Genomic DNA, 220,729 nt, shown 5'->3' on the forward strand with positions numbered 1-220,729 from the left:
GGGAATGTGAGGGGGAGGGGGAGGCGGAATGTGAAGGGGAGAAGGAGGCGGAGGAGGAATGTGAGGGGGAGTGGAGGTGGAGGGGGAATGTGAGGGGGAGGGGGAGGCGGAGGGGGAATGTGAGGGGGAGGGGGAGGGGGAGGCGGAGGAGGAATGTGAGGGGGAGAAGGAGGCGGAGGAGGAATGTGAGGGGGAGGGGGAGGCGGAGGGGGAATGTGAGGGGGAGGGGGAGGCGGAGGGGGAATGTGAGGGGGAGGGGACGTGGAGGGGGAATGTGAGGGGGAGGCGGAGGGGAAATGTGAGGGGGAGGGGGAGGCAGAGGGGGAATGTGAGGGGGAGGGGGAGGCGGAGGAGGAATGTGAGGGGGAGGGGGAGGCGGAGGGGGAATGTGAGGGGAGGGGGAGGCGGAGGGAGAATGTGAGGGGGAGGGGGAGGGGGAGGCGGAGGGGGAATGTGAGGGGGAGGGGGAGGCGGAGGGGGAATGTGAGGGGGAGGGGGAGGCGGAGGGAGAATGTGAGGGGGAGGGGGAGGGGGAGGCGGAGGTGGAATGTGAGGGGGAGGGGGAGGCGGAGGAGGAATGTGAGGGGGAGGGGGAGGCGGAGGAGGAATGTGAGGGGGAGGGGGGGAGGCAGAGGAGGAATGTGAGGGGGAGAGGGAGGTGGAGGGGGAATGTGAGGGGGAGGCGGAGGGGGAACGGGAGGGGGAGGGGGAACGGGAGGGGGAGGGGAGCATATTCCATTTCCAACAATTTCTGTGTTTGTGTCGGGATTATATCGTGTGACCTGCACAAACCACTCCTTTCAGTTCCTCTCTCGCAACAGAATCTAAATTAAACCAGAAATCTCTTCAGCTTTTTTTCTAATAAAGAGAAAAATATATATTTATTAGCGTGCGAGGGAGGACAGTGCAGGGGGCCCTGAGAGTGGGTTCGACAAAGTTCGGGGATCCAAACAGGGTGGTGAAGAACTTGGGAGCCTGATTCAGGATTTTTGCAGCTAAATATCGTGCCTGGGGATGGGACTAAAGTTATTTAAATGTGTTCCCGGGTCTGGATTCTCAGTTGGGTCTCTGCGAGCTCTTTACTTGGGGCTCGCGTATCAATCAGAATGGCAGCCATGGTTTATATTCTCAACACTGTGCTCAAATCCAGTTTAAACACACTCAGATGGCGCAGAGAGATTATCCAGTGAGCCGGTGAGATGTGGAGACCGGGAAGGCCCAGGTTTGGCCCCGGGTCTGTTCCCCATTAGCTGATTTCAGGCCACAAATGGCTTCAGCACTCGGGTTAAGGGTCGGAAAGTTTGCAAATGTGGTGTCAGCCGTGTCGGAGGGCTCCACTCTCACCTCTGTAGTCGTGGGTTCAAGTCTCACTCCATAGACTTGAGCACAAGATCCAGGCCGACGCTCCCAGTACAGTGCAGTACTGAGGGAGTGCTGCACTGTCAGAGGTGCTGTCCTTCGGATGAGATGTTAAACCGAGGCTCTGTCTGCCCTCTCAGGTAGATGTAAAAGATCCCACGGCCACTATTCGAAGAAGAGCAGGGGCGTTCTCCCCGGTGTCCTGGGCCAATATTTATCCCTCAACCAACATCACTAAAAACAGATTATCTGGTCATTATCACATTGCTCTCTGTGGGAGCTTGCTGTGCGCAAATTGGCTGCCGCGATTCCCTACATTACAACAGTGAGAGAGCGCGCTTTGAAAGGGGAGTCTTTGATGTTTGAATCATTCACTTGCTGCCTTAAAAGTTTTCCTGGGTACTCTACACGCAAATTAACTCTTTCGTGGCCAGTGAGCCCACGGGTGTCCCACTCGTGGGATTCCCAATAACCTCAGACCGGACGTACCCGCGGGATCGATCCGCCAGCAAGTCCTCACGGATTCCTTGGAATCCCGTCCAAGCCGACCCTTCCGATAATTGGGAATGCACGAGAACTACCAGCGGTGCCGGCGATTTTATCGAGCGCCTGAGGTGAGCACAGGCCTCCCAAGCTAAGAGGTCAATTCGGAACGGAGAGAGGCCAAGGCCAGGATTTTACAGAACACTTGCAGCAGTGCAAAGGGTTAATAACGTCCAAACACCGCAGCCATGGCCCCTTCACCTTGCCACCCCCACCCTCCACCCCCCCCATCCCACCCTCCACCCCCTCCCCATCACCATTCCCTCAAGCAGGGAAGTGCACAGTGACCTGTCTCATGTCCCCTCTTGAACCGGCCATTAGGAGGCGATGTGACCCAGTTTTCTTCGTTCTCACTCTGCCCACGTGAAGCTTGCTGGCCTGTCGTGAACTTCTATCCCTAAAGATTTAAGGGCCTTTGCTATTGGTCTTTTTGGTCAGCCGTGGCTCAGTGGGTAGCAGTGTTGCTGAAGGTCGTGGGTTCAAGTCCCCACTCCAGAGACTTGAGCCCATAATCTAGGCTGACACTCCCAGTGCCAGTACTGAGGGAGTGCTGCACTGTCGGAGGTGCCGTCTTTCGGATGAAACGTTAAACTGAGGCCCCGTCTGCCCTCTCAGGTGGACGTAAAAGATCCCATAGCATTTTTTCGAAGAAGAGCAGGGGAGTTCTCCCCGGTGTCCTGGCCACTATTTATCCCTCAACCAACGTCACTAAAACAGATCATCTGGCCACTACCACATTGCTCTTTGTGGGATCTTGCTGTGCGCAAATTGGCTGCCGCGTTTCCTACACTGCAACAGTGGCTACACTTCTGAAGTACTTCATTGGCTGTAAAGCGCTTTGGGACGTCCTGAGGTTGTGAAAGGCGCTGTAGAAATGCAGGTCTTTCTTTGTGAGAGTGCTACGGCTGACGCTCCATTTGAATTTTAAACACTAAGCTCCGTCAGAGCCCAATGCACCAGGTTGCACGTGTCGGGCGACGACCATTAAAACCTCCTGAACAAAACTCTCGACTGAGGAAAGAAGAGAGAGAAACTTTGCAACTCTACCCAAGCTCAGCCACTCCTCCCCGTGTTTCCTTCAGAAAAAATACCTTTACCCTTGTGGTTGATGCAACTATTTAAAGAGAAGGTGAAAGTCTCCCCTACATCTAATGGAAGCACATATATAAAATAATTAACACCGGGGTAGGTTTGATGGAGTTACATGTCAAACAGTGGCTACATTTTGCCCGTGTTTTGGACTTTACACTGAGCTTGGGCTGCCACCTTGTGTTTAGAAGTTGGATTGCAACTGACTGGTAAGTGCTGGCAGGGTTCTGTCCATGTGTGAAAGGGTCATAAACTCTTTGGCTGTGAACATCGGAGAATATTTATACATATCTACTAAACAAATGGTTTCTGCTTTGTGATGATGATTCTTTTTACATCAAGCAGCTTTAGGTCCTGCCACTAATGGGAGCAATATTCTTGTGATAGTTTATTTTCACTTACATTCTCTTCTAATTATTTTTTTCATATGCCTTTTCTCTCCTGAAGGTACCGTCTTGCTGCTGCGGTCTCATGGATGAGCGCTGCCCTCTGGTACTTCACCCAAGTGGCCATTCTTTGTGAGAGCCGAGACAGAGTGCGTCAGGGGGGCTATTCGGCAGTAGGGGCATCACATGTCTGATCCTGAACATACGAGAAAGGACAGGTACATAGATAGGAATTGCGAGTCGAAGAAAGACCAATGTCCATCTAGTTCACCTTCTACCATCCCTGGTAGTCGCATGACACACTGATAATGGAGTTGTTGACTAACCATGGCAACCAATCTATCAATTAGTCTACAACAGACCCAGGCATGAGGCGAGGGAAACCCCCAGTGATGGAAAGCTTTGGGAACCATAGGCTCAAAGTCACCTGTTCCTCCCAAGCCTGTTACACTCACCGCATGTCATGTCTCAAATTACTCATATACTGTAGCCCACAACGTTATTTTCTGACTGGATGGTCCATCGAGCCTGTCCTATACTGTCATGGTGTAACTTCTGCTCACAATCACCATCACACACCCCACCCCCCCCACATCACAGTCTGATAGCGACAAAAAAAGACATTTATTTTTAGGCCAATTAGGAAAAGACTCTGGGAAATTCCAGGAGATTACGGTGACTGGGAGACACAGCCCTAGTACCCACTGACATTCTAGATGGGGCTCTGTTGGGACACTGAGCAACACTTTTCACTTCCCTTTTCAGCACTTGCAGCAAATCTGCACATTTTAAGCAATTTGGCATCTGTTCACTTACCTGATCTCAGACTCTGCTTAAAGATGGTTTGACAAGCCCCTGATCACCGATGATGTTGTCAGCCTCGAATTACTGCTTAGTGCCCTTAATATTCTCCGTGCAAATGGTCTGAACAGTTTATATCAGGTAATGTAACCATCTCAAACACCCAATCTTTATTAATATGGGGAGGTGGGTTGCCTTGAAAGATTTTCCCTGGCTTAAAATAAATGTGTTACATTAAAATAATGAATTTTATGCAAGCAGGAGAAATTAAAACCACACAGTCCCCAGATTTTCTTTTTATAATGTGTGCTACAAGCACACGGTTATAACTTATCCCAGGTAATGCAACTAACTCAACATTGAACATTTGCCATTTCTAGTGTGGTTGTGGCATTTGTAGAACTGCTCTGCATTTTCATAAAACATTTAACATTGCAGCTCACCGTAAGATCCTTTAGAGGACAAACATCGGGACAGTCGAGAACCTGATCGCTGAAGGAGTCACACAAGGTGGTGGCAGAAGGAAAGCTGGTTGACGACCCAGCATTCGGTCACCTTACGTTCTTGAACATGAATGCCCATGGTGAGGATGTCACCTCGAGTTAAATGCTTTGCTCTCTTTTTTTAAATGGCTGAATTAAATTTGACAAGTGCTTTCCAGCGAGATCTGAATAGAATGGTGGAGCATAAAAACAGGCAAATTAGTTGAGAAAACGGTCACATAACACAACTTATAAAATGAAATACAATTGAGGATCAGAGTCAGAAGGTCGTGGGTTCAAGTCCCACCGCAGAGACTTGAGCTCAAAATCCAGCCTGACACTCCCATCACAGTACTAAGGGAGTGCTGCACTGTCGGAGGGGCAGTACTGAGGGAGTGCTGCACTGTCGGAGGGGCAGTACTGAGGGAGTGCTGCACTGTCGGAGGGGCAGTACTGAGGGAGTGCTGCACTGTCGGAGGGGCAGTACTGATGGAGTGCTGCACTGTCGGAGGGGCAGTACTGAGGGAGTGCTGCACTGTCGGAGGGGCAGTACTGAGGGAGTGCTGCACTGTTGGAGGCGCCGCTTTTGGATGAGACTTTAAACCGAGGCCCTGTCTACCCTCTCAGGTGGGCACAAACAATCCTATGGCCACTATTTCAAAGAAGAGCAGGGAAGTTCTCACTAGTGTAAAGGGGAATATTTATAGAATCATAGAAAGGTTACAGCATGGAAGGAGGCCATTCGACCCATTGTGTCCGTGCCGGCTCTATGCAAAAGCAATCCAGCTAGTCCCATTCCCCCACCCTATCCCCATAGCCCTGCAAACTTTTTCCTTTGAAATATTTATCCAGTTCCCTTTTGAAGGCTGTGATTGAATCTGCCTCCACCACCCCCTCAGGCAGCGCATTCCAGATCCGAACCATTCGCTGTGTAAAAAAGTTTTTCCTCATGTCACCTTTGGTTCTTTTGCCAATCACCTTAAATCTGTGTCCTCTGGTTCTTGACCCTTCCGCCAATGGGAACAGTTTCTCTCTATCTACTCTGTCTAGACCCTTCATGATTTTGAATACCTCTATCAAATCTCCTCTCAACCGTCTCTGTTCCAAGGAGAACAACCCAGCTTCTCCAGTCTATCCACGTAACTAAAGTACCTCATCCCTGGAATCATTCTACTAAGTCTCTTCTGCACCTTCTCCAAGGCCTTCACATCTTTCCTAAAGTGCAGTGCCCAGAATTGGACACAATACTCCAGCTGTGGCCGAACCGGTGTTTTATAAAGGTTCATCATAACTTCCTTGCTTTTGTACTCTATGCCTCTATTTATAAAGCCCAGGATCCCGTATGCTTTTTTAACCGGTTTCTCAATCTGCCCTGCCACTTTCAACTATTTGTGTACGTATACCCTCAGATCTCTCTGTTCCTGTACCCCTTTTAGAATTAGTTTATATTGCCCCTCCTCATTCTTCCTACCGAAATGTATCACCTCGCATTTTTCTGAGTTAAATTTCATCTGCCACGTGTCCGCCCGTGCCACCAGCCTGTCTATATCCTCTTGAAGTCTATCACTATCCTCCTCACTGTTCACTACACTTCCAAGTTTTGTGTCATCTTTATCCCTCAACCAACATCACTAAAAGAGATTATCTGGTCATTATCACGTTGCTGTTTGTGGGATCTTGCTGTGCGCAAATTGGCTAAGCGTTACCTACATTACAACAAGTGACTGCACTTCAAAAAGTACTTCATTGGCTTATAAAGCGCTTTGGGACGTCCTGAGGTTGTGAAAGGCGCTACAGAAATGCAAGATCGTTCTTTCTTCAATTAACTCCAAGCTCAACTCTAAGACACTGGTGGTGTTGAGCTGGAATGGGAAGAGCGATGGAAAGCTCAGAGTCCTAGTGTCTGTTTAGTTAGCAGGACAATTGGCTGTAGAAACTTGTATCTGGCAATGACTGCAGTCGAAACTATTTTGTATACTCCCAACAATTGGATCCCATTACCTTATTCCTGAGATACAGGGGCATCTGCCCCACTAACAACTGGAGTTTGACCTCTAACATTCACTGCAATCCTGCCAGGTCACTGCTGGTGTAAACCAGATTCACCTCAGCAATTGACCCTGCACCACAAATTTTCATAGAAACTATAGCAAAGGTGGACATTCAGCCCTTCACACCTATACTAGCTCTTCCACTAGACTTATCTTCTCTAATCCCATTTCAGTGCCTTTTCTCCCTATCTATTTGCAGGTGTACATCGAACAGTAAATGACATTCTAAATGCCTGTTCATGAGGGCATTCAGCCCAAGAACGTTGGACGAGGGAGAGATGTTGCTGGCCAGGGCACCAGGACAACTCTCTGCTCTTCTTCCATTAGCACTATGGGACCTTTAATGTCCAGCCTGAGCAGGCAGACGGGGCCTCAGTTTAATGTCTCCTCTGAAGGACGATGCACTGTCCTTGTACGGCACTGAAATATCAGCCCAGATTGTGTGCTTATATCCAGAGTGAGCCTTGAACTCACGACCTTCTGCCTCAGAGGACAGTGCTCTGCTAACTGAAGAGAATCTTAATCCTCTTTTTCATCAGATTTCTTCCCTCCTCCTCTCTTGAAGGGACAGACCTGTACTGGGGTACAGTTCCACAGTGTAACCCTGGGGACTTGAGTGCAAAATCCAGGCTGACACTCTCAGTGCTGAGGGAGTGCTGCACTGTCAGAGATGCCGTCTTTTGGATGAGACGTTTAACAGAGACCCCGTCTGCCCGCTCAGGCGGACATAAAAGATCCCATGGCCACTATTCAAAAAAGAGCAGGGGAGTTCTCCCCTAGCCAATATTTATCCATCAATCAACATCCCCAAAACCAGATTATCTGGTCATTATCACATTGCTGTTTGTGGGAGCTTGCTGTGCGCAAATTAACTGCCGTGTTTTTAAAAAAAAAATTAATTCATGGGATGTGGGCATCGCTGGCAAGGCCAGCATTTATTGCCCATCCCTAATTGCCCTTGAGAAGGTGGTGGTGAGCTGCCTTCTTGAACCGCTGCAGTCCGTGTGGTGACGGTTCTCCCACAGTGCTGTTAGGAAGGGAGTTCCAGGATTTTGACCCAGCGACGACGAAGGAACGGCCGATATATTTCCAAGTCAGGATGGTGTGTGACTTGGAGGGGAACGTGCAGGTGGTGGTGTTCTTATGCACCTGATGCCCCTGTCCTTCTAGGTGGTAGAGGTTGTGGGTTTGGGAGGTGCTGTTGAAGAAGCCTTGGCGAGTTGCTGCAGTGCATCAGTGTTTCCTATATTACAACAGTGACTACACTTCAAAAGTACTTCATTGGCTCTAAAGCATTTTGGGACATCCTGAGGCCATGCAAGGGCCTTAGAAATGCAAGTTCTTTCTTGCTTTATCAGCTGCCCTCCAGTCCTTTGCCCAAGTGGTTATGATATGATCACAGCCAAGCTCAATCCTGTCCACACCCACTTTCCAACAGGAGGCGCTGTGTAGCGATCAGGAGTGAGGAGCCTGGCCGATTGCCCCTCTCTAACTCAGGGCGGCGACACGGACTGCAGCAGCCTCCTCCACTGTCCCAGTTGAGATCAGCCAAGTCAGCATACACTGGGAATCGAGCCTGGGGTCTTCCTGATCTGTGTAGCTCAGTTACTCACTGCAACAAGTAGCCCAGTCATTGGTGGGAGCTTGCAGGGGTGGGTTTAGCTGAAAAGCAGCTGTATAATTGTGAAGGCAGCTGTACACAAGTTGCAAGTTCAGAAATGAATCACTTACACGTTACAAGTTTAAGAAAGATTTTATTCACTTTTCCTGATACATGCCAAAAAGAATGAAAAATGTAAAAGAGGATTTATCAATGCAGTAGCTGAATCAAAACAATCACAAATTAAATACAAATCTCATTTGAAAGCTTGATGTCTTTATAAAATATTATGAAAAACAGATAAATTACACACTACTCAATAAGAGAACAAGTCCCCAAAATCAATAAATCACATCAACAATCCTACACAGACAGAAATGTACATTGGAAAATTTGCACCACACAAAAACAATAAAATTTAAGACTTTTCACTTTTTGTACATAAATATTACAAAGAAAGTTGAAATTCCAAGTAAACTTTTTTTTTTAAGACATTGATGGTTGCAGCTGAGACACTTGGAACATTTCATCTCCCGTTCAGCTCGAGATTTAGGTCATAATATAAATGTCTTAGAAAAGTTTGTTTTGTTGTCATCCAGTTCATACAAGAAATCGCAAAAGGTACATCAACTAACATGCTGTCAGCGTGCAGAGACAGAGGGGAGGAAACAGTCACAAGAGAGGAGAAGAAAACTTTTTTTTTGGTTTAAAATTTAAAATGAGATTAACCAGCATTAACTCACGTACTGCAGTTTATCTACAATACTTGTTTCCCCCCCCTATCCTGGGACACACAAACACGCACATACACGCATACATCCGCACTCTGATTCTAACATACACTGAGGTTTATTTACGGTAATTTTGCAGGTAACGGTAGCAGTTGTCACACAATGCCATAAAACATTCAGGTCCTGTCAATGAAAGCTCAATTACCCTTTCACCTGCCACGCTGCCTCTGTTTTTTTTGTTGTAACCGTGCTCAGCTTGCCTGCTGTATCGCTGTTAGAGGGGTGATTCTTTTCTCTCTCCCTCTTCCCTCCCCCCTCAATCACTCACTACTCAGTCTAACGTACAACGAGCTGGCTGTGAGTTCGAGCCTGAAATTTAATCTCAGGGTTCCAACCACTCGATTAATTATTCTGATGGTTTGTGTCATCCATTTGGTTGGACAGCATCCTTGAGACTCACTGCCAGTTATCCACTGTTCTACATTTCTTCAGCTGTGTACTCACGAACAGCCACATACTCTGCACGTCTCAAACAAGCAAATGGCCTCTTACCCAGAGTGGCCGTGAAATGACACTTTGAATGTTAGCGCACAGACGCTTGATGGATCTAAAATTCCTTTGCAATTTTATTGTAAGCATTAGCATGGGTTACCTCCCCATTATAATACTTGGCAAAGCAATTTCATATGAATATGTCAAGCATTCATGCACCAATGATTCACACAGAAACCATTTCCAGGTATGTAGAAATGTATCAGGAGACAATGGGGCCTAAATTAATAATATTGAGAGGTGTTTCAATAGAATTGGTGAGGGAAGGGACAGGAAAAGCATCAAAAAAGGGCTACGGTGTCCATTTTCAATCCTGGAAAAGCTCAGTGCAATTTAAGGATATCAGTGTGTCGGGCTCACCTGGAAACTGATTTGGAGACACCCAACGTTTAGTACCGAGTAAACTGCCCATCACCAGGCTGAACAGTACCAAGAGTACCAGTTATTCACTGCCTATGGTGTGGACCAGTCGGCCAGTGTTCCCCCATTTGGGCAGCGGTGCACATTTTATAGTCAATCTTGTTGGAGGACTCAGTCTAATTCAGACTGTAGCCAAGAGCCAGCAGCACTTCTACTGGATTACTGAACATGACTCAGCACCAAGAGCATGTGGTGGGCTTCAAACCAAGTCCACAAGGACCTTTAGTGGTGCCTGCAATCACCGAGTGCCTTGCAATGCAGCAATATTTTTATGCAGTGCTTCCTGCTTCTGAGCTCACCAGCCAGCGAGTTTCCGTCTATTAAACCAGGTGCTGGTGGACACAGAAGCGGAAAACCTCGGAGACTGACCGTAGCCACTGGCCGTTAAGTTGGTGCCTGAGTGCTGAAAACAGCCCATGGTCCTGCCTGCCTGCCCTGGCAGTGGTACAGGATTTCAGCTACTCGCTCGGTGATCTCCGCAAAGACCCGCAGCAATGCCAGCACGGCTGGCTCTGTTTATCCACACAGGAGCAGCGATAGAGAAAAGGGGCTCCAAAGGAAAGGTGAAGGTTGTTTTGTGACTGTTCCCCTTTCAAAAGGTGAAGAGATTTGAACAAAATACAAAAAAACCACAGTTTGACCAATCCGAGGAAACTGCATCGAGCTGAATGTTCAGCTATCGCCTCTCTGGTCTCATTAACAATTCTACACGATTTCCCCACAATTCAGAGTCCTGTAGTGTATGATTCCTAGAGATGTAGGTTCACAAAATTCCAGAATATTCAGTAGTCGCTGATTCACTTCAGCAATTCCAATTTTGATTTTTAAGATTTCAAATTTTTTAAAAAAAAAATCAAACCTAAAACAATTTATACAAATATAGTGTATACAAAGAGCATTTACATTTATCAGTTTAAACTTCCTGAGCCATCTTAAATGGAATTTTTTTTTCTAGAAAATAATTTAGTCTGTGTGAGAAAGTGCTTTAATAACTTCCTATGTTACCATTAGGCCAGGACGACCATGCTGTTTTAAATATCAGTTTGCGATATTAAATCTTTATATTGCAAACAAAACCTTTTGATTAGATTTTTAAAATAAAATTAAATAGCTTACTGAAATACATCAACAGTATTATTAAAGTACAAAGGAGGAGGTCTCACCATCACAGCCCACACTGTATATGATAAATCTCCTATAGCGGATTTTTAAATGGTCTGCTATCATCATTAATGCTGCTCTTTGATCTTCCTCCTTCCTTCAAGGCTCTGAATCGAGGGTAGTGTTGCACAGAGGTCATCCATCTCTGCCCCCCCTACCTTGCCTTGCTGGCCATTTTTCATGTGCAAATCTAGAAGGTGAGCTATTCAACCACAGAAAGCTTCACAGCCCGTCCCCACATGACATCCTTCGACGTGCATTTTCCACGGGAAAGGGAAACGAGGGGGTGGGCGGTCACTGGGCAGTGATGAGGAATGGGAACCCTGGCTGAATTAGCCCCCCCCCCCCTCCCAAGGATACAGGGGCCAGTTGCAGCTCACTGCTCCAGGCGAGATCAGCTTACTCGGCACAGATTGAAGATTAAACCTGGGACCTTCTGATCCACACGGCTTAGTATTTACACAGAATGGGGCCTTCGTCCCAGTATATTTTTTAAAAAAAATAGATTTTGCAGGTGGTTTTTTTTTTAAAAAAAGGTTACGGAGCAAATTGTTCTTTGCACCAAGTTTCGCACAAAAAGGAAATCAGAGAATAAACTGGGATAGACTGATCACATTGAGGAGAAAGTTTACCCATCTTGATTATAATTTTGGTTTGTACAGAGCAGAGTACACATCTGGGGCCTGAGCTGACACTTCAGAACGTGTTAAAAATAACACCAATTAAAAAGGGAGACCTGAATTTACAGAGCAGAGTACACATCTGGGACCTGAGCTGACACTTCAGAACTTGTTAAAAATAACACCAATTAAAAAGGGAGGCCTGAATTTCCTGAACTATAATTTCTGCCAGAAAGATACTTTATCTTTTAAAAAAAAAACTGATGCTTTCTGTGAACGCACATCATCCTGACTGGCTTTAGGTAACGAGCCAACCCTCGGAAGGAGATGGACTATCAAAAGGCTTCTCGATGGATGACTAAAAGGCAACAACCGCCTTCCCAGCTGTTATTGGGAGTTGGAGGGGAGGGGATGGAGGGCACGAGATAGGGTTATGTATTTAATCCCAAATGTGATGAAGTTACTAGAGGTATTCAGAAACGCTGGTGCGGACCAGTTCCAGTCTGGCATCGTGACCTGATGTACAGTGAGCTCTCTGCACAGGGCCAAGCAGTGTGAGTTTGCCCTTTCTACCTGCCTGCGAGCAAACAGGCCACCCAACCCCTCTCCTATACTTCTAGCATGTACCTGAAAGCAACCACGCCAATAAGTGGCTGCGACGGCTCTGTAAGTTCCCGAATTTTCCAGGATGGGCTGTCACTCTATGTTCGAGTTGTTCCAAATGTACAACAGCAACGACAACAAAAATAAAACAGGTTTAGATTCTTTGCGGATAGATTGGCTGGCGTCATTTCTTCTCGATCGTGTTGGAAAATATTTCGGCAAATTTCCTCAGCTGCTCTGTGGCCGACAGGGATTCCTCTTGGAGGCGCTGATTGTTCACCCTCAAGTTTGCCACCTCTGCCTGGAGGATGAATTTATCCTCTTTCTCCTGTATATATATATATATATATATATATATATATATATATATATAGAGAGAGAGAGAGAGAGAGAGAGAGAGAGAGAGAGAGGTCGCTCAGTTAGGGATGCCAAAAAGCAGAAGAGGAAACATTCCCGTAGCTTTGTGTTACTCGCGCACGCAATCCCAATCAGAGCATCATTCAAGGGCCACTCTCAGCAATGCTGCACACTGTAAGCTCTTGATTTGAATCATTCCACTTGGCGTTGGGGAGGAAGTTGCTCAGTGAAGGCCAGGCACTTCAACCGTAGGAAGGGAAAAGATCCCACAGGACCGATAGTTCCACACTCCCAGCGCAGTACTGAGGGGGTGCTCCACTGTCGGAGGTGTTGTTAAACTGAGGCCCCATCTGTCCTCTCAGGTGGATGTAAAAGATCCCATGGCCACTATTTCGACAAAGAGCAGGGGAGTTCTCCCAGGGTCCTGGTCAATATTTATCTTCCATACACGCCATCACTGGAATGGAACTGCCTATATTTAAGTCCTATTCCTAGGCTCCCTGCGCTTTAAGATTGCAACACTGGCTGCACAATGTTTTCTTTGGATCTTCTAAATATCAAGGGAATACTTCAGGATAAGTCCTTGCAGATGACTGGTACTTGGAAAAACATTCCCATATCCCACAAAGGATGTCTCAAAAGCACGCCTTAGTTTTCTGACCCGATTCCAGTTTTACAGCTGCCTCAAGCAATTAGTGGCTCAGTCGAAAAACTATCCCAAACTCACCCAACATTGATCATGATGCTATTACTAAACTGTGCAGAGTCTGTGGCTGCATCCTCCAGAACAATGCCTAAATATGGCCATGCATCTTGGACACAGCACAGAATGAGGCCATTCAGCCCATCACATCAGCTCTTTGCAAGAGCAGTCCAAAGCTGAACCCACTGCCCCACTCTCTCCCCATAGCCCTGTATCAATCCAAAGCTGATCCCACTGCCCCACTCTCTCCCCATAGCCCTGTATCAATCCAAAGCTGATCCCACTGCCCCACTCTCTCCCCATAGCCCTGTATCAATCCAAAGCTGATCCCACTGCCCCACTCTCTCCCCATAGCCCTGTATCAATCCAAAGCTGATCCCACTGCCCCACTCTCTCCCCATAGCCCTGTATCAATCCAAAGCTGATCCCACTGCCCCACTCTCTCCCCATAGCCCTGTATCAATCCAAAGCTGATCTCACTGCCCCACTCTCTCCCCAAGCCTTGTAACTTTCTGCCCCTTTAAATGTTTATCTACTCTTCTCTTAAAGAGGTGCAATGGTCTCTGCCTCAAATACTCCCCCTGAAAAAGCTGTCCATTCTCGAATAGCTCTCGGCATAGAGAAGTTGCTCCTAATCTCTCGACTTGCTCCCAGTGGCCATTTTAATTTGATGATCCCTTAACCAGAGGAAATAAGTTTCCCTATTCACCCTATCAAAATCCTTCATAATTAAAAATATCTATTAAATCTCCTCTTGGCCTTCTCTGCTTCTGTAGAAATAGCTTTTGTCTCTTAATCGTTCCTTATAATTGCTTATCCCCGATCGAGCACGAGATCACTGCCGAAAGCTGGCATAATTTCATTTGTTTTTCCAGGCTGCAAGAAATAAAACCCAGGACCTTTTAACAAACTGAACTGTAATGGCAGCAATCTCCTAATGTCCTTTAGAGGAGGAGACATGCTGTCCTTACCTGGTCCAGCCTATACGTGACTTCAGTCCCACACTAACATGCTGTCTGAGGTGGCCTAGAAAGTCACCTAGTTCTATCACCACCTTCTCCAGGATAAATTAGGGATGGGTAATAAATACCGGCCTTGCCAGTGACGCTCAAATCCCAAGAACGCATCAAAAAAATTTACAGCTGCATCTCTCACCTTCAGCAGATCGTCCTGAAGCTGTTTCAATTGGACCTCAAGATTGTACACTTTCCCAGTCAGGGCTAATGATGACTCATCGCTGTAATTGAAGATACACTCATTAACCATCAGATTAAAAAAATTTAGAACAATGTATCAGCCTTGGCTCAGTGGGTAGCACTCTCACCTTTCAAATCAGATGGTTGTGGGTTTCAGCCCCACTCCAAAGACTTGAGCACATAATCTAGACTGACACTCCAGGGCAGCACTGAGGGAGTGCTGCACTGTCGGAGGTGCCGTCTTTCGGATGAGATGTTAAACCGAAGCCCCGTCTGCCCCCTCAGGTGGATGTAAAAGATCCCATGGCACTATTCAAAGAAGAATAAGGGTTTCCTGCCCAATATTTATCCCTCAACCAACATTGCTGAGGGAGATGATCTGGTCATTATCACATCCCTGTTTGTGGGACTTTGCTATGTGCAAATTGGCTGTCGCATCTCAGAGATACTGAAGGCGAACACTCCCTTGCTACTCTAGATTACACCAGCAGATGTCACTTATGCAATATATACAACTGACTATAACTCAGAGTTTTAAACTGTTTCGACGGTTTTCAAAGCTGAAAAGTTTATAAAATGCTCCCCAAGGCTCAGTTTGTAAATGCACCACATGGTAGTGGGTGCAGAGCCATGTGGACCAGGAACTTCAATCACTAGTCTGTGTTGAGATCCTTGTTAACATTAGTTTAGGAAGGGATAAGAAACAAGAAAAAAAAGTTCGCCAGGTTCCCCTCTGCTGACCGCGACATCTTATGGTTTGGGTACACGACAGGACGAGGTCAGGATCAGCCTCAGCTCCGACAGCACCCCATGGTAGAACAGCCTGCTGACACTTTATAGATAACACACGGTCCATGTGATCTCTTGGACTGGTTTCAAACCCGAGGGGGTCGGAGAGGAATTTTCCAGAGCACTTTTTTTCCCTTATTGGCCCTGGGATTTTTTCTTCGCCTCTCCCAGGAGATCACATGGCTGTGGGGGGGGGGTGTTTAGTCACGAGGTGTGGGGCAGGCTTGATGGACCAGCTGGTCTTTTCCTGCCCGGCAATTTCGTATGCTCGTATGACACTCACTTTCTAGATTCACAGACGGAGAATAGCAACATGGATGCGGTACAGAGTGGTGCCAGCCTCTGTGCAACCGTATCCCAGCATGAATCATCTTTTAGGAGAGAAGGACCACAAGGTTGGGAGGGGGAGGATAAGGAGACAGCATTCCCCCCCCCCCACGTAATTATATGAATTCCTACCATTGCAGGACGAGGCTGCTAGCTGGAATTCACCAGCTCTTCCTATTTGGTTCTTCAGCTAACAATCGAACCCTTAAATAACATAATCCTACATTCAACCTTGAATAGAATGTGCTCATGGCAGCATTAACCCATCTTTGTGCTCGCATAACTGGATTCATAAATTCTTTCATTCGAACTAAAAACATTTTATAACCATGCGGTACTTTGTGAATGAAATAGATGCAAGACTAAATCTGTAATTGGCAACAAAGTGACGCTCCAATCAAACAAAATTCCGCAGCCATCAGAACTCAGTGGCATTCAGAGAGCTTTTATACCCGACTGGAACGTGGCCAGTGGAAGGGTTAAACGAAACTATTCCATTGACTGATTCTACAAGATCTGCGTCTGCACACGACACCAGCTTTAAATCACCTTTTCCAAATTACTTATTGCACTTCCATGTCTTTTCTACTTCAGTAATTCAATTATCGACCATGCAGTACGAGTGCATGAGCTCGGGTGAAGGATTTCACCAGAAACATTAACCTACTGTAGGTTATTAACCGATCTTTCTCTTTCAGGTGCATGTTGTGCATTTTTTCCTCTTTATTTCTGATTTGCAAGTTTTATCTCAGTTTTGCAACACTTTCTGTGCAACTGTTTTACAAGTTAATTAAAATTGCAGGTCTGGTGAGAAATTGATGGAGTAAAATCATCATGCACTTTAAAAATGGACTGAAGAAACATGGTAGGAATTTAAGCAGATATGCATGTTTTTTGTATCATATGAAGGATTGAGGGACAACAAATACACAGTAGGAGAAGTAAGTAGGAGATGCTTACAGTAAGAAATTAGCCGAGGCATAGAAGAGCAGGGAGGTTATGGTAGAACTGTATAAAACACTAGTTAGGCCACAGCTTGAGTACTGCGTACAGTTCTGATCATCACATTACAGGAAAGATGCGATTGCACGAAAGAAGGTACAGAGGAGATTTACAAGGATGTTGCCAGGACTGGAGAACTTTAGCTATGAGGAAAGATTGGATAGGCTGTGGTTGTTTTCATTGGAACAGAGGAGGCTGAGGGGTGATATGATTGTGGTGTATAAAATTATGAGGGGCCTAGATAGAGTGGATAGGAAGGGCCTATTTCCATTAGCAGAGGGGTCAGTGACCAGGGGGGCATAGATTTAAATTAATGGTAGAAGGATTAGGGCGGAGCTGAGGAGAATTTCTTTTCACCCAGAGGGAGATAGGGGTCTGGAACACACTGCCTGAAAGGGTGATAGAGGCAGAAACCCTCAACTCATCTAAAATGTACATGGATGTGCACTTGAAATGCTGCATCCTACATGGCTATGGACCAAGTGCTGGAAAGTGGGATTAAGCTGGATAGCTCTTTTTCGGCCGGCACGGACACATTGGGCCGAATGGCCTCCTCCTGTGCCGTAACTTTCTATGATTCTATGTAAGACTGTCCTGTTACACCTTGATGTGAACAGCACTTGATACAGTGCAGGGAACAAAATGTCAAGAGCATTGGGAAATCACAAGAACAAAAAGCAATCACCTTATAACATGTGGTGCTCGGGGCGAGGATTGCCGGTCCACAGTCATGTGTGTATGTACAGGGATATAGGCTGGTCCAACCTCTGATCCAACGGAGGCATCATTCAGTGAGAAAAGGGAAACAGCTCTCTGGACTAGAATAACAAAAAACAGAATTATCATTGACAAGTCCTGTTGGGAGAACCTTCTCGCATTCTCCGTTTGTTATCCAGACTCTCAGCCTTGACTCAGTGGATAGCACTCTTCCCTCAGTCAGAAAGTTGTGGGTTCAAACTGCACTCCAGAGCCGTGAGCATGTAATCTAGGCCGACACTCCCAGTGCCAGTACTGAGGGAGTGCTACACTGTCGGAGGTACCGTCTTTCGAATGAAATGTTAAACCGAGGTCCAGTCTGCCCTCTCAGGTGGAAGAAAAATTTCCCATGGCACTATTCAAAGAGCAGGAATTCTCCCAGTGTCCGGGCCAACATTTATCCCTCAACCAATATCACTGTAACAGATTGCTTGGTCATTTAACTCACTGCTGTTTGTGGGACCTTACTGTGCACAGATTGGCAGCTGGATTTGCCTACATTAATACAGTGACTACATTTGGCAATGAAGCGCTTTGGGACATCCCGAGGTCATGAAAAGAACTACATAAATGTAAGATCTTTCTCTCGCTCTCTGAATGGAAGAACATAAACAGGGTCCAAAATGGTTGCTAGCCAAGATGCTTACAGTATAATTAACTGTCCATGATATCTGAGTCCATCTAAGGTGGCTCTCCTCATCTGTCACGTGCTCCTGGACAGAACCAAACACCAGCTGGCTTGGGAGTCGGTGCTCTGATCAAAAAGCTGGGAGGCATGGCATGACGTTTTACTAAACAAAATAAATTATGTCTATGCTCAATGTACACGCACACATGATCACTGGACAGTGCTCAAGGGTAAGTATGTTAAATAACTCCCCCACTCCTTACTAACCCAGGAGTGCTGACCAACTGCGGAACCCCCTACCCTCGCCCCAGTTGAGATGAGCTAACTCAGCACCGTCCTGTTCTCCATGGCACAGCAACAAATCAGGTAGCACTCTTGCGCACTAAGCCATCAGGGGAGCTTCCGTGTTACCTTTAAATAGAACTGCAGTACCATAAAACACAAAAGGGCCAATACACAGGACTATTGCTGGAAGTTCACACATAACATTTTACACAAATCAGGTTGGACTTGGTTTGACCCGTTCAACGTAGATCATTTTTCTGACTATCTGTTTCTCTGCACCACATATTTTGTGACCGACTCCGACACAACACATAAATATAACAGACTAGAACACTCGAGGAAACATCTGGCAACTGATTACGGGTTTTCAGTGATGTGAGGACTGCACACATTTATTAGACACAGCTGCGCCACAAATGCAGTGCCAGACATATCAATGTGACAATTAAGACCACTCCTCTCCCTTCTCTCCCCCCCCCCCCCCCGTGGGAACAGTCAACTGAATAGTAAGAATCATCCTTGGTCAAACCCACGCTAAGTTGGGTGAAAATTTGCAACAAAAAACAACTGTATGAAGTCCATATAGGATGTTACTGTGAACAAAGTCTGTTAGCACAAAGCATTTTTCATTTCCCTTTATCTGTTGTAATAAACTCCCAAGTAAAAACATTCCTTCTTTCTGGCAGAAATGTAACCAGTGGCAGAATCACAATTTTTAGTTTTTTTAAAAAATTAAGTTAATCTTATTAGTTTTTGACAGAATAAAACCACATTCTTATCACCTGGTTTGTGCATTTCCCCCAATTTATAAAATACCCTATTATTCTTGCAATGCAAAAAAGTGATTCCTCTGGGACATTATCTTGTACAATGCACCATGGATTTCACATGTAAAAAAAAAATCACAAAGTAATGTAGATCGGAACCAGCAACGCAAAACATGCACATGATGCAAGGGCCTCCATCAGCAAAGGTGGAAAGGATTTAGGAGGTGGTTACGGACATTGGAGTATCCAGTTAATGTAACACTATTATCAACAAGGCTAATTATGTACTGGTATGCACCTCTTATGGCTGTAAGTTATGAGAGACTTACAGAACTGATGCTGTTTTCATTAGAGAAGATTGAGGGGAGAGTTGATCCGTCTCTATACAATGCTGAGAGGAATGGATAATGTGGATTACTTAAATTGGGCAGTGAGTGCTGAACTGGAAGACCCGAATTAAAAGGCCTCAAGTAAGAACTGAGATTAGAGGCAATTCCTTCTCTGCCCACCCCATAATAGAATTCACATGAAACACCTTTTTAAAAAAAAGTGGCAGATGAGCATTTGACTAGGGAAGTGTAGAGAAAGATTTTAGGATAAGTACAGAGAGATAAATTGAAGGCTATGGAACATGATAGTTCCCGAGATACTGGTAATGTGTTCATGCTGTGGCAAGAAAGACAAATGGTCCACAATGAGTAACAAGGGGGGGAGGGGGGAAAGAGAGAGAGAGATAGGTAATCAGGAGTTTTGCTTGGTTTAGCACGTGTTCCAGGTCAGCAATGAATCTCCTCCACACACCAACCCACTTCCATTTCTTCCATAACCAGCCATGAAGTACAGTAGCAGACAACACTCGGATCTGTCAATCCAGCTGATCGTGACAGAAATAGCAGCAGCTGGTGTGAAGATGTACAAGAGCAAATCACTGAATAGTTCTTTAAATAAAAGCATAACATTTTTTTAAAAAAAAGTAATCCCAGGAGGGAAAAGAACACAATACTCCTTCACAAACAAAAAAAGTTAAATAAAGCACATTGTTCCTTTAAGATACAGAGGTGACTATGTCTGTGGAAGCACGGGATGCACAGATCATTTCCAGCATATCTGTGCTCAGTGTCAACTCCACTTCAGATGACAGGAAATCACCTATTAAAGTCTTTAAGGTAACAATTATCCTAACATTAGTCTCCCTCCATTACTGTAGGAAGTGGGGATGCAGAAACGCAATATCATACAAAGTGAGGTTTTTCATTTTCTAACAATTTGGGACGCTATCAAACCCATTTGCTCCGCTGGCAAAGTCTGCTGCCTAATCAGCCTGCCAACCTCGGGTTCCTTTCACAATGGATCGGGCATCAGGTTACTCCTGTAGTTAATGTTTGCCGTTATTGTTAAGTCCAAGTGCTGCTGGAAATCAATCCTTCAGTACAATTGACATCAGTCTGTGGCCAACTGATATCAAACAATGCAGAGCTCCACCTTAGCACCAATCCAACGTGTTTTCCCACTGGTGACTTGCTGAAGAGATAAATCCAGATTTAATTTCAAACAGCCTCAAGTCCCAGGATATCCAACTCAGAGGATTTCATGTGATGCCACTAGGGTTGCATTGTGTCGAGCACTCTCAGACTAGTTTCAGGTGACGCTCTCCCAGAGGTTTCAGGTTATCCCCTCACCGAATTGCTGACCCATCTCACAATAGCGATATTATTCTAAACTCCTCCTCGCACAAACACAGGTTTCCAACGAGCACTGTGACTGTGTGTGTGTCTTGGGTTTTTTTGTTGTGTAGTCGTAAACATATACGACATATACCAGGAATAAAACAAGGAGCTACAGAGAAACAGATTTAACCCCACGAGGCTTGAATTTGGGCTCGAGAGGACTGAGCTGTCTTCACAAAGGAGGACACAAATAACCTCCCAGAAATGTTAGGGAACCAAGGTTCCAGTGAGAGGGAGGAACTGAAGGAAACCAGTATTAGTAAAAAAAAAGTGCTAGGGAAATTAATGGGGCTAAAGGCTGACAAATCCCCACGGCCTGATAATCTACATCCCAGAGTACTAAAGGAAGTGGCCCTGGAAATAGTGGATGCATTGGTGGTCATCTTCCAAAATTCTATAGACTCTGAAACAGTTCTTACAGATTGGAGGGTGGCAAATGTAACCCCACTATTTAAAAAAGGAGGGAGAGAAAAAACAGGGAACTACAGACCAGTTAGCCTAACATCAGTAGTGGGGAAAATGCTAGAGTCTATTATAAAAGATGTGATAACAGAACACTTGGAAGGCATTAATGAGATTGGACAAAGTCAGCATGGGTTTATGAAAGGCAAATCATGCTGAACAAATCTACTGGAGTTTTTTTTGAGGATATAACTAGTAGAATAGATAGGGGAGAACCAGTGGATGTGGTGTATTTGGATTTTCAGAAGGCTTTTGATAAGGTCCCACACAAGAGGTTAGTGTGCAAAATTAAAGCACATGGGATTGGGGGAATATACTGGCATGGATTGAGAATTGGTTGACAGACAGGAAACCGAGAGTAGGAATAAACGGGTCTTTTTCTGGGTGGCAGGCAGTGACTAGTGGGGTACCACAGGGATCAGTGCTTGGGCACCAGCTATTCACAATATATGTCAATGATTTGGTTGAGGGAACTAAATGTAATATTTCCAAGTTTGCAGACAACACAAAGCTGGGGTGGAATGTGAGCTGTGAGGAGGATGCAAAGAGGCTCCAATGTGATTTAGACAAGTTGGGTGAGTGGGCAAGAACATGGCAGATGAAGTATGACGTGGATAAATATGAGGTTATCCACTTTGGTTGTAGAAACAGAAAGACAGATTATTATCTGAATGGTGATAGATTAGGAAAAGGGGAGGTGCAACAAGATCTGGGTGTCCTTGTACACCAGTCGCTGAAAGCGAGCATTCAGGTGCAGCAAGCAGTTAGGAAGGCGAATGGTATGTTGGCCTTCATTGTAAGAGGATTTGAGTACAGGAGCAGGGATGTTTTACTGCAGTTTTGTCTCCTTATCTGAGGAAGGATGTCCTTGCCATGGAGGGAGTGCAACAAAGGTTTACCAGACTGATTCCTGGGATGGCAGGACTGACATATGAGGAGAGATTGGGTCGACTAGGCCTATTTTCACTAGAGTTTAGAAGAATGAGAGGTGATCTCATCGAAACATATAAAATTCTAACAGGGCTAGACAGACTAGATGCAGGGAGGATGTTCCCGATGGCTGGGGAATCCAGAACCAGGGGTCACAGTCTCAGGATACGGGGAATGCCATTTAGAACTGAGATGAGGAGAAATTTCTTCACTCAGAGGGTGGTGAACCTGTGGAATTCTCTACCACAGAAGGCAGTGGAGGCCAAGTCATTAAATATATTCAAGAAGGAAATAGATATATTTCTTAATGCTAAAGGGATCAAGGAATATGGAGAAAAAACAGGAACAGGGTACTGAGTTAGACGATCAGCCACGATCATTTTGAATGGCAGAGCAGGCCCGAAGGGCCGAATGGCCTACTCTTGCTCCTATTTTCTATGTTTCAATGAGCTGGATTTCCCAGCAGGCTGGAATCATTGAGATCGTTGGAAGTTTTTTGGAATTACAGATTACACAGAAGATACTGATGACAGTGTGAAATGGTAATCCAAAAAAAGGGGACAGGTGGCGCCACTGACATTTATGTTTTGCCAGTTGGAGAGAGAATGAATTCATGTCTTAGAATTTAACAGCCATCCAATCTTTGCATATCTGAGTCAGGGTAACATTTGGGGATTGAAAATCGTGCCAAATTCAGGGGTAAGTTTTGTGCCGTTAGGAACTGGGCTGAGACTGGCAAACTTCATTTCACATAGGATCCCTGAACCAACAGAAGAAACTTTCATTCCAACAGCCTGGGCTGGTTTTGTACCCAAGTCCTAGATGTGAAAGGAGTCCAACCCACCAGGTTATTTGAAGTACCAATTTACATGAAAATTCATGAATCCTTTACATTTTACAATATTTGTAATGTACCAAGCTGAGCTCTTAAGCTCCACTTAATCTTCAGCCCCAACATTAGCAGTTTGGCTTTAATAAATAATTAGATATAAATCAGGATTTTACTGCATGGCATTGAAGGGCAAATCCATCGAGGATGTGCTCCTGGAGCTGAACCTCACTTAACAAAGGAGCTATAGTCAGAGGTAAGTCTGTAACACTATAGCCCTGATTCTCTGACCTCATCGAGCGAAGCTCTACAGCCTCACTGAATATGCTCTTTAATATTTCCTGGGCCCAGCTAACTCGTCTGGAATTTTAAAAATGCAAGTGTTTGAAGAAAGGATAAACACTGCAGACATTGCAAATGGTAGACAGGTATTTTGAATTCCTGGCAAGATACTATTTTTTTTTTTAAAAATGATTTTGAAGACTGAATCTTACCTTCATATGCTTTGGCAACACTGACCAGACTTGACCATTCCAGCCCAGACTCAGTGTCCGGCAGAGGCATCAGTCCTGGATCGTTACGACGCACAGGTACTCGGTCATGCACATCAGTCAAGGACAACTCAGAGGCAGACATGTTAGCTGAGCAGAAGAGACACAAAACAGCTTTCATGGTCAGTGTCTGAAGACTCCACATTAGACTGTGAAATATCACTGTCACATCTAAATAGTTGGTTGGGTTTTTTTTCCTTGAAGAAAAAAGGGGTCACTTTTTTCCAATGACAATGTTTTCTCAGCATTTTTTTGCCCAAGTGAAGGAAAACAGTCAAAGAAGCAGAGAGTGAGTCGAAGCATGACTTGAGAACAGAGGCCACAGTACATCATTAGCGTGATAACACTGCATTAAAACACATTGAGGGGGTGAGCACAGCCTGAAAGATGTGGAAGAACAGATACAGTCCCGAGTTTACATGCCACTTCAAGGATTACATGGATTGTACCAATGCAGTTTGTGTTCTCTCTCTCTCATCCATGCAATCTTGCTCTCCTCCACTCCAAAAACAACCCACCCCCTGCGAACATAAATCAGTGAGAACACAGTACAGCCAATCATTTTTGAGGGGCAAATTGCAGAAATAAGTATCAGAAGACCAACAGCATCCCTGATCCTGTTAAGAGCCCAGTGGCAAAGAACATCACTAAGGGAGACTACAGGCCATGATGAACCCTCCCACCAAGGTAGGTTAAAGCTGTGAAAATGGCTAAAGTGGAGAAAATGAATTGGGGGAGGGGTGGGAAAGGAGAGAAAGCAAGAGAATAAAATGCTTTGCTCTGCATGCTTACATTTATTTTATACACACATATGCACAAATAGAATAAGGATAGGAGTTAAAATTCTGAACTTAAAACTAGAAAGATCAGGGAATAGATGAGCAGGTATTACTGCCCAACTGTAATTTATTTTGTATTCTTACATTTCTTTTCAAGGCTTATTGTTGCTGGAGGCTGGGCTGATCTGCGAATGGGTAGTGTTTGGGAGGGATATGCGCTGGTGAAGATGACATCATTTGGCAGTGCCTGGTCAAGAGCGGCAATCTGGGAATTGCAGAAACTGGGTTCTCTCCGGCCACTGCAGATACTTTCATCAGACAGCGTCCTCTGCAGGGTCTTTCGGGACGAATGCTGGAGAAAAGCAGACAGAATCCTTTCTTAAAAAACAAACAAAGGTGAAGGCTTCACAAAGACTGCATAACACTTGTGCTCGGAGAGTATCCACAGTACATCGCAAGTCACGGATCACTGATTGCGGACAAACTTCCTGGACTGCATTGCTTTCGACAGGGCAATGCACGCAGTGCAGTTAGGAGGATTGCCCTCATCACTGGGAATTGGCACATGTTCTCTGGGATCCTTGGGATCTCTTGTAAGGTATTGTACAGAATCACTTTGGGAATACAGGTCCACTAGAATATACACACAGCAGAGTGAAGATATTATCTAGGGCTTGGAGGCACAGATTAAAGGCCTCTGTAGCGTGCTGCTATTTAGACTGTGGCACGATCATACTAGTACGAGACACAGTTACAGGAGAATGAAATCATGTACCTAAAGAATGCCAGTAAGAGGGACTGGCACTTTCGTGCTAATCAGTAGCACACACTTGCTGAAGCTTGAAGTTTCTCATTATGGACACCAAATCTACAAAGGCATTGGCAGACATTTTTACTTCACAGCACACAGAGAGCCTTATGGCCACTTTGCATGAGTTACTGACCTGTTCTCAGTGACTGGTTTTGAGTTAATTCACGGACTGTTGACCAAGGCTTGCTGAGTGCCGTCAGTAAACTTGCACTCAGACCCACAAGTTAACAGCTGGTTCCCTCAATGGCCATAGAAGCAAATGGCTTCTCCCTTTCAGTGTACATAAGCAATCCCACGGTTGTTCTGGTTAGGAATGATGTGGTATGTTGGGACAGGTTCATGCCAGCGAACCTTCATGTTGCAGAGTGGCTGATCTCGGGTATCTGCTCACAGGGAGGTTTAATGAAAGATAGCAAACACGGGAGGACAGTTATCCCCAGCTTGCTGCCATTCACTTACTGGGCATTGCCAAAATATAACCATGTCAGACAAAGAACAAGAAAACAGCGATGCTGATCATGCTCATCACTAGGGCTATTCACCTGGAACTTGATTGTAAACTGCATCTACCCTAAGAGGTACTACAGTGGTCACAAAACTAGCAGCCCATCAATAATGACTATTAAACAAATCTTATACTGAATCAAGCTTGGGTACTGTTTTATATTCATTTCCCCTCCCGCACTTTCCCCATCAAAAGGGCAGCCTGGGGAGCTGCTCCTAACTTCCTGATGGGGCCAATCTGGTCAGAAGTGGAGATGGGGCTTTGATTTTTCCCCTTCTCCCCATGAGGGAAGGTCATTGGGCCAGATTCTGGCCTCTGCTTAGCGCCTTCCTGGAGCAGTCGAGATCAGGAAGCCACAACCAACCACTGCGTGGATCAATACACTGGAGTTTCGACAGGGCTGTGCAGCTCTGGGTAGCTAGTGGGGCTGTGATGCGAGGCAGATTTCTTGGACAACCTGCTCGCCTTGCAGTGACTGTGGGGAATACTTCCACCAGTGAAAAATTCAAGAAAAATAAACCTGACACACGATCCTGCCCAAGTGCCACATTTTGCAAATTAAAATAGAATGTACCTCTGTGCATATTTGAGGTAACATCCGCCTCCTAATGTAACTCGTCTTTTCACAGGACCCAGAAAATACTGAAATCCTCATCTCCCTTAGTCTTCTCTTCCTGCTCCAATCTACCAAGCTTGGTGCCACTTACCACTACTTAAAGATTTGACAAGTTTAATTTCACGGTTTGTGTGTTTTTAAAAAAAAAACAAAGCTTGAAACTTCTTCTGTCCCTCCAACAGTCTAACAGTTCAAGATGAGAAAAAGTTGATTGGCCCATCAAAGCTTGTTGCTCTTGTATCCCAACTTTCCCAACCTAGATTCCAACTCTATTTTGAATGCTATGTCTTTGACCCTACTATCTCGCCTGACGGACTATTAAACCCCAAGCTTGGTGCCATCGAATCACTATGTCCTGATTTATCTGGTCTTCATAGAATCATAGAAATTTACAGAAGGAGGCCATTCAGCCCATCGTGTCTGTGCCGGCCGAAAAAGAGCCATCCAGCCTAACCCCACTTTCCAGCTCTTGGACCATAGCCTTGTAGGTTGTGGCACTTCAAGTGCATATCCAAGTACTTCTTAAATGGGATGAGGGTTTCTGCCTCTCCCAGCCTCTCAGGCAGTGAGTTCCAGACCCCCAACACCCTCAGGTTGAAAAAAATTTCTCAACTCCCTTCTAATCCTTCTACCAATTACTTTAAATCTATGCCCCCTGGTTTTTGACCTCTCTGCTAAGGGAAACAGGCCCGTCCTATCCACTCTATTTAGGCCCCTCATAATTTTATACACCTCAATTAAATGTCCCCTCAGCCTCCTCTGTTCCAAAGAAAACAACCCCAGCCTATCCAATCTTTCCTCATAGCTAAAATTCTCCAGTCCTGGCAACATCCTCGTAAATCTCCTCTGCACCTTCTCTAGTCCAATCACATCTTTCCTGTAATGTGGTGACTAGAACTGTACGCAGTACTCTAGCTGTGGCCTAGTGTTTTATACAGTTCTAGCATAACCTCCCTGCTCTTATATTCTATGCCTCGGCTAATAAAGGAAATACTGTAGTATGTTACAGCACAGAAGGCGGCCATTCAGCCCATCGTGCCTGTGCCAGCTGTTTGAAAGAGCTATCCAAGGGGATATAGACAGGCTGGGTGAGTGGGCGGAGATTTGGCAGATGCAATACAATGTTGGAAAATGTGAGGTTATGCACTTTGGCAGGAAAAAATCAGAGAGCAAGTTATTATCTTAATGGCGAGAAACTGGAAAGTACTGCAGTACAAAGGGATCTGGGGGTCCTAGTGCAAGAAAATCAAAAAGTTAGTATGCAGGTGCAGCAGGTGATCAAGAAGGCCAACGGAATGTTGGCTTTTATTGCTCAGGGGATAGAATATAAAAACAGGGAGGTGTTGCTGCAGTTATATAAGGTGTTGGTGAGACCGCACCTGGAATACTGCATACAGTTTTGGTCTCCATACTTAAGAAAAGACATACTTGCTCTCAAGGCAGTACAAAGAAGGTTCACTCGGTTAATCCCGAGGATGAGGGGGCGGACATATGAGGAGAGGTTCAGTAGATTGGGACTCTACTCATTGGAGTTCAGAAGAATGAGAGGCGATCTTATTGAAACATAAGATTGTGAAGGGGCTTGATCGGGTGGATGCGGTAAGGATGTTCCCAAGGATGGGTGAAACTAGAACTAGGGGGCATAATCTTAGAATAAGGGGCTGCTCTTTCAAAACTGAGATGAGGAGAAACTTCTTCACTCAGAGGGTAGTAGGTCTGTGGAATTTGCTGCCCCAGGAAGCTGTGGAAGCTACATCATTAAATAAATTTAAAACAGAAATAGACAGTTTCCTAGAAGTAAAGGGAATTAGGGGTTACGGGGAGCGGGCAGGAAATTGGACATGAATTTAAATTTGAGGTTAGGATCAGATCAGCCATGATCTTACTGAATGGCGGAGCAGGCTCGAGGGGCCGATTGGCCTACTCCTGCTCCTATTTCTTATGTTCTTATCCAATTAGTCTCCCTCACTTGCTCTTTCCCCATAGCCTTGTAAATTTTTTCCCTTTTAAGTATTTATCCAATTCCCTTTTGAAAGTTATTATTGAATCTGCTTCCACCAGCCTTTCAGGCAGCGCATTCCAGATCATAACAACTCCCTGCTTAAAAAAATGTTTCCTCATTTTGCGTCTGGTTCTTTTGTCAGTCACCTTAAATCTGTGTGCTCTGGTTTCCAACCCTTCTGCCACTAGAAACAGTTTCTCCTTATTTACTCCATCAAAACCTTATCTATCTGTCCTTCTACCTTCAGGGACCTGTGGACATGCACTCCAAGGTCCCTCTGTTCCTCTACACTTCTCAGTATCCTACCATTTATTGTGTATACCCTTGCCTTGTTTGCCCTCCCCAAATGCATTACCTCACACTTCTCTGGATTGAATTCCATTTGCCATTTTTCTGCCCACCTGACCAGTCCACTGATATCTTCCTGCAGTCTACAGCTTTCTTCCTCACTATCAACCACACGGCCAACTTTTGTATCATCTGCAAACTTCTTAATCATGTCCCCTACATTTAAGTCTAAATCGTTGATATATACAAAAAGCAAATGGACCTAGTACTGAGCGCTGCGGAACCCCGCTGGAAACAGCCTTCTAGTCACAAAAACACCCGTCGACCATTACCCTTTGCTTCCTGCCACTGAGCCAATTTTGGATCCAACTTGCCATTTTCCCTTGGATCCCATGCGCTTTTACTTTTCTGATCAGTCTGCCATGTGGGACCTCATCAAAAGCCTTGCTAAAATCCACATAGACTACATCAAACGTGCTACCCTCATCGACCCTCCTTGTTACCTCCTCAAAAAATTCAATCAGGTTCGTCAGACACGACCTTCCCTTAACAAATCCATGCTGACCGTCCTTTCTAAATGATAATTTATCCTGTCCCTCAGAATTTTTTCCAATAATTTGCCCACCACTGAGGTTAGGCTGACTGGCCTGTAATTACTCGGTATATCCCTTTAACCCTTTTTAAACAACGACACAACGTTAGCAGATCTCCATCTTCTCCCCATCGCTTTTCAATTAGTGATAACCCTTCACCTAGGTTTCCCATTTTAAAAAAATGGTCAAACTGAAGAATATAGATGTGCAGCATATGAGAAAACCAAGAGTCAGTTTCATGCAAATCATAAATGCAATCAATTATTGAAACACATTATTACATTTTTTAACAGATTCATTACGAGGGGGGGTTTTCGATGGAGTAGATAAAGAGAAACTGCTTCCATTGGCAGGAGGGTCAGTAACCAGAGGACGCAGATTTAAGATAATTGCCATAAAAAATCCAGGTGGGAAATGAGGAGAATTTTTTTCTACGTAGCGAGTTGTTATGATCTGGAATGCACTGCCTGTGAGGGTGGTGGAAGCAGATTCAATAGTAATTATAGGGGAATTGGATAAATACTTGAAAAGGAGAAATTTGCAGGGCTATGGGGAAAGAGCAAGGGATTGGAATTAATTGGCTAGCTCGTTCAAAGAGCCGGCACAGACACGAAGGGCCGAATTGCCTCCTCCTGTGTTGTACGATTCTATGATTACCACTCTACTGAGTTTCCTCTGAGTAAACCATCCAGACCAGTGCTACACATGGGCCAACCCATTGATTACTGCCATGGCTTCACTCAGCAGTTCAGATTTCTAAATTCTGTCTCTCTCCAGTCCTTGGAATGGGACACCCTTTTCTAAAAGGTACATATCCTCTCCAGATCTCCACTCACCAGGACAGGAAGGCAGTCTGGTGTTCTCCAAATTCTGTTCTGAAACAAGCTGTATTGGAGCAGCCTAGGGATGATTCACCCTGTGGTCTACCTTCCTTCATATGTTGGCTAGCGCTGAACCATTGCTTATTACCTCCCAACAATTGCACAGCACAGATCGTGAGGGGGGCTGGAACATGAACCCATGTCCCAACATGTCACACCAAATAGGTGCTGGAAAGCGTTCAGCTACTGCACTCCCCTAACTGCTTTCCTTCTGTTCTTCCAGACCCAGAAATTCCCAGCTTACATTTGGCAACGGGCAAATGATCATTCCAGCACCCGCCCACCCACTCCTACTGCCCAAAGTAGAACATACAAGCATTTCTTTATCTGTTTCCGGCAAAGGGCTGTCGAGCAAAATAAGCTTCTTTAAATCTTCTTCGAGGGTTGATTTGTGGGTTCTGCGTGGTGATCGGAGGTCTCGGAGAGATGCTCGCAACCTGGGCTGCCCGAAGACATTTGTAGAGGCAACATTGGAATTCCTGGGGGGGAGGGGAAACAGAATGCAGAGTTTAAGAGACAATGAATTATAAATAAATATCACTGTTTCTGGGATATTATTGCAACTAGATTACAAACACTGCATTGTTTTTTTAATACTCAAAGTATGGGTCAAAAATACAGAGGTGCATGAATAGCGCACATTTTTCCTCTCCTACTGAGAGGCAGAGTTTTCCAAATTGGGATTCATGGGAGTCTGCAAGGGCATCAGACTTTATTTATCAGACGTCTGAGTTTATTGACTTCCTTGTTATTTTCCTTTGGATGGCTCACACTGTCTTTTGGAAGTTAGGAAAGAGGTTCCCAAGGACTATGCCAATATTGGCAGGTAAGGTTAGGAAATGTTTAAAAGCCGCTATTATGTGTGAGGGAGGAGGCCTCTGTTACCCTCCCTCAGATCTGGAAATCATTGTGTGAAGGCACAATTGCATGCCTTGCTGCCATATCGCACATCTCAAGACAAATAAACCAAAGAACATGAAGCATGGAACCAGAAAAGGCCATTCAGTTGTCATGCCTGCTTCTTCCACAAACCGTGTTCAAGCTGTCCTATCATGGACTCAACATTCTCTTATCTAATCTCCCGAGGAAAGGTTCTTCGAAATTTCTACCCAACCCCCAAAAGGCTCCAGAGGCTGTAGAATATCTATTCAACTTTATATCTGCTATACAATCCCTGGTCAGTTGTTTTCTGCAGATAATTTTTTTTTTAAAAAAAGTTCCCCAATTTCACAGGACCCGTTATATTCCATAATCACTTGTGTCTATACTTACCCCAAAACCTTCAATCTCACTCCTACCCAGACATTTATGCACATGGGATGAGCTGAGAAGGGGAAAACATACATTTAGAACCAGCTAGGTTCTCCATCCCAGATGACCAATTGCCTCAATGCTCTCTGCTGTTCTTGGTTGGCCCAGGAGGAGGTGCCCTTGAATAACATTGGATGGGATTACACTCCTTCCACCTCACTATGGGGTGCAATCGTGTCAGCATTGGCTCAGTAGGTAACACTCACGCCTCTAAGTCAGAAAGTTGTGGGTTCAAGTCCCACTCCAGAGACTTGAACACAAAATCTAGGCTGACACTTTACCATTGGCGGCCATGCCTTCAGCTGCCTAGGCTCTAAGCTCAAATTCCCTCCCTAAACCTCTCCGCCTTTCCACCTTCCCCCTCCTTCTTTAAGACGCTCCTTAAAACTCTTTGACCAAGCTTTTGGTCACCTGTCTTAATATCTCTGTACGTGGCTCGGTGTCAAATTTCGTCTGATTACACTCCTGTGAATCACCTTGGGACGCTGCCCGCACGCAGCAAGACCTGGACAACATCCAGGCTTGGGCTTATAAGTGGCAAGTAACATTCGCACCAGACAAGTGCCAGGCAATGACCATCTCCAACACGAGAGAGTCTAACCACCTCCCCTTGACATTCAACGGCATTACCATCGCCAAATCCCCCATCATCAAAATCCTGGGGGTCACCATTGACCAGAAACTTAACTGGACCAGCCATATAAATACTGTGGCTACAAGAGCAGGTCAGAGGCTGGGTATTCTGCAGTGAGTAACTCACCTCCTGACTCCCCAAAGCCTTTCCACCATCTACAAGGCACAAGTCAGGAGTGTGATGGAATACTCTCCACTTGCCTGGATGAGTGCAGCTCCAACAACACTCGAGAAGCTTGACACCATCCAGGACAAAGCAGCCTGCTTGATTGGCACCCCATCCACCACCCTAAACATTCACTCCCTTCACCACCGGCACACTGTGGCTGCAGTGTGTACCATCCACAGGATGCACTGCAGCAACTCGCCAAGGCTTCTTCGACAGCACCTCCCAAACCCGCGACCTCTACCACCTAGAAGGACAAGGGCAGCAGGCACCTGGGAACAACACCACCTGCACCATCCCGACTTGGAAATATATCGGCCGTTCCTTCATCGTCGCTGGGTCAAAATCCTGGAACTTCCTTCCTAACTGCACTGTGGGAGAACCTTCACCACACGGACTGCAGCGGTTCAAGGCGGCGGCTCACCACCACCTTCTCAAGGGCAATTAGGGATGGGCAATAAATGCCGGCCTTGGCAGCGATGCCCACATCCCATGAACGAATAAAAAAAAATTAAAGGCGCTATATAAATGCAAGTTGTTGTTGAGGTAGCAAAGGACGGCACTGCATCCGTGGAACCAGACAGACGCCAGCACGAGCCAGTCCCTTTAGGACAGAAGAAACTGAAGGGAAATAAAGAGAGTGCACTGCGTGAGGCTTTTATAGAGGAGAAAAAGCCTTTTGATCACACTAACCAACTTCCAAGACATGTTTGAAGGGACAAAAGTTTTGCCCGGTCAGTACTACTATACACTCTGAAAACTAAGGCTTTGTGTGAGCACTGTTGGCAACTCTCCCCTCCCCGCACCACCCCCCACCCTCACTCCTGTCTCTAGGCAAAAATATTTTAAACTCCTCAGATCTCAAGTGCCAGCACAAATTGGTTCTGATTTCTCCTGCTAACCCAGTCTAGTCTCTGAAGGGAAACCACTAGCAGATTGGGAATGTAAATGCTGTCGAATTTCTGCCCTCATCTTGCCACATGTTGGTGATTAGGCTCTGCTCCCTGTCGAGACAATAATGTGCAGCAAATGCTATTGAATGGGCGCAGTCAAGAGAGATATCTTTGTTAGCCTTTCATCTTTGGTGCGTGGTAAGAATCAGAATCTTTCCCTAGTGTTGTGCTTAAAATACAGTTTATAAACTTTACACTTAAAAAAAAATTGAACTCGTTTCTAAGCCCTGTGACAGCTTTTTTTTTTAAAAAGGTCATGAGGAATCATTATTTTTTTAAGCTCCTTTTCAAAATGTATTTTTATTTGAATAGTTAAACATTGGGATGACCAAAGCCATTATCTTCAGCCCCTACCACAAACTCCGCACCCTTGCCACCAATTCCACCCCCTTCCCCAGCCAGTGCATCAGGCTGAACCAGAATGTTCGCAACCTCAATGTCCTATTTGACCTCTAGTTTAGCTTCCGACCCCATATCCTCTCCATTAGAAAGGCCTTCGACTTCTACCTCCATTACATCGCCCGCCTCTGCCCCTGCCTTGACCCATCTGCTGAAGCACTCACCCATACTGTAGTCACCTCCAAACTCAACTTTTCCAATACTCTACTGAACCATCGCCCACCCTCCGTAAACTTCAGCTCATCCAAAGTTCTGCTTCCTGTGTCCTATCCCTCACCAAGTCCGACTCACCCATCAGACTTGTCCTTACCGACCTACATTAGCTCCTGAACTCCCACACTTCCAATTTAACATTCTCATCCGTGTGCTTAATTCCCTTCATGGTCTTGCCCCTCCCTGCCTCTATTACCTTATGCTGCCCTACAACCGTCCACCCCGCCACACACACCCCCACCCCCCCAGAACTCTCTGCTCCTCCAAATCAGGTCTCTTTTGCATCTCCCCAACCCACCCCCATCCCCCTCACCCCACCGTTGGTGGCTGCATCTCAGCCATCAAGGCCCTATGCTATGGAATTCCCTCTGCCTCTCCACCTTTATGATCCTCCTTAGAACCCACCTCCATGACAAAGCTGTTGGTCACTCTTCTTAATATTCTTTTTCTTCTTTGACTCAACATCTACTTTTTTTTAATCTGATTTTACCTCTGCCTTGGGACGTTTTTCTACGTTGAAGTCGCAATATAAATGCAATTTGTCATTGCTGAATATAAGCACCAATAATGTCAGTTAGCAAAACTGACAGGAAGTTTTGCTTTACTTCTAAAAAAAAAATTTTAGTTTAGGTTAGCTTGGCTCAGTGGTATCACTGTCACTTCGGAGTCAGAAGATCGTGGGTTCGAGCCCCGCTCAAAGACCTGAGCACAAAGCCTAGGTTGACACTTCAGTCCAGCACTGAGGAGTACTGCATCGTCAGAGGTGCCGTCTTTCAGCTTAGGCGTTAAACTGTCTGCTTGCTTAGCACTGTTCAATAAGAGGAGGTTCTTCCAGTGACCTGTCCAGCATTTTGCTCTTAACCACCACCAAAAAAGAAACAGATTAACTAACTGGTCATTCTTCTTAGTTACTGTTTGTGGGCCTTGTATGACTGCCACCTTTACCGATGTAACAGTGACTGTACTTCAAATACGTAATTCGCTTTGGAATATGCGGAGAAGAGGCCTCAATCTTATACATGAAGAAATCTATGAGCTCTTTTCACTTGGTATTGGGTAGGAAGGCAGGAGAAAGGGGTTTGGGGAGGCAGTTAGGTATAGAGAAAAGGAGGCTTGGGATTTCTTGCCCTCTAGGCCCCTCTAAAAGTCTCCCAGTTCTATTCGGTTCATTATAATCCCATGTTGCTCATTTCTTTTTTTCCCCCAATATGTATGCCAGTGTTAAATTTCACTTTCCATTTGCATGATCTAAATCCTTTTACAAAATGTTAACTGCATCCTCAATCCCCACTGAACTTTCTATTTTGCATCTGTACATTTAACAAGTTTACAAATAGTTTCTGCATCCAAGTCATTTATGTAGACAAGCAACAAGCGCTGAACTTTGCAATAAAAATCCATTATTGCACTTTAAAATGGAATTTTCTGGTGATTTATAATTTTCCCAGTAGATTACAGTGCACATTACATTCAGCCAAACATGAGATGATTCATGAATAGTAATTATAGTAACTTAAATTTTATTTCTTGCCTCCTCTCAGGGCCCCACCTTTGTGTATCCGAGGCATTCATTTTTATTGCCACACCAGTGGGTCTTCCAGTAGTTTACAGTTGCAATCACTCTGAAAACATTTGTCTAATTATGGCTGCTCGTAATGTCACCCTGCTCTAAGTTAGGGGATGCACCAATGTGAACAAGCTGGACACAAGCCAAGGCCACGAACTCCAACCCCCGCCCCTCCCCCCACCCTCCCAGTGACCTCTAATGAACTGTTGTATTAGTGTAATCATCTATTAGTCAGCGCATTGCACTGGAACCACAGGAATTCAGATTCTGGAAAAAGTGACACACACACACTCTCCAAAGTTTGGGCCGGGTTGAGAAGAGGGAAATAAATCGGCAGCAAATGTTCTTGCTCCTGATGATTCAGTGGTACCATATGAAAATGTGCGTGTGTGGGGATGTTGGGTGAAGATGTGATTGAGCTTGCTTACGATGCTCTATAACTTAACACCAATCATCATCGAGGCTTATACAATGAGGCAAGGGTTGCTAGCCTCTGTGGAACGGTTTCCAAGCATAAATTATCACCTTCAGAAGAAGGAAGAAAGCCAAAGGGAGAAAAAGTGGGCATGGAAGGAATTCACCCTTTATTTCCCTCGTTTCACCTTTCCTCATACTTGCACCACTCCCAAGTCAAATGTCCCAGCCAAGCAATCAAACCCCAGCCTCTGCCTATACAGCTCTTGGGAAGACCATTGGGAAGTACAGAGTTTTGGTAGGAGTGAGTCACTCTCCAATTTTCCTTCCAATCCTTGTGGGGAAGTATTCCAGCATTCACCCAGCCCTTCCCTAATGTCGTTCCTTGAATGGGGAAATCATAGATGCAATCCTATGACCTCCCACTCTGTGCCACAGCACCAACACCCTGTGTCACCCACCCTGAATTGAACAATATATTCTTTCACAACTTACGGTGGCCAAACATACATATACACACACCCACCCACCAAAGACAGAATCGCTGGCCACATTACCCTTGGTGAAAGTCAATAAGACTCTAGATTTGGGATCAGTGTACTGGATCGGAGAGCTGTAGTTTTGTGATTTGGCACTGCATGCAGAGAAAGTGGACAACGTCCCCGTGTCATGTGGAAGCAATTATTTGCTGTCAATCAACATTGCTGTTTTCTCGGCTTTCCCATAACAATCAGATAATAAAAACGTTCAGGCAATTCAATCCCCAGGTTCATCTAGGACTAACATCTTTTTCTTTGTTTTATGCCAAGAAAGTTCTTCTGGGTTAAATTGGGTTTAAATTTAATTTTAATTTTAATTTAAATTGGGTTCATTTTTAAATTTAAATCAAACAAATATGTTGTCGAGAGTATTGACAAAATGATCTTATTTTATGACCTAAAGCCTTAGAGTTCTTGCAGCAGCCAATCAGGCAGCAAACAATGAGGCTGCTGGGGAAGCATAGGCTGGTGCTCGGATATAAATGTGGAGTTTTTATGACATCGACTATATTAACTTCCACTTTAAAAAAAATAAAGAATGAGATAACTCATCATGATTTTGTCAATAATAAAAATTTAAAATCATCTGGGTGTGTAGCACCCAGCCTATTCCGTTTCCTGGTCAGATAGTGATCGAAGGGACAGCGAGCTTACCTTAGCAAGAAAACATAGCCTGTTAATATGCAGCAATATTCCTTATACAATCTACATCGGGATATTGGCTCTGGACTCGGGGCCAGAGACCTGTCCTCTGCTTTTCACTAAATCTATCGAGCTACATATTAAATATCCTGTATATGTCAGAAATGTCTAAACGTGGAGTTCCAACTTTCTTTCCAATAGGTTTGTGATAACCACATGGTATTATTGGTCACTGGTCCATGCTAACCTTATTAGATCCAAGAATCACATTCTGCAACAAACACAAGGCAGCAGCCATTACGCTTCCACACCAAAAGCTAAAAGTTTAAGTGATGCAGCTCGATAGATTTAGTGAAAAGCAGAGGACTGGTCTCTGGCCCAGAGTCCAGAGCCAATATCCCGATGTAGATTGCATAAGGGATATTGCTGCATATTAACAGGCTGTGTTTTCTTGCTAAGGTAAGCTCGCTGTCCTTTCGATCACTATCTGACCAGGAAACGGTATAGGCTGGGTGCTACACACCCAGGTGATTTAAATTTTTTATTAAAAGTTGTAACTGGAAAATTCAATTAGGTTGAAGTAACTAAAATCATCTCGAAATTCAAGTTCTTACAGAAATGTCAACAAAGTTAATGATTTCAGCTTAGCCAAGGCCCAGGATCCTGGGGCTCAATTTATGAGCAGGCTGAATTAGAGACAGATGCCAGGACCTATTCAATTTCAATTTTTTAAAAAGAAGTTGCCTACTGGCAAATCCACAGTTTTCAGTTGCATTTTTCTGAATTTGGAAGACTGCTAGAGGCAGAATCATAATATTAACAATTTTCCCATCAATATTCTAATTTAAAAATACCTCTTTCTTTAAGCTATTCCAATAACAAAGGCAGCTTATTTTCCCTTTCACAATTCAGCATCAGCTGTGGTTCAGTGGGTAGCCCTCTCGCCTCTGAGTTAGAAGGTCGTAGGTTCAAGTCCCTGCTCCAGACACTTGAGCACATAATCCAGGCTGACATTTCCAGTACAGTACTGAGAGAGTGCTGCACTGACGGAGATCCCGTCTTTCGGATTAGACTTCAAACCAAGGCCCTCTCAGGTGAACGTAAAAAATCCCATGGCACTATTGCAAAGAGCAGGGCAGTTCTCCCAGTGTCTTGGCCAGCATTTATCCCTCGACGAACGCTTAAAACAGATTATCTGGTCATTTCTCTCATAACTGTAGGACCTTGGTTGTTGTGTTTCCTACATTATAACAATGGCTTTACTTCAAAATTACTTAATTGGCTGTAAAGCGCTTTGGGACGTTTCAAGGTCATGAAAGGCGCTATAGAAATGCAAGTTTTCTTCCTTTCCAGGCTTTACCACCTGGTCTTTGAAGGGAAAATCTCATTGGTTGGGACTCCTTTTACCAAAGAAAATCAAAAGGCAAAGCTGAGCATCTTTTGGCTTTCTCCCCCCTCCACCCCTCCATTATTGACTCTTTTTGGCATGGGATGAAGGGAAGCAGCCAATAGATTAGAACAACTGAATCCAATGTGCGATGAGGGGAATGAATCAACACCCAGCTGATCTAACAAGCTCATTGAATTACTCTAAACTAGTAACTCAGCCATTCAAGTTACCTCACTTACACGGTTGGCCACAGTTAGTTGGCCATGGTGGTTACTGAAGTACTGAATATGGAAATTGACAAAAGGTGGCTTCTCCTCCTCTCCCTGCCTTGAGAGAGGCGTTAACAGGTGGATACAACAAGAACGCATCACAAACAAGTAGACCGAGAATGGGTCAAGGCTACCATTACAAAATCTTACCTACATTGATTAAGGCTAAGTATCTTGAAATATTAATATAGAACTAGCTCCTATAGTACATGAAACAGGTTCAATGGGCCGAATAGCCTTCTCATTCCATGCTTTCATACAAGGGCTGCAGCATACTCCCTCTCCCCCAAAGTTCCAAAGGAGCAGAGGGGACAACAATTTTAACATTCTTAAAAAAGCTTCATAATTAGGGTGCAATGGTTTGAGTTTCTAAAATCTGCAATACAAAACCTCATGGGTAAATGCATTAAATTACATAACCCTGACACCAGAAAGCAGTAAACCCCTCCCCTCTCCCCCAAAAAAGACTCACGAAAGCTAGGAAGAATGAGAGGGGAGGGGCGTTTGTACAGATGCACACATAGGCTCCCTCTCATACACAATCCAAGAAAACAAACACAAAAAATGTATCCATCTTAACTACCAAGGAATTCACAGTAAGATGAGAATGAGGCACTTTTTTCCGAAAAATATAGATGAAAGACCAAGGCCCAAACTTCACGATAGGTTGGAATAGGTAAACCAAGTAATGGTGATCACAGGATGCCAATGCTGCGTTTTAAAAGCTTTGGATTGCAAGAGGAAGGAAAGACCGAGGGAGGTAAGAAATTCCACAGTCTGAGTTCCAGGGACAGAATGAATAAAGTAGGAGACTGCAATGATTCTGGTTTTCAACACAGTGACGATGCAGGGCAGTGGAAGGAGATGCAAGATGGCGCTCAGGAGGAACAAGTTCTGAGAAACAATAATGTAACAAATATCAGTAAAGCAAAGAGGCAAGAAAGGTTCCAAAGAAGAGAGAAGTTGAAGGTTTTTGGGGGGGGAAAGCAGGGTTTGCCTATCAGACAATCTTGTATCTTGTCCAGGAGTTCCAAGAGGTGGAAGAGTAGCCTTTCTCCAGACCTAACTAGTATTCAAGTCTTGGAGAGTCTTAGCATTATAGAAAGCCAAAACTATGGAGCAGCACAATAGGGACCAAGATTCTTGGAGGCAGTTTTAGCAATGGAATAAGATGAGAGCATTCCATTTAGATTAGAAAAATGAGAGTGAAGCCAAAAATGTCAACAAATGAATGTTGACAGACGATGGACTAAGGCTGGACTCATCATCACTTTACGCTGAACTTTCAAGAGATATGAAGTAACTGTGTGGAGAATCGTAAGACACCAGCACCCATTTGCCCCATTAACTGCTGACATGGCTTGGTGTATGTGCAGAGCATACAACTAGTAAAACAGCATTGCACATGTACTATGAGGTCCTTATCTTAAAAGGAACTGGCCAAAATTTAGATTTTCCACTATTAAAAAAAACTTAACTGGTCAAATTTGTAATATAAATTGTGTTTGGAACTCATCTCTAGTCACAAAAGCAGATATGCCAATAATTGCAATTTACAGCTATAGTTGTAGCATTACGGTACTTATTCCGCTGCCCGCTTTACAATGTGGGATCATCGTTCCTCCGGTCTGTGCAATCGGAAGGTTGCCCTAATTAAGTGGTGACCCTTCGAAGAATGTGCGGAAAATTCATGGCCAATCACCGTCAAGGCACAGTGCATTGTAACATCATCTCCCTCCCCCCATTACCCCCAAGATGGGACCACTTGTTTTTCAATCTTCTCTGAAATGGATACTCTTATAAATGTTACTGCTAACCTTTCAAATTAATTAAATTCTTCAACAGTAAAGTGGTATTCACAGTTATGGTTTTAAGAGCTCTCTTTGGCATACAAACCATTATTGTTTTTAATTAAATTTCTAAATTCATTATTTTAGCAGAGGCATTGATCTACTTAGAATAAAGTGCTAAGCATTTGTACGCTGATCTTCCCAAAGGCATAATTTCCAAGGCCATTGTAATCTACATTTTCTCCAGCGGCACGCATCAAATCCAACTAAAAGACCAAAACCTGGCTCCCCAGCCTCAGCCACTGCTGCTCAGTAACTTGGGAGGCCCCGAGAGCAGCCCTCGGCTGATTCTCCTGATTTTTCTGGCCTCTCTGCAGGGCAGGCACCCGGCTTGGGATCAGCTGCTTTCAAATAGGAGACTGGAAACTCAAGGCGTAGGGAACTGCAGACCCAGTGTCTGCATTCTTCATGGCACAGAAACTTTTTGAACAGGAAATCAGGAAAGATTGAACAGGTTGGGGCTCTTCACTAGAAAAGGCTGAGAGGTGACCTGATAGAGAGAGGTCTTCAAGATTACGAAAGGGTTTGATAGGGTAGAAGTAGAGAAGATATTTCCACCTGTGGGGGGAGTCCAGAACTAGGGGCCATAAATATAAGATAGTCACTAATAAATCCAATAGGGAATTCAGGAGAAACTTCTTTACCCAGAGAGTGGCTAGAATTTGGAATTCGCTACCACAAGGAGTGGTTGAGGTGAATAGCATAGATGCATTTAAGGGGAAGCTAGAGAAACATAAGGAGGAAAGAAATAGAAGGATATATTAGGGTTAGATGAAGAGGGGTAGGAGAATGCTCGTGTGGAGCATGAACACCGGCATGGACCAGTTGGACTGAATGGCCTGTTTCTGTGCTGTACATTCTATGTCTATGTTATGTTTTAAAGTATGAAATGCAAAATCAAAGAAGCCCAAGCTGTACTCATTTTGATCTCAGGTCGAGCTCCAATCTGCTCACGATAAGAAGCCTACGTTTTTGTTTCTGTGAATCCAGATGGTCGACTTGGGGTATTGGTTGTTTTTTTCCACCCGGCTGGGCACATATTCTTCATATTCTGGTAAGAGTAGTAGGATTTGGGGGCAGAGGCAGAGAGCTGAGAATATGATGTCGGTGGCCTAGATACTTCCGTAGGTGGGGTCTTGTACATGTGAGGGGGTGGTCCTGGTCTGCAATTTAGTGCACTGGAAAAACAAAATTAAAAAATAAAAAGTGAGCAAACAATTTTTTTTAAAATCAAGTTATTCGATGTAATTTCCACCTGTCCCCCTTCCATCTTCTCTCCTCTCCTGAAGTTGGGACTCATTTTGGGGGAACACTATCACAAATTCTAGGAGCTCAATCACCTGGTCAAAGTTGTCAATTTTCACGTGAACTTGGACAGAGCTAGCAGGCTATTCGACACCCAGCGTTTGTCCAACAACTGAACAAACTCACTTCACGGGGGGTCTATTTCTGTTGTCAGTCTTGCTCAGTTGGCAGCAGTCGCACACAAATCAGAAAGCTGTGCATTCAAAGCCTCGCTCCCAAGACTTGAGCACGTAAACTGGGCTGACATTGCAGTGCACTACTCTGGAGTCCTGCATTGTCACAGGTATTGCCCTTCAGGTGAGATGTTAAACTGAGGCCATCCCCTGACTTGTTCTGGCGGTTCCGGTGGATGTTAAGGATCCCTAAAAGCATTACTCAAAGAGCAAGGAAACTCCCCCCAGCGTCCTGGTCAACATTCCTCCCTCAACCACCATCAAAGACCGATCCAGTAGTCATTCATTTCATTGCAGTTTTCAGCATTTTACTGTGCACGTTTGTCCATATAACAGTTACGGCACTTAAAATAATTCACTGCCCATTAAGCACTTTTGTGACCTTAAGAAGTCACATGGAATTAAATCTGTCTTTCCTGAAAAAAAATTCTTTTCCCCCACTGAAGAAACTACAGAATCACATGAATAAAAATCAAGTTAGGTGCAAAAGTAAAATAATGATATAAGAATGGAGTCAGAATGCAATGAAACATCAGAAATACATGCACTGGATGAACCTGCCTGGTTGGTATATGCCTGAAGGCACCATATGCAGCGAGGGACATTAGATACCTTACAGCCACAGAAAGGAGACTACCATCCCACCAGTCTGGATTGAAGTCAAACACAGGTAAAATGCCCCAGCACATTGTACCAAACACCCTTCCACTTAGAGAGTTACGAGAATATCAGGATTCACAGTTTCAGCAAAATAGCAAACAGCTGAAGATTTTTTTTGGAACTGATCCCAAGTCATACAGCGGCACCAGCTCATTTACCTCTGTGTAGCAAGGTTTAATTCGGTCATTGCTCACTGATCTGAGCAGCAGAAATAATATTGATTAAGTTTAACCTCAAGGTAAACCTGTTCTTTATCTCTTTTGTTCAATGGGGGTAGCTTTGCACTCTATTTTAAAGGGTGCACAATTTCACTCGGTGTAAAATCCCACTACTGGGGCAGACCCGGTGTGAGCAGTCGAAACACTATAAGCCTAAAAATGACTGCTGACAGTATTAGCCGTCAAAAGCTCAACAAGTTCATAGTCATTCTTTTGTCTGCTATTTTAAGTCAAGCATTAACCCACTTGTTTTAAATAGGTTAATGCCTTGAAAATAGCAGACAAAGGAGTATCACAGAAACACATTAACCATTTGTCTACTGCAATCACCAACAGTTATAAGTAATTTATACTGAACTCTATTTTAGGAACTAACAGGACAAGCATGCACGGTTTCACTCAGTGCAAACTCCCATACAAGGACCTCATATTCGATGTTTAAGCTCCAGCAAAAGATTATACCGCCAAGTTTGCAGGTCATGAGAACAGACAAAATACTGGGATTTTCCACCTCTGTCCTTGCAATTTCCCCTCATTAAAATGAGTGGGTAGAAAATCAGGAGCTGATGAGCACAGTGATGAAAAATCCTGGATTCTGCAGTAATACAGAGCCAAGATTGTTAGATACTTGGCAACTGTATAAAGTTTCAGTGATATAAGCACCACTGCACAAGACAGATGTAACAACCAACTGTGACAAAGTATAATCTACATTGAGATTAAGTGGAGGATCTACATGGAGGGCACTGGTCATTGCAAAGTAAGCACAGAGTGACACTAATCACACAGATAACAGTTAAAGCCTAGCAAATGCTCCAATGTTATTGACCAGTTATTTACAATGGTCTTAGTTTGCAGTGTTGCCTCTAGGATTTCAGCATCATAAAAAAGATATAAATTAAACATAATGAAGGATGTGTGAAATTTCTGAGGCATTTGCAGCTGTGGGTAAAGTACTGGTGGTGGCAGCAGGGATCTCCTGGTTTAAGTTGATGAATTAAGAGCATCACACAAGAAGTGTATTGGCACAAAATTAAAGCATATTAGCTTAAACACGTTCCTCTCCCAGCCAGTGACAACACTAGTTTGTACTCAAAATCTCATTACTACTGTATATCAGGAAATTCTCCATTAGCCCAGTGGCAACCTAATGCAAATCAGTCACATTTGCAGGAATTTATTATAATATATAAACTTTTAAATCTCTAACTTTATCCAGTTCTGATGAAAGGTCATTGACCTGAAACGTTAACTCTGTTTCTCTCTCCACAGATGCTGCCTGACCTGCTGAGAGTTTCCAGTATTTTCTGTTCTTATTCCATTTTTATTGTTGGATTGATGAACGACGAGTTACATTTCATGTTAATTGAGAAAACTATAACTAATCAGTCTTCTTCACCGCCCGAGAACACAAAGAGGACAGTACTTACTGGTACAGTTATCTTCTCCAAAGGTCAGCCTTAGGGACGCTAAAGGCAATGCAGTGGAGAGCAATAAGTCTGATTTCTGGTGTTCGAGGAAAGAAGTATGAAGAACAATGATGAGTGAGGATTCCTCAACCTCAAAAAAAGGCACCTCAGAGGGGACTTTATAAAGATTTATGAGATAATTAATAGGATAGAGAGTAAATACAACAGCAAGACAATTGCACCCAGACAAGAAGGCACAGGTTTAAGGATTGTGAATGGTAAATTTAGAGCAGATATTACTGATGTCTAGGTAATCAAGAAATGGAATGAGTTGCCAAAAAACAGCTAGATACTGCGATGGGAAAGGGGTATTAAGATCAAATGGGCTGAAAGACCTTCTTCATCCGGACCTAACTTTTGAAATTCCACTTTTAAGAGGCCCTAACAAAACCACATCAACCCACTCCAGATCCTAGAAGTCTCACATCAAACTCCCTTACTTTGAGGTAAACATTGTCTTCTTAGAACACAACTTTCGTACTTCCTGAAAAAGGGACTGGAACTAAAATTAAAAGTTTTCGCCCCTGGGTGGAATGCCTTTTGTGCAAGAAATTTGCCTCGACTGCTGTTGGCCACAGTTCCAAAGGCTTCCAACAATCTTTCTGTGATCAGATGGATTTCAAATAGATTTATTAGTTGCCGTTCCTCCAGTGAAATATTCATCAAACCATTCTTGGGTACGTGAAAGTTCATGCTCATATATTTAGGGGTTGCCAGGAACTATAAAATCTAGTTTTTAAAAAAGTGAAATCACCAGTTTTTCAGATTTCGGTAACACTAACTACGCCCCCGCCCCCCCAACACTGCAGTCATTTACATAACAACTTAAGAAATAGGAGCAGGAGTAGGCCATACGGCCCCTCGAGCCTGCTCCGCCATTCAATAAAATCATGGCTGATCTTCGACCTCAACTCCAATTTCCCGCCCAAGCCCCATATCCCTCGAGTCCCTTAGAGTCTAAAAACCTATCAATCTCAGCCTTGAATATACTCAACGACGGAGCAGCCACAACCCTGTGAAGAATTCCAAACCCTGAGTGAAGAAATTCCTCCTCATCTCAGTCCTAAATGGCCAACCCCTTATCCTGAGACTATGCCCCCTCGTTCTAGACACTCCAGCCAGAGGGGAAACAGCCTCTCAGAATCTACCCTGTCAAGCCCTCTCAGAATTTTATATGTTTCAATGAGATCACCTCTCATTTTTCTAAACTCCAGAGAGAATAGGCCCATTCTACTCAATCTCTCCTCGTAGGACAACCCCCTCATCCCATTTGGTTTAGTTTTTCAACAAAGTCCATTCATGTATCTCTACACAACAGTTCTCAGAGTGAACGCGTCACTCCCTTTGAAGTTTTCAGTGTTGCCTAAAGGTGGAATCACTGCCATGTGACTCAACAGTTGAGTACACACAGGCAGTTATTCAGCGACATTAGATGCAACAAGAACAGAAGTGTTGGCAACAAATTCAGAAAATGAGCCTCAGAACTCTGGAAACTCGGGGTGACGATCAGGCCAAAGAGATATTGTGAATGTCATCCATCCAGGACTCCCAGTGAAGTTAGTCCATGCAGCCTTCGTTCCATTTGAAAGCAGACTTTTAGAGCTTAAAGCTGCTGTCAAATGAATGACCAATTTTGTGTAAGGCAGGCTTGGTGTTAGAAAACAGGAGAGGTCTTTTAAAATTGATCTATTGTGATGTAGTTTACGCTAAAACACACACAGCAGATTAACACTTTGAATAGTTTATAAATGTTTCCACTTTAAAAAAAAATAGTAAACCCCCCCCAGCATTCTGGCCTTGCTAGGGAAAGACCAGCATGCTGTTTACTGGAACATAGTATATTGGAAATAACAAATTAAGCTAGAAGATTATTTAGGGTGCATTCACACTACAAGTTTAGCATTGGTGTGAAATGGTTTCAACTTAGTACCAATGCTAAGCTTGTGTAGCGTAAATTGGGTTTGAAGTGACTCAAATGAAATGGAGTGAGACTCCCTCCTCCAGAGAGTCTCGTTTTGCTTCACTCCAGGGTCGGGTCAGGTCAGGTCCTGACTCGCAAATTCAAGCTGGATTGATACTATAACTGTAGGGTTGAAGTGAAGTCAAAACCGGCGCTAACACAGCCCAAGTTCACTCTCCATTTGTACATCAGTCAGCGCAACAATTAGTATTTATATCACACCTGTAATGTCGAAATCCATCAAAACAGAACGGATGTTGAGCATCAGAATGGTTAGGTGAGATGACCAAAAGCATCGTCGAAAAGATAGGTTTTGAGGAGCCTTTTAAAGGCGGAGAGGGAAGTAGTAGAGGGGTTTGGGGAGAATACAGCCAAAACAATTGAATGCTAGGGCAGAGGAAAAGGGGGGATGCAAGGCAGGCCAGAGCTGGAGGGCTAAACCCCTGTTTACTCAAATACAGGTCAATAGTCTGGTCTTGCAAAAAAAACATAGCTTTTAAAATAAAATTCTTAAATAAATTGTTCACAATGAATTCTTATTTTTTAATTATACAAAGCATAACATTTTAAATGTTGAACCCCAGACTTTATGTTATAGTTTACAATTAATTGCCTAAACAACAATGCCCCTTCCCAACTCCTCAAATGAATCATTCCACTGGATGAGGCCATAGATTTAGCCAATAACCTGAAGTGCATAGAAAAGATTTAATGTACCTCATCATCACTGGAACAGTTGCTGATCATGGCAGAGGCATCAACCTTGCAATTGCTTTGGCCAATGTAGTCAATTAAGATTTATAACTTTGGCTTTAAAGTCAGGGCGAATTTTAAAAGTCTACTGCTTGCAAGGCTACATGGCAGCATAGAGCATGAGTGCTTCAATAAATGGAACAGTAGAATGATTTTGTACCTACAATTCCAAGCATAGCTTTCTCAAATCTGGTCTTGCAAGATTATGGTCAAACTAGCTCAATCTAGTTGCATTTTTCAGTCTCCTTGTATGCTAGTTAATAAACTAAAGACCAACATTCGCCAAACCATCCCATTTTTCAGTAGAATAGGATTTGAACAAACTAGCACCACACCACTAGTAGATGGTAAAGTCCTGGCTAATATTTATCCCTCAACCAACATCACTAAAATAGATTATCTGGTCATTATCTCATTGCTGCTTGTTGGACCTTGCTGTGCGCAAATTGGCTGTCGAGTTTCCCACATTACAGCAGCAACTACACTTCAAAAGTACTTCACTGGCTTTAATGCGCTTTGGGGTGTCCTGAAATCATGAAAGGCGTTATATAAATGCAAGTCTTTCTTTCTTTAAATGACAGGCCAGTTAACCCATTACACTATATAAATAACATTTCCCAATAATTAACTGCTGACCAAATTGGTAAACTTGTAATCGTTATGTTACAACGAATAAACCTTTAAGACGGATATCAATTACAAAAAGTGTTGGCCAGTGCTCACCCTGACATCTGCTGCCATCAAAAAAAACTTAATATGGATCCAAGAGAAAGTGGCAAGTTGGATCCAAAATTGGCTCAGTGGCAGGAAGCAAAGGGTAAGGGTCGACGGGTGTTTTTGTGACTGGAAGGCTGTTTCCAGTGGGGTTCCACAGGGTTCAGTACTAGGTCCCTTGCTTTTTGTGGTATATATGATTTAGACCTAAATGTAAAGGAGCATGATTAAGAAGTTTGCAGATGATACAAAAATTGGCCATGTGGCTTATAGTGAGGAGGAAAGCTGTCGACTACAGGAAGATATCAATGGACTGGTCAGGTGGGCAGAAAAGTGGCAAATGGAATTCAATCCGAGAAGTGAGAGGTAATGCATTTGGAGAGGCCAAACAAGACAAGGGAATACACAATAAATGGGAGGATATTGAGAGGTTTCGAGGAACAGAGGAACTTTGGAGTGCATGTCCACTGATCCCCGAAGGTAGCAGGACAGGTAGATAAGGTGGTTAAGAAGACATAAGGAATACTTTCCTTTATTAGCTGAGGCATATAATAGAAGAGCAGGGAGGTTATGCTAGAACTGTATATAACATTAGTTAGGCCACAGCTTGAGTACTGCGTACAGTTCTGGTCACCACATTACAGGAAGGATGTGATTGCACTAGAGAGGGTACAGAGGAGATTGACGAGGATGTTCCCAAGACTGGAGAACTTTAGCTATGAGGAAAGATTGGATAGGCTGGGGTTGTTTTCATTGGAACAGAGGAGGCTGAGGGGTGATTTAATTAAGGTGTATAAAATTATGAGGGGCCTAGGTAGAGTGGATACGGAGGACCTATTTCCCTTAGCAGAGGGGTCAGTGACCAGGGGGCATAGCTTTAAAGCAATTGGTAGAAGGATTAAAAGGGAGCTGGGGAGAAATTTTTTCACCCAGAGGGTGGTAGAGGCAGAAACTCTCAACTCATTTAAAAAGTACTTGGATGTGCACTTGAAGTGCTGTAACCTACAGGACTATGGACCAAGTGCTGGAAATTTAGATTAAGATGGATAGCTCTTTTTCGGCCGGCAAGGACTTGATAGGCCGAATGGCCTCCTTCTGTGTCGTAACTTTCTATGATTCTATAAAGAAAATCATGTCACAATTCCAAAGCTTACTTTACGAAAATATATGGCAGTCATTTTAAACTTTATATCTGTAAGCCAGACAATGGTTTTTAGTCACAAAGGACAAGGAAATACAGCAAAGTCCAATCACTGTTGGCACAAAATTGATCAAAAGCAGAATAAAATTCAATTAAAACTGAAGCAATGCACTATATAAACAGACACTGGTAGCGAATTACAGGGCTGTAATCTGACCCTGTGGTTCAATAAGTTTTACTCATAATTTAGATTAACTGAGTCTCTCGATTAAATCACCGTGATACCCAGATATTGAATATTCTCCACAGAACACGTACTGGGCGATGTATTTTCTTTGTAATTACCAGACTTTTTTCCACATCACAAGGTATTAACCCTCCTGCCAACATCCTCATGCTTCAAGGACATGCAGCCATCTGACTGCCACAGCTGGCAAAAGAAAAATGTGTTTAAGGAAATCTAGCCTTTGGATTCAGGTGACTGCTTATGATGCACGAGCTTATCCTTATAAGAGCATAAGAAAGCCAGGAATGAGAAAAGGTCATCCAGGCCCACACCTTCCACAGGCCATGCAATTATATCGTTGACCAACCAATATCCAAGGTCTCTCTATGCTTTCTAACACCCACGTGAATCAAACATTTATTAATATCTCCACATCCCTCACTAACACCTCGCGCAAGTGGCCATTCTTCACTCCAGGTCTAGATGGTGAACATCGACGGGCTGTTTTACCACCAAAGGCGTCTAAGCCAAGCTCGATCTTATCTGCGCATTATCCACGTAGGATGGGTCGTTAGAAAGCAATCAGAAGTGGGGGCCTTGGCTAATTTTTTGTCTTCCAAGCTGGGGGCCTAAGTGAAGCCCCTCGATTGAGATCAGCAAACTCAGGAACTGAGCCCTGGCCCTTCTGCTCTGTATCCAGGCAGTGTCTTTACTCACTTTCCAGCATTTTGTGCTTTTATTTCTTATAAAAGGTTCAGATAGAAAAAAGGTTCCTTTTACCTTGGGTGCATGTTCTCACTGCCGCTACTCATACAGAAGCTAGTGTTGATGCTGTTAGAAGGACCGCAGATTTTCATCCTATATCCTTTGTTTTGTCCGTTAGTGTTCAGTGCTGGTGATGACTCTCTCCTCCTCTCCATGTAAGGTGGTGTCCGGTCTAATGCCCGGTTGCTGTAGTCCTGCAGTCCACAGTAGGTGGCTGAGGTCTGCATCGGTTTCTGGGGTTTATCTCTCCGAGGTGCTGGTCTCGCAGATTTGGCTGCTGCTGTGGCTGAAGCAAATGGACTGGATGCATAAAGGGTGGTGTCAATCCCGCTGTCACTGGATGCTCCTTTCACAGAGGCCTCAAGGTCGACCTCCATATGCTCCATGTTGTCAAACCATTTTTCATCACTGTGGCTGCTGGAGGCATTGCTGGACAGAGTATTACTACTTGACTGGCTTGAGTAATGGGCATCGCCCTGTTAAGAAGATGACACAGAATTAGAATCAGAGCCGCAAACAGTGCCTTTGGAGAAGACTCAATGTAGACAGCCTAACAGACAACTATTTCAGCTTCAAGATAAAGGACAGGGCTTTCCATTTCCCTGCTCGCCAGCTGCGATTTTAAGTTGATTAAAGTGAGCGGGTGGCGAATTGCGGGCCGGTGAGCAGGGGAGCGGAAAACCCCAGACGACAGCTCCAAGAGCTTAAAGAACGACATCGGATTTTATCACAAATTCTTTAGCAGAGTGACTGCAGTTTCGGGAGAAGTGTGGATGTATAAAATCACAATCAGATTTATGACCTAGGATGGATTGGTTTATGACTCAGTTAATGTACTGCATGGTGTGGAACTAAGTCTTGCAGACCAAGAAGGTGCTGGGATGGAATTAGCACCCATACCCAGGTTTATTCGTTAGGACTCCAACTGCTATCAAGTGATTATTGGTGAAAAGCATGTGTGTATATCAGTTAAGGACAGAATTAGCAATGCCCTCAGAGTCCAAATAGTCTTTCAATATTCATTGTACAGGGTAACACACGGGCTACTTGGGGGCAGATTTGGGCAGCAGTGATCTTAGAATCACACCCCTGCAAGAATCAGAGCCTTCAGGAGAGAAGAGAAGGGGATGAAAAAAATAAAGAAAAAAAGACTTGCATTTATACAGTGCTTTTTACAACCTCAGGACGTCCAAAGGCGCTTTTCAGCCAATGAAGTACTTTTTGAAGTGTAGTCACTATTGTAATGTAGGGAAATGCACGGCAAGATCCCACAAACAGCAATGTGATAATGGTCAGATAATTTGTTTTTGTTTTAAAAATGTGATGTCGGTTGAGGAATAAATGTTGGCCATGACGCCGGGAGAACTCCCCTGTACTTCTTCAAATAGTGCCATGGGATCTTTTACGTCCCCGAGAGGGAAGACGGGGCCTCGGTTTAATGTCCCTTCCGAAAGACGGCACCTCCAACAGTGCAGTACTCCCTCAGTACTGCACTGAAGTGTCAGCCTAGATTTTGTGTTTAAGTCTCTGGACCGGGACTTGAACCCATGACCTTCTGACTCAGCGGCGAGAGTGCTACCAACTGAGCCACAGCTGACACCTTGTTCTTCAGATATAGCCATGTTCTCTGCTAAGAGGATCATACCAAAGAGAATGTGATATCATTTAACGCAGTTGACAATGGCATTGGGTTTTGCAGAACATGTCAGATAGAGAATGGTTTGACAGGACACATGTAGTCAGACTACAGAAATAATGAGACTTACTTTGGGATGCCTGTTGGGGGAATCCTTGCCTGCTAGCTCTTGTCTAGGGAGACGCTTATTGATACTGTTTCCGGAGGCTGAATAAACTTTAGATGCTGTTGGTACATGCCACAAAGGCTCTGAAATTAAAGAGTTACAATTTTTAATTATAGTAACACCTTATTAACACAAATAGCTTGCAAAAAAGGCAGATTACCACCAACTCCACAAAGCTGCAATGGCTTCTTTTGCTCTTCCCAACTGAAAATGATTCAGCTGCACAGAGAGTAGCCAGGAACAGGACACTGAAGTGGTGAATCCATTCGGCTCCCCGTATAGTGTTTTTTCGGGCCAATTTGGTCGTCTTTTTCCTCTCCTCTTATGATGACATCGACTTCTGCTAAGCTACGGTTCCATGGGTGCTGGATGCCCGCTATCATCCAAGTGATCATTCATGATGTGTGAGCTCAAACCATGAGAGTTGGGAGGCTATTTAATGGAGGAACATATCACAGGGGGTTGGAACACAAGTGAGGAAGTTATGCTGCAGTTGTTCAGATCCTTGGTCAGACCCCATCTGGAGTACTGCGTTCAATTTTGGGCACCCAATCCCAAGAAAGATATACTGGCTTTGGAGGGGGTGCAGTGCAGATTCACCAGAATGTGACCAGGGCTTAAAGAGTTAAATCATAAGGACAGGTTGCATAAACTTGGCTTGTATTCCCTTGAGTTTAGAAGGTTGAGGGTTGATCGAATCGAGGTTTTTAAAATAATAAATGGGATTCGATAGGATTAGATACAGAATAAACTATTTCCTCTGGTGTGGGAATTGAGAACAAGGGGACGTAATCTTAAAATTAGAGGCTAGCAATTTAGAAGTGATCTAGAGAATCTGGTGTGAAGCACTTTTTCCACACAAAGGGTAGTCGAAGTCTGGAACTCCCTCCCCCAAAAGGGTCAATTAATATTTTCAAGACTGAGATCGATAAGATTTTTGTTAGGTAAGGGCATCAAGGGTTATGGAGCAAAGACGGGTAAATGGAATTGAGGTATAGATCAGCCATTTAATGGTGGAACAGGCTCAAAGGGCTGAATGGCCTACTCCTGTTCCTATGTTCTCACCTAATGTCCACACTTGCTTACTTTTCTGACTCATTTTCCCCTCCTTAACTCTTGGGTGCCAAGGGTGACTTTGGTGCTTTTTCTGCCACTCTGGCTGAGATCAACTAAGTGAGGATGGTCAGGTGATTGCACCCGCAGCCCTCCCAGTTGAGCAGCTGTGAACATTCACAGTCTTGCACCACACATTAAAAACAGCAAGGTATTGTAGGGCTGTCAACACCAGTGGAATGGCGAATTACTGTTTTCAAGGGGTGTGGGGGAGTAAAATTTAAGCAAAAGAACAGCCGTAATGGAACACATCAACAAACGGAGCAAGTATAATTAGGACTGGCAATTAAGGGGTTAAGGTCATTGTGCAGCTGGAGGGGAAGTCAAGGGTATTTCACCAGCTCTAGCCTCAGCAGTACGAGGGGAGGTATAAGCAGCTTTCGCAGACATCGCAACACATGGGCCACACACAGTTCCATCAGGATTAATTTAAGACAAAAACGTAATCTCTGTATTTTTTTTAAAAAAGAGAAAAAGCATCTCTACAAAAACCCCCACACAACAGACAAGATCAGTTTTACCCACTGCCAACAACATGAGCAGCAAGAGAGCTTCTGAAAGGTCTGATGTTCTACAGTCATTAACAGTTTAAACACAGCTGCCCGCTCAGATGTTATTGTTTAATTAAAACCAAAGAGCTGCAATAGAATACAAAACAAATCCTTCCTTAAATCTAACTCGGTTATAACGCTTACTTCAAGTAAAAAGATGTAGGGATAAGGGGGGATGGAAATGAAATGACTAAACACAACATTCTCTTGTGGTTGCTAATTCAAAAATCCACATCGTTCACCTGAGGAAGGAGGTAGCCTCCGAAAGCTTGTGAATTTAAAATAAAATTGCTGGACTATAACTTGGTGTTGTAAAATTGTTTACAATTCAAAAATAAGTAGAGTACTGAAAAGATTCCAGTACAGTGGTCTTTTCAGCTAAAGCTGCTGTTGACAGACTGGGCTTGTTTATCTCTGCAAAGCCTCACAATTGTGCTTGTAACTGTACTTTAAAATGGGGCCTATATTTTTTTCCAAGCTTTATGAAAAGCTCTCTAGCAATGAAACTCATTCTGCCCGTCCTTCAGACATCCCTCAATAAACCGTTTCCCCATAAACCGGGGCCACTGACCCACATTCATCCAACCCTGGCACTTTCTAATTAAGGTATCCTATTAAACACCCACTGGTTTTATATGACATATAGACAGAGCTGCCAATATTGGACAAATCTTAGGTAAGAGATTTTTATTTGCCCGAGGCATTGCCTTGCACTAAAAACAAATTAATTAAAAAAGTGTTAAGCTGAAACAGTCATGTTCTTCTTTCCTCTCTCCACAGCCCGCTTGGCTGGGTTTGCAAGTGATTCCTCTTACTGAAAGATAAAAGAATGCTGTGGAACAGAACGCTATGAACATGGAGCTATCCTCTAATCTCTACAGCAGCAGTAAAAGCTCTTCGCCCCTACTGTAGCACCTTGTACAACTCCTAGCATGCCAGATTAAAAACACAACCAGGCTTTGTCCAACATTAGCAGCTCTGCCTACACGGCCTTGGGTCAACGTCAGAAGACCAAGTTGAGACTCAACTACCTAGAAGGACAAGGGCAGCAGGCACATGGGAACAACACCACCTGCACGTTCCCCTCCAAGTCACACACCATCCTGACTTGGAAATATATCGCCGTTCCTACATCGTCGCTGGGTCAAAATTCTGGAACTCGCTACCTAACAGCACTGTGGGAGAACCTTCACCACACGGACTGCAGCGGTTCAAGAAGGCGGCTCACCACCACCTTCTCAAGGGCAATTAGGGATGGGCAATAAATGCTGGCCTTGCCAGCCACGCCCACATCCCATGAACGAATAAAAAAGACTGCCAAACTTATCTCACAGATCCTTTACAGTCAACAAACAAAGGCAACAGTTATTCCACGAGTCTGGACTAGATTCAAACCCAGGTCCCAGAGGTGAAAGAACAGCGGCTAATGGTTAGCTAACCCACTGTGACACCCAGCGCACCCCATCCCAGAATATTACATTTTTGAAAAGAATTCCACTTTTTGTTCTCATTTTGTGTTGGGTTTTTATTTGGTCAGCTTTGACTATTAGCTAACCAGGAAAGAATTTGCCCATACTAAATAGTTGGTCTCATTGATGCAAATGGATTGAAATTGTATCACAGTAGGTACAGCACAGGAGGAGGCCATTTGGCCCATCGTGCCTGTGCCGGCTCTTTGCAAGAGCTCTCCAATTAGTCCCATTCCCCTGCTCTTTCCCCATAGCCCTACAATTTTTTTCCCCTTCAAGTATTTATCCAATTCCCTTTTGAAAGTTACTATTGAATCTGCTTCCACCACTCTTTCAGGCAGTGCATTCCAGATCATAACACCTCTCCGCGTAAAAAAAAGTTTCCTCATTTCGCCTTTGGCTCTTTTGCTAATCAACTTAAATCTGTGTCCTCTGGTTACTGACCCTCCTACCACTGGAAACAGTTTCTCCTTATTTAGCAAAGTTAGTGTCCCAGGTTATATTTTATACACTATGAATTTATGTAAGGACTTGCACGACACCAGGTTATAGTCCAACAGTTTTATTTTAAATCACAAGCTTTCGGAGCTTACCTCCTTCGTCAGGTGAGTGACGAAGGAGGTAAGCTCCGAAAGCTTGTGATTTAAAATAAAACTGTTGGACTATAACCTGGTGTCATGCAAGTCCTTACATTTGTCCACCCCAGTCCATCACCGTCATCTCCACATCATGACTATGAATTTATGCTGTGGTGGTTATGAAATTCCTCTGGTAGTGGCAAAGGAGCAGGGAGCTGCAGATGCCTATGGAACTGTACCCTGCAAGAGTCAACACTATTAGGGGAGGAGGTGAAGGAGAAAATTAAAGCTGTTTGCCCCCACCACCAGAGGCACACGATGTGGAGGGGTAAAAAGTGCATACTATCTACCATAAATTACCATTTTTATTTCGCTCTATTGTGCTGTCCTGGCTCGTTAATCCTCCAGATGAAGAATCCCCACTTGATAGCATGTCATCTCTGTTGTGATGCTCGTACGGTGGAAGTGGACGCTGGCCTCCTCCATACCTGTCATTGAAATAAGCAGAAGGCATGCTCCAGTTGATGGGTCAAAACATTAAATAGATGCTGAAAAATTAGCATTCCAGGTTTTATTTTATACACCAGGAATTAGTCATTTTAATAAGTTGACTAATTTTGAATACGCCACAGTCTAAAGTAGCCCCTCATTTGAAGAGCCCAGCTGTTCTATTGAATCTAATGGGGAGATCTAGCATCAAGTACTGCATTCAGCCTACGCTTCTCAGTGCAAATACACCTGGGGAATGAGGTCAGCGTTTTAGGGTGAGGGCTGTGGAAAGAAGGAGGGGAGAACAGCACAGCAAAAATGAGAATGGACCAAATTATCAGAATTTCTTCAGTGCAGATATGCTCGCCAGTATAACATTTCAGAAGGTAATTCCATTGTCTCTTTGTAGTACAATCTGTACAAAACAGTCTGATCACTATTCAGCAACAACACTGGAAGTAATCACTGTCTAATGAAGTTTAACCCTGATACCAGATTAACGTCTGTAACCTTTAAAATCCTCTCAGCACAAGAGGCATAAGACAGTTTAACTTTGGTAACAGCCATTTTTATAGCTCTATTTTCTCCCCTTCATAACCGTCCACCTTTGACATTGCCCATCAAATGCCAGCAGAGATCACTGAAGTATGGTATGAGGCAGGGAATCTACCAATGAAGCATTATGGCATGTCAAGTCTTTTACAATCACCGGGATGGTTTTTCTGAGGGTTAACTCCTACTTTAAACTCCCACCCCCCGACCAAAACCCATCTCAGTTTTTCTTCCCAGCATCTCCTGGTCGTGCAGTAACTGTGATGATCTGGTTCCGGGGTGTCTCCGTGCCACTCTGAACCTGGCATTTGGGTAATGCACAACAGCCCAGAGATAACTCCCCCTTCATCTGGGGAAGTGCCCGGTATCTGCTTTGTGCTTCCTCACATGGCTGAACTTGGCAGAATGGGAGTGTCCCACTACTCTGTAGGATTGGTCTTTTGTTATAGGAACATTTCCAGTTCCAAAATAGAATCCACATGCAAGAACAGAGTACTGATGAAGGGTCTCGCTCACAACATGCACTTGTCTTCTCTTTGCAGATATTACTTGACCTGTTGTGCATTTTCAGTTTTTTTTTTATTTCCAGCATTCACAGCTTTGCTCGTTATCTCAAGACACAATCTACTTTTATCAGTTCAAAAAGACTCCAAGCAAGGCAGGAGGCAACCCTATAATTTGGTGCCTTGTTTACAACCTCGGACAACTTTTGCTAATACCATGTACATAGATTGGAATTTAAGTTATCAAGTTAAACAAGACAAACAGGAAGGAATTTGTTTTTCTGTGTGTTTTCAATTTCTTGCATCACCCCATGTTAAGACAAGGCACCACATGACTTTTTTTGTAGTACTATGAATATCACACATGCAGGGACACAATTAGTGATGATCACATGGGGCAGCTCTTTCTTTACAGAAATGACGAGACCACACCTGGAGTACTGTGTGCAGTTTTGGTCTCCTTACCAAACGAGGGATATACTTGCCTTAGAGGCGGTGCAACGAAGGTTCACTAGATTGATTCCTGGGATGAGAGGGTTGTCCTATGAAGAAAGGTTGAGCAAAATGGGCCTATACTCTCTGGAGTTTAGAAAAATGAGAGGTGATCTCATCGAAACGTATAGATTCTAAGAGGGTTTGACAGGGTAGATGCTGAGAGGGTGTTTCTCCTGGCTGGCGAGTCTAGAACTAGGGGGCATAGTCTCAGGGTAAGGGGTCGGACATTTGGGACTGAAATGAGGAGGAATTTCTTCACTCGGAGGGTCGTGAATATTTGGAATTCTCTACCCCATAGGCCTGTGGATGCTCAGTCGTTGAGTATATTCAAGGCCGAGATCGATAGATTTTTGGACTCTCGGGGAATCAAGAGATATGGGGATCGGACGGGAAAGTGAAATTGAGTCCAAAGATCAGCCATGATCTAACTGAATGACAGAGCAGGCTCGAGGGGCTGTATGGCCTACACGTGAGCATTTAATGCAGGACTAGCTCACCTTTTTGGGGAATTTATTCTTCACAAGTTGAGGGATGGAACACTTTCCAGACCCAGAGTCTGCATCAAGTAATTCCAGGTCAATTATAGTTGAGGTCAGGGGCACACCTAATATAAAGTACCTTCAATGTCTACCTCACAAGGGCACCTCCATTGCACCAGCTATCCGACTAGCCTTTGTGGGAGGCACCCAATTTATGCCGCTATACTAGCTCTGCCTGAAGATCAGATGCATCAAGCAGTGCCACCACACACCTGCCAGTCGGATTACACGAACATACTACAAGATGCATCGCACAGCGCAAGGAGGTTTCTACCCAACAGGCTGAACTCATGCCGGGAGGTATAAGGGTGGTTCCAACATACATTGCAGCAATATGAATTTATTACTAACAAGTTGGAGGATGTAAATTCTGAGGAATGGATTCTGCAGAACAGTTTGGGATTCCCATAGTATTCTGGTGCATCCGACCGCATATTGACTGATTGAAAGAGAGCTGCTCCACCACTTCACCCGCCTGATTGTCCGGCCTCCATAGATGAGGTGCAGTTGAATTAGAAACAGACAGCCACTCCCACTGAAATTTTCATGCCAAAGGTACAGCATTATGTCTTTTAGAGACAGCCATTAAACCAAAGCCCCATTTGCCCGTTTAGGTGGATGTGAAAGATACAATGGCACCTTTTTGAAGAAGAGAGTTCTCCCAGTATCTGGTTAACATTGATACCTCAACCGACATTTGTTGGATCTAGCTGTGTATAAATTGGCTGTCACACTTACCTACAAAATAACAGTGACTACACCTCAAAAAGCAATTGTTTTTGACAGTGAAGAGCTTTGGGATGTCCTAAGGATATGAAAGTCACTATATAAATTAAAGTCTTTTTGTGTGTATGTTTGTGAAAGATTCCAAACATAAGAGCATTTTTCCCATTTGTGGTAAATTATAGGTCTGCAGTTTTACTTTTTTCTATCAGGATGCAGGAAATTTGATCCATAATGGACAGAACCAAAGTGGTTCAAGATTTTTAATAAAAAATTATTAAGTGTAGGATCCTCAAAGAAGGGACCAGACGCTCCCAGCTCACCAGAACTCACTTTAATGTTGTACAATGCTGCGTGCACATGTTTCATTAAATCAAAAATTCCAACAAACAGCAATCATTAGACTCTGTTTGAGGTATTACCATGGCGGCGGGTTCGCGGCGGGGGGGGGGGGGGGGGGGGCGGGCGATTGGGCGCGTGGGTAACATGCCCGGCGAAATCAGTCTGCCCCGCGCGCAATCGCAGGCTGATTGGATCCACTTACCTCTTGTTCCGGGTTCCCCGCTGCTAAGCTGCGTGGCGGGCGGGCTGCGCATGCGCAGTAAGCTCTGTCGGCTGGAGGAGCTCGATTTAAAGGGGCAGTCCTCCACTGACTGATGCTGCAAGAAATCGGAAAAATTACAGCATGGAGCAGCCCCGGGGGAAGGCTGCTCCCAGGTTTAATGATGCCGCACTCCAGGTATCATTGGATGGGGTGAGGAGGAGGGGGAGGACAGAGATCTTCCCCCCGACGGGCGGGAGGAAGCGGCCTACCTCTGCCACCAAGGCCTGGCTCGAGGTGGCAGAGGAGGTCACCTGCACCACCAACATAACGCGCACCTGCATACAGTGCAGGAGGCGCTGCAATGACCTAAGTAGGTCAGCCAAAGTGAGTACACTTACTCATTCCCCTACACTCCGTCTGCCACATCAGCGCCCCCACCCCACATCTCTTTCTGCACTGCCAACACTACTCTGTCACATCACCCCTCTCACCCACTCAAACCTCATCCTCATCTTACCTGAACTTACTCACCTCGCCAGTACTCATCCCGCCACTACCACTCAACCCAATCCTCATACAATCTCATGGCTCTATCTCATACTCACCCTCTCATGCATCTCTTTCACAGTCAGCCTCACTCAACCTGCCACTACCTGTGCTGCAGCCACAGGACATGCATCACATATGTGCAGTAGGGAGCGTAAAGCAAACGTGTCATGAGCATGAAGGGGATGCACAAGGGTGTTTGAGGGTTTGTCATGGTTTTTACTTCTATTTAATTTCTGATGAACTCACATTACATATTATATTGGTACCACTACTGCCTCTTCTTTGTGAATCTTGTCTGGTTTGTGCAATAATGTCCTTTCCTGAGGATCACAATGAAGACCCACACCTGATGCCACCCATTGTGTCACTGCAGAGTGGGTGTAGGTGTATTTGCAGGGCTCTTTTGTGCAGACGACAGACGTCAGCGATGTCCCCAGTGGCACCCTGGAAGGATGCGGAGAATTTGTTGAGGGCAGTAGTGACTTTGACAGCGACAGGTAAGAAGATGGTGCTCGGGCCAGCCGGGAGCAGCTCGGCATGAAGGAGGCTGCAGATGTCCACGGCTACATGTCGAGTGACTCTGAACCTCCGTGTGCACTGCTGCTCAGAGGTCCAGGAAGCTGAGCCTCGGTCTGTGGACCCTGTGGCGAGGGTAGTGCCCTCTGCGACGAATCTCTCTCTGCGGTTGCCCTCCCTCCAGCTGTGCAGGTGGATGTGTCACAGCACTGTGCTGTGGAGCTCCACGTGTCAGAGGTGGACGGCGTGGCTGGTGATGCTGTTCGCCCTCCGAGGGGGTCATGACTGCAGCTACGGCGGCCCCCATCTGGAAGATGTATATCTGAGGAGGTCCGCACGATAGGTACATGTGTCTGGACACCGGGGTAAGTGTGCAAGTTGGTGAATTTGATTGTCAGGAGGAGGGTGGTGGAGGCCAAACTTTGTCCAAAGTGACAGAGTGGCCTCCTGCAATGAGTGAGGGTCTCCCCGGTCTCCCCTCTCTCTCTCTCCCCCCCCCCCTCCCCCGACCACCTGTCAAATGGACCTTTGCAGCTGCCACACGTCCATTTGAACTGGGAGTGTTTCCCTCAGTACGGGAAACAGTCCCAGTTGTTTGTAAAATCCCAACCCTCCTAAAATATCTCGTTAATCAGGTCTGTAAACGACCTGAAATACCAAAATACTTTAAGTGACACCCCGCCGGCTTTAATTGCCGGCGGGAGTCCCACATGCGGGCTCCTGACTCGCCCCGGGAATCCCCGATTTTCGTAGCCCCACCCCCCCCCGCCAGGAACGCACCCGATCGCAGGTGCTAAAATGGAGCCCCACATTTCACCAGTCAAATTAAGTGATGGCCAGGGCCCCTTCCTCATCACACAGCTCGAGCGCGCCTGGGACCAATGAACAACAACTTGCATTTATATAACACCTTTAACATAGCAAAACATCCCATGGCGCTTCATAGGAGTGCTATCAGACAAAATTTGACACTGAGCCACATAAGAAGATAGTAGGACAGGTAACCAAAGAGTCAAAGAGGTAGGTTTTAAGGAGTGTCTTAAAAGGAGTAAAGGAGAGAGGGGCCTAGGCAGCTGACGGCATGGCTGCCAATGGTGGAGTGATGAAAATCGGGGATACGGACAAGGCCAGAATTGGAGGAGCACAGAGATCTCGGAGGGTTGTAGGGCTGAAGGAGGTTACAGAGATAGGGAGGAGGGAGGCTATGGAGATGGAGCAGGTAGATCCAAGCATACAAGGGGGTCTTTTGCAGTGCGTAACAAGCACCCTGCTTGTTCCAATCTCCTTGCTAAAGAATAACCTCAGCCCTGTCAACAAATAATGCCACCCACATGTATAAGCTCAGCTGTCTAGCCTCCTTCACGTATGGACTTGCAAGTGCAGTGACCTCTGGAAATCTTGGGTAACAATAAAAATGTGAAAAATTCATCAACATCAAGGCCTTGATCATTAATAGCTGTAATTTCCACTCGGCTCTGGAATGTAAGTACCCCCTATAGGCATGCATACCACTATTTTACGTCAGGCAGCTTTGGCTTCCTCCAGCATGACCCTAAAGTAAAAATCCCCTGAATTTGCCGGTTTGAAATCAGCAGCCACTTACGAACGTATTCTATATTTAACCTCAGATGCCTAATTGGTTAACTCTTATTATTGGTATTTCCATATAGTTGGGTAAACAAAAACAAATCTGAATCAGTCACGCAATACAGCGCTAGAAATTCTTTTGTTACTTGAAAAACCAGTTTGGTGTTTGAGGAACTGTAATTTACAATGGGTACTTGCAAGCTGCCACAGTGCTGAACAGTGTCCAAAGGCTTCAAGATTACACTAAATAAACAACACTCTCATTTAACACCCTGCCACAGAGAAGCAACTGGCTGAAGGATTTCTTTGGTGCTTTTAAATTGGAATATAAAAAAAATCTTGCAATTTAATCAAATGAATGAGTCAGTTGTCTGAAACGTAAATCTGACATGTTGACTACATCACCCCACCGATAAGTAAAGTTAAAGTTCTACCCTCTGTGTTTCACAATTATAGATGTGACGGCAGGTCTGTTAGTATCTGAAGAGAAGGGTGACTTACCAATTCAAGTGCAGATCTACTGTCAAGTGACAAAGGGTCTAAACCTCAAACGTTAGCCCATCTTTTCTCTTTTTAGGAGCCGATGGACACACTGTACATTTATGGTATTTTCTATTATTTTAGATTTGTCGTAGTTTTGTCTACACAGGTGATACCTTATGAGAGTTGCCAGTGTCTTTGTCAGGCAAACAGCTGGCAGTGTCATCCTTGGCTCAGTGGGTAGCACTCTCACCTCTGAGTGAGAAGGTTGTGGGTTCAAGCCCCACTTCAGAGACTAGAGCATATAATCTAGGTGCCATCTTTTGGATGAGACGTTAAACCGAGGCCCAGTCTATCCCATGGCACTATTCAAAGAGCAGGGAAGCTCTCCTGGTGCCCTGGCCAATATTTATCCCGTAACCAACATCACTAAAACAGACTATCTGGTCGTTTATGGGACCTTGCTGTGCACAAATTAGCTGCTGCATTTCTTACATTACAACAGTGACTACGCTTCAAAAACACTTCATTGGTTGTAAAGCGCTTTGGGATGACCTGAGGTTGTGAAAGGCACTATCGATTTCAAGTCTGTTTCTTCTTCCTCTGTAACAGGACCCAACAGTTGATGGGATTTTCTCCTACTAGAGTTCTTAATAAAGACTAAGATCAGGAACTCTGCACAGGGAGCTTGTACCCTACTGTTGCACAGTACCATGGGTACACCAATGTGCTACATCATTTATTTCCTTTTTTTTTAATATATACACATTCTTCCATTTCCAAAATCAGAACAAGAGGCAACACAAAGCTACCTTGAATTTCATGCTACTTGGCACCAACTGATAAAGGGCCCCCTCTCCAGCACAGCCACCGACTTGGAAACGCAAATGCATTTTAAAATAAAAGAATGGCATCTCAAATTTTTATGAAAGCCTCTGCCATCTGGGGCTTTTCTTATTTTGGCATAGCTTGCTCCAAAAGACGAGGAACAGAAAATTCTTAACAATACATGGAATACCCAATTGAGATAATGCTATCCAGTGTAGAAACCCTATATGTACAATAGCGTTCCCCTCTAGGGGATTGTCTCATTGTAAATCGTCTAAACTCTTGTGTCTAATCCAGTGCTCTGAAGTTTCACTGGAACAATGGTGTACAGTTTCTTCAATCTGTGTTTGCATCATACCTGCATGTTATTTTTTTGATCAAAATATTATGGGCTATTTTAATTTCTGCGCACACATCTCGGCACAAGCAGTCAAATGTAAAGGGTCAATGCCGTTTGCCCTTGTTGGAATGTGCTACTTGGGAGCTTTCCAACCACAGGGTCATAACGAAGCTATGACAAGAGAACCATTAACCAAGACTCAAGTTACAGTACCACGTGCACAGCCCTGTATGCATTAAAGTCAGCTGTTGGGCCCAATAGTTTCAGGTCTGTTAACAGTATTAAAATCTATTTAGCAGATGACTGTATGTACAACCATTTTAAGTTAGCATAGGCGATACAAATTCCAACCAATAGTTAAATGCCTGCTATCATACTGTGTTCACCACCTCACTCTTGGAATATAATTTTAGCTGCATTATTATAAACTCTGTTTAGAATACACCAGGTGAAAGAGGAATTGTGTCGCACTGCACCAAATATTACCCTGGCAACCACAACCTTCACACTTTGAAAGCCACTGCTGTAATGGCTGAAAGCCTGCCAAATTTGAACAATGCCACATCACCTGGAGCACAACAAAGTTACACATCCTACAAATTCTAATTTCCTTTGTTGAATTTCAGCAGTAATTTTTTTTTTAAGAACGAGTTTTAGATATTAACTATTTGCACCCAAGGTACCTGCGTTGGGACAGCATCTGGATGGTATTCATCACAGAAGTTGACCAGACTTCTTTACAGATTCGTCACTCCATCATTTCACAGAATCATAGGATGGTTACAGCACAGAAGGAGGCCATTTGGCCCATCTAGCCGGTGCCAATTCTTTGTAAGAGCAATCCAGTTAGTCCCATTCCCCTGCTCTTTCCCCACAGCCCTGCAAAATTTTCTCTTCAAGTATTTATCCAATTCCTTTTTGAAAGTTACTATTGAATCTGCTTCCACCACTCTTTCAGGCAGTGCATTCCAGATCATAACTGCTCACTGAGTAAACAAGTTTTTCCTCATGTCGCCTTTGGTTCTTTTGCCAATCACTTTAAATCTGTGTCCTCTGGTTCTCGACCCTTCTGCCACTGGGAACAGTTTCTCTTTATTTACTTTATCTAAACCCTTCACGATTTTGAACACTTCTATCAAATCTCCTCTCAACCTTCTCTGCTTTAAGAAGAACAATCCCAGCTTCTCTAATTATCCACGTAACTGGTAATGTAATGTAATTTGTCCATTATTCATTTGGTGCCACCTGATGGATGTTACAGTCACTTGATATTTATTTCCATTGAAAAGGAAATTTAAAAGGGACATTCAGAAGTCTTACAAATGGACGTTTTTAAATACATGGGACACTGTTTTGGAATGATTGGCAGATCACAGGTCAATGACTGAGCACAACAAGACTCTTCTGCAATCTGAATTCCTCAAAATTGCACAGTGCAGTAACACAGCACATCTGGGTTGCTATGTTTTCATAAATGGAATTTAAAAAAAAACAAGTATGAAATTCACACATACCACTTTAAAAAATACATAAAATCGTATGTGAAGGAAGAGTCCTATCCCACTGAGAAGGGAAAAATGAGGAGCCATTTTACTACCCTGTAACTCATATCTATTATAATTGCATTCTCTCATATAGCTTCCTCTGACTAAACAATGCAGCAGGAGGTTATGAAAACCGCTTCTCAGAACCACTGGTACTCTCGCAATGGCTAAATACCAAACATCTTGATCATCTCCATGAGGCAATGAAAATTTAGTTTCTTCAACCTTGCAAAATACACAGTTTCTTCATGGATCTCACAAGTCTCACAGTTACCACCTCTGACCATAATTATTTATCTTCTTACATTCTTCACCTCACCATCTTTTCTGGCCTCAAATGAAATTCATATCTTCAACAAGTTCACTTCCCTTTCTGTGTGTTCCGCTCCTGAACACTCAAGTCTTTATAAAGCCCAAGTTGGTCCAAAACTTTGAAAACTGCTCCTGTATCTTTTGAAGGCTGTTGCAGCTCCCCCCTTGCACTCATGCACAAGGTACAAGAAAAAAGCTAGTCGTTTATTGGACAATCCCTCTAGCTGCCAACCCCACTCATCACATCTCATCTCTTTCACAATTTTATTGATAAAATTCTACGATCAGTGCACTTCTGAATTTTCTTTCGTATTCCTTTTTAGCTCCAAATATCTTATCCCCCCCATGCTCTTCCTTTTCATTACATCTCCGCAGCATTAAAATCATTGCGTTCTTAATACTCTTACTCAAAACTTTGGTATTCCATACCTGCTCAGTCCTTTCTTCCACAAACTTCAGGCTTTTAAAACACAAACCTGGTGTCAGCTAATCACTAATTCCTGATTTACTTTATCTTCCCCTGTTGACCTTGATGGTGTCCTGTGCTATGAGCCTTGGCCATTCACTTGGGTTTCTCAATTCAAAAAAAGTGTGGCAGATGAAATCTACCTACTCAGTGCAAACCTCCTCAAGCAACCAAGTTTCTCATTCTCAGGTGTTATCTCACCTTAGCCAGTTTCCCCCTCCCTAACTAGGGAAGCTGAAGCAAACCATAGTACGCCCTGACTGAGATCAGCTAACTGCCCCCACAGTGGGGATCATAACTGGATGACTCAGCTCTTGACTGGGCCAACTCACTGTGCCATGGCACGAGGGGGAGGGGAAGAGAGAGAACACCAAATTCTATGTTAGACAGTAGAGAACTTTCTCAAGAACATGTGGTTTGCATTTTCACCATAACTGATTTCTGCTCTCACTCCCTTCCCCTGATCTCCAAAGCTCCTGACAAATCACAGATACAGAATATGGGAATGAAGAGTAGAGGTCGTGCCTGTTCATATTGTTAACCTGCAAACTTTTCCCTCTTTCGCCCCCACATCAGAAACTCAGATATAAAGCAGGTGGTTAGCAGAGCGAGTGCACAAACCACATGGTCTTCACTTAAAGGTGGAACTAGAAAGAATTTTGAAACATTTCTTTCAACTGGTCAGCCTCATTACATTACAACAGTGACTACATTTCTAAAGTGCTTCATTGGCTATAAAGTACTTTGGGATGTCCTGAGAACGTGAGGGGCACTACATAAATGTAAGTCTTTGTTAGCTCCTTTACCTGAAATGGTCAACAGCTGGACTAAGCAGCTTTGAAGAGTGTGCAGATTGAATGTCCCGACTCAATCATTTTAAGCAAATAATTACACATTAGTACAAGTGACAGTGTGCAAACAATGAAAGGGTGCACTACATTTATTTTTTTAAACTTCTAGAAACTGGGGACAAAATAAAAACTGCAATCTGCAATGTGAGATTGAGGAATCATGAAATATTCTTGCCAAGACAATACTGTCGAGAGAGTTACTGTACAAAGCAGACTATTCAGACTTGTCTGAACACCATGGCCATCTAGCTGTGAGGTCCTCCGGAACTCTCAGTCCGCAGGGATGTCAGAAGATTGCATGTTACGACAAGAACATGAGGACAATGCCATCTGTGCATCTCTTTCTCCTTCCTCTCTACTGCGATGATCACCAGAAACAAATGTAATCACGAGAAATTTGTTAGGCATAGCTAAAAATGTATCTATACACAAGAGAATTGTGTGTTTTTATTTGTGGAAAAGTTTAATTATGGTTTATTTTCTACACTGATCTTTAGAAGGCACCAACTCCTATTGCAGCACAACTCCACAAGCTCTAGTAGCCCCCTCATACCTCAAAGTGGTCATTCTTCAGATGTAAAGCTGGAGAATTAATACACTTTTCAACCACTTTGGGGGTGGGGAGGAGGGTAAAAGAATCACAACCAAGCATAATCGTATTCTCATTCAATGCCCAAACACGCACACTTTCCAGCAAAGGGGTCACTGGACAGCAAGTCAAGGGCAGGAACCCTGCTTGACTTTTTGTAGCCTAGGGTTGCGGAAACAACCGCAGTGCTCCTATCACCACCCCAGTGGAGATCAATACAGCACAATGAAACTTTACTGTGGTCACAAACTTTACTCTATCAGTGAAGATGAGGCATGATATTTCCCAGAAAAGGAAGCAACAATCACAGCGCACTCTTGTCATTCACACCCATTCTTCAGTGGCCTCTTTCCAAGCAGCAAAGGTAGGATGAAGAAATGGAGCAGACTACCTCCTTATCCAACCGAAGGTAGATGTTGGGGTACAGAAGTAACTTAGAAAGTTGATAAAGCTCCTATTCTGATGACTGATACTCCAGTGAAGCTCAGGTACTAAGATATCTTTTGTGTAGTGACAAACATCAAAATGGGAGCTACACAAAGTGCTTCATAAACATAGACTCTGACAACCTGTGATTTGGATGTGATCAGAATCAAGTATCTTAATAATTCTCAGTTCCAGTTTTTCTGGAGATAGAAAATCAACTAACTGCTGTTATGTAGAGGCCTTATTCATAGAATCATTGAATATTACAGCACAGAAGGCCGCCATTCGGCCCATCATGCCTGTGCTGACTCTTTGAAAGAGCTATACAATTAGTCCCATTCCCCTGCCCTTTCCCCATTAGCCCTGCAAAATTTCTCCCTTCAAGAATTTATTCAAATCCCTTTTGAAAGTTACTATTGAATCTGCTTCCACCACCCTTTCAGGCAGCGCATTCCAGATCATAACTCGCTGTGTAAAAATAATTTCCCTCATCTCATCTCTGGCTCTTTTGTCAATTACCTTAAATCTGTGTCCTCTGATTACTCCCTCTGCTTGTGTGAGATTACTCCTGTGCTTCGAACAGGGGTTACGATGCAGAATCATTGCAAGTTCACCTCTTTTCCACCAAAGGAACTAAACCTTAAGCTTCACAGATTTTCTTTTTTGTATTAAAGAACAAAATGCTGGAAATGCATAGATCAGTCCGTATTGAAAGAGCGGTCATCTGAAACCAGCTTTTTGTTTCATATGTTCGCTAACCTGCTGTGCATTTCCAACTTTTTTTGGTATTATATGCTAAACAGCATAACAAGTAGCAATAAGTGGCATTTGTAAGGAAGCCACACAAACATCTAGGAACTTGATCCCATTTGTTGTTCAGAGCAGAGAAACACATGGAGTTGGGGCCAACAGGAAAACCAACAGATTTTCCATGGCCTAGTGCATGTTCCTTTAAAGTTCTGTATAAAGGGGTCTGTTCCAGGTAATGACACTGTCTGGAAGTTAGTTCCACAGGCAGGAGACACATTTATAGTTTTACCATTTATATCCTGTGCTAAAGCTTTGCGCTGGCTCAGAATTTTAAGTGATTAGAAAGAAAAACTATAAATGTTGGAAATCTGAAATTTAAAAAAAAATTGAAAATGTTTTGACGTACACAGCACATCCATCAACATCTGTGAAGCTAAGTGTGCATCTGCATGTAGACCTTTCATCAGAATTCTACAAAGGGTCTACACTTAAAACAGAAAACGGTCTTCACTGCACCGAAACTGGTGGAGCTGCTGCGTATTTCTAGTATCTTCTGTTTTTATTACAGAATATATTAAGGTACAAGGCACGGATGGAAATGAAACTTTAGTAAAATGACTACAGTACTAAATAAAGGTTGATATGATCTGCAATAACTTGATCTAAAATCTTATATACATAAGCTTTGTGTGGATTTATAGTGTCTACAGGATAATGAAAACCTTTCATTAAACTGCCTCTTTCCTGTCATATACCAGCTCACAACATTCCTGTTTCAAATGAAAACCCGTCAAATGAAGCTAAACTCAAGTATCACAATGCTGCTCAGTGTGAGCATAGTAATAGGAGAGAGAGGTGAAATCCAGAATGAATGGAAAGCTTGCAAAAAGGACATTTTACAATTTCACACCCAGGGAGATCTTCTGTGTCACCCGAGAGTTTGAACTGTGCAAAACGTCAGAGGCTCACTTTTGCAGTTTATAATATAACCAGAGTCTCTCAACTATGCAGATTCAGAAGAAAATTGTGAAAGCTGGAAATCTGAAATAAGAACAGAAAATACTGGAAGTACACAGCAAGGCATTCAGCATCCAAGAGAGAAGATACAGGTTAATGTTTCAAGGGTAACTCTTCATTAGAGTCAATTTCTGATGAAGGGCTGTACGTGAAATGTTAACCTGTCTTTCTTTTCAGTGCTCATCGACCTGCTGTGCGTATCCAACATTTCTCGTTATTCTCTATATAATGCTTGCGTGGACAAAAGCAGTATTAATTTTTGGGTGATCATTTTAGACAAACTAAATTATATAAAAATCCATGACGTGATCAGCAGCAGGTTCCTTCACTGAACCTCCCCCAGAGTCCATCCACCATTCCGAGAAAGACCACAGAACCAAAAGGAGAAACCTCTTTACCCAGAGAGTGGTTAGAATGTGGAACCCGCTACCTCGAGGAGTTGAGGTGAATAGCATAGATGCATTTCAGGGGAAGCTAGATAAACACATGAGGGAGAAAGGAATAGAAGGATATGCTGATGGGGTTAAATGAAGAAGGGTGGGAGGAAGCTTGTGTGGAGCATAAACACTGGCATAGACCTATTGAGCCGAATGGCCTGTTTCTGTGCTGTACGTTCTAAGTAATTCTAAAAGAATATTAAAAAATGTAATACTTAGTGAAGCACTGAGTACTTATAACCTGGTTGAAAAATTGGGCTTGGTACATCACTGAAATATAACCCAAACCACCACTCAATCCAGGGCGCAGGATTGTACAGCAGATTTATTGCTGAGCTAGCGCAAGTTGCACTGTAGAAGGAAATAAATATTGGAAACCAAGATCCTGCATATTTATAGCTGCACTGAACAGGATCGGTGTATCAGAAACAGAAACCACCCACAGTCCCCACACCACAGTGTTAGACGGTATAAAAGCATGCCGCATCGTTCCTACCTGTCAACAATGACTTTGTGCCGACTGGACAGAATGCCTCCAGACCCGGGCGAAGAGAAGCTTCCGGAAGGGTTACGAAATGGCTGAATTCTTTCGGCTACTGCTGGCAATGCTGCATTGTACAAAGTTTCTGGATAACTAACCGGTCTGTAAGATAAATGGAATGCTTGACAAATTCCACTTTGACTAAAACTGGCACTCGATATTTAATGACAATTTATTTACACTGATTGAATTACCCTGCCGTAGAATTTACATATCCTACGTGGCAGTGCTGATGTACACTTTATTACATGGGTGTCTGTCATGTTTGGACAATGGCAGCGAAGGTAACTACAGTAAGATATGAATATCATCACATAATTGTCAACAGTGGAACATGTTCTAGAACATCTGAGTAGAGTACAAGATCTTAGTCATCTTTTCCAAATTACTGCATTAAGTATCTGCACAATAGTTGGCCTTTTCTCCCCAACTGAATGTAATCTAGTCAATTTATTATATGGATATTTGCTCGAAATCTGACATTGCATCTTTGTCTGTACGGAGACCCTTTCGCCCATACAAAGACTGTTCACGTTACCTTCCTGCTCACCCCAGCAGGGAACACATGGTGTCCAGTTTTTGCAGCCAGTAAGAAAGAAATTCAATTCTGATGGCAGGGACTCAACTGTCGAAACCGGATGAAAACCCGAGCCAAATATTTTTGGAAATAACCAAGTAATATTACTGTACAAGGATATACTGTTCACAACTAAAAACAGACAATTCACAGCTGGCTTACATTCAAATACAGCACGAAAGAAAATACTAAGCAAACTTAGGCTGCTTAGAACTGATGGGTATTTCACATCTTTTTAAACAAAAAAAACCCTCACAACGTGCAATCTTGTTCTACACATTTATTCACTTGAACTTTAGTGGTTGGCTTTGTTCCCGTTTTGGAAGATTCCTCAAACATTTGTCAACTGGTGTTGATCTTTGTAGGCCTGCTTGGCTTCAGTGTAAATTAGGAAGAACATTGCTAAAAGTTGCAAACATTAAGGACCAACTCTGTAGATTTAGCTTGTTGCGATAGATGACTTTCATCCGATAACAAATTCACAGACCCGCATTTTTGTGCTGAGCTGGTCATTTATACTCGAGCGCAGCTGATGGTGGGAGTGTAAAAGCATTTTCAGAAGTACTTCATCCTGTTCTAATTGCTCAATGTATATATGGTTAGAAATGACAGCATAATGCTGAACATTTCCTTGACCTTAGGGTGACATGTACATAAATCAGTCGATGATCAGTATATTTTTCTGGGAATAAGGGGGGAGAGTCAAGAGGTAGAACAACAAACCATTGATTACCTTCCAGTGCCTGCATATTTGGAGTCAGAAAAGTAAGTGGATTAGACACTGTCTTTCACCACCAGATCTTGGTTCAAAATGCAGTCCAGTATAAGAAAGAAATCCAGTCTCAACCCAATTTCCTAGTGGACATGGGGCTACAGTGCAAAACTGTACCAACTAACACTCTAATTGGTAATCTCACTCAGAGAGCAGATAGTTGGTGTGGGAAATGGAAAATAAAGTCACACTAGTTTGAAGTTGTGTTGCTACACGTTGTGGGGGCAGAGTAGAGGGAGCTTTCTTCTGCATTTAGCTATGCTATAGCCAACCATAACCTGGGAGTACTTGATGCTGACAATGGATGCAGGAAACAGGAAGCGTTCCATTACCCAGCACTTGCATCTCTCACCTCAATGAGCGTAAAAAAGAAAACAACTGCACTGGAGGAATCAGAAGAATAGAAACAAAGACCTTTTGCAATGAATACAATGAACACTTAAAATCATGTTGAGAACAAAGCCGTTCACCCACCCAACCCCAAACAATTCTTAATTCATCCAATAGGTTGAGGTTTGACAGATGTCTAATACTAAAAAATCGGTGGCTGAAGAATATTTTAAATTGGGGACAGCAGTACATAGAAATTACAGCACAAAAACAGGCCATTCGGCCCAACTGGTGTTTATGTTCCACACGAGCTTCCTCCCACCCTATCAACGTAACCTTCTATTCCTTTTTCCCCTCGTGTGTTTATACAGCTTCCCCTTAAATGCATCTATCCTATTAGCCTCAACTACTCTTTGTGGTAGCGAGTTCCACATTCTAACTGCTCTCTGGGTAAAGAAGTTTCTCCTGAATTCTCTATGGGATTTATTAGTGACTACCTTATATTTATGGCCCCTAGTTTTGGTCTCCCCCACAAGCGGAAACATTTTCTCCACGTCTACCCTATCAAACCCTTTCATAATCTTAAAGGCCTCTATCTGGTCACCCCTCAGCCTTCTCTTTTCTAGACAGCTCTAGATGAAAGGACTTGCCTCTTGCTGTTCTTTGCTTGTGGATCACTGTATGCAACAGGGACTCCCTGTTGTTTTGAGGTCTGGTTCCGGCTTGATATCTGAGTATGTCCAGTCCCTACCCATCGCTGGGACTGTGACGTGCTGTGAGTTGTGGGACCGCTCCACTGTAGCGTACTGTTTCTGTACGGTGGTCTCAATCCAGGGGGCATACATTCGTTCTCAGTTTTACTGTCCACTGTGTGCATTTCATACAATTCAGAGCAACCCCTGGAGCAAATGGAGGCAAGGTATTAGTGACGGAATTAAGGCAATGATCTCATCAACTGCTCAAATGATGTTTCATAAAAGCAAGTATTTTAAAGAGCAAAACTCAAGATTGCTGCTATTTATAATACAGTGGCAATGTAATTTCTCTGCAGGTCACAAAGGAAAGAACATTTTGTCTCACTGGGTCTTTTGAACAGCAAGTATTCAGATGATTCTGGGATACTGTAGCGCTGAGTAACGGGTGACTTAAGTTCCAATAAATTCAATTCAATATTTGTGGCATCACCAATGAAATGACTGTCTTGCCACAATGTGTTTGCTTGGGTTTTATACAAGGCACTTTGTCATTGTTACTCGCTTCTTTCTGTATGGTTACTTGACCAGAAGGTCGCAGGTTAAACCCCCAGTCTATGCTGATCTCAGCTGGGGAGGCAGGAGAGGTGCTACAACTAGTCTCGGCAACCCTCGTTTAGGGATGGCAAAACCAGCCAGATCTCCAACTCTTGATTGCTATCCAACGAGCCCCGTTGGACGTGTGTACGTGCGGATAGTTTGGGTTTAGCTGTATGTCCTCTACAGTTAAAATGTCTCTCCATCCACACTCACACCTGAAGAATAGACCCTTGAGAGGAGCACCAGAGAGCATCACACACCTGTGGAGTCGTACCCTAGTAAGAGTCTGCACCGCGAGGAGAAGAGGGAAAAATGGCAACAAAAAAAAACACGCAAATGCTAAGTCAAACCACACTGCTCTGGTAACTTGGAGGCATTGGAGAAGGTGCAAAAAAGATTCACAATGATACCAGAACTGAGAGGAGATACTTATCAGGAAAGGCTGAACAGGAATGGGGGTCTTTTATCTAGAAAAAAGGCAGCAGCTGAAGGGGTGACCTATAGAGATCTCGAATATAATGAAAGGGTTTGATAGGTTGGATGTAGAGAAAATGTTTCCACTTGTGGGGGGAGTCCAAAACTAGAGGGCATAAATATAAGGTAGTCACGAATAAATCCAATAGGGAATTCAGGAGAAAATTCTTTACCCAGAGAGAGGTAAGAATGTGGAATGTACTATCACAAGGAATAGTTGAGGTGAATAGCACTGATGCATGTAAGGAGAAGCTGGATAAGCACACAAAGGAGGAAGGAATAGAAGAGTATGCTGATAGGGTGAGATGAAGTAGGAGGAGGCTCGTGTGCAGCATAAACACCGGCATAGACCAGTTGGGCCAAACGGCCCATTTCTGTGCTGTAGATTCGATGTAACTCTCCGAGCAGCCAAATCATGGGCGCCACTGGAGGCACCCATGAACCAGTCGCTTTGCTGCTTTCGTAGGCTGGGAACAGATGTTGTCTGGGCTTTCTTTTCAGAAGCTAGAATACAAGTCTGAGGACAGGAACACATCTGCCAAAACTTGGTCGGAATCCAAATCAAATGGTTTTGTGAAAACGGCCAAAGTAACATTACTGTCTAAGGATAGGCTGTTCACAATCAAAAACAGACGGCTCCCAGCAAGCCCCCTTTCACAAGCAGCCCGCAAGGAAGCCACTTATCAAGCTTGGTGAGAAGCCAATTAAATGAATTTTGAATCCAAAGGAGAGGACACTTCAGATGTGCAGGATGCCAAGACAGACGATTCCAAGCATGGTCATATTTGTAAAAGGAAACACTTTGTCCAAACAGAAGAAGTCACTCATAAAATTTAGTTTAGTTTAGAGAAGGCAAAAATGTTTCTTCAAGCATGCTTGGGCTGCTTCATAACAAATGATCTCTTTTCTCAGCAGGCAAGGCAATAAACACTGGTCTGGAATGGCATACTGTGCAAGAGGTCTCAAAAGAACAGTCAGAAAACTAACCCAAAAAATGGGAGGGGGGGGGGCAGGAAATAGAGACTGACTAAAGAACCAGGGTTCACTGTGCGGGACTGTACTGGTGAAAGCTATTGCATGGAGTAGTTGAGACAAATAGCATAGATGCATTCAAGGGGAATGCTATATATAAACACATGAGGGAGAAAAAAAATAGGATATGCTGATGGGGTTAGATGAAGTAGGGTGGAAGGAGCCTCTTGTGGAGCATAAACACTGGCATGGACCAGTTGGGCTGAATGGCCTGTTTCTGTGCTGTGTGATTCTATGTGAAAACAAACACATACATTTGCCGCAATGACTTACAAGTTATTAATTCAACATCTGTGTGGATTTGGCTGAGTTTTCAATAGGTCCTCCATTCTTATGTATCCATTAAACTACTAATTTGACAGAGCACAGAATTATAATTTAAACCCCAATTTCTCTTCTAATGACCCACTGCTGCTGTTTTCCAACCATTTACTTAGAGTGGTGGAACTGACACTGTCGGGGCACAGATTCTTCCACAGGGACTGTCAGTGCTACTCTGCCTCTGTTGACAAAGGGCAAGGACCACCAATGTACCTGTTCCACTTGATGAAATACCCCCTCCTCCATCCTTTCCCTCCATTCAGCAGATTGTATCCAAATTCAGCAACTTCAGGCTCACTGAGTGAAAGAAGTTTGTGTTGACTTTCAAGGATTGAAATAAAATAAAGAGTAGCTTGCAGCATTACTGTGTGAGAAATAGGAGCAGCAGTAGGCCATATGGCCCCTCGAGCCTGCTCTGCCGTTCAATAAGATCATGACTGATCTTCGACCTCAACTCCACTTGCCCTCCCCATCTCCAAATCCCTTGATTCCCTTAGTATCCAAAAATCTATCGATCTCAGTCTTGAAAACACTCAACGACTGAGCATCCACTGCCCCCGGGTTAGAGAATTCCAAAGATTCGCAACACTTAGTGAAGAAATGTTTCCTCATCTCAGTCCTAAATGGCCAACCCCTTATCTTGAGACTATGATCCTTAGTTCTAGACTCTCCAGCCAGGGTAAACAGCCTCTCAGCATCTACCCTGTCAAGCCCTCTAAGAATTTTATACATTTCAATGAGATCACCTCTCAAGCTTCTAAACTCCAGAGAATATAGGCCCATTCTACTCAAACTCTCCTCATAGAACACCCCTCTCATCCCAGGAACCAATCGAGTGAACCTTTGATGGACCACCTCTAAGGCAAGTATATCCTTCCTTAGGTAAGGGGAACAAAACTACACAGTACTCCATATATAGGGCTCTGGTGAGACCATACAAGTGCAGCAAGACGTCCTTACTCTAATAGTCCAACTCCCTTGCAATAAAGGCCAACATACTATTTGCTTCCCTAATTGTTTGCTGTACCTGCATGTTAACTTTGTGATTCGTGTACAAGGACACCCAAATCCCCCTGACTACCAACATTTCTTAGTCTCTCGCTTTTTAAAAAATATTCTGCTTTTGTATTCTTCCTACCAAAGTGGATAATTTCACATTTCCCCACATTACACTCCATCTGCCACCTTCTCGCCCACTCATTTAATCTGCCTATATCCCTTTGCAGCCTGCGTCCTCCTCACAGCTTACTTTCCCACCTAGCTTTGTATCGTCAACAAACTTGGATACACTACACTCTGTCCCCTCATCTAAGTCATTGATATATACTGTAAACAGCTGAGGCCCAAGCACGGATCGTTGCGGCAGCCCACAAGTTTCAACCTGCCAACCCGAAAATGACCTGTTTATTCCTACACTCTATTTTCTGTCCGTTAACCAATCTTCAACCCATGCTAATATATTACCCCCAATCCCATGAGCCCCAATCTTGTATAACAACCTCTTGTATGGTACCTTATCGAATGCCTTTTGAAAATCCAAATATATTACATCCATTGGTTTCCCCCTTATCTACCCTGCTAGTTACACCCTCAAAAAACTAAGATTTGTCAAACACGATTTCCCTTTCATAATACCGTGTTGACTCTGCCTAATCATACTTTAATTTTCTAAGTGCCCTGTTACCACGTCCTTAATAGTCTAGCATTTTCCCAACAACTGATGGCAGGCTAACTGGCCTATGGTTCCCTGTTTTCTCTCTCTCTCTCTCTCTCTCCTTTCTTGAATAGCGGGGTTATATTTGCTACCTTCCAATCCATGTGGACTGTTCTAGAATCTAGGGAATTCTGGAAGATCAAAACCAATGCATCCACCTCTTTTAAAACCCTAGGATGTAGACTATCAGGTCCAGGGGACTTGTTGGCTTTTAGTCCTATTAATTTCTCCAGTACTTTTTCTTTACTAATCTTAATTAATTTAAGTTCCTCATTCCCATTAGAATCTTGGTTTCCCACTATTTCCGGTACGTTTTTTTTAATGTCTTCTACTGTGAAGACAGATACAAAATATTTGTTTAACGTCTCTGCCATTTCCTTATTCCCCATTATAATTTCTCCCATCTCTGCCTCTAAAAGGACCCACGTTTACTTTCATTAATCGCTTCCCTTTTACATACTTGTAAAAGCTCTTACAATCTGTTTTTATATTTCTTTCTAGTTTACTCTCATATTCAATTCTCTCCCTCTATCAAATTCTTGGTCATCCTTTGGTGAGTTCTAAAACCCTCCCAATCCTCAGTCTTACTATTCTTTTTGGCAACATTGTAAGCCTCTTCTTTTAATCTAATACTATCCTTAACTTCTCTCGCTAGCTGTGGTTGGATCACTTTTCCTGTGGAGTTTTTATTCCTCAAAGGAATGTATATTCGTTGACAATTAGGAATTATTTATTTAAATGTTTGTCATTGCTTATCTACCGTCATATCTTTTCATCTAATTTCCCAATCTACCTTAGCCAACTCGCCCCTTGTATCTACGTAATTGTCTTTGTTTAAATTTAAGACCCTAGTTTCAGACTTAACTACATCACTCTCAAACTCAATATGAAATTCTATCATATTATGATCACTCTCCCCCAGTGGATCCTTAACCATAAGATTGCTAATTAGCCCTGTCTCATTACATAATATTAGATCTAAAATAGCCTGTTCCCCAATTGGTTCCTCAACTGCTGCTATCATTCCATCATCTTGGCCAAGGAAATAAAATGCATTCTTTTTGAACAGGTTGATACCTGTTTTCAAGTATTCTGTTTGATTTTTGTGCAAAATTAGTCTTGTTTTTCAAAAGCACTGACAAAGGGGCTTTGCTCTACATTCCCAATGTCTCCTTCAGCGAGATACGTGTGGGCTGGCCTGATAACTCATGAGTGAGGCTGTCATGATCAAGCTGGGCTCAGTGCCACAAATCTTATTCTAGTGCTTCTCATTGTCCATCCTGCTTCCACCACATTTCAGGAATTAAAATTGAAACATTAAATTTGATGGAAATTCATTAATTTCCAATGCATTATATAGATTTTATATTAAAAAGATTTCAGACACATCACCACGTGGTAACTGCCTCTATATGGATAAAATATCAGCTAATTCCTCATTAACTGGGTAATCTCAGTTATAAAATATTTGGGCTTAATCCTATGAGGAGGCCAGTTACCTTTTGACACCCACACACTCTAAGTGAAGATTACAAAAAAAGGCTAATTTTCTGTACAATTTTATTTTAAAAAGCAAAATAGAAAGGCAGAGCTGACTATACTGAAAAACATCCTGCTTAATGGTTATTAGAACGTGCAAACTAAAGAAAAATGACTTGCATTTATTTAACGCCTTTCATAACCTCAGGATGTCCCAAAGCGCTTTACAGTCAATTAATGCTTTTCTGAAGTGTAGTCACTGTTGTAATGTGGGTAATACAACACTACTGTGCGATATTAGTGTGCAAACAATAAACATTCATACAACATTAATTTGTCATAATTCTAGCAGAAGCATTAAACTGCTTATTTGACTCCATTAAAAAGCTAATAAATTAATTTAGTACAAAGTTATTAGCTGGGGTTTTTTGCTTCAGCGCTTACCCTGCCTGTATTATAATGGGCAGAAAATCGTAGGCCTATTGAGCACTGAAGCAGAAAACACCACCCCTCAAATACTGTGCATAGCAATTTCAGGGTCTACATCGAATTTTCATAAAGCTAGTCTTGAAAAGTTGCTGACAAATTTGGATTTTATATTTTCTACCCTTTTTCTCCTTCCATCTTGCCACTTTGGGGACCGAGTAGACAGATACCCCACTGAGAGTCAGACTAGGGTTAGTTCTTTGCCAGTTATAGGTTTTGTTATTGATCTTTGGAGCTGGTTTAAAAAAAAAAGTTTTTGTTTTGTGGATTTTGTTTTGCTCACTGGAGGAGAGGGATGTTGGTGCTGGGGAATGGAATCATTTTCCAGCACTCCCAGGTTAGGTATAACATGACTTTGTGGACAGTAAAGCTCTCTCTACTCTGTCCCAATAACTTGCCCCAGCACCAAACTCAAGCACTCCACCTGCACCATTTTCCATTCCCTCCCCCAAGCTATCTTGTACACTCAGTGATAATGCCAAACAGCTCCAAATTCCGGGCCGTAGCCCAATAGGAACTGGATTGAGACACCCTCACCACATTTCACATTGACATTTTAAAAGACACGCACATGCCACACACCTCCCCTCCCCCACCCATCCCGAGCCTGTCCACTAGCAGCAACAAATCTACAAATCTTGTTAAAAACAGTACAATGATTCACTGCATAATTCACACACAGCAAACATAATTCTTCCATGACCATGGATTTATAAGAGGCGTTGCCAAAACATCAACTAAATTTTACGATCTTTCATAACTCTCTTCAGCTTTAGGTTACCTGGAACTCCCTTTAACAAGCTGCTAACAGTCTTGAGGCCTTTCTGTACAGGAGAGAGGGAAGGTTTTGAAATGACAGCACATTCTCAATCCAACACAAGGTAGAATATTGGGGAGTTTTCGTTTATGAAATGTCAACTTTGGTTAGTCAGCCCTGACACACTCATGCACAAGCTTACAACTTTTACCAAATATAAAATAAAACTGCCCCAACATGTTTTTAGTAGTCACTCTGAAACCACAAAGCAGGCGTGGTCAGAATGATCTGTGCAAAACTCTACATTAAAACTGGATCATCCCACATTTTGTTATAATTACTTACTCATCCTGAAGATTAACCAGTATCATGACTGAAATATTCTCCTTAAAAGACGGAAAAGCATTTTCATTTAAAGTTTATATCTGTGCATCCCCAGCGGTTCAGTAGGTTTATTCAGTGAGTAGCTCAATCTTATGGATAGGAAGAGACCGTGGTGTGTTAGCTAATCTTAGCTGAGGGAGCATTAGAGCCACTACATTTGGCCTCAGCCGATCACTCGTCGAGTGACCTCTGTTGGAAGTGCACATGCTTGGACCCTGGGTGAGGAGGATCTGTGGTTCCCCACACCCCCCCCCACCCCCGACTCCACCTCCACCCCCTGTTGAAGGTAATGACCACTGGACCGAGATGCCAGAGGGCATCATGGAACTATACCCCAGCAAGGGGGTCAACATCTTCAGAAGGGGAAGGGGAGAAACAGAAAAAGTTCAGCTGTGACATCATGCTTCCATTTACTTTTCACTTGAAAATGTCCTCCTCGTGGTGATTTATTCTGTCTCCTAACAAGGGCATACAATACAAATGTAATGTAACAGTACCCTCTCTGCTATTTCACATAACTGATCTGCTGGTGCACAAGCAGCACAGAAACAAAAAAGGGATTGCATGGCATTCAATTTGGCAAAACTTTTCACTCACCAAATCTGTTTAAAATGTTTTTAACCAGTAGAAGCTACTTTTGTAGACATCAAAACAAAGAAGATATTAGTGGTTGGGAAATGGTACACTTTGTATTTCAGACACCCAGTGTCAGCATCCAGCACGGGTTTGATCCAGACTGAAAGTTTCCTCCATTCTGCCCCAACATGTCTGAGCCCCAAGCGTCAGAAGAACATCCACTATTGCGCCGAAGCCACAATTGCGGTCTAATTGAGATTACCAAATTAATGCTACATTAGATGCAATTGTGTGTTGTGGATCCATGCCCGGCAGGAACTGGGTTGTTGCTGCTCCAATTTGAAGGAGGCTTTCAACTTATCAGAATGAGCTTCATTCAAACCTAGAGCCCACGGTGAAAGGATAATATACTAAAAGAAAGTGACCCTTGTTGGAGCGACCCACTTTGGGCAGAATAGTCTACTTCTACCAGACATTATTCAGTCATGAATCTTTTGTAAAAACACAAATAAAATGCAAGTCACATGGAAGACAAGTTGCTTAATGGGTGACAATTTGCAGACAACTATACTATAGAAGCATGTACTGAACAGACTGTGGTATTTTACCATGGAGTGAACACGTGGAATCCAAATGCATGCAATGTCGATTGCGATCAAGGAGAGAGATAAGGATTCCCCTTTTAACACTCAGTGAAATAATATCCAAATTTACTGAAGTTCAAAACATGTGGGAATGAAGAAACCTTTCTGAAAACAGCATAAAACCATTTCTTTAAACACCATCAAACACAGATAGGATGTGTTTTAATTAACTAACTCGCCTTGGAGTTCAGAGATATGAACTACAGTCTTCTCATGATTAATCAGTCGTTTTTTTCTAGATGAAAACATCTGAATTAGGCAGTAATTTGAATTAAGCAACTTTGAATGCTCAAGAGCAGATTTCACTTAAATTTTGCTCTTAGTTGCGTATTAGATCAACTTCTATTGAAGAGAAGGGCGCTGTAAGTGAAACTAAAATTACATTTAGTTGTTTCTGGCTTCACTTTCTATGGTATAAACATAACTCCACACACTTGGCAGTACAGGGTGGTGCAGCAGGTAAGTGCTAATCAAATTGCCACACATTAATAATGCAGTACATTGGGAAAATTTGTTGTTTAAGGCAGAGCTAGTCCATCACAATCCAGGCTAATCCATCAAAGGGATTATATTTTATAACAAAAGCAAGCTCAAGTACACTGGGCACCTGCCAAAAATAGATTTTACAGGACTGCATAGAAACTCAGTATAGCTTCCCTTTAACATATAACACTTGTGGGGGTTTTTCTTTCAAATATTATTACATTGCTGTTTTGATGGTTAAAATGTTTCACTTCCATTCATTTCTAAATATATTAGCACAAATTATTTCCACAGAAACATTAGCACTTTAATAGATGGAAAAAGCACAGCAGCCAAATTTCTACACTGCTGAGTTCCCCCAAAAGAGGCAAGCTGGGTTTAGACAGTCATCCCTGAGCCACTCTCAGTTGGGGCCAGTTGCAGATTTTCCAATCGTGTTTTACTGGGATATTTACAACAGAATAGGATTTACAACAGAATATGATGCCAGCGATGTACTGATTCCATGCAAGCCGCACTAGTTTTGAAAAGAAGACCTAAGTAAATGACTTAAAGTTAGGGCCGTAACCTAAATGCGAGTCACTGTGACGCAGGCAGCCTAAAGCTGCTTCCCCTATTCAGAAGGCATTTTATCTGCATTCAAAGTAAATTTGCGCTGTTCAAAAGGGTTATAAATGGCCAGGTTTGATGCCTTTGAGAAGGAGTCGTACTCTGATTCTAAAGTCCTGCCAATTAAAAAGCGAACTGTACTCTTTTCACATTGTGTTTCATTTCCCCTCCTCCCCCTTGGCTCAGACAAGCCAAAACTAGCCCCGTGCAAAGAGCACAGCACAAAAGCTTGAAAAGGCGGCTTTGTGTTAAAAACAGCAGAAGAATAATGAGTCACAATGGAAGGGGAAAAAAAAACAAAATCATCCGGCATTCACTGGTCACGTCCGGATGAGAAGTCAGTTCAGCTGTGAACACACTACACCCTGGGTCTTCGAGCAAGTTGAGAGGACAATGTTACTGCTGGAAAACAACATTTTCAATTAAAAAGGGAAAAATCACTCCACCCGCAGTTAAATATCCCTGAGAGCGCAGCACTGTCCACATCATAATGAGCTGTATGGTGAGGCGAATGACCTACAGCACAGCATTGTTTCATAAATATTAAAAACAAGATGTATAAACACATTAAAAGCAGAGGTCAAGTAAAATTGTAACAACCTTATAACCAAGGGTGGGGTTTGTAATGAAACGGGGAAAGTGACCAATTTCCATTTTATTTCAATACTTGGTGATTATGGTGAGCAGTCACTTTTACTTCATGGGGATTTGCAGAGGGAGCCTCACCATGAGGAGCACCTTTAAAATCAACTCTTAAGAGTCCCAATTTTAAATTTGTTCTGTCCTCAGTGATTTTGGTTCAAACAGCAAGCGCAGACAAACTCATTAAGGGTACAGGCTCGTAAACATTACCGAGCCCGGTAGCACAAGAGGAGCTGAATTACCACACTGGATGTCGAAGCATTCTTGGATTAATGACCATCATCTCTGCTGATTACAAGAGAGATACAGTTTAAGACAGCCCTTTGGTCCATCCCAGCTCATCAATTCAGAAAGAAACATGGCTTCTGCACAACACACACTTTCTGAAATGATTTCAAGGCTTCTGTCTCCACTATCCTATCTAGAAGGACATTCCATGTATTAATCACTCTCTGCATAAAAGATCTTCCTGACAACAATCTGAAATTTGCCATGCGCAAGTGAACCAGGGCCCCCTTGTCCTGTCATAGCACTGAAATACTCTTCCAGATTTATCTTTTCAATCTCATCTACTATTTTAAATCTCTCAACGAGGCCTTTCTCTGCTGCATTCTTTTTGGGGTGAACGTGGAGTGGTAACTCTTTCAAACCGCAATATGAAATTAGCACTAACTATTTAAACAAAAGAAATAGGGATCAGAAATGAAGGGAACACAACAAAGATGCTAGAGTTAAACTGGAATTCTCTGTAAATACTGGAATTGGTTTTTAGTATGTATCCAAATGGCAATAGTACCCATTCACCAAATTTGCCAAACCTTATATTTGAAAGGAGTCTGTTTCCCCCACCCAACTCATTTACTGCCTCCTTCTCTTTAAGGCGCCATCCCTGATTATACTAGTTTCTCATTAGCCATCTACTACATGCTCTAAAATTAAAATAGAAATGTTGGGAAATACACCACAGGTTAGTCAGCATCTGTAAAGGGACAAGACAAGCTATAAGATTTCAGATGTGTAATCATTCACCATTGGAGGAGTACAAACCTGAAAGACGAATGGCTTGTCTTGCCCCTTTGCAGATACTGACTGACCTGCTGTGTATTTCCAGCATCAACAGTTTTTCCTTTTACTGGTAGATTTCCTAAGGCGTTGGTTACGAAGTGCCAGAGGATACAGTGGTACAGGGTAGTGGAACTGCAATAGCACCCGGTGGCTGCAGCCTGCAAATATAGCATCACCGGGACCCGTTTACATAGGGATATCTCATTACACCGGCATTTTCCATGTTAAATGTTGACATGAAAAGCATGACCAAAAATTGTGACACAGGAAGCGACGTGTGTAGACAGGAAATGTACTCTTACATAACATTTTAATGTAATAAATGGTACACTGTCTAAGTGGCCTTTTTCATGTACGAATGTTGGCAGGCTAACTAACTGTGGGAGGCATTAATAGCCAAGCCAATCTTGTTCTCACCAGATGTCCCTACATGTACTTTCCAGCATGGGCCACTGGACAGTGATTAGGAGTGGAAACCCTGTCTGATTTCCCCTCTAAGCCTAGAGGTGGATTGAGTCTACTGCACCCTGGTTGTCATCTCCACAGAGAACAGAATGGAGTCGATCCTGGGATCTTCCTGGTTTGTATTATTTGGTATTTCATTGAGTCACTGGTGGAACTGCAGCAATAAAAATAAGTTTAAATTAACAGCTAGAAAAATTCTAAAATTAGATCTTGTGACAATAACATTTAGTTACCTTGAAACTGCATTTCAAATATACCTCAGGATTATCTGGATTAAATATACCTCAGGAATATCACGTTTAAAAAACAGTCACACCCTTCAGCAAAACCTATGCATTCACTCAGCTCTCTCATGCATATCTTAGTTAGCACCCCTCCCCCCAAAAATATAGTTATCAGTCTTGTAATCACTCCTAGGCATCCAACATTCCATTCCAAATTTACCCCTATTCCCTTCCCTAATTCATAATCCTTTGAGTCACTCATTTCACTTACTTGATTAGTCTCAGAAGTCAGCAGGAGGGAGGCACACAGCACACATACACCATATGGGATGGGGCTAAACGACACTAGAATTTAACTGGGCAGATAAGTCTTCAAAACCGGCCAAACTTCTACAATGCAGACTGGAGGGGAGGCTTGAGCCTGTGGCTGATTGCGTAACTCTGGTGTAATATGTAATGCCTGATCCTGGGGATGGGCATCATTATTTCCTAACTTTCAGACTTCTTTTGGGAGTTCTGGCTGCGCACCAGCTGTGCGGGTTCGGACAAGACCGAGCACACAATCTGGTATGAAAACCTGAAGGGTGCGCTCTCATTATTTGTACAATTACATTCAATCCTTAACATCACTTCTGGACCTGCAAAGATTACAAAATGCTCTCGGCGTTTGACAGAAAAGGAAATGCTTCTTAGTCCCATGAAGGCCTACATGATTAGATCCTTCCTGCTCTGGCCATCCGCACTGTGGTCAAGTTTAGGGCAGCGTCATGATGACGGGCGAGGACACTCTCAAGTGTCCAAGAAGTCACAGTAGAGTCATCAGACCCATTATGCAGCTGCGGCTTCACAAGCACTTCCTCCAAGAAAATAGTATATATTTATTTTAAATAAAAGCCATGTGTGTTAAGACTATGTCAGATTATGAGTCAGTCAACTGAGGAGTCAGTGCACTTACAGGATTGTTATTGCAGCCTGAGTCATGTCATGTAATGGCTACATGCTACCCACCAACAGAAGAGTAAGGCAGGCTCATGGCGGTCAGATACATGAGCCTAGAGGAGATGAAGCAACAATTAGGAGGAATGTACTGTATATGCACATAGGGCAAGAACCATTTGCAAAGTATAGGTGCTGATGCAAAAGAGGCAGAGAAAATGACAAAGGGATAGTAAAAACGGAGAGGAACAGCTGTGGACAAAGTAAGAAAAAGTCTGAGTCAGATCAATAGGAAGGAAAGCCAATGGTTCTATATAAATGCTAGCTGTTGCAATGCGAGTTAAATACGCAGCACAGAAGTCCACGTATTTCAGGACCAGTACCAAGTAACAGAGACCAGAAAGCGCCAGGTACAATTCCTGGCTACAGGAGGTCTCGGCACCATTGAACTCAGGAGGGGAAAAAAAATCAGTGTTCCTGCTCCGGAGTGTAGAATGTTATTTGAAAAGGTTATCTTCTGTTTTGTAATTGGTAGAAATATTGGTATCTTTTCACAAGCACTTTCCATTAAAAAATATGATGTGGAGATGCCGGTGATGGACTGGGGTGGACAAATGTAAGGAATCTTACAACACCAGGTTATAGTCCAACAAATTTATTTTAAAATCACAAGCTTTCGGAGATTATCCCCTTCATCTGACGAAGGGGATAATCTCCGAAAGCTTGTGATTTTAAAATAAATTTGTTGGACTATAACCTGGTGTTGTAAGATTCCTTACATTAAAAAATAGTTTAAGCATTTTCCGCTGATGAAAGGATTCCAGACTGCAGCTCAGTTTACACTGAACTACATGTCTTGCCTCTCCTTCCCCTAGGAATGACTTTTACATGTACTCAAATCAAAAAAAAAACATGCTGAAAATCCAAAAGGTACGAACTCTAGCTTCAAGCCAGAATCTACTCTTGTTCAACTCCAATGTTCCAGATCACCGTTGCAATTTGACTTGTGATAGTTTCACAAGTGACTCAGGGTCACTCTTTCTACTGTGCTTCTTGAATCCACCTTAAAACAGGACATCAGTGAGATAATGAAATCTCCTTCTACTGCCCTGTGCTCTGTGTAGGTGCACAGACTGGCTCTGTGGACTGCACCCCGATTGCTGCTGTGGTGTTAATGCCCAAGTGTGACTAGGGATTCTGAACTTTCAAGAAATTCTCTCAATCCAATAGGGTGAAGGGGCAGTAGAGATGGATGTAAAGGAGTGTCTTTAGAATAACAATGCTTGAGGCTGCATGAATAAGCCAAGACCTTTAACATAAAAACTACATTTTGCACCATCTCTTAAAAGACAGGCACATGGTGCAATGAACTCTTTGCACAGAGATTACATTACACTGCAGGAAAACATGCAGAGTTTCCTAGTGAATATTTTTGTTACAAACACATGGGCACTGATTAAGGTAGGTTTCAGCAGGAGCTTTGTCTTACAGTTAGATCTTAAAATGGGAGAGTTGGAGCACTGGAAGAATGGACTGAATGGTCTTTTCTCAACCTGGACTTCACATGTTCTTCTTGACGATTGTTTCCTAATGGAGCTTCACAAAAGAACCAAGCAAACCAACTGCTAATAGATTTGTAATGACAATTTGTTACAACAAAGTTTGGTCATACAAGTAACAGAATAGTCCAGTCCCCAAAAATTCTAGGACTTTCCACAATGGCAGAGTGTGTTGCACCCTTATACCTGATGATTCTTGTGAAGATTACATTTGTAAATTTAGTAATCATTTTTTCTAGGTTTTTATTTCAGCCTATATATCTCCCTCCCCCCCACACCTCCACCTCCTTTCCTGAAGGTGCTGATTTATACCGGGCTCTAGTTCAATGCCTCTGTTACTATGCTCAAGTGGCCATTCTTCATATAAGCATAGATCTTATAGTCGTGGAAAGCAGTTTGGGGGAAAGGTACCGAGCCCAAGAGCATGAGGGAGCCGAATTAATATACATAACTTAAGCTAAAATACCTTGGGTTAATTACAATATCTGCTGTTATTAATTTAGTTCCACAGTCAAGCTTAGCAACAGCCCTGGCCAGTTTCCATGAAAAATAATCAGAGCAAAAATTATTCCAAAACATTAACAAAGTAGAGAGAAAAATGATAATGGGCATCAACAGTGATTCTGTATAATTTAAATTTTTACACAAGATTCTAATGAGAACATCTGCTCTAATAATATTGAGCAAAGCCACAGGAAACCATCTGAATAGATTCTAGTTTGCGCTGTATAAGCATGGCTAGAGATTTGTTTCAACAGGCCTGATTAGTAACTAACGCTCTGGATTTTTTTTGCAGATAGTTTAATGTAGATGGTGGTTATACCTGCGTGGGCTCCCATCATCATGGGGTGGAATAATGACCACCTTCACGGTCACTGATGTCCTCAGAAGATCAATCATCTGGTCGTGGGTCAGCGTTACTATCGCAACCTTGCAGATTTCCACCAGTCTACTTCCCTGTCTCAGCCCAGCTTGCCAAGCGAATCCATATTCTTCCACCTCTGCCACTGTGCCGTCATATTTGACGTGAAATCCAAGTTGCCCTAGTCCGTTCCTCCGCAGAGTCATGTCAACAGTTTCACATCCTTCCGTCACAATCTAGGGAGTAAGGATTAATAAATAAGAACTTCATAATTACACATGATCTAATAACCTTCTACCCAAGCCAAAGTATCAAGCTGTTTGGTAGCCAAAGGTTTTAACTGTTGCTATTTTATGGTGTGAAAGGCATCCAATAAATAGGATGGTATGAATTTACATGAAACATGCAACAGAGCAGGACTGCCTTCAAGGTTGCTGGGGGTGAGGGAAAAAGGCGGGGGGGGTGGGGGGTGGTCATGGGGGCTAGCATGACAAAATGGTAACTGGGCAAATTGCTTCCCATTGGCCACCACCAATGAGCACTACCTCAGGTACACTGAATAAAGGATCCAAAAAATGTTTTCATAACAATATTCTGGCTGTGCCCAGATAGTATTAGTTATGGTTAAGGCCAATGGAGATGGTCATGATTACTTGTGGAAAGTTGAGCTCAGCAGTGGCAGGTGTTCTTGTAATACCATACCAAATGTTATTTTGTGACATGTAAATTGTAATTTGTGCAATATTTACTTCTTCTCTGAATGCCTATTCTTAAAACCTCAATAAAGATTCCTTTAAAATAACCAGTGCAGCCTTTATAGTTTATGATTAACCGAAATCACTGAGGGACAAGGAATGTCTTCTGTTCAAAACACTCCCCCAATGCCTATGTGGGAGAAAAAAAAACAAATATATACTGTGACCAGCCTGAAGCACATTTTCCCCAAGGTCAGGTAACTCACGATCGGCTCGAAGTCTAGGCTGAAGTTGTGATTGCCCATTAAAATTAATCAGGCCATTATAAAAGATACAAGAGGAACACTGGAGGGGAGGACACCCAAAATGGCAGATCTCTGTTGGGCAGCAAATTTGAGGCTGTTTTTGAAAGGTAACATAGTAATGGGCATTTTTCTTCTATACAGACGCTGGCAGAGTATTTTGAACAAATCTAGGGGAGTACTTTCTATTTTAAGTGTTTGCTGAGCCTTTCTCTCCTCTTTAAGGAAACAATTTACAATTCCCTAATGGCTCAATGGGTTAAGGCAACTGAATAGCTGAGCCGAAGACCAGGAAAGCCCCAAGTTTGATCCCAGATCTATGCTGCTAACCAAAAATCAGGCGGGCCTTCAAAGGGGTACTACAACTGGACCCCGATTAGGGGAGACAAACCTAGTTAAGGTCCTCACTTTGATCGCTATCCATTGAAAATGCACATATGAACACTGGGCAAGAATAGCCCGGTGACTGTTCCAGACTCATACATGATGAATGGCTACAGAAGGTGCTCAGCACCTATGCAAACATAGATCAGCAGGGACGCAACACTGAAGGGGAAGGGAAGAAACTGGCAGGAAAGAAAAGGGGAAGAACAATTTGTTGGGCTGCTACAATTGGTCTCAGTACTCCAGGACTAAGGAGGTGATAGAACACTTTCTGGGCTGACACGTTTGGAACAGCCATTGAGTGAGGTAGTGGAGGGCGGCTGATGCCCATGGAACGTAACCCAAAAAGAGGGAGTTGGCACATCAGGAGTGAAAATTCAGAAGGAAAAGAAGTATCCGAGAATTTATGCTCCCCCTCTCACCTTCAACCTCTGAACAATTTCCTTAATGTCATCCACATTCTCCTCCAATGTTCGTATACATATGCAGTCACCTCTCCCATGGAAAATTTTGATTGTCCATGACTCGGGGGTCCAGCCTATTACATCCCCGCTGAAACAGTTAAACACCACATCCTTGGTGCCTTGCTCAATGACGACGACAAATTCATTGGAGATCCCAAGAACGCACTCTATTTCGATTGCCTGGCTGTAATCCTCTGCATAAACCCGCCACGTGACGGCCGCGGCGCTATAGAGCTCAGCCCCCACGCGGGGCTTCGTTTTCTCTTTCTTTTTCGAGGTCAGTGATATGAGGTTAAATTTTCCAGTAGATTCTACGGGAGTGTTAGTGACGCTATTTTCTGCCAGGTCCTTCAGGTACTCCTGTCGTGTCCGAGTCGCCATGGCGTGAAACTTCTCCGATTTGTGTGCTGCATTCTCTCCGTTGATGACCTTGGCCAGCAGAAAGTCTCTGAAAACATCCGACTTGCTGAAAGTGAAGCCGTTTGGAATGGGCGGCCCGAAGAGTGGGACATCCTTGGACCTGGTCACTGCCACACTGCAAGAAAAGGAACAACCCAAGTTTTAAAATAATAAATCTTTCTCCCCTTTTCTTTCATTCCTCTACTGAAAATGCTGACTCCTGGTGGGGTACAATTCCATGGTCTTTCAGTACCCTAACTCAAGTGTCCTTTCTTCCCAATTGCACAAATTGGTTGCCGCGTTTCCTACATTACAACAGTGACTACACTTCAAAAGTACTTCACTGGCTGTAAAGCGCTTTGGGACGGCCTGAGGTTGAGAAAGGCGCTATATAAATGCAAGTCTTTATTAACCTCAGGTTTTCCATTTATTTGCAAGGCCATGGAGAAGCCAATAATTACTTTTTAAAAAATAAAGCACAAAATACAGAAAAAAAATGAAATCTTCAGATCATCTACTTAATAGTATATTTACTTAATAATACACCATTGTGCTTCTTGGGGCATTCTACAGCTATACTCCATTATTAAACTTCCCTTCATCAAAAAAAGTGATTAAATAACTTACAATTCACCGGATGGGGTATTAATTAAATACTTCTTGTAAATTTCAATTATAACCTACTATTAGCTGTTTCATGTTGTAAGCACAAGCACAGATGGTTATCAGCAACTTGGCATACCCAGGTTCATCTAGTCTGTAACAAACACAGAAAACGATGGAGAAACACAGGTCTGCTAGCACCTCAAAAAAAAGAGGCAGGTTAACGTTTCAGGTGGACCAACTCAAAATATTCTGTATTTTTCGCTTTCAAATGCTAGCTGTATTTCCAGCATTTGTGCTTCCATTTAAGATTTTCAGCTTTCATACGGTGAGTCACACACTCACCATTAATCAGATATCAGCTGTGACTCAGTGGTTTGCAGTCTCGTCTATGAGTCAGAAGATTGTGAAGTTCAAGTCCCCTGCCACAGATTTGCGCACAAAATTTAGGCCTGATACTCCCAGCGTAGTACTGAGGGAGTGCTGCACAGTTGGAGGTGCCGTCTTTCGGATGAGACGTTAAACCGAGGCCCTGTCTGCCCTCTCAGGTGGAAGTAAAAGATCCCATGGCACTATTTTGAAGAGGAGCAGGGGAGATATTTACCCCTCAACCATCATCACTAGAACAGATGATGTGATCATTTTCTCATTGCTGTTTGCTGTGTGCAAATTGGCTGCCACATTTCCTACATTACGACAGTGATTGCACTTCAAAAGTACTTCATTGGCTGTAAAACGCTTTAGGACATCCAGAGGTCGTGAAAGGCATTAAATAAACACAAGTCTTTCTTTCTTGCTACCTCCTATATGCACTCACCTGTAACACACGTTCTCAGTGCATGGATTGTGGACCCGGACAATAACAAAGACATGTTGGAAATGAGAGCGGACACTCTTTGGTGTGAACGACAGCGCCCCCGGTTCCTGGAAAATGATGGTGACAATGTCGTTGCCAATGTGCCGTTTCCGGAGAAGCTGTGAACACACAAAGAGATACACATCATCTAATCACACTTTCATCTGTAAAATGCTTACTTTGCTAAGATTTTCTGCACAGCTTATCATCGAATCCAGTCAAAAACAAACCAGCCAAATGCAAATGAGCATAACATCACTATCCTCCATACATAATTTCAGGTGTTTGCCCCTTAGCTGTGCACACATCAGGATCCATTTTAGCAGAGCATGATAAGTATCTATCAGTGCAAAGGACTTTTTCCATTCATGTTTCAGCCATTTAATGCATCTCAAATCTCCTATGGTAATAGGGTTAATTATTTCCTCACCAATTCTCTCCCCTCCTATCCTGAAGGTATTGACTATGTTCATTCCATAGCCGCTGATCATCCTTTGGCATCTTATCCAAGTAGCCATTATTCATACATGAGCCTTGACTGGCTAATCCACCTTGCATGAGGTCACATGACTGCACCCTCACCTGATGTTACTGGATAACGACCCCTGGCCAACTTTGCTCCTCAATCCAGGGGCACAGAGTCCAACTCTAATTTCCCAACTGATGTCCTGGCTTAGATTTTCTAACTCAGCACAGGCCTTCCTAGTCTGTGTGGTTCAGCTACTCAATCAGGGAAGCACTGGATTTATTTTGTGAGGCACTTCTCCCAGAACCCCGCCCTCCCCCAAACGAAGATTAGGGACCAGGTTAGGGGAAGAAGTCTTATACACAGGCTCAACCATTAACAGCACCTCCATTAACTTAATGAATATCAACACCATTTTCTTTCTGACTGCCAGTAAGAATGAACCATGGAACAAGAAAATGGTCCTTCAAAAAGTCAAGTCCTTCACAGCCCATGAAACCTACCCCACCCACTGGCTTTTCACCACTCATCTCTTACAGCGAAGTTAAGAGTGCTGCTCTTTTTCAGTAAAGATGAATTTGATAGCTCTCCACGATGAAAAAGCTCAAACCAGGAACTCGTCACATGAACAATCTCCCACCTCAACAATTCCATGGCACAGTTTAATTGGAAGTCATTTGGAGCCATGTCATTCCTGAGATACTCCTTTGACCTTTCTGCTGGCTATTACTACAATTATTACTGTACAGTAGAGGGCAGGAAAATGAGGCAATTCCAAAGATCTAGATATCATCAGAGATCAGCTTCATTGAGTGCCCACACTCTGATACAAATCATCATCTCTTGAATCTATTGCCAGCAGTGGCATTATGGTCTGTTGGAAGCTTGGCAGCTCCGTTGTGTTTCAGATCTTAAGACAGATCCTTATTTTTCTGTGCACTCATTGGAACGAGTCTGCAATTACAGCAGACTTGGTCAACATAGTGCACTGGTTACTGAAGCAGTAAGTTCACTGTGTGCTTTGCAGAGGTAAATGAGAAGCATATTACTCAAGATTTTAAATTGAGTAAGAAAGCAGAGAACGTGACCAAAAATAATTTAAGTGGTTAGTTTTAACCGCAGCCATCGTATATCATACAGCACTTTATGTATACATGGCAATCAGTGCAAGATGAAAGTGGTGGGAATTGGAACACTTCTCTTTGGTGGTGATATCAGGCATTTTTAAATCAGAAAAGATACCTTTCAATTTGGGGGTGGGGGGGAAGGAATTCTGCCTTCATTTATTTCCCCCCTCCCCCACAACTCACCGTGCCCACTTCAAGATCTCTACGTTTACCCTTTTCTTAAACCAGACTGTTCTCATGCTGTCCGTGGCTGAAGAACCTAGTGGCACGCCTGAAAAGCAGCCACGTGGGTGAGGTACTTGAGGGCACCTGCTACCCAGAGACACTTACCCCAGTAGGAGTCAGCACCTGCAAGGGGAGGAGGAGGAAATAAATTGGTGGAGGGGGGAACATTAGCAAATTAGCCCCAATATAATCAAAATTTAGAATCCTTAACCACCATTCCATCTTTTTGGTCAAATTCTCAGATGAAAAGGTAATGTTCGAACACATTGTCACCTAAGCCCCCACGTTGCAATGGCTTACTGGAAACTCTAGTAAATAACACAGTAAATACAGTTCAGTTAACGGCTTAGCTTCTAAATTCCCCACCTGCTGCCGATTGTTGGGGGTGTATGGAAGCATGGTGGACACGTGGAACATGATCTCATAGTCCTGGTATGTCGTGTACAGAGAGTGGGTACCAGTCGAGCCAGCTACGGATAAAAAATGTTTCAACATCACATTTCATACGAGGTCAGCAGCAAACAATTACACCATTGGAACTAAAATGAGAATTCTGGAAACATACAGCAGGGTCCATAAGCATCTGTGAAGAGAAATGGTGGGTTAACTTTTCAGATGTAGCCTTTCATCAGGACTCTAACTGGAAGTTAAGTGAGCCCCTTTATACTGAGCTGTTTTCATGCCCCCTTTGTTTCTGCAATGTCTTTTCACTGCTTGACCAAGATAATCTTCTCACCGTTTTCCAGCTTTTCAAAAACAAAATCTATTCACACCCTAGTAAACCCATTAACTGATCCTGTGTGACGTCATCATACTTGAGTCTTGAATTTCCTCTTGTTCTCCACTCCCTTCTTCGTTTTGTTCTGTGCTATAAAAGAGCTCGCTTAACTCTCAGTTTCTAGATCTGCCAAGGGATCTATGCCCCAGTCTCTACACAGATGCTGAAAGGCCTGTGTATTCTTAGCATTTTCTATTTTTATTTCCGTTTCTACCATTTGCAGTTTTGTTCTACCTGTCTACACTCTCACAACTGAGATGGTCAAAGCACAATGCTCACAGCAGGAATGAAACAGCTTTCACAATGTTTTACAGGTTCTGTGTTGACATCAAACTACAACTAATAAAGGGTTAAATCTCTGATGGCATTAAGTGGTAAAGCCATACAGACCAGAAGGTTCAAGGTAAATACCTGGCGTTAGCTGATCTCAAAAGGGCAGTACATTCGGCCTCAAAGTTCCTGGATTAGAGTAGAGAAAAATTAGCTGGGTTCTTTACCCCAGATCACTATCCAGTGATCCCTTGCGGAAAGTGTGCTTGTGAGGATATCAAGTGAGGACCAAACAGGATTGACTACAATCCCTCCCTCACCTGACTAATCGCACACATGGCGAAGTGCCAGAGGATGAGCAGTGGCCTTGGAACTGTACCTCAGTGTGAGCTAGAACAGTGGAGGGAAGAAAAATTACTTTAAAAAAAGGGGGAATTTATGTCATGGAATAATTATTTTAGATTTAATTCTTTACTTAGATGGCAATGTGCATCAGACTGCAGTGGTAGGATGCAGATTGAGACTGATTCATCATGTGGCAAATTCTGAATCTCAGCCAGGCCCATTAGGAAAGGCACTAATCAGAGAACAGGTAACTTCCCCACACGGAACTGGGGAGAAGGAAGAGTCACTGCCTGCTAGCTGTTTTCAAAGCAATACAAGCTACTCTGACATTAGTCACTTGCCCATCTTCCACACAAGAGAAATAACAAAGCAAGTGCTCACTGGAAAAAGTAAAATAAGGGGATCAAAATAATCAAGAAAATATTGATTTGATTATTTCCTCGAATTCTGATGAGATAATCAGGTTCAGTGGCTCTCACAGGTTACGAACCTGCACAGGTACCTGATTTAGTGAAACAGGTGTTTATAATAATAATTTTTTTTTAAACTTACTTTTTGTGTCCAGCTGAGCTGCATATTTCATAAAGCCCTTAAGAGGCACTTTTTCCCCTAGCTGATCCAGGAATTCCTCAAATGCAGGGCCTGCTTCTTCATTGTTGTACATCTCCTCCTCCGTACCCTGGCCGGCCGTACAGTACAGAATGCCGACTTTATGCTTCCGGCTTAGCTACAAAGGCAAAGCACGACAGTCACCGTTAATTGAAAGACAGCTTCAGGTTTGTTAAATAATGTGATGATTCCCCTCCCCCACTCTGGTATTGATCCTCTCTATCTCCCTCTGATTTACACAACCCACACACACCACCTGCAACTGAGGGCATGAGCAAGGAACCCGTTTCCAGACTTCCTAATGAGCCTGCAACAGGTGTACAAGTAGGTGTACAAGTCCTCTCCCTATGGTGACGCTGCCAAGATCAGGAGTCGAGCAGAATAGAAGTCAAACAGGCATCCCACCACTCTAAACTGCTGTTCTAATAACAAGAGGAGTCAGGAAATGCAAAGAACTCTTCCTCACAAAATACCTACTTCCAGTATGGAGATAAAAGATGTAAAAACATTAGTTCCTTTGTGCCTTGATTTCAAACTTAGCGATTTGACTTATAGACACTAAATGATGCTCCAGCTCAGTTGCACATTGTTGATGATTCTCTGATAAGTTTTTTTTTGACTACTGGTGAGGAAGAGAGGATGGGTCACTCTATCCCTGAGGTACCAGTTGGAGATGATCGCTCGGTGCAATGACAGTGCTGCACTAAGTCACGGAATGGGATAGATGCCTATAACCTGCACAAAGATTGTAATACCCAAAAAGGTTTCAACTCACCCCTTGTTCATCCAGTTTCAACAGCTGTTCTGTCACTTTAAGAGTGCTGAATGCCAACCGCAGACACTGAATGTTCAGCTCGGGTATTACAGATTCCAGTACCTCTTTCAGCGGGAGCCCTCGCACTGTACCATGTTTTGATGTTGATGGAACTGCATCCTCCAAAATTGCTCCTCTTAGTGTAATGAGCTGCAAGATGCAATTTTCACATTTTCATGCGTTTCACCCAATATAAAGCGCTGAAGCAGTGTTCCATAACACTTTACTTTTACAAGGTTGCCTCTAGCGACAAGACTGCCACCACAGACAACCCTGTGAAGTAAGTAAAAACTGTCAGAGGCACCACAACTCCTCTTATGAGGAGGTTTCACTGGGTGTCAAAGCTCACCTACACAGGCCAGCAATATGCTTTTGCCATTAGTGGCTTGTATCAACCTTCCTACAGCACCAGATTCATGCATGTTGGGAATGCTTTACTGATGGATGTAGTTGCTTTTAAGTTGCCATTTAATCATTGTAGTTGAATCTGCCAACAGTATAAATGGGACACACTGGGCAGCAAGGGAGATTATGTCATCAAATTGCTTACAATGTATATATTTTGTTTATATCGTTCATATAGCATGCACTTCCTGTAAGTGTTCTACTTCTTCCTGTAACACTTTACTGTCACACTTTGTTGATAACATCTCTATTGTAAAACATTTGACTCATGGTGTGCAGTGCCATGGGAGATCTGCTGCCTATCTATATTCTTCCACCCTCTCCTGTAATTCCCTTCCCCAAAAGGCTTTTTTCACATCTTGTCTTCAGCTATGAGAATCATGAGTCAACCAAACTGGGAATTCTCAATTAAAGTAATGCAAAGACAACCGTCAGTTTCTCCTAAGCTCCCGAGCTCAGAGTAGACTAGAATCATACAGCACAGAAAGAGGCCGTTCGGCCCATCGTGCCTGTGCCAGTATCAGACAGAACTGTCCCTCAAACTTCAAATAGCATTTCAAAGAAACAACTTAAACAGATCTTAGAGCTGCATGTGTCCCGAGTTGTGTCCACACTATCATTTTCTCTGTACTGGTCAAAGATCAGCTGACTCAGCATCGGGGCTCAAACCTGGGAGTTGAACCCATGATTTCAGGGCTGTGAAAGTATTAACAAAAATAGGTCTGAAGAAGGTTTCAGCACCCCTGGGCTAGAGAGGGGGGGGAAAAGCAGCCAGGTTATCTGCTCCAGGTCAATATCTAGTGACCCCTGCTGGAAAGTTCTCATGTGTGGGTGTTGGTTGAAGACAAAGAACAGGCTCAACTGTGATGCTATCTATCACTGAATACCCTGCAACACTTACTGCTCAAGCTCACATATAAAGAACATCCACTTGGATGAGGTACTGTGGGGGAGCCAGTACCTATGGATCTGTGCCCCAGCAAGACTCAGCACATTCAGGAAAGTAGGGGAGAAAATAGGAAGGGAGTGGCAAATAAATAGGTACAGATACACCAAGTGTTAAGGGGTTAAATAAAGACTGCATTTCTTCATCAAAACTCATCGGCAAAACAAAATCCTCAAAGTCTTGTAATTGAATCGGGGATCTTGTGGAGTGTATGGCTTAGTACATACTTGGTAGTGCCTTTATCCATCAGATTATGGGAGAGCTCTTAAGGATCTCAAGTTAATAAGTTCTAACTTAAAGAATGGAGTACCTACACTTTAAAAAAAAAACTCTGCATGAAATCATAACAAATAATCTCATTTGTGGTGAAACCACCAGCAATGTTATCTTACTGAGATCATGCGGTGTAATTAGTTTTTTTAAAAAAACACCAGCTCCCACCTCACTTGTCCTGAAGATGATTCTGTAGACATACTGAAGTCCGTGCTCTTTGCTGTCCTCCAGTTTCTCCCTCTTGATGCTCACGGCCACTGGGCCCAGCTTTTCGTCCACTCCAAAATAGTTCCAGTGCTCTAGGAGTACAGCGTAAAATATGATGTTTCAGAGCTGTGAATTAAATGACTGGAAAAAACCATTTTAAACCTTGACCCTATTTAATAGATATGGAGTCTGCACAATTGAGAAAACAAACACTTAAAATTGTGATGAAAGAGAAGATAAGCATGGTAGGTGATGGTCAGTTTGGACTCACTGAAACTCAGTCTGGGGTAGCAGTAATGAAACCTAACTGGATCTTGGGATGTAAAGCTAGAGCGAGAGAACACAAATCCCAGGAGGTGATGATGGTACAGTCAAACCTGGAGCACTGAGTATAATTGTATGTATTACAGCATGGATAGCCAGATATTGGAGCCAATATGGTAAAGGGCAACCAAACTAATACCTAACTTAAGGACATCTGAGTTAAGAGGTTGGAGTTTAGGATCATGTCCTCTGGAGAAGACACCTCAGCTGCAATACTGTTCAAGGTCCTTATTAACAGAACCCCAATAATATGTTTAGCTTGCCACAAACTCTACAACCAGTGTACATGGACTGAAGCTTAGGAGAGGGAAGGTGCACAGACAAATTTTATTTAATCACTTCATGCAGACGGTGATGAATGTAAGGAACAGACTGCCCAGGGAGGCAGACAGCTTGGAAAAATTGAAGGGAAGTTGGATAGATTTTGAGTGGATGGGAAATGAAGGGGTATTCAGTCTTGGGACTCTATGTTCCTCTGAGGATAGGACCAAAAAAAAGTGGTTCAATTTACTGATTCTCAGTACAGAAGAACCATCACGGGCAAGGAGGAAAAGCAAGTATAGGCACATAGTTCGTCTTGTTTCCCACCATCCTGCCACCCCCTCCTCCGCCACCTCCTCTTCATTTACAAATCTTCCTTAATTAAAATAGGCCCAACAGGCCTGATAATGTCCTCTGAAATCCTCAACATTTTCAGAGACTTAAATGAAAAGCCCCCGGGTGCAATATTGTTGCTTAACGCTTCTATGATCAATATTTCCAATTGAACAAACAATTTCAGTTCAAGTGTGAGGGAAGCACATGTAAGTGAACTAGAATTAGAATTACTGAAGGTTTAGATTTATTGGTTTTACTCCAAAATTAGACATTATGCAATAAATAGTTAGGAGCCAAATTATACACTGTTTCCCTCCCTTTTCCTTTTGTGAATTATTGAAATCTGAAGGCTAAGAGGAGATTTAATAAAGGTTTTTGTCTTTAATTATCAAGTATTTTGATAGAGTGAATAGAGAAAGTCTGTTTCCTCTGATTGGTGAGTCTGTGATGAGAGGTGAACAATTTAAAATTATCACCAAGAGTGAGGAGAGGTTAAGAAATTTCTTTACATAAAGAGCTGTTGGAACATTCAGCTTGTTGCCAGAGGGTGTGGTTGAGGCACAGACCATTGCATATTTTAAGGGAAAATTGGATAAATATTTGAAGCAGAGGAAGATACAGGGCTATGGAATGAGTTTTGGATTGCTCTGGTAGAGTCGGCACAGACACAATGGGTCGAATGGTCTCCTTATGTGCCGTTAACCTCAATGGTCTATCTGCTATTAATCACCGCTGTTATGGTTTTGCTTTTTCCTCCCTCCGATTGTCGACTCGCCTTTCCAGAAAGCACCGGCTGCGCTGGGGTACAGATGTAGGTAGCCCTCCAGTGCTCTGCCCAAGTAGCCATTCCTCATGTGTAAACCGAGGCAGTGAGTGCATGTAATCTGACCGTAGAGGGGTCACAGCCAAATCAGATTCAGTTTGTGACCTACATCCTCACAAGCAAATTTTCCCACAGGGATCACTAGATAGCAATAAGGAATAAAAACCCTGTCTGAATTTCTCCTCCCTAGTCCGGGGCACCGAGACCAATTGCAGTACCCCAGCTGTTGCCTCGGCTGAGATCAGTAATCCAACATAGACTGGGAATCAAGCAAGGGACCTTCAGTACAGTTATGTGTTTCACTTGATGCTGGCTTTATCTAATGGCTCAGCTAGGTTTTGTTTTTCTATATAGTTTTGTTGTCACCAGAGAGCTTTTAGTTTAAAAAAAAGTAATCTAGGTGCTTGGTATCATCAACTCGTTTTCTCTGAAGTGAAGGGACTTGAAGGAGAAGTGATTGATTGTATTACAACTTGCATTATATAGCATAAATAAATTTAAAACAGAAATAGACAGTTTCCTAGAAGTAAAGGGAATTAGGGGTTACGGGGAGCGGGCAGGAAATTGGACATGAATTTAGATTTGAGGTTAGGATCAGATCAGCCATGATCTTATTGAATGGCGGAGCAGGCTCGAGGGGCCGATTGGCCTACTCCTGCTCCTATTTCTTATGTTCTTATACTTGACACGTTTCAATGGTGAAAGGTGGACAGACCAGGAAGTGAAGGAATGAGGGGGGTTGGAAAGGGGGGAGAGACAAAGGGAAAAATATCAAAGGCATGATCACAGAGATGGATTTTTAAGGCAGCTAAATAGGGCGAGGCAAGGAGAGGGATTTCAAAGCAAGGAAAAGAATCCTAAAGTAGATATGTTGGGGTAGAGGAACCCAAAAGGAGTTGGCCAAGGTCAGGTGTGATAAGTATGTGGGACTTAATGCGGGAGAGGACTCATTGTAAACAATTTTACAACACCAAGTTATAGTCCAGCAATTTTATTTTAAATTCACAAGCTTCTTCCTTCCTCAGGTGAACGTTGTTGGAAATGAAATCCTCGAAATGAAATCGCATTTATAAATCACAGAACAATGCTTGGTGATTACAGACAGTTTTTTCAACTGCCCGTTGCCAAGGCAATCAGTGTGCAGACAGACAGGTGTTACCTGCAAGGTCTCCGAATATACAAATCACCAAAAAAAAAGATAGAGAGGTAGAAACATAGAAAAGACAGCAACTGACCCGTTATATAAAGTTGCTGTCTTTTCTATGTTTCTACCTCTCTATCTCTGTTTTTTTTTGTTTTTTTTTGGTGATTTGTATATTCGGAGACCTTGCAGGTAACACCTGTCTGTCTGCACACTGATTGCCTTGGCAACGGGCAGTTGAAAAAACTGTCTGTAATCACCAAGCATTGTTCTGTGATTTATAAATGCGATTTCATTGAGGATTTCATTTCCAACAACGTTCACCTGAGGAAGGAGGAAGCCTCCGAAAGCTTGTGAATTTAAAATAAAATTGTTGGACTATAACTTGGTGTTGTAAAATTGTTTACAATTGTCAACCCCAGTCCATCACCGGCATCTCCACATCATGGAGAGGACTCAGGTGTTGGTAGTTGGAGATTGTGAAGGCAGGGAAGCTGGCAAGAAGGGCAGTAGAATATTGATCCTAGAGCTGATGGAGACATGGTTTTAACAGAGCAGGGAATGATAGGGGTGTAAGGGGCATTGTTCCAGAGGTGGAGAATGGTGACCTTAGCACCAGACCAAGTGTGGGACAGAATGATCAACTCTGAGTGGAACAGAACACCAAGATCAGTCAGACTGAGTGACCAACTAGAGAGGTAAACAGTGTCAGTACCAGAGGCTTTGGGTGCTGGCAAGATCCAAACAGAATGCCTTCAACTCTCCTATAGGAAACTGGTGGATAATCCCGATCACAAGAGGGCCGATTTATATATTTTTGTGTAGCCATTAGAGGGCTGGCTATAAAATTAATGGTAAATTTTCTATCACTAAGTGGCAAGCATTGCTAGAGGGTTACATATTCAACCTGTAGCTCTATTATGTCACTTCGACATGAGAAAAGGGTGGAGATCACTGGCTGTAAGCTCTCCAAGAATATAATTGGCAAGGTCCATAAGTAAGCGATTTAGAAGGATAAAAAAAAAAGGGCTGAGGGCACTATTTTGGTTAGTTCCTGTACCTTTCCCATGAAAATAATCCTGGTAATATCTGGCTCCCCGGTCCACATGCTCGATGCTGAAGTGCTTCAATCTTTCCTGGCGCAGCTGCAATTCTTTTGGCACCTCCAGTACGGAAATACTTGCATTTGTGCAGTACGGGTTCCAGACCACCTTTGGAAATCCACCTTCACAGCAGAGGCTCGATCCTGCATTCATGCTAGCCTTCGACAAGCTGATATTCCGTTCGCTGGCCCCACCTATTTCGTTGCGGAAATGAGGGCAGTTCAGGAGCAGATCATTGCAGTTGGTGTCACCGAGATCTGGCTCCAGATTCTCTTTGCCATTCAGCTCCTCAGTGCTGGTAAAGTTGGAATCCAGGCCTCCCAGAGCAAGAGACCGGGATACAGCAAGTGATGCAGCTGATGCAGCTGAGGCACCGGTTGTGGTATTTCTCCGGTGAGCCACATAGCTTCTGTTGCTCACCACTTCATTGAGGTCAAACAGTATACTCTGCACGTCAAAATGTCCAAAGCTCTTCTGACAAACCCATGGCTTAGTGCTGTCCTGGGACCTACTGTCTTCATGGTCCGAGCTACATTTCCCGGGCTCGTGCTCGCTTTTGCTGCTGCGCAGTTTCTTTAAGATGGATTCGCCACTTTCGTTCCTAGACTGCTTTTTGCGTGACTTGTCTCGCTCTTTATGCGCACTTTTCGGTTCTTCCCTCTGAGATGATTCGCTTCGACTGTCGTCAGTCTTGGTGCTACCTGCAAGGTTAAGATTGGAGGCCATGCTCACGTCAGCCCGAAGGAGCTGGTGAAGCTTCTCTGGCGCTGAGCTCCGTTGGTCAATCTTCTCATTTTTGAACTCTTTCAGCATATCAAAAAAGCTTTCAGGTGACATACCATGAATGTCTATAGATGAAGTGCTACCATATTCCCTTAAGGGAAGCATTCCACTCCCATGTTTGGTCCCTTTAAGCTCTAGGGCTCCTTCTATATCGTGTTCATTGAGAGTAATCTCACTGTTACTTCGATTTCTCAGTGGAATAAACATTTTGGTTGGGGACCTAGGCCAGTCATCTTGAAACTCCACTTCTTTTGACTTCCCTCGAGGTATATGGTATAGGCCCCGGGCCCGAGAGGAATGGGAAGCAATTTGATAGTTCGGACAATACTGTCCATTATGAAATCCTCTTGTTGAAATAAATTCAATGTCTACCATGGATCCATCCAAGTCCCTTGCCGGACTTAATGCAGCATCTTTTGTTACATCTCGTTTTGGAGGCCAGTCAGCAATTCGAGCTCGGACTCCCATTTTTGGCATGGCGGGGGTTGAACTTGCACGGGGCGTATTTTCACCCTGAGTGCAAACGTTCCCATTCTGGACCCTGAATGGAGATGCATAGTAATCACATGTACCAACAAGAATGTCCACTCCACTTATGACAATTCCACCAACCTCCACCGTTTCATTTTGAACAGGTCTATAGCTTGTCATAGTCTATTAACACTCTGTCTCGCTGGGAGCAACAGAAAGGTCCCAGTCATTTCTTTCACTGCTGGAAGCTGCTCATTCAAGCTTAAAACACAAGTAATTTCAATGAGCAGAAATGTAATTAAGGAGCAGCTCTGTAATATCTGGATCTGAAGTATCTTTTTATAATTCCATGTTGCCCGCATGCCTCATTTTTTTGCCCATTATAAATAACCAGTATTACTTGTGCCTTCACAGTATACAGAAATTTAATCTAGAAGACCCAGAATACGAAGATTGTAGTTGGATGAAGGTCAATAATTCCAAATATATCCCATGTGCGCTTCAACACATTGATAGAGGTGTTGCATTTGATACTTTAACCAGATGGTGATCATAGTCATCCTGCAATGAAAATAAAAAATATAAAATACTGTTTTGCATTTAAAGCACAGCCATATATTGAAGACACTGAAATCTTGCATTAAAAATTTCCAGTGCACTGTACATTTATTAGCATTTAAGAGTAACATTGGGAATCAGATGGAACTTTTACCATCCAAAGATGTAGCAAGTTTGTGAGATAGATTACCAGGGAAGACCACTGAAATGGACAATGGAGATGGGTTCAAGAGCCAGACAATTAGATGCATTTCTGGATAAAGACGAGATTGAAGGATATAGTAGCAATGTGGGTAGGTGAGGTTGGTCTATTAGAATAGAATTAGCTTATTTGAGCCGAATGACCTTTGCCTGTTCTAAAAAACTTATGTTCTTATTAGCAACTTAACTACTGACAGGGACATTAAGTGGGTTACAACAGAGTTTCAGTAAACGACTGCAGGAAGCTTTTATAGGCTAATTTTCCCAGAGTTTAAGGCTTACTTTGGGAAGGCCATTCCCACAATTGCCTGGTTTAAACATTAGGAGGTAAAATTTTGACATTCTGTCCCATCGTTCTTGCCAGCTTCCCGAGTTTTACCCCTCACAAACTGCAACTCATCTAAAACAGTCACCTAAATCCCATCCCTCACCAAGTCCCTGTTATCATCAACCTTTATTGGCTCATTATTGCCCAATGCACCCCTTTCAAAATCCTGCATGTCCCTATATGGCCATGCCCTTCCTTACCTCGGTCACCCTAAAAACTCTAGAATGTTCTCCCTAAACCCTTCTATATGTTACCTCTCTTCCCTGCTCAAAGCCTACCTCTTTGATTATGCCTTTGGCTACCGCCACCACTGTTTGCCTCTGTGAAGCGCTTTGGGTGTTTTATAATGATAAAGGCTGATATTGCAAATATGACCAAAGCTTGGGGCAGGTGGTAGTGATAGGAGGAGGAAGTAAGAGAACAGGCTTTCATAGTGATACTACCCAGCTGTTTACAACCCTGTGATAATGGAAAGTAGGTCTTGCTTTATTGTAAACAAGAATGTAACATTGCATTTCTACTGAATGCAATGCGATGCTGAATCACACAATATAACCTAAATTTTAGAACACTGGTTTCTTTCATCCACATCCTATTTTGCAACGGTATTGAGATGCACATGTTGAAAATGAGGTCTTTTGTTGGTAATCATTTAGTCAAACAGAGGAAAAAAACCCCAGAAAAGTCAGCTGAGAGATTGGGGAACGGTCTTTGACTGAGTTGAATTGCACAAGTAGATGAATATCAGGGCAATATGGAAATTCTTCAAATTGCAGTAGTGTTTGTCTAATACAGTATGCTTCACTTCATTCATTATTATAAGGGATCTTTCAGCTCCCAAAGGGAGCAGTGCAGTCTGAGTCCGTAGATACTTTACCATGAGTACTGTCCATGGCAAACGAATGGTTCTCTCACTGTCGACGACACTCACTAATATAAAACAGCTGACCTCACGAGACCCAATGGCATTAAAAATCCAGGAAAATGCGGGTTACGTGAGCAGCCAACGATTAAGCGCTTCCTGTACTTAGCAGCTGAACGTGCAAATTTAATTCTTTCATAACTGAAGCACACAGAACCAGCTCCTTGTCTATTCCAGGCCTGCGTGGGGTAAACATTGACTGAAAAATTAAGTAATCTATTCAGAAATAAATTTAATTGAGATTTCTCATTGTATCCATTACTGAACTATTATTTGTTAGTGATATCAATCTTATGGTAATGTTTGAATTAGACATCGTGCCATGTGCAGTCTCTCCATCTTCGTAACTGGCTTCCAACAGGACTAAAGCAAGAACGACAGAAAATTAAAGTAAAATTGGGGACAGCCGCACACATACGTCGTGCTCTCTGTTTGAGCACTGCTCTCCTGGGACAAAAATACCAAAGGCAAAAGAGTCTTGGGTCAAAGCCAACATTACAAATCAGGGGCTTCCTGCCCAAAGGCAAAGTCCACAGGACGCAGACAGCAGTGCCAGTGGTTGGAAACGAAGGACCTAAAATGTTACAGAACGTTGATACAGCTGATCAGGCTGATCAGGCTGCAGAGTGGATTTCAGAGCATCGATAACATGCATTTCTACAGTGTTTCTTGTGCGTGCACACACCGCAAAGTGCTGTACAGAACATACAAAACTGACAGACAGGAAAAGACAAGCTGGTCCATCAAGTCTGCCTCACACACCATGATGGCCGGAGTATCCTGACTAAACACTTCCTCCCTCCCTTCCCCCACAACCTCCGCAGCTATGTGATCTCCTGGGAAAGCCAACAAAAACAGGGAAGTAAACAAAGCGTAGACATTGATCGGGAGGGGGGAGGGAAAAAAGAGAGGGAAATTGAGGCGGGGGGCAAGTGTTTTAGGGAAAAGGTCTTAAGACGACAGTCAAAGGCAAGGAGGAAAGTAACAAGGCACAAGGTGCTGGGGAGAGTTCTAAAGATGTGGCAGTTGGAAGAAGCAGGAAGAACATCACATGGCTGGGACAAGAGGGTTTACCTGGTGACAAATGGCTGGAGGAGATCAGAGAGGTCAGGATGGGACAAGGCAACATATTGAACACACAACCATGTGATCTTTTAGTAACTAAAACAAAAGTGTGAAGTATTTTTTTAAAAATCAACAAAAAAGTTAGGATTCCAGAGGCCTGAGAATGGGCTGCCTGCCCCCTCAGCTAAGGGGAGATGGGGTGGGTGGCATGGCGAGACCCCAAGAAAATGGAATAGGAAAATGAAACACATTTTAAAACAAAAATGAGACCTAAGGCTTTCTGCTTCAAGAAAGTAGATAGCTACATCATTTCTAATGATTGCCTTGCTGAAATTTAGCAGAAATGATTTTGAGCAGATCTGATTTGTGATCATAATAAAAGGTCTCAATCACCTGGGCTGAACTCAGGACTAGAATAGCATTTTATCTTTCAAAGCCTGGACTTAGTGACAAGAAGATTTAGCACGAGCAACACGGGTGAGTTGAAGTGAATTGGTTTCCTGAATTCCAGCTACACCCAATTATATATCACACTAGCTGTCTGGCAGAATTTACAGTGGTCTTCAACTGCAGTCATATAAAAAGCTAGAATTCTTCCAAATGCACTCAGAGGCCAGTGGCATGTTTCATATGCTGCAATCAATCCAGCATCCATTTCACACACCCCAAAAATGCTTTTTGAATACATCACTAGAAGGCTATCAGTCTTTTGAACACACATTTGAGTTGCAAGACAAGCAGTTCAGGAAACAGGTTTCTTTTGGATCCCTGAACATACAGGTCCAGGATCAATATTGACCTCTGAATGCAGGTGATAGTGTGTACTGGTTAATTACTCCTGCAGTACCCTATTTATTCAGTAGGTGTTTTCCCCTTGAGTATCAGGAAGCCCCAATACAGTAAAGGACATATTATTATGGAATAACAACCAACTGAAGCCCAGCTAGTGGGATCAAAGTCTCTCTCTCTGTAAAACGATCCAGAATGAAGCATGTTGGAGCAAATTCAATCCAGTTTCTAGTGGACAAAAGCCAAAGCACTAAACTATCCACAACTTGGCACTAAAGCAGCCAAGGTCAATAGGACAACTAGTGTGGGAACTGAAATGCTGCACTTGGTACAGTCAATTGAAATATCATCAGGGCATCCAACCAATGCTGTAACTGAATTGGAGAGGATTTGATGAAAACAGTAAAGAATGTTCAGTCTCAATAAAGCTGACAAATGCCAGTGCTTGAATACACAATTTAATACATACACAATACAATTGCCAATTGTATGCAAACAGAACCACAGCAGTTTCAGAGAGCCATAAATTAAGTGCATTATATAAAAGTCATGGTACTGCATACACTTCCAGAACTTTGGATACTGTAGGAACAACCAGTTTCATTACAGGAAACAGTACACTTTTCCCACTGAAGACTTTTCAAAAGTGCTACTCTCTCCAGTGCCAATCACCATGAAGAGCGCCCATCTCTTGTGCCGTGCGCGTCCTCGGAGCATAATTACCCTAAAACCCGATGCATCAGTTGCACCTGCGATTATTACATTAGCCAGAATAACCACCAGTACACATGCCCAGGTTTGTAAATTGCAGCTGGATCATAAGTGAGTAAAAACATGGGTTCAGTTGCAACCTATAGACTGGATCTTATAGTAAATAGAAGTTAAGTGGAGCAACAGAGATGCAACAACACAATAGTGATTCACCACCTTGCATCAGTAAAAGAGGTCTAAAATAAGATGGCTTCGCGAATGGATAGCAGCAGGCGTTAGATTCTGACATTTGAATGACAACCAGAGAACCCAATTCCAGCCTGGTGTCACAAAATTGTTGCTCCATCTATTAATATGAAAACAATGAACGCATGCACGCACAAAAAATAGAGGCCACAGCACATCTGCAGAATACATTGAACTATCCTAAAATGCATATAATCCTTACAGCACAGACAAATTCAGAAAATAGTTTTTGAAAGTGAGCTATGAGGCATGCTGGGGATCCTTGGATGCAGAGTTAACCAATATGCAGACCAACCATAATGTATTCATAGAATTACATAGAATTTACAGCACAGAAACAAGCCACTCGGCCCAACTAGTCTGTGCCGGTGTTTAGGCTCCACATAAGCCTTCTACCATCCTACTAACATAACCTTCAGCACTAGGAGGGGTCTACAGTAGGATAAATATCATCTCCGGGAATTTCCTCAGGGGTCACTGTAACTTCGGCAGAAACCCAGTTTATCCAGTCTATCCAGGATTTGTGTCAATCTTCTGTTGAAGTTACGAGAGAACAACCCTCCCCACCCCAAGGAGATTTCCAGCGAATATCTTTTGGGTTCTGAAGCGTACCCTTAACTACTGAACTATCAGAAACAGGCAAGTTCTTTCACAAGCCGTTCCACCTGGGAATACTACAGTGAAAATCTACTGAATGTTTACATGTCACAAATGCAAGTCTCTTCTTGCTATTTCTGACAAGGATGTGAACAACCCAGCCACACATTTGTTTTATTGTCTTAGCAGTGATTTCGGCAATCCTATTTTCCCACAACTGTTAAGCAACTATTGGTGCTGACAGATCTCTGGCCATCAGAGGTGGTGCAGTGTTTAGTTATCTTCTGGTGCAGGCCAGTGCAGACCTGCTTCTAATGTTGGACAATGTGAGTCAGTGGACTTAGTCGGTTCAAGTTCAGAGGAGTAGACAAAGTGTCGTGCCAAAGCCCAGCTATTTACCCAGGAATAAATCGACGGCTTTTGTCTTTTTGCTGCAGCAAAATTTATTGTGATGACAGCTTTACACGTTCCAGCAAGGCTTCTAAAATAATCCTACAATACAGTAACAGAAAAGGCAATGCAGATTTTGGTTGGCATTTATTCCACTTGGCCAGCCTTCTCCTCCCAAGCTGATGGCTCAAGCTTGAGTACAGTTTCACAGGCCTTGGCTGCCCTCTTGCTAGCTTGCTCAAATGGCTATCCTACATGCGGCAGCCCAGCTGCAAATCTTGGCTGGCTATTCAACCACAGAGATCATCACAGTCGACTCCAACGTCCACATACATGCACACTCCAGTAGGTCACTGGATAGCAAGCATAAGCAGGAATCCTGGTAGAGATTTCCCCTCTCTCCAGTGCAAGGACACACGAGCCAATTGGGGATTTCTTTTTGCGGCCTAGCTGCCAGAGAATAACTTAGCTGACATCAATCATATATTATGTCGCACGTGTGGACAAAACATTGAGACTTTATTAGCAGCGGATTATTTTTGAAATGGACACTTCTGACTGTCCAAAAGTATCCACATATGTTCAGACCACCACCAGCCTTGCAGCTGTCCTCCCACATGACAACCTTTTTCTACCAATTCCATGAATTTAGGTACAACAACCATTTCTACTGTGATAATAAAATATATTAAACCTCAATTGCCTGTTTTTCATTTTATGATGTACACCAGCAAACTCACCTCCCATGCTTGCTGACTGCCACGTACCCAAATCTCAGTGCAGCAACTCTGTTACACAGCAATTTCCCATGCTGGCAAATCTGCCCAGGAAAAACTATTATGCTGTTTCCAATGAGGTTGTCCTATGAGAAGAGAATAAGTAGAATGGGCCTACACTCTCTGGAGTTTAGAAGAATGAGAGGTGATCTCATTGAAACATAAAAGATTCTGAGGGGGCTTGACAGGGTAGATACTGAGAGGTTGTTACCCCTGTCTGGCGAGTCGAGAACTAGGGGGCATAGTCTCAGGATAAGGGGTCAGTCGGGAACGTGGTGGTGGTGTTGTTCCCATGTGCCTGCTGCTCTCGTCCTTCTAGGTGGTAGAGGTCGCGGGTTTGGGAGGTGCTGTCGAAGAAGCCTTGGCGAGTTGCTGCAGTGCATTCTGTGGATGGTACACACTGCAGCCACTGTGCGTCGGTGGTGAAGGGAGTGAATGTTTAGGGTGGTAGATGGGGTGCCAATCAAGCGGGCTGCTTTGTCCTGGATGGTGTCGAGCTTCTTGAGTGTTGGAGCTGCACTCATCCAGGCAAGCGGAGAGTATCCCATCACACTCCTGACTTGTGCCTTGTCGATGGTGGAAAGGCTTTGGGGACTCAGGAGGTGAATCACTCGCCGCAGAATACCCAGCCTCTGACCTGCTCTTGTCACCACAGTATTTATATGGCTGGTCCAGTTAAGTTTCTGGTCAATGGTGACCCCCAGGATGTTGATTGTGGGGGATTTGCCGATGGTAATGCCGTTTAATGTCAAGAGGATGTGGTTAAACTCACTCTTGTTGGAGATGGTCATTTCCTGGCACTTGTCTGGCACGAATGTTTCTTGCCACATATCAGCCCAAACCTGGATGCTGTCCAGGTCGTGCTGCATGCTGGCTCGGACTGCTTCATTATCTGAGGGCTTGCGAATGCAACTGAACACTGTGCAATCATCAGCGAACATCCCCATTTCTGACCTTATGATGGAGGGAAGGTCATTGATGAAGCAGCTGAAGATGGTTGGGCCTAGGTTACTGCCCTGAGGAACTCCTGCAGCAATGTCCTGGGGCTGAGATGATTGCCTCCAACAACCACTACCATCTTCCTTTGTGCTAAGTATAACTCCAGCCACTGGAGAGTTTCCCCCAATTCCCATTGTCTTCAATTTTACTAGGGCTCCTTGGTGCCACATTCGGTCAAATGCTGCCTTGATGTCAAGGGCAGTCACTCTCACCTCACCTCTGGAATTCAGCTCTTTTGTCCATGTTTGGACCAAGGCTGTAATGAGATCTGGAGCCAAGTGGTCCTGGCGGAACCCAAACTGAGCATCGGTGAGCAGGTTATGTTCTTATGTTCCATCTTTTAAAACCAACAAACCAATAAAATCAACATGTGGTATAAACACAATGTGATCCAGAATAATAGTCAACATTTCCAAACCACAAGGTGATTTGGTACATCCTCTATCTCCCTGTGCTTCACGCAGTTAAATTTTCCAGCAATCGTGTCGTTGTGTTAATTGCATCTTTATGGCTTTCTCTTTTTCAGCATCTGATGTGTTACAAATAAAATACACAACGGGACTCATTGATAACACAAAACCCCCACCATTAAGCTGGCAGTAACTGAGTCACATGTTGGAAGGATGACCGATGAACAATATAGCGGTTTATTTATAGGTTAACCACCTAGCCCTACTGAATATGCCACATAACACAAAATTAAACTTAGACCAAACCAGAATTCTGATTCAGTTACATTATTCGTTAGTTAATACAATTACTACACTGCCTGCACATTACAGCACCATATAAATAATAGTCAGCTCACCATTCACTCCTGGAAAGCATCACAGCCAAGGCCAATCATGTCCTTAACCAACATCTACGTACATGCACTGTCCACTGGGGTCACTGGATAGTGATCAGGGATAGGAACAAGATGATTCCCCTCCATCCTCTCACCCAGGAACAGTGAGGCAAATTTCACATCCAATGTTGCCCTGGCTGAAGATTCCTTAAAGAAAGATGATGTACTTTGCCAGATCTTCTTCAATCGTCAAAGATGAATCCTCCACACAATAGATCTCTGCCAAATAATGGGCAACACCTTCTTGTCATCCACCTACATGGTATACCAGCTCCACGTCAGTTTAAAATGGCTTAGCATACATCAGAGATGCAGTTAATTTCAACCAACACTAACTATTATATATACTCCTCGCATTGCCCAAGATGACAGCTGGGTGGAAGCATGGTGTGTGGGTAATGCATATTCAAGGAATGAAAACCTACCAGGTCATTCAGCTTTTTTTCTTCTTCATTCAACATCCTCCACACTCTGCTGAGGACTAACCGAGTAGTATTCAGGATGAGGGGGGAGGTCCTGGAATGGGGTAGATGGGCAGTAGGCAGACATAACACTTGGAAAGATCTCAAAAGGTTATGATAGCCACAGCTGCTGTTGAAACTGTAGTTCTTGATGAATGCATGAGCAATACTCCATGTAGCAGCTTTACAGATATTACCAATGGAAATCTGTTCACAGGATTTTAAGGATACCAAAAAAATGGTCATGAAACAGGTACGGTGACTTCATACAGAGCCATTAGCTTTACTGCCAGAGAGGTGATAGTAATGGAGGCTGAACTCTACTAGTCATTCTGCAAGTCACTGCTTTGAGGCAGGTTGACTTAGGATCATGGGTGGAAAACTGTTTTGTTTGACAAAGTAGTTTCGTTCAATCCACGCATTAGGCTCCAGCATCCCCATAGCTGAGTAGCAACTACTTTTGGATGTGTCTCAAGAACTGCTTGATCAGAGTGGCAGATCATGCAGGACAGATTGCTGAACACTGCCTGGATCTCTCCAACTCAGTAAGCTGGAACCAGAGCACAGAGAAACCAACAGTGCAATCTTCGGTGATAAGTTTGCAGATGCCAAGTTCTAAAGTAGGATAGACATATCAACTTGTATGGAAACTAGATTAAAATCCAAATTTGGAACAAGAGGGGGACCACTGGGGTTTAATTTCCAGAATGCCTTCATGAAACAAGATACAAGCAGTTGCTTTTTAACAAACCTGAAGCAAGAGGAAGATCAAAATTGTCACAACGTAAACATAGATGGAGCTAGGTTTCAGCTAGAAGTATGAGGACAGAAGGCAGGTGACACGGTTAACCCCATCGAACAACTTCTTCCATTCATTTGTTATAGACTCCGTTGATGGATGGCTTATGCAAGGCAAGGAGGATTTCCACTGCAGATAATGATAGATCTTGGTCCAGAAAGTATCCCCCGTCACCAGCCAACAGTCAGCTCAAAGTTGGCTGGCTTTCGATGGAGGATCTGACTAGAGCTGATAAGCAAGTCTCGCCTGTGACATTAGCCAGGCACTAGTTAAAGCCTGGATGTCCCAGGAACTATAGTTCGAGAGGAAGGTATTGGATTACCAGAAGTACCTTTACTCGTTCAGTTCCTGCTAAAGTATCTAGATCAGGTGAAAAATAGGAACTGCATACATAATCCCCACGGCTCAGACGTCAACGAACAAGCAGTAGGAATCCTGACAAGAGGGTGAGGTCTGGGTGCGTACTGCTTGTCTGAGAGTGGCGCCAACCCTACTTTGTTCATGTATTGAACAACCATCACGTCCAGAAGCACAACCACCTGTCCTGTACTGGAGTTTGAAAGTACCTCAGGCTGCTCAAGCAATGGGCATCGATTAGCATAAACAAGAAAAAATTGCTAACAAACTCTACGCAGAATTTTAAAAAAAATATTTGCAACCCTATAAAAAGAAATGAATATGAAGGAAGTTGTTAGAAAACAACTACAACTCATGACAATAGGCTAAGTACAAAGCGAAGAACAGCATTCATTGCTGGGAAAAAGTGAACTGCTACTGTGACACATACATATAGCCCGTTCATACCAAATGGGAGTTTGGGTACTATAAGGATCAGTCACTTGCCACCACCAAGTAGTGCCCCTAGAACATGATCCAGGCCTGGCTCAATTCCAGTGGTGTGTGGGAATGCTGAATTAAGGTAGTAGTCTTATTTCAGTTGGCGCCCATCAGAAGTATTCTCACTACTGTAAATAAAACTCCTATTAAATGCTCCATCAAAGCCAAGAGAAATGCACACCCGACAAAAACATTAAACTGTACTTTACAAGAAATGAATGCAATACTGAATATAAACCACTCACATCATTCTGAACTCTTGAACTAGGCTCTTGTAATTCATGCAGACCTATCCAGTATCTCTGTACAAGGAATACTGAATATAGAATTTCACAGCAATTAACTGGAGATTATTTTTGTCCATAAACCTGTAATAATGCCACAAATCATTAATATCGTTGTGTGAACATCATCACACATCAAGGACATGAAGTTGCATAATCTAGCAGGTGCCAACAGTGCACAGGTGAAACAGTATATACAGAATTTTTTTTGGAAAATAGTGAAACTGAATCTGGTGTCCCTTTTATACTAATTGATTCAATTTCATTAGTGCTGAATTTGCACCGTTTACACTGTGGGACAAGTTCTACAACAGGGGAACTGAGCAGGCATGAAACGCAGTAGTTCAAAAGGCGCAGGTGTCTGTGGTCAGAACCAATGCAAAGTGCCCCCAAATAGAGCCATTTAGTTTTGCTGGCACCAGCATTTTGCTGACAGAGGCACCCAGGGAAACCACCTCCCAAGGAGGGTTTCACTGGGTCATTTATCTTGACAGTGCCCCAGAGAAATTATATTATGATATAAAAAGATTAGGATTCAGGGAGAATAACCCTTTACTCTCAGTTTTGTGGCATCACCTGATGCACACACACATTACCTGTGGTTAAATTTAACTTAGTAACATTAGGTGTGCTCGCATGATACAATCAAGCTTCAGATCCCAAATCTGATCATGTTCAGAAACAACTCACAGCTTCAATTTCATGATTTGGGTCATTAAATACTTTGATTAAATTACTGCCTTGTAATATGTACCGCCTGGAGAATTTCACAGTAATCCACTGCAAATTATTCCTCGATAAACCTGCTGTATTGATATCACAATCATTCAAACTGCAGCGCAATCATCACACATCAAGAATAGAGAACTCACTGAAGAATCAGCCTTGCGGCTTGTCTCCAGCACTTGAATGTCTATATTGTTTCTTGGTGACCAGAACTGGATGGAGATTCAAGGTGTGATCATTACCTCCTCTGACTTATATTCCACTGTTTTGGCTATCCAAAACTGGATTTTGCATAAAATTGAAATTGTATACACTTTATTAAAAAAAACACTGATACCAAGGGGAGATTTGAAGACCGCAATCTAATTTTGGGGTTTAAACGTCCTCCCTGGATAGCATGAGCTTTATTCCCAAATAAAACCAGAAAATGCTGGAAATGCACTGCTGCTGAAAGAAAGATTGAATAATGTTTTAGGTGCAATTTTTAGCAGGGCTGATCGGTTCTTATGAAGGGCCATCCTCTACATATTAACCTATTTATATTTGGAGTTTCCGTACTATGGGTCGTGAGAAAGCAACGTAACATCCTGACCCTCTGCTAAAACTGACTCCCTTACCTCAGCAACAGAATCACAGATAGATGAGACTGTAAGTCTATGATTCCGCGTCAGGATAAAGGAGCCAGTATTAGCAATGTAAACAAGGGCAGTTGACGGACAAATGTTACTCTCCCATAACCCAAACTGCTTCTGCACCAAATATAAAAGCACCTCTTCTGTTTCAGTTCTGATCAACTTGATGCCTATTTTCGATTTATTTTCAGTTTCCAGTAGTCACTAGACTTGTGTACCCGTACTGGTATCAATATGCAAGACACAAAATGAAAATTGCACTGAAGCCAATAAACTTCAACGTTATTTTTAATTCATCGTCTCTAATACCATCACCAGGGCTTCACTTTAGTGTTACCAAGCTCTCAAAATGCTTTCTCCAGGTGCAACTCAAGTTTGAAAGAAAAAAAAATCTACAGATGTGCTGCTGGGTGATTTTTAAAGTTCAAGTGGATAAAGCATAAAAACCTCAAATGTTTCACTTAAATCCAAGTCAAACAAACAGTCAGTTTTTGTTTTTATGCATTGCACTTTATCTTCATGGTTTAGCACATCAGAACGCCTCAATTGCATTAGTGTCGTGTAATCACTCATGGGCATTGATTATCACTCGGGGCTTTTATTTCAGATCGCAAAATAATAGTCCTTAGAAGGGTTATTGTATAAAAATCTGCTAACCAAAATAATCCACTGTTTCAAAATGCCAAAGACCAAGGTCATAGCCCAGCTGAAGCTATCCACACTGTTAGTATCTCTAATCCTCATTAGTCCTCACTATGCATATACACATCAGCCAGGATCAGAGGCATATTCAGTATTTAATATAATGGAGCTGTATAGGAAATAACTGTTCACAGCCAACCCAGAGGGACACGCATTTTTCCCAGTGACTGGCGCCAGTCATGGTTCATTGAAGGGATATTGTGCTCCTGGTCTAAACCTTGCAGCCCCAATAACTCAGAAGATTTGCACATAAACAGCCAGACAACCACCAACACCAGCGAGCAAACCTCAAGCCACGTTACTTACTGGAAATAATGCATCTTGCTCTTCATTGTAAGTGTGATCAAAGACAAGTTTGTGGAAAAAAAACTTCAATCGTGTGAAGTGCAGATTACAAGCTCTCTGCCTCAAAGATCACAAGCTTTTGCTTCAATTGATTAGGAACATTAATGTACCACATTCTCTCAACAATTAACTCTCTGAATACTGGAGAAAGAATTGGACCAAAAAAAAAATCAATTCCAGGATACAACATAACTAGTTTAAATGACTAATCCATTTCAAGAGATGCTCTACATACCAAGAACCCAGGAAATTTTTTTTTTTAGCTCAACTTGTTTTTAAATAAATATTCCCCCTGAAGATAAATACCAAGATTATTTGCATTAGGTGCCACCATTTCATTTGGATCAGACTTCCACTAGACAATTCTTTATTACCAATCACTGTACAATGCAGTGACTTGACACAAACTCATTCCGAAAAACTTCACAGACTTTAAAATAGAAAAATAGAAGTTTTTGTGTGAATTAGCTGATCACAGTTGGGGCTTTTCCCATTGATCACAGAATCCCTGGGCTTTTGGGTGGGGTGGGGGGGGTGGGTTGGAACATCAGGCAGAGTTCTCCACCCTGAACATGCACGAGTATCTAGTGAGTACAGAATTGGGCATGGCTGTTCTGCTGTCTGCAGTCAAATAGCCTGCCGACACTTGTTGTCCAAGTTCACACGCAAAAAATAACTATTTGGGCAACATATCGGAAGACTTCTGCCAACCTTTAGCACAGGAGGAAGGAAAACTTGATTAAAACAGAGAGTTTTAAAATAGAGCCATTTTTCACTAATTCATGATATTTTTCTTACTTTGAGTTAATAACCACATTCCCAATGCACCAATTATAATAATCTGAAGAGCACGTGATCGAGGAAGCTCCATGATGGTGACTTAAAAGCTCAACAATGAATCAATGATCCCATTATTATCAATCAAGCATAAAGTAAGGTTATTCTTTGGAAGCACCCCAGTGGTGGAGTGCATTAGTGTAACGAGCTTACTGTACCAGAGACAGATACGATGGGGGTTCTCAAGCTCGCAATCTTAGCTAGGCCATCAAGGGGAGTGGGTTGAGCAAAGATAAGGTGCTTCCCCACAGGGAGGAAAGAAGCAGTCCTTTCAAGAGACTGCAAACTCAATTATTAACTTGGAAACTTTTGATCAGTTGAGGAACAGACTTCCCCAGATAGATCAAAACTAAAATCAACTACTACAGGAATTGCCCCAGAGCCATGAGCCAGTTTCAACAGCAGTAGACAAACATCACTTGCTGCACAACTGTTCATATCATGGCTAATATTTCTGCCAAGCACTTTCAAACACCAACTATCTCTCAGGATTGTGACTCTCACATCAGTACTTTAAGACTGGAGTTTAACCGCATCAATTCACAACCAGCAGCACTGTATTATACTGCCGGACTGCAAATCCAATTCTAGTAGCCAGGAAAGTGATCTGCATATGTAAGCCAACAAACAGGGATACAATTCCCTTCCCAGCTTGTAATAAATTTTAGCTGCGTTGAGAGCACAGACAGGAGCACCAACTCTCAAAAACGTTTAAAATGAGCACTGATTCAGTTTATACAGTGCCCAAGAGATCCAACAGCACTATGAGCACTTTATAAACTAGGCTTGACACCACACTACAGTTATATTGTGTCAAGCTGAAGTGGTTTGAGATGACCTCCTCCAGCAGACTGTATTCTAAATGCTCGAACACTGCTTCCAACTGATGTCAGGTCAGAGTCCGATTCCAGTGTTACACAGTCACCAGCAGTATAACTAACTGCTCCTCAACAGTCAAAAGAGGAGCTGCTTTTAAAGATAAATGTTACAAGATTGATCTAAAGTTTCGATTTGACTTACCCATGACAGTCCACACAAAGGAAAGAGAAGAATATAGTATCATCACATTCCTAGGATGTCCCAAAGCACTTGACAGCCAATTAATTGCTTTTGAAGTGCAGTTACTGTCGTTATGTAGGTAAATGCAGCAGCCAATTTTAACACAAGGTCCCACAAACAGAAAAGAAGGATCAGTTCACCTGTTTTTGGTAGTGCTAGATGAGGAAAGAATGTTGGCCAGGACACCAGAGAACTCCCTGCTCTTCTTCAAACAGCATCTAGGGATCTTGTGCGTTCACTTCAATAGGCAGACAACGCCTCCATTTATTGTTTCATCTGAAAGATGGGACCTCTGACAATGGACACCAAAGAACACCAAAACAAGATTTGGCAGCTTCCAAATTAGAAAACCTGAAATGTAACCGGGTTCTTGCTGTTTCACCATAATGGCACAATAAAAACCTTTTAGCAATTAGGTAAATTGGAATAAAAAAGGAACATATTCCACTGAATCTTTTCGTAACTTTTACATATTACATAGAATCTACAGCACTGAAACAGGCCATTCGGCCCAACTGGTTTATGCCGGTGTTTATGCTCCACACGCGCCTCCTCTCACCTCTTCATCTAACCCCATCAGCATATCCCTCTATTCCTTTCTCCCTCATGCATTTATCCAGCTTCCCCTTAAATGCATCTATGCTATTCGCTTCAACTACTCCTTGTGGTAGCAGTTTCACAATCTTACCACTCTTTGGGTAAAGAAGATTTCTATACCATTAATGTAACCCCACAGTCAGCAAATCTTTTCTTACTGAATGTGCAGTATTATCAAAAAACCTAAAGGAACCAGATCTTCACAAACTGCTGGGTAGTTCAATAAGTATTCAAACAGGTTTCATATCTGCAAATGAAACAGAGAAACTGCCTATCTCAACATTTGTAAACTAAAGAAATGACTTTGGTGTAGCTCAGTTGAGCAGAGCACGTGGTATTGGATTTTTAAATAGGGCTTTATCAACAGGCATTACTACAATACTTTTCACTGCAATTCTTACACCAATGTTTCTGTATTAATTTGGTTAACTGGAGGTTTGATTATGGTTTTGACTGCAAACACATTCGTTGACTGGTGGTTTTGAGGCAATAATCAACATTGCAGCATATTAATGGAAGACAGGGCAGCATAAACCATCAAGCGTAAATCTGTTGTGGTAATGTGCCATAGCATGATCCTCAGTGCAATAGTGCTGTAGTATTCTCCTCAGTGCTAATAGCACCAAACATGTGGCTAAGCTCCTTTCATTATTTCACTATTTGCTTGCCTCCAATTCCACTGTTTCCTCCATTGGTATAAAATACAAATTAAATGTATTACTGAAAAGTTCATGAGTTTTGGGTGAACATGTGCAGACAGTGAATCTTCATAAACAGTGATAAGATAGAGACTTCAATATGTAATGTAAAACTGACAATGCAGTTCAAAAAATCATTTCTAATACAGTAGTTTTCTGCTACCTAGCATTTTGAAAGCAGATGAGATGAGCAGATAGTTGCATGCTGGCACCCACCTGCAATCTCACTCACTTACCCAACTTGCACAAGTAGCACATGGACAGGACAGTGACAGGTAACGACCATCAGTCAGGCCTACTAATCCAGCTGATTTCGAGAGCGACGTGATTAGCTGTATGTTAGCTGAACAACAGGGCCATTCTTTAACAACAATGCTTGTGCTTTTTTACACGGCAAATTCAGCATGTTGAATGTTCAGTGTTCAGTACTAAAAGGTGAAATTCATTCCATGATTAGATTTTAATTTTCCAGTTTACCTACCTGAATATTTAACATTTTTGCATAGTTTGAATGTTAACATTATAGAACAGGCAGATTGAGCATAATGGAGGCGCTGGAACTTGGGTAATAAAGACTCCTGAAGGGATATGGCATCTCATGCCCAGTACTACAGTACCACCTTTGTTCCAGCAATATGTTACTGGCAAACATGGTGTAAAGGACAAAGTGACACCATGAAGTTATACTCCAGTGATCAGAATGAAGAGTCCAGCGCCCACTCTTGTCGTCAGGTCGCAGCAGGAGAAATTCCATGTAAAATGTCTGTCCATAAACTGACCAGGTTCAGTAGTTTTAAGGCTTAAAAGTGTGCAACTATAGTGGGTAGAAACACCTGTAAATATCCAAATATTCATCACCTTATCTAAAAATTAGGATGTCTGTTTTCGTGAGTGCAAGCCAGCTAAATCAGAATTCCCATGGGGAAGAGGCAGGGCAGAGTGGAGCTAAAGAGCATATAATCTTAATGAAAAGTCACCTTCATCCCAAGCAATTGAGGCAATTGGCAAAGCACCAAAGAAACAATTTTGCCTGCTCTTTTACGCTGATGATTACGTTTCATCTAATCCCTTTAGTCGTATATCCTCATCCAGAATGAATGACCATTAGCCCAACAATCCAAAGCCCTCCACTTTCTCTTAACCTTGTAGTAAATTTACTTTCCTTTTCAGAAAGTGCAGCAAATGTTTAACAGTAAAAGCCAAGGTGCCCTTTGAAAAATGCATACAAATGACAGCCGGCAATAGAACAATACAAATTACTGATCATCATTGGCAATCATCATCTCATCCTTCACCCAAACAGATGAGTTCTGGCAAAATACCCAGTTGCATTCTGCACGGTGGAATTGAATAAACTGTGGAATACACTGAATGTTTTCATACACAGTGCATGCCAAGGCTGCATATCAGCTGCAGGACCAGCAGTGCTAGCAATATGGTGACTGTGAGAAGCAGGTATACACAAGTAAAGAAAAAAAATCTTAGATTAAGCACTGCGAATCAGTCACAGATTAACAGAGGCATAGTTTGGGGATCAAAGGCAGCTCTTAACCTGGCAAAGGTTAGAAATGTTTTTATAAAATAACCTGTGAAGTATTTTAAGGTAAAAAGAAACAAAAAGTGAAGCATTCCCTAGAACAGGAACTGGTCTTGTTTAGTTATTTAGATCATCTGGTACATTTTATCAGCATTTTTCTGCACCTGTTAATATCATTTTACTTGAGAATTTGTATTGCTCTCTTGTGCTCCCATCATCAATGGGAGTGAGTGCAGAGATGGGTGACAATAAACTAACCCCTTCCCCACACCATTTTAATCCCTTACAAATTGATCAGTGCCATGCACTCTTTCAATCAAGCTCATCCTGGCTGATGAAGCAATAGAGTTGGCTCATCACCCAGACATTAAATTTTTTGGAAGGGGGGTGGGGGGGGAGGGGGGAGGGAAAAAAATCAGGTAGGACCTGTACTTAATCTATAAGCAGCAACCCCTGTTGGAAATATACATTTGTGGACAGAACTGGATTCAATTGTGATATCCCTGCAGTTAAATAGCCCGCTGACACTCGTGATCAAGGTTCAATAAAGGCCACAACGACGAGGTACCTTAGGGTGCCCAGGGAATTATAGCCCAGCAAAATGTAAGCACCTTCAGAAGAGAGAAACAGTGTAAGAAATTAGCAGATAAAGTTAGCAAAAATGGAAAGGGGGTGTGGGGGAAGAGAAAAGAAGAGTGACATTGCCATAGAAATTTATAGCATAGAAGGGGGCCATTCGCCCATCATGTCAGCCTGGCAGGTTGACCACAATCTCTATGAGCAGGGTACAGGAAGCACAATTCAAATAGGGCAAGTGTCTTTCGTCACTCCCCCTTCCCATTATCAAAAGAAAGACCAATAAGAGCAACAAAGAGCCACAGGATTCAAATGTACAACTTCTTAGCTTGCAGTGAAGCACCAACCATTGGAGCCAAGAGGAATGCACTGCGTTTTATTGAATCTATTGTCTGTGTTCTCTGACAATCAGCTTATAAAAGGTATTCATGAAGGCGATGAAGGGCAATACCAAAGAATGGAAATAAAACATGACTCCAGGTGAGGAATCCAAGCCCTTCTGTTCCTCCCATTCATTCTGGGTAGAATGATGTGAGGGAAATGTTTGAGCACAATCGCTCACTGTCCTCTGCAGGCAGGCACTGTCCGTCCTGTACCACATACATTTCCCCATGTAAACCTGCCCCAATTCTCAGTCAGCAATATTTGAAAAGGAAGCAAGGAAGGAAAAACAAAAGAATGAGAGAGAAATAAACCATCTCCTTAAAGCCCACTCTCCTGCCCCATTCATCCTCACCTGCAACAAGTGCAAGGAGTTTGTGGACTTCTTTGTCACTAAGACAAAGACCATCTGTTCAGCTGCCTCTGCTACTTCCCCCAATTCCCCTGATCCACCAAGCCAAACCTCCCCTCAGGCTCCCCAAACCTCGCCCTGAACTCTTGTCTTTCCCCACTTCCTCTCCTATCTCCCCTCATGCCCTCTCTGAGCTCATCGTCCATGAGATCCAGCTCGTGCTCCCTTGACCCCAATCCCACTAAATTGCAGATCACCCAATTTGTCTTCTTGGCCCCATGCTATCTGATATTAGAAATGGTTCCTTCTCTTCAGGTACCGTGTTCCTCCCTTTTAAAGCCACTGCCATCATCCCCTCCTCAAAAAACCTCTCATGCATTTGTCACCTCCAGACTCTACTATTCCAACTCTCTCCTAGCCAGCCCACTATCTATAAACTTCAGGTATCCAAAACTCTGCTGCCTGTATCCTATGCGGGACCACGTCCTACTCACCCATCACCCATGACCCATGACCTACATCAGCTTCCAGAACCCTAACGGCTTCAATTTAAAATTGCCATCAAATCCCTTCATGGCCTCGCACCTCCCTATCTCTGTAACCTCCTCCAGTCCTTAACTCTGCGTTCCTCCGACTCTGGCCTCTTATACATCCTGTTCCCCATTTGCCCCAACGTTGGTGGCTGTGTTTTCAGCCACCTCGGCCCTACACTCCGGAATTCCCTCCCTCAACCTCTCCACCTCCGTCTCCTACTTTAAGACTCTCCGCAAAACCCACCTCTTTGACCAAGTTTTTGGTCACTCCTCCTAATATTCGTAGGGCCATAACATCAACAAGTTCCATCCCACCATCAAACTCACCATGGACTACTCCTCAGAATCGGTTTCTTTCCTGGACACACAAATCTCCATCAAAGACGGGCACCTCAGCACCTCACTCTACCGCAAGCCCACGGACAACCTCACGATGCTCCACTTTTCCAGCTTCCACCCCAACCACGTCAAAGAGGCAATCCCCTATGGACAGGCCCTATGAATAGACAGGATCTGCTCAGACGAGGAGGAACGCGATGGACACCTACAGACGCTGAAAGACGCCCTCGTAAGAACGGGATATGACGCTCGACTCGTCGATCGACAGTTCCGACGGGCCACAGCGAAGAATCGCATAGACCTCCTCAGAAGACAAACACGGGACGCAACCAACAGAGTACCCTTCGTCGTCCAGTACTTCCCTGGAGCGGAGAAACTACGCCATGTTCTCCGCAGCCTTCAACATGTCATCGATGACGACGAACACCTCGCTAAGGCCATCCCCACGCCTCCACTACTCGCCTTCAAACAGCCACCCAACCTCAAACAGACCATCGCTCGCAGCAAATTACCCAGCTTTCAGGACAACAGTGTCCACGACACCACACAACCCTGCCACGGCAACCTCTGCAAGACATGCCAGATCATCGACACGGATACCACCATCACACGAGAGGACACCACCCACCAGGTACATGGTTCATACTCCTGTGACTCGGCCAACGTTGTCTACCTCATACGTTGCAGGAAAGGATGCCCCGGAGCATGGTACATTGGCGAGACCATGCAGACACTGCGACAACGGATGAACGGACACCGTGCAACAATCGCCAGACAGGAGGGTTCCCTCCCAGTCAGGGAACACTTCAGCAGTCAAGGACATTCAGCCACCGATCTTCGGGTAAGCGTTCTCCAAGGCGGCCTTCGAGACACACGACAACGCAAAATCGTCGAGCAGAAATTGATAGCCAAGTTCCGCACCCATGAGGACGGCCTCAACCGGGATCTTGGGTTCATGTCACGCTACACGTAACCCCACCAGCAAGGGGAAAAAAAAGTTATCTGTTTTTAATATTCTCTCTCTCTCTCTGCCTTTTGGGTCTCTTTCTCTCTGTCTGTGTAATTTGACACAATGTGTATTCAGCATACTGGGGCCTACTGTTTTCCATGGCTAACCTGTCTGAACACCAATGACACCTTTTGATTGGTGTGATGGTGTCCCAGCCTAATATAAGATATGCGATTTGAGAACCTCTTATTCATTCACTCACCTGACGAAGGGGATAATCTCCGAAAGCTTGTGATTTTAAAATAAAATTGTTGGACTATAACCTGGTGTTGTAAGATTCCTTACATTTGTCCACCCCAGTCCATCACCGGCATCTCCACATCATATATTGCGTAGGCTGTGTAGAGGCATCTTGAGCTTTGTATGTAATGTGTAGCTGATACCTCCCAGTAGTCAGCTAGTGAGAATTCTCTCCCTTTGGAGAATCTTGGTAATGTTCCAATATTAACTTTTTGTAGTTTTCCAGTATTCCATTAGAAAATCCCCCTCCCCACCCAAAAAACTCCCATAAGACACCTTCAGCTACAGTATTATTAAACCCTATCAACATGTAATGCTGCAAACAAAGTTTATACATAAATTTACTTTTAATACTTTGCTTAAACTTCACACTATGAAGAATAACCAATAGCTGGCAGTGAGTTTAAGGCACAATTCAATCCCAGGGGTGGCTATAAACCAGTTGAGCTTTGCACTCTCGGGCTGTAACATCATCGAAACCACTTAACTGAATTGTGCCGTACAAAGTCACTGTCAGACATTCATTATATCCTACATGTAGTGGCAGGGGCTTTAGCTTTGACAGACGACAAAGAATGAGACCACTGAACCATACCCTTGATTTCGGTTTCTAAATTAGTAACAATTTCAAAAATATTCAAGAAAATTCTGGTAATTTTTTTATATAAAAGATTCACTATTAAAATAAATCACAGACTTACTTTCCTGACAGCAAATGTTCTCCACAGAACAGAAGGATCCAGCATGTTTTACTTTGAAATGACCCTTACTTTCATCATTGAAAAGCAGATGTCTCATAACTCAGGAGAAAAGAGTTGCAAGTGAATCATACTTGATAGCAAAATGCAGTACGTCAAATAATGAGATTAGATTTCATTAAAATCGGCAGACAGATACTGTATTCTCTTCCTGTGTGTCAGCAGCCCCCAAGGCATTGTGCGCTCTCTTCTTGATGCATTAGCAATCCAGCTTGGCCAAAACACACAAGTACGTTTTTTTTTGAAGAAAAATTCCAGTTTTCTAATCTATGATAGACTAGTCTGTAATATATTCCCTTCCCATTTGTTTTCAAACCTCTTGTTCCACACTATAATCGCAACACAAACCATATCATCTGTTGTAATATTTAATAAATTTTAAATCTGAATTCATCTTTTTAAATAAAAAGGTTACAGTCTATTTTCTGTGAAATTGCTCATTTTTAAACTTACTCTAAACACCCAAGTAGGGGCAATAGCAAACCTCACTATGGCGAACCTCATGATAACCCCTATAGTATTTACCCTAGTCCTCTTCCACTGACATACTAGTTGCTCCCCCATGCTCTGATACACAGACTGGTTGCCCAACAGGTCCTACTTTCCTACTGCAAATTCATCATAATGTCCTCCTTCCTGAAGGCTCAGGGACACAATCGTGCTCCGGACTCATAACTTAACCAAAGAACCTACAATCACCAAAAACGAATCAAGCCTTCACAGAAACAGCAAGCAATGCAAAACCTCCATGCAGACCTTATTCAAAGCTGCATTATTGCCATAACATCCCCTATACAGATTCTGGTTCTCTATATTAAATTTGCTATGTGCCTTATTTGGGTACTACCATTCTATCAAGCCTCCAGGTGGCATCTCAATAGGATTTTCCTGTTATAAGGCTACATATCACACAGTCACACCTGCTACTGCACATTTCTACCACTAGATGAAACTTCACGAGCTCCAGATCCCCATACCTCTACCTGCAGCATCACTAATGCCCTTGGAGGGAAATTCGCTTAGTCTTCACTTTCTGTGGGAGATCCCCTGGTGTACATCACATAAGCATGCATTTATCCGTACCAAATTTATACAATGCTGAAAACAGTGAAGCAAAATAAAGAAGTCAAAATAGCATAATTTAAAATTTATTATCTGTGGGCAGTGACTGCAATTAGGGACAGGTTCCATATCACGGGGGTGTATGTGTGGAAAGTACTACATGCAACAAAAAAGAAAATAGCAAAATAGCTTTTAAATTTCTGTCATCTGAGAACACTGGGCTTACTTACAGCCTCATTTTCTACCATTATCTATAAGGAGAACTGTGGGGCCCACAGCCAGATCCAAGAATTCCATCAAAAGAGCTGTATCACTGATCAATGGACGTCACAGGAAAAAGAAATTTCTCGGTTCATTGTAGAAAAATGGGAACTTGATGAATTTTCTTCGCAAACGCAGAAGTTGTTGTGTAATTTTTTGAATGGCACAGCAATCTGCTGGGAGGAGCTTTGCTCCTAAAGTGCATGAACTGCACGGAAACAACAGCTCACTTGTGTTCTGGAGCAAAACAGCAAAGAGAATATATTGGCCCATTTATTACACACTGAAAGCAGCTCACACTAGAATGCTCCAGTAAACCAACGACTACATAGTAATACTGGCTAACCTCAATTTAAAAGGAAGACTGTGATCATGCAGCGGATGGACTCCTTCCCCTCCTTTGTACCAGCACAAAGATTTAGTATCAATCAATTACCTCTTTCAAACGCTTATTAGTTAATTATTCTCAAAACTATGGACTTTGCACAATACAGCCTTGAGAAGGGAATTACATCTTCTATGCATCTTTTAAAAATAAAACAGGAACAGGGTGATGGGGCACATTAGAGTTCTAACACCAGTGCCACAATCTGCCTCTGTCATCTCTCAAATTGGTGAGTTCCAGATGCCAGCTGCACTACTTGGGGGGGGGGGGGGGCACGGAGGCGTCAAGCAGAGGCCAGCTGCTGCCCCACTAAGGGGTGGGCATGGTAATGAAGTTGTAAGTGCCAGTTGTTCCATATAGCTCTCACACATCTTTTATATGGCATTTACATTACTGCCCTGTCATCAGACATTGGCTGTCATTTTTCTGGCCGCAAGCAAGCAGAGTTCTCAGATCATTTGTACACACTTCTCAGGCCAGCGACCAACAATACAGTTTTTGGACTGTTACCATGTACAGACCTTCTCCCTCCCCCGCCGAAGTTAGGTTTCTGTTCGTGAATCTTTCCTAAGAAGTTACATATGCATAATCTCATGCAAGCGCAGTTGTTACAGTATTGCTAGTGACCTCTTAATTCATCCCTGTAAAATAAACGAGGTGAATCCACAATATTTACCAGTCCCATTAGTAGGACATCTGCAGACCACCAACGACTGGAAGCAGATCTCGAGCCCTTCTGATCAGTGCATGGGACGGATAGACTGTGGAGAAAGGGTCAAACACAACTGAAGCATTGGATTAACTGAAACACAAAGAATGGTTTTAAATGTCTTGGAATTTTCTTTTGCTGCTTCTCTTCTGGTTCTGCTTGCACAGTGTACAAACCCCCAGGCAGGTTGCCGATTCTCGGGCACTGTTTAACAGCATGACAGGTGCGGAATAACTCCTCGGAGAATTGCCCTTCTGATTCTGCCAACCTCCCTTCCCGTGGGAGAAGATCCAGCCCTTCACTTGGAGTCTTTGCAATTCTGTGGCTGAGATCAAGAACTACCTACGTGAAGAATCACCTCCTACCCCAAACACACAGCCAGCACAATGGGATGTCATCGCACCCACACAGCTAATTAGGATTCACTCGAACATCCTTTCATTTCGCCTCTTCACCTCTCCCACCCCTATATTTCTACCTTAAAAAGCAAAGATATCAGGCAACCAGTGTGCAGAAGTCACTCAGCGAGACATTATGAGGGAGTTAACATCTTGAGATATAATCATTAGTCTTGGGTGCTTCAGTGATTGGGTCATTTCTGCTGTGTATGATAACTCAGCCTCAATAACACTTCCAAGCCAGTTCCCTTAATGAAGTAATCAATTCTTGGAATACAAAATAAGACCCTTTATATTGGAGATTTTTTTTAAAAAACAGTAAATATTTAAATGCCAAACCTTTATGTTGTTCTGTAAACAGTTACTTAAGTGGGAACAGGGATAAAGCTTCAAAGCTTCATTGACTGACACAGACTCAAAACAGTTCAAATTTCAAGCCTGAGTTCCACGATGGTGAGGTTCCCATATCTCAGTCTGAAATCAACCCATCTTTTAACATGCCTACAGAACTGCTGACAAGGTCACTGCCAAGTCAGTCAATACAAGTAGATATCTTGAATCCGAGGTGCCTGAATGCATCTAAGCATTTATATGCACTTAGGGATGCTGCAAGCTTTTCTTTGGAAATGCTACAACACCTTGGCATTGTAAAATTAGTGGGAATAAAGAGCAGGCTGCAGGTCAACAAAATCAAAAGAACATAATAGGGGGGTGGGGAATAAAATGATGGAGGTCCATTCCCTCACTTCTGATTCCTGCAGCTATTCATTCACTTTTTAAAAAAAAACAGTACCACAGAGCGAGGAAGATATAGATTTACACCCTAGAGCAGGAAGGAAAAAGGAAACAAGGAAGGAAAAAAAGGAAACAAAAAAGACAAACAGTTGCATTTATGTAGCACCTTTCACAACCTCAGTACATCCCGAAGCACTTTACAGCCAATGAAGTACTTTTTGAAGTGTAGTCACTGTTGTAAAGTAGGAAACGTCCCAGCTAACATAGCAAGCTCCCACAAACAGGAGTGAGATAAATGATCAGATCAAGTTTTTTTTTAAAATAGTGATTTTGGTCGAGGGATAAATATTGGCCTGAACTCCCATGCTTTTCTTCAAAATAGAGCAGTGGGATCTTTTACATCCACCTGAGACGGCAGACTTGGTTTAACGTCTCATCCAAAAGACGACACCTCCGACAGTGCAGTTCTCCCTCAGTACTACACTGGATTGTCAGACTGGATTATGTCAAGTCTCTGGAGTGGGACTTGAACCCACGACCTTCTAACTCAAGAGGCTACCCACTGAGCCATGGCTGACACCGAAGCCAAAGACCGCTTCACAGGAAGGGGAAAAGTGATGTAACGGTCCCAGCCTCTGGGGTGTTCCTCTTAACAACTGAATATCTCATGTGGCTCGGGGTCAAATTTTGTTTGATAATCGCTCCTGTGAAGCGCTTTGGGACATTTTACTATGTTAAAAGCACTATATAAATGCAAGCTGTTGTAGTACCTAAATTCTGCTTCATTAGGCTCAAATGCTCTAAATTTTATGAGCATTCACTGTTTGAAGCAAAAATATTTAGCTTTGTCAAAAAGAGAGTGCAAAATAAAAATGTTAATCACAACTCTAAATATTACATTTTAAGTGGAATCTCCAGGACAAGACCCCAATTGTTTTCTCCCTGCACCTCAACTGGACCGAAGACTGGTAGTTTTTTTTGATTCATTCTCAGGATGTGGGCATCATGGCAAGGCCAGAATTATTGCCCATCCCTAGTCGCCAAGAAGCAGCATTTTGTTACAACGGAATGGCTTGCTGGGCCACATCAGAGGGAAATGAAGAGTCAACACGTTGGTGTGGGACACATATAGGCCAGACCAGATAAGGACGACAGGTTTCTTTCCCTAAAGGGCATTGGTGAACTAGTTGGGTTTTTACGAACAATCCGACAGCTTCATGATCACTCTAACAGATACCTGCTTTTTATTTCCAGATTTTAAAGAGAAAACTGAACTCAAATTTTCAAACTGCCATGGTTGGATTTGAACTCACATTCTCTGGATTTATTGGGCCGAATGGCCTCCTTCCGTGCTGTACCCTTCTATGATTAGTGCAGGCCTCTAAATTACTAGTCCAGTAACATAATCACTACATTACTGTACCCAATGAATCACTAAGCAGCAGCAGTGATTATCTTGCATGCACACACCTCCAAATTTACTGTTACACTTCCACATCAAATCCATTTCTTTAGCTTGTCTTGTGACATTCTCACTCCAGGAGGCCAAAACGCAACATGTAAGCAGGCTTCCATCCCTCTGGAACTGGCCAATGGGAGATAGGGACAAGTCAACGTGCTATCCAATTTTCACTTTCTCCTCAGGAGAAAAGGGGGCCTCAGTCTCTTCTCTGACCAATCTGACCAAGGGAGGCGGTCTCTTGAACTGCTCTACAACATTGGTACAGTGAAACATAGCACCATATTCCTGCACAGCAAAATGCAACAACAGTTTATGGTAAAACATATGTAAACCAGTAAGTTTTCTTGCACAATTCTGAAGTAATCACTGGCCATCAGCATTCCATGCTTCTATGGATTTACATTTTTTTTTAATGTATGTTTTACAGACAAACGTTCCAGCAATTCAGAGCTCAACTCTCCAAAAACCTGCAATCAGCACCAAGGAACCCTGTTGTATTGTCATTTCATCCACAAAAGTGCAGAGATAAGGCAACTGTGGATTCAAGGTGCACACATACATATCATGAAACCGGTTACTATAAATACTGCGCATTTATCTGGAGGAGGAAGGGGAAAGAAGAAAATGCCTTACACTATTTACCCAAGGCTATTTGAACTGCAATAGTTTGAAGAACAGTGCAAAGAGCATTAATTGATCAAACAGACATCACTGATCTGCTACTACATTGTTAGTCTCTGTCTAGCAGAGCGTTAATTATAAACTCTGATGATATGTACATTGGGCAACCAGTTCTGCACTTCTATTAAAGCATATAATGCGATGTAAAATATAAGAACTTCGGGGTTTTTTTTAAAATAAAGCACCATATCACACAAGATTAAGAGAATCATAATTGTATTGCTCTCCTAGTCTACTGTCATAATCTTGAAAAAACCAAAAATGTTCCCATTACATGCTGCATTGTAAAACTGAATCACCATAAGGTTGGGGGCAGAGGACAATCCGTCAGAAGCTGGAGAGATATAAAACCAAGATATTAAAAAAAAATTCTCCGACGGAAGCGGAAAAATTAAAATAAACTGATAAAGCACATTTGGTCTGCACAATATCCGCTCTTGTCTTGGAACTGGGTCAAATCTAACTCAAACTGGTGGAATAAAAGACATTTTTGAGTTTAGTGCAGTCTGAACCCAGCTGCTCGGAGTTACGAGTTCACAGAAGAGAACGGTCTAGGATTCAGCACCAAATCGGCAATCTCACGCAGAGCACTAGCTCAGGTAGTTAGGCATAGATGCAAATGTATAACTGGCTTCACTATTGTTCTGAATAGGAGATTGTCACAACCCCTAAAGTGGGTTTGATTATTGTATATAAACACACACTATAAAGAGATTTTCCTGTGACCCTTAAGCAGGTCAGAACTTTAAAAGCAATGTTAAAATTCCATTCATCCTGACATTTGGTATGTAATGTAATTTTTAATCCATGAAAACAAAACTCAGCTACATTATCTTATCCACATTTCCTTTCAATTTGTCTCACTGGTTAATGATCATCACAACTTGGGGAGGGAGAGAAATTACATATAAAGCAAGACAATGATATAGCTTCCTGGTCGATCAATGGTACCCATGGTGCTGAGAACCACTTCTTCCGAAGCTATTTTCACCACAAATGTCCAATTTTCTCCTTAAGGGAGACAATTTTAAAAATAGAATTCCAATTAAAATAAGTAGTTGCGTTTACCTGATGTACAGGACTGACGACACAAATTTACAGTGGTTCTTTTCAAGGTGTGGAAGCTGTCGCACATCTTTCAGCCACGTTAGGGATCCCTACTTCTATTCCTCAACAGCTCTAACGGCAGCGAGCACTGTTATAACTGGACTCCAGTTACATTAAACATTTTCCCAAATGTTATGGAGAGACATGTAAAATCACAACACTTGACAGCAGATTCGAGCCCAGCATTTCCAAATATGCCACAAAGATAATTAAACGTTGTCAAAAACAAGCAGAGCAGCACTTCTACTGGGTCTGCGAACAAAAGAAAAGAATGATTGCTGCTGCACACCCCATTATCAGGCCAATTAATCCATTACCGGGGGTTTTCAGCTCTCCCTGCTTTTTATTTTTGAATGAGATACCAATTGCCAATTTACCCAGTTGAAAACAATACAACGCCGAAGACAACTAAAAAAAAAATGCACATTTATTACTGCGACTTTAAGGAAAACTGTTACTCTTTTAACATTAATCAGGGAGCAAATATCTATCCTGTTCAATTCAGGAAAAAGACCATTAAAAGGGCTGAGTTGGTGGGGGTGCTCACACATCTAATTTGAAATGAATTCTGAAACTGTTTATATTCTCAATTCTCTATCTTACATATTTAAAAAAAAGGTGTACACACCCCACAGAGCAGCAGGATGCAGGCTCACATCTTGATACATTTTCTCAATTGAGGAGACACAAAAATTGAGATGATAAATAGGGAAAGGAAGCACTTCACATGGGAATAATGGAAGAGACAAGTGGAAGGGGAGGTGGACTTTCTACTACTATAAAGGGAAAAAAAAAAATCAGTAATCAAGTTAACTCGTGCTGCTTTTATGCATGTCCCCCCAGCAAGTGATTCAGGGTTGCCTTTACAGAGGTCCAAGAGTAGTTTGCTTGCATTACCTGGTGCACAAAAGGTGGAGGGGGGGGGAAAAAAGTGTGTAGAGGAAGGAAGCAATGCAGTCATACAAAAGCTATATACATGTTCTTTCTCTTCCCCCACCTCACCAAAATAAAAAGAAAAATCGTATAAATAATTAATGCACTTGTATTCAAGTAACCCATGTAACATGGGCACTGGCCAATGCCCTCGAGAGCATTGGTCCCCATTTACTGTTGCAACTTTTGGAATCAATCTAGCTGGTGTCACTGGGAAGATGATACTAGTGGTAATGGTATTGAACTCTGGACTGTGGAGTTTAGTTTTTGTGCCAGGGTGGGGGGGAAAAAGGAAGAGAATATGAAATTGGTGGGGCAGCGCAGGGAAAAAAATCTAAGTCACTGAGTGGTATATCAGCCTTACTAATATCAGAACCTGACACTTTAAGAGGGCGAATGTGGTTCCCTTCTCTCAACAGGTTCATCAAGCATCAGCACAATGGGGACCTTGCAGCTATCAAGCACCATCACTCTATGTCCTGCAATAATATCCCTTTGGGCATATCAAGTACTGAAAGACCGCGCCATGCATTCACTGCCCCAGTGGCTGAACAAATCAATACCTTCACAACATCTCACAAGCATCAAAATCACAACCAAATGGAATGCAGAACAAAGACAGGGGCGATGGACTGAAGCAGAAATCTCATGCAATGCACAGCATGTGGGATTTTTGGGATATAGATATTAAAAATTGAATAGTTACACGTCAAATATTATACAGCCGGCACCAGAGAATTTTCATGTCATCACAGAAATCACAGATGTTATTCGTTATTGAAAAACGGTGCACACTTATTATTCTGTGATTTGCCACCCAGAGGCACAGGGAACCCACATGGACTTGGCTGATGGATCTTTCTCTTCAACCCATATAGTTAAAGGGGTTGTAAAGTCAAGGGAGAGTAATATTCTTACTGCCAATTTTTTTAAAAATTGAATTTACCCCACATCTGCTGTTTGCAGCGGAGAGGCTCTGGAATGTGCTATGATGATCCCCGCAACAGAAGTCACTGGATTGGCCTAACAAGGATGGAGGCCATACACGGGTTTCCACGGCAGCAATGAAATCAACATCAACAAAATTCCTAGTAAGACTTTTATTTTCTCCTATAAAAGGGGGATGTACTTTAAACAAGAAGTACAATCCCTAGAACATAGGAACACGAGTAGGCCATTCAGCCCCTCGAGCCAGTTCTGCCATTCAATTAAATCATAAACTTTCCTACCCCTTAAGATTATTTAAAATATCCCATTGCAATTGTGTTGAAATAGCCCTTTTGTGTGCGCAAAATCATGTATGTGGTATGGGGACACAATTAACATAATATACAATACAAGCCTGGAGTGGTCACCTACAGAAGTCAACTACTATGTGAGACTATAGAGGACCTAGCCAACTCTTCAATAATAAACACAGGGTGAATATTAATACTCACAGATGTAAGACTGGTTGAAACTAATTCTTGTTAGCATATTATTTGGTTTGTGATCAAAAGCTGCACTTTTGTGATAACTTTTCAGGAATAGTGTTCCACATTGGTATGTTTGGCAGGGCCATCACTAACATTTGAACTGTACCATCTTAAACTCAATGTTGAGACTTCAAAATGGTTCTAAACGAGCAGAGTCCAGTTCTGCTATTTGGCCATTTTCACAATGCTAAGTGAACAAATTGCATGCTCTTGTTCACCTGTGCCTTATTCCTGCTTCACAGTCAGCCATTAATTTCCAATGCTCTGTACCAAAACCTTACCAAGGCATCACAAGTATAGATCCCTAATTACCTCACGCTTCCAGTAACTGTCTCACTGCATTGTACACAAGACCCCTAGAGGCTCTTAAAATATCTTCAATTAACATCTTACAGGTGTCATTTTTTGGCCCACATGAGGACTTATAAAATCGTAATTAAACATGAAAATCAGACATGAGCATTAAAACATATACAGCTCTGTAAGAGGTGTTAAAAAAAGAACTTGCAATGAAGAGGAGGAAAGTACTTTTAGATTCAGAAAGACTGGGGCCCTAAAGAATCTCTGGGGAAAACCATTCTTCTAAATGCGTTTCACCAGCAAGCAACGCAGCACAAGGTGCAAGCTTACTTGTGATAAGTAAATTCAGAGCAGATTCTAACTGCCGCGGCACGTGGGAGAAGTCGCTCTGCCTGCCTGCCTCTCTTCCACGGCCGGGTGGCCCTGGAGAAGGAGCACGCGTGTCTGCCCGGTACGCTTGAGGCCTTCCTCGACCGGTGGGCATATTGGACATGGGTGGCAATATTGTTAAATTTGGTGTTTCCTTTGTTTACGGTTTAGTTTTCTATTAGTTGTGCCCCTCTAAAAAGGGGGCACTTTTGTTAGGCTTTTTGTTTGAAGACACTGGGGCAACCCAGTGTCTCCTTATGGAATTGATAAGAAAAGGCTGAACAACAGGCAAAGTGACACATCTTGCGCATGCAAAAGTTAGCAATCTGCAAAGCGAATGTAATGGAATCAACTTATAGCAGCTATATGAGTCATTAACTCTATTGTTTCTATAGCAGACATGCTTCCGAATTGACAAAAAAAAAATCAATTGGTTCTTCCCTTATTCTAACTCAAATCACTTCACAGCAAGGAAGCACTGGGCCGGTTATAATGGGGTTAACAGACTGCAAGGGGTTTTTGAGAAGAAATGTGCTCTGTGTAGTTTACAGAAGGAATTTATCTACCATCATTAGCAATACTTGCAAATTTGTTCTCCACCGAAATAGACAGCTGCTCACAAAAGTTCTAATTAACTGCCAGGGTCAGTGTGGTGGGCGAGAGGGAGGGAACGCTGGGCTCACTACAATATTACAAACAGGCTGACTGACATACTACAGATACAACTTTTCAGTAAGAAATACAAAATGACCACAACATAGAGAATTAGTAAAAATTAGCTATTAAATAAATTTGGCATTTATGCTCATGGACCCAGCGGAAATCCTAATTCGGTTATTTGGGATGGACAACGTGTAACCTTTATAAACATAAATATGCCTACCAGATGTGTGTGGAAGCAGCTGCATTCGGAACATAAGAACAGGAGGAGGCCATTCAGCTCCTCGAGCCTGTTCCACCATTCAACTAGATCATGGCTGATCTGCATTTACCCGCCTTGATTCCGCAACCCATAATACCCTTGCCTAACAAAAATCTATCCATCTCAGTTTTGAAATTTTCAATTGACCCCCAGCCTCAACAGCTTTTTGGGAAAGAGAGTTCCAGATTTCCACGTCAGTGTGAAGAAATGCTTCCTGACATCACCCCTGAACAATCTAGCTCTAATTTTGAAGTTATGCCCCCTTGTTCTGGACTCCCCCCCACCAGAGGAAATAGTTTTTCTCTGTATAACCTAAACAAATCCTTTAATCATCTTAAACACCTCAACTAGATCACCTCTTAATCTTCTATATACAAAGGGAATACAAGGCTTGTCTATGCACCCTGTCCTCATAATTTAACCATTTAGTCCGGGTATCATTCTGGTGAATCTGCGCTGCACTCCTTTCAAGGCCAACATATCCTTTGTGAGGTTTGGTGCCCAGAACTGAACGCAGTACTCCAGATGGGGTCTAACCAGAGCTCTGTACTGCAGTAACATAACATCCACCCCTTTATATTCCAGCCCCTTTGCATTAACATTTAAAAGTCAGACTGCTAAAATGAGTACTGATCACACTGCCTCAGGACAGGTTCACCGTATGTGCATGATACTATTTTGGTATTTGCTGAGAAACAGACCAGCAAATTTGAAAAAAAAACAAACACTCTGGTTAAACCTGATTAAATGTTACTAAAATGTTATTGTTGGCAATTTTTTGGATAACTTTTTCTAAATATGGTATCTGCAATTATCAAACAGGTGTCTGTTATTAGACTTTCAACACCTGCAACAACTTTCAGTCAACCTGGCGCCAGGGTCTATCTGGAAGCTTCATTTTAAAATGTGAAACTATCCAATCATACTACAATTACCTTTGAGGGTAATATTGGCTACCAGTAAAACACAAACCCCTGATTTTAACCCAGCCCACCTCACACGAACGGGGGTGGGGAGTTGTTGGGGTCGCACCTTGGACCCACCTCCTGCCACTTTTACCAATCAGAATTTAAGCACAGGAGGGGCTGCCCGCCCCGGCAGGCATGGTCCTACTGAACACACTGAAGTCGCGGCACCAATGATGTCATTGGCACGCGACGCGATTTTAACTCCAGAAATCTGGAGGCCCGCAGATCACCAAAGCCGCCCGGCGCAGCAGAGTGGCTGGAAGAGGCCAAGGTAAGTCATTTTTAAAACATTTCTTCTGGGCTAGGATGAGCAGGAGTGGTCCTCTGTGCCCCACAAGGAATCTCTGGGCCTCCCCAGCACAAGCCCTTCCCTTTCCCTCTCAGTTGCTAACGCCCCCGGCACTAACCTTATGCCGGTGACCATTCCCTTGGTCCCCGGCGGTGCCGGCTCCCACCCCAATTCCCGCCCCTACTCACCAGCAGTGACGTCATTCCCATCAGCTTTGGGCAGGAGGCAGTTCAGCACTTTTTAAAATGAGGTCCAGGAATTAACTCAGCCGGGGCCTCTCAGTGAACTCTCCGCAGGGATTTCCCGCCTGCTCTGAACGCGCTCAGAGTTAAAATCAGAGTAGCATTGTATACAAAGAATAAAAAACTGCGGATGCTGGACGTCAAACAAAACCAGAAAATACTGGCAACACTCAGCAGGTCAGGCAGCATCTGTGGAGGAAACAGATGCCGGGGGCGTTAGCAACAGACGAGTGAACATTTTGGGTTGCAGACCCTTCGTTTTTGACAAAGGGTCCACACTCAAAATGTTAACTCAGCGATTCTCTCCACAGATGCTGCCTGACCTGCTGGGTAAAATACATTGTTAATTGATATAGAATGAGATGTGGCTGGAAACATGGAATGAGGTTATCACTGAATCAAGAAATTATAACATCATAAAGCACAAGGATGAAACTAAAATTATTTTAAAATGAATTTGGTGCTCAATGTAAAATATATTATCTCTGTGGAATGCAACATTTTAATAATTCAGACATCTGGTGTCAACATCAAGTAATCCCAGGTCAGGTTTAGCATAGTTAAATGCTGAGTAAAGCTCCCTCTATTCTGGCCCAACAACCTACTTCATAACAGCATCCTATGCTGCATCAATAAATTTTTTCCCATTCCCCATGCCAGTTATCTATTAGCCTCTAAAATCAGTAGCTATATCAATTCACAGCTGACAGTACCTTGTTTATACCAAGTGGCTACGAATCAGACAATTGTGACCAGGAGAGAGCTCTGAACATACATGCTAATACACAGTCACAAATGATCTCCCCCAGTCCTCATTTTCTCAAAAACATTTAAATAAGCTCAGCTTCTGTTTATAATGTGTTTAACAGAATCCCTAAGCATTAGGTATGACATTGACTGATGTTATATTCCATGCAGTGTCAAACCAAAGCACTGGTGAGGTAGTTTCGCCATGGAGAGTCATTTTTGTGTGTCTGCGAAATGTAGCAATATAAAAAAGTAACAATTTAACCGCAACCATACATTGCTAAATTAATGCCAATTAATATTAAATTAATTCAGGGCTATCATTTTTAATGTAGCAAAATCCCAACATTTAGTTTTTAGAATTCCCCAAGAGCTTCACTTTAAGCAAGTAAACAAATACCTTATAGAATATAAATGTGCAGCTGTGCAAACCTCAAGCTCACAATTTGCAACCTCGTAGATTTTGACATTTCTGCTTGACAAGAACTAATTCACCTTGCATTTCATTTACATACCTGATTGAATCTCACAGGTCATCAACTACTTAATACGTGATGTGCCATTTTATATTCACCATCCTGGGCTCTTGAAGTTTTGGTCTTTTGTGTAATTTCAAGAAAGTCACAGAACCTAAGGAAGAGCAGGGGTGAAAAAAAAAAATCCAAAATTACGGAAACGCAGATAACCAAGGACATTTAGAAGTACAGCATTATTATTTACAACCAGTCTGAAGTTTTTTTTTAAAAATGTGAGCCACACTTGGGATATACCTTAAAATGTAATAGTAACATATCTTGCTTTTTTGTCTTGTGTATATGAAATTTATTTGAAATGCTACAGCAAAACAAATCACTGTAACTATAGTCATTTTCCCTGGCAATTTTTTCCATTAATAAGTTTGATGAAATGTATGGTTTTGATTTCTCATCTTTGACCTATGCAATTGGTTTTAATTGAAGCAAAAGGCCAGACACAAAATCTGTGAAAATGAAACCTAAAATGCCAATTTAGATTCCTGATTTACAGTACTTGTTCTGAATAATATAATTTTAGCTAAAATTATATTAAAGTAAAAACAGATAAAAAATTAAAGCAAAGAGAATCGAAGTCCAGAGGATGCAATATATGCGCACAGAACGGGAGGATACAAGTTGCTGTCGAAAGAAATTGGAGGGTTAAGTCGGTGAGCAGCGGGAGAGAGCGAGACCAGAGCGGGGATAAAAACAGCGCGGAGAGAGCGAGAGTTCAGTCGGTGAGCGGCGGGAGAGAGCGAGACCAGAGCGGGGATAAAAACAGCGCGGAGAGAGCGAGAGTTCAGTCGGTGAGCGGCGGCAAAGATCGAGACCAGAGCGGGGATAAAAACAGCGCGGAGAGAGCGAGAGTTCAGTCGGTGAGCGGCGGCAAAGATCGAGACCAGAGCGGGGATAAAAACAGCGCGGAGAGAGCGAGAGTTCAGTCGGTGAGCGGCGGCAAAGATCGAGACCAGAGCGGGGATAAAAACAGCGCGGAGAGAGCGAGAGTTCAGTCAGTGAGCGGCGGCAAAGATCGAGACCAGAGCGGGGATAAAAACAGCGCGGGACTTATCAGGGGAAGGCAGCAGCAGCCAACTTCCTGGCACCACGGGTAGCTCTGCTGCACAGGCTGGGAGGAAAAAGAGTGAAAGAGCTATAGTGATAGGGGACTCAATTGTAAGGGGAATAGACAGGCGTTTCTGCGGCCGCAACCGAGACTCCAGGATGGTGTGTTGCCTCCCTGGTGCAAGGATCAAGGATGTCTCGGAGCGGCTACAGAACATTTTGGAGGGGGAGGGCGAACAGCCAGCTGTCGTGGTGCACATAGGCACCAACGATATAGGTAAAAAAGGGGATGAGGTCCTAAAAGCAGAATATAGGGAGTTAGGAGGTAAATTAAAAAATAGGACCTCAAAGGTTGTAATCTCAGGATTGCTGCCAGTGCCACGTGCTAGTCAGAGTAGAAATAGGAGGATATTTCAAATGAATACGTGGCTAGAGGAATGGTGCAAGGGGGAGGGATTCAAATTGCTGGGACACTGGAAACGGTTCTGGGGGAGGTGGGACCAGTACAAACCGGACGGTCTGCACCTGGGCAGGGCCGGGACCGCTGTCCTAGGAGGAGTGTTTGCTCGTGCTGTTGGGGAGGGTTTAAACTAAAGTGGCAGGGGGTTGGGAACCTGAGCAGGGAGAGAGAGGAAAGCGTAACAGGAAGGGACAGAAGGTATGGAGTAATAGGTAAAGTGTTAAAAAAGGAAAAAGCAGGAACTAAGCGTCACAAAACAGATTTGAAAGTTCTTTATCTGAATGCACATAGCATTCGTAACAAAATGGACGAGTTAACGGCACAAATAACTACGTATGGGTATGATCTTGTGGCCATTACAGAAACATGGCTGCAGGGTGACAACGACTGGGAATTAAATATGCCAGGGTATTTAACAATCAGGAAGGACAGGCAGGAAGGAAGGGGAGGTGGGGTGGCTATGTTAATAAAGGAAGGAATCACTAATACAGATAAATGATATTGGGACAAAGCATCAAGATAATGAAACAGTTTGGGTGGAGATAAGGAATAATAAGGGGAAAAAAACATTAGTGGGCGTAGTATACAGGCCTCCTAATAGTTGCAACTCTGCTGGAAGAAGTATTAATCAGGAAATAGTCGGGGCATGTAATAAGGGAACAGCTATAATTATGGGGGATTTTAATTATCATATTAACTGGACAAATCAAATTGGGCAGAGCAGCCTTGAGGACGAGTTCATTGAGTGCATCAGGGATGGATTTCTTGAGCAGTATGTAACTGATCCTACTAGGGGGCAGGCAACCTTGGACCTGGTCCTGTGTAATGAGTCAGGATTAATTAATAATGTCCTAGTTAAGGATCCCCTTGGAACGAGCGACTGCAACATGGTTGAATTCCATATCCAATTAGAGGGTGAGAAGGTTGATTCTCAAACAAGCGTACTGAGCTTGAATAAAGGAGACTATGATGGTATGAGAGCGGAATTGATTAAAGTGGACTGGGAAAATAGATTAAAGGGTAAGACGGTACATGAGCAGTGGTGTTCATTTAGGGAGTTATTTTACAACTTTCAAAATAAATATATTCCACTGAGGAAAAAAGGGTGTAAAAGAAATGACAGCCATCCGTGGCTAAGTAAAGAAATTAAGGATAGTATCCGACTAAAAACAAGGACATATAAGGTAGCCAAACTTAGTGGGAGGATAGAAGATTGGGAATTCTTCAAAAGACAGCAAAAAGTAACTAAAGGATTGATTAAGAAAGGGAAGTTAGATTATGAAAAGAAATTAGCAAAAAATATAAAAACAGATAGCAAGAGTTTCTATAGTTATATAAAAAGAAAAAGGGTGGCTAAGGCAAACGTAGGTCCCTTAGAGGATGAGACCGGGAAATTAATGGTGGGAAACATGGAGATGGCAAAAATGCTGAACAAATATTTTGTTTCAGTCTTTACAGTAGAGGACACTAAGAATATCCCAACACTGGACAAACAGGGGACTCTACGGGGGGAGGAGCTAAATACGATTAAAATCACTCAGGAGATGGTACTCAGTAAAATAATGGGACTCAAAGCGGATAAATCCCCTGGACCTGATGGCTTCCATCCTAGGGTCTTGAGGGAAGTGGCAGTAGGGATTGTGGATGCTTTGGTGATAGTTTTCCAAAATTCCCTGGACTCAGGAGAGGTCCCGGCAGATTGGAAAACTGCAAATGTAACACCGTTATTTAAAAAGGGTAGTAGGCAGAAGGCTGGAAATTATCGGCCAGTTAGCTTAACATCTGTGGTGGGTAAAATTTTGGCGTCTATTATTAAGGAGACAGTAACGGAACATTTAGATAAGCATAATTTAATAGGACAAAGTCAGCATGGCTTTATGAAGGGGAAGTCATGTCTGACAAATTTGCTTGAGTTCTTTGAGGATATAACGTACAGGGTGGATAAAGGGGAACCAGTGGACATAGTGTATTTAGACTTCCAGAAGGCATTCGACAAGGTGCCACATAAAAGATTATTACTTAAGATAAAAAATCACGGGATTGGGGGTAACATTCTGGCATGGGTGGAGGATTGGTTATCAAACAGGAAGCAGAGAGTTGGGATAAATGGTTCATTTTCGGACTGGCAACCAGTAACCAGTGGTGTTCCACAGGGGTCGGTGCTGGGTCCCCAACTCTTTACAATCTATATTAACGATTTGGAGGAGGGGACCGAGTGCAACATATCAAAATTTGCAGATGATACAAAGATGGGAGGGAAAGTAGAGAGTGAGGAGGACATAAAAAACCTGCAGGGGGATATAGACAGGCTGGGTGAGTGGGCGGAGATTTGGCAGATGCAATATAATATTGGAAAATGTGAGGTTATGCACTTTGGCAGGAAAAATCAGAGAGCAAGTTATTTTCTTAATGGCGAGAGATCCCTTTGTACTGCAGTACTTTCCAGTAGGCCTACTGCTCCTATTTCTTGTGTTGTTACGTTACCCTCTATTGGTTCAAATTGTCTCTGGGACCCGATGGTAACATGGGAAGCTGAGTTCAGATCGGTCAATGCCCTGTGGGTGGCGGAGAGGGCCCAGGGGCTGTGTGGCCGGGTCCTGCTCCTACTTCTTGTGTTCTTTAGATTTGTGGTTGGGATCAGATCAGCCATGATCTTATTGAATGGCGGAGCAGGCTCAAGGGGCCGATTGGCCTACTCCTGCTCCAATTTCTTATGTTCTTATGTTCTTATGTAGGCAGCTCCTCTCACCCACCTCCTAGCAGCTGGTTACAGAAAACATTGGCAAAGGCCGAGGAACAGCCTGGCTGCTTTCACCACTCTTTCAAGCAGTGCATTCCAGATCATACATAATTCACTGCATAAAAAAATCCTCATCTCCCCATTGTTTCTTTTCCCAATTATCTTAAATCTGTGTTCTCTGGTTACTGGACCCTCCTGCAAGTGGAAACAGTTTCTCCCTATTTACTCATCAAAACACTTCATAATTTTGAACAACTCTATTAAATCTCCCTTTAACCTTCTCTGCTCTAAGGAGAACAATCCCAGCTTCGCTAATCTCTCCATATAACTGAAGTCCCTCATTCCCTGGTACCATTCTAGTAAATCTTCTCTGCATCCTCTCCAAGGCCTCAACATCCTTACGAAAGTGTGGTGCCCAGAATTGGACACAATACTCCAGCTGAGGCCTAACCAGTGATTTATAAAGGTTTAGCATAACTTAGTGGACAACCAAGTGCAGAAGGAATTGTTTCCTTATGTTCAGGGGGCATTTAAACCCATGCATTAGGTGTGCTCATACACAGTTTTATTTAAAGTCTAAGCTTTCCCAAGAGATTCTTAACCCCTGAAAGGTTTAACACTATTGCTGCACAAATTCTGTTCTGGCGGTAGTTTTAAACATGAACATGATAACAAACAATCAGAGGATCAAACCATAATTCATGAGTTGATGATGTGCCGAACAAATTGCTGTGGGGAACAACCAAATGGGGGCAAATGCAGATAGTGTGGGAAAATTTTTTGAGAGCATTGGATAGATTCTTGAGGAAACAAACAATTGTAGGATGTTAATTTTCACAACCAGCCAGATGAACTGCAGAATCTTTTCCAGTCCTGTACTTTCCCATGTTACCATCGGGTCCCAGAGACAATTTGAACCAATAGAGGGTAACGTAACAACACAAGAAATAGGAGCAGTAGGCCAAACAGCTCTCAAGCTTGCTCCGCCATTCAATAAGATCATGGCTGATCTTCGATCTCAACTCCACTTTCCCATCCGATTCCCATATCCCTTCATTCCCTTGGAGCCCAAGAATCTGCCTCTCTCAGACTTGAATATACTCAACGAGTATCCACAGCCCTCTGGGGTAGAGAATTCCAAAGATTCATAAGCCTCTGAGTGAAGAAATTCCTCATCTCAGTCCTAAATGGCTGATCTCTTATCTTGAGACTAGTCTTCCTAGTTCTAGACTCTCCAGTCAGGGGAAACAGCCTCTCAGTATCTACCCGGTCTCGCCCTCTCAGAATCTTTTATGTTTCAATGAGATCACCCCTCATTCGTCTAAACTCCAGACAGTATTGGCCCATTCTACTCAATCTCTCCTCATAGGATAACCCTCTTATTCCAGGAATCAATCTAGTGAAACATCGTTGCACTGCCTCTAAGGCAAGTATATCCTTCCTTAAGTAAGGAGACCAAAACTGTACAAAGTACTCTAGGTGTGGTCTCACCAAAGTCCTGCACAATTGCAGCAAGACTTCTTTGCTCTTCTACTTTAAATCCCTTGCAATAAAGGCTAAGGTACAATGTGCCTTCCTAAATGCCTGCCGTACCTACATGTTAACTTTCTGTGTTTCGTGCACAAGGACTCCCAAATCCCTCTGAACACCAACATTTAATAGTTTCTCACCATTTATAAAATATCCTGTTTTTCTATTCTTCCTACCAAAGTGAATAACCTCACATTTTACTCCATCTACCAACATCTTGCCCACTTAACCTGTCTATATCCCTTTACAGACTCTCGGTCCTCCTCACAGCTTACTTTTTCACTTAGCTTGTATCAACAACAAACTTGGATACATTACACTTGGTCCCTTCATCTAAATCATTAATATAGATTGTAAATTGTTGAGGACCAAGCACTGATCCTTGCAGTACCCCACTAGTTACAGCCTGGCAACCTGAAAATGACCCATTTATTCCTACTCTGTTTTCTGTCCTTTAGCCAATCCTCTATCCATGTTAATATATTACTTCCAATCCCATGGGCCATTATCTTGTGTAACAACCTTTTATGTGGCACCTTATCAAATGCCTTTTGAAAATCCAAATATACTACATCCACTGGTTCCCCTTTATCTACCCTGCTAATTACATCCTCAAAAAACTCTAATAAATCTGTCAAACACAATTTCCCTTTCATAAAACCATGTTGACTCTGCCTAATCATATTATGATTTTCTAAGTGCCCTGTTACCAAGTCCTTAATAATGGATTCCAGCATTTTCCCAACGACTCATGTCAGGTTAACTAGCCTGTAGTTCCCTGTTTTCTCTCTCCCCCCTTTCTTGAATAGCGGTGCTACATTTGTAATTATTTTTAATTGGATCAAAATATCTTGATACAAACATCTAGAGTTGCAACTGATGTAAATTGTGCCACATTCTCAACACTAGTATACCATGCAATAATCAACTCAGTAAGTACTAGTTTTCTTCCTACTCTTTCTTGCATTTTTTAGTATTCCTACAAGTTTCCTGCTCTGCAGTGGCACAGTTCAGATGACCCCTCAGCCATCTAAACTCAATGGAATACAAACCAAGTTTATGCAACCTGCCCTCATAATTTAACCCTATAAGTCCTGGTATCATTCTGGTGAATCTGAGTACCCTCTCCAAAGCCAATGCATATTTCCTAAGGTTCAATGCCCAAAACTGACTTCGCACTCCAGATGAAGACTACAACTGAAGCACCACTTCCTCCCCTTTGTACTCCAACCCTCGAGATAAAAGCCAACAGTCCATTAACCTTTTTGATTACTTTTTAAACTGGTGCACTAGCTTTTAATGATTTGCGTACATGGACACCTAAATCCCTGTACTCCTCCACAGTGCCTCGTCTCTCACCATTAAGAAAATATTCCGATTTGTCTTTCTCTGATCCAAAGTAGATAACCTCATAGTTCCCCACATTGAACTCCATCTGCCACAGTTTTTCCCCCACTCACTTAGTCTGTCTATGTCCCTTTGTAACTTTCTGCACCTATCTACACAACTTACTATGCCTTCTAACTTGGTGTCATCTGCAAACTTGGATATACAACTTTTTATTCCTTCATCCAAGTCATTAATGTACATGGTGAAAAGCTAGATTAATGTTCAGATCTTGTGGTTGCTTACCTGCAGCTGCCAGTAGATGCAGCACTAGAAACAGTAGCTGTGTGCAATTTAGAAAACATGTGCACATTCACAGAGGAATGTATTTTTATGGCTCAATTTAAGCAAGTAAGGGAGCCATTGTTTTGGAGCCAACATCAATTACTGCAGCTCACTGGCTCCCTATTTGTTGCGGTCACAGTAAGTCACCTTGTGCTGCTAAGCAAATGATGCAGTAATTTGTCATTCCACATTAATAAACAAACGAGTTCACAATAGTTTCGAGTTTGCTTTCACTTGCAAAAATGCCATTAACAGGCATGAAACCAATAGAAGTGCCAAGAATTTCAATGTTTAGTCTGAATTATTGATTGGGGATGGTGGGGTGGGGGGGGAAAGGAGGAGAAAAAAAAAAGAGGACACCACTTTTTACTTCAGCTAAATCAAACGTTTCACTCAACCCGGGAAGATATTACAGATGTGACTGATCATTACAGATGCAGGGATTCAGTCAGTTTACTGTCCTTCCTGGTTTAACCAAAGGCAGCAGGAAAGGAGGCAGAAACAGAAATAGAAGGTTATGCTGATAGGATGAGATGAAGGCGGCTTGTGTGGAGCATAAATGCCAGCATAGACGAAGTTGGGCCAAATGGCTTGTTTCTGTGCTATAATTCTATGCAATTCGATGTAATTTACAAACACTCTTAAAAGACCTCATGGGCACATCTTGATTAAAATTCCAACTTTGGCTCCATTTGGATGACTTGAATCTCAGTACTGCACTCTTGAAAATTAGACCTGGAAGTCTGAATGGATCCCTGGTTCCAGAATCCTAATCTAGATATACAGTAGCCACAGAATATCACTATGTGGACATGACCTTCGGCTGCTTACACAAAGAATAAGAAAGCTTGAATATAGGGTAATGTTGTCCTCCAGGCATTTCCTAACACATGAGATTTATGTCAAAGGTTAACATCAAACCAGTTTGTTGTGCTGTAGAGTCCTTCGATTGTTGATTATAAAAAGATACATGCAGCACTTTTTTTACCTGAGGGTGAAGGCATAAAGGTCTTAATTAAGCAAAAACTTTCCAGCTACCAAGAGTATCAAATGTACTCATTAACAAACTAGACAAGTTAATATGGCACAGTAAAAGGAGAAAAGGACACCCACTTTACAACCCCCTCTAGGGCAACTTCAACATAGAGGATTAAGGAGATAAATCGGAAAAGACAATATTGTTTAGAGAATTTTTCAACAATATAGTGAGTTCCACATTACACTCAATGTGCTGAGTTGAATGGAACTGGTGTCAAATTTAATACAACTCTAAACCTTCTGGAAAATTGTTTTCTATTGCACCACATTAGCCATTCCTCAAAGTACTCCATTTATATATTACAGATCATTTTATTTATCCTGGTTCCCAAGGCTGCAGAATTTGCTTGTTTATATCTGTGGGGCAGATTCAGCAGCAGAACAACTGCACGTGCGGAAACCTTCCATACACAGTTGCTCTGAACTCATGCCAGTAATCAATAATCTATCCAGACTTTCCCCAATCTCGGGATAGTTCTTACAGACTAGAGGGTTAAGAGGTCAGCCCACCCCGCCAGAGCCAAGATGGTTTATCCAACCGAAGTGCCAGGGGTAACAACTGCTCATCTTTATTGCCAGTAGCGACCTGGGGAACCATCTTCCAAGGGAGGGTGTGACACCTCCTTTTAGCTAATTCTTTGTTCACCAAGGTGAGGGGCATCAGTGGTCGGCAACACAATTCTTTGCCCAGTTTAACAAATTCAAAGACTGTACAGGAACAGAAGAATGGATTAGGAACATTTCTGCTGGAATTCTCTTCAATCGAACTCTTTGTTTTGCACGCTCTAATGATATCAAATGCCGAAAATCCATTAATAGCATCCACTAGTAAAGTCAAGCATGAAGGATACTACTGTTGCAAAGCTGGGATTAAAACAAAGGTTCGTGTTACACGGTACAGCAGAAGAAATAGAGCAGAGGTGATTTGTCGGACTACGCTTTTGATCTAATTTGGAGGCCACTGCATCCAAGTGAAGGAGGGAAAAGCCACATAAAAACGAGGCTAGTCATGGCATGCACTTCTGAATAATTCATATCACAAGACGAAATAAAATTTGCACAGAGCAGTCAGCATTACTAGACAGAAGGATTTGTGCACAGCTGACCTCTTTTGGAGTTTCTGCTTATTGAGTGAGCGACAGAATATAATAGAATTACTTCAAGGCTGCCGATATGACTTGACAGAACTGACAGGTCTGCTCTAGCCTCCAGACTTCATTAACAAACATACTGAGCGTCAGTACAACTGGCACAATCCCCTGCCTCTCGTTTCTTTCTCGATCTTCCAAGCCATGATGATGTTTCATTTCTTTAAACAATGGTGCTGTGATTAACATATTGAAAGGGTCCCATCTTTCAGTCTGGATTGACACACAGGTAAAATTTCTGTATTTTTGGAGTCCCCGCCGCCTCCTTTTTTATATTTGGCTCAAGTTGTTCATGGAAATTGCTTTAAAAACAAAAAGCAGGTAGGAGCAGAGTTTACAATTCCTATTTTGAAGACTATAGGTGCGCAAATGTACTATGAGGTATTAAAATAAGAACACACCTGTCCTGGGACACATGAAGAAAAGAAAATGTCTGCAGCTACCTTATTTTGAAGCTTTTCTGTGTGGGGGAAGAGGAAGAATACTAATATATTCCCAGGGATCCCTGTCCTCGCTTCGGAAAGACATGTCGACAACTCAAAGGAAAACAATGCTATCATTGCAGAAATCATGTTTTATTAATACAACAGAAAAAAAGTTAGGTCAACAAATACAGAAAAACACTGAAATCAAATACCCTCAACAGCACCTGGAGATCACCCCTAGGGTACAAGGGCCCATTTTGAAAACCTGTGCTTTAATGAGCATATTGGCAGACAGCTCCAGATCAGTTTTACTGATCAAAGAAAGGGAAATAAGCTACTAATTCTCTGCTGGAAAAAAAAGGAACAAATGTGCCCAATGCCAATTGTATTTTTGTAAAATCTGAACTCTTCTATGTCCAACTTTACTATTTATAAATTTAAACACATGATCATAGTCTGAAAAACTTCATGGGACTCAATGGAGCATATCTGGAATATCACAGAAAAGGGACAATGAACACAACTCACAACTTTGAGGAGTGGTAGAGGGTTAATCTCAAAGTCTTAAATAGACAATATTCATCAGGATTTACAGGGAGGGGATAAAGTCAACACTCTCTAATACGCCCTTAATCTTTAGCCTTTGTTGTCTTGGTAACCATTTCTGAATCCCCCTTGGCAGTGGCAGACTTCTATTTTGATAGGCCAAACATTGATATTGCGAATAAATCACATTTATTCCTTACCTCTGCTCCTTTTCTTCCTTAAACTGTTCTGCAGCCAAGAGGCTGAGCAGGCAGCTTTCTCCCAGGCATCTGCCAATGCCACTCTATAGGAACTTTTATATTGATAGGCTGCGCTATCAGCAGCAGAAATAGACTTCTGACAACGCAGCACTCCCTCAATAATGTACTGGACTGGTAGCCCAGACATTGGTACGGGGCTCAAACATCTTAAAGAAAGCGTTATCAACTGAGCTAAGATAACACACAACTGATCTACTGTTCTCCCTTCCCACAGAATTTGACTCAAACAGTTTCAGGATCTGATTAGCGAAAAAAAGAACCGATTGCTGAAAATCTGAAAGAGAATCAGAAAGTGCTGGGAAACAAACAGATCTGTCACAGAAAGATCAGTTATGCTGGGAAGCACACTGATCTTTCATCAAAACATGAACTATATTTCTCTTTCATGTGTTCATCAACTTGCTGTGAATTTCCAGCATTTGTTATTATTTCAGGATCTCAGTAGTGACCGTCTTTTAGCACAGATTTGGAAGGAGAGAGTATGGACCCAGGCCTGCACAAGTACAAATAGATGGAACATTGTACTATGAACAGAATGCAGGGAGATCCTCTTCAATCTCAACAAGAATTGTACTTTTTGCAAGAATTGTATCACACCTTTTCAGAACACTTCGATATCAAAACTGTCAAAAGTAAATATTTAGCTTTTTATAGGGGATTTTGCACATTAAAAGTGTTATTTTTCAAAATGAAGTAGCAGAATTTTAACAAGTATTTCAGTGACTCATACTGAATAATGATGGAACAGTATATCTTGTTACTGCACCTGTTTGAAGTGTATTAATATTCATAGGATATAAAAAAACTGGCTTTCCAACATAATGTAGACAGCTACAAAATATACCCGAGGCATAGCAAAGATGAAAAGCAGGTTTGTTTGCCCCATTCTACTTTGGAAAGTCTTCCCTGCACCGCCCCCCCCCCACACCGACAAAAAAAAATTAACTCTTTGCCTTCTGCATAATAGCACTACATTACAACAGGGACAACACTTCAAAAGTATTTCATTGGTTGTAAGGCACTTTGGGACGTCCTGAGGTCATGAAAGGCGCTATATAAATGTAAGACTTTCTTTATTTCTCTGTATAACAAATGATTTTCACCAAAAGAAGTTATTTCAACAGGTGCCTGGTGAAGGTTAATACATCTAACAAATCTATACATTAGACATGTACAATGCTATGGAGAGATCTATACAGAATATCTAAATTGATATCAGTACAATTTTATTTGACCAAATATATGAAGGTTACAACAGTGCAGATATGCATTTCATATCAAATTTATAATGCATTTGCTTTGTCATTTGATGTAAATGTATTTGTTATAAGATAACTGTATTCACAGGTCACTTGTCCCACTTACCCACTGACCATTTCGCTCTTCCCCACCCCTATTGCCCAACCAAGACAGCTAAACTGACCACTAGATGGTGCACAAAAGCACAAATCATTCCATTCACACAAGACCAGAGATGTGGAGCACAATCTCAAACAGTACAGCCAAGGTCAGGAATCCAGTCATGTGGGAATCACTGCACAAACCTACTGATCCATAACACAGTGTGCTGGAGTGTCAATGTTCCCAATTTTACAGTAAGGTGTTTTCATTTAAATTAGTTACAGTACAAGATACTAAAGAAGGTACAAGATACAAGTACAAATTGTTTTTTTAAAATAAAGAGGCCTCGCAATAATCATGACTTGGCAAACCTGGTTATGCACAATCAGGATTCGTTTCTATCAGGATTTCTATAGGTTGCAAACAAGAGCTGCAGATTGGAATTTCATGCTTGAATCAGGTATATGTAATCCAAGCGCTATTACAGTGATTGCTACTGAATAGCAATGAGGGTCTGTAGACTAAGCAACACAGCAGGCAATTAATTTATTGCAATAACTAGTCAGTTTCATAGGTGAATAGGAAAGCTTACTTTCCTCTTAATAAAATCCATACTACTACAGATAGACGATGGTGTATCGCTCATCTGGTTGAGTTTAAATCCAGCTCAGAATGATTGGATCAAATTCCCTTCTCTCCACTAGTCATAAAGGTCCTCAGTGAGATGAGTTTGAGGTAGCTCAATCCAGCTCTCAGTATATAAGTCAACAGCACAAAACAGCCTATAATTTGCTGGCCTGGGAAAGGTCACACTGGGATCTCTGGACTGCATTGATATAGGGGCGTTGATTTTGAGATTGGATGCAAAACAAGTGCTTTTTGTTGGAAGGTTTGGGCAACCTAAATCCAGGACCTCTGCCAATGCCACAAGGTGTGTGGAAACAGCACAGGGCACATCCCACCCCTCAACTTACCCTTTCACATCTCTCCTCAACTAAAATTAGGAACTTAGTAGCGAAGGGGCAATCAAACCTTCATCACACAATGGCATGGCCCCATGCACAGGCGCTCTAGCAGATTGCACCATTTTTGAGGAGGGGAATAAACGAATATAAATATGTCCTATAAAAATCTCCAACTGAAATGATCATTAATTCAAATGAAAATATACACCTGGATTTGAACTGACTGGAAAGGGAGAAATAGGTTCTGAATTCATATAGTGAAAAGCCAATAATTAAGATGAAACATTGCAGAGTTTTGATCAAATACAGAGAGGCCAGAGGCTAACATACAGGTGCAGTCACAAAGGTCGATATGCTCTGCTTAATCAGAGCATTAATTCAACCACTTAACAGATCAAATGCACTTCCCACTCCCAAGGCAAACCATTTTTTTATATAAAGACTGCAATGATGCATAATCACACAGCACGGTTTCATGTTTTAACATTTTTGACTTTCCATTGTCAATACCAGATGGGGAAAAAAAAAGTATAAAAAGGCACAAGCTTCCTTTTAACTCCCTCCAAAATAAATTTCAAACTATTTAAGAAATCCTTTCATGTTTTAAGCTCTGTTCAAGCTGCAGTTCCCAAAGTGATGACAACGGCCACAGAATTTTTTTTTGTATGGGGAAGGGATATTGAATATTTTAATAAAATCTTTGTTTACACAGTTGATACAGTAGCACACTACAGTCCATAAAGAACCCAGATTTGGAATGGGAAATATACGTAGGAAAACAAAGGAAATTGATAAATTAAAAACTTAAAATTGGAAGCCTGCCAATGGATCCTCTCGTAAAGCCAGTGAGTAGCTGAACCACACAGGCCAGGCAGATGCTAAATTCAATCCCTAGTCTGTGTTGAGCTAATTGATCTCAGCCAGTGTGTGGTAGGGGCATTACGACTGGCCTCAGAACCCTGAGAGGAGAAGAACTAGCTAGGGTTCCCATTCCTGATCACTACCTAATTACCTCTATTGCAAATGCATGTGCACAGGTCGCAGGCGAGGACAGGAGCAGACTCAACTATGAAGCCTCAACAGTTCAACAGCTTCCCAACACCCACAGTCTAGCCTTATGCATGATAAATGACCACTTGGGAGAGGTTCTAGAGGTCCATTAGAACCCATGGAACTGTAAACAGTGAAGAGATAATGACTGCAGGAGAGAAGAAGGTACAAAGGAAAAACTGGTGAGCAAAAAAAAAGTTTATTTTAAACTGTAGGATGATCTATCTGCAGTCTTAGACCATTACCTGAGCCAGGATATTCAGAACAAATTGATTGAGCTGATTGGAAAATCATCCCTCAAGCTATTGTCAAATGAATCCATAGTGCAAGGTATTTTGCCGAGATTACGGACTGCACTCCAAGTGTTAGTCGCGCCAAAAGCCGCCTTGACTTTGTGTATAGTTACGTATTGCTAACATGCCTTTTCATGACCGTGTGTGTGGATTTGACACCAGATTAAGTAGGTAGTATTTAGTATCGTTGTCGAGTAAAACCTGGGGGCCCAAAATTGAACCTTTGCACAGGGCTCCCACAAGGCAAATGCCACCCCTGCACTAAGCCAACAGTCGGGCCACTGACCTGTCTCCAAAGTTAGACTAATTGTTTTGCATCAAATCACATTCAAACCTACTTCATACAGACACAAGCGCAGTAGTATAATTAGCCTAATAGATTAAGGTAAAGTGGTACTGGATTCTTGAAATGGTTGCCAGTTGTAAAGTTGCTTATCTTTAGGCTTTCCTTGGATCAACAGTTTCTATTTCATGCCCATCCAAAAGAAGCTGTTTATTATTCCATGTATTTTTACAGTTTCTCTTCTTTCTTGGCCTTCCTACAGGATGCACTGTCTCTTCTTGGGCAGCCTGCTCCCAAGCCTCCCAATGCCAGTCTGAAGCTGGCTGCCAGAAGGTAAGGCCCAGGGTTGAATGCCAGGGGGAAAGCACCTATTCACCAATCTGCATCTCAGTAAAACTTGGGAACTATGTCTATGGGGTGTGATGGGTGAAAAGCCAAATCCCAAACTACTTCTCCCATATCTTTCCTCCATTGATTTATACAGTTGTAAGAAAGCATACTGTATTGTTTTTTCCTTTATCAGAGATTCCACGGTAGATTACTTCTGTATCCAAACATGGGGCACAAGACCTTAAAGCATTATGTGCTTTTGCTGTACTCTACCATTTTGAATCTGTCAAAAATAGCTTTCACAAACAATGTTAAAATAAATATTGTGCCACATGTTTCTCTCTTTAATACCAGCCATTTCAATCATTCTTTCCCTCCCCACACTCCCATCCTGTCTACAAAGAAAGTAAACAAGACAATCTTGTTAGAAAATATACTTATGGATTCATTCACAGCCAATTACTGCTTTTTGACTAACCCACCAAAAGGGGTGTTGGAGGTGTGCAGGGAAAAAGATATTGACACTAACACCTGTTCTATTGCCACCTCCCAACTGCCCAGATTTCATGTTGCTGAAAACCTAATCTTTACAGAACAACCAGAGATAATCAAGATGTGGAGATGCCGGTGATGGACTGGGGTTGACAATTGTAAACAATTTTACAACACCAAGTTATAGTCCAGCAATTTTATTTTAAATTCACAAGCTTTCGGAGACTTCCTCCTTCCTCAGGCAAATGTTTCAGGATCTCCTTGAAGCCTACGCATTTATACATATAGAACAATACATGGTGTTTACAGACTGCCCCTGCAACTGCCCGTTGCCAAGGCAATCACCGTGTTCAGACAGAGAGGTGTCACCTGCAGAACCCCCGAATACACATTCAACAAAAAAACAAACAGGGAAAAAAAACAGAGAGAGGCAGAAACATCCGGAAGGCAGAGAGAGCCAGCAAATGACCCATTATATTAAAAACAGATAACATTTGTTCGCTGGTGGGGTAACGTGTAGCGTGACATGAACCCAAGATCCCGGTTGAGGCCGTCCTCATGGGTGCGGAACTTGGCTATCAATTTCTGCTCGACGATTTTGCGTTGTCGTGTGTCTCGAAGGCCGCCTTGGAGTACGCTTACCCGAAGGTCGGTGGATGAATGTCCATGACTGCTGAAGTGTTCCCCGACTGGGAGGGAACCCTCCTGTTTGGCGATTGTTGCGCGGTGTCCGTTCATCCGTTGTCGCAGCGTCAACGAATGAACGGACACCGCGCAACAATCGCCAAACAGGAGGGTTCCCTCCCAGTCGGGGAACACTTCAGCAGTCATGGACATTCATCCACCGACCTTCGGGTAAGCGTACTCCAAGGCGGCCTTCGAGACACACGACAATGCAAAATCGTCGAGCAGAAATTGATAGCCAAGTTCCGCACCCATGAGGACGGCCTCAACCGGGATCTTGGGTTCATGTCACGCTACACGTTACCCCACCAGCGAACAAATGTTATCTGTTTTTAATATAATGGGTCATTTGCTGGCTCTCTCTGCCTTCCGGATGTTTCTGCCTCTCTCTGTTTTTTTTCTCTGTTTTTTTTTCCCTGTTTGTTTTTTTGTTGAATGTGTATTCGGGGGTTCTGCAGGTGACACCTCTCTGTCTGAACACGGTGATTGCCTTGGCAACGGGCAGTTGCAGGGGCAGTCTGTAAACACCATGTATTGTTCTATATGTATAAATGCGTAGGCTTCAAGGAGATCCTGAAACATTTGCCTGAGGAAGGAGGAAGTCTCCGAAAGCTTGTGAATTTAAAATAAAATTGCTGGACTATAACTTGGTGTTGTAAAATTGTTTACAAGAGATAATCAACAATAAGCCACAATTAGAGATATAACAAACCCTATTTTGGGACTTACATGTTTTGGCAGCATGTACACAGTCGAAGGGAGTAAGAACTGGTTTGGAGGTTCAAGGTCAGAAATCAGAAGTCAAACTTAGCAGCATCATCAAAACTATGCTGAGTGAATGATGTGGAGATGCCGGTGATGGACTGGGGTTGACAATTGTAAACAATTTTACAACACCAAGTTATAGTCCAGCAATTTTATTTTAAATTCACAAGCTTTCGGAGGCTTCCTCCTTCCTCAGGTGAACGAGGAAGGAGGAAGCCTCCGAAAGCTTGTGAATTTAAAATAAAATTGCTGGACTATAACTTGGTGTTGTAAAATTGTTTACAAATGCTGAGTGAAGTGAAGTCACAGTTTAAAGAGTGATTTTTTTTTCATCCATTCCATTTTCAAGTTTACTGGCTGGCAAACCTTAACATTACAAAAAAGATTAAGTTCCTATGCAACTGGTTATTATTTGCATAACTTACAGTTAACATCAAGCTAAATACTGTACTGGTTGCTGTAAGCAGTTAAAGTTTATCTTCATTCTGCTCTAGGAAGAGCATGATTATAACACGATTACAGGGAACAATAGATCATTATCATCATCACAAGAGTGGAACAGATAATCTGCCAACAAATCAGCATAAATTATGCACACATTGGCCAAAACAACCAATACCAGAGAGAGCAGCCCTACCTGTGAAACATGCAAAATGCCAGTCAAATTATAACTGCAAGAGAAAACAGGTACCCTTTATTTCAAACTAAACTGAATTAAATTCCAAGTTCAGTCTACAGTTTAACTACAACAAAGGAAAGTTTTCAATTTCCTTTGAAATTTCCAACAGTGCAGTAGGTCAAAACACAGCATTTTGTGATGAGCTTAAAAACCTGCATCATTTCACAACACAACAGTAGTCTGTGATAAATGGAAACAACAGCAGTCTGTAATCAACAAGAACAGTTTTACATACTATTTTAATCTTTAGTGTTCCATGCTTTATGTAGCTAACACAATCTATTTCTATTAAAATTAATGTTTCCTACATTACAACAGTGACTACAATTCAAAAAGTACTTAATTGGCAGCAAAAGCGCGATATCAATTCAAGTCTCCCTTAAAAGCCTCGCGTCTGGTCAGGCTTCCTCTTGTGTAATACTTAATTTCTGTAACATTTTTCTGTCACAGGTATACTCTACGCTATGTCACACCTGTGGAAAATTGCCCAGGTATGTCCTGTCCACAAAAAGCAGGACAAATCCAATCCGGCCAATTACCGCCCCATCAGTCTACTCTCAATCATCAGCAAAGTGATGGAAGGTGTCGTCGGCAGTGCTATCAAGTGGCACTTACTCACCAATAACCTGATCACCGATGCTCAGTTTGGGTTCCACCAGGACCACTCGGCTCCAGACCTCATTACTGCCTTGGTCCAAACATGGACAAAACAGTTGAATTCCAGAGGTGAGGTGAGAGTGACTGCCCTTGACATCAAGGTAGCATTTGACTGAGTGTGGCACCAAGGAGCCCTAGTAAAATTGAAGTCAATGGGAATCAGAGGGAAAACTCTCCAGTGACTGGAGTCATACCTAGCACAAAGGAAGATTGTAGTGGTTGTTGGAGGCCAATCATCTCAGCCCCAGGGCATTGCTGCAGGAGTTCCTCAGGCCAACCATCTTCAGCTGCTTCATCAATGACCTTCCCTCCATCATAAGGTCAGAAATGGGGATGTTCGCTCTTGATTGCACAGTGTTCAATTCCATTCACAAACCCTCAAATAATGGAGCAGTCCGAGCCCGCATGCAACAAGACCTGGACAACATTCAGGCTTGGACTGATAAGTGGCAAGTAACATTTGCGCCAGACAAGTGCCAGGCAATGACCATCTCCAACAAGAGAGAGTCTAACCACCTCCCCTTGGCAGTACCATCGCTGAATCCCCCACCATCAACATCCTGAGGGTCATCATTGACCAGAAACTTAACTGGACCAGCTATATAAATACCGTGGCTACAAGAGCAGGTCAAAGGCTGGGTGTTCTGCAGCGAGTGACTCACCTCCCGACTCCCCAAAGCCTTTCCACCATCTACAAGGCACAAGTCAGGAGTGTGATGGAATACTCTCCACTTGCCTGGATGAGTGCAGCTCCAACAACACTCAAGAAGCTCAACACCATCCAGGACAAAGCAGCCTGCTTGATTGGCACCCCATCCACCATCCTAAACATTCACTCCCTTCACCACCGGCGCACAGTGGCTGCAGTGTGTACCATCCACTGGATGCACTGCAGCAACTTGCCAAGGCTTCTTCGACAGCATCTCCCAAACCCGCGACCTCTAGAAGGACAAGAGCAGCAGGCACATGGGAACAACACCACCTGCACGTTCCCCTCCAAGTCACACACCATCCCGACTTGGAAATATATCGCCGTTCCTTCATCGTCGCTGGGTCAAAATCCTGGAACTCCCTTCCTAACAGCACTGTGGGAGAACTTTCACCACACGGACTGCAGCGGTTCAAGAAGGCGGCTCACCACCACCTTCTCAAGGGCAATTAGGGATGGGCAATAAACGCTGGCCTCATCCCATGAATGAATAAAAAAAAACAATCATCATGCTTTTCTGTTTTTCTATTGATTTTACTTACCTCTGATTGAATCCTACATTACTTGCTCTCCAAAGTTGGTGGCATTGTTGAGACCTATGTCCACGGCCAGCCCAGGTGGTACTACAGGGACCAGCTTAAGATGTCTATCGACTTCGGATAAGTTTTACCATTAAAAAACAACAAATTGCACTTTTACATTTTTTTTTAAATGGCCCTGGATATTCCTGCTTCTCTTACATCCAACCCCATCCCTTGCAGGGTTCATGCTCACCTCCTTTGACTTTGGCAATCGATCCTGAGCTCACCTAGAGTTATCAATAATGGTTGGACATATTCCTGCAGGTTTCATTACGACCTCCCACCTCCAATTGTCACACCTATTCAAACAGCCTTTTTCCCCCCATCTCCAATATTTTTATAACTAATAAACAAAGGTGTTCAAAGCCACGCCCATATGATTTTTCTCCTGGGCTGCTCGCGGCAGTGTCCAGGAGATTAATCTTCAATTTCTGGAGACTCCGGGACAATCTTGGAGGGTTGGCAACCCCGAGCCCACCTCAGGCTTCTTGCCTTTGGCCAGTCTCAGCTGCTGCCACACCACCCCCCCCCCCCACCCCCCGACCCCCAGGGAATTCTCCCTTCATCACACCCCACATTCAGATGTCAGCCACCGCTCCAGCTCACTCAACCACAAGTCCCTGCACCTCCATCTGGGGTTGCTCTCTCCTAGTCACTGATTTCCCAGTGACAAGCTTTATTTTATTGAAGCACTGATTCAACACTACAAATCAGTAAAAAAAAATAAACTGCCAGTTTCCCGGCCACATCAAGAGCTTCCCAAGTACTCGCAGATCTCCTGCCCTCATCTTTTACTCACCCAAGGACCCACCACGTGTTCCCAGACCCTGATGTTTATCTCCGCCATTGTGCCAGATCTTGGGTCCTCTCATGAGTCATTTGAAACTCGTGGAGGCCATTTGTCACACTACCAGCCCCAGGAGACCGACCCCTGTGCTATAAAACCCTGTATGCTGCTAAATCCCACAACCCTTCTCCTCTTCCTGCCGAACCCGAGACCCCCAATGCTAAAAAAAAACACAAGACCTCTTCCCAATACTAAATGTCAGGTATCTACCTCCAATCTGGTACCTTGTGCATACCATATTCATGTGTTTCTTGAGCTTATAAGAAGTTGAGACAACAGGTTTGAGATACAAAACCAAGAACACAGCTAAAGTTGCCAGTGTGTCGTCTGACTCACTATGAGCAATGGCACAAGAAATCCCCTGGCTTAAATTATTAATTTTACATTTCTTATGCTGCTTACAATTAGATTCTTTATTGACTAGAATCTCTGCATCTCCATTTCACCACTGAATGTTTATATCCCGTCAGCAACCACCTTTCACCACCCCCCCCACCAAAAACCAACCAGACATCAAAATTGTGGAGAAAAAAAACCTGAGTAGCTGCTTAATATGTTAATCATTTTAACATGAATCTTTGTCAGGGAGATTGCAATTCTTCTGGGTTCTAATCTTACTTGCTGTCATGTTTTGTGAATCCACATGGGAGGGAGATGATTCCTTAAGTCAAAGTATAGAGTTTTTATTATTTTTTTTATATACATGAAGTTGCAATATTATTTCTCCACTCCATTACTGGAACTACAGCACTGTACTCATTAATACAAGGTGTACTAATTAATTACTCACCAAAACCATCTCATATGCAGTGTTTGTAACAAGAGCTTGGACAAATATGTGGCCTACTTCATCCACTCAATAGTCAGGCTTGTGGGCCACTCATTCCAAGGTCACTCAATGGTTCACGCATTAAGCAATTGCTTACAATTATTTATCCTCCGTAATGCATCGCCCACACTGTAGCATCAGTGATTCATGACACCACTGATATAGTCACCAGACTTATTCAATCTATTGCAATCATACATTGTAAGAAATTTCACAAAAGGTAATATGTTTTAATGTTGTACAATATGGTTCTTGTATTATGCCTTTAATATCACCTTAAAATTGTACCCACCACCACAGTTAGGCCTGTAACCAACAGCACTTCACCCATAACATTTTTTCACTCAATTTTGGAAGACCAACACCTAGTATCGTACTGCCAAGAGTTATTTTTAAAACAGAGTTCAAATGCATTAGGTACGGTAATTTTACACACCCACTATTACACTTCACCAAGATCCTGGTGACAACACTGGCCATACATTGCCAACTATCATATTTCCTCATTCCCTATATTCATGCCAAACCACTAGCAGAAACTCATAGGAAGGACTGGGGCATCACTGACACTTTTGTTTTAAAACACGAACATAAAAAACACAGGCAAATAGACCTCTTCCATACCCACTATATTTCCAGAACGCATTGCAGCTAAATGCCATTCTAATGCAAAACCACAACTAACGAACTAACATCACTTTTAATAGATTAAAACACTACCAGTAGTCTTTGATTAAACTGAAGTGGATGTCCTGCACTAATACACCAGTGGGACATATGCCAGGCCTTTCTCTTTGAACATCATTCAACAAATGCACAGCTCCCAGAGGTTTACCATTAGTAAGGGATTTGTCAAACTGTTGAACCACATTTCATTCCACAGAAATCATATATTTAAGTGCTTTAAAAATATAGAGAGTCTAATCTTCAATTTTAAAAACCCAGTGTGTTGTGTGGTTACCAATCACGTAAAACACGTTCTGAAAGATGCTGCATGATTCCATAGCCCCAGAACAGAAATATCTCCTACAGAAATGTACTTTACTTTAAAGAATGCACTCAATGCCTCCCTATAGCAATGTGGCTAAGACTGGGAACTCAACAATATGGGGAATTGAACCTGAACTTAAATAATACCTTGTACATTTGTTAAATTATGTTCAAAGAGAAAAGTACCCAGCTTTGTCCTGATCGACTGAACATGTGACACTCACTACTGATCTCAAATTTGTTCCTTGATGCTCTTTTGTTCATTAGTAACATTTTTCAATACTACGACTTTTCAGCAAGAGTTCAAGGTATCTTGTAGGCACAGGTTCAATCTCCCATGATAGAGTTTCCAATCTCAGCCATACGCCTACTGGGAGGCACCAAGCAGCTGCCCACAAGCTGTGAAACAAAGCTTGCATATACAGCAATAGGACATTTTCCAATATATGCACTCAACACAATTGTGAAAGTACTGTAGCCCATGTTATGGCCACATGAATCTCCAGAATTGTATGATTGGTTCCTGGCAGCAGACATATATCCGGACTTTTCTTCACACAGCGGAACAAAAATCAAACACTAAATAAACCAAATGAATTACTGAACAAAAATAAGTTTGAATTCTTTCCACAATAACTACAGTTTATCCAATGGTTCTGCACACCAGTGTACTGGTAAGACTTGGGAGTTAGTTTGTTCCCCCTCCCCCAGTTTTCCACATAATGTACTAGTAATCTCAGGTGTAACTTACAGCAGAGACCATTTATTTTTAAATTGAGATCACAAGGTGAAGAGCCTATAACATAGGACACCACCATAGTTGAAAACAGTGGGAGACAACGCAGGAGAATCAAGAAGTAGTGCTTAGATGGCTCCAAGCTTGTCAGAGGAAGGGAATAATGAAGGAGGAGTAGAAAACAATTACTACAACTCAGAAATGAGCTTGTGAAGGGGCTTAATGTGAACATTTGATATCCACTAAAACAAAGCCACATTTCAGTGTATTTATCATATTCTTTGGTGCATGGGTGGTCTTGTTACTTCAAACAGTTCCATGCAAGTCACCTGCAACAGATTTCATTCAATAATTACTGCTGTCTTCTGTAGATAAGCCATCAGCCTTAGCCCTTTTGCAGCTGTACACAGCCACACCTTTAGTGTGCTGTTATCATGCAGGCTCAAAGTTATGAGCTTCCACCAAGAGTCTGGAAAGTCTCAACAACAAAACTGGGGAAACAGTAAAAAAAAAACACCACCAGGCAATGCTTTTAAAATCTCCTATAAGGACAGTGCTTTAACCCCTTCTCCATGTGAAGCTGCAGTAATTAATGCGAGCGGCTATACTCCATTCGTCTGCCAAGTAGTAAAATTACTAAATCAAAGAAAAATTTCTTAATATAACAAAATAAAAATGAGTGCACCAGCAATCATACAGGATGTATAAAGTTCCTCAATTGAAGACATTCTCATTCCAACTTCTTCCCACAATAACAATTATGGATGCAAACATCAAAATATCAGCGTCACAAAGTAGATCTGTTCAAAAGCTGAGACCGCACGAAACAGGCTAGCCAAAGTTATGCAAGTCTTTTAAAAACTGTGGAGGATGCCAGTATTCAGCTCTAGAAGCACAGAATGACAAGCATCCAATACATGGGTCGTGGATCCTGCTCATCCAAGTTAGAACATAGGAACAGGAGTAGGCTATTCAGCCCCTCAAGCCTGTTCCACCATTCAATTAGATAATGGCCGGCCTGTATCTAAATTCCATTTACCCACCTTGGTTCTGTAACCCTTAATACCATTGCCTAAGAAAAATCTATCAATCTCAGTTTTGAAATTATATCATCTCCTGGCGGGTGAATTGGCCCCTGCAGCTGCCGCCTTGATCTTCCTTTAGGTACAAAATACCATTTAAAAGTTTCAACTTTAAATAACCATCAGCAATTCATCATCAATGTTCCTCCTTCCAGATAAGCAGATTGATTGAAAAAAACATGTATTTACATAGCACCTTTATCATACCCTCAGGAAGTCCCAAAGCACTTAGCCTATGAATTACTTTTGAAGTACTATCACTATTGTTACATAGACAAACAGGACAGCCAATTTGCACAGAGCAATGACCATTAAAAAGCAAATGATACATTTGACCAGTTTTTGATTGTGTAGTTGGGAGAACTATGTTGTTGAGCACATCAGGAGAACTCCCTATTCTTTGAATAGTGCCATGCGGTCTTTTATGTCCCCCTGAACCATTAGCATCTCATCTTAACCTCGCATTTGAAAGATTGCACTTCCAACAATGCAGTACTCCCTCAGTTGTGTTGACGGCAACTACTTTACTGATTAAGGCAGATGACAACTTCAACAGCATTATGGAGTGATGCGGCACATGTACAAGACCCTCATCCAATTATATTCCCAGTTTCATCCAGTATCGAGGTACCTCCCCACAGGGGAAGAGACAAGTGCCCCAAACTGCTCTCATCACTTGGCTAAGTGTGGCACTGTCAGCCACCAGTGCAACCTCCAAGTGACCTTGAAAGAGAAAAGCTGATTTCATTCTCCTCCCTGACCTTCCCCTCCCCACAATAAAGTGAGGTACATTGGAAGTAACACTGAACAAATGGCAACAAGAGGCCTTGCTTCAGTTAATCATTAAACCATTGCATTTTACAAGCTTGCCTTTAGAGTAAATCCCTCCACAATCGAGTACAACATACTGCTTAGTGCACTTTTCAAGAGGATGCTCATCAGGTTAACTCAAATATATTTAGCACCAGAAGAGAAACAGGTTTCACAAGAGGTTGAAAGCTGCACAAGGAAATTTAACAAGACAAGTACTTTCGCAAAAACACACATTACAACTCCTCCAATACAGCAGTGGGTATATGCATATGGTGTGGAAGGAGGTTTATAGATCCTAACTTTCGAGCTTGTTCGAAGAACATAAGAACATATGAAATAGGAGCTGGAATAGGCCATACGGCCCGTCGAGCCTGGTCCGCCATTCAATAAGATCATGGCTGATCTTCGAACTCAACTCCACTTTCCTGCCTGATCCCCATATCCCTCAATTCTCCTGGAGTCCAAAAAACTATCTATCTCAGCCTTGAATATACTCAACGGCTGGGCATCCACAGCCCTCTGGGGTAGAGAATTCCAAAGATTCATAACCCTCTGAGTGAAGAAATTCCTCCTCATTGCAGTCCCAAATGGGCGACCCCTTATCCTGAGACTATATCCCCTAGTTCTGGGTTCTTCAGTCAGGGGAAACAGCGTCTTAGCATCGACCCTGTCCAGCCCTCTCAGAATCTTATATGTTTCAATGAGATCACCTCTCATTCTTCTAAACTCCAGAGAATATAGGCCCATTCTACTCAATCTCTCCTCACAGGACAACCCTCTCATCCCAGGAATCAATCTAGTGAACCTTCGTTGAACCACTTCTAATGCAAGTATATCCTCCTTAGGTAAGGAGATCAAAACTGTACACAGTACTCCAGGTATGGTCTCACCAAAGCCCTGTACAGTTGCAGCAAGACTTCCTTACTCTTGTACTCCAACCTCCTTGCAATAAAGACCAACATACCATTTGCCTTCCTAATAGCTTGCTGACCCTACAGGCTCGATGTTACCAGGGCTGCGGGTTCTTGGCGGGGGGGCTATTGGGCGCGTGCGTAACACGCCCGGCGAAATCAGTCTGCCCCCCCGCCCGATCGCAGCCTAATTGGATCCACTTACCTGGTCTTCCGGGTTCCCCACTGCTGATCTGCGTGGCGGGCGGACTGCGCATGCGCAGTAAGCTCTGTCAGCTGGAGGAGCTCTATTTAAAGGGGCAGTCCTTCACTGACAGATGCTGCAACAAATAGCAAAAATTACAGCATGGAGCAGCCCAGTGGGAAGGCTGCTCCCAGTTTAATGATGCCTCACTCCAGGTATCATTAGATGGGGTGAGGAGGAGGGGGAGGACAGAGATCTTCCCCCCGGCGGGCGGGAGGAAGCGGCCTGCCTCTGCCAACAGGAAGGCCTGGCTCGAGGTGGCAGAGGAGGTCACCTGCACCACCAACATAACGCGCACCTGCATACAGTGCAGGAGGCGCTGCAATGACCTAAGTAGGTCAGCCAAAGTGAGTACACTTACTCATTCCCCTACACTCCGTCTGCCACATCACCGCCCCCACCCCACATCTCTTTATGCACTGCCAACACTACTCTGTCACATCACCCCTCACACCCACTCAAACCTCATCCTCATCTTACCTGCACTTACTCACCTCGCCAGTACTCATCCCGCCACTACCACTCAACCCAATCCTCATACAATCTCATGGCTCTATCTCATACTCACCTTCTCATGCATCTCTTTCACAGTCAGCCTCACTCAACCTGCCACTACCTGTGCTGCAGCCACAGGGCATGCATCACATATGTGCAGTAGGAAGCGTAAGGCAAACGTGTCGTGAGCATTAAGGGGTTGCACAAGGGTGTTTGAGGGTTTTTCATGGTTTTTACTTATATTGAATTTCTGACCAACTCACATTACATATTATGTTGGCACCTCTACTGCCACGTCTTTGCGAATCTTGTCTGGTTTGTGCAATAATGCCCTTTCCTGAGGATCACAACAAAGACCCACAACTGATGCCACCCATTGTGTCACTGCAGAGTGGGTGTAGGTGTATTTGCAGGGCTCTTTTGTGCAGATGGCTGAGAGACGTCGGCGATGTCCCCGGTGGCACCCTGGAAGGATGCGGAGGAGAAGTCGTTGAGGGCAGTGGTGATTTTGACAGCAACAGGTAAGATGATCGTGCTCGGGCCAACCAGGAGCAGCTTGGCATGAAGGAGGCTGCAGATGTCCACGACTACATGTCGAGTAACTCTGAGCCTCCGTGTGCACTGCTGCTCAGAGAGGTCCAGGAAGCTGAGCCTCAGTCTGTGGAACCTGTGACAAGGGTAGTGCCCTCTGCGACGCATCTCTCTCTGCGGTTGCCCTCCCTCCTGTGTGCAGGAGCTCCACAGCACTCTGTTGTGGAGCTCCACGTGTCAGAGGTGGACGGCGTGGCCGGTGATGCTGTTCGCCATCCGAGTAGGTCATGACTGCAGCTACGGCGGCCCCCATCCGAAAGATGTACATCTGAGGGGGTCCGCAAGGTAGGTACATGTCTCTGGACCCCGGGGTAAGTGTGCAAGTTGGTGAATTTTCTTGTCAGGAGGAGGGTGGTCGAGGCCAAACTTTGTCCCAAATCACAGAGTGGCCTCCTGCAATGAGTGAGGGTCTCCCCCCTCCACCTGTCAAATGGTCCTTTGCAGCTGCCACAGGCTGACAGCTGCAACACGTTCATTTCAACTGAGAGTATTTCCCCCAGTATGGGAAACAGTCCCTGTTGTCTCTAAAATCCCACCCCTCCTCACATAATCCCTTAATCAGGTCTGTTAATGACCTGAAATAGCTAGATAAATATTGTCAAGTGGCACCCCGCTGGCTTTAATTGCCTGCGGGAGTCCCACATGCGGGGGCTGCGCGCGCACGTCGGCACGTCTGTGGGGAACCCGGAAGTGGGCGGGTTGGAGCCGAGTTCCGGACCCGCTCCGGAATTCCCCGATTTTCGGAGCCCCCCCCGCCAGGAACACACCCGATAGCGGGTGCTAAAATGAAGCCCTACATGTTAACTTCCTGTGTTTTGTGTACAAGGACACCCAAATCCCTCTGAACATTTAATAGTTCATCATTTAAAAAATATCCTGTTTTTCTATTCTTCCTGCCAAAGTGAATAACCTCACATTTCCCCACATTATACTTCATCTCGACCACTCACTTAATCTGTCTATATCCCTTTGCAGACTCGGTGTCCTCTCACAGCTTACTTTCCCACCTAGTTTTGTATCGTCAGCAAACTTGGATACATTACATTCGGTCCCTTCATCCAAGTCATTAATATAGATTGTAAATAGCTGAGGCCCAAGCACTGATCCTTGGAGCACCCCACGAGTTACAGCCTGGCAACCTGAAAATGGCCCATTTATTCCTACTTTTTTTTTCTGTCCATTGACCAATCCTCTATCCTTACTAATATATAACCCCCCAACCCCATGGGTCCTTATCTTGTGTAACAACCTTGTGGCACTTTAACGAATGCCTCTTGAAAATCCAAATATACTACATCCACTGGTTCCCCTTTATCTACCCTGCTGATTACATCCTCAAAAAACTCTAATAGATTTGTCAAACACGATTTCCCTTTCATAAAACGTGTTGACTCTGCCTAATCATATTATGATTTTCTAAATGCCCCCTTACCACGTCCTTAATATTGGATTCCAGCATTTTCCCGACTACTGATGTCAGGCTAACTGTAGTTCCCTGTTCTGTGTCAATTTTGCTGATCTCAGCCAGTAAAGGGGAAGCGATAGAGAGATGAAGCAGAGTTCTTGCTGATCACTATCCATGGATCACAGTGGGAAGTTTGTACGTGTGGAATTAGATCATGACAGGATTGGGCTTGGCTGCAATGTTCTATATTGTGGAATAGCCTATTGATACTCGCTGCCTGGGCTCACAGATGAACTGGGGCTACTTATGCAAGGTACTGGAGGGCAGCAAGCAGCAAAGGAACCGTATCAAGTTATTCCAGCAAATATCTCCTTGCAAAGTTAGCGCCTTCAGGAAGGGAAGAGCAAGAATAAAATATTAAAAAGCTATCACTCCATGCCAAAATACAGAGCATATTGCTTAGTCGAAGGCAGTGTTGTCAGTAAGATTTCAGTAAAGCATGATGGTGGGTGTCAAATTTTCATGCTATTGAACTGAGAGCGGTTTCTAGCAGTACAATTATAGGTTTTGTCTTACCTTTGTTGGACTGTGCCTGGAGAGAACATATTGAGTTGTATAATAGTGTAAGTACTGGTGGTTACAAGGTGGTGGTGGTAATGGAAGGAACACTTTGAGATGGTGATTTAGAAGAACGTTAAAGCATTTGGCACAACTGCAATTTTTTCCTACAGGTACCGATGCACTAAGTGAGCCTGGGGATAATACTGCATGGAGGTGTGCAGATGATATCTTTATCCAAGGTCCAAATGGAAAAATTGGACCTTCTTATCTCTGCCCTTTTGTTCAAAAAAATCCACTTGATCTTTGTGCAAATTTCCACCGTAAAAAATAATTAAGAAAAGATCAGCCACAAAAACAAAAGGAGAAAAATGAGAAATCATTGAAAACAAATATCTTTTAGGTGACAGAGAAGGTAAATTCTCATTCCACAAGAATTCCTGGTATAATTTTGTCCTTAATAAAGCTCCAAATCCTTTGATGAGTAGGCACTTGATTCAAAAGTGTTAAAAACTGGGTAGTTGATTAGGATGGGGGGGGGGGGGGGGGGGGGGGGGAGGGAAACATCACTGAATGTTACAGTGCTTATCCTCAATACTATAGGTATAAGAAAAAGATAAAGAAAAGCTGTTTTTCTCAAACTGTTATTTTAAAATGTTGCAAAAAGAATTACATTTAGTTATTAAAAGAAATTCTAGCTGCTGCACACCTTAAAATGAGGATGTTCTTCCCTGATGATTCAGCAAGTAGCTGACATACAGGTCCCTGGTCTGTGCTCAGCTAAGGCAGGCAGGAGGGTGTTACCCAACGCAGAGACCTCGTCTTGTTGGTATGTGCTGTGGAACTTTAAAGGTTAATGAAAGCGGAATGGTGCATACCACAAACCTCAGGTTACCCACAGGAAATGGTTCACTTGTACTTAATAACCACTCCATTAAGCTGTTTGGGGTCGGAAGGGGGAAGAAAGAGAACACAGTTTCTCAAAACCTGAGACAACTACAGCACAGTTTTTTTGGGTGTTGTAAAGTTATCGTGCTGTACAGAAGGGAGCTAGCAGCCTTCTCTATATAGCGATATCACCACTCTCAATCATTTAGCTTCATACAAGGTCTCAGAAAAACATTACCTAAAGCCTATAGGTCTAGGTCATGTCATATGGAAGTCCCCACCTTGGGGATGCAGTTAGCAGCAGGTAATAGGGAGTTTCTTTGTGGAGTTGTGATGGATCCAAGATAACACACCTGACAACAAAAGTTGACAACCCTCTGCATTAGACTCAGTAATCTGATATTTCAACCAGTTCGAGGACGCTGTTCATGAGTGACTAACCATCCTCCCACCTGCCTTAGCTGAGGTCTACTAACACAGCACAGACAAGGGACCCGTATGTCAGTTACTCGCTGAATCAACAAGGAAGAACATCCTCATTTTAAGGTGTGCCATTTCGTGCCGATTCAAAAATCTAGTGTTTCTTTTAACGACTAAATGTAATTGTTTTTTTTGCAACATTTAAAACAACAGTTTGAGAAAAACAGCTTTTCCTTGCCTTTTTCTTATACCTATAGTATTGAAGTCAAGAACTGTAACATTCAGTGATGTTTCCCCCCAATCAACTACCCCGTTTTTAACACTTTCAAATTAAGTGCCTACTCATCAAGGGATTTGGTGCTTTATTAAGGACAAAATTATATCAGGAATTCTTGTGGAATGAGAATTTACCTTCTCTGTCACCTAGAAGACTTGGAACCTGGAAGGTGTAGACTGATTCTTCCTGCAGATAACTCTTGTAGGTCAATGCTCTAACTGGTATGGTGGTCTGAGTTGGACAAGCAGCAGGGACCTTAAAAATCCTATGTACTGGTAATCTGCATTGTTTTAGCTGATTAATCTCCAGCAGTATCCTCCGTGCACACTTGCAGGTCCCCAAGCCTTTGCCAACCTGCACCAAAGTTCTTTGGACGGGTAAATGGGGCGCAACCCCTTTGGGGAGGGAGTGTGCCACATCAGGCAAACAGGAGTTCTATGGGTGTAGATGTCTCAGTAGCTTGGTTTGGAAACTCTTAAACACACTGATAAATATCCGCTTGTGTCAGTCACCCAGCTGACCAAATAAAGATGGAGGTCTAGTGGTGCAGATGCCACATGCACTTTTTTTCTTTAAATCTGCTTTGAGAAATGGAAAAAGTATTTTATTCCCCAGAAATGAAATCAAAGAAATCACTGCAGTCTTACCAAAATTATATAGTCCACGTCATCACATCAGGTAACAACAGTTTCAGAATCATAATGGAAGGCAAAACAGGACACAGCCAATTTGTGGCACAATCGGCATTATCTAAAAGTCTTGGCATTAGTTGCCTCACTATTAACACGTTCATATCACATTTTAGTTTACAGTATGCCAAGATATTTCAACTGTATGCTATAAATGACACATACGTTCAAGTATTTATGTCCCATGTTCAAATGAAAGTCAACAATGAGCCAGTAATTATCAATCATACCCGTGTACTATCCCACATTCCAACTGGCTCCCAGCCAGCCTGTCATACTTGATTGAGGATGCCCTTGTGACACAGTTGTGCCTCGCACTGTGCAGTTCCCAACAGCAATGTACACTTCCATTTTTCAAGTACAGAAACAATACAGGGTGTGATGTAAAGAAGTACACAAACAAAGATCAGCCAGTCGAAAGGTTCCACCTACCTATGCCCAATTATCTGGGACAATATTGTGCTTGCATGTTATTGCTTGAAAATGGTATATACGGTCTTTAAAAAATTATAAAAGGAGTTAGATTTCCACTGTTATGTTACTGCTATTATTCACTTGCTCTATTGCAATTTAATACATTTGTTTGGCAGTTGAAACCTAAAACAAAGTCAAGTGTAGTGTTATTCTGCAACCTTCAGAATTAGCAGTTGAGATAATCAGAGTTTTCTGTGCATTATCCTGGGCACACTATGAAGTTTACCTAGGTATCACGGCAAATAAAAACACTTTTGAAGACATAAGGAGCGAGAGTTCACCTACGAGAGTGGTCTGAAACATGCAAGTCAAAAAAAAAAATATATATATATATTAGACACTTTATGTCTTCATATGCATTTTCCCAGCATAGGGTGCAGCATAGTGATTAAGAGTAGGAATACTTTTCCTCTCTCCATCCCTGGGGTGCCGAGGCCAAATATAGCGCCCAAGACCAACTAACTCAACAAAGACCAGGGGATCAAACCTTCGATTTTCCTCGTCTGCAGATTCAGCTACTAAATGGATAAACTCACTATACTGTTCTTCATGGCCATTTGTTCAGAAATAGCGATAATCCCATTGAGCTGTAACAGTTGCGCTCATTCTCAGTACAAGCTTTTACAATATATTAAATGTTCCCTCTCACAGGATTACTCAGCTTCAATAAGCATATAGCCAATATGGCAGATAAAGAGGTGGAATCAGGTTGTTTTTCCACAGGAAAGTATTGGAGAATTGAATATTCAATGTGTACAAAAAGATTACAAGTTTAGCTTCATTAGAAACATTTAGGATCTCGTTGATCAGCTAGGCTATAGAACATTCTTCAATATCACCACTATTCATATCAGGTCCTTGAACAATATATTGCATTGGTCTGCAATACAATGTGGTCTGTTCCTTGGTAACAAGAATAGGTGTACAGGGATCAAATTAGATGGGGCATTGAACTCAAGAATGGGGAAGGAATAAGAATTGAGACCTAGGTCACATTAAGTTTCAGCCGATAGCCCTCTCGCGCTTCTTAGTCAGAAGGCCATGGGTTCAAGCCCCATTCCAGAATTTAGGCACATAATCGAGGCCAACACTTCAATGCAGTACTTTCAGTTGAGATGTTAAATGGAGGCCTTGTCTGCTTATTCCTATGTTTCAGGTTAAAACACTTTTCTACCAAGACCAAGGAATTCTCCCCTTGACCCAGCCAATATTCCTTTCTCAACTACCACCTCCAAAAATGGATTAACTCGTCCAATGGCTGTTTGTGGGATCTTGCTGTGTGCAAATTTTGCTGCTGCATTTGCCCATGTAATATCAGTCACTCCACATTGTAAATAATGAATTGATTGTGAAATGTTTTAGGGATGTGATATGATATGGTGCTATTTAAATGCAAGTCTTTCTTTCCGACATTGCTGGTTGTCACTCAAAAGCCAAGAAGGAAATGTGTTTTTCTGACTAAATCTTGAATGTTATAAAGGGAGTTATCTGTACACATTAGCATTTCTCAATCCTCCTCTGGTCCCTGGTTTTATACTTCAAAATTGCTAATCGTCAAGTATCTTAGAAAACTGATTTTATTCTACTGACCTCATGAATGGGTCCAGCTGCTCACTGTGAAGACCATGTGCAGCACCAGATAGTGGGGTCTTCAACAGCCCCTCAGGATCATTACAGTGCACACCACCATCCCCATTTACAATGTCACTGGAGTAGAAAATGACTCTCCCCTGTCTGCTTCTGACTGCCAGGAACAAGGGATAGATCGAGTAATTACAGGCCAGTCAGCCTAACCTCGGTGGTGGGCAAATTATTGGAAAAAATTCTGAGGGACAGTATTAATCATTATTTAGAAAGGCATGGATTAATAAAGGACGGTCAGCATGGACTTGTTAAGGGAAGGTTGTGTCTGACTATCTTGATTGAATTTTTTGAGGAAGTAACAAGGAGGGTCGATGAGGGAGGCAAGTTTGATGTAGTCTATATGGATTTTAGCAAGGCTTTTGACTAGGTCCCACATGGCAGACTGGTCAGAAAAGTAAAATCCCATGGGATCCAAGGGAAAATGGCAAGTTGGATCCAAAATTGGCTCAGTGGCAGGAAGTAAAGGATAATGGTCGATGGGTGTTTTTGTGACTGGAAGGCCGTTTCCAGTGGGGTTCCACAGAGCTCAGTACTAGGTCCCTTGCTTTTTGTAGTATATATCAATGATAAGAAGTGTGCCGATGATACAAAAGGTTGGCCATGTGGTTGATAGTGAGGAAGAAAGCTGTAGACTGCAGGAAGATATCAACGGACTGGTCAAGTGGGCAGAAAAGTGGCAAAATTCAATCCGGAGAAGTGTGAAGTATAAGGGGAGGACAAACAAGGCAAGGGAACACACAATAAATGGGAGGATACTGAGAAGTGTAGAGGAACAGAGGGACCTTGGAGTACATGTCCACGGATCTCTGAAGGTAGCAGGACAGGTAAAAAGTGGTTAAGAAGGCATACGGGATACTTTCCTTTCTTAGCCGAGGCACAGAATATAAGAGCAGGGAGGTTATGCTAGAACTGTATAAAACACTAGGCCACAGCTAGAGTACTGTGTACTGTTCTGGTCACCACATTACAGGAAAGATGTGATTGCACTAGAGAGGGTACGGAGGAGATTTACGAGGATGTTGCCAGGACTGGAGAATTTTAGCTATGAGGAAAGATTGGATAGGCTGGGGTTGTTTTCTTTGGAACGGAGGAGGCTGAGGAGAGATTTAATTAAGGTGTATAAAATTATGAGGGGCCTATTTCCTATTAGAGGGGAGTTGAGGAGAAATTTTTTCACCCAGAGGGTGGTAGGGGTCTGGAACTCACTGCCTGAAAGGGTGGTAGAGGCAGAAACCCTCATTGCATTTAAAAAGCACTTGGATATGCCCTTGAAGTACTGTAACCTACAAGGCTATGGACCAAGAGCTGGAAAGTGGAATCAGGCTGAAAGGCACAGGCACAATGGGCCAAATGGCCTCCTTCTGTGCTGTAAATTTCTATAATTCTACGATAACAGAGGATGAAGAGACAGCATCAAGTATTATCACCCTTAAGGATTATGTGATAACTCAGATGATAGTTCTTCTAAACATTAAAACACACATGCACATACAAAAACTCTCAGGCTTTCAACTGCAGTCAACCCAATGGCTATCTTGCACCATTGCTAATCCAGTCATATGATTTTTTAAAAATCAGCAACAGATTTCTACGCTGATATATAAACAGTTTCAGCTCAAAGTATATTGTACCAGATAGCATTACGGTATTGTACTACTTCCTCATTCCATAAATGATACCACACATTGCAAGTTCAGTATTTACTTTGTTCTTTATGTTTTGGTGTAAGTGAGTTTCGCTGTCCTAAAATTACAGCACTCCCAATACCCAAATATTTGCAGGTGTACAAAGCAATTGCTCAATCAATGCTTGCAGGGCCCTGACAGAAAAGATCAATATTCTGCACACTACTCATACACCATGGAAACTTCAGAGAGACGAATGTATACTGCTTTTAGTCAAAGAATTCAGTTCATGGACCGCCTTCTCCAGCTACCCACACTTTCCTTCTCCTTAAAATATTCAAACGGCTGGGCTTCAAAGCGAGAATTCAAAGACCCTAACTGGGGGTTCGTGGAGTCTCATCAGTCACTCATCCTTTTTTTAAAAAACTGAATCCCAGTTAGTTTGCATTGTAAGTGTCACCAGGGCAGAATTTTTGCACATAAGGCAACGACAAAGAGAAAGGGTGTAAAATCCACTCGAGGATCGACTATGCTCAAGGATTCATCCTTCTGTGGGAGCATTAAAATGACAACATGAAATTAAGTCATGAAAGGAGTCGGGGTGGAGAGAAGAAAGGGAGACAGTCATAACAAACAGGAATGACTTAGGTCTTATCAATATTGACGCACAGCTTATTTTGACCTGGTGTTTTATAAAAACTTTTATTTTCCTTGTTTTATTTCCCTACACCAGGCACTAGCTAAAACTGAAATGCTCAGAAATTAATGGCTACCAAGGAACAAACAGAAAAAGCCCATCTGCGAAGAAAAAAAACATATTTCCAAACTGTTTTGAAAAGATTTTGATAAATTCCTACAAGGATCAAGATCAATAAGAGGCGGTTTGTGTATCTCTGCCTCTGACCTCCACCCACAAGCTGGAGAATGAGCTCCATGGGAATGACTGAATCAAGCAGATGTTTAGAAAGTGATAAGAGCTGGGAAAATGCATTGTTCCCCCCATCCCACACCAGCAGGGTTCTTTGACTGGGATTTGAAAATTTGTATACAAATAAAAATTACAATTGGACTCCACATTTTTGAAGTTGTGTTTTTACTCTGCCCCTTCAAGTCTTTATTGTAAAAATTATTTGCATTGCCAAAGTTACATCTTTTGTGGGATGGAGGAGAAAGAGGGGAAAAAACCATATACACAGCTTTCTTCTGTCCCTTTCCTTCCTCAGACTAATGTCCAGGTAAGAGAGAGGGGAAAAGACTGACAACTGCCTCAGGGTCTCAGAGAATGCCACTTTTGATTCAGTAGGTAAACAGTATGAAGGTGGAATTCAGCCTACAATTTCGGCCTCCATTCAACACCACCCAAAATAAGGAACATGTGTGGAGAATAACAGCTGAGAGGCTACATTCAACATTCTGTCAAGGACTACTGCACCCAAACTAGAAAACATTATTTCCAGCACTCAAAATCCGATCACAATGATTCTAAACCGTTCCAACCATTAGATGCCCATAATGAAAGTAATCATGTTGATTGGTTGAGGAGGGGAGGGGTAATAGGAAAATTTATGGCTTTCTGTAAAATGACACCATTAGTAAGACAATTATGTTTGAGTTTTATGGTGTTATGACAGCGGAGTGTCTCATGCTCGATGTAGCACATAGAATTTGTACAAACAGCTCCAACAGGAGAACTGCGCACTTTAGTACATCAGTGTTCAAAAAGGAACCAAAATTGTGATGACAGCAAGTTTCTTTTGAAGTTTGTTTAAAACATTAGTGACCCACATAGCTTGCTAATAATACTCTTCATGCTGTTCCTTCCACCGCTCTCCCCACCCACCCCATCATCCCATATAGACTAGTGTTGTCAAAAAAAGCAACAATCAAAAAATGCCAATCCAAAGGAGATAATAGGAGGGCTGGCAAAAAGCTTGGTCAAACAGGTGGGTTTTAAGTATGACTTTAAAGGAAAACAGTGAGACGAAGAGGTGGAGGGATTTAAGGAGAGAATTCCAAAGTGTAGGGCATAGGTGACTAAAGCAAGGTGACATATTGGTGGTTACAGGTCTGTTACCAGCACCAAGAGCAATGTGAGGTGATGAAAGAGTATCACACAACATTAGGAAGTACTGACTCAATGTATTGGTCCCAACATTCAAAATAAGCCCAGCGACAACATAATAGGCAGGAGCAGACACACAATGGTCTACAGCATTTATATTGCATTGGAAAGTTGTGCAGAGCATTTAGTTTCGCCCCAAAACTGCTCTGTTTAGGACGGTTTCATCAACTGAAGGAAAATACAAACTCAGCTATTGACTGCTCACTAAGCCATGCCTCTGGCCCTATCACTCTTTAACTGAACACTTCTATAAGATTCAACCCCTTAAACCGTCTCTGCTCAAGTGAATACAGCCCTAGTTTTCCCCAAGTATCTCCCAACTACATTTTCTCAACCCTGGTTAACCTTTGTTGCATCTTTTCCACAATTCCAATGTCCTTTCTATAATGGGTACCCAAGGCTGCACGCATTAATCCAACTGTGGCCTAATTCGAGTCAGCACAGTTTCATGGCCAGATAAAATAGCAGTGCACTACTTAATGCTCACCAATACTTAAAACAGTAAGTCCCAGAATCGAAATGTCAAAGTATTTGAATGCTTAGAGTTTTGGTCAGCGTGTCTTGGATAAACTTTTCGCTCATTCATCATACTCGTCCTTGCTGACTTACATTGGCGCCCGGTCTGCCAATGCCTCAAATTTAATGTCATCATCCTTGTGTTTAAATCCCTTCATGGCCTCACCACTCCCTATCTTTAACTTCCTCCAACCCTACAACCCCACCCCACCCCATCCCTCTGACTCTGGCCTTTTGTACATCTCCTCGCCAAATATCTCCTTCTTTGGCTCAGTGACCATTTTTCTCTAATTACGCCTGTGAAGCACTGTGGGTCGTTTGTCTACATTAAAGGTGCTACAATCCCCACCGCATATAGCAGGCACATTTGTGTTAACACAATTTGACCGCTATAGGCAGTGGACAGTAAAACCAAAATGCTAAGTGACCAACATATTTTTAAAAAATATTAACTCTCACTTAGCAACTGTATCTTCTAAGTGTTAGCAGTTGCATCCAGGATCTCATCACTAAGGTTAACGCACTTTAATGAGGTATGAACAGCTGATTGAAACAGCTTGAAGACCTGACTTTAGCTGAAGTCAGCGGAGCCTTTTAAATGCATAAGTACAAGGACTGCCCGAAATAGTCGGCATGCTTAATATGTTATAGACTGCGCCTTTGTAATTCACTCCTATGGTATTGGTAAATGGTTAACGCCATTTGCCCGATATAGGCGGCAGCCCGTGCTAAGCATGAATGGTGTAAGTGGTGGGACACTGTATATCAATACAAGTTGTTGTTGGATAAACTCATCATGGGTGTTTCATCCCCAGTAGAGTTCTGTTTCACTGCTGCAATGTAGAGCTAAATGTTTGAAACTTAAGATATAGTGAAGTTGGTCATATTTATTCTGGCTTAAGAAGTCTCCAAGGAGAGTGCTGTCAATCAAGCCAAATCAGAGACTCAACGGAGCATCATGGCGCTATTTGATAGATTATTAATACCTTGTCCAGGCCAAATTAATACCTTTATGGGGCATAATAGGATTAGTCCTCTGCTCAGCTCTCTGCACCTGGCTGATTTGCAAAGCAAAGCTCCTGGCTTGTATCCTGTAGATCTGACTTCAGACGATTCAGCCATCAGTCAACAGATACACCAACAGAGGATCCATAATTTGGTTTGCAGAGTTCAAAGCAAATCCTAGCAGCCACAGTTTTAATTAAAAACTCCCAATGCCTTGGCCCACCAGAGTTTAAGTGAAAAATAAGATATAGACTATGGAAATGAAACAGGGCAGATCTCCATGTCCATACAGGAAACATACCCCAACTTAATCCATTGCTTTTCAAAGAAGAGGGAATGGAAGGAGGAGGAGTGGCAGGGGAGCTGAGGAAGGTGACGAGCAGCTGTTTGCAAAAGACAAGAACAAGCATAATCTCCCCTCCCTCAAATCTGGTGCAGGAATTAAAACCCAGGGCAATTTAACTATTAGCCTCTTAAAATGATACACTGCAAGGACAATAAATAAGTGTAATCTAGTAGCGTTATACAGTATGTAATGCATTATCCACAGCAACTGTTAAGTTAAGCCATTCAAACGCCACTATTATTTGATTGCGCTGAAATATTACTCAATAGGATGAAACAGACAGGTCATTTGGAGCAAAGGATGCCTATTTTTCAAACAAAAATAATTTTAATATCTTTTGCCACAGATTAACCCTTTTATTGGACAGGCTGTCTCAGAACAATGCTCGTTAATTATATTCTTAACTAAAATTCTTAATGAATTGAATTCAGTCAGGAATACCATATTGTCATGATTTTTTTTACAATTTCCAGATCTTACTTTATATTTAGGTGCTGTGAAAACAGAGGTGCACATTGAATGGTGTATGATGTGCCAATTCTTCCAACCTAAATATAGGTTTGCACTTGCAAAGGCTTTGACAAGGTACTTATTTTGGCTTCCAAGTAATCTCAGCTACTACAAACTGAATTTTAGAAATACCAAGCATATCATCAGTAAACAACCAGCCATTAAGGCGCCAGAAACTCTGATTTGCCAAGAAAGGCAATTTTTGAAATTCTACACTGAGCACCATCTCTCGAAAGGGCACCATTAACTTGTTCTGAATGTTGTGTCTAAAAATGTGCCAATTAAGGTGGACCCTCCCATGGACTTGCAAATCTTAGGGACTACACTTAAAAAAAGAAAGCACTTCATTGGCTGTAAAGTGCTTTGGGATATCCTGAGGCCGTGAAAGGCATTGTATGAATGCAAGTCTTTTTTTCCCTTTATCATTGGTGCAGATTCTATTCTTGATTGACGATTGGCATTTTGCCACTCAACTGAGCTGCTTCCCTATTTGCACAAAGAAATGTGTTACATTTAAAGGATTAATTTTTAACACTAGCACAAAGTTGCATTTTAGCTTGCAACAATTGTGAAGATTTGGAGCAACACTATGCCAAAGTGAGTGGCTACATGATCAGACTCACTATTCCCCACAGAGAATTTTGTATCTTAGCTGAATCATCAAAAGAAAGATACAAAGCAGAGACAAGACACTTATTCAGAAGGATGGTACGAGGACTAACTGCACTCTGCTGTTTTGCGCCTTTGACGTTGCTATGGGCCCCGACAACATCCCGGATGCAGTGCTGAAGACTTGTGCTCCAGAACTAGCCGCGCCTCTAGCCGAACTGTTCTAGTACAGCTACAACACTGGCATCTACCAGACAATGTGGAAAATTGCCCCGGTATGTCCTGTCCACAAAAAGCAGGACAAATCCAATCCGGCCAATTACCGCCCCATCAGTCTACTCTCAATCATCAGCAAAGCGATGGAAGGTGTCGTCGACAGTGCTATCAAGTGGCACTTAGTCACCAATAAACTGATCACCGATGCTCAGTTTGGGTTCCGCCAGGACCACTCGGCTCCAGACCTCATTACAGCCTTGGTCCAAACATGGACAAAAGAGCTGAATTCCAGAGGTGAGGTGAGAGTGACTGCCCTTGACATCAAGGCAGCATTTGACCAAGTGTGGCACCAAGGAGCCCTAGTAAAATTGAAGTCAATGGAATCAGGGGGAAAACTCTCCAGTGAGTGGATGAGTGCAGCTCCAACAACACTCAAGAAGCTCGACACCATCCAGGACAAAGCAGCCCGCTTGATTGGCACCCCATCCACCACCCTAAACATTCACTCCCTTCACCATTGGTGCACAGTGGCTGCAGTGTGTACCATCCACAGGATGCACTGCAGCAACTCGCCAAGACCTCTTCACCAGCACCTCCCAAACCCGTGACCTCTACCACCTAGAAGGACAAGGGCAGCAGGCACATGGAACAACACCACCTGCACGTTCACCTCCAAGTCACACACCATCCTGACTTGGAAATATATCACCGTTCCTTCATCATCGCTGGGTCAAAATCCTGGAACTCCCTACCTAACACCACACGGACTGCAGCAGTTCAAGGCAGCGGCTCAGCACCACCTTCGCAAGGGCAATTAGGGATGGGCAATAAATGCTGGCCTTGCCAGCGATGCCACATCCTATGAACGAATAAAAAAAAACTAAATGGTGCCAGCTGCCAATGTGCAGGGCTCCTAAAGCCAGCTACAACCGAAATTAACTTTTCACCAAGGCCAGTGCCCAGGATTATTTGGTAAAAATTTTTCTTCCCAATTGGTGGCCTTAACAATTCCCGGCAAGTTTACTTTCAGATTGAAGCCAACTATGCAAGAGCCACACGTAGAGAGCCAGTGCCACTCACACAGCTTTTAGACCAATATAAATGCAGTTCTTGCTTCTAGCTTAGCAGTCACGTGGGCAGAGGTCCAGGATCAAGTTAATCCTGGAAGACCTAAAGAAAGGAAGGTGGAAAACACACAAAAGGGAAGCAAAAAAAAAAAAAATTTTTTTTTAAATAGACAAAATAGCCAAAGCAGAATTTCAGACTAAGAATCTAGTGCAAGTCTGAGAGCACAGCATTACTACTGCTGGCTGACAAAAGGATTAAAATGACAACTGGCTACTAAAAGTAATGGCCCAATATAGAAACTATGTCCAATCTTCACCAAATTGTGGCATATACAGTAACAGCTACTATGACACCACATGCTGCTGCTGAGTTATGTTTGGTGCCCAGTTGCCTCATGCTAATTATAGTGCTTTCCTTTCCCCATCATCCTATTAACATATGCTGCACTGCATTTTACAAACAAGCTTGAATTACGTGAAAGTGTTTTTTCTTGCTTTACATGACGCAGCAAGAATAATATAGGATTTAAAAGACTGCAGTGTGATCAATAAATTAAATACTACATTGTACCGTGCTAACCAAAAGAACTATTTCCAGGCAGTAAATACCCTGATAACTTAATCATGGTTTATTCAGCTTGCAGTCATAAAAGACATTTGCAGAGAAAGAGAGAAAGTAAGGGAGGAAGTAAGGAGACAAAAAAAAATAAAAAAAGGATGCACAAGCAGACAAAAACACAGGTATTGTTTCCATCACCATTTTGGATCATGGTGGTGGCAAAATCTCAGTAGTTTTTGGTTCATAATAAGCTGCAAATGGTAGACCAGAGTACATGAACTAGCAGGACTGTTATCCACAAATTAGCTGATAAAGGATTTCCTCTGATCCTTACGGGGAGGGGGGACCCATCAGCTTGATTAAAATGTTAATAAATGCAGCATTCAACAGATGTGTGAAAATATAATTTCCAATTATTGTAACAATGCTAAAGTAAGCATACTTTTATGACAATCAGCTATTAGCAGTCATTATCCCAATGTCTACTACTCTCCAAGTGCTCCTCCAATTCTACCCTATTGCATATGCCTGATTTTCTTCGCTCCATCATTGGCGGCCATGCCTTCAGCTGCCTAGGTCCTAAGCTCTGGAACTCCCTCCCTAAACCTCCCCGCCTCTCAATCTCTCTCTCCCCCTTTAAGATGCTTTTCAAAACCTAACTCTTTGACAAAGCTTTTAGTCACCTGTCCTAATGTCTCATTGTGCAGCTCGGTGTCAAATTTTGTTTGATAACGCTCCTGTGAAGCGCCTTGGATCGTTTTACTACGTTAAATGCGCTATATAAATGCAAGTAGTTGTTCTTACTGTAAAAAGACCTTGGTTGCCAGACTGTTTCAAAGAGACTGTCTGAACTTGTGAGCACCAAGCGCAGGCAATCAGAAGAATATTGATGAATATACAGTGGAATCCTGAGCAAAGGAATATATTAGGTTGGAAAATGGACAGAGTTCGGTGATATGAAGAAGGGACAGAGTGGGAGAGAAGATGGGATGGGACCTGGGGAACACTTGAGTTAATGTAAAAGGAATCAGAGAATGAGGCATCAACTATAACAGAAATTGACCCATTTGTGAGGAAACTAGATAGCAATAAACATTATCTTGGTGGGAAGCCATATTACATAGAATGTACAGCATTCTATTTAATAATAATGAGCACTATAAACAGTACTATATTTAATTCATTTCAGAAGAAATAGTCAAGTTTTCAAATTACCTTTTCAATTGGGATCCCAAGTTAACTAAGATATCCCCCATCTGCCCAGTAATTCGTTCAGTCTTGAAGTAATTATTCCACAATGAAGTCATTCGAGTGGGTTTAGAAAGGGAGAACTGGTCTGATACAGTGGACTGTATAGCCTTAACACAATCTCTAGGAAAAAGGCTTGCATTTATATAGTCCCTTTCACATCCTCAGGATGTCCTAAAGTGCTTCACAGCCAATGAATTACTTTTGGATTGTAGTCAGTCACTGTTATTTAGGCTTGCACTCCACTTTTCTAGCTATATATCACAGCATTTTATTAGTCTTTAAGTGCTTCATCACATTGTCTAAACATTGACAATAACAAGTCTACTATTACTCCCACATCCTTTCTACAACCTATTGTGCTACTTGAGCACATAATTTAGGTTGACACTCCAGTGCAGTACTGAGGGAGTGCTACACTGTTGGAGGTGCCATTTTTCAGATGAGATGTTAAACAGAGGCCTTGTCTGCCCCCTCAGGTGGATGTAAAAGATGCCGTGGCACTATTCGAAAGAGAGCATGGGAGTTCTCCCCGGTATCCTGGCCAATGTTTATCCCTCAACCAACGTCACTAAAAAACAGATTACCTGGTTATTATCTCATTGCTGTTTGTGGGGCCTTGCTGTGCGCAAAATGGCTGCCGCGTTTCCTACATTACAACAGTGACTATACTTCAAAAGTACTTTGTTGGCTGTAAAGCGCTTTGGGACATCCTGAGGTCATAAAAGACGCTATATAAATGCAAGCTCTTCCTCTATTCCATCCATTTTATATTTAGGTTGCCTATTTTTTCAGCTTCACTTTCACCTTGGAACCAAGACAAAAAGCCCAACAGTGATTTACTCAGTTGGATAGAAACTAAAAAGTACCTGAGCTATACAGACTAAGAAAGTACCACATTTAATTATTGGTCTGTGCCAGGTTAGCCAAGGCAGCAGAAAGGTGCTATTGAACACCTAGGGTTAAGAAAGGTGTGGTGGGAGAAAGGGGGTAAAATCGTCCACTTTTGATTACTCTCCAGCAAACCCCGCTGGAAAGCGTGCATATTTCGAAGGAGGATCTATGAAACTACCACACCCAGCAAAGAGTCAAAGCATTTAGAAGGAGGAAGTAGTGAGGTAAATTAGCATAAAAAGGAGAGGGAGGAAAAGAAACCCTATGTTGTCTGAAAATTCCCTATGAAGTCAGACAGCTACCTTAATAGTTCAATGAGTTAATCCAATGGGGAACCTAAAGCACACAGGTTCATTCCCCAGAGCATGCTGAGTTAACCAATCTTTGTGAGCTAGGGGTAAGTGGCCTCAACCTAGTTCCCTTTTTTTTAAAAAGGAGAAGACACCATCTAGCAACCTCTGCTGGAACCGGGTATGTATGGATTAAAAAGTAAAGATATGACCAGGCTCTGCAATGATGCTTCATAGCCAAATCGGGAACCAGCAATGGCCCTCAAGACATAATTGTCATTTAGTACCCAAGGGCACCAGGCCCCCATGGATCCACACGCCAACAAGGAGCCAATGCCTTCAGGGCTGGAAGAGCAGAAAACGTCAAAGGAAAAGCTCCTGGTGTTTTCAAACAGCAATAGAAATACAGTAGAGCTGGATGCAACACACAGTGTAGGGCTCTCTACCACAACTTAGCATTTTTTAGAAAATACCTTCATACAGATTGAGAAACAAATAAACTCCTTCCTCTCACACAAATCATTAATAACAATGCCTAGCTTACTCAAATGTTTCATTCCAGATTTCAGGAACTAGAAGGTATTTACAACTTCTACAAGTGCAGTTTGTCCTGGATTACTGTTCTCAAAATCTCCCCATTGTACTCCAAAGCCAGCACACAAAAAAAGCACAAAGTTACATCCAATTTAAAACAGGGATGGATTTCACCACGAAATAAAGATCTTCCATTCCTTCAGGAGTCAAAACAGTCACAGTTTTATACCCTGCATACCAATGCAAGAACAGGACGATATTCGAGTCAATCCCGAAATATTGGGCCATCCCCAAAACGTTAATCTGTCCCTCATATGCAGAGCTATTTACCATATATTTTTAGCATTTTCTACATCTCTGCAGCAAGGTATTTCCATTTCTCTCCTAAACGCCCCCCCCCCACCAAAATCATTGCCCCTCTTACCTCAATCATTCTAGGAGTCTTGACAAGACACCAAGACAAAAATTTTCCACAGTCAAATCAAGTTGTGCGAATGGTTTGAAGGACTGCCACCTCTGCGGGCTCCTGCTAATTTACCAGCCGCCTACTTTCCTCCACAGAATACTGATATGTGACAATAGCAAACCATCACCGTCACTCAACTCCCACGCCAACACCTACAGTGCTTAATTCAAGATAAATGCTGTATCCTGACATCCCTCGGCTCATTTTATTTCCCACAGTTACTAATTAATTAATAGCCCCCCACCCCCCAGACTGCTTGACGCGACCATTACAGTAGGTATTCTGAGTGTAATAGTATAAATGACGTCTATTAAAACATCGGAGGTGGAGAATGTGTGAACAAAAATGACACATTTTGTAATAGTATCACAGTGACAGGTTAACTATTAGGTGACTAACTTTGGCACTCAAGCACTCTCTGAGCAAAATTTAAAAGAAATATCCAGGGTAGCAGTACAATAAAATCTCGACTTATATGCATTCAATGTTTTTTTTTTAAAAATAGAAGGGCATGAAATCCCTATATTTTCTTCCAAACCTCTCTGGGCTCCATGGTCACTCTGCTATTAAGAGAACGTATGGCAACTTGCTCCCAGACCGAGAATTTAGGACCTTATAGCACAGGTTCCACTATTAAGTTGATATTACCACAGTTTCACGAAATACCCTGAATGCGTAGGAGAAATGGCACAGAGCTTTACTTTCTTGGGTAGAACATACACATGACAAAAACTAAGCATTTTTTCCAATGTTAACCTTGGTATTTGCCTCTAATGCTGTCACAACTAATAAGTTAACAACAATTTCACTCAGGTATGTCCCAGCTTAATGTGATTCATTGTTGCAACGATGCTCAATGGGCAGTTTGCGTGATAGAGGAAACAATCCACTCAATTCAAGTACAAACATGCTGTATGATCTGTTCAGATTAGTGTCTGATTGGCAGTTTTCTGAATTTAACACATTTATTTCAATACTGCTGGGCTTGGGTTACTGTTTTCAAATGGATTTATTAGCCTACCCTTTTCAAAGCAATCATTCTACCTGGCATTTTTTGAAGAGGCCAGAGGCTGCTTATAATTTTGAAAGTGAATCTGTCCAAATCTTAAGAGCATTCACTGAGACAGGTACTTCCATAGTTGGCAATAAAAGGGAAAAAAAACTAATTAGCAAAATTTTGCTTAGCATAAATTTAGCAAATTATTTATTTTCCATTACAAGGAGCTAGTTAAGATTAACTACTGTAAAAACATGTTATGTTATACTGATACGATTCACTTGTTCTATTATTTTTATTAAATTTGTTTGGCAGTTAAACCCTAAACAAGGTCTGTAGTATTATTCAGCCATATTTAAACGGCAGTGAAGATTCCACGGAGGCATAGGATAGAACCAGTAGCTTAACTAATTTAAAAAGGAATTTTCTGTTTGTTTTCCCAGGCAGCCTACGGATCCTACTGAGGTATCAAGACAAACATAAAACACATTTGAGGATGTACAAAGCTAGGGCTCATCTACAAGAATAGTCTGAAACACAGAAGATAAAAGTGTCTACAGTAGAAAGGGTAAAAGAAACCCAACAATGTAATACACTAGGGCAGATTATACACTGCAGAATGAAGAGTTTTGATGGGCTGACTAGCCTTTCCTCATTCTCAGGATTGCTGTTTTATAGTGACTGAATAAGTTAAATTCCTCTGTATTGCATGAAATTCCAGGAGTTTTAATTGAACTTGAAGTTCATATTCCATAACTTCGTCTGTTATTCTGAAAGGACCATTCCAGATTTTTTGTATGTTCTTACTGTAATCTTGGCTACTTGTAAAATGTGCACAAAAACCAAGGCACAGGAGCACAAATGAAATGAAGGATGTTTGTTGGGATGGGGAGGCAGGAAGAAGAGGAGTAAATGAACCTGCACTACCTCATGGATATGAGACACTGTACTGGAGCCCCAATGCACTATACTATGTTGCCCCCATGGAGAAAGGTGCCAATAAGAGAGAAATAAAACTTAAGTGAGAACATCAAGGGAGAAAATAACTTGGGAGTAAAAAAAAAGGATCATTACCTTCACAAAAACAATTTTTTAAAAAATGAATGTGGTCAAAAATAAATCTATCTTTACTTAAATGCCTCAACTATTATGTGGGAGTTCAAAATATATTGACCAAAGTTATAATTCTGTAAATTAGGACAATGCATTTTTGAAGAAGTTCTCTATTTTTGTGAAGTGAGTTTAATATATTATTTATGCTGCTAACTCTTCCTAATCCAGGAGCATCCAATTTACATTAACAGTCATTCTACCCAAGTAGATGGACGGGGTTGGCTGTATTATATATAATTATACACTCACACCCTCCAGTAACTGGGGACTCTAATTTCCTGTCTCAAAACACACGCACAGAACATGTACTTCACTATCAAATAGCAAAATGGAACAGCATTTGTCTGACTCATACACTTTTATAGTGAAGTATCTGAGGGATCCGCCAACTCACCATGGTTAGCTCTCACTTGCTGGTGATCTCCTTAATTACACTTCATTATGGCAACAATTTGGGTTGTCTCTTTCCCCCTCCCCACCCCCTCGCTGACGGCACAAATTCATTCTCCAGTAGTTCCACGGGCACCAATCACTCTCTTAATACCTCACTCAAGCGGTCATTATTCATGGGTGAGCCTGATCAGCAAATGCTGACGTAAAGGGACACCAACCATGCAGCGGACAACATGTTGCACTCAGCTCAAGACCAGTTATCAACATCGAGGTGAAGGTCATATTTTCTCAGAAGATATTGCCTCTGTCTTTCACAACCTCCTACGGGCAGAAGGAAATTATTCAAGCTTCTGTGTGTTTTACTGCTCGATCAAAGTTTGAATCATTAGGTAATGCCTAAGTGACACAGGATAATGCATAAGGAAATGTCACCAGCACCTTTGTCCTGGGTTTGATGGGGACAAAAAAGGTTGGGAGGGGGTTGGGATCAGATAGGAGATATAATAGTGTGCAGAGTAATGGATGCTGTGCAGGGAGTTGAGACAATAATTCAATCAAGGGCTTTTGACGATATCACAAGCTAGCAGAACCCTAGAAATGAACATCTTTTACCCTCTTGTTACATATTTAACCTCTCTCTTCCCTCCCTCTCAGGTGTCAGCCTTGGCTCAGTGGGTAGCACTTTTGCCTATAAATCAGAAGATTGTGGGCTCAAATCCCACTCCTGAGACTTGAACACATAATCTAGGCCAACACTCCCACAGCAGTACCGAGGGAGTGCTGCATTGTCGGAGGTGCCATCTTTCGGATGAGATGTTAAACCGAGGCCACTTCTGCCCTCTCAGGTGGACACAAAAGATCCCACGGCCACTATTCAAACAAGAGCAGAGGAGTTCTCCCTGATGGCCTGGACAATATTTATCCCTCAACCAACATCACTTTTTAAAAAACCCAACAGATCATCGAGTCATTATCTTATTGCTGTTTGTAGGAGCTTGCTGTGCACAAATTGGCTGCTGCATCTCCTACATTATAACAGTGACTACTCTTCCAAAATACTTCATTAGCTGTAACACACTTTGGGACATCCTAAGGTCATGAAAGGCGCGATATAAACCCAACTTCTTTCTTTCTGAGTTATTTGCCTACTTTAACATTACTGAATGCCAGCTGCATAGTAAAGTGAAGGATTCTGTTTGTGGTTCTGCATCCAGCTCATATTCAGGATTTTGTGTTTGTGACAAATGTATTTTTCTCTGGTGTTGTTTGGTGGCTGTCCCTTTAAAACTCAGTCACCTGCATAGGCAGCTTAACAGACAGTTAAAGGCGACATTCTCAAACAACTTCCTGCAGATACCATGTTATGAAGTTCGTTGGGTAACCTCGCTAGTAACAGGCTTGAGAATGATTCATATTTGGCTGGCAATTCTCTTTTGAATATGAGAGGTCAGATATTCAAAATCCAGAATGTCCCAGTAACACTTTTCCTTGGGACAAAGAAGGTTGAGAGGAGATTTGATAGGAGGTATTCAAAATCATGAAGGGTCGAGACAGGATAGAGAGAAACTGTTCCCATTGGCAGAAGGGTCAAGAACCAGAGGACATAGATTTAAGGTGGTGATTGGCAAAAAAAACAAAGGTGACATGAGGAGAAACTTTTTTACACAGCGAGTGGTTATGATCTGGAATGGACTGCCTGAAGGGGTGGTGGAAGCAGATTCAATTGTGGCTGTCAAAAGGGAATTGGATAAGTACTCGAAAGGAAAAAATATGATGGGCTACAGGGATAGAGCGGGGGAGTGGGACCAACTGGATTGCTCTTGCAGAGAGCCAGCATGGACTCGATGGGCTGAATGGTCTCCTTCCGAGCTGTAATCTTTCTATGATTCTATGAACATCCAAGCATACGGACTTTCCAACGTGTTATTAGATTCTAACCAGAAGTGGGAGGCCAGGCTAATTTTTCCTTTTCCCTAGCTCAGGGACACTGAGGCCAACTTTTGCTCCCTTCCCGCTGCACCAATGGAGATCAGCAAACTCAGCACAAACTAAGGGTTACATTTAGCTCCTTCCCGATGCATATGGCTTAGTGTTACACTCGGCAGTGCACTTTGCCACTCACTCACTCCCTCCCTCCCTCCTCTCCCCAGTACAGTCAAGACTGCAAAGTTACCTTGTGGAGAAGCTTATATATTATAACTTCATAGTACAACATTGAGAGTACAAAACTCACTATGCCACTACAGAATGTTAATTTAAAACAAAACAGTATTTAAGCCTTCAAAAAAAGTGTGTTATCTCTTATTCACCTTCCTTAAGGGACTCTGCACTATGCAATATCCTTAGCTAATAAGACAGGCAACCTTCTCCTGGGCCTCTCCTCTGAATCCAGCTATGAGGAGCAGTGTGATCACAAGACATACCTTGGTGTATTGGCATCATTTACAATGCAGGGAAGAAAGGAACAAAATACACTTAAACCATTATATTCTTATCCAGCGCCAATACAATGATCTTAATTCAAATTACTCACCACTATCACCACCACTGACAGACGTGTAACCACCAGTTCTTGACCCTAGTGTTATACACCAGTTGCTTGAAAAACGTATCAGCAGAAACGATCCAAGCTTGGAAGAACAAACTCTAATTGTATTGCTGGTGCTTTTCATAGTTCGTGGAGTTGGTTCAAAAATCATACTCTCCTGTCATTATGCTTTAATGATATGAAGGGTCACACGTACAAACATGGCCACCAATGAACAGATTGGGAAATGATGCAAAGTGTTCAAATCTGCACAGGTCATTTTCTGTAACACTCTTTTCAAACTGTATGGAGCATTAGATTTACATTAAAGTTCAAAATAACACACACAAACTACAAGGGCCATTACAATAAAATAAAAAAGGAACAGATTACACCTGATAATAGCACTGGGTGGCAATACATTCCTAGGGATCAGATATTCTATATTTATCTGGCACACCTTAAAAGCTTGAAGTAATGACTGTGCAGCAGGCAATTTTTTCATGTGGTGCCAATCACAAAAAAATGACACTTATGACCAATAATTGATCCCAATTTGCCCACATCAAGTCCTTGTCTCTGTAACAGTTCACTATTGCATAACTTATTATATAAACACAAACTAACCGATACTGCATGAGCACATGTAAGTTGTGTTGCTTCAACACAATGTTTTCAAAACAGCCATTACATTCCTCCTTTATCCAACCTCGTAAATAAAATTCAACATCAGGGCAATCATCTCTCTAGAATTTAGTCAGGGGTTTGGACAATTAACACCCAATATGTATTGTACAAGTTTTCAAAAACAAAACTTTGCTTTAGATTTTGTACTTTTAAATTTTAACCAACTGAAAAAAAGTTAAATGTACATCTTAAAACAAAGGACAATCACTCTACAGATCAAAGTTTTTGCTGGATGTTAACAGCTACTTTGCTTATTGTGATAAGTTTCCAAAGGCAATCACAATAAACAGCTTCTGCCATTGTGTAGCAGGAAATTAATTTGATAATTTTGAAAACTGCATTCAATAGATATCCTCAAACAAGCCAAGTATCATTCATTTCTAGACACCAAGTCAAAGTGCCCTCATTATTCAGTCACTCAGGTAGCATTAGGTCCTTCGACCTTGAGCGGTATCAATAAAGACAGGACTGAACTTGGACCTTATATCATACAGAACTACAAACTTTAAATTTTAAGTTGGGAGATGTTACAACTAGGGCAGTAAAATATTTAGGGTAGGGTGAAAAGGTTTTTATGGCCATTTACAAGATGTGTTCTATGGTGAGCACCGCACTGCACTGCACTCTTTATGCACAGTCACTACAAAAGCAGCCCATACAGGGCAAACGATCAACGAAACTACAACACCAGTTAGGGCTGCAGCAGCATTCAAAGCAATACACCAAAAAAAATTCAAATTAGCCTCAGGTGTCAGATCAACTGTAAAGGAGCTTGTGGTTGGTATGTTTGGAAACTGGCACCTTCCTTCAAGCCATAAATGCATTTTCCACAATTTTAAAGCAATGTTGAGTTTCTGCCAAGCACGGTTTCTGCTGAAACGCCAAGAGGGCATAGTGTTATTTATTTTTTTAAAATGCAAAGAACATTTTATCCCAGATAACCTGGAATCACTTACGCTGCAGTATTTAGCAGCTGAATCAAGGTGGAAAATCCAAACAGGAGCATTAGCTAACAAGTCACTGGTCCACACAGGAAAGCATATACCAGGCCAACGTAATAAAAAGGTACCTACTGTACTTTAAGCACACCAGGGGCATAGCAAATTTGGCAATAGGATGTATTCACCGGTCCGCTGAATCAGTCACACCCCTACGTTCCCACGGTCACTGGTCCACTGCTAGATTTGCTATTTCAATCTACCAGAGAAGAATCGATTTCTAGCCTCACAACACAATGGTTCACACCCCAGCCAGGACATACCCAAATCCACCACCCACAAAGGTGAAGAATCCTATTAGTTCAGTGGGTCAAATCACAGAGGCAGGCCAATCTACGAGGGAATGTCTCGAGTATTTTGTTGATCACTGCAAAATATACTACCTGCTCTAAGCTGGGAATGAAGGCGGAGTACACATCACATCTGTCTAGCCTCCCAGCTAAGGGAGGTCAGTATCCATGGTTGGAGGGAGGGAGGGGGAAAGTAAGACCATACCCAACTAATGTCACCTGCTACCCAATTCACGTTAGGTCATTGCTTACGGAGAATTCTCAATTAGTTTTAATCAGTAATTTAAACAATGCTTTAATTGCTCTTTGTTGAGAAGTTATGTACACTCATGGATTAAGACAGTCTTATAAAACAAAAAAATGACTTGTTTCTCATGAGACAGTGCTGGTGAATCACATAGTCTAATCATTAAAATCTAAAAGCAGATTTTGTTTGAAGCAGTCACAAGTTGCTGCATTTTCTGATTTTGTGTATGCACCAGGTGTCAGGAAGTTCCAAAGTTAGCTGATATTAATCAGCAAGTCTTTTGTTAAAACTACTATATGTATCACAGACTTGGACTTCAACTTTTCAGGACAGAAATGTTTGGTACTTTCCCATTTGAACAGCCTAGAATCTCCCAGAACTCTGCAGGAAATGTCAAGGTACATTTTAAATAGATTGCTGGAGGTACTCAGCCATACCCAGAAAGATCCCAGAGTCAATCCCCTGCAGTTTGTGCTGAATTACTTCTTCTCAGCAAGGTGGTGCAAAGGATGCTGCAACTGATCTCAGTGATTCTGGGCTGTTGACCATGATCCAATGACTCCAGTTGGTAAGTGTGGACAATCAGGGAGGACAGGATCAAGTTTAGTTCAGGTCCCTGAGATGACTAGCCATCTAACTTATACATGAAGATTGGCCTCGAGTAACTTACTGAACACAAGTCCTAAGTCAAAATCCTCGGTGAGGAAAAGACCAGGCAAAATTGGAGGGGAAAATATGAAAACTCACTTTTTTCTTATCTCTTTTCAAGCCATAAGCACAATGGGGTAACATTCTGGAACTTCTTCACTAACACAATGATTGCAGCAGTTGAAGGAGAAAGCCCACCACCATCTCAGGCCAACTAGGGATGGGCAATAACTGTGGCCTTGCCAGCAGTGTGCACATCCCGAGAACAAACTAAAAAAAACACTTGTGTGGAGTGACTGCTGTACACTCAAGATCAACTTGGATTTTACACAAGTCCAGCTTTTTAAACTCAAACCATACAATCATCTCATCCCTTGGTGTACTTCCAGAAACAAGTACATGAATTTTGGTTGATTTGCTATTCACTAAACAGTGTAGTTATTGCAACTATAGTGACCCTGCAGCCACCCCAGCTGGTAAATCAGCTAACTCAGCAAGACAAGTGTTCAAACCTGGGACCTCCTTGATCTGCATGGACATAAGTTGTTTTCTAAAAAAAAAACGCAAAAATTATACTATCAAAACAATTGGTTCTCAAGGGTCACAGCAAAAATGTTTTATTTTAAAGGTGAATTTTTGGCTGAAAGAAAAGCAGATCTCTCAAGGTCTTTATCACATTCAAAAAGATCTACAGTAACTGGCACATAATAGGCTTCTTTCACAGTCAATGCTATTCATACAATTATTAATTTGAGATTCCTACCGTGTCACCTGTCCATCAACACCACGTGCATCGTTTATTATTTTTATTTTATAAGAATCCTGATGCTACTAATATATATAGCTGTCAATCACCCTGCAGGTACCACAGGAAAGCAATATACAAAGACCAAATCCAAACTCTTGGAAGGATGCAAGCCAAGTACTGCACAGCAGCCTTGAAATTACCTGGTGTGCAGCGTCTGTATAACAGTCGGGTCAAATCCTCTTTAAATTACAGAAGAGTGGTGCTGGGCACCCAAACTGTGCGGCCGCACTCACCATCTATCACTGTTTGTAATTGCAGAGTATGAAGCACGGTGCGTGTAGGTAGAACTGCACACACAATAACAGACAAGCCATGTGTACTTTACTTTAAAAAAAAATCTCCCTCATCTTCTTTGTAATTTATCCCCTGCCCCATTCACACTTCGTGTCCTACAAGACAACAAAACTCCCACAATTGAGGGGGACAAGTGGGTCACCAGTTCTCAAACCACCACCAATGCTGTTCTATACTATATATACTATATATCCACTTGCCTGGATGAGTGCAGCTCCAACAACACTCAAGAAGCTCGACACCATCCAAGATAAAGCAGCCCGCTTGATTGGCACCCCATCCACCACCCTAAACATTCACTCCCTTCACCACCGGCGCACTGTGGCTGCAGTGTGTACCATCCACAGGATGCACTGCAGCAACTCGCCAAGGCTTCTTCGACAGCATCTCCCAAACCCGCGACCTCTACCACCTAGAAGGACAAGAGCAGCAGGCACATGGGAACAACACCACCTGCACGTTCCCCTCCAAGTCACACACCATCCCGACTTGGAAATATATCGCCGTTCCTTCATTGTCGCTGGGTCAAAATCCTGGAACTCCCTTCCTAACAGCACTGTGGGAGAACCGTCACCACACGGACTGCAGCGGTTCTAGAAGGCGGCTCACCACCACCTTCTCGAGGGCAATTAGGGATGGGCAATAAATGCTGGCCTCGCCAGCGACGCCCACATCCCGTAAACGAATAAAAAAAAAGTGGCCCATGGACACAGTGTGCGAACTGTCCCAACTCCATCTCAACTCAGCATCTTCTGAGCAGCAGAGACAAGCAACCAATCAGGGAATCAATTATGTGGCCAGAGGTTTTAAAGAGTTGTGTACACTTTATAAATTATCTATCACTATATTGAGGGATGTCAGGAGTTTGGAATAAATACTGACACACAATATCAGGATGAAGCAATCCCAGCTTATGTACAGCATGGGTTAAATTCTTTTGTAAGCCAACTGTACCAAAGACTCCCCATGAAACAGGGTCCAACTGCAAGTGGGCAAGAACTCGCATTTGAAATCAGCTCAGCATATTCATGTTGAACACAGCAGCCTTGACAAGGTTATAGTTATAAAAAAGTGTGTCAAATTCTGGATTTTTAATTCCATTACCATAGACTTCCTCTCATTTAAAAAGATTCGCTTTTATTCCTTGGACCAAAACAGTAATTGAAACCAACCAAGGAGCCCCATAGGCAAGAAAAGAACTTTCAGCACCCAGCAACAGAACAGGGACTGCTGCATGTGGTTTTCAGGGCGACACCGAGCAAGGGCTCAAAGATTTTTTTTAAACCAACATTCTCCCCTCTTTTGAAGGCTCTGCTCTCTTGACCAAGTCACCATTCACAAACAAGCCAAGAAAAGAGAGCCAGCAGGCTGGAGAACATCACATCGAAGCCCTCACCCAATGCCCACTTTCCAACATGACCCAATAAACAGGAGAACAAAAAGGTTGACTTTTCCTCTCCTGAGCCCAAGGGCATGAAGGCCAATTGTAGCATCCCTACTGCTGCCAAGATGTGATCGACTTAGTCAGCACAGACCAGGGATCAAATCTGAGACATACTGGTCTGAATGGCTTGATTGGTTTTCAAACCTGCAAGGGTCCGCAAGGGGATCCCACAAGGCCCAAGATCATTTTTTTTGGTCCATCTGTCGGTAGATTTCTGTATTTGTTCTGTTGCTGTCTCATCCTCAACTTTGTCACTTCCAGTTTCAGCTATTCCCATGCTCTCCTGGCCACCCTTCATAAACTTCAGCTCATCCAAAACTCTGCTTCCATATCCATTTCCAAAGCAAGTCATGATCACCCATTATCTCTGTTCTCGCTAACCTACATTGGCTCTCGGTCCCCCATTGCCTCAGATTTAAAATTCTCATTTGGTTGGTTAAATCCCTTCATCGCCTCGCACCTCCATCCCCACAAACCCCCTCCCAAACCCTCTATTCTTCTGACTCTGGCCTCTTGTGCATCTCCCCCTCCATTTACACCACCACTGAGATACCTAAACCCCACGCTCAAGAATTGCCTCCCTAACACTTCCACCTCTATATCCTCGTTTTCCTCTAAACTATTTCCTTCATTCCATCATTGGCGGCTGTGCCTTCCGATGCCAAGGCCCCAAAGCTCAGGAATTCCCTCCCGAAATCTCTCCGCCTCCCTCTCCTCCTTTAAGACACTCCTTAAACCTACCTCTTTGACCAAGCTTTTGGTCACCTGTCCTAATATCTCTTCATCTGGCCAATAATTTGAATTGCAGCTAGAGGTAACTTTTTTTCGAAGGGAGGAAAAGTTATGATCATCTGATTAGAATTGTTAAATGTGAAAAGAGTTGCATGCTGCATACTGCATTCAAATAATTCTATAATTTGAAACTTTCCAGATCCATGTTTCAAACGACGTGTGCTAAACGAAAGTGCTAGTGGTTGCAAGATCCTTTTTTTTGGGGGGGGGGGGGTGGGGGGTGCTTATGGGGGTCTAGAAGGACAATCATTCATCCTGCTTCAATGAAGCGAATAATTGTCCTTCTAGACCCCATATGCATCACAGGGGGAAGCCCGTACCCAAAAAAAAGATTACAGCAGAGGTAATCTGGATTCCCCAATGGCTCAGTTGGTAAAGCCAGTGAGAGTAGCTGAACTAAACAGACCAAGAAGATTGCATGCTCAGTTTCCATTCTGCTAAGAAAGACTTGCATTTTATACAGCGTCTTTCAGGACCTCAGGACGTCCAAAGCGCTTTACAGCCAACAAAGTTTTTTTGAAGTGTCCTGTCGTAATGCAGGGAAATCCAGCAGCCAATTTGCGCACAGCAACATCCCAAAAACAGTAATGAGATGACCACCAAACAATCTGTTTGGATGATGTTGGTTGAGGGATAAATATTGGCTCAGGACACCGGGGAGAACTCCCTTGCTCGTCTTCAAATAGTGCCGTGGAATTGGATAACATCAGCTGGTGCTCCATTTGGAACTAGTGTGAGGCAAGGAAGGAGAAAAATCAGCCCGGATTCTTGCAATTCAGTGATTCCAGTTGGAAGTGCACACATGCATACAGCGGATGAGAACTGGATTGAGCTCATCTAGGGATGCCTGTGAAACCAAATCGTGGCAAGGGGTTGACACCATCAGGAAAGGGTGAAAGGTGAAAATTGTGGGGGAAAAGAGAAAAAGAAATGGAGCTGATGCACATATATATCACAACACCAAGATCCGAACCTGGCTATAGAACCCCATTTCTGCTATTGTTGTAGGCTCAGTGCACAGTAGGGGGATTCTTCAGTTTACTATGTGGAATGCTACAGGTACAGTACTGTAAAATAATGTGGGATCCCACCCTGTGACATATTTCTGACAAGACATCCTCAAAAATTGTGATGAACAGCAACACAGGATTCAAAGTGACACCTGTGTGTTTAACGTATGTCCATTTTTTTGTGGAAAGAGTTCAAAAAACTTGTTTATTTGGATCCTACCTCCTCTGCGTCACCCCCCACCCCACCAAATTCTGCATAAATCATTGAGTTCCACATCATTCTACCTCTCGGGCAACAAGCAGAAGCCACAGGAAGCGCTCAACTTTCAATGCAACACTACTTTAAAGGCAATATTTCATAATGAGGTGAATGTATCCAATGCACACAACTCACCAGGTTAAAAACAAGTAGGCTTCTAATAGAGACACTGTCATAACAAAGATTCTCATAATGAGCCATTGAGTAGGAGTACCTTGGCCATCTTTGATAGCCTTACTAACCAGAAAATGTTCAGGAGACAACAATCAAAACAAAGCCAATTTCTAGAAGGCCAAAACACCTCCAATCTGAAAAAAATGTCAATGAGCTGAAAATAAGCATTAACACTCCTTAACCAAACAGAGAATGAATAGTACCTTGTTAAACTAGCTATTTGTTAGTACTCTTACCTTTAGTCAGAAGGACTTGAGCACACAATCTAGACTGGCAGTGTTGGGCAGTACTAATCTAAGTGGTCTATTGTTAGAGGTGCCTTCCTTCAGATGAGATGTTAAACTGTGACTGTCTGTTCCAGTTGCTCAGGTTAAGAACCCTATGGCATCATTCAAAGAAGAGCAGTGAATGCTTCTGGTGTCCTGGTCAACATTCTTCTCTCAACCAACACCAACAAAAACAGATTAGTTCATCTCATTGATATTTGTGGGATCTTGCTCTGCATAAATGACTATCGCTTTTGCCTACATTATAATTATCACTGCACTTCAAAATAATTCATTCTATATAAAAAGCTGAGAGAGACACTTTGGAGACATGATAAGACCCTATTTAAGTGCAAGTCTTCCTTTCAAACTTTTTTTAAAATCCTATGACCATGCATAAACCATGCCCTTGCTGATATGTCACTTTCCAGGTGCATTAGAGGAGCCTAACTTATTTACCCTCTTAATATTCCCCTCTTATGGAAAACGTCTAGCTTCTGCTTGGTGCTTCTTCCCAAAACTGCACATCCCAGATCGGGAACACTACCACGCTGCGGCACTGTACACTTACACCAACACAAATTGAAAAATTACATTCAGCTTCAAAAAATAATTTGTAAAATCAATCATTAAGTTCAAAAACACTTTAAATTCTATCTTTGAAATACTGTACTCACCAAATAATGTTAAAATACATACAAGACAAGATTTTCATTTTTTTTACACCAAAAGATATAAAGTCTAAAAATATTTGCTTGCACCTTACCTTTATTACACAACTTTCAACAATAAAGCTACAGCTTTTTAGCTCTCGGCCTTTTCATGTTAGATTACACAATAAGAGAGTCACTTGAGCATGCAACTTGATGTAACAAGCAAAGTGAAACATTTCAAACTGATGCATTTAGACTACAGTAAGAAAAATAGCTTGTGAAAACCTATCAACGTTAAATTATCTCACGCACATTTACTTTGTTTATTTATTTCCTGCAACAGTGACTACACTTCAAAAGTACTTCATTGGCTGTAAAGCACTTTGGAGCTCCCTGAGGTTGTGAAAAGCATTATATAAATAAAAGTTTGTTCTTTGTTTATTTATGGTGGTAAATAATTCACACTGAAATTTACTGGCTTTTGAACTGACTTCTAAAGCAAATTAATTTACTAACGCAGTCTGTAATAAAATCTTTGCAACATATATAATAATGGGGAAAAGAAAAAAAAGCTACTGTTCACACTAGAAGAGTAGTAAAAGATGAACAGTGTTTATTAAATACAACATACAAGCTTTAAATAGTTGAGGAACAAGACCACTACCTTAAAAGCAAATAAGAGATTATCGCAGGTCTAGACTAAACAGAAATAGGGATTCAAAGCCATTTTCTCAGCCATCAGTTTTACCCTAAAATTAATCTTAAAATGTCTATTAAAAAATTCCTTAGTGCAATTGGTGCTATTCTCTGTTCTATCAAAAAATAACTTTTTGCATTCAAATTATTTTATGTCCCACATGGCTTTTAAAAATATAACTAAGCAATCTTACAGAAAATATATTACCAGCCTTCAATATGCCCCATTTCCCCTTTCTCACATGAACTGCTTTTGTAACAATATTAACATCCAGACAATAAGCTCAATGGTTTTGGGTCACTTGTTCATTATAACAGCAATATGTCCTCTTCAAATTTCACCATTCCACACAAACACTAGAACTACAATCGCACCTTATTAACTTGCCATCCCCAGGCTACACCCCAGACACCTCCCAGGAAAAACAAAAATAAGACACGAAATAATCATTATTTACTTCCCCCGCATTATGTAACATGTTTATGTTTGATAGAGGTCCCACTGCAGTCATTTTATTGCATTTCACTCTTTATATATTTTTTGAGATGTGCCTAATTGTGTCAAGAAGCTTTAAGCTAAACATATAAAATAACAATTTATAGCAAAATAAAATCTTTTAACACCTTAGGACTCGTTTTAAACGATTATAAAAGTGGTTTTTTAAGCAAAAACTAAAAATTGTGTGCAACAAAACAAAAAATAAGTACACATTTATATATGCAACAATTACTGAATTGAAATGATTTCTATAAGAGTTGCAATATTACCAATAAAAGTTTGTTTGAAAGGTACATTACAAACTGCTTTGGAATCACATTTGTGCATCATTATTATTATTGTTGTTCTTTGACTGTCCCACTTAATGGGTTCAATAACCGGTCGGATTGGGGAGCGTTTGCCGGGAGTTCCCGGGTCACAATCCCCTGTCGGGATGAAGGTTTTCCCCTTCTACTTTTCCCTGTCACAACCCCACACGACAATCAACACACCTCCGGGCGACAGGCCGGCCCCCCCCCCCCTCGCCAACCTGCGCTCACCCCTCAGGCCCGAAACCAACCACTTTCTTCCAAAACGACGTCGGAAAAAAAAAAAACGGAATGTAAAGTTAATTTGGAAAAAGTTTTTTTTTCGCCCCCCTCCCTCACGCGTTTCCCGATCTCTCTCCTTTACCTCAGCACAGACCGCCTCCTCGCAATGTCACTCCATTCGTCTCCAACTGTCTTTCCCCCGACGAGCCATAATGAGCGCTGTTCTTCGCGGCCCTGCGCGCCCGCGCCCCCCCCCCCCCCCCGAGGGCTGCTGGGAATTGTAGTCCGTTGGCGCCGCACACGTCGATCTGCGGCGACTTTAACAGTGAGCCCGAAAAACTACAACTGACGGCAGGCGTCACCCCCACCCCCCCGCCCCCGGGCCGCAGATGGGAAGGCGGACGGCTCAACATGGCGCCGCTCTCCGAGAGCTTGCCGGGAGTTGTAGTGCCCCGGGCTGAGCAAGCTCGGCTCGGCCAATCAGCCGAGACTACAACTCCCGGCCTGCACGGCGCGCGCCAACGGCCGCATGCGCACTCGCTCTTTGGTGATGACCGAAAGCTGACGGGAGAGCAGGGGGCTTTAATATTCCCACATGATGGAAAAACTCTTTGAGCTTAAAAATAAAACCCTCTGTCAACATAGTGATCATCGACAAGGAGACACTCATACCTTTTTTCTCCCCCCCTCCCTCCAAAGAGACAGAAAGCGCCCAAACAAATGCGGGCTTCCGTTCCTCTTCCGTCCCCGTTTATCTTCTCCGAGGATTTAAAGGTCGATCCAAAAACCGACCAACCGGTTTTTTTTTGTGTTTGATGTGACAGGAGAAGCCCTGCGCGCGCAGCTTAGCGGTGCGTGACGCGCGTCCAGTTCGACCTCACGACGCAACGCGATGACGTCACCGACCCTTGCCTCCCAAGCCACGCCCACTCCGTTGCTAACAATAAATCGGTTACCCGGCAACCGCGAGGCCATGGTGCAATGAAAATGTATCCACATCCCCGGGGAGTGTGTCAGTATTTACAGGGGGTTCCCCCGGGGAGTATTTACAGGGGGTTCCCCCGGGAGTGTGTCAGTATTTACAGGGGGTCCCCGGGGGTGTGTCAGTATTTACAGGGGGTCCCCGGGAGTGTGTCAGTATTTACAGGGGGTCCCCGGGAGTGTGTCAGTATTTACAGGGGGTCCCCGGGGAGTGTGTCAGTATTTACAGGGGGTTCCCCCGGGGAGTATTTACAGGGGGTTCCCCCGGGAGTGTGTCAGTATTTACAGGGGGTCCCCGGGAGTGTGTCAGTATTTACAGGGGGTCCCCGGGAGTGTGTCGGTATTTACAGGGGGTCCCCGGGGAGTGTGTCAGTATTTACAGGGGGTCCCCGGGGAGTGTGTCAGTATTTACAGGGGGTCCCCGGGGAGTGTGTCAGTATTTACAGGGGGTCCCCGGGGAGTGTGTCAATATTTACAGGGGGTCCCCGGGGAGTGCGTCAGTATTTACAGGGGGTCCCCGGGAGTGTGTCGGTATTTACAGGGGGTCCCCGGGGAGTGTGTCAGTATTTACAGGGGGTCCCCGGGGAGTGTGTCAGTATTTACAGGGGGTCCCCGGGGAGTGTGTCAGTATTTACAGGGGGTCCCCGGGGAGTGTGTCAATATTTACAGGGGGTCCCCGGGGAGTGCGTCAGTATTTACAGGGGGTCCCTGGGAGTGTGTCAGTATTTGCAGGGGGTCCCCGGGAGTGTGTCAGTATTTACAGGGGGTCCCTGGGAGTGTGTCAGTATTTGCAGGGGGTCCCCGGGAGTGTGTCAGTGTTTACAGGGGGTCCCCGGGGAGTGTGTCAGTATTTACAGGGGGTCCCCGGGGAGTGTGTCAGTATTTACAGGGGGTCCCCGGGGAGTGTGTCAGTATTTACAGGGGGTCCCCGGGGAGTGTGTCAATATTTACAGGGGGTCCCCGGGGAGTGCGTCAGTATTTACAGGAGGTCCCCGGGGAGTGCGTCAGTATTTACAGGGGGTCCCCGGGGAGTGTGTCAGTATTTACAGGGGGTCCCCGGGGGTGTGTCAGTGTTTACAGGAGGTCCCCGGGTGTGTCAGTATTTACAGGGGGTCCCCGGGGAGTGTGTCAGTATTTACAGGAGGTCCCCGGGTGTGTCAGTATTTACAGGGGGTCCCCGTGGAGTGTGTCAGTATTTGCAGGGGGTCCCCGGGGAGTGTGTCAGTATTTGCAGGGGGTCTCCAGGGAGTGTGTCGGTATTTATAGGGGTTTTCCCGGGAGTGTGTCAGTATTTACAGCGGGTCCCCGGGGAGTGTGTCAGTATTTGCAGGGGGTCCCCGGGGAGTGTGTCAGTATTTACAGGGGGTCCCCGGGGAATGTGTTAGTATTTACAACGGGTCCCCAGGGAGTATGTCAGTATTTACAGGGGGTCCCCGGGGAATGTGTCAGTGTTTACACGGGGTCCCCGGGGGTGTGTCAGTATTTACAGGGGGTCCCCGGGAGTGTGTCAGTATTTACAGGGGGTCCCTGGGGGTGTGTCAGTATTTACAGGGGGTCCCCGGGAGTGTGTCAGTATTTACAGGGGGTCCCCGGGAGTGTGTCAGTGTTTACAGGGGGTCCCCGGGGAGTGTGTCAGTATTTACAGGGGGTCCCCGGGGAGTGTGTCAGTATTTACAGGGGGTCCCCGGGGAGTGTGTCAGTATTTACAGGGGGTCCCCGGGGAGTGTGTCAATATTTACAGGGGGTCCCCGGGGAGTGCGTCAGTATTTACAGGGGGTCCCTGGGAGTGTGTCAGTATTTGCAGGGGGTCCCCGGGAGTGTGTCAGTATTTACAGGGGGTCCCTGGGAGTGTGTCAGTATTTGCAGGGGGTCCCCGGGAGTGTGTCAGTGTTTACAGGGGGTCCCCGGGGAGTGTGTCAGTATTTACAGGGGGTCCCCGGGGAGTGTGTCAGTATTTACAGGGGGTCCCCGGGGAGTGTGTCAGTATTTACAGGGGGTCCCCGGGGAGTGTGTCAATATTTACAGGGGGTCCCCGGGGAGTGCGTCAGTATTTACAGGAGGTCCCCGGGGAGTGTGTCAGTATTTACAGGGGGTCCCCGGGGAGTGTGTCAGTATTTACAGGGGGTCCCCGGGGGTGTGTCAGTGTTTACAGGGGGTCAACGGGGAGTGTGTCAATATTTACAGGGGGTCCCCGGGGAGTGTGTCAGTATTTACAGGAGGTCCCCGGGTGTGTCAGTATTTACAGGGGGTCCCCGTGGAGTGTGTCAGTATTTGCAGGGGGTCCCCGGGGAGTGTGTCAGTATTTGCAGGGGGTCTCCAGGGAGTGTGTCGGTATTTATAGGGGTTTTCCCGGGAGTGTGTCAGTATTTACAGCGGGTCCCCGGGGAGTGTGTCAGTATTTGCAGGGGGTCCCCGGGAGTGTGTCAGTATTTACAGGGGGTCCCCGGGGAATGTGTTAGTATTTACAACGGGTCCCCAGGGAGTGTGTCAGTATTTACAGGGGGTCCCCGGGGAATGTGTCAGTGTTTACACGGGGTCCCCGGGGGTGTGTCAGTATTTACAGGGGGTCCCCGGGAGTGTGTCAGTATTTACAGGGGGTCCCTGGGGGTGTGTCAGTATTTACAGGGGGTCCCCGGGAGTGTGTCAGTATTTACAGGGGGTCCCCGGGGAATGTGTCAGTATTTACAGGGGGTCCCCGGGGAATGTGTCAGTATTTACAGGGTGTTTCCCCGGGAGTGTGTCGGTATTTACAGGGGATCCCCGGGGAGTGTATCGGTATTTACAACGGGTTTCCTCGGGGAATGTGTCAGTATTTACAGGGGGTTTCCCCAGGGCATGTGTCAGTATTTACAGGGGGTCACCGGGGGTGTTTCAGTATTTACAGGGGGTCCCCGGGGAGTGTGTCAGTATTTACAGGGGGTCACCGGGGGTGTGTCAGTATTTACAGGGGGTCCCCGGGGAGTGTGTCAGTATTTACAGGCGGTCCCTGGGAATGTGTCGGTATTTACAGGGGGTCCACGGGGAGTGTGTCAGTATTTACAGGGGGTCCCCGGGAAATGTATCAGTATTTACAGGGGGTCCCCGGGGAGTGTGTCAGTATATACAGAGGGTCCCCGGGAGTGTGTCAGTATTTACAGGGGGTCCCCGGGGAGTGTGTCGGTATTTACAGGGGGTCCCCGGGGAGTGTGTCGATATTTACAGGGGGTCCCTGGAGAGTGTGTCGGTATTTACAGGGGGTCCCCCTGAGTGTGTCGGTATTTACAGGGGGTCCCCAAGAGTGTGTCAGTATTTACAGGGGTTTCCTGGGAGTGTGTCAGTATTTGCAGGGGGTCCCAGGGAGTGTGTCAGTATTTACAGAGGGTCCCTGGGAGTGTGTCAGTATTTGCAGGGGGTCCCAGGGAGTGTGTCAGTATTTACAGGGGGTCCCTGGAAGTGTGTTAGAATTTGCAGGGGTTCCCCGGGATTGTCAATGTTTGCAGGGGGTCCTTGGGAGTGTGTCAGTATTTTCAAAAGGTCCCTGGGAGTGTGTCAGTAATTATAGGGGGTCCCTGGGAGTGTGTCAGTAATTATAAGGGGTCCCTGGGAGTGTGTCAGTATTTACAGGGGGTCCCTGGGAGTGTGTCAGTATTTACAGATGTTCCCCGGGTGTGTCAGTATTTACAGAGGTTCCCCGGGTGTGTCAGTATGTACAGGGGGTCCCTGGGAGTGTGTCAGTATTTACAGGGTTTCCCCGGGAGTGTGTCAGTAATTATAGGCGGTCCCGAGTGTGCCAGTATTTACAGGGGGTCCCACACAGAGAGAAGTTTTTGGTGACTGCGTTTGGTATCAAGAATCTGGATCCTTATAACCAGCCCCAATAACCCAGGGTGAATTTTAGCCAGTTGCTGCCAATCACCTAGCTGTTATTTCACGTATAAACTACGACTTCTCTTAACATTCATGGAATTAGGGATTGATTATGGTATTGTCTAGTGCAACAATAAGCCACAACGACTATAAAGGTCCTAAGTTTGATTTCCAGTCAAGACCACAGTTTGAGTGCTATAATTGGCCTCAGTATTCCCTGGCCTAAGGAAGGGGAAATGCAAACAGGATTGCTGCTCCCGACCATTATCCGATGACCCCTGTGCAGATGTGGATGATGTAGGTGGGTGGGGTCTGACTCAGCTACAATGCCCCTGTGGTCAAACGGCCTGTTGGCATTCACTGTCCAGACTGACGCAGGAAGAATGGCTCCTCGGATGGGAGACTAGACGACACCCACGGGACTGCACCTCAGAAAGGAGGGGGAATCGGAGGGGGAAGAAAATCAGAGGGGAATATAATTAAATTATTCTGGACAACCGCACGTTGCTAAAATGACCACGTCCGGTAGCAAAAATCCAGACCCTCACAGCCAGTCGACTGGACCTGACTGTTAATTTAATGATCCAACGTCAGCCTGGAACTAGGGCACAAGCATCACATTCAGTATAATTCCAGCTGCTTTGACCTAGCTCCTAAAATTGCAGGAAAAATATTCAACCAAAAGAAATGAGCAGAAACCTGAGTTCTTTCACAAGTGTGAATTCCGAATTCTCTTACCGTCTATCCAGTAAAACGTTGGTCGTGTCTAGGAGGGAAGTTACACCCCTTTCTCTTCTATTCATGGTACTGAATCACCCAGGGGGCTGGGGAGGGGGGCACAGAGTGTTAGCTCTATCCTCTCGCAACTTGTTGAGAAAATTAAGCATGACGTGTTACATCTAGGATATTAAATTTTGTTCTCACCTTGGATAAAAGTGCTCTCCCATTGCTAAACACGTACAGCTTCCAGTGACTGTGTAGTACAAGGAAAGGAGGTTTGATGAGCATTTGTTTATTATCTTTGAGTTGTTCCCAGAGTGAGACACAGAAAGAAAGGGGCTGCATATTTTCAAAGGGAAGCTAGCAGGAGAAGAGTGAGACCTGGGCAGGTCTCAGCATGTGTTCCAGACACAGCAATTGTATCAATTAAAATTGATTTGGGCTCCCCCGGACAGTATGCTACAAGGCTATCAGACCCGGGGGTGGACCTTGGTTTGCACTGCGCCCATTTTTCAGGCGTGAAACGGGCGTGACGCCCAATCTGCGGAGGCATCCGGAGGACAGATGGGAAATTAGCAGGAGTCTCACCTCAGATCTCAGTTCCCAAGATAAGTGAGCCCCACTTGAGATATGTGTAAGTCACACGTAACTACAACATGGTTGCAATTTTGGGATGCTCCATTAAGGAGAACATTACACGTCACTGCAACATGGGCGTTATTTTGGGAGGCTCCATTACTGGCATTAAGGAGGAGAAGGCAAGTCGTAAAATCAGCTCCGTAGTTATCGCACATTTCGAACCACACTCCCGTCTAGCAAAGCTCCTCGTCAGGAGCTTCGCCTCACATTACCCTTTAAGTGTAACACAATGGGCTCAGTTTTCATCCAGTGAATGAGACGCTCAGGGGTTAGGTGATACTGCCGTCTCCAATTCTTTAAATAATAGATAAACTAGTAAACGTTATTTTGCAGAGAATGCTGCCCCCAGTTTCTCCTTTCCAGTTCCCCTAGCACCGTTTGAAATGCTTCATTCAACACACGGCAGAAGGGAGGAGCTGAGCTGAGCTGAGCTGAGCTGCCTGATTTCTGGTCACCAGTTGCAGAACTCAAGAGCAGCAAAAGAATTTTTGTTTCTCACAGGTTATTTTTCCAACATTTCACGTCTACAAAAGCCGCCTTCAAGGAGCAACCTGTTACATCCCAGAACAGCAGAATCAGGGGACACGGTTTGCTCTTGAAGGACGGTAAATTCAAAACTGATCTAGCTGTCAGCTGTGGCTCAGCGGGTAGCACTCTCGTCTCTGATTCAGAAGGTCAGTGGGTTCGAGCTGTACTCCAGGGACTGAGCCCATAATCTAGGCCGTCACTCCCAGTGCAGTACTGAGGGAGTGCTGCACTGTCGGAGGTGTCATCTTTCGGATGAAATGTTAAACCGAGACCCTGTCTGCCCTCTCAGGTGGACATAAAAGATCCCATGGCACTATGAGTTCCAATGCAAGTTTGGAAGGGCAAAGTCTACAATCTGATTGTACTGCTGTGTGCTTTTCACTGCTCAGGTTAGAATAGCTTGAAGAGTCAATGGAAGGAATGGGGTTAAGGAGCCTTTGGTCTCTCTCTGTGCTTTCTTGTGTCCTTTCATTAAGTGGTTCCATGAAGAAATTATTGGAACAAGTGATACACCACAGCGCCAGAGAGCAGGCTATATACTAGATTTAATCATGATACTGTTAGTGTAGCATCCAGCCACCACTTGGTAACCTTGAATGTGCTGTGGTTAATGGTACCAGACCTGAACCCCATGTAGGGTCGATGGGCGTCTTGTGATTCTGTTTGGACCTGTTCCCACGTACAACGCAAACTGTTACTGGTGTCGTGTGACATACTGCCCTCCGGTGGTTCTCTTGCTCATTACTGTCGCTTGCTCCTCATCTGTGCTGCAGTTACTTTTCCCTGAATTGGCCGGCGAGTTTTATTCCCTCTCCCAGCAGATTACGTGGCTGGGGGTGGCAGGGGAGGCCGTGATGCTTAGTTGCAACACGTGGACTGCAGCAGTTCAAGAAGAAGGCGGCTCACCACCTTCTCAAGGGCAACGAGGGATGGGCAATAAATGCCGGCCTTGCCAGCGACGCCCACATCTCGAGAATAAATTTTTATAAACACGGCTGAATGGGACAGACTCGACGGACCAGCTGGTCTTTCTCTGCCCGTCTTTTCGTACGTTTGTATCACTGCTACGAACCTGCTTTAAATGGCGATGGTGGGAGAGGAGGTGACCATCTGTGTCAGACACTCGCCATGTGGGGTAGGATTGAGGATTTACAAAGGGTGCAGATGGAGGACCAAACGGGCATCTTGTGAATCATCCCTTTGAGTGAGAAGTTTGTGCATGATTCATTTCCCAGTCCCACGATCTATTGAGCGTGGGTTGGCTGAAAGATGTTAGTAGTTGAGCCTGTTGGGAATTGCACTTCCCTCGTGGTGTTGTTCTAATGTAACATTTACATAAACTTAATGAAATCAACCTGGTAATTAAGGAAATGGAAATATTGCACAGTAGAATGATGTTATGATTAGTTCCCCTGATGGGTTGGTGGATACTGAACCATTTGTTGAGTAGTTGTTTGAAATCTCTCCTTTCACATAACTACATCGCCTCTGAGTTAGAAGGTCATTGGTCCAATTCCCACTCCAGAGACTTGAGCACAAAACCTAGGCTGAAACTCCCAGTGCAGTGCTGAGGGAGCGCTGCACTGTCGGAGGTGCCGTCTTTCAGATGAGACGTTAAAGCGAGGCCCCGTCTGCCCTCTCAGGTGGACACACAAGATCCCACGGCCACTATTTCAAAGAAGAGCAGGGGAGTTCTCCCCCGGTGTCCTGGCCAACATTTATCCCTCAACCAACAGCTAAAAACAGATGATCTGGTCACTTACACATTGCTGTTTGTGGGATCTTGCTGTGCGCAAATTGGCTGCTGCATTTCCTACATTACAACAGCGACTACACTTCAAAAAGTACTGAATTGGCTTTGGGACGTCCTGAGGTCATGAAAGGCGCTTTATAAATGTAAGTCTTTCTTCTTTACATGATGGACACCTCATTAATGAAATGAATCAACAAGATCTTTGCAAGATGTGGACAGAAAGCCACCTTACAGACCCAGCGGAACAGCTGGCTGAACACCCCTCCCCCCTTTGCTTGTCGACTCATATCTTCGTTGAATGTTTTCCAATTCTGTGGCCTCTCCAGTGCTGTGTGTACGATGTGCTTCAGAGCATTGAGTTGTCCCTTAATGTCCCATAGTTATGAAGATGTGTGTGCGTGTGTGGAGGGGCAATAGTTGATGTCCTGTTTCAGCCCTGATCGACCCTCTTCTGCCAGTTCTAGTAATAAGCTCCCGATGGAGAAGTAGAGCTTGTTCTAGCAGAGGGGCCCCAGCAACAGCTTGAATTGGCTAAACTTCTCCGACAACTTTCTGAAGCTTTTCCGTGCACTTTACTCGGATGGATTCAGTTCCAGGAATCCTACAGGGAGGGCAGTGAACCCGCTGCCTCGGGCTCCCATCCCCTGACCTGCAGCCAGTGACCATTCATCCGAGGCTTCCCAGCTGTGTGCTCGTGTTCTAGAACCACAATATGCATTCTGGATCATGGCACCCGCTCACCTCCTGGAATCCTGCAATTTTCTAGCCTAAATTTTCTGAACAGTAGTATTTTGTTGTTAGAGGTAATCCAGTAATGCCGACCTCAGATGGGCACCAAAAATCTGGGAACTCACCTATAACCCTGGGGACTCACCTATAACCCTGGGGACTGACCTATAACCTTGCGAACTCGCCTATAACCCTGGGGACTCACCTATAACCCTGGGGACTCACCTATAACCCTGGGGACTGACCTATAACCCTGGGGACTCACCTATAACCTTGGGGACTCACCTATAACTCTGGGGACTCATCTATAACTCTGGAGACTCACCTATAACCCTGGGGACTGACCTATAACCCTGGGGACTCACCTATAACCCTGGGGACTCACCTATAACCTTGGCGATTCACCTATAACCCTGGGGATTCACCTATAACCCTGGGGACTCACCTATAACCCTGGGGATTCACCTATAACCCTGGGGATTCACCTATAACCCTGGGGATTCACCTATAACCCTGGGAACCCACCTATAACCCTGGGTATTCACCTATAACCCTGGGGACTCACCTATAACCCTGGGTATTCACCTATAACCCTGGGGACTCACCTATAACCCTGGGTATTCACCTATAACCCTGGGGACTCGCCAATATCTGCAGTGATGTGCTTTCACTAAAATAGCTGGCTCGTTTGACAATATGGATACATTTTCCCTCCGGCTTTTTTTTATTATTCATTCTCAGCTCCCCTTAGACTCACCAGGCCATGCCCTCCTGTAGCTGAGGGTCGGTGACTGTGATGCTACGAGGCCTCTGACTTGCCTCTGGCTCTGACTCCCCTATTGTTGTGTCACCAAATCTGCAGAACATGAAAGCAAGGAAAATATCCAGCAACCAACAGCCTGACTGAACCTTCTGCTCAGATTCCCTCTGCTTTATCACTGTACCGTAACCAGAAGTACTTCAATGAGCAACGAGTGGGTCTCAGGTTGTGTCTCAGATGTTGAGACTCCACCTTCTAGAGGAGCAGTTAAATTTACCAGATCACCCACAGACCCCAAGTCAATGGTCGATGTCTCTCAGTCACGCTGGCGGCAGACACTTTCTGTAGGACTCCTACAGCCCCAGCGACATTACGCAGGGGAGCGGTGGCAGCGATAGCCCCCCCCCCCATGGTCGAAGATCTCACTGACACACACTGCCTGAGGCTCATACAGGGCCACTGGGGGGTGGAAGGGAGGGGGTGGAAGGGAGGGGGTTTACAGGTCAGACACAGTCACCTGTAGAACTATATCCCGATGCAAGTCATCGCATTCAAGGGAGGGGCGAGAAAATTGGACAGAATACAGTCTGAATTACATCAATTTCTGTTCTATTCTATTTCTATTATGCAAGGCTGAGGGTTTGACCTGATAGAGGTTGTGACAGGGTAGACGTAGAGGCAATGTTTCCACTTGTGGGCGAGTCCAAAACTAGGGGCCATAAATATAAAACAGTCACCATTAATCCAATAGGGAATTCAGGAGAAACCTCCCTACCCACAGAGTGGTAAGAATGTGGAACTCACTACCACAAGGAGTGGTTGAGGTGAATACTATGGATGCCTTTAAAGGGAAGCTAGATAAGTACATGAGGGAGAAAGGAATAGAAGGATATGCTGATGGGATTAGATGATGTAGGGAGGGAGGAGGCTCCTGTGGAGCATAAACACCGACATGGGCAGAATGGCCTGTTTCTGTGCTGTAAATTCTATGTAATTTAGGACAGGAGGGTAGTTTATTCCGATGCTTGTTCCCTGTGTTGGGGATATCTGTGGCTTTACGCTCTGTTTTATTTTTCCAGGCCTGGACCTAAGGTAAGAGTCCCACCGCAGGTGCTGCCGGCTCTCACCAAAACACCGCAGCGGAGAACGGGGACCCCCAGACTGGGGTGGATACATGGGACCGACCCTGAACATGCAGACACTCACGTTGACAGTGCAGCCTCATTTGCTGAAACCAGCAACACGGAACAAAGCCAAAGTGTCAATACGACCACAAAGAGCAGCCTGTCACCTCCAGGTATTCAAACCATAAGCTGAGCCCCTATTTACATTAACTCTGATCGCTATGAAACGAGCCCTTTTTACTTACCTTGCAGATATTTCTCTCGATTTCTTTCCCCTCCCTCTTCTCCTGCAAGGCATCGATTTCTTGCTGGGGTACAGATCCATTGGTGCTGAGTGAGTCTTGAGAGGCTATTGGAATAGAATTGTACAGCTCAGAAGAAAGGCCATTCAGCCCGTCGTGCCTGTGCCAGCTCTTTGAAAGAGCAATCCAATCAGTCCCACTCCCCTGCCCTTTCCCTGTAGCCCTGCAAATCTTTCCTTTCCAAATATTTATCCAATTCCCTTTGGTCCTGCAGCTCTCTCTCTCCAATAGCTCTTCACCCCTCACCTTTGACCTCCATCTTACATTTGGCTTTTTACTTTGTCCATGTTATTTTCCATTTTTCTTTAGTTTAATGAATCTTCTCTCTGGAAATTTCCTTTACATTTGATTTGCAGTTTTGCCATTCTCTGAGCCACACACTTATTTTTCCCTTTTGTGTCTGAACCTGTTTTACAACTTTCCAGTCTTCAATCTTATCTTTCCAAAACGTATCTTTTCTACGGAGCGAGTAGTGACACCACTGTGTCAGCCAATGAGTTGGAGGCGGGAGGCGGGACTTACGGCAGGACTCGCTGCAAACAGTCTATTTTACAGCAAACAGAGTCTATTTAAACAGAGACTCCATGTACTGCAGCAAACAGAACTCATGACCGAAACTACAGCAACTTCTCCCGATAAAAGCAGGGTGATTTCTCCAGCAAAATGCAGTGAGTGGGGGATAGTTACATAATACAAACTATGTGCATAAAATCAATCCCAGTCACTTATAACAGTGCGGTCTCCAGGTGTGATTGACAGGGGAATTACCCAATCAACTCTATTCTGGCTGGGAAAAGTGGTGTCACTATATGCAGCCGTCTTTCTATAGTCCAGAGCAGCCCCTTTAAAGAGCTTCAGGGAAAAAAAATGATGCAATATCTTCCTTAATACTTCCCATGGACCTTCAGCAGGTGAAAGGATGAAGGAGTGTAACAGTTTATGAGGAAAGTCCTTCTCTGTATTAGATCCCAAAGCAGCGCAGGCCTGAAATCATTGATTCTTACAGTGTGGTATTGGAAAATGGAATGTGCTGTATACAGGTCAGAAATGGGGATGTTCGCTAATGATTGCACAGTGTTCAGTTCCATTCGCAACCCCTCAGATAATGAAGCAGTCCGTGCCCGCATGCAGCAAGACCTGGACAACATCCAGGCTTGGGCTGATAAGTGGCAAGTAACATTCGTGCCAGACAAGTGCCAGGCAATGACCATTTCCAACAAGAGAGAGTCTAACCACCTCCCCTTGACATTCAACGGCATTACCATCGCCGAATCCCCCACCATCAACATCCTGGGGGGTCACCATTGACCAGAAACTTAACTGGACCAGCCATATGAACACTGTGGCTACAAGAGCAGGTCAGAGGCTGGGTATTCTGCGGCGAGTGACTCACCTCCTGACTCCCCAAAGCCTTTCCACCATCTACAAGGCACAAGTCAGGGATGTGATGGAATACTCTCCACTTGCCTGCATAAGTGCAGCTCCAACAACACTCAAGAAGCTCGACACCATCCAGGACAAAGCAGCCTGCTTGATTGGCACCCCATCCACCACCCTAAACATTCACTCCCTTCACCACCATGGCTGCAGTGTGTACCATCCACAGAATGCACTGCAGCAACCCGCCAAGGCTTCTTCGACAGCACCTCCCAAACCCGCGATCTCTACCATCTAGAAGGACAAGAGCAGCAGGCACATGGGAACAACACCACCTGCACGTTCCCCTCCAAGTCACACACCATCCCGACTTGGAAATATATCGGCCGTTCCTTCATCGTCGCTGGGTCAAAATCCTGGAACTCCCTTCCTAACAGCACTGTGGGAGAACCTTCACCACACGGACTGCAGCGGTTCAAGAAGGCGGCTCACCACCACCTTCTCAAGGGCAATTAGGGATGGGCAATAAATGCTGGCCTTGCCATCGACGCCCACATCCCATGAACGAAACAAAAAACATACATTATTTATAAATGGTCTTATCCTTGATTTTTTTTCTTCCAAGTACAAGGCATTCCTCCTGGCATTCAAAAGAAGACACCCATTGGCAAAGACAAGGATATAAAATTATCTGAAGGCCAGGGATTGAAGAGGTTTTCTGATGCAACTTCTACAAAAAAATCTTCTTCAACTCCAAAACTGCCATCTGCGGAGAGTTTAAAGCAAAGTTCGAGGGATGGTCTAAAGGAGAGTTTGAGGGATGGTCTAAAGCAGAGTTCGAGGGATGGTCTAAAGGAGAGTTCGAGGGATGGTCTAAAGGAGAGTTTGAGGGATGGTCTAAAGCAGAGTTCGAGGGATGGTCTAAAGGAGAGTTCGAGGGATGGTCTAAAGGAGAGTTCAAGGGATGGTCTAAAGGAGAGTTCGAGGGATGGTCTAAAGCAGAGTTCGAGGGATGGTCTAAAGGAGAGTTCGAGGGATGGTCTAAAGGAGAGTTTGAGGGATGGTCTAAAGGAGAGTTTGAGGGTTGGTCTAAAGGAGAGTTTGAGGGATGGTCTAAAGGAGAGTTTGAGGGATGGTCTAAAGGAGAGTTTGAGGGTTGGTCTAAAGGAGAGTTTGAGGGATGGTCTAAAGCAGAGTTTGAGGGATGGTCTAAAGCAGAGTTCGAGGGATGGTCAAAAGGAGAGTTTGAGGGATGGTCTAAAGCAAAGTTTGAGGGATGGTCTAAAGGAGAGTTTGAGGGATGGTCTAAAGCAGAGTTTGAGGGATGGTCTAAAGGAGAGTTCGAGGGATGGTCTAAAGCAGAGTTTGAGGGATGGTCTAAAGCAGAGTTTGAGGGATGGTCTAAAGGAGAGTTCGAGGGATGGTCTAAAGCAGAGTTCGAGGGATGGTCTAAAGCAGAGTTCGAGGGATGGTCAAAAGGAGAGTTCGAGGGATGGTCTAAAGGAGAGTTCGAGGGATGGTCTAAAGCAGAGTTCGAGGGATGGTCTAAAGCAGAGTTCGAGGGATGGTCTAAAGGAGAGTTTGAGGGATGGTCCAAAGAAGAGTTCGAGGGATGGTCTAAAGAAGAGTTCGAGGGATGGTCTAAAGAGTTCGAGGGATGGTCTAAAGAAGAGTTCGAGGGATGGTCCAAAGAAGAGTTTGAGGGATGGTCTAAAGCAGAGTTTGAGGGATGGTCTAAAGGAGAGTTCGAGGGATGGTCTAAAGGAGAGTTTGGGGGATGGTCTAAAGGAGAGTTCGAGGGATGGTCTAAAGGAGAGTTTGAGGGATGGTCTAAAGGAGAGTTCGAGGGATGGTCTAAAGGAGAGTTTGGGGGATGGTCTAAAGGAGAGTTCGTGGGATGATTTAAAGGAGAGTTCGTGGGATGGTCTAAAGGAGAGTTTGGGGGATGATTTAAAGGAGAGTTCGTGGGATGGTCTAATGGAGAGTTTGGGGGATGATTTAAAGGAGAGTTCAAGGGATCTGCTAAAGGAGATTTTGAAGGATCGTTTACAGGAGAGATTAAAGGATAGTCTGAGGAGGAAATTGAACGAGAGATCAAGGAAGAAAACACCAAAGGATGAGAGGAAACCAGGTGCATTTTTACCTGAGAGAGTCAAATTGCCTCATATAATTATCCCAATTGAAACAAGATCTGGTACAGATATAAGCTGTTCAGAGAACCAAGATAATGTTATTAGTGACCAACATGGGATTCCGAGCATCTCATCCGATGGCCACACAAGTCAGCAGAACAGCAGTGACCCCGGGTTTGACATTTTTGGCAGCTGTGGCCTGATTAATAAACTTCTTTCTCGCGGATCTCAAGAATACCTTCCATACACAGTTAACGCCCCGAATAACAGCGAGGAGGATTCCGTTTATTCCGTGATAGACCCGAACAAACATTATGGTGAAGGCCAAGGCGACTGGAGGGAGAGTCTCTACAACCTCATCAGGTTTTATGGATTCAGATCACACAAGGAAATGAATGCGACAGAGGGCGAGGATGCTTTGGTGCTGATCGAAAGGGCCGCCACGAACCAAGTGGGACACATTTCGCATGGGCAGAGAGTCCTCAACAAAATCGCTTTGAGGAGCATGAAGAAACGACCAGATGAAAAGTTCTGGCAAGTTTTCCCAATGCCTTGGCAACAGAGCTTCTTCACCGCGAATCAGGGCGGCGTCAGTCAATTTGGTGTTTTGGAACTGAACTGGTCGTCAGCTGAATTGGGTGGAAAAGACCCTCAGAACCAAACATCACCAAAATCCTCGCTACAGCGGTAGAGGGAATGGTGATTCAATAAAAATAGCGTCAATAAAATATGCACATTTAAACCGTGTTAAAATTAATATCCCGGTTCCAACACGCCTGTGCTTCAAGTGTGGGAACTTCCTCCTGGAGTTAAACTGTCCGCTCGGTGCTCAAAGTGCTTCATTTATCTTGTTTTCTCCTCTCCTGTTTTAAATGTCTCACATCATGGGCTTCCGCCCCTCACTCGGGCTTCTCGAGTCAAACAAAAAAGCAACGAGTGCCTCAATGTGTGAAACTTTCCTCCTTACTGGCTGATATTGGCCAGAAACTGGCTGTTGAATGTGATGATATTACAGCTGGCGGACAGGAGACATTCTCGTCCGCTTCGTCTTGGGTGGGTTCACATCTGGTCCTACAGGTGAAAGGACGCAGCCATGGTGCACTCTGCCACCAGATGTGCAGCTTGGAATCCAGTTTTCCCCCTCTGAAGCTTATAGTTCCGCTGTGTCCCCTGTCCCAGATGTGCATGCCATAATCCACTGTGCCACCCAGTCCCAGCTGTGCAGCCTATCTGGGATTGGGTTCACACTGGATTATCACTGTGTCAAGTACCAGGTGTGCAACTTATTGACTTTAATGGAAAGGGAGATCGGGCGTGGTGTGTAACAGCCGGCTGGCCGTTCCACTGCCGCCAGTTTTGCAACCCCTGTCAAAGTTGAATTTTACCCCCACGCTGTGACCCTGTCCCAGATGTGCAGCCTACAATGCACTGTCCGTGTCCCAGATGTGCAGCCTACAATGAACTGTCCATGTCCCAGATGTGCAGCCTACAATGCACTGTGAACCCTGTCCCAGATGTGCAGCCTACAATGCACTGTGAACCATGTGCCAGATGTGCAGCCTACAATGCACTGTGAACACTGTCCCAGATGTACAGCCTACAATGAACTGTCCATGTCCCAGGTGTGCAGCCTACAATGCACTGTGAACCCTGTCCCAGATGTGCAGCCTACAATGTACTGTGAACCCTATCCCAGATGTGCAGCCTACAATGAACTGTCCATGTCCCAGGTGTGCAGCCTACAATGCACTGTGAACCATGTCCCAGATGTGCAGCCTACAATGCACTGTAAACCCTGTCCCAGATGTGCAGCCTATAATCCACTGTGCCACCTATTCCCAGATGTAGAATCACAAACTATTACAGCCCACCAGGCCAGTGCTGACTCTCTGAAAGAGCTCTCCACTTCATCACAATGTCCTGCCCTTTCTCCAAATATTCTTTTTCAGATATTTATCACTTCCCTTTTAATATCTTTTATGGATTCTGCTTCGACCACTGTTTCTGGCCGGGCTCTTCGTGCCCTAACAACCCTTTGTATAAAAAATAATTCCCCTAACCTCTCCCTTTGTTGTTTTGGTTCTGATCTCGAACTTATGCCCGACCAGTGGAAATAGTTTATCAGGATTTATTTTATCAAAGCCCCTCATAATTTTGAACACCTCTTTAATCTTCTTTATTGTAATGAAAAGAGTCCCAGTATCTCCAGTCACTCCTCATAATTAAAAACTCGCATCCCAAATATCATTTCAGTGAAACCTCTTCTGCACTTTCCCTGTGGCCTTGACATCCTTCCCAAGGTAAAGTGCCCAGAATTACAAACAATATTTTAACTGCGGCCCAACCAATGATTTGTATAGGTTTAACATTACCTCTTTGCATTTCTACTCTAAGCATCTATTTATAAAACCATGGTCCTTTTTTACAGCCTCCAACACACTGTGCCACCCTGTTCCTTCATTGTTGCATTACAAAAAAGCCAAGTAAAAGAACTTGTTCCATTTGTAAACACAATCGCAAAGAATTATAATTAGCTGTAACATCATTATTATTGCAACTGTCTAATTCTATGGATTGTTGTGAATGTTATCATCAAAAAAAGACTTGCATTTATATAGCGCCTTTCATGACCTCAGGACATCCCAAATCGCTTTTTAGCCAATGAAGTACTTTTGAAGTGTAGTCCCTGTTGTAATGTAGGAAACGTGGCAGCCAATTTGCGCACAGCAAGATCCCACAAACAGCAATGAAATAAATGGCCAGATCATCTGTTTTAATTATATTGATTGAGGGATAAATATTGGCCAGGACATCCGGGGAGAACTCCCCTGCTCTTCTTCAAAATAATGCCATGGGATCTTTTACATCCACCTGAGAGGGCAGACCGGGGCCTCGGTTTAATGTCTCATCTGAAAGCTGGCACCTCTGGCAGTGCAGCACTCCCTCGGTAGTGGCACTGGAATGCCAGCTTGGATTATGCGCTCTCGGAGTGGGACTTGAACCCGCGACCTTCTGACGAGGTGGGGGGGGGGAAGATGGCTGGCGAGAGGGCTACCCACTGAGACACGGCTGACACCAGCTATTGGTATTCATTTTTAAATTAAATAATGAATACTGATGACATCACTGAGGGAGCTGACTGCCAGGCCCGGAATCACTCGATCTGCTAATGTGAGGAACTCCTTACACAGTTGAAGGGGATTTACCGATATAGAGAGGTGTTAGCAAAGTACAGTCCTTCTCCTCCAGAATCAGACCTGTGCATCAATCCAGCCTCCACTGACGGGACGAGAATATCTTCTGACTGCTGTCTGTTAGGGTTTGTAGGTTTTGGTCAGCCCTCTCTCCGATTTCCTCTTCCTTTCTCCCCTCCTCTCCTAAGGATGACCACTCATGCCCAGGGGTTGCCAACCCTCCAGGGACTGCCCTGGAGCCTTCAGGAATTAATGAAAGATGAATCTTTATAACATCTCATCCGAAAGACGGCACCTCCAACAATACAGACCTGCTGCTGTCCTGCACTGAGCTGGGCCAGGATTCTTCACTCAAGCCTTGGAATGCAGCCTGGGCCCACAAACTTTTGGCTCCCACGCAAAGGGAGCTACATACTGAGCCAAGCTGACACCATGTCCATCAACCCCCAGCATCCCTAGAACATTGGCCATTGTTGATTTAGTTGGAGGATAAGGGTGACCTCTGTTACCAGGCCTGTGAAGTGACTTAATACTTTCCACAGTGATGGCGTGTGGCAGTTTTATGCATCAGTGGAACGCTTTTATAAAACAACATAAATGCACTGATGCAATGTCAGGATTGCAGCTTCAAAGTTAAGAGGATTTCAACTGTTTCAACAATCTGGCTCCTGTTACAGAAACAATAATCTGCACTGTATGTCTCTGAAATGTTAGACACATGTTAAATATGCCCTTGTGTTTCACAGAGGTCGGACAATAATATGCAATTACATAGGCTGGCCACAAGGCGGAAGTGTTTATCACATTCTGCTTTAGCCATAAAATTCATTTTTGTGATGGTCTGGGTGCATTTTTTGTAGCCTTTTAAAATATATTTATTAACTTTCTCAGGAGATGGAATGTTCTTCTCTATCTACAGTTTTCCTGAAGTCGAGGGTTCCATCCCAACTGCACCTCACCCAATGGTCATTCCTCGTGTGAGAGTGTCAGACGGGCTATCCGACTGTGGAAGGCCACGCAGCCGCACTCAAGTCTGACCTCACCCTACGTCTACACACAAGGATTGTACAGCAGGAATCAGCACTCGGGGCAGGGGCAGGAATCAGCACTCGGGGCAGGGGCAGGAATCAGCACTCGGGGCAGGGGCAGGAATCAGCACTCGGGGCAGGGGCAGGAATCAGCACTCGGGGCAGGGGCAGGAATCAGCACTCGGGGCAGGGGCAGGAATCAGTGCATGAGGCAGGCGCAGGAATCAGCACTCGGGGCAGGGGCAGGAACCTGGCAGGGGTGCTGAGGCCAATTACAACACCCAACTTATACCTGGATGAAATTAAGGGAACTGTGTATCTCTCGTTCATTCCCTGAGTATATCTCTGGTTCTCTTCCGCCCTGTGTATATGTCTAGTCTCTTTCTCTCCCCGTTTATATCTCTGGTCTCTCTCTCTCTCCCTGAGTATATCTCTGCTCTCTCTCTCTCTCCCTGTGTATATCTCTGGTCTCTCTCTCTCTCTCCCTGTGTATATCTCTGGTCTCTCTCTCTCTCTCCCTGAGTATATCTCTGGTCTCTCTCTCTCCCTGTGTATATCTCTGGTCTCTCTCTCTCCCCCTGTGTATATCCTGGTCTCTCTCTCTCCCCGTGTATATCTCTGGTCTCTCTCTCTCTCTCCCTGAGTATATCTCTGGTCTCTCTCTCTCCCTGTGTATATCTCTGGTCTCTCTCTCTCCCCCTGTGTATATCCTGGTCTCTCTCTCTCCCCGTGTATATCTCTGGTCTCTCTCTCTCTCCCTGAGTATATCTCTGGTCTCTCTCTCTCCCCCTGTGTATATCTCTGGTCTCTCTCTCTCTCCCTGAGTATATCTCTGGTCTCTCTCTCTCCCCCTGTGTATATCCTGGTCTCTCTCTCTCCCCGTGTATATCTCTGGTCTCTCTCTCTCTCCCTGAGTATATCTCTGGTCTCTCTCTCTCCCCCTGTGTATATCTCTGGTCTCTCTCTCTCTCCCTGAGTATATCTCTGGTCTCCCTCTCTCCCCGAGTATATCTCCGGTCTCTCTCTCGCTCCCTGAGTATATCTCTGGTCTCTCTCTCTCCTTGTGTATATCTCTGATCTCTCTCTCTCCCTGTGTATATCTCTGGTCTCTCTCTCTCTCCCTGTGTATATCTCTGATCTCTCTCTCTCCCTGTGTATATCTCTGGTCTCTCTCTCTCTCTCCTTGTGTATATCTCTGATCTCTCTCTCTCCCTGTGTATATCTCTGGTCTCCCTCCCTTTCCCCGAGTATATCTCTGGTCTCTCTCTCTCTCCCTGTGTATATCTCTGGTCTCTCTCTCTCTCTCCTTGTGTATATCTCTGATCTCTCTCTCTCCCTGTGTATATCTCTGGTCTCTCTCTCTCTCCCTGTGTATATCTCTGATCTCTGATCTCT

The 220,729-nt window shown here is 43.3% G+C and overlaps 1 protein-coding gene across 4 annotated transcripts; it reads right to left on the reverse strand.

The window, feature by feature from the left end:
* Positions 1-8,445: 8,445 nt before the first annotated feature.
* On the reverse strand, positions 8,446-201,017 carry sipa1l3 (signal-induced proliferation-associated 1 like 3). Of its 4 annotated transcripts, none has more exons than XM_067974935.1 (22): positions 200,894-201,017; positions 139,288-139,402; positions 102,300-104,157; positions 98,316-98,446; positions 96,485-96,673; positions 95,653-95,827; positions 94,074-94,177; positions 91,851-92,008; positions 89,990-90,566; positions 88,148-88,422; positions 72,833-73,081; positions 70,459-70,605; positions 55,786-55,913; positions 51,679-51,797; positions 49,928-50,388; positions 41,497-41,706; positions 30,496-30,661; positions 24,631-24,838; positions 23,651-23,797; positions 17,458-17,590; positions 14,614-14,695; positions 8,446-12,726 (listed from the first exon to the last, which is right to left on the reverse strand). In XM_067974935.1, the coding sequence occupies exons 3-22, from the start codon at positions 103,774-103,776 to the stop codon at positions 12,583-12,585; spliced, it is 5,280 nt and encodes a 1,759-aa protein (XP_067831036.1). In that variant the 5' UTR covers positions 103,777-104,157; positions 139,288-139,402; positions 200,894-201,017; the 3' UTR covers positions 8,446-12,582. The 4 variants fall into 4 exon arrangements, with proteins under 4 accessions (XP_067831036.1, XP_067831035.1, XP_067831038.1 ...); XM_067974934.1 differs by lacking the exon at positions 200,894-201,017 and adding an exon at positions 200,364-200,450; XM_067974937.1 differs by lacking the exons at positions 72,833-73,081; positions 200,894-201,017 and adding an exon at positions 200,364-200,450.
* Between the last annotated feature and the right edge of the window lie 19,712 nt (positions 201,018-220,729).

Source organism: Heptranchias perlo, chromosome 41, assembly GCF_035084215.1.
Source record: "Heptranchias perlo isolate sHepPer1 chromosome 41, sHepPer1.hap1, whole genome shotgun sequence".
Taxonomy (NCBI): domain Eukaryota; kingdom Metazoa; phylum Chordata; class Chondrichthyes; order Hexanchiformes; family Hexanchidae; genus Heptranchias; species Heptranchias perlo.

What these genes read in the sequence shown, in the direction of transcription:
- sipa1l3 (XM_067974935.1), bottom strand. Translation starts at nt 103,776, where the DNA reads ATGACAAGCTATAGACCTGTTCAAAATGAAACGGTGGAGGTTGGTGGA. An exon ending in TCATCTTCAGGACAAGTGAG is followed by an intron (nt 96,674 to 98,315) that starts GTGGGAGCTGGT and finishes TGCATCTTGCAG; the next exon opens with CTCATTACACTAAGAGGAGC. An exon ending in AGCTCAGCTGGACACAAAAA is followed by an intron (nt 94,178 to 95,652) that starts GTAAGTTTAAAA and finishes TTTTATCCGTAG; the next exon opens with CTGGCTCGACTGGTACCCAC.